Source organism: Drosophila subpulchrella, chromosome X (genome assembly GCF_014743375.2).
Source record: "Drosophila subpulchrella strain 33 F10 #4 breed RU33 chromosome X, RU_Dsub_v1.1 Primary Assembly, whole genome shotgun sequence".
In the NCBI taxonomy this organism is placed as follows: Eukaryota; Metazoa; Arthropoda; class Insecta; order Diptera; family Drosophilidae; genus Drosophila; species Drosophila subpulchrella.
Window position 1 is genome coordinate 17,159,200 of NC_050613.1, and position 279,490 is coordinate 17,438,689.

Genomic DNA, 279,490 nt, shown 5'->3' on the forward strand with positions numbered 1-279,490 from the left:
TAATTGTACAGTGCGTTTCCTATGGCTTAACCTTTTTTATTTGGGATTTATATATACTGATAATAACATTCTTATAACCTAGCAGAATCAATGGGGAATACGTACATACTATGGGAGTATATTGCGATAGGCATATTCACTTTATAAAATCGGGATTTATTCGGTTCAGTTGATATGAACCTAAAATGCATGGGATCGTTCCCAAAAAATGCTTTATCTTTCTGAGTTTTGGCAATATTTACTTCAAATTCGGACGCAATATTTTACATTGGGGAATAACATGTCATAAAATATATACCTGGAAGCCAGCGATTCGAATACTCTATTCTAAAAATATTTTTGCATGACATAAATGCTTTTCAACTTTGCGGAAATTTGGTATTAGGCTTTTTCGAAACTGCAATTTGTCTTATTAGTTCTTAAATTTTCTGTTTTCGTTATGTTAACTGAATTATTGGATTGGAAATATAGATATCATGCTTAGTCAGTTATGAAAATGAATTATTAAGCACAAAGGAAACAATTATTGGGTGTACAATGCAATCAAAGCTAATATATATTTTGGTATTGGTGGCTAATTTGACCATTGGTTTTCGGGAGAAGATTAAGACGTCTCAAGATTATTGTGGGATAACAACGTCCAGCGCTTTCTCATAGAAAATGCTCTCCGAGAAGGATGATTAATTCAATGCCATGGCGATTGGGAAAAGGTAATACCTGCCCTTGTGAAAATTAACTAATTTACTTCCCTACAGCTAAAATAATTTAATTATTTTCATATTCAAGTTTTTTTACAGGTTTATTTAAAGAATGTGATGACTTGCATCTTAAAGCATGTACCATAACGTTGGAATCATTTTAGATGGAAAATTGCACTATTTCGTGCGCTATTACGAAATACAAAATTGCAATACTAGGTCTTACGATTTTTGGGAGAAGGAATTTTTCCTATCTTTAACCATTGGGGGTTGTATCGGACATTTAAATACATTAAAAAGATCTTCAAATATTATGGAGAACACTTCTTGAAAAAATATTATTTTTTTCAATAAACCTTTTTAAACTTTCATTTTACAAATACCTAATTCTTCATTGATATTGAATTTCATAAATAATATTATTGAGTTAAGGGTTGATAAGAAGTCTAACCTCGAAAAAGTAATGGTTCTTGCAAAACTTTTGTAAGTCGTATCGAATTGCGACTGTAAGGAACGATCGGAACGATCAACAGTATTTAAAAAAAAAAACCAGATAATACTTTTTACCAAATTGTAAGAATATCAATGCCTTTCTGTCCTCGTATTCATTTTTCTTAGATCTATTTTAAATTAACCAGAAAATGATTTTATTTTCGTTCAAAATTGTATGACGGCAATATGAATAAGCCAAAACACCAGTTACTGGTTTTTAAAGAGGCATATGGGTGTTTTATGGGTGGAAAAAAAGCTCAACAATGGATTTTTAAACAGCAAACAATTAATTATACCAAAGGAATGGTGGAAATTGCCATGAAATACATCGAACAACTTCACTTCAACGTTTATAATACGTACGCGTCTTCAAATTAAACCACAAAGTGGAACAGGTTTAATTATGGTCTTAATTATGGGTTTGCTTCTCTAATAAAGGTGTTAGTCCACATCTTTCGAATTCGAGTCATCGCTTTTTTTTTACAGATAAATACATTTGTATTAATAAATTGGACAACTGAATCATTTACCGCTCCATTGGATGGGATCATCCATAGGAAATATCTGGAAAAATTGGAACTACTTATATTTTTTAATGTTATTAATGTAGATATAGTCGTTAATACGACTTTGGGACATTGTTTTGAATTTTGTTGATATGGGTGATGAAGCTATCCTATCGATCTGGGTAAATTTGTAGAAGTTTGTTATGTTTGACATAAACGTTTAAAAATTGATGGTTTCACTCGAAATTAAAAAAAATTACCAAACGGATTTGAAAACTATTGAAGTCGAACTGATATTAGAAATTCATTTTTATTACTGCGACTTATTGATTAAATTTGATGCAGAGTTGTCTATTTTAATGACAGGATGAACGAGGAATTTTATTTCCAAAGAAGACTTAGGGGAATTATTTTTAACAAAACCCATGATCTAATGTGTTTGAAATAATGAACAAAAGCGATCAAACAGCAATCATACAAAAATCGAAATCCATGATTTGTGATTGGATTGTGTTATTGATAAAAGGTTTTCCATGTTCGACCCATGAAGATTCTTAAAATTGTTGGCAAGGTGTGCCGCTACAGAAACTCGACAATTTTGGAATGGGCACAGCGCAAACCGCTTAAGTGACCAAATAGATCTCTGAAAACTGTTGTTTTATGGATGAGATTCTGCGTCTGGATTGTTTTGGGGTCGAACCAGCGATTAGCTGTTTTCGTTTTCGACGAAACTCTTCAGCATTGGCCGAAGATGTATTCTCAAGATTGCAATTATGGTGTCTTTGCTTGCAAAACAAGTCAACACAAGTCGACTGGCAGCAAAGCGCTAACATATATCAGGTAATCTATATTTAATTGTAACCAACACTTTAAAGCTATAAAGTGTTTCTTAAAATTTCTATTGTTCCATCAACGTTGCTTGGTTTTTTTGGCCGATCAACGTGGGTTTGCTGTCCATTTTCCGTTTTGTTGCAGCCTTCTCCTAAATACGCTGCATTTTTAAAATGAGCATTTGAAGAACATTTGACTAATCCATTTTATGTTTGCAGGAGATCAAACAACTGGACGATACCTTACTTGGTTTTGCAAAAGACGTCTCCTCTCCAGACTTGCATTCGGATATGATGGTTTATGTATTGGAACAGATATCAACTGTATTGTTTAACACAAAAATTGTAAACTTTTTTCGTTACTTCAAAAACCGCAGACAGTCAAATGCTGAACCAAACTTTATTAAAAAAATTCATATGAAACTAAATAAGGCTGATTTTGTTTTTAGTTGGAGTTCGGGGTCAGTCGATCTTAGTTTTAGGAATTATTTTGCAGAAGGAAAATTACCATTATGCCATCCTAACAGAAAGTGGAAGGAAAACAAGCAAAATACCGAATGGGAAAATATAATAGTGAACTAATTTGTCAATTAAAACTTATGGGCTCCTTTTACTATAAAAGTTGAATACCTAACCTCATAGATGAACAGCTGTTTTGTGCTGAAGGATGCTAACAACGTTTACCAATCTGGCAACACTGCACCATCACTGCAAATATTTAAAGGTGACTATTATTTTGCGCTTTCTCTGCTATTTAACGCTCCGATGCGACCGGAAATGAAGCTTTTTTAATCAGCTACATATCAAAGGGGGATTTTTTTTAAATGGTTTATACGAAATGCTAACTGAATTTGATAAAATACATCAAATAGGTCCTTCACGCTCACGCTTTTTCATCTCAGTGTAGTTCAATTTGCGCCCAGTTAAAGTCTGTATTACTTCCCATTGGAAACAACCATAACCTGTCCTAACCGCGAATAATTGTTTAATGGTAAGGCAGATCTTTAAAAAGCGGCGCTTTGCCTTCACATTTGTATGTGTGTGTATGTAATATATATGTAGACATGTGCCTGGGGACTTGCCAAAATCTTTGGCTCACTTACATACAGACAAACATGTTTGTATGGGGGGGGGGATTTGTTTTTTTCTGCGGAGTTTACTTTTTTCAGGTCAAATAAAAGCGGAAAATGGAGACGCTAATCTCGAGTCTCGCATCTCTGCTAGCCAATAACAACGAAATAAAACGAAAACCTTGCTGCCGCTAAATGTTATCTCTTGTTTGAATGTCAGCGCTTAGAGAGCGTCTTCGCACGTATGTATGTATGTATGTACATCGTAATGTACATATACAAAAGTCAAGCTTCCAACGGTTCGATTGTATGTATGTTTGTATGTACAACTTGGCTTGCACGAAAGTTTCGGTTTCCTATCGAAACACGTCTTAAATGTGTATTTATCATCATGGTGGTGTACGGCACCAAATTGCACGTCTGTGTGCGTGCGTACGTAATACTTAATATTTTTGTTACAGCACCAAGTTGCGTGTTATGTTTTGCATTTTGTTTTGAAAGCTCCAAAAGCTGTGCTTTCAATGCATAAACATGGCACATACAAACGAACTAAAGTGTATGTAACGTACATACGAATGTGTTTGATTGCACGACTGCCCGTCCGTTTGTATGTACATACATATGTACATACGAATCGTTTGCCGTGTGTTTGTGTATGCGGTTAGCACAAATCCAGCGAGAAAGAAACAGAAAACAAGCAACAACGTTGGCTATAGCCGCATCTATTTATGTATATGTATGTATTAACTTCAAAATAAAGTTCAGTTTAAGCTTGAGCGCAGTCGAGGTTGCGTCGTTTGTTCGTTCGGTTCGGTCGGTTTTCGGTCGGTTCGGATTTCGGATTTCGGATTTTAGTCCTATATGTACGTTTCGGCTAGTTCCTATGTACGCATGGTAAGCACGCGTTCTCTTTCGATTCGATTCCCCAAGTTTCAGTTTCAGTCTCAGTTTCAGTTTTCAGTCGTTTCGATTGCAGGTTTAAAGCCCCCCAATTGTGTCTGCACCTCTGTGATTTATTTCCCAAAATGTGAATCCGAAATTGCTTTTAAACTTGTAATACTCGATAATACATTGGCTTACATCAATTGTGTTTTACCATTTTCGATGCCCAGTGATGTATGTATGTACAACAAAAATGAAGAGCATACAAATGCATTTATGCATTACGTGATTTCATACATATGTACAGATGTATGTGCCATCGAAATGGCAACTCTTACGCATAAAGTTGCGAATGTGTATAAAGCCACACACACACACACGCATGCCTAGACATACATCAATTTATACATTATCAGACGCATGAAATATATACCTATATATATAAGGTGGCTTGGTGGCTTACATTGTTGTTTTTCGTGCGAAATTAGTGTGATTAAATGGGGATGTGTGATTTTATAAACATGTGGAAAGAGAGGGTAACTGGGAGAAGCCGAACTTGCTTATGTATTTATGTACGTTTAATGCTTAGACACACAGACGTGCATATTCGGCAAAAGTGAAGCATGTATGTATGTACAAACAGACATGCTTTACTTTATATGATTTATAAACGAATGGCACAGTAAAACAGAAACCGGAATCGAAGTACGTACATATGATACTGTTGATATGAAACCGTAACCAATATTTTCCAGCCTTCTTATGTTGCATGTATGTCTGGCCATGCACATAACTGCATATCCTATGTACCCATGGATATGGGATAAACATATGTATTGGTTGGTAAACATACATATGCCATGCCGACATGAAATTTAGAAGAAGCGGTACATGCACCTATGTATGTATAGATGTAGTTTATATGCAGGCGTCATGTGCATGCATACATTATTTTTTAATTGGAAACGCATACGGAATGTTTAAACGGTTCCATTATAAAACACCGTTTCTTTTTAAAGGCGGGGGACCTTAAGTTACATTTTTAAATCTTTAATTTTTAATAAGGAAACAAAAACTTTCCTCTATACCCAATATACTTTCATATGTTAACAAAAATAAACCCCATCTTAATCCTTAATAACAGTATTATGCAAGATAAATATAGTAGTAATGTTCTATTAAACTTTCATAATGGATCCTTAGATCTTCTATAAACATACATAGTCTAACCTAAGTTGAAGTAACGCCATTTTCGAAATAGTGAATGTCTGTATTTCAAAAACTTAATTAGAATGGGACTTTGCACAATGCACACATATGGCAGACCAGTTGGATCTGCCAGCTGTTTTGGTTTATTGGCGATAGGATGGAAAAACGATAGAAACTAACGATATGGGGGTATATTATAATAACTGATGGCCATTCAAGATTACTCATTGTCAACACTTACCCATGTGGTTCCCCTCAGATGATTCTGTTGTGTCACCCCACGAACAATGGCACATCGCAAATAGGCACCTCATTAATAAGTAAGCACCGCCACAACCGCAACTCCATCGTTTTTTACCCATAATATCAGTGGAATATGATTCATTTTGGCATCTTGGCATCTTGGTGATAAACCCCACGTTTAACCGGTCCCAAGGTTTCCTATGTGTACATCCCATAACAATATGAATAAAGTGCTTTCTTGTTCTTTTCAGATACCAGATCGTCGGATAGCAGATCAAAAAAATAGATTCATGAGTACGACAACAGGAAAGGGACACGTCGCAAACGGACTCTTCGGGAGAATCAAACTACCTTAATACTATTAGCTAAATCTTAGTTAAATATGTCAAATAAAGGGTCCATCGGTGGAGTGGGATGCACGCCACAGATCAACACAGATCAATGGTCCGCCTTGGAGAAACAGAAGATGATGGACCCAGTACGGGGCCCATCCTGCTGTGGTGGCCTTAAGAAACCTCTCGGAGAGCCAACGTACCGAAAGATAGGACGGCGAAAGATACTCCAAATCCACGTCCATGACCCCGGAACGACGGCAAATGCAACGGCGAAACTCAATAGAATCTATTTATGTACATTTAACCGAATGGCACAGAGCTGTATATATTTTGTATTATTTTTAGTAATCCTAAGCCCAAATACTAGTTGTGCTCTACGAAGCAGTGAGGGTGAGACTCAGAATTATGCCGGAATACTCAGCAACAGTAGTAGAACAACAACCAGCCCATCACGCGATGATGATGATAGCCACGGCTACAGCAATAGCAACAGCAATAGCTTCATCTACAAGGTCGATTCCGGCCCTGGAGGTGATAGAGCAGGTCAAGCACAGACCATTAGTGGCGGCAAATACGATAATAATAACTATGAAAATACTCACACAAATGCCAGTGCGAAAGATGAAGAGGTTGAGCACCAGATGGCGAATAGCCTCGACTTCGACGGGGTCGATATGTTTGGCGCCTTCAGTATTCCCGAGGAGGCGATATACACAAACGAGTTCGCCGTCAACATTCCAGCTGGCCAGCAAGTGGCAGATGTCATAGCCAACAAACATGGGTTTATCAACAAGGGACAGGTAAGGATCCATTTTTTTTTAAAGCGGGATAAATTTAAGATCCTTTCTTATACATAATGTGAGTTAAGATTAAAACACAACATCTTAATATTCTTTTTTAAGTTCCACACACTTTATTAAAATGTATTTTGTCATTATTATATCATATCATTACTAGGAATAAAAAAACAGCAAAGTAGATTTCTATTTAGAGTTATAAAAATTGAATGATAAACAATTTTAATAGTTTAATTTAAGTAGATTGGGCTATGCGTTGATTATTATTTTTAAGTGGATAGCTTTAAATACATAGAATATAGATTATATACATTGAAGATATATTATATAAATAGAAGATAGATTATTAATATAAACAATAAGTTTGAATAGTTTAATTTAAGATAATTGGGATGTTTCTTGATTCTTAGTTTCAAGTTTATAGATTTATATATTATTTTATATTACGGACAAGAAAATGAAATAGTATCTTTTAAAAGGATTGGGCAATGCGTTGATTTTCAGTTTTGAGTGGACAGCTTTATATATACTTGTATGGATAATCGATATTACGTAATCGTGTTTTTCTTAACTCGACGACTTCTTCGAGTTTGAAGCCTAAGCTGTTATGTATCTTAAAAAAAACAATGAAAGTGAGCTACATTCTTAGGATAGGATTATATACAATAGGTATTTATAATAATCAGTTTAAAAATATGTTATTTGACAAACCCCTCAGTCAGCAATCTTGATAATACCCTCTATCCCTTCTTATAGATTGGATCCCTGGACAACTATTACCTGTTCCAGCACCATCATGTGTCGAAGCGTTCATTGCGCTCCAGCCGCAAGCACCAGGGAGCCCTTAAATCAGAGAGCGAGGTAAGTAGGACTCAACCATATCCTATTACTATACTCTTTATAAACACCCATTGCCCATGCAGGTAAAATGGATGCAGCAGCAGCACGAAAAGGTGCGCCGGAAGAGAGACGGACCCTACCAGGATCTACCCACCTACAGTCCGTATAATCCTTTACGCCAACCCGGCGGCTACGTTGTCGATCAGAATCCGCATCTTTCATTCTCCCCAGAGTCGATATCGTTAGCCTCGCACTCGCCGCGCATGGAGTACCGGGACGTCAGCTCGCATTTTGTCTTTCCGGATCCGTTGTTTAAGGAACAGTGGTATCTGGTGAGTAAAGTATGTGATCATCTCTCACTTAAATGCATGCCTCATGAAACCATTTAGTCTAGAGTCCATTGTTCACCATTTAAGTAGTTTGTTTTTAACTTGTTTTGAAACATTTATACTAATGTTGATAAGAAATATATTTGAAATAAACTACTTTATAATCTAACCTACTAAATTTAGAGCTTTTTGCATTGTGATTGTGTCTATGTACCTATGTTCCTAAACTATTTATTATATTTCATACGTATTAATCTTTCCATGAACTCTTATAAAACTTGTTTATAGAATGGCGGTGCCAAGGATGGCCTGGACATGAATGTGGGTCCAGCCTGGCAGAAAGGTTATACGGGCAAGGGCGTGGTCGTTTCCATTTTGGACGATGGCATTCAAACCAACCATCCCGATCTGGCCCAGAACTATGTAAGTATTATCTTTACTAGATAAGTAATACCCTTTAATACCAACTATTATACAAAACATAGGATCCAGATGCCTCATTCGACATAAACGGCAACGACTCGGATCCCACGCCCCAGGACAATGGTGACAACAAGCACGGAACCCGCTGTGCTGGCGAGGTGGCCGCCGTGGCCTTCAATAACTATTGCGGCGTGGGTGTGGCCTACAATGCCAGCATTGGTGGTAAGTGATCCCAGTCATCAATCTTAACTAGTATCTATTAAAGATGTTTATTGTTCATTTAGGAGTCCGCATGTTGGACGGAAAGGTCAACGATGTGGTGGAGGCCCAGGCCTTGAGTCTTAATCCCGCCCACATTGATATATACAGCGCTTCCTGGGGACCCGAAGATGATGGTTCCACTGTTGATGGTCCTGGGCCTTTGGCGCGTCGGGCTTTCATCTATGGCGTGACCAGCGGACGGCAGGGCAAGGGTTCCATCTTTGTGTGGGCCTCGGGCAATGGTGGCCGCTATACAGATTCGTGCAACTGCGATGGTTACACCAACTCCATCTTTACCCTGTCCATTTCGAGTGCCACCCAAGCAGGGTAAGTTTAAGGTAGAGCTTTAAAGGGAATGATACTGACTCTAATACCTTTACAGCTTCAAGCCCTGGTACCTGGAGGAGTGCTCCTCCACGCTGGCCACCACCTACAGCTCCGGGACACCGGGTCATGACAAAAGCGTGGCCACCGTGGACATGGATGGCCGCCTGCGACCCGACCACATCTGCACCGTGGAGCATACGGGCACTTCGGCCTCAGCGCCACTGGCAGCTGGGATCTGTGCCCTGGCGCTGGAGGCCAATCCAGAGCTGACGTGGCGCGACATGCAGTACCTGGTGGTGTACACTTCGAGGCCGGCGCCGCTAGAGAAGGAGGCCGGTTGGACGCTGAACGGGGTGAAGCGAAAGTACAGCCATAAGTTTGGCTATGGACTGATGGATGCAGGTGCCATGGTGTCGCTGGCAGAGCAATGGTCATCGGTGCCGCCGCAGCATATCTGCAAGTCGCGGGAGAACAATGAGGATCGAAAGATTGAGGGCGCCTTTGGCTATACGCTGGCCACGCACATGGACGTCAATGGGTGTGCGGGGACCATCAACGAGGTGCGGTACCTGGAGCATGTGCAATGTCGCATAACGCTGAGGTTTTTCCCACGAGGAAACCTGCGTATCCTGCTCACCTCGCCTATGGGCACCACCAGTACCCTGCTGTTCGAACGACCACGTGACATTGTCAAGTCCAACTTTGATGATTGGCCCTTCCTGAGTGTGCACTTTTGGGGCGAAAAGGCCGAAGGCCGCTGGACCCTGCAGGTGATCAATGGAGGGCGGCGGCGCGTCAACCAACCCGGCATCCTGTCCAAGTGGCAGCTAATCTTCTACGGCACCTCCAGCCAGCCGATGCGTCTGAAGTCGGAGCTGCTCAGCAGCAGTCCCCAGCTGCGCAGCCCCATCGGCTCGAATCCATTCCTCATCCCGTCGGCCTCGAACATTGGCCAGCCGGCCAACGAGGGTGGCAATTTCAATACGGACAGCTTTGCCGGCTACCTCAATTACCAGAATATCTTTAGCAGCGCTGGCTCTAATCCAGAGCCAGCAACAGCTACTCTCGACGGTCAGAATGTGACCGCTTCCGTTGCCTCGTCTGCGGAATCCGTTGGCTTTACAGCCTCCGCTGCTCAGCTGGTAGCAGCACCAGATGCTAGGGATGGGGACAAGAAGATCCTGCACTCCTGCGATGCCGAGTGCGACTCCTCGGGCTGCTATGGCCGTGGACCCACCCAGTGCGTGGCCTGCAGTCACTACCGGCTGGACAAGTAAGCGATGACAGCAAGGCCAACTGGGAGATACATGGCTAATCGTTTTCTGTTTCCACAGCACTTGCGTGAGCCGCTGCCCGCCGCGCTCGTTCCCCAACCAGGTGGGCATCTGCTGGCCCTGCCACGACACCTGCGAAACGTGCGCTGGGGCTGGACCCGACAGCTGCCTTACCTGTGCCCCGGCCCACCTGCACGTCATCGATCTCGCCGTCTGCCTGCAATTTTGTCCAGACGGATATTTTGAAAGTAATAACTGATGCTGGAACTAGCCTTTTATGCATGTTTGTAATGTGCTTGGTTTTTGTTTATTCCTCTCTGCAGATAGCAGGAATAGAACCTGTGTGCCCTGCGAGCCCAACTGTGCCTCGTGCCAGGATCATCCCGAGTTCTGCACCAGCTGTGACCACCACTTGGTCATGCATGAGAACAAATGCTACTCGGCCTGTCCCTTGGACACGTACGAAACGGAGGATAACAAGTGAGTAGATGGATGGATAAGTGTGGAACTGGAGGTTAATGCTACCCCTTCGACAGATGTGCCTTCTGCCACTCGACTTGCGCCACATGCAATGGCCCCACGGACCAGAACTGCATCACGTGCCGCTCGAGTCGATATGCCTGGCAAAACAAATGCCTTATTAGCTGTCCAGACGGATTCTACGCCGACAAGAAACGGCTGGAGTGCATGCCCTGCCAGGAGGGCTGCAAGACCTGCACCAGCAACGGAGTTTGCTCCGAGTGCCTTCAAAACTGGACGCTGAACAAGAGTGACAAGTGCATCGTGGCCGGGAGCGAGGGCTGCAGTGAATGTAAGAGATCTGAAAACATTCAATGCTGCAGAAGACTGTAAAATATTAAGAAATTTTATCTATCTTCTACCCATAGCTGAGTTCTTCAGCCAGAGCGCGGGGCAGTGCAGCTCTTGCCACACTTCCTGCGGCAGTTGCAACGGACCGGCGGAGACCAACTGCATGTCCTGTGGCCCCAGTCGACTGCTGGAGCAGAGTCGCTGTGTGAGCGGCTGTCGCGAGGGCTTCTTCATGGAGGCGGGCTCTGTTTGCTCGCCATGCCTGCACACCTGCAGCCAGTGCGTCTCGCGGACGAACTGCAGCAACTGTTCCAAGGGGCTGGAGCTGCAGAACGGCGAGTGCCGCACCACCTGTGCCGATGGGTAGGCTACTAGTCCCAAACCTTGACTGGCCACTCTTCTAACTCAGTGTTAATATGTGCCTTTGTTATTTTAGCTACTACAGTGACCGCGGCATCTGCGCCAAGTGCTACCTGAGCTGCCACACCTGCAGCGGTCCGCGGCGCAACCAGTGCGTCCAGTGCCCGGCTGGCTGGCAGCTGGCCGCCGGCGAATGCCACCCCGAGTGCCCCGAGGGCTTCTACAAGTCTGACTTTGGCTGCCAGAAGTGCCATCATTACTGCAAGACCTGCAATGGTATATAAATTGGAAGGCCTCTTATATCATATTATTACTAATGGGATTTTCTAATTTTAGATGCTGGCCCACTGGCCTGCACTTCCTGCCCGCCACACTCGATGCTCGATGGCGGCCTGTGCATGGAGTGCCTCAGCTCACAGTATTATGATACAACCACGTCCACCTGCAAGACCTGCCATGACTCGTGCCGTTCCTGCTTCGGTCCCGGCCAGTTTTCCTGCAAGGCCTGTGCGGCGCCACTCCATCTGGACCAGCTGAACAGCCAGTGTGTGCCGTGCTGCCAGAATCAGACGCTCGCCGAGAAGACCGCCTCAGCGCCCTGCTGCAATTGCGATGGAGAAACTGGTAGGGGTTTTATACTGTAACCTAATTGAACATGTATTTTAAATGAGTATCTAGTATCCCATTAAGAACTATTTTTGTTTGAAATAAGTTTGTATTGGTATAGTTAACATCTTTTCTAGAAGTAGCCTTAAGGACTAGGATAAATGTTATAGATTTCCATGTTTTTAAAGTTATGTACGTGTGTTGTTTGTCGGAAGTTACCTTAGTTAAGAGCCCTGTCCCACGAGTATAGTCCAATGTTCAGTCATCATTTTTTTGGCATTAACTCGACAGATGTAGGGTGTGGTTTTTTTTGTAAAAACCTTCTATCATAACCTGGGAAAAATTATAGAGTTGCTCTAGTTGGTCTATTTCGTTTTCTGTTGATTTAATTAACTTAATAATAATTAAATATTTTTCCAGGCGAATGCAAAGCTACCTCTACGGGCGGCAAACGGCGGACGGTGATCGGCAGTGGAAGTGCCTACAAAAGCGGCGAGCCTGAGCACGGATCTTTTGAGAGCGATGGGAATAGCAGGGAGTTCGTCCTGCGACTAGACTCGCCTTTAACGGCCATCACAGCTATTGCTGTGGCCATCTGCCTCTTGATCATAACGATATTCTCCATCATCTTTGCTGTTTTACAGGTAATTTTCTGGAATTTCCTATCTGAAACATGAAAATTAAACCTTTTAATTGTCTAATTTCCAGCGTAATAGCAACCATGTATCCAGAAATTCAGTGAGGTATAGGAAAATAGCAAGCACATCGTCGGGCAGGCGAAAGAACTTGTCCGCCAAGCCCACCAGCGATGCAAGATTCATTTTTAACATTGGCGAGGACGAAGATACAGATGGTGATAATTCCGAGGATGAGATGGATGGTAATCTGGGCACCGATATAAACCGGATTGTCTACGACCGCAAGGGTAAAGATCTGGGACACGAATTTTACATTGAGAGTACAAATGATATTGATGCGATCGAGTTTCACTGCAAAGGAGCGCAGAAAGCAGAGTCCCAACAACCACGAAGGTGCAATGAGAACGGTGATGATGATGATATTCATTATGATGCGACGGCGGACAGGAATCCGTATCCATCGACAACGAGCCGTACAAACATAAACATCCGTAGCTGATTGATTGATTGATCGATGGACAACGCAACAGCGAACATAGATTGTACCAACAAGAACTTTGATCTTGGCTTTCTTGCTCTGGACTAGTAAATTGTAACCTTGCTTTGAGGAATATAGCGAATCGAAATATTTAACATCTGAAAAATGATAAAAATTTATATGTGATTGTGAATTGTTTTTATATATATATTTGTAAATTTAATGTTTGTATTAAATTTTTATGAAAAATGTTATGTCAAGTTGAATAATGACAGTGTCGTTTTTTATTGATCCAGCCCCCATATCTTTTCTATTTCGAAGGGAAGATAAAAAACAACTTGATTTCGGTACAAAAAAAAATAGTCCTAGGATTTAATGTTTTTAGTTTAATAAATTTTAAATAAATGGAAACACTTTTAAAGGAGCTGAGCAAAATATTTTTGTGATTATAGTTAGTATTAACTATTTGTGATCCGCACCTATATGAAAGAGATAGCAATATTTTCTCACTTTTTCTTAGATTTCTTTTATAAAGTAATCAAAAATACAAGATCTTGATGATCTTATATTATTTAGCTCCGAAATGAATTAAATAAGTGTTTCTGTTGATAGAAAATATTTTATTTACAAAAATACAAAATATCTAATTAATATACATATGTTTCGATCACTTATTTCAAATTCAAACCAAAAATGCACTACAAATAGCTGTAGTGGGATTTGGAATTCGACATTTATTCGAATGTTCATAATGTTAGTTCCATGTAAATCATTATAAATTCGGTAATACTTCTGTCTTCTTCAATGTCTTATTACGTCGCTGCGTATGCTAAAGTATACAAAATCGAATATATATATATTTTTTACATAGGTGGCTGAGAGGTATTTTACATGGACGCGGTTACGTTCGTACGACCCATTTAAGATATAGTACAGTCGCAGCACATGAGTGAGTAGTACAAGCATTTGACGACCTTTTCGTCCTTGTCGCCATCATCCTTGCCATTCAATTTAGCCTTGTCATTGTCGTAGCCAAAGAGCTTGCCATCCAGTTGATCGGCCTCCAGGCCCTCGACTTTCTTAGACTTCTTTCTCTTGTTTTTGTGCATCACCTCGTTGCAGTTACGCTGTTGCACCATGTCGTCGATCCAATCGAAGTCGGTGGCGTTTCCCTGAAACCTCGGGAAACTGGAAATGCTTTCTATAGAGTTGATATCCTCCTGTAATTCATATTTTTAGAACGGTTTACAGAGGGGTTTTGGATATTATTTACCTGGTTATTGTTGTGATTCTTATATCTACTCTTCTGTGGTGAAGTTTGCTGGGAATGGGTTGCGGGCGGGGATCCCTGCTTGTGGTTGGCCATGGGCGAAGAAGTGGTGGCTATTGAGGCTGTGGTTCCCGCCGAGCTGTTTAGCACCACCTCGGTTTCCTGCGCTTGGAGGGCTGGCACTTTGGGCAAGTCGTCGGGACTCATGAAGTTGTGCTAAAATCAGCTAAGGATTACGATCTAATCAAATTAAATGGAGAGAACATCTTACCAAATCCTGTATTACCACGGTGGTGATGACATTGGGCGAAGTCATGACTCGGGTGGATGCTGATGCCGTCTCGGAAGTGGGACTGTTCGGGATCGGTGAGTTGATGCTCAATGGCGTCGTGGGCAATGTGGCTGTCTCCGAAACGATGGCCAGATCATCTGAGGATGCTCTTTCGCTGGTCGAGGACCCTTGGACCATCGAACAGGTGGCCACAATGCTCAGCGACGATGATGGGGATGTGCCGGATAAATCGGGAGAGGGACTGAAATACAAGAACTGATTATTTCATTTATCCCTATATACCATACATCTTAGGAACCTTAGTGATTGCGGTTATGTAAATGGTCTGGTTAATATACAACTAGTTTAATAGTGTCTTAATCACAATCGCTCCACCTTACTTACAAGTCAATCAGCTCGGACTGTGCCTTGCTGCCGCCCAAGGACCATACTTCGCTCTTTTTCTGTGGCCCTGAATACGAGATCTGTTTGTTGGTGGTATTGAAGCGGCCCTTGGAATGCGACTTCCGACCCGGTATCCACAATATGCGCATACCGGTGGTCTTGCTTTTCTTCGTCGGATTGGAAGCCATCTGAAAATCGTATACTAAATTCAGAAATTAAATGATCAAAATACAACTGTCTGTTGTTTATTTGTAAGTGTAGTTGTCTTGTCACAAGCCTGTCAAACTACACTCCCATTTATAGTTGGCGAAAATGCTGGCCAACTGAGTTCCAAAGTAAGTGGAACTAGGCTTTTCCCGATTTGTAAACTCCTATTTCCATTTCCCGCCATTTAGTCTTGTGACATCATTAAAGTGGTCTTGCTAACTTAAATTAGATTGCCATTAAGTAATATTATAGTCAACTTTATTCAGGTTTTTTTTTCTAAATATCTATGTAAGAAGTTGAAGAAAGCTCTTTATAAGATTGAATTTGAACTTTATAACATATAAAAATGTCGCCAACCAAAAACTATGAATTTTGTTTCGGAAGCAATTAGTAAACATTCCTCTTAATCTTAATTTAATTTTTTTTAACGATACCTAAAATTTAAGTTAGGGCCTTAAAAAAAAAATACTTTAAAGAGTCAAAAAATTGAAAACTTAGTTACAAAAGAAAGAAAGCAATGTTTTTTTCCGACTACATACATATATGGATTATTCCCTATATCCCTTTTTATCCCGAGTTACAATACCTGCTTCTATGGAAATATAGTCCATATTTCCCTAACTCAGCCTTTGCGACCTTTTTTCATACAATTCCTAGCAAGTTTTGATTTCTTTATAGGGGATTTCAGGGAAATCTCTTCCAACTAAAAGCGGTTGGTCTTGTATTGATTCACGAAAAAATCCCAATCGATTTTGGTTGGAATAGATTTCAGTAACACCCCCGTATTATCTCCCCGTACGTAAGAACTCCAACCAGTTTTGATTGGAATACATTTCTTTGACACCCCCGTATACATAAGTCGAATTTTTCTGTGGCGTAAGTGTTTACGATATAAGTTTATTTATGTTTTCTTATGAATGACAACAAGTTTTGTGGTTTTTTAAGCATGGTTCGGGTTTCTGAGAGAGAACGTAGGATTTCGGGAATTGCAATTTTTTCTGATGATTTAAGCAAAAGAAATATTGATTATCTTTATCAAAACCCATAAAATATGATGATATATGCATTTATTTATAGGTTCTACTGTATAATACATTAAAGAATGCCTCTTAATACCCACGCAATATGATATGATAGCACTAATTCGCAAGTACGGGTAGAAATAACTGTTGACAGTGGACTATTGACAAATTGGCACTCATGACCGAAGACGATCGAAAGTCTCCGCATTCGCTTTATAAGGTATTTTCACAATTGGAACTTGTTGGAGGGGATTACGTTATAAATATGCGCACCGCGTCGACTTGAATAAAATATAAAAAGTGGTTTACCAAACACATATGTATGTATATACAAGTCGAGATTCAAAACACCACGCACATTGTCGCTGCTACATATATATAACCATACATATGGTCACAATCATACATACATATGTACACATATTTTTTGGGTGACAAACAAGTAGTAGTGGTACAACAGAAATAGCCATTTGTGTGTTAGTGGTTTTAAACAGCAATTAGACTACACATATTTATTTAAAATCACAACTAAACCTGAATTTGAACCGCACTCACCTTTTCTCCTCAGATCTTGACCTGAATATCACAAGGTTTTGTGCAAATGAAGCATTTGTGTAAGCCAAGTACAAACATACAAATATATACTATCGTATGTGGAGTGGGTTTCGGTATAAATCCGTGATATGTTGGAGATTCTTCAAAGATTTCTTGTTTTCCTTTTTTCCGCGGGAACTAAACACAACGATTGGAAGGGTATGGTTGCGTAGCGAATGGCAATGCTTACATTACATCAGGTTACATTATTTTATTTATTTAACGACCGAGCGCATGCTGTATATATCGAATAAACAAAAACTCAATCAGAGCCAGTGTTGTGCAAGTCAGTGGGAACAGCTTTCTCTTTTTTATCGGTCACAACACTGTTACTATGTGGCTTAATGCACTGTTTACACCAGACACGTCAGCTATCGCCATCCAAATGGACGCAAAACTAGCTTCGAGTTTTCTATCAATATCTTAGTTTTCGTTCAACTAACTATAGTGTTTTTTGTGTTTCAAAATTTTTCATTTAAAAATAAAATCTGCTCTTTTATAGCCAGTTTGAAGATGAACTGCGTTCTGCCTTTATCCATTAATATTTATCTATATATTCTTAGGAAAAAATCATAGGGAATCTTTTAAGATTAAAATTTTATATATTTTATATAAAAATGCATACATAAATTTTTTTATGGAAAATTTAAATTGTGTAATTGCTTAATTCAGAGTTCTGTGAAAAAATTGAAACGTCTGCACGTTCACACTAGCTGGAAAACATCGATTGTTTTGCAAAACCAAATTTCCGATAGATTTTATCGAGCTTTATGGAGCTTTTATGTGTTTGTTTTGTTTACGTTTGGCCGCAATCGCAATCCAATTATCTATGTAAGAAGTGTAAACAATAGTATGCTATCCCAATAATAAGTGAAAATAATCAACATAAACCATTTCCCAATGTTTACCCACAGACTTATCTCAGATCGAAGAATAAAACATCAACATACGGCGGGCAATCTGCGTCCGTTGAGTTTTGAAAGACTCGGGATTTCGATAATGGGCACTTTGCTCGCGAGAGTTTTTGGTTCTCTAAATTGTCGGGGCATTCTAAATATATATCAGGTTCGCGTGCTCGAGAGCAGAGCTATACTACATATATAATATCTGGCCCAGTCTCCCAGTGTTCGTGCTGCACTCTGCTATCCGCTATCCGTTTTGCTCGCGTGTTAGACGTAGGTAATTTGCTGCTTAATTCGCTTTAAATCTTTTTTTTAATCGCGTGTGTACCTGGATTTGGTTTGGGAATATAAGCAGATAAATCCTAAACTCCAAGCATTGACATCTGTGCATATAGGATGTAGCATCCTGTACATACCCATGTACATATCCACCACCGCCGACAAATCTCTTCCAATTTACGCCGCTCAAAAATAGCCAGGAGGCAGGCTGCATATAGTATATGTACATAATAAACACAGCTGTGGCTAAGATATTAGCACTGAAAATTAGACCCAGTCCCATAAATGACAGATTGGATATACAAATATTTGTAGGCTGTCAGACCCGAAAACTCAGGTCATTAGCCTCCTCCAAAACGATTGTGCAATACTTTGTTTTACACTTTGGTCACTGGACTATTTAAAAGTTTAGTTAGATAAGATTAGATTTGCTATTATTATAGAGTAGTAATCGAAGAGCTTGCTAAAACACTGTTCAAGAACCAATTGTTCTAGCTTTTATTGCTAATTATCAAGAACTTTTATCCATAAATGTTCCACACTCATTTTATTTATTCATTTTCAAGTTGTAAGGCTATTAAATGAGTTAATATTTATAAATGATATTAAAACGTGTTTAATAAAAACCTTATAGCTAAGATAATGATAATATGTTCAGACCATATTAATATAAACCAACTGGAAAGTTATACAAATTCGACAGTTACTGAGTTATTTTAGACTCTTAGGATATCCATTTCATAAGATTGCCCATCTTTATAGGGTCGAAATTATGGTTAATTTCCCCTGTTTCTCAGTACTCAAGCATACAAAGTACCATAAACTCGTGAAACCCACAACTTCAGATCCCAAGTGCTATTATTTTGAGCACCATTGTTGATATAAACAATCGTACGCACATAAGTTTTTACATATATGTCAGGCCCGACCCGGCGCGCTTCTTTTAACAGCCCTCATGGTGAAATTTATTTTTGGAGGTGCGGCAAAAACAGCGCAATTTTTATTCGAATTTTTTCTATGTTTCGTCTACATGAACACACAATCTGACAACTTCTACATCACATCCTCTGCAACCGTGCACTGTCTGCAGTTCAAAAACCGCTTGAATTGCTTTCGAAAACCAAACCGCCAATACTTCAATATTCCTGGGAATGTAAGAACATACGAAATGAGTGCGTTAGGAACCTGTTACATCCTTGAAACCATATGAAACGCGTTAATATTATCCCTAAAATTACAGAACCTAGTGTTTTTTACCTTTCAGTTATGTAACATTTGAAGATTTAAGATTATTCCAACTGCAAGTTTACACAATATATTCAGAAATATTAGGTAGTTTTAATATTTTAGAATTGCGGAAAGATTATTTAGGAGTTCGAAAACATTATTTATAAAGGAAATATTTTTATATTATTTAAGAGAATAATGGGGACTTACAAAACCTTTGTTTTCCAAATCCTTTCTATATTTTTTTTATACTGCAGATTGTCATCCCTGAACAATATTTAGGAAAATACTTGTTTTCAAAATATTTTGAACCTATATTTTCTTATCAAATAATTAATTACAATTTTCAACTTGTAAAATATCCCTTAGATTATCATCCGTGAAGGCAGGACACAAGATCGGCTGTGATCATGGACCCGGAAGCATTTTTGGACGTGGCCAACCAGGTCATCAAGCTGAAAATGTTTCCGTTCTTCGACATCGCTCACAGTCTACTTGCCGCGCTGGCCGTGCGCGAGGACTTGGGCGCCAATGCCCAGGCGTTTTCGCGGAAGCATCCGCTCGCCTGCTGGCTGTCCACCATGCTGGTGATCTTCGCCGGCGGCATGGTGGCCAATGGATTGCTGGGCGAGCCCATACTGGCTCCGCTGAAGAACACAGGCCAGCTGCTCGTGGGCACGGCCGTTTGGTGAGTTATAGCTCATTTCAGATTCTTCTAGCCATGTCGAACTAATCCCAATCAATGCTTACAGGTACGTGGTCTTCTACACGCCCTTCGATATCGGCTACAAGGTGGCCAAGTTCCTGCCCGTCAAGATCGTGGCCAGCGCCATGAAGGAGATCTATCGCGCAAAAAAGGTCTACGACGGAGTGGGACACGCGGCCAAGCTGTATCCGAACGCCTGGATCATCATGATCATCATTGGCACCCTGAAGGGCAACGGAGCGGGATTCACCAAGCTGATCGAGCGCCTCATCCGTGGAGCATGGACTCCCACAGCCATGGAATTCATGCAGCCCAGCTTGTGAGTGTTGCTCCCCTTCTTGTTTACCTGAGATCTTGGTTTTTAATCGATCCTGTATCCTGCTAAACAGCTACACCAAGGCCTCCCTGCTGGCCTCGATCATCTTTGTGCTGGACAAGAAGACCGACTGGATCTCAGCACCGCATGCACTGGTCTACTTCGGCATCGTCATATTCCTGGTCTACTTTAAGCTGTCCTCCATTCTGCTGGGCATCCACGATCCCTTCCTGCCGCTGGAGAACCTCAGCTGTGCCATCTTCTTTGGCGGCATTTGGGACAGCCTGGCCAAGATCCTGGGCCGCGGGCAGGCCAAGGATGCCGACAGCAAAGATGTTAAGAAGAGCAACTAAACTATTTGTAGTCAGCCTACCACCTTACATACCCCCTTAAAAAGTACTTAACGCTGCCAACCAAAGCTAAACGCACACACACATTATATACAGCATACTATATAGCATAACGAACGATCTTCCCATGTGATTCGGATTTGGATTCGGATACGGATTCGATGCGGAAGCGCAAGCCAAAGACATTTTTGTGAGGCGTGGAAATTACACTTGAGGATCAGCATTTTGGGGTTGGGTGTGCCCCGCTGTTCCTCGACTCCGAATTTCACGCCGAGTGTTAGCCCTCGAAAATTTGTGTATTGTTTTACAATTGGTAGGATTTATATAGACCACAGACTTATTTTGGTTGCCATGTTTAATGCAATTTGAGCATGGCCCATACAGCTAATCTATAATACAAATACGACAGCCGAAAGGAGAACGATTTTAGACCAGCCATCTGAAGGAGCACGCCGAGTCTTGGGTCTTTTGCTGCAAAAGCGACGTGCTCAACGAACGAAATGTGTAAATATTGAAGTCGTTTCAGTGCTTCCTCTATTTTTTTTTTATTAAATACATTTTAAGAATTTTTGCCGAAGACCCATTCGAAAACTGAATGATAGATCATTGCTTGAGGATTGTGAACACGTATTCAAGCTGAATTTAAGGCTATTGTAAGAGGTGTGAATGTTTATTGTTTGCAATAAAATTAAACTACGATTTTGGTTGATTGTCTTGTTTGTCTAAAAATGCGGACCTTAACAAATGAGTTGTTACATTGATTTAAACAAAAGTTATTTACAAGTACTTTATAAATCATTAAAATCACAAAAATTAGAAATTGAAATGGGTTTGATCTTAAAAAATGATTTTTTCAAATGCCTACTATTTATATTTATTTTTTATATTGTCACAATTTGAATTCTCAGTTATTATATGGTAATAACGTATTAGTAGCTTTATTAGGATTGTTATCAACTACGTTTCTATACAATACAATTTTCCTAAGAACTATACAATTTTTTGCTTAAGATTAGAAGATATTAAAGTGATTTTTTAAAGCAGAATTCTGTAGATTGATTTGAGGTTTTATGTAGAGGTTTTCATAATGCTTTTGAGCATAGTGTTATATAAAAATATGATTTATAATGGAAAAAAATTACAAATGTACCACCAAATAACCCCCAAAAAAAGGGTGTATAAATCTAAAGCGTAAAAATATCCTCGCTTTTAAACAAAGTTGAGTTAATAATTGAATTTTGAACCTTTATGCCTAGATATATAAAATATTTTTCACTTTTTTATAGGTAGGTTTCCGTATTATGTTGTTTAAAATGTGTTGGCTAAAATAATCGTGAAACAAATGTTCGTATTACAAAAAAAAATACTTGAAAACTAAAAATTTGCACGGGAATTGCCTATAAAACAAATTCTTTTGCCACCTTTTATACAGTCGTGTAGTGCGCCTTACAGTGAACTGAAAAATATAGTAAACTAAGGTCAGAAAAGAGAGTGAAAACAGGAGGTTCTATCCATAGCTCACCAATAAACTCGGACACGGGATCGTTGTCGCCCTCGCCGCGCATTGTGCCGGTGATCTCCTCGTTCTCCACCATCGGCAGGAATAGTTGAACAAACTCCGGCGAGTACGGATGCGTGATGGTCTCCAGAACCTCGGTGACAAAGTACCGGATGAGGGAAATGTCTGTGTCCTCGATGGCGCAGCACTGCTTTATGTACCTCAGAACGGGTACAACGCAGCCACGCGTCAGCAGGTTAACCATCCTGTCCAGGATCATCTTCTTCATCTCCAATTGCACGAGAATCTCGAGCTCATCCTGCTTGGACTCGAACAGGCGGATGAGCAGGAACAGGATCTGCTGTTGCAGTGTGGGATGCACTGCGGCCACCTCGTCAAGCACTGCCAGGTGCGTGGGACAGCTGTCGGTAGAGAGCTTGAAGTAGGACGGTTCCATTACCACATTCTCGATCCACCGAATAACGCCCACGCCCACCACTGGATATCTGGAGAAGAGGGGAGATTCTTATGTGAGGAATACTGATTACTTTGAGGCTCACTTACTTGATGCAATTGTACAGCGTCTGCAGCTCGGCAATCAGCTCGGTGGAGCCCTGGTCCACATTGCAGATGGTATGAGCCTTCTCTATAGCCTGAATTGTGCTCTTCAGCTCCTCCTTGTTCAGCATCCGCTCGGTCATGGGTCGTTTCTTGGCCGGTTGGTCGATTACCGCGGACGCGTAGGCCAGCAGAAACATGTACTTGGGCTTGTGCTCGGGATTGATCTTAACGCCGGAACGGAAGAGGGCGTCTACCAGTAGCTCCAGAAACTGTGGGTTTCGTATCAAGTCGATGGGCGGCGGATCGGATCCCGAGTAGTTGCGAAACAGCACGGTGATATCGGCGGGATTGAGTGTGTTGCGGGTGAGCATGGAAGTCAGCGCTTGACAGGCCTGCGGATAGACCGCCGAACCATTTAGGGCCATCGTTATGGGCGTCACATTTTGATTGCTGTGGATCACAAAGGATTAGGTTTCGTCTCATCATAAACTCATAACCATAACTACTTTTGCAGGGCGTATTTGATGATTTCCTGGGAGAGGCGCTTCATGTTGAACCCGCCCTTCTGCTCCTGGCTGAGGACCTGGATAAGCACCTGGGAATAGACGTACGTGTGCTGGCCGTGGCACACCATGCGGGCGCATTCCTGAATGGCGCCATGCACATCGTCCGGATTGTTTAGAAACTTGACGATCGAGGTCTTGAGCACACGCGAGAAGACCTCAATCTGCTGGGCCGCCGTCGAAATGGAGGTAATCTCGCTCTGGAAGCCCGCATCCGAAATCAGCTTGATGGTGAAGTTGAGCATCAGGCAGTCGGGATACTCCTCGGCCAGGCGGTAGATTAGCGATCGCCACGTATAATGGTCAATCATCTCGGTTAGCCAGTCGGGCGTCTCGCCCTCCTCCGTGAAGATGGTATCCGCCTTCTTGGGATCAAAGGACTTTAGGATCATCTCCTTAAGATGATTCTCCACCATGGCCTGCACTTCGGTCACCTTGACGCCGGCCAGGATTAGCCACTCGGCCAGCAAGTTGGCCATCTGGGCCACCGCCTTGTAGTTCTCCGACAGCATCGATATAACCTCCTCCGGGGAGCCGCCCGACTGGAAGTAGCGCTTTAGCTGCGTGAAGATCCCCGGCTCCATGATGTAGTCGGGTGTGAGGAACTTCTCCAGGCACTCCTGGATCGTCTTTTGCGGATTATCCTCGAGCATTTCCTGCAATTGGAATGGGGGGAATAACATGATTCAGTTGGGCAGTTTGTCCACAAATCTAGTGGCGTCAGCGGATTAGGCTAGCCGGGATTGGCCGCCACGCCGCAGTGCCACTTACCTCCGGATTGGACTGTCCCTTGGCGCGGCCCTGCCAGCCGGACTCGTCGTATTCCACTTCCATTTTATCGTTCACTAGCTTATTTACATACACATAAAATTAATTTTGCTCTTATTTTGATTTGAGTTTATGAATTTTTAGTAGGGCAGTAAATTGTTAACGACAAAATACCAACTAAAATTATCCTATGGTTAAGCGCCGTTCACACTGAGTTGGCTTCGGCATCTGGTCTTATTAAAAAAACAAAAGTTATTTTTACTAATTCCACGATTATTTCTGCCTTATTTGTATCATTTATTATTTATTTTACTTTATTTTTTAATTGCCTCCAAATGGATGCGATATATACAACAAAAGTAGGTGGAAAGCGGGTATTAGTTTAGAGAAGCGATAAGTAACTCCAGATATATCGATATTTATCGACCGCCTTGGATGCCGGTAATTTGGTAAACAAATGTCTGGTCCGGTATATTATAAATAAATAAATAGAGTACAAACAAAACTGCCAACATGTCGAACCAGCGCAAGGACATGTGGAAGCTGCTCTACAACCACGTGAACCGGAACGGGTCCAACCTGTCCCGGGTGTACACCGTGATCGAGGGCATCCTGTGCCAGGAGCCGAGCCTGATTAGCTGCTCACTGGTGCGGGAGTTGCACAACAAATTCCAGGACACCTTCCTCCTGTGGCTCCTCAACAAGCTGGCCAAGTGCCTGAGCGAGACTCCAGATGGCAGGTGAGATTGGCCACCGGCTGAGGGATCCAACATTTAATACCCACCCTTGTTCTGCCGCAGTCAGTGCATCAATCTGCAGAGGAAAATACTCAGCTCCTGCTGTTCCAATCATCCCAAGCTGTACGAACGCCTGGTTCTGGCCTATGTGGAGGCTCTGGAGGAGACCCACCTGCAGCTAAGTTCCCTGGACTTCAGTCAAGGAAGTACCGAGCATAGCCCCACCATAACCCTGAGCATTTTCCGCTGCGATGTGGCCTGCCTGCAGGAGTTTGATCCCCAGTGCGCCTTTGGGGACATCAAGCTGCCCATTGAGCAGGCCGACCTGTATGCCAAGAGTCTGCTGGAGGTCCTGGAGCACGCCCATCACATTGGCTATGCCACGCACGGCGACATCTTCTCGAGCAGCCTGCATCAGGCCCTGCTAATTCTCAAGGAGTGCGACGTGGACACAAAGCTGGCCAGCTTGAACTACTGCCACAGCGTTCTGCGCTCACAGTCGGCCATTAGCTGGTCAACCAATCCGGACGTTGGCCACTACGCCCAGTTGACGCTGGAGGCAACGACCATTATGTGGTCCACAGTTGCCAAGTGGCTGGAGTTTGGTTGTATGACACGCCAGGAGCTGGGACAGCTGAACGTGACCACCAAGCAGCTGCTACTCGTCCTGCAGAAGCGCGGTCATCCAGCCCTCCAGCTTGGCTATCTGCTCCTCAACGAGATTCTCAGCCTGCCCATCGACATCGAACTGGAAGATGAACTACTGGAAACTCTGAGCGCCTTTATACAAGGCCAGCTAGAACATTCGGTAACATCGCTGGAGCAACTAGTGCACTTCCAGCAGCTTTTGCTAAGCCATTGGCACTCCTATCCCGAATATTTACTGCCCATATTGGCACTCATGGCTGTGCAACAGCTTGAGATACGCACAACAGTGCTGCAATCGCTGACCCAAAGCCTCGTTCGAATCATGAAGAAGGAGCAAATCTTGGCCAGGGAGTGGCGGGAACTGGTAGCCATTCTACGCACCTTTAAGCAGCTGGAGCAGCTCGTCTTGTCACAGAGCCAGCATAAAATAGCTCAACATGAAGGCCACATCGATGTCTTGGTATTAGTCAAGTTGCCACTGCAATGCGAAATTACAAAGGTGACGGACACCAACTGGAATAACATTTCAATGCAGATGGTGGAGCAGGAATCCAAGTGCCCCTCAGCCAAAAAGCCCATCTACTTGGAAATATGCTCGCTTCTAATGAAAATCACCTTCATTCGACACGTTCTAAAGACGCAAACGCAACACCAGCTGTTGGCCATTCTCCAGCGGCACATGGAGCTGTCCCACCTGTGCGGCATTCGCTTGGAAACGCCTTCGAGTGCGCATACCCAGATGCAGGGATTCTATGCCCAGCACTATATGAATCTCATTCAAGCGGAGGAGACACAGGAGGTGTTCTGTAACAATCTTCCGCAGTTGTACATAGCGGGCTACATAAAGGCGGAACAACTACTAAAGAATTTGACCTCTATTGTGAGCCCTATTGCACCCGCTCATGTTATCCGCTTACTGCTGTGCTCCCAGCCAGGTACTTTAAGTGTCTTTAAAGTCCAGGATCGCATTGAGTTGTACTGCCCGAAATGCAAACCATTGCCAGATGCACTTCCTGGTATTTACCTGGGTAAATGCAAGCAGCCAGTGGCACATTTGGACTTTTCAAGCGCCTCCCTCGAAATGATAGCAAAAGATCTTCTGTTTGATCCCGATTTTTCATACATTTCCCATCACCTGGATTTGCTGAGCTTCGAACCCAAGCTGATCCTGCGTCTTCTAAGGGAAGCAGAGGGTCTGCAAAAAGTTAATGTGAAGATCCTCGGCCTTTTGGTCTCTGCAATGCGTGCTCTTTCGCCGGAATTCAAGGAGGAATTGGGCAATCTTGTTCTAAATGCCATTAAAGTCTTGCTGGGCAAGCCGCTAGCGGAGCAAAATGTTTTGCAGCAGAGACGTGTGCTGAACGTACTGAACGCCATTGCACACATGGAAGACGATGAAATCTGGCTCTTCCACTGGTTCAAAATGACATTCTTCTTTTTGGTGCACACCCGATCGCTGGTCACTCAAGAGGCTGTGCTGGCGGCCACTGAGATGTGCGCCAGCCATGGTCTGCAGACGATCAATCTGTGGAACTGGTATAAGCGGGATGCCCTCGATTTGACCGTTCGTCTGGCCTTAACAGGATACCTTTCAGATGGCGTTCGCTTCACCCGATCCCTCAGAGCGGTAAGTACTTTGCAGCACTCGCTTTAACTTTCCAATTTTAATATCGCCTCTGCTTTTAGCTCACCAAAATGTTGGGCTTCACATGCGTGCAGGAGTTCACCTGCAAGTACCAACGCCTTGTGACCGCCATGGTCCTGCCGCACTGCATCCTGGAACCGCGTTGCAAAGGAGTTCTGGTGCTGATAGCCAAACAGATGCGAAAACCCATTGCCACATGGTTTTCCACCTCGTTTCTGCGTATCTACACCCATGTCTATCTCACCGAGGATCCAGAGCTGGCCAACAGTTGCATTGAGCTGGTGGTCAGCTGCACCCAGTCGAGTCTGCAGCAGCTCATGAATGCAGATGTGAAGGTTGGCCATCGTTATATTATTATTATTCTTTATTTTGTATTATTTGTTTTATTTTATTTCGTATGTCTGCTAGCAAACGGTGGCCGAATTGCTAATCTATTTCAACCGAAACCCCACATTCGTGATGCGTTCCTTCCAAAGCCTTTTGCAGCTGAGCATCGGTTCCGAGGAGGAGCTATCCAGTCAAACGGCCAATGCGGAGTTTGCCAATTTTATTGCTGAGCGATTCCTTGGAGTGATCACCTACTTCGAGAGCTGCCTGAGTGAATCGGCCTTCGAAAAGCCACTGAAGGAGGAGACCTTGTACAGCTTGGGACAGATTATGCGCTTCGTGGGATCCCAGCACGTGACCCAGTTCAGGTTCAAGATCATCGCCATGCTGAGCTTCGTCCACACGCTGCAGGAGCCTCGTCTGCAGCGCATTTGCCTGAAGATCTGGCACATATTTCTGCATGTTGTGAATGTACAGGAGCTGGGGCCATCGTTGGGCAGGATTGTGGCCACCTTGCAGCCGCTGCTGGCGGACAGCGAGAGCGTTAAGCAAGTCAACGATCTGTATGAGTTTATAATCCTGCGCAACGCCTCTATGCTGGGCAACTTTATAACTGACCTGTATTTCCTGGATCGCATGGAGAATGTGGCGCCCTCCATTCAAAAGTGCATCAGAAGGCATACAGCTCACCTGGATCTGAAGGGATCGGCCGAGGAGGAGGGACAATCAAATACATCGCCACAATTGGTGGAACAATTGCGTTTTCTGCAAAAACACATCACCGACGAATGCCTGCAGGTGCGCGTCTATGCCCTCCAACATCTGGGCGAACTTTTCGGTCGGCGACGAGATCAGCTAAACAGCACAATCCTGAGTGAAGTGCCTCTGGAACCGCTGCTGGAGCAGATTGTGAACGTCCTGATGGCTGGCTGCCAGCACGATGATGGTCAACTGCAAATGGCCTCGGCCAAGTGCCTCGGAGAACTGGGAGCCATCGATGCCAGCTATCTACCTTCGAACTACAACTTTGCCAGTCCGCAGCAGCTGCCGCTCAATATATTGTCCGATGACTTTGCTGTCTTGGCCCTGACCGCGCTGTGTCGCGGCTATCAGTTCCAGCAGAAGACAAAGCATGTGGATAGCTTTTCGCTGGCCATCCAGGAGACGCTGGCCATTTGTGGCATCTCGCCCAAGGAGCAGAAGAAGGTGCAGCTCTGGCAATCGCTGCCGGCACGAATGCGTCAGGTGATGGAGCCTATGCTGCACTCTTGCTACACCTATTGCCATCGCCCGAATACCGGCCTGCAGCAGCCGCTCTTTGGCAGCCACTACTCCCACAACTTCTATGAGGAGTGGGCCTTTCTCTGGGCTAGTCGATTGATCGACTACATTCAGTCCGCGGACATCCGCCATCTACTCAGCTCTTATAAGCCCTGCATCAAGCGGGATGGCAATATGCTGAGCACCTTCTATCCCTACATCTTGTTGCATGCCTTGCTCGAGGGCACGGCGGAGCAGAGGCGACACATCCAGGAGGAGTTCATGGCCGTCCTGCGAGCCAATGAGGAGAGCTCCAGTTCGGTCAAGGGTCGTCAAGAGCTGGGTGCCATTAAGGAGAATGCCTTCAAGCAATTCGAGTCACGAAAGTATGCCGCTGGGATCAAGCCATCCCAAGGCAGTTCAGTTCTGGAGCGGAAGGAGGACTCCAGTCGTGTGCCCCGCCTGGCTGGGAAGTTGTGCGCCGAACTTTTAGACTTTTTGCAGCGCTGGCTTAGGGAGTGGCAGCGAATTCATGGCCGTAGCACGGGCGGAAAGCCTCCGGAGACGATCGATCCTAACTACAGGAAAATCCATGAGTTTCTCAACCAGATACCCAAGCTCTTGGTTTCCCGCGCCAGCTATAATTGTGGTGAATATGCTCGGGCCCTTAGCTACCTGGAAAGTTATCTGGAGGAGGGCGAGGACAAATCGAAGAGGTTATTGGAACAGTTCACGTTTCTTGTGGAGGTGTACGGTTCTCTGCGGGACCCGGATTCGGTGGAGGGAGCGGTGCAGGTTCGTAGCTATGACATGAGTGTTACGCAGGATATATTGGTCAATCGACTGGTGGAGCGACAGCAGGATATGATCACCTCGTACGAGCAGCTGCTCTCCAGCACAGACCAGATGCAGCCGGATCACGTGCGCGCCATGATCGATGCCTATTTGAGGGACACACCCAAGACGGCTCAGTTGATAGCCGATGGATTGTGGCAGCGACTCTCTGATCAGTATTCGGAGCAGTGCTTCGCCGAGTGCAAGTCGGAGTTGCTCTGGCGCCTGGGCAGCTACGATGAGATGGAGGAGCTGCAGTCCAATTGGCCAGCTCAGTGTTCCCAGGGCTGTCTCAAACTACGCAGGCCACTAACCACGCGGACCGAATTCGACGGATTGCTGGACGGGATGCGTGGATCGGTGCTGGAGCAGCTAAGAAGCTGCTCTGCGGTACAGCAACACTCGTATGCCAACGCCTACGATGCGGTGTTAAAACTCCATTTAGTCCATGAACTGCAGTGCAGCCAGCAGCTGGTGGAGAAACTCGAACAGGATCGCGATCGGGACAACCAGGAGAAGCTAATGAAGAAGTATTTCGAGGACTGGCAGTACCGCCTGCAGGTCATACAGCCGCAAGTTCGCGTCCAGGAATCAATCTACAGCTTCCGCCGGAATCTGCTGGCAGAGCTCCAACGTCGCCTCTCGGATCGTGGCCACTTGCTGCCCCACCTGCAGACGGAGCTGGCGAGGATTTGGCTAAACAGTGCCCAAATCAATCGGAATGCAGGGCAACTGCAGCGTGCCCAACTTTATATACTCAAAGCGGCCGAATACAAGCCCACGGGTCTGTTCATCGAGCGAGCTAAGCTTCTGTGGCAAAAGGGTGACCAGGTGATGGCCATGAACTATCTGGAGGAGCAACTGTCCATCATGCGTTCGGAGTGTCAGGGTAATGTCAAACAGCTGGCACCGGAGCAGCGACATCTCTTCTTCCGAGGAAAGTATTTGCAGGCCGTGTACAGCGCGGAATCGATGCATCTGTGCGCGGATGCCGTGCTCAAGTACTTCGAGGAGGCCATTGCCGTGCATCGCCAGTCGGAGAGCTGCTTTGTGCAGATGGCGCAATTTCTGGAGAAGATGCGCGAAGCCAGGCAGGGTAGTAAATCCGACGCCACCATCGAACAAGACGACATGCTGATCAGTGTGATGGTGAATTATGCCAGATCCCTGCGCTATGGCAGCGAACATGTCTACCAGTCGATGCCGCGACTGATCAGCCTGTGGCTGGACACCACCGAGACCTCCACCAACAACGAGCAGGTGAAGAAGATGAACGACCTGCTGACCAACTGCTGCACTGCCTTGCCAGCGGCTATCTTTTATACGGTCTACTCTCAGATGCTGAGTCGCCTGTGTCATCCACTGCCGGAGGTCTTTACTGTCCTGCGAAATATAATCATTCGACTGGTGGAGGAGTATCCACAGCAGTCGCTCTGGATGCTGTTGCCACACTTTAAGTCCGCCAAGGCCTCTAGGATCAAGCGCTGCAAACTCGTGCTCACCGACAGTCGATTGCAGAAGGCTGCTTTCCAGAAACAGCTGAGTGACTTTAACTCACTCACAGAGCGTCTTATTGAGCTGACCAACAAGGAGGTTACGCTGGATAGAACCTATAAGCTAAGTGACCTGGACACACGACTCACCAAGCTATGCAAACAGGCGGAATTCTCGAATATACTCCTGCCCTTTGAGAAGTACATGCAGCCAACGCTGCCGCTAAATTCGGACACCACATCATCCACACTGAACCAACTGCCTGCGAGTACAGGGAAAACCAACTGGTTTCCCTACCAGCAGATCTACATCAGTGGTTTCCAGGAGTCCGTGTTAATCCTGCGCTCGGCGGCGAAGCCCAAAAAGCTGACCATTCGCTGCAGCGATGGCAAGGACTATGATGTGTTGGTGAAGCCCAAGGATGATCTGCGTCGAGATGCCCGTCTGATGGAGTTCAATGGCCTGGTCAAACGATATCTGCACCAAGATGCTCCGGCCAGGCAGCGGCGCCTCCACATCCGCACCTACGCCGTGCTGCCGTTTAACGAGGAGTGCGGCCTGGTAGAGTGGCTGCCCAATCTGGCCTCATATCGTAGCATCTGCATGAGTTTGTATGCCCAGCGGGGTCAGGTGATGTCCAGCCGACAACTGCACCAGCTGGCCGTGCCGCTGAATGAGTCTTTAGAGCGCAAGCGAGAGGTCTTCACCAAGCAGCTGATTCCTGCCCATCCGCCGGTTTTCCAGGAGTGGCTGCGCCAGCGATTTGTCACCCTGCACAGTTGGTATGAGGCAAGGAACACCTACATTCGCACCGTGGCCGTCATGTCCATGGTGGGCTACATCCTGGGACTGGGCGATCGCCATGGCGAGAATATCCTGTTCGCCGAGGGCAACGGCGATGCTGTCCACGTGGATTTCAACTGCCTGTTTAATCAGGGCGAACTGCTAGCCTATCCGGAGGTGGTACCTTTTCGGTTAACACGAAACATGATCGTTGCCATGGGACCGCTGGGTGTGGAGGGCAGCTACCGCAAGTGCTGCGAGATCACGTTGCGCCTGCTGAAGCAGGAGACCAAGACCCTCATGTCCATGCTGAGGCCCTTTGTCTACGATGTGGGGGCGCAGACTCGAAATGGAGCCGCCACGGCGAAGATCACAAAGGATGTCCAGCGCATTGCCGATCGCCTGCAAGGACACGTAAGTGTATACTTCTGTGTAACCAAGTTCTACTGCATGCTAATTACCCAAATCTTTAATTCTTTACAGGTCAAACGTCAGCAGGCCAACAGCATTCCACTTTCAACCGAAGGACAGGTCAACTTTCTCATAAACGAGGCCACCAAGGTGGACAACTTGGCCGTCATGTACATTGGCTGGGGAGCATTCCTTTAAAGTGATGTGATCTACCCCCTAGAATTTCCAGCAAATACTACTTTCACAGATTGCTTGCTCTTATATGTGTAAATAATATAGTTGTTGTTAAGTTTATGTAGGTACGAGAAAGAAGAAATTGTATACAAATATTTGCTCTACTGTTATTTGTTAAGTTGAGAAAGTTTAAAACTCATTTTTTTTATACGGATTCTTGTATACAGACAATAAATTTTTGTGTTAAAAAAATTGTAAAGCATCTAGGTAAATAAATATAATATAATATAAATAAATTGCCCTTTGAGTAATAACACCTTTCCGAATTTAGAGAGTATTAAACGTTTAATGATCATTGTACATTTTTCTTATTATACCACTGCCTTGCTGGGCGGTGGTACTTTTCTGAACATATCATTCACAACCTTAAAGATAAAATCGGGCAGCAGGCAGGCTGCCGAGCAGACTATCGTGAAGAGCCATAGCGGAAGTGAGGTTATGAACTGGTTGTAGACATCGTAGAGCTCCCCAGTTGTGTCCAGATTGTAAAGGTATGTGGTCAGCATAAAGGCAGCAATGGAGGCGAAGATCATGAAAATGTTCAGATAGGTCATATACCGACCCACTAGAAGCAGCTTCAAATTGCCCACTATAACAATAACAGTGATCAGCATGGTTCCAAAGGTCTGGAAACTGGCCGTTTGTCCGCCATTAAAGAGGACATTCTGTTCGTTGAGCACGGCATAGGTGAAATAGAAGATTATGAAGGTATGGACGAAACCATTGAAGATCCACAAGCTAAACACGCCCATAGAAGCCTGGCGATTGTGGGCGAGGGGCTTGTACAGCTCTGGATGGCTGAAATATGATATATATACATTATGATGTTCTAATTATATGACAGAGATATACTATCCTAACCTGAGCAGCGTCTCCTCGCTGTAGTCCTTATCGGAAATGGCCAAATACGTAAAGCTAAACGAGATATATACAATATCAAAAAGCCAGAGATACAGAGAGTTGTAGACGTTGGTGGCGGAGAACAGGTCGTAGACCTGGAAGAGGGCCATACACCCGGTGATGATGATGTTCTTGTAGCAGTAGAAGAGCACCAGGAAGGCCAGGCGCTGTGAGTTGTAGTGCCCATGGACGAGGAACAGGCGGCGCAGCATCTCGAAGCGGGCAATGGCGAAGTCGGCACACCGGGCAGCCTGTTTTCCCTCACGACCCGTGATCCCGATGCCGATGTGCGCCTCCTGGATCATGGACACATCGTTGGCCCCATCACCAATGGCAGCCGTAATATGTTTCTTGCGCCGCTTGATCAGCGTGACGATCTCGGACTTTTGCAGCGGACTCAATCGACAGCAGAGTACCGCTCGGCAGCGCAGGGCGAGATCGGCAAACTGGCGAGGTGTGTGCTTTAGTAGTGCTGTGATGGTGATTCCGTCGACCACCAGGACCTCCGGATTGTCGGAACCGATCTCCTGCAGTCGTTCGAGCAGCTCCGCCGGCTCAGTGAGGTTAACGATAAAATGCTGTTTCGATCCAGGCGGAATATGCCGGCAAGCTAGACCGATATTGTAGGCAGTTTCCACTTTATCGCCGGTGAGCACCCAGATCCTTAGACCAGCTGTTTGCAGAGCCTCCAGGGTCTCGCCCACGTTCTCCTGCAGTGCGTCCTCCAAGGCAGTGGCGCCCAGCAGGTCAAGCTCTGCGGAAAAAGATAGGATTTCAGAAAAATGTTTTTAAGGAGATCCGGCTCGAAGGACCAAATTTTTCAGTAAACTTACCAATCTCGACCGTTTCGTAGCATTCCGCTATTAGCTCGATGCGATTGCTCAGTTGGGTGTTTGCCTTCCGGTAGAGCACCTCGAAGTTGGCCAACTCCTCCTCGGTCAGAGTGCGTCGGGCCACGGCCATGGTGCGCAGACCCTTCTGGGCATACTTTGTTATCTGCCCGTCGGTTTGCTCCAAACGAGGACTCGCCCTGCAGCGTGGAAAGATGGCACTCTCCGCTCCCTTGGAGTAAAGCCAGATGGTACCGCTCTGATCTCTCAAAATGACGCTCATCCGCTGTCGCTCCGAACTGAACTCCAGGACATGGAGGCGCTCGAACTGCAGCTTCTCAGTGCTGGGATACCGACAGATTCGCAGGACATCATTGTCCTGACCCTCGTATACCAAACCCAGGCTGGCACAGCCCTCGAGGATTGCCTTTTCGTCGGGACTGGACGCCTGATAGTGGTCAACAATCTTTCTGCCCATTAAGTGACTTCTCTCCGACACGGATTCTAGAGATTCCTGCGGCTTTTCTCCCACTTCCTGAAGTACTTCCACTGTGTGGCATACGGTGAGTGCCTCAAAAAATACTTTGGCTTCACCCTGGATTAAAGTGAAACGAAATCTTTTAGTACTATCCCAAAGAATCATTTAAGTTTAGAGGTATAATGTACTCACATCAAGCTTTTCCAGTTCAAACTGATCACCAGTGGCTTCGCAAAGGAGATGGGTATTTTGCAGCTGATAATTAACATCCGATACATAGCAATTCACGAACTTCATGATGTTTTTGGTGAGTGTGCCTGTTTTGTCGGAGAACAAGATGTTGACCTGACCCAGTTCCTCGTTGAGATTGGAGGCGTTAACCCGGCAAGGTTGATCTGTTTCTTCATCGTATAAATGTAGGTCGTTCTGCATAAAGTGCATTCCGAAAATGCGATACAATTCGATGTTCATGTAGGCGGAGAGGGGCACCATGTAGTTGAAGAGTAGCAGGAACGAGAGAAAGTCCTCGAAGATTTGCCACGCGGAATTGAAGTTGGTAGGTGGGCCCAGGTAGTGCATGGTTGGCACAATCTTCTTTTCCTTGTGTCTAAAGGAAAGAAGTAGGTTTTAAACTAGATATAGATACTAATCTATCCCTAACTATTCTAAACTTATCTAGAGATCCACTCACCTTTCAATGAGGTACAACACCACCACCACCACGATCATGCCCACAATGAGGGCCACCATGAACTTGTTGATATATTTCTCGCTGGAGGCTGACTTATTTCCCGTATAGCGACTATTCAGCTGCAACTTGGTGTGCATTCCGGTGTAGATGGCACATCCAACTACCCGATCGGTGCCTTTGACTCGAACCCCACGAAGCAAAAGATTCTCAATAGTCAGAGGCAGGGCATCACCACCGCCTTCTCCGATTTCCAGACGTCCATTGAAGCTGTAGAGATCAAAGGTGGAGGCCTCGCAAACAATGCAATCCTTGCCCTGAACTCCATCCTCGGGGGAAAGTTTGTAGTTGGGTGGCACGGAGATGGTCTTCAGGTTGGTCTCCCCATCCAGGTTAGCTGTGTTCACGAAGCATTTGCGATCCGCACTAGAGGATTGCAGCAGGACGAGATCACAGGGCACATCACCATCCTTTCGCACCACCACAAGGTCGCCGGGCACAATGAACTGGGAGTTTATGATCTTTTCCTTTCCATTCCGGATGACAGTGACTAGAAATGGAAATTTTTCGTATCATTTTCTTGGAACTTCTATCCATACTCCATTTAACAAAAGATTGTTCTCAAGAGATCCTTTAGAGAGATATTAAAAAATTATTATATTATATATAGTGTTCAAGATCTGTTATGTTTTTAATTCCTAATAATACAATTTCTTATGCTTCCTAGATTTATAAGTAAAGTTTTCAAGACTCCCTTTCTTGTTTCAATATATAAATATTGCCTTACCTCTGGCTGTGTTGACTAGTTTATCACTTTTCGATCTCGAATAGTCTTCCAAGCCCTCTTTAAGGGCCGTAATGATCATTACAAACAGCAGGGGCAGCAGGGAAACCAATGGCGATATAGTTTCATCTATTTGTTTTTGATAATGCCGGATAAACATTGACCATAATGGGAATATTATTGAACGAAAGACAATCATACTTACTTACGAAGAATGAGATAATTGTAATGATCAAAAAGTAAAAGTAAACAGCGCGCCTGAATTGTTCATAGAAATTGAGGGGCAGAAATGTTAGCCAATTGTACTTGGTGGTGGTCACCCGGTTAAGAGGTTTCCTTTGGCGACTCTCGATGCCACCGATCTGAATCCGCTGGGGATCCCCAGACTTTTTCTTGCTCGCACCCATTTGCACTATAATTCTCTATCTATCCCCAGAATTTTGGATCATTCAGATGTGGTTCATTATTGCTGGAGGTGCGCACGCGTGATCCCTTGGGGAGCAAAAGTTAGACTGAATTTCGCAGAGAAATAGCCACATAAATTGGCATATGATAAAGATAATGGAATATTAGCCACTTATATAAAACCTATTTCTGGTTTCCAAGTGGTTCTGTCACAGAAATATCCCATCGAAAAAGGCTGGACACTAAGAATTCTTGTTTCCGGCGTTTTTTTTCGATGACAGATTAGTCAAACACTTGCGGCTGAGATTAGATGCACTCCTTATGTCAGATTAATTCTACATTTGAATTGCAATCGCTTGAACTATGTATGTTGAACTGCTAAAGATTAAGTAAGACAAATGGCGCAAACCTTTTGTATTACCGTATACATACTCTTAACTGATTTATATTATCGCTATTTTGAAATTTCAATATCTAATCCATCTGATATAGTTTTACATAGTAGCCTAATCATTAGTCTAATCAGCACCACACTTCGTTTATAACCATGGCACTTAAGGCTGTTTTCTAAAATAATCGAAGGTCTTTGAGCTCTGGACTCCCTGCTTCTGTGTGCAGAGAAGAAAGTAGAGTCCCGACTATGGGATACCCACTACTTACTGATCTTTTATTTAATATGTTGTCAATCCTAAAGGAGGGTTCAGAAAATTTATCACTACAGCAAACTTTCTGAAAAATGAGTTGTTAGTTATACCCATCATCCAATGAGTATTATATATATTATATATATTCCTAAACAGCATCATCCGGTTCTAGGCGATAAGTTCACTCACTTTAAAAGCTAACGAAGTTAAGCTTTCACAAAAGTAAGGGGTTACCACCTCTTTAAAAAAGGTAAAAATAAACAAATGGAAAAAAAAGTCTATGATTTAACATATGGAAAAGGCTTTTTTATTATGAATCTGTAAGTTTTAATAGTTTTTAATTTAACTTAGCTGATCTTGTACAGAAAATAACAAAAACATTTAACTAATATAACTCATTCGCCATGTTGGTTATTTATTATTAGTTTCCTATGCTTCAGATAATATATTGTCTTTTTTTCAAGACAGCCTCTTCGTAAATGGCTCTTCTATGATTTCAAAGTCCAATTAATTATCATATCAGACAATCGAATATCACATCATACGTTTCATTAAATAACTTACTTTTTGGCGGAAAGTTTTTTGATATCATTTGGCATGCTACACCATTGGAACTTTGATTAATTATTCCATATTATTGCAAATTGTCTGTTAATTGTTTTTTAGGGAAACCCATCCTATGGAACTGATTCGCACTGATTCAACGGTCATATGTATAAGGGCAAAGGTCGTATTTTCAGCCATCAACCAATGACTAATTTCAAGCCCACTGATAAGAATTGGTCTCAAAGTTTTATAGACGATGCATACATGTTTCCTACGGGATGAGTGAGTCAAGGTGTCAGTTGCACGGCGATTTTTAGATACGTTTGTCCGTAAGCCCGACGGATGTGTGTAGTTTTGTGTGGAGTCCGTTCAATGCTCAACGATAAGATATTGTTATCGACATTATCTCTTCGACTAATGGCAAAACCGCGGGCTTATTCGCTCACGAGAGACCTCAACCCCCTCCCCCCAACCACTGAAAAACAAAAAAGAGAGTATCTGTGAGGATCGTATATGGTTATATTATATCAACATTTGGAGAGTGCAATGCACTTGCTATGCACGTATTTAGGGATATCAAAAGTTGGTAAGACCCTGGTCTGGGTGTGGAATGGGTAGGGGTATATGGGTATGGCTATGGCTATATGTATTATACATGAACATGCATGGAAATGTCCGACAGGCTAGCCTATGTGTATGGCGGCTTTGTTAGTGGTATCGGTATCAACAATTCTTCGACAGTTTGCCGATAGATCAGTTTGCGCGTGGAAGGTCTCTCTTTTCCTTCAACATTCGCTGTACAATAACATATAGACCTCTATATATATATATATCTGTCTTATATATTTGATTTCGCCAATAGAGCTGGCTGTTTGTTTACCTCTTTGTTTGGCCAGAGGACATCGGGTGATTGTTCAATTAAAGCGCGGAAAAACAACTCAGTACTTCAACTACTCAAACACAATTAAGTCGCTAGAAACATGGTATGTTACATTAAAAAAAAAACACATCCTCGCGGCTAATTTATTCATCACATCATTTTAATATTTTCACTTTCTGACAACAAAAAATGTGTGCAAGTTATAGTGATCGCGCGTGTTAATGTGATCTTAAAATAAATTTTTTTCTTATTTATGTTTGTAATTTTAAGAAAATAAATATATGTAGAATTTATATCCATTGGCGAAATTTTGCTTATCATTACCTACAAAATAAGCTCGCTTGATTGTGAAATACAATGTGGTAAAACGATCTTTCAATAGTGCTTTCTGATAAATAAGTACTCCCCATGGAGCTCGACAAAATCCGGATTTCTTATCGCTATTTGTGGACTGTAAAATGACGAGGAGATGTTGAATTCGAAAAATGAATTTACCTCGATCATGGTGACGAAAGTTAAGATACCCGTATCAGCGATACAGAATGGGTTACAGTGAACCCAACCCCATGAGGAACATGCCCATGGCCGTACTTTATTCCAAATGTCGCTCAAATGTTCTCTGTCACCGTCGATTAGTCAGCTGAGGTGCCCGGTACTTAGATACACCCATAATCTTATCAGTTTTTTTTGGCAGTTCACATATAAGCAGATAGATATGGGTAGGTCCCGCGCGCCCAGAGAGCCCCTGTACTTAAAAGCTCTCAAAAGCAAAATGAGAACTGAGAGATCGTGTACTGGGGAGGATATCGGATTATGGACCCGGTGCTCTGGCACGGATATCAGTTTGGGCGGTACGCCTTGGGTGACAGAAGGTCTATCTATGATCGTGCACGTTGTTCGTTGTAAACTGAAAATAATAATTGCTTTGGTAATACCTTAAGCCACCCGACTGATAATGTGCAATGATAAAATGCGTACACCTGCGAGTGACGTTTCGGAGTGCAATATTAATTAAAATGCAGTATTCTTTTTGTCAGCCATCCATTGCATATTGGTTTTCATTCCCTGAAAAGTGTTGGTCTATCCTAGAAACAAGAGTGTGCGAGCTTCGACTATTGAAAACTGATCGGCGAAACCTTACTCATCGGAATCTAACGAAGAGATTACCTGCCTAGTCGGCTATTGGTTTCAAAAAAAAGTTATTCCCGATAAGCAATACGACGAATTCGTGGTAACGAAGTATTTTAGAGAGATACAGAAATCGGTCAGTTTTAGTCAGTTATGCTATTGTTTCGCGTCGGTGCCACATTGTTCCCGAATTCCAACGTATATATGAACCTGAGGAGGCTCTAGAAACCCCCCCCTTCGCAGTGGATACAATCGCGGGCACACCATGGGCAAGTTCTTCGAAAGACTTCTTCAGAAAAGGGTGAGTTCGAATATTGACATTCGATTGTGTAACAGCCAAAGGAACAAACACTGAGGATTGTTCAGGTATACATATATGTATATGTGTTATAGGGTCATTGCAAAAAGCATGCCAATGTGATTATGTGAGTGTGTCTGCTTATATCCATCAACTAATTTATATATATAAGAGATAAGCACTTTAATAACGCCGTTTGTCGATATGTGAGAGAAAAAGAGATAGCGTGGGTTAAATAAAGTGGACTGCAACTTTATAATCTTAGAGTTCCATCACAAAACTCTCTGTTCGTTCTGGAATCCTAGATTACAAATTGGAGCACGCCAGGTTACGGAAATCTGATTTTAGTAATCTCCCTAAATATTTGGGTTATCCTTAATGAAATTGATTGATCGAGAGCTTCGGTCGTTATATGACTCATGCGGAAATTGTCTTTTGGAATACGCAAAGTGGGAATGGTAGGTTTTCAAAAAGAAAAAAATGAAAGAAAAAGCCCAAGTTGATTATCAGAATCTCAAAGTGATAACATTTATAAGAGTGTTATGGAACTGAGAGTGATTTTTGTTTATTTACTCAATAAAAAAAAATAAGTTAAGATTAAACAGGCCTATAATTGAATATGATATATTACTTTTTTATTTCCTAACACATCAGGTTATATGTTCCTTAAAATAGTATGGTTCTAGGAACTTTATCAAAGTAAATAAACAAGCTATCAACATGCCATTTTTCAATGGAACTTGATTAGTGTTTTTATAACTTTGTACTCCCGTAGCGAAGTTCCTTTCCCATATTACCAGAAGCTAAACAATTATAACTTTATTAAAATAACAGCCTACGCGGAAATAACTCAATTACCTGCTGACCAAAAGAAAACAATTACATTTCTCCCTTGAGCATGAGGAAAAGTCAGTGCTAGATCTCAAACAATTGGTTTTTATGAGATTTGATTTGAGTGGGACGTCATCGAATTGACAATACGGCAAATTAACTATGCACTTTGAACCTATTAGTTCCCGAATGTCTTCGTGTGTAGTATCCACATACGAATGTTCATATCTATAGACACTGCAAACTTAAACTGGCGACGTCAATAGGTTTCGAGCTTTTATTGGATGCCCGAAGCTGAAGCTAAAGCGGTGGCCGACCGATTTTGATGCTGTGAATGGGTATGGGAATGGGAATGGGTATGGGATCGCACTAGGTATGGGTATGGAAATGCAGATCGAATACTCAGTGTGAGAACGGCTTTTCGGTGGCGCACATCACGCGGGTCTCTCGCGATCTATTAGTTGTCGATCTAATAGAATGTCTTGAAAGTATCCTGAATGATCGTATATCGCATATAGAATAGTGACCAGTGTGTGTGTGTGTATTGAAAGATTAGATATATGTAAATTCGAAAGCAAATATGTACCCACCCACTGATACATTGTACAAATCTATAAAATATCAATGTGTATAAATATGTACCTCAATGGTCGTGGACATGCATCATAGAACTGTTCAATTGAAGTGTTAAAATTGCCCACTTAACATCGTTTTAAGGTTATACATTTAAGTGTGCTGAGAAAAAGTTGATAAGTATACAAATGTCTGTATGTGCATTAGGGCGGACCTTAGTTTTGGTCAGTTAAGATCAAGATATACAAAGGCTTCAAAAAAAATGTGATAAAAATATGATCTAAGTCGTAGATTTTCTAATATCAGTTTGGATATTTTTTCAATCTCGCCAAAAAATCGTGTTTCATAGAGATCAACTCTAAGTGCATAGAGAGCTTATGTGCGACCGAATGTCGATAAGTAAACAATAATTAACAATAGCCAAATAGCAGGTGTTTAAAAATGTGATTGCTCCAAAAACGCGAAAACGGGAGAGGTTCGTCGTAAAAGTTTCCATTGTATTGACCGGAAAAATCCGTTCCCAGTGTGGATCCGCGAAAAGGCTTTTAAGAGATGATCGGACGCGACAGTGGTAACACCGCTACCAAATGCGTCTATCCTAGAATGATGAACAATGAATTTCTTTGGCCATGACCATCTGAGCGGATTTCGACGCATCGATCGGATTGGATCCTATCCCACAGCAGCGTGGGCAGATCAGGAATCGTTCCATCTGAAGGACGCCTTCCTATGGAGCTGGCATAAGGTGTGTGATATAATCATTAGGGTATTTGGTCCAGTGGTATTTGGTTTCTCGACTATTAGATACCCTCAAAAGAGGCCTTAAACTAAATTGTTTTATTATCTCTAAAGTTTGTAATTTAAACTTAACCTACACTAATATATGGGAAGTTCCTCAGGGTCAATATATTACACTAGTTTAAGGAAAACTACTGGTTGACATTATCATTTATACAAAAGACCCCGGTTCTTGTTTGAAATCTATAAATATACAACCTTATAAATGGTCATTCATAGCTTTAAAGAAAATTCAATCTGGCTAATGTGTCGTATGGGTAATATTTACCAAAACTAACTTTACTTCTAACAACGAGTTAATAAAATTCTCTTACTATAATATACTATGTTCTCATCTTAAGACTTTTTTGTTTACAAGTTATTGCGTTTTAAGGTAATAAATAAAATTAAAGGTAATTAATTAAAACGTTCTAAATGGTATTTAACTATGTTTAGTGTTATTATCACCCACCTCTGTCCGAAAATGGACGCTGATTCATTGCGAATACATTGAACAAATATTCTGATAGTACCAATTCTTATCTGCATGTCTACCATTGTTCGATCCATGTTTTCCAGGGCTCCAGAGTTAGTACAATAAATGATTGGCTTCAAATACAAATTGGTGGCCCTCAGGATGTCAAGAAAAAAAGACCAAAGGGCCAAAATCGTATCAAATCAACCAAATACACTCTGATCACATTCCTGCCACAAAATCTATTGGAACAATTTCGCCGAATTGCGAATTTCTACTTCCTGGTGATGACAATTATATCCCTCCTAATTGGTAAATATATGGAAATTTATAAAATAATCTTAAACTTTATTAAATCATTATGTTTATAACTTGAACTAAAATTTCCCAATATCTGTATATGTTTAGATAGTCCTGTGTCTCCGATGACCTCCCTTTTACCCTTGGTATTTGTAATTGCCGTCACTGCAGCTAAACAGGGCTATGAAGATATCCTGCGATATAGGACGGACAACGTGGTTAATTCTTCACCAGGTGGGTAAACCAAAAACTCGAATGAAATCATAAAGAAATTTCATGGAATTAAAATTAACAATTAACAGCTGAAAAAATTAAGGATTAAGGGCCGTTTTCTCTAGTGCTAGTTAAAGTGTGGGTTAACAATCTGTCCGAAAACCTGATAACCAGAAAAACCCGTCGTATAAGCATTTCGGCTTTCAGAAAAAGCCTAAAAAGCTGATATTATAAATTATGAACACTTGAGATAACTGAATTTTCCTAACAGGCCCTTTATTTGTCCTAGAAAATTTAACTGGCACTCAAGAAAACGACCTTTGTTTAAAACATGATTGCTTTTGATTAAACATGATTGACTTTGATCACAAAAATTCTTAAAAATTCAAATTCAAAATTTTTTAATTTTTGCTCCTTTTTCAGTCACGGTTATCCGGGATGGCAAGGAGGCGATAATCAAGTCTGAGGACGTTATTTCCGGAGACTTAGTCGTCGTCGAGCGAGACTGCGATGTGCCCTGCGATTTGGTCCTGCTGCGATCCACAGATCCGCACGGGAAGTGCTTCATCACCACGGCCAATCTGGATGGTGAGTCCAATCTGAAGACCCTGATGGTGCCGCGGGACCTGCCCACCGTGGACCTGCAGGACATGCACAAGCTGGGCATGATCGAGTGCGAGAGTCCCACCACCGATCTGTACAGCTTCAATGGCAAGATCGAGCTGAAGGGCGGCGAGGGACGAATCCTGCCCCTGTCCGCCGAGAATGTCCTGCTGCGCGGATCGCGGGTGAAGAACACCGAGTGCGTCATCGGATGCGCCGTCTACACGGGCATGATCTCCAAGCTGCAGCTGAACAGCCGGCTCACCCGGAACAAGAACGCCTCCAGCGAGACGTACATCAACCGCTTCCTGATCGTCATACTCGTCGCCCTGATCGCGATAGTCACCCTGCTCTACTTCCTCAAGAGGTGAGTTTTTGTTTGGCAATATCTAGGAACCCTCATACATGTCCTTCTCTTAAGGTACAACGAACTATTTGTGATACCCAAGCTGACCTATCTGGGGGATGCTACGGACAGCTACAGCGTGAAACAGTTCCTCCAGGATTACCTGTCGTTCCTCATCTTGTTCAACTACCTGATTCCCATCTCCCTGTATGTGACCATCGAACTGCAGCGGGTGATTGGTAGCTGGTTCATGGAGTGGGACATCGAGCTGTACGAGAAGGAGACCGACCAGCCCTGCGTGGTGAACACATCAAACCTGAACGAGGAACTGGGCCAGATCAATATACTCTTCTCCGATAAGACCGGCACGCTAACCAAGAACGAGATGAACTTCCAGCAGTGCTCGATAGCCGGCCAGAAGTTCCTGTTCAAGACGACGCGGCTGGAGGATGAGGAGACCAAGGCCCTCCTGGACATCAACAAGTTCAATGTAGGTTAAAGTCTTTTCATCACGCACCCATTTTTAATACCTTCTTTGTATAATATATTATTATATATATTTCCTTTTCTTAACAGGCCAACCAGCGTGTCTTCTTCCAGGCTTTGTCCATTTGCCACACAGTTCAGGTGGCCTCTGGTTCCTTGGAGGAGGCTGATGCGGGCAACACCAAGAGGGAACCGTTGGCCGCCATCAAGACGGGTCCGCCGGAAATGTACTCCATTTCGGACATCACCGAGGAGAGTCACAATGCTAGTCAGCAGAGCGAGCTCAATGTGAGCCACACCATCGATAACTCGGTGTCGGGTCATCCGAATGGCTCCAATTCGACGGCCACTTCATCGGATGTCAATCCTCTGCTCGTTTCCGATGACAGCTATGGTGTGGAGCGTCGCAAACGACCGGTGGTGGTGAAGAGAAGTCCCAACTTTGCCCGCTCCAATCGGATGCACAATTCCCCCAATGCCACAGCCACCGCCATTGACTTGAATGTCAACCAGACTGACCTCAATGGGGCCTTAAATGGTGTGGAGAACACTCCCAATTTCCGGCCCATTTCACTGCAATTCCGCAGGTCTACCTCAGAGAAGGATCTGCAACAGTCCTGGGAGCCACAAAATGGTCAGGCTCCCGGCCACCGGAGGGCCCACTCCTATGGAGCGCCCAATGCCTATCTCACCAGCCCGATTGCAGTCAGCTCTCCGCCCACGAACGTCCTCTTCCGATCCACCAGCACTACTTCCCGGGAATCCTACGCCGCACCCACCTTCACCCGACAGCCCACAATTCTCGTGCGAGCCGAGTCGCAGCGCAGGAAAAACGAAATACGAGATTTCATATTGTAAGTCAAGAGGGAAGGTACTTTTGTAATTCCATAGACTACCAAAAATATCAGTCGCTTAGCGTAAAAAAGTCTCAAGAAAACCCAAATAGATTTACACTATAGATACCTCTTTAGAGCCATTTCCAATTTAATGTTTTAAGATATTTTGTTGAAAGGGATTAGCTTAGAATCTAGATAAATTACCTGGTATTAAAATCAAATGTAATCTTTAGTTTGTGTTATATCAAGTAGTTAACGTTAAGTATTTCCCATATTCTCTTACAGCACCTTGGACTATCAGGCCTCCAGTCCGGACGAGAAGGCTTTGGTGGAGGCCTGTGCCAATTTAGGAATGGTCTACACCGGAGACGATGACGAGACCCTTCGGGTGAGAATTGTTCCGCCCCACATGGACTACAAGCGACCATTTGCCAAGCCCAAGGAGGAGACCTTCCAGCGACTCCATGTCCTCGAGTTCACATCGGATCGCAAGCGAATGAGCGTGATTGTGCGGGATACGGAGGGCAGGAAATGGATCTATACCAAGGGCGCCGAGAGCTACGTCTTTCCGCTGTGCGCGAACAGTTCAGCGGATTTGGTCTCAAAGACGGACAGTCACATCAGTGACTTTGCCCGCCTGGGTCTGCGAACCCTGGCCATTGCCCGTCGTCTGATTGCGGAAGAGGAGTACCAGGACTTCCTCGTAGAACTGGCCCAGGCCAATAGCTCACTCGAGAATCGAAAACAACTCAGCGAGGAGTGTTATGCGAAGATCGAAAGCAGTGAGTATTCGCGAGGTTACACCTTGATTCGGCCACTCCACTTTAATATCTTTATATGGAAAGAAAATTGCGAATTGACACACTTTTATTTTTTTTTTCGTATAAATCAAATAGTTTTTTTATTTGTTCTAATATATAAGAAATATTGACTACATTTTCTATAATGCCCCACGTTGGGCGCCAGTTCTTGTATGTCCTTTCTTGCTTTATTCTGATATGACATCATATTTTCTTTCCAAAGATCTTGACCTGCTGGGTGCGACAGCTGTAGAGGATGCCCTGCAGGACGACGTGGCGGATACATTGGTGTCCCTCCAGGCGGCTGGCATCAAGATCTGGGTGCTGACGGGCGACAAGGTGGAGACGGCCCTGAATATAGCCCTGTCCTGTGGACACATTCCGCCCGATGCCAAGAAGTACTTCATCATCGACTGCAAGAACAGGGAGGAGATGCTGCTCCACCTGAATGCCCTGGACCGTGAGATCATCTTCGGAATTGGCCAGGAGTGTGCTCTGCTCATCGATGGAAAGAGTTTGGGCGTGGCTCTGGCCGAGGCCAGCTCGGAGTTCCGGGATGTGGCCGTCAAGTGTACGGCTGTGCTGTGCTGTCGCCTGAGTCCGCTGCAAAAGAGTGAGGTGGTGTCCCTGATCAAGTCCTCCAACGAGAACTACAATACGGCCTCCATTGGCGATGGGGCCAATGATGTGTCCATGATCCAGGAGGCTCATGTGGGCATCGGAATCATGGGACGCGAGGGCAGACAGGCGGCCCGATGTGCCGACTTTGCCTTCGCCAAGTTCTGCATGCTGAAGCGATTGCTCCTCGTCCATGGCCACTATCACAGTGTCCGACTCTCCCTGCTGGTCCTGTACTTCTTCTACAAGAACATCGTCTTCATGGGCATCATGTTCCTGTTCCAATTCCACACCCTGTTCTCCTCGTCCTCCGTCTACGACTCACTGTTCCTCACCTTGTACAATGTGATATACACTTCGCTGCCCATTCTATTCATTGCCATCTCTGAGAAGCCATACACCGAGGATAAGTTGATGAGGTAATAGTATGGGATACTATAGAAAATGAGATTTCTAAATCAAGACATCCCTTCCTCAAACAGAACACCTCAGCTTTACAAGAAGAATACGGACAATAAGCAACTACACTGGCCGTACTTCCTTATGTGGGTCCTCTTTGCCATCTATCACTCGGTGATCATTTTCTACTTCGCCTTCTGCCTGTTCTCCTTCAACAACGTGATCCTAAACTACGGCCAGACAGTGGCCTTCTCCTGCTTCGGAACCCTCCTCATGTGGACGGTGGTGGTCGTGGTGAACCTCAAGCTTTGGCTCGAGTCGATGTACCTCTCCTATTGGTACATATTCACCATCATCATTTCCATTTTGGGTTTTGTAGTCACAACGGTTATCTACAACGTTATCAATCTGTGAGTTCGCTTCATTTCTGGGTTACATTCGGGGTTAAATAACATTCATCCATTTTTGCAGGGATTACGACACCGACATCTATTGGGCCTACAACAATCTGTTGGCCTCTCTGCCGGTCTGGCTGTGGATCCTGCTAACCTGTGTGGCCTGCCTGGTCCCTGACTATACCATCCGAATGCTCCAACGGGCCCTCAACATCAAGAGTTTCAGTATTTTTCCAGGAAAACAGCGAAAACTCAAAATGCGCGAAAAGTTCGAGTCCACATACTTGTAAATCGACTCGAGGCCATAGTTTTAAAAACCCCTAATTTATTTATTTCCCTTATGTATACATTTTTTTGTTAGATAAAAGAAATTTTTGTTGAAAAATCATGAATGTTTTCTTTTTCATACCTCTGAAAGAATCGAAAATATTTCCCTTTCTTATAGAGAACCTTGAAAACGTATGCTACAACTGGCAATTAACTTGGTATTGTCAAGATGATAGCAATTTTATCAGAGTACCACAAAGTTTTCAAGATCGTTAGATTTTGATAGTTATGAACACAATGCATTTTTAGTTGATCAGTTCCAACGTCTAAAGAGTGTAGTGAATTCGAATACCATTTTGTAATCATATAATACATTATTTATTTGGTATTTTAATGATTACCCTAACCTATTTAAGATACACCTATTCAAATCGCAAAACTTTATATAGGTTATAAAAAAGACTTAGGTGCTTCGTAACAGATTTTGAAAAATACCATATAGGATATAGGAATGATATGTGGTTGGAATAGCATAGGACACACGTTGTTTACGTGCAGTTCAACCTTGATACTCAAATTTTTAGGAGTATTTATGTAGGGCGATCCAATAAATGGGATTTACTGTACTGCGTAGTGCACTTGTTCTGTCGACCAGACCCATTGCCACGCCCACTCTAGCCCCTTCATAATGTTATCTGGTTGATGGCGTCGTCGTTGTTGCTCCCATTTGCATTGCTGAAGCAATACCAAAAAGTTTTGATTGTGGGGGCCGTTTTCATTGATAATGATATCTCACATTCCGCATATATATATAGATGTATATGTGCATATATGTTTGTTTGTAGACTGGAAGATAACAGTATTTTGCAGGTACATATAGGCATATAGTCGCAATCGCTGAGAGATCGAGTACGATTTTAGTGGACATTTGGTAGCTGTGTTTTATGGTCGGGAAAAGAGTTTGCCAAGTTAGTGGTCAATACGATTCGTTTGTTCTGGTTCTTTTTTTTTCGAAATCGTACTCGTACCATTTGAGGGTGCTATCAGTTCGAGGTTGTCATATAGATTTCACGGACGCCCTAATGCTAACACATGTGCAAAGCTATATCTAAACCACGTCTGTGTGCCGCGTATGACTATGCCGAAGGAAATTCTTAATCATTTTCGGCTGAGTTTAGTGTGCATAGGGCGGTTCTCGCAGCGCCAGAGAATTTGATTTATTTTTGTACTATACTAAATCCAATCAAGCCAAATTAAAATATGTCATTGACCAAGGGATCGTCAAGGAGGGATCTATCAAAGGACTCCAATCAGAATCAGAACCATAACCATAACGACAGCCCCCCAAAATCGACGACCATAGTCAAGTATGAGAAGTCGTCGTGCCTCTTCTGCAACGAATGGTTCGATGCCCAGACATTCACGGTTATAATCGCCCAATCTTTCAGTCCACCTTTGATTACTATTACATTACTCCCCTTTGGATGCGACTGCAGGAACACTTGATCCACTGCGGCCAGGTGCTGGAGGAGTGTCCCAACGGCTGTCAGGCCTTCATTCCCCGCATCCGGATGCGTTCCCACCAGAAGGAGTGTCCCCGCATCAATCTGCAGAACCAGAACGCCAACAATAGGATGAGTGTCAGCATGGATCGTTTGGATCGACAGTCGGATCAGCGCCTTCTGGTCATCGAGCAGGATGTGGGCACCATTCGATCCGTTCTCAACGAGGAGATCCGCCAGCGTTTGCATCTCATCACCGATGTGGGAAATATCCGGAAGCAGAACCAAGTCGTCGAGGATTGGACCCGCGACACCGAGAAGGCGCTGGAGGAGCTCCGAAATCAGATGGACGAGGAAACCAATCGCAGGGCCTTTGCCATCGAACAGAACCAGCTAGATGTCCAATACTGCTGTGATATCACCCAGGTGAGTAAGGGGGATTACTATATATTGTTAGTCACTGCGAAATATAAGACCTTAAGAGTATTGAACTTTACATAGACATCACAGAATGTTCCCAATCAAGAAGAGAGTATCTGTGAACTTCGGTAAATATAAGTCCATAAGAGTAGGAATTGCACATTTATGAGAGCTCAATTCTTATGTGACTATAATAACAAACCGAGTAAAATAACTTTTTTTTTTACATTTTTTTATCTCAAGTTTCGTAAAGCTCTAAACTTAACCTTGTAGCAAAGAAGCAGAGCAAAAAAACACAGAAAAATAGATAGCCAAGTACGAGTAAGTTATGTATTTCTTATGCTCTTACAATGGGCTGCACAATGTAGATATCGCTTTTCTTCTGGATTCCATAACTTGAGTTACTGGACTTCGATTTTGATGTGGGATACCTGAGTTTGTGGCTAAATTCCCTAATATTCTACATTAAAATGATTATTTTCAAAGAGGGTCAAAATTTTAACCCATTTTCATGTTAGATTTTTCCGTATTTCCAATGGTTTTCGGATTGAGGACCCAAAACTGCACTTCATGATTTTATAACTTGAGTTACTGGACTCTAATTTTGATGTGGGATACCTCTATGAGTTTGTGGTTAAATTCCCTAATATTCTTCATAAAAATATATCTTTTTAAAGAGGGTCAAAATTTTAACCCATTTTCATGTTCGATTTTACCGTATCTCCAATGGTTTTCAGAATGGGGTCTCAAAACTGCACTTCTAGATTCCATAACTTTAGTTATTGGATCCCTATTCTAAAATAAGATACCTCTATGAGTTTGTGGTTACATTCTCTAATGTTCTTTATTAAAATTTGTCTTTTAAGGGAGGTTTTAAATTTTTACCCCCTATTCATGTTTGATTTTTCCGTATTTTTTCGTAACAATGAACATTGCTGAATCGTTATATCAAAAATCGTGTGTTGAGACTTATGTCACTCGTCTAGTAAAACCAGCTAGTAAATCGAAGTTTAAAATCAAGCTATATGAAACCTTTTACAAGTGTAAGCGTTATAAGCAATCTTTTTCTTAAGATATACCAATCTTTATCTATTGTAGTCCTTGAAGGAGCAAGTCCAGTCGAGGCTGGACGAGGCTCAAAAGCTGATTAACCAGCTTTCGGCGGACGTGACCTTTCACCAGAATCAGCTGAACGATAATATTCTTAAGCTGGAGGAGCTGATCTTCGAAAATGAGAGGCTCAACCGGTAAGTGGAGTTAAATATCTTATGAGGTATCTTAAACACTGAAAAAATTCCGAATCCTAGGGAAAAGTTCTTTCAGATTGAGGAATTTCTGCAACAGATCAATGAGGACATCAAAACAAAGCTGGGCAATAGTGACTACGTAACTTCGAAACAGGCCACATTGGACTACGAAGTTAAGAATGTCAAAAACATTGTGTGCGAAACCGAAGAGCGTTGTGATAAATTGGATAGAGCCCTCCACCAGACCATGCAGAATCTTTCTGATTTGGAGGCCCAAATGGCCATGCAGCAGCGCATCGCTAGTGTGCAGAACATAAGAGGTATATCTATTTGATATATCAGTACTTAGTGGTTATAAGAAACTAATATTTATGACTCCTTAGGTCATTTGATTTGGCGTATTAAGGACTACTCGAAGAAACTCGAAGAGTCGAAGCAATACGACACCATTCTCCACAGCACCATGTTCTCCAATAAAGCATTTAGCTATGCTCTTCGGGTGAGTTAAGAACCTATTCCGTTTTTTTTTTTAATTTTTATAATATTTATATACATATTTTGATTAGCTGGATATTTTCCTAAACGGCAAGGGAACGTGGAAGGGTCGAAATGTGATCGCCTGTTTGAACGTTCTTTCCGGGGAGTACGATCCACTTTTGGCCTGGCCCTGCCGTCTCCAGGCCGAGATCATCATTCGGGATCAGAACTCCAATCTGGCGGAGGCGGAGGATTATATCAAGACCGTAAACGTGCGCAAGAAGAGCGACGACTTTATCCAGAGCAACCAGTACTTTCATATACCCCACAGGGTCATCACCAGTCGCAACTATATTCGCAACGATTCCTTGTTCATTGAGGTTCGAGTTCTCAAATGATATACTTAGTATCATACATAGTTTGCCCAAAATCGATAAGAAAAAATTCCATTAATATACTACACACATATATATAATAATTTATTCCATTGACAGCGAGCTAGAAATTAAAAGAGCCCGCTTACAAACACGATTATGTGTATAGTAGTGTATAAGTGAATACAAATAGATTTTTCGGTTCAATATGCATATATTTTTTGTAGTGTATGTTTATTTTTGTTTTGTTTCTTGCAGTTTTTAAATGCTTTTGAAGTAGGCAATAAAGTTACATTGAGGCACTGTCGAGACGAAGTCGGTAGGTAGAAAGATTCATTGCAACATTTATGTGGTCACTTGAAGTATTAGCAAATCTTTAGTTCTTTTTTTTTTGTTTCCAAACAAGCAGCAAGTGATTCACGAGAGGAACTTCAATAAATGTAGGTATATTTGTCTTTCCGAGCACGTTTAAATACAAAGGTATTTTTATATTAAAAAAAACAAATACAACTTTTGCTAACCATAGGTTTTATGCTTGTTTATAGAGGTATCAAATTGTTCAGGTAATATTTGTGAGCACTTAAAGTCTACAAAGTGGGTCATAATTGTTTGGCTCCCTTGGCGTGTATGTTGTAATGTTAATCGTATGTATGTTGTTAATGATCGAATACATTGAAAAGATAAAACGTATTCGAATAATTGATTTCAAGTTCGATTTGATTTGAATAATAAATATATATGGAGATTCTTAAGAAGACCGCTGCTCACCCACCAGGGCGTAGAGAGCATGCTTGTAGTGGCCCGAAGTATCGCCCTGAAATATATTTAATTTGTGAGATTATGTATATCTAAAAAGGGATTTTTATTATACCTTGATCCAGCTCTTTAAGGACTTGCCGTACAGACGCTCAAAAGCCACCTTGATGTCTGTCATATCAATCTGAAATATAGAATATCATCTTAGTCGAGAATATATAGGATAGAATATATATAGATTATATTACCTCGCTCCGCGTGATGATCACACGGATCAACTGGGTGTCGTTGGTACCGATTCCGGCCATCGACTTGTGCAAACGCGAGGCAAAGTATTCGGCCTTGTTTGTGACACACCTGTAGATGGCGATAAGGCCTTCCATCACGTCGCCGGAGAACTCCTTCTTGATGGCCTTCTCCAGCGAGTGGCCAGTCATGTTCTCGTACTCCTGGAATATCTGCAGAAAAAGAAGAAACTCTTAAAGTCGAGCGGTTTTTGTGGCTACTATGTATAGTACATTTCAAAATTAACTATTGCATTCCCTCGATACAAATCGTTATAATAGGAACTAAGGCTTACCAATTTTAACTGCTGGTTAAGGATTTCATTTCTTTTCTGACTAGAACTTTGATTACCCTCCTAAAATATTTAACTTCAACTTTTGCTTAATTATATTTTATTTAGTATTTTCAATTTTTTAAAGAACTTGCTTTCTTTGTAACCATTTTTATCTGCTGGTTATTCTTCTGGTTAAGGATTACATTTTTTTCCGGATAAGAACTTGGTTTACCGTTGTGTTCTTGATGAACTCGATTTTGTTGATTTTATATTATCGATACCTATGATTTATTTAGTAACATACCATTTTCAACTGCTGGTAGTTCCTCTGGCAGAGGATCATGTTGAACATGCTCTCGTCGGTGCCGACACGCAGTTCGCCGGCCTTGAGCAGCTCCCTGGCATCGTTCTTGGCCGCATTGGGGTCCACCCGACCACTTTCATCCCGTGCCGCCGTGCACAAGGAGGTGAGCAGCCGTTTGAAGTTGCCCGAGGTCTCCGACTTTAGTTCGGACTCCAAGTGAGCACCGTACACTTGATGGGGTTTTAAATATTATTAATAAAGTGAAATAACGCCCAGTGAAATAACGTCGAAGGAAATAAAGCCCAATAAAATAACACCCAATGAAATAACTCCCATAAAAGTAAAAATAAATGTTATTTCTTTGGGTGTTATTTCACTGGGCGTTATTTCACTGGGCGTTATTTCACTGCAATGAACCTACGTCGTAAGTACTGGTTTTTGATCGTATAGATCTCCATGTTGGACAGCGTGCAGAGGATCTCGATGAGTACCTCCTCGTCGGTGCCCAGACCAGCCATGGCATCGTTCAGCTCCGCGCAGTAGAAGTCCACGATGGGGCGCAGCAGGCCGACGAGGAGCTTCTCAAAGTTACCGCTCGTCTCCGACTTAATGTCCTCGATAAGGTCCTTGCCGAAATGGGTCTTGTATTGGCGCTGGAACTCCTGGCGCTGCTCGTTCGTCCGCCGGCAGATGATCTCGATGAGGGCATCCTCATCCGTGCCAAAGCCCTTCATCGCCTTGCGCAGGGCATGGGCATCCTTGACGGGATCGAAGCCCTGGGCGGGCACCACAGTGGGAGTTCCCTGGAAAATCGGGTAAGAACCAGATGAGATGGTTTCTCTTTTTTTATTACCGTATGATTATGATGATGAATGGCTGAGGCTGAAGAGGGAATATAGCTATAAGACCGCCCTGGGGGGAGAAGCCACTTGGAATGTGAGAGTGCGCTTAATTTGGCCAGTCAGTGGCGTACGCAAGGGGGGTGATGGAAATTCTTCTTGACACTAGATTATTATATAGAAAATTTACCAGCCATATTTATAAGCATTGAAGGTAAAAATAAATCAAATAATAATAATAAACCCCTCTGAGAATATTCATGCGCACGCCACTGCCTCCGGTAATTGATGACCAACCTCTCTGTGAGCTGGGAGTGACCGATGAGCCTGCCCCTGACCATTCCCATACCCCTGTCCATGCCCATGCCCATGCCCCTGTCCATAGCCCTGCCCCTGCCCCTGCCCCTGCCCCTGCCCCTGCCCCTGCCCCTGCCCCTGCCCCTGCCCATGTCCTTGTCCATGTCCTTGTCCGTTTCCGTAGCCATAGCCTGCATCGTATCCGGCTGTCATGGCCGGGGTATATCCACGATCCGTGGGATAGGGGCTGTTCGAAACTGGATGCTGCTGCTGCTGCTGATGCATTGGAGGAGCGAATTGAGACGGATACGGATTCGAACTGGGATAAGGTGGATAGGATGGGTTGGCCGTCGGGTAGGGAGCCGACATTGGTGGACAGGGAGCAGGGGCTCCGGGATAATGTTGCTGTTGATGAGGCTGTTGGTGGTGGTGGTGCTGGTGCATTTGGGGCGATGGCTGTGAGGGGGGGTATGGCGAGTTTTGCTGCATCGGTGGCACCCAACCAGCTCCAAAGGGCGCCCGCGGTGGCTCTTGGTGATTAGTGGAGGTAGGGGGGTACGATGGCATTCCAGAACCAGAACCCTATAAAGGTCAAAAAATTAAGCTTAATATTCACAGAGCGAGCTCACAAGCCATTTGTTTATTTATATTTTAATATTTAAAAAAAAAAACCAAAAGTTAAAAGCCAAAAATATTAATTTAACTCACCCAGAATCAAAATACTATTCAAACATTTTCTGAGCCATGATATAAATAATTTAACTTAAGTCGTAAAAAGTAGATTATAAAAAGTAAACTTAAATAAATTTTCAAAATATAAAAACATTCTTTTGGGATAATGATTGATGCTTTTAAAACTAAAATCTAAAGGCATCGATTGGAAACTTACGAAGGGATACATTATGAGGGAGATTCTATTCTGTGGGGGGTTTCCGGTGATTGAGATTCAGTACTGGAAAAAGCAAAATAGGAACAATTGGGTTTCATTAAAATCATAATATTTACACACATATGTACAAGGCTATTATTTTTAATATTTAACCAGTTGTTATGAGGAACATACTTATATGGCTACCATACATTTATTTAGATCTACTGCAAATATGTACATATTCTTAACAATATAACAAAGACTGGTGCTAATAAAAGGGCACGAGGAAGAATATAAAATGTTCTGACGGTTATGAGCGGGAAATTTTACACTACATAGCAAAATGTGCTAATAAAAAATGCTAAGGATAGGCACTCGACTTTGAGTTATAGAACTGATTCTACCTTTATTTATATATCTTATTGTAATGTCGAATAAATTACTTATAGAGGGCTTTGAGCTTGGGATGTTTAAGCTATGAAGTTCGACTGCAGAATACATTGTATTTTTTAAAACTTCTGATATTGTTTTCGGTTCTTAAAGCCAAGTGGTGACTGTTGCAGCTTAATGATATACATTGTATTTTTTTAAAACTTCTGATGTTGTTTTCGGTTCTATGGGCCATGTAATGACTGTTGCAGCTTAAAGATATGCACATACTTATATGCAAATGACTTTAAGGGGAAACCCACAACTTTAATGTTTTGATATAAGGATATCAAAGCCTTTAATTACTCATATATAAAATATAAGCTGATGACCTAATGGAAAATATTATTTTCATAAATTCCTGCCCTAAAAAATATATAAAGTTCTGTAAAACAGGCCGTGCCCAAAAGACTTTTCATTGGTTCTATAGAATGTCTGCCTTTCCCGGCGAAAGTAAATAAAGATTCATAAAATATCTGGCACACCCTTTATTATGCTAAGTCATAATATAATGGACTTAAGTCACGTAGACGCAAAAAGAATAGAGCTACAGCAGGGATACTTTCCTAAATGAGAACAAACTTTTGGGTACATACTATATACTTATATGTATGCAAGTTTTGGTTTCTCTCCAATTATGTATTCCTTAGGAAAATATTTAAAGGTCATGAAATGCGTTTTTTTCTTTTTTTGTTTCAGACACAAAGACGCCACCGACTTGATGGGAATGCCAACTACTGTCTGGTTTCAAAAGTGAAAGTGGGAAAATTTGTTTGCACAAATGTCTGTTTGCTTTATGAGTTATGGCTCGTACATTTGACACTTAAAGTTTTTTGATGGCTTAATAGTATTGCACAAATTTTACTTTCATACAGAACCCAAGCGCAATTAAGAAAAAACAAACAAAGTATAATATATTTTCTATTTTTAGAAAAGGCACTCGCTTTCGATAAGCGGACAAAGCCCATGAGTGCAATAATGCCTTATAATTGCAGAGTACAATACTTTTTCAGAGCAACAGAATTTAGCTTACTTCGAGATGATTCATCTTACACTCAAACCCACGTCAACAAAGTTTTCCTGACGCAGACATTGATATGTCTGTATCTGAATACGTATCTAAATTGAGTCATGCTTCTACAGACGGCTCATAAGAAAAACTATTTGCGTACTTTCGATTCATGGTTACAGTTTTCCACGCACGTGTAACAAAAATTTCACCATAATACGTAGTTATGTATAAAAACATTTTGATAAGCCATGGGGACTTGCAGATATATATAGTAAATGTATATATATATTATTGATAAAACAAAATTTTGTTTATATTATGCAAGTCTTAAAGATATGCTTAAACCAACAAACCACAAATAATGACAAAGTGTAGTTATTTGCTTACCCCCTATGAAACTATGAACTGAGTTTTTTTTAAAGATACTTCATTGTTTTGGTGTATATTTTAGTACTTCAACAATTGAATTTACCGCATAGATTTTTTTGACGTCAAAATTGCAATGCAATCGAGCGAGATGGAGGAATTTTTAAACTGACATGCGATTTGCGAATCAATTTAAAGGGCTTATTAGGAAAAATGCAATATATATCAATACATATATATCTGTAATAAATGGAAAATGTATAAATATACAAAAGTCTTGGATTTCTGACGTGGGAAATGGTGTTTGGTTTCCAATTGCATCGAAGTACCCAAGTACGTATACATTCCTCATTATGATATGGGGGTTCTTATTAAACCGACATCGACGTCGGCAATATCATAATGTTTCTGAGGGTAATTATTTCCTGGCAAGGTCGCAGATCAACAGATGGGTATTACCCATACAGGTGCAGCACATGAACACGTGTCAGTGCCGGTGTGTGCGAGTGTGTGTGTGTGTGCCTGGGAGGTGCATCAGATATCCACATATCTTTCTATCTTTCCATCTTTCTATCTGAAGATACCGATACCAAACGAGAGTGTTTCTATTGCCGTAACCCCCGCCGCCAGTCGTACGATATATGTGTTATTGCTATACAGATAGATACACACATATGTAGCCACTCGAATATGTATGTCTGGGAGATTTTTTTTGGAAAACAGATTCATCTTAAAGTTAAGATTTCATACACTTATTGTCCACTTCTTAACACTTAGAACATCAGTAACAACAATCAACTGAGAGTAGCAAAAAATATATATATCTTAATTATAATACTTTTAATTACTTTAAGTATCTGAAAACGCGACGACGGCACTTAGCGAGTATTTTGTAATGCCGAAGCGATTTTATCAACTGACCTACGCCAGGGCGGGACAACTACCTGTTGTTGCCTTGATAAGTCGATTGTGGCTGCCTTCAATTGTAGTCGATACCTTGTCTTGCAAGCAGTGTATCGATAGGTATCGAGTACTCACAGTTTCGTTTGGTAGATTTCTGGAAATAAAATATATTTGAATTCTTAAGATATTTTTATCAGAACTATAAATAATAATATTATTTATCTGAATTATAAATAATGTTGCGATACTAAAAACAGGTTATTTTTTTAACGAATTCTAAATAACGAAAAAGGTTTTCTTTTCAAATTATAATATAGGTAAATTTATAATAATTTGATTTTTTAAAAATAATTTTCCTTCTTTTAATAATTCTAGTAAATATTAATATCATATCAACCAAGTACTTTAAAAATTAAATCTTTACCATAGCATCTATCTGAATTTTGTGATTGCTTACATCTATCAGATACATATTTCAAAACTATCATCAGGGTTTTGTTATATAACCTTTTTCTATATACAAAAAAGGTTACAAATAGTTATAATACATTTTTGTTTTATTTTATAGCTGCCTTCTTTAAATAATTTAGAATTTTGATAAACTAAACACTAAATAATAATAGTTACTTATTTCATACGAGAAGTTTCAATCCGTAAAAAATCTGTTATAATATATTTAAGGTATAGAGTATCTCATGGTATCCAGATAAATAAAGTTGCTCCCGCCCTGTATTCCGCATTTTCTAGATCCGAATAGGACGGTCTCACAGGCGACCAGCTGTGTTTTTCAAAATGAAAAGGATATTTCCATTTGGCCTTCGTTGGGTGGTTGACTATGGGGTGAAATCAATAGAAACATAGTTATTCGAGATGTACTTTAGAGTTAGTGTGAATAGTTTTATATCCGTGGTGATTGTACTCCTGGTGGCTGTCTATTGGTACCGTCTTCCGGCGAGAAATGGTGAGTTGGATTGGATATATGAAATATAGTACCTCCTTACTCAAATATATCTGATATCCCTGTATAGATGTTCCAAAAAAGTCCCCTAGAAGACCGCCGAATCCGGAGGATCCCCTACCACCCTCCAATTCGCCGCTCCATCGATTCGCCCGGGCAGCCATTTGTTCCGACAGCGATGTGTGCAGCGATTTGGGCCGCAAGGTCCTGGAAAAAGGAGGCAGTGCGGTGGATGCGGCCCTGGCTGCCCTCATTTGCAACGGACTCATCGGGATGCAGAGCATGGGAATCGGTGGCGGCATGGTGATGAACATCTACTCGGCCAAGGAGCGCAAATCCTATTGCATTCTGGCCCGGGAAATCGCTCCATTGACGCTGCGGGCGGAGAACTTCTCGTCCTTTCGCGATGAGCAGGAGTTTAAGAGATCCGGATGGTCCATCGCTGTGCCCGCGGAATTGGCCGGATATGCGGTGGCCCACCAGAAATTCGGGCGGCTGAAATGGGTGGAGCTGGTGCTGCCCACTTTGGAGCTGTGCCGGCGTGGTTATCCAATGTATAAGCACCAGTACGATGCCCTCATTCTCAACCAGGACATGATCAGGGCTGATCCTGGCCTGCGGCGGATGTTCATCGATCCCGGAACGGGGCATTTCTGGCCCCTGGGTCATCTCATCCGACCCTCGGAGCAATTGTGCACCACCTACGAACGGTTGGCCAGGGAGGGACCCCTCAGCTTTTACAGAGGATCCATCGCCGATGATCTGCTGGCCGATCTGAAGGACATTGGCAGTCTTATATCCAGGGAGGATCTGAACCGAGCCCATGCCAAGTTGAGCAAGGCCTTGGTGATGCCTCTGGATGAGCATGATCTCCATTTGACCCCTCCACCTGGAAGTGGCCATGTCCTGGGATTCATAATGAACATATTAAGGGAGTACCGAACGGATTTCTCCAGAATCGAAACAATGGGGGCCCGGGAGATTCACCTGATGGTGGAGGCCATGAAGTTTGGCTTTGTCAAGCGTTGGCAACTAGATGAATCAGCTAATGAGGAGGTGGGTACTACTATTTCCTATCTCTTTTCAATTGATGCACTTCTTATACAGTCGAACTTTCATAACTCGAACCACTTTCTGCCACCAATAAATTCTAGTTATGGAGACATCGAGCTATAGAATATATTTTAAGAGCACTATATATAGTATATATAGCATTATATAGTATATTTAACAATTAAATTGATTTAGGGAAATTCGAGTTAAGAAAGATCATATGTATTTTTAGAAACTCAAAAAATTTCTAGATCTTTACTTGGGAATTTCTTAATAAGAAATATTTATTATAAATACCAGTTTTGAAGAGTATTGAAAATTTTTAATTTAAAGATTTTAGAACTGCCTTTTTATATACTTACCTTTTTCTTCGCCTTCTGAATCATTACTCTTTATATACCACCAAACTCTTTCTTCGTTTTCACCCACAGCTTTTGGCGAATTTGACGAGCCACGAATTGGCGCAATCCATAGCCAAGAAAATCAATGACTCACAGACCTTCAACAGTTCTGAGTTTTATGGAGCTTCATCTGAGATACAAATACGGGATGAGCACGGCACTGCCCACACTTCAGTTCTCCATGGAAACGATGCCGTTTCGGTGACCAGCTCAATTAATTTCTAGTAAGAACATACTATCTTCTAAATCTAATATATATAAACTTATATATTTCTCTTTAAGTTTTGGTAGTGGACGGACGGGAAAGCGAACCGGAGTGATCTTCAACAACGCCATGTCCGACTTCTCCATGGAACAGATTAAGAACTACTTTGATCTGCCATTTGTTCGCGATGTCAATGGTATAGCCCCCGCCGCCCGTCCCATGTCCTCGATGAGTCCGGTGATTGTCACGGAACGCTCCTCTGGGAAAGTTCGTTTGGTTGTGGGTGCCGCCGGCGGTACCAAAATAATCTCCTCCCTGGCTCCACTGCTCGTCCGGATCCTTTGGCAAAGGGCAAGCATCAAGTCCGCCATCGATGCCAGTCGCATCCATCACCAAATGCTACCCAATCTTTTATCCTACGAATATGGACTACTCCAAAGCCAGGTGAGGAGCTTGGAGGACAAGGGACATCGCTGCGAGCGATATGAAAACCGGGGATCCGTCATCTGCGGAATCGACCAACAAAATGGAACCATCTGGGTAAACTCCGATTTCCGAAAGCCAGGTGGAGTTAGTGGTTTCTAAAAGGCTGATTAAGTGGTATATCCCTATCTTCCGCTTCTGTAGATCTCAAAGTACTATAAAAATCACAATATCGATGGTATAATATCAGTATTATATAAAGTATTCCATATTTGTAAGAGGCTTAAACGTTCCCTGCTCAAAGATATATGAATTTAGAGTTCTATTCAACTTTCAGCATTCAATTCAATCAAAACAATTTTCCCTATACCAATTTAGGTAAGGCATATTCTGTAAAAGTGGTTTAGAAACGATCAAAAATACCTTTAAATAATAACCTTACAATTAAAATACTAAATCAATATCAAATATGCACATCGAGACGGTATTAATATTAATAAATAATTTATTTTTATAATTTGTATCAGTTACTAAAATAAATTAAGTAAAATATTTGTATAATTTAAGTAATAGCCTAGGTGTAAACTTCCTTATACAGACGTGTAAAAGTGTTCCCTGTTGCGGTGGCAACAAATAAATAGCGTTATGTATAAGAATGTTGCAACAATGCCCAGAGTGTTGAGCGCCATCGAAAAGGCCAGCAGATACTTCCATTCGACACCAAGTTTTCCACATCCATCGGTTCTGAAAGGGATGGTCCATATAATATTTATAAATAATATAAATGTTTGGGAAACTTACTGCGGTGACTCCTGGACAGCAGTAAATGCAGAGGGGTCCCCGGAGGAGGAGGATGTGGATGAGGTCACTGCCTCGCCGGCCGTAAAGCAGGTGCAATTGTGGTAGCTCAAAAGGGAGCTGGATGTGGGTCCACATTCCCCATCCGCAGATGAGATGAGCTCCGCAAACTCTATCGCCGCACAGACTAGGGCCAAACAGCAGAAGATCAACGCCAGACCGGTGAAAACGTAGGACTCGGCCAACAAGACCTTATAGCAACTGTTCGGGGGCCTGTGATCCGTGATCTTGTGGTTCCTTCGCATCAGTATTAGACCCGCAACACTAGCCAACAGTAACTAAAAAGGGGTAAATATGGATATATTAAATTCAGTTCTTCCATTATAAATACATATATACGTTGTATATAAATATTTTTGGGGATAATACAAATCTATCTAATCTATTCATTGAAATCTTATAATCAACTCATAGCCAAAACTAGTTAAACTATTACTATTATTAATTCTATATTATTCTTAGAACAGTTTATAGATTCGCTAAGTTTTTAAATATATCAACTTACCGACAGACCACTCAGATAAGGATTGATCAATATAGATGCATTTGGCGCTAGAATAAGGATCCAAGCGGCTAATCCAACAATCAGCAGGCCAACAGCTAATTGCATAATTAAAAGCTGCCGCGAAATATTCAGATTCCTCGACTCTTGGAAACCTTGGAAAAAAAAAAATTAATAAATGTTATTAGTTAATAATAGTTAAAAAAATACTAAAAGAATTATTACTTTCTGTGGGGGTGTTAATACCAACTAGTTATCATTATAAAAAATGAAAAAAAACAGTTGTGGCTTAACAACGAATATTCCTAAGTTATTAATTCATTATTAATAATTATATTTCTTGTTTATAAAGGATTAATATATTTTATCTAATGGTTCCCAAGGTTTTTTCAGTTATAGAGATCATCATAGAACTCGACTAGTCTTATAGATCTACTGCTATAGAGTTTTAGGAAATACTCTTCCTGGTTATTGTTTTTTCAAAACAAAGATGACAGTGCGGACACCCACATATCATTTATACACATATCTCTTTGTTTTGAGACTAAGAGAACTTACTGTCATGGTTTTTGTGATTGACAACGATCATCCGGCTGTGCCTCAGACTGTTTCGGGTTGGCGTATGTCGGCCGGCGATCTTCATGCCTTTCATGTTTTGCGGAACTGTGGTGCTCATGTAGACGGCCTTTTTTGGGGAAAAGAGTAGATTTTGGATTGTCAATATTGGATAAATACATAGATTATAAAGATCACTCACCTGCGACGCCTGCGGAGCTTCCAAATCGCTCAGGGGAATCTGTTCGTAGGTGGTGGCATATCGCAGTGCCCTATTCTGCAGATCGGCGGGTGGAGACGAAGCCGATGATGGATGATGGTTTGGGGGATCTGGAGCGGCCACTGCCGGAATATCATCCCGCTGCGGAACATTCTGGTACTTTGGTTCCGACTTGACGACAACAACCGGCGCTTGAGCGGCACTTTTGCTAACCGCAGGTGGTGGTGACTCATAGTTGTTGATCCCAAAGAATTTCGATTTGGCATCGTTCAGAGCCGCTTTCACAGCGGCTATGCTATGGCTAGTGCCGCTGCCATTGAGTTCCAACTCCACTTCCGTTTCTGGCTCCAATTCCGGCGGGTACATTCCGCCGGACTCGGGGTGTGGGTGCCTCGACTGGGAGTTGGTGGAGCCCAAGTTGTCGTAGGTGCTCACGGGACGGACTGGTTGCACTGGCATGACTGGCCGATCGCCTGGCTAGATCTAGATGGACATTCCGAAACTGGGGTGTTACGAGTACCAGTACCAGGCGAGAGCACCGCACCAGGTGCTACGGGCATAGTCCCATCGGCTGCATTCGCTGGAAGGAAAACAAGTAAGTTTAAAAATATTATAAGTTTATGGTAAGATCTATATTGGATAAAAAGTTACACATAATGAAAATATATAAATGCCGTTACTCTTATGCTTCTCAGAATACTATTAGATCTTATTGTTTTTGATAAAAACTCTCACGCCCCTAGGTATGCAACTGTAATTTAATATAATAGCATATAAACACTATCATTCCATCTAGTATCATCATCTAGTATGATTTTATCATATATCTTCAGATACTCAATACAACTTCATTTCAGTCTGTTTATAATGTTTTTTTTGAAAGAGAACTAGAATAGAACCAAAACTATTTGTAGCTAAAGGGCAAAGGGCCATTAAAGACCGTTTCGGAAATCAATACTTGAGATTAGTAAGATTTTCCGGTTTGTTTGGATTTTATTCCGGTTTTAAAATAGGTCGTTGGCATCCATTGATGCCCCAGGTTGGTGAGAGAGAGAGAAAATAGTTATTCACAAATTCCAGAGAACGGCCAACTAACTCCGCCTTTAACTTTGGGTGCTACGTTGTTGATGTTGTTGTTGTCGTTGGGTCTGTCAGGTCGTTGGAATTTTTTAAATTGTGGGTTCTGTTACGGGCCGCTGAACAGGCCGTAAATGCTGATAGTTCGTATTGTCGTTGTACAATCAAAATCTCTGATTGCCAAACACTTCTTTTGATCTATTTAGAGAAACGGCCTCGTGGGCAAAAAACACGCAAATAAACAGGCACAAATCTGTTGTATTTTACAACTTTATAAAGAGCAAACTCGTACCAACCCGATGCAATGGTCACAGAAAAAGATACAAAAAACGAAAGTCGAAATCCGCTCCGGAGGCGGGGAAAGCCGAGTTGAAAAGAACCGAGAGCAGCAATACCGAAATCAAAACAAAATCGAACCGAAACGAAACGGAACTAAAAAAAAAAATAATAAAAACAAAAAAGTAAACGATTTGGAGATTGGGCGGCACTACAACTGTACGCACCAAGAGGCGAAAACAAACTAAAAATAATTCTCACCACCGCGATCGAGCGCTTTAAAGCGAGCATTTCCATTATATTCGCTCTCTCTGCTCCGAACCGTATAAAAAACAGATATTATACCTATATAGCGTATACCTGAACACAGGTAACTCTCTCTCACTCTCTCTTTTTCTCTCTCAAACCAGGCTGAGATCGCGAGAGCACTGGAAAAAAGTGTAGTCTTGTGGAAGGTATTATAATAGCCAAGGTTAAAAGTGGGCAAGGGTTTGAGCGTGATAAATAACAGATGTGCTGTTATAATTCTTTTTTTTAAGGGGCGGTGCAAAGTTGTTTCGAAAGAGGGGATTTGAGTTGGGGAATTTCGTGGTCATATCATACATTCTAAAAAACACAAGCGATTAGTGATTATTTTTTTCAGTTTACGATAATGTATACAAAACAACTGAAAACGTTTTCCCAAAAATCACTTGAACTATGGTGACCTTCAAATTGGGGTTTAAAAATAAAATTTGAGATTAAGTTTACTTTAGGAACTATCCCTAACGTTATAGTAATGTAAAATGTTTGTGTTTTTAAGAGCAGGTTATACCTAAAATTGTTTCTAAGTATGTTGTAATTTTTTAAAACTAAAAAATGGACTTGTTTTTTTTTTTAATGATACCCCAGATGGAAAATATATATTATAGCCCCATTTGAACAATTAGATATTACCAGAGACTTGCATATACTTTAACTGATATTCGCAAGCTTTGTGTGCCCCTGATCTAAGCTTTTAGTATAGATTGTTCAGTAATAAAAAGCTCTTGCTCAGGTTAGCAAGACGACTAAGTCGAGCCGTTGGTTTTAAATGTGCTCTGTGGGCTTTTGTTTTAACTGGCCGCTCTTTCTTAGCCCTCGATTTCAAGACCCCCATGGTATTGCCTTTCAGTTGTCTTTGCATTTAGCAGTTAATTCAGTTATATCATAGGTAAAATGGTTAAATAATATTTGCCAACTGAGGCATTACAATGTTGGCTCAAAAGACCATAAACTGACGTCAGCTGGGAAATGGGCGTCTGTTTCTGCCGATAAAGATGACGACAAAAGGCCCGGTCAACGGACCAATGCACTTTGCGAAATATTGCGGAATAATAAATTGTCAATCATGCGCATTGAGTGGACCGTAAAGGAACTGTAAATATTTCGATAATAGCATTACCCAGAAATATCAAATAAAATTCCGCTTCCCACATAAAACCATCATCTATACTTGAAAGATCAATTTCAGTTGCCAAAAATCTTAATGGTCATTGGGGTACATGGACCTGGAATTAGGACAAGTATAGAAATATAATCAGAAAGTCTCTTTTTTCTTACTATTTGCCACAGTTGACGTTTTAGAAGGCATGGCCATGCCAATTATCGGTATTAAACAGAACACGGCTTCTATTGTGATCCAGTTTTAGTACGGGTTTTAAGACTCACTTCTTTAATTAAGTTTGTCGTCGGGTTCGGTTACTCTGTGGGGACCCAACTAGCCAGCAAAATTACAGAAAGAAACATGAATGGATTTAAAAATAGAGCGTGAAAGTTTGGATACCCTTGCAATTACTACAAAAATGGCAATAACAAATTTTAATTTGATAAGGATGTTTAAAGCTATATGAAGTAGTCTCTCATAGCTCTTTATAATAATATTATTATTATAGATTTATATTTATTTTCCTAAGTAACATCTCTAGGAAAAAAAGAGTTACGAAATTTATGATAATCAGATTAAGATGGCTTCTGATTTTGATCACGCATCTTTTCGCCCCCGCTAATTGCGAAACTTACACACATATTTTATAGTTGAGATTTTTTGGAGCTATAAATTTGTACGAATTAGATATACCTCTGTATAAATATATAAACTATATGTTCAGCGGACCATTTTCAATGTTGTTTATAAGGCGGTTTTTGACTTGAGCCAAGAAAATGGTATTCAAGTAGGCAATCTATTTTAAAATATAAATATAGAGTTTAAGACCCATGGTATAAGAAATATTCCTAAAAAAAGGTGCTATAAGCATATGGAAATATTTAGACCCCCAGTTTTCCTTCATAGACGAGCTAAACTTCCGCAGTACATCATATAGTAGTATATGGAACGCTTGAATCGACTCTCGAGCGAATTGTGTAAAACTCTGCGATTGCGCATATTGTATTTCGCGTCGGCAACAACGCCACCATGACAGACATCCAACCGACCAGCGAAAACAAACCGAACTACCGTCCGCCATTCGTCGAGCGGTAAATAAGGCTACTACAGTGGAAAAAAAGGTAACATTTTGAAATAACCATGTTTTTAGGACTTCAATTAATCACAATTTTCCTTGTACTACATCATTCTTTATTAAATTAATTGATTTATTTGCTTTAAACATCCCAACAATGCAAGTTTTGTTTGATAATGTAACATACAAATCATAAATTTATCTAGGCAAACACACTTACATCAATTTACGCATGTAATTAAATTGTTACATAATTCGGAGTACTCTTATACAAATCTAAGATATATTATAATATTAGTTAGACGTTCTTTAGTGGGACTATAATAATCTAAAATTAAACATTTGTTGCTTATCTCAATATTAATCATGCAAAATATTTTTAAACATGTATTGCTTTTTTTGGTACTGGTCCAGAAAACAGTGGAACGCTTTAGAATGCCTTATAAATAACACTAAAAATGTAATGCAAATACGTATATAATATTTTTTTCTGGCTTAAAACAATTAAATAACTTTCGGTTCAGAACCGGTTAAGAGCTAATAACTGTAAAGGTTGCTTTCGGATCCGAGTGATAAGAAAAGTGTGGGAGAACTAACTGCATATTTTTGCTGGAAAAGAACTGGAAAAAAATGTAAGCGTGTACGAACTTTTTTGTTCTTTTTAACAATATTGGGAAAATATAAAATATATTTTGAAATGGTTGTTTGTCAAGTGTAAAGGCGATCGGTCAGCCAAGCAGGCAACCGACCAATCAACCTTATGTTGGTGACGCTGAACAATGGGCTAAACAAGCTTACTTTTTAGTAACAATCAATAATTGGCTTAATTTAAATTGAGAAAATAAATAAATAATACATTTAGTTAAATAAATCAAACTAACGCAAGCTAAAGATGGTATGAAAAATATCCAGTTAAAGTGAGACTCTTGGAAAATATTTTTTTTTAAGTTTTAATGAATCGTTAAAAATGCGTCAAAATACGATAGTTCAATATAAGATAAGTAAAACACAGGTTATCCAAATTCCTTGACTGTTTTAGATTATTAAATTTAAAATTTAAATTATTATTATAATTTTTTAAAATACAAAAAGATTTTATTATAAGATAAGTATACATAATTTTATAGATAACAGCTGAAAAAAATCAATGCTTTTTCCATATATACATAGCTAAAGCTTAGAAGGGATCATAACTTTGTAATATAATGTTCTCAAGGCGGAATGGTTTATTCTCAAAGCTGTATAGGATTTAGAAAAAGAGTAGTCATGGCTGGTTTTTTGCTCCATAGTGCGGAGGTTCCGATGGTGAGTCGGCTCATGCGCTCGTCGCTGCACATGCGCAGTAGCCAGCTCCGCGCAGTTCGGATGGGATCGGATCGCGTCGGCTCGGGATCGGCTCGGCTTGGAATGGTATACCACTGTTTAGAGTACGGTTCGCTGCGAACTTCTGTGGGACATTAAAACCAGTTATAAGTCAACTTTCATTCCAAGCAGACGTGCTGGGAGTTCGGATCGGAAAGCGGCGGGTTTTTGTTTCGCCGTTGCAGTAGCAGCAGCGTTAACTCGTGCAAATGCAGCCAGGTCGCCTAAACGAGAAATAAGTTCACGTTCATAGGTAGCCATTAATTTTTCCCATTTTCTGTGCGAACTTAACTGAATCCAAGCCGCGCTCTTTTTCTGTTTCTTTTTTTTTTGTATGTTTTTCCTGTGTGGTTTGCTGTTTTGTATATTTTTGTTTTAGTGACTTTTATTTTATGTGTGTGAACTGGTCAGAGATTGAGTGAGTTTGCTTGTCTTACAGCTCCCACCCAGAGCAGACAAAAAAAAAAAAAAGAAAAAAAAGTAGCTAAATCCGGTCATATTGAATCATGCTCATATATGAATGTTTAGCCGTTCACGATTCGTACGTACGTACATAATATATATGCAAATAAAATCGGGAACGTTTCGGATCGTACAAGTCACTTTTTGATCGAGTGTTAGTGTGTGCCCCAATATTTCTAGTTCGCCGTGTACTTTCACACACGGCTCAAATTAGCACCACTGATATTGAATTAGAGTGCCCAAGCCAGGCCGCCGATTCACTGGCTCCAAAACTTTCCTAACTCTCCAACCGGAGGCTATCAACACCGCCGCAAAAGCAGTAGTAGCCGATAATTAGTGAAAGATATATACGCTCTCACGAAAGTTGTAGTTTTTAAATTTCCGTTTCCAGATTCAAGTTCCAAAACCCCGGGGCGAAGTGAAACCGTTAAAGTGGGTTCTGCTCAGGGTAGTATATAAACGCGGGTCTGGTATAAATTATCAACTTTAAATGATACAAGTCTGTAGTAGCCGCAGCAACCTTGAAAGCAACACCAAATCAATACTCGCCCTCAGGCGATTTCATTTCATTTTCAATCTATCCACACATATATATTTTTAAATGTATTCATTCACCATCTGCAGTCCGCTTATTCTTTCGAATATTCATGCCCATGTAGCTTACAGCCCCCAAAAAGGGAAGCCATTTAAAGTTTACTTTTACTTTTTCAATCGAAGCAATCGAATGGAACTGAATCGAATCGACTGGTGGTCAGTTAGCTATCTATATATACACACCGATAGATATAAAATATAAAGAGTTATGGTATGGGATCTTAGGAAAGCGGTTGGCATCGGTTGAATTGGACAGGTGAGGGAGGAGTCAAAGTCAATGGCCGACAACCTGTGATTTTCACGATTATTCATGATTACAATGTATTATCCAGTATGCAGTGTGCAGTAATATATACACAAAGCATCATCATAATTAGCCAGTGGAAATTCAGTGTGAATGCAAAGTGAAACCTTAATGAACGCAGCACGATCGCTCACGCCATATGCACTTATGTATTGTGTGTAGATATCTTTCTTTAAAAATATATATAAATGCATATAAATATAAATAATTGACAAGTGTATGCATAAATTAATCGCTGGTGATGCCACAACAAAAACAATATCATATATAAGGCCCCCAGCTAATCAGCAGCCAACGGCATTATAATCAAACGCAAACGCAAATCAACCTCAACTTCAACTTCAACTTCAGCATCAACTTTTGCAGCATCGGAAATACACGGCAGCAGGAAAATTAACAGCTGCCAACAGCAAACAATGTTTTGCCGCAACATATTGTATACAATATCTACATCCACATCCACATCCGAATCCCAATCTCGATCCCATCGTAACCGCAGTGTGGTGGCTTTAAAAAGAGCCATGACTTCTCCAAATGCAATGCCCCTCATTATGCTGCTGCTGCTGGCACTGTGCACAGCTGGAAATTGCCAAAGTAAGTTCATCCACATCAAAGTATATCCACATCGAATCTGGGGAAACATCCATCCCGTAGTATTGACCCCAATATTTGTATCTTTACGACGCGCTCATGCATTCGATTTTCCAATTATCACCTCCAAATGGGGTCACCGCTGTGAGAATTTCTCAAGTCGTTGTTTGTCCGAGTTCGAGTCATTCTCTGGTCTTAGGAAAGTATCTGCTGCGTTGAACAAAAATGCAGCTTCATAATATTTTCAAATTGTAGACCTCTTTTGTAGACCGCAATTATGAACGAATGACCTTTGTTGGCAGCGCAAACAAACCAGAAAATGCTTTACAATTTGAAGGGAAATCACTTTTGGAGGTATAATCGAATTTGTAATATTTGTAATTAAAAAAAAATAAAAGGTTGTGTCTAATGTGTTGTAAATCGTCAGCTAATCGTCAGATAATTTGGTGCTTAACCAATTTTTAATCCCAAACAATCGATCTGCAATCTTATGTCGAAAACGGTTCGCAATTATTATGCGTTATTTTAAAAGTTCCCTATTAAAAATTAGTATTTGTTAATTTCGCATTTATATTAATTAAAAATGTTTTTCCAAATGGAGTGGAACTTAGAGATCTCTAAGAAAAATAACTTTTCCTTTAAATTATTTTATACTCTTTTATTATTTAACAACAATGAACAAAAGAATTTTAGAAAAATCCCAACTAAATGAATAAACATTATAAAAGAATATACTTATTTCTTTTCTTTAAAAGGTTTGGAAAACCTTTATAAATAAAATTCAAGCATTTATTATGATAAAACAAAATCTATTAATGACATATAGAGCACTACGCATAAAAACAATGATATAAAACGTTTTCAAAATTATAGAAATTCAATTTGGGAAACATTTTATAGATCTGCCTAAGTAATTTTCAAATTTTATAGCATTTTTTTTAGCAGTGTAATAAAAAACGTTGATGGGTTCTGAATAACAAAACAGATCTTGTAATACTGTTTGTATACCAAAAATTCCAATTAAATCCCTCTCTTCTTGGGCGAATTCTTTAATAATAGTCAGCCAAGTATGTAGATCTAATGACTCCCATTGAAAACCATTGCCCAGCCCTTTAGAAAATGCATGTAAAACATGAATGCCTTATGGCCTGTTTTCGTTGCGAAGGGAATAAATGGGGCTAACTCTTTTGGGTCACATCGAAGGAGGGGCGAGAAGAAATGGACGGCCAGCTGTAGTGAAGCAGTGAAAGTTTCGGAGTCTCAGAGACTCGGGGGCTTCAAAGCCTCAGAGTTTCCGAGTTCAGTGGCTGAACGACTTGGAGTCTTGGCTTTGGACATGCCGTCGTCTTGAGGAAGCCACTTTGCTTGTGACATTCTTATTTCAAAAGTTTCACAAGTTCATTTCGTCGTCGAGTCGGGCCGAGTCTTGCAATACGTGATTGCGTTTGTACATTTCACCGTTTGTAGATTTACTACCTATGTAGCTTAAAGTTACAGTTACAGGTATAGGTATTGCGCCCTCCTACGTGCGCTAAATTACAATTTCCCCTAACGATTTGTGATTTGTTATTTGTGATCGGTGTTTGATGATCATCGCCACCCGATGTTGTCACATCGGCAAATGGGCCACCTTTCTAATGCCGGCACAAAAACCCCATATCGGCAAAAAGTATTTGCTATTTAAAAGTCATATTTTGTTATTTACATGGCTTTTATGCCAGCCACTCGTCAGGTCGAAAAACAAAATACACAAAAACATTGGTCTTCATTTTATAGTATAAAGTAGATATGATATTTCGTTATCTAAGGTGTTTACATAGATAACATTTTTTTTATCAAATTATTTCGAAACCATTTCTTTTTGAGGTCTTTGAACGGGTATCCCTCTTGACTTAAGTTTCGTGAAGGTCAAAAATCAATCATAGACCAAAAAAATATTATGCCATCGCACAGTGGGAATAAATGTTCGTTTACCAACTATGAAAATTGATTTTTAAGCCTTTATGTAGCTTAGATTTACTCTTTAAATTTAAACGTTTCTTAATATTTTACAACTAATAATATAAAGCATATGCTTAACCTTTTCAAAAACTCTCAAATGTTATTAAAAAGTCGTTTTAATTTTTTTTGAAACATCTTACAGATTGGATTCAAATTATTAAAAATACTTTTTAAAAGTAATATTTAAAAATGATTTTTTCTTTATCAGAATTTTTACTTATGGTATCCCAATTAGCATTTTTTGTGGTATATGCATATCTAAATAAATCCTTTACCTTCTCCTAGGGCTCTCTCACCAAATCTTTCTCTGCCATTTAGAAACAAAGTTACCTTTACTTCATTTCTGTGGCCTGATCCACGCCCTTCCATTTATTTAACTCCTCATAGGGAGGAGGATGGTTGGGAGTGTGTAGGAAGATCATTGACACCAGTTAAACCGGATGAATGCGATCCGAAACTCATAACAATAAAGGCTTTTTGGCTGTTGGGAAAAAATAACATCATCGAGGCAGCTAGCGCAGCTGTTCCTTTTTTTGCCAAAATCCAAGACTGACTGACATCAACCACAGCTGCAGGCCCAAAATATACTGAAGGCTTATTTAAAAGCCAAATCCCATCTAAAGAACCATCATATGCAAAATTATGGCGTTGGTTTCTCCAAAGATCTAATTGTTTTGAAATTAGTCAGGTTTTGAGCCTACTTGGGTGGGATTATTTAAGTTACTTTCTGAAATACAAATTGGATTGGGAGTAGGAATACAGAATGTTCAATTCCCCTGGTGGGTTTCATCTCTTTATGGGGGTGTAAGATCTAAAATTCCTACGAAAAGAGATACATAACTAGGCCACAGACCTCACACCGCATTTCGTAACCGCGTTTTCGGCTCGAAAAACGGTGTTCTCCTTGGCGACATGATGGCGTTTTTGTTTCTTGCCCTTTAACTTGGCCAAAAACATGTTTGCAAAACCGTTTCGCGCTCTTTTCCAGCTGTCCACTAATTGCCTCTTTATTCTTAATGCAATTTCTGGGGCCCACAAATGTATACATAACTATGTAGACTTTTTTCTTTGCAACTAAGCCGTATGCTCACCAATTTAGGAGGCAAAACAATTGTGAGAACATGGAATTTTTAGGCTTTTGCATATTTATTATGGGAATAGGAAAAATACTTTTCACAAGTTCTTAGCTCAAATTGTTCGTTTAAAAATTAACAATTTTCTTGAATGGGACGGGGGATCCGGTGGAGAACAAAGGTGAGAGAGATAAAGAAAATACCCACGCAGAAAAAAAAACCGCAAAGAAACGAGATCTTTTGCGTCCTACTATATAAGGAATCGGTTAGCAAGCTCCGAACTCAGGCACCTTAACTGGTTTTATTTTCGACTCTCTGTGCTCCAAATATATTTTTGTGCACCTTGTAAGAGAGTTAAAGAGATCATTTGCGTAAAGTTTACCACCCCTTAATTTATTTATATGAGCATTTCTTGTAAAATGTATTTTTTAAGTATCCCAAACTACACTTTAAAAGTCCCAAGTAAGAAACATGGATAAGCTTTTCCGATATATTTATATTTACATATTTTATGATATGATGTGATATACGATATTATATAATATGGTATGATATAATATGATATGATATGATATGATATGATATGATATGATATGATATGATATGATATGATATGATATGATATAAGATATGAAATGATATGATAAGATATGATATGATATGATAAGATGTGATATGATATGATATGGTTATGATATGATATGATATGATATAATATTCTATATTATACTACTATAATGCTATTATCGTATAAATATATAATATTATACTATGATATGATATGATATGGTATGATATAATATTATTTATTATACCACAGTATTTAATATATTATACTTCTCAAAAAAAGTTGTCAGTCAACATATGAATACAATGTATGGAAAAACATTCTCCTAAGAGTTTATTACAGGGGGCTTTAAAAAGTGTAGTCTGAGACAAACATATGTATATAAACTGTTAATCGTTTGCTGGGTATATTTAAGTATTCCAGTTTCTTTGTATAAACTTGATTGCGTCAAACGCAAGACGCTAAGTGTGGTTGCATAGCGTAGATATTCGAGCTTAGGATCTAAACCTTTCGTGTTATATATGTATGTACGAATGTCACTATATTATATTTTCTGTTTATTGTTTTCAGTCTGCGGTCCGCCGGCGGTGCCGCTGAATGCCAAGGTGCGAACCGTCACCGTCGACTCCCAGATCGCGGAGGCGCACTACGAGTGCGATGCTGGCTACGAGCTCTTTGGCTCCGCGTCGGTCAAGTGTGACGTCCGGACGGGCTGGGAGCGGGACCTGCCCTTCTGCGGGGTGAACGTGGCCTACCGGAAGCCGGTAAACCAGAGCTCCTACACACGCAGCGGTCCTGCGAGCTATGCGAACGACGGCAAGCCGGGCAACAAGGTGGGTCTCCCTATTCCAATCCTCTACACATCCCATCGAAATCAAAATGTTAAAATATTTCATTTTATTTTTTATTTATTTATTCATTTACTATTTAATATAACGTAATATATTATTTAAGTTTTTTGTAGTGACATAAAACTGGTTAGTTTCAATAGAGAGTTTTGAAATCACGTATAAAGGTGTCTAAAAGTATGCTTCGATATATTCTGAACACATCTTTTTTAAATACATTTTTTTACTGCATACATTTAGACACTTTCATAAGTGATTTAAAAACCCTACTGATTTTTGTGGCACACCTTAAAAATATAGTTAAGATCATTACCGTAAATATATTAAATATATCAAATATTAAAGTAGGTAAGTTTTTTCTTCTGATGTATTAATTTGTTTGCCACAATGTCGAACACTTTTTTGTTTATTAACACATTAGTCATGTTGAATTGATTTATAAATAACATTTTTTTGCCACGCTGTCTTTTGTTTATTTTGCTGACATTTCACAAATAGCCAAATTTGTCTTTTCACAAGCTTACTAAAGGTCAAGGTATATAATGTTTGTTAATCGATTTCGAAATTATACATTATACATTCAAATTAGTAGTTGTGTTGTGTGCTTTTTATGCCCCAACTTAGAAACAAAATTAATCAATGTTTTCATATTTACCTTTTTTAAAAAATATTTTTATTATATTTTTGACTTTGTATACATATGTATATATTAGTTAAATTAGTTAAAATGTATAGGCCAAGCTTAAGATTGGTTTCACATTTTACTTTGGGCTTCAAATAATGAAAATAAATAAATTTAGCTGTAGAAATATTAAAAACAAAAATATTACTTATACGCCATGTTGATTATATGAGTAAAAGGAGATTATTTTAGCCCCTAAACGACTTGCTAAATTCCTGAATTAAATTTGCAAATTAACCTTAATGATTTATGTATTTCATCCATAGAATCCCGATGGCCAGGAGTGCTCCGAGACGCAAAAGGAGCCGTCGCCGTGGTGGCGCGTTGACCTCCTGACCCCGCAGGCGGTGCACGTGGTGCGGATCACGACGCGCGGCTGCTGCGGTCACCAGCCGCTCCAGGATCTGGAGATCCGGGTGGGCAACAGCAGTGCGGATCTGCAGAGGAATCCCCTGTGTGCCTGGTATCCCGGCACCCTCGACGAGGGCGTGGTCAAGACCTTCACCTGTGCACGACCTTTGGTCGGCCAATATGTGGCCATCCAACTGGTGGGCGTCGAGGGCAGCTTGAGTCTCTGCGAGGTGGAGACCTTCACCAACGACGAGTTCTCCATGGATCGCTGCCTGAGTCCCAAAATCGGAGTGGACACCGTGGTGACGACATTTTCGAAAACCTGCTACGACTTTCATATCACAAAAGGAGAAAGCTTCGACAAGGCGCAGACCATTTGCAAGCAGACAGGTGAGTTAGTTGTCCGGTTTGTTGGGGATCCGTCTCTAGCTCTATAGTTATGTGGCCAATTGGATAGCATCGATAAATACCGCCTTAATTATAGGTGGCGACTTGGTACACGACTTTCGGGGCGCCACCAGTCAATACATCTTGTCCGAGCTGGAGCGCCGGAAGACCGAGCTGAAGCCGCAGCTCGTCTGGATTGGCGCCCAAAAGGAGCCGGGCATCACCTCGCGCACCTGGAAGTGGGTTAACGGTAAGCCATGAGACCATCTATATAAGATAAGATAAGATATAATATAATAAATTCCTATACGAACCATTAATTATTATTAACTAGTTTTATGAATATTTCCAACAACGTATAGATTAGTAAATGGGAAAGGTTTTCGTTTGCTGATAGTACACTGATAAAAAAATATGCTTGATTTAACATGAAATTATTTAAGTTATGGTAGAAAATGGTTATTACAATGCTAAGACTCTGAACCACTAAAAGGTTTAATACCTTTGATCTAAGGTAGAAAATAATAATTAATATTTTGAAACTCCGAACTTAAACCACTAAAAGACTTAAAAGAAAATGTTTTTGGTTTTCAATCGTACATTTCTAAAAAAGAGCATGAAAACAATGTAGAAAATATTAAATTATATACTTATTATATTAGGAAACAAAGAAACTTCATATCTAAACCAAAGTTTTAAGTCCCTAAATCAACTATAAATGTTAAAAATTATATTTCTATTTTTATAATAAACTATAACTGCAAAGGAAAAAATGCATATGAATCATAATCAAATCGAATATGAAATGTATGGAATCAGTAATATTTTTTATAAGTGTGCAAGATGATTAATTTAAAATTCAAAGACTTGCTATGTTACCAACTTATTTCTAACCTGTTAAGTATATCATTATTACCATTATAAGGTAAAGATGATATTGTGTTTTATGGAATTTCAAGATTAAATATTTATTAGATTTATCGGACTTAAGGAGGTACTGGTTTTATATAAATTTTATGTAATTTTAAATTATCTATTTATTTATTTATCTCTTGATTTCATTTTTTATTGACTGATTTCAGGGGATGTGGTCCAAAAGCCGACCTGGGGCAAAGACCAACCGAACAACTACAACGGCGAGCAGAACTGCGTCGTCTTGGACGGAGGTCGCAACTGGCTGTGGAACGACGTGGGCTGCAACCTGGACTACCTGCACTTCATCTGTCAGCACTGTAGGTCTTCCGATCGACACTCAGTGTCATCCAGTGCCAGCAAATTACCATCGTGTCCCTCTGTTTTCTTCCGGCAGCTCCATTGTCTTGCGGCTCGCCGGATGCCCAGCAAAACACCACTGTCATGGGCAAAAAGTTCACTCTGGGCGAGAAGATCCAATACTCGTGTCCCAAGGGCCACTCGCTGCTCGGTCAGACGGAACGGGAGTGCCGCCTCGACGGCACTTGGAGCGGCTCCGCACCGACCTGCAAATGTAAGCGATATTATGCAATGCCAGGGGGCGTTATAATGGCTTAAAACTTGCTGAAATGATAAATAACCTCATGATTAACCATTGGATTTCGGGCAAAAACACTTTTTCTAAGGCAGCTTGGGATTTTGGAACTTATGATTTCCTATTTATCATATTTAGATGGGCCTTAAAAAAATTGTATTCCAGGCTGACACTTAACGTAGCTTATAATATGCCTGTTACCAGATTTAGGACCGATTTCTCAATGTCAAGTTAAGCTTTAGTTAGCTTGGAGTTATAATATGTTATCATACGATTAAGTGGGAAATTCGGTCTGACAAATCTGAAATAAAAAAGAAGGCAAAGTTTTCGTCTTGTCGACCGACAATTTTAACAAGAATATTAACGAGAAATCGGATATTTAAAGGGGGGGAACTAGTTTTTGTATTTTGGATTAATCTTAAAATAAAGAGGTTCTATATTTCATTCTTACAATTTATAGCTCCCATAAAAAATCATATTTTGAAGATGAGCTTTTGATTATAATAAGTTTGTACTATAATTAAAATAATTAACCAATTGCTAGAACAATTTGTAGAACCCTTTTTTTCGCCATAAAAATTCAGTTTTTTGGCTGCGATAACAAAAATATAAGTCAGAATGAGGAATGTCATACCTCGTTGAGCTCGTTGTTTAATTTTCAATCCATTGGCATTCTAACCTGAAAATGTTTAATTTTTGCCATTTTTCGCAAAATAAGTGATGTAACCCCTTATAAAAAATGCGAAAATGGGTCAAAAATAAATTTTTCTTTAAGTGATGGGGATCGTCGGCATAGGTCGAAAGCTGCTCAAAACAGTCACTCTTTAAGCTGTAAGTCTTGATTTGGCTGAGCTACGATGGAAAAACCGAAAGAAAATGTTGCATTTTTGGCAAAAATCTGAATTTCCTATTTTTGACAAAAATGTTAACCCTTTTTTTCGCCATAAAAATTCCGTTTTTTGGCTGCCAAAACAAAAGTATAAGCCAGAATGAGGAATGTCATACCTCGTTAAGCTCGTTGTTTAATTTTCAATCTATTGGCATTCTAACCCGAAAATGTCTTATTTTTGCCATTTCTCGCAAAAAAGTGATGTGACCCCTTCAAAAAAGGAGAAAATTGGTCTAAAAGTATTATTATCAAGCTTATAAGGTTTGCAGCCCACCTAAAATTGATTAGTCTAAATATACAATTATATTGTATTATTTAAGATCATTATATACTCAACCTATATCTCTAATATGTTTAATATTTGTGATGATCCCCTTCTAATTCCAAAATCCCCCAACTCTCCCGCAGATGTGGACTGCGGCAGTCTGCCGGAGCTGAAGTTTGGATCCATCCACATGTCCGAGGATCGGACGAGCTTCGGCGTGGTGGCCACGTACAGTTGCCACGAGAACTACACGCTGATCGGCAATGAGAACCGAACCTGTGCCATCGAGGGATGGAGTGGCAAGCAGCCGGAGTGCCTGGTGGACTGGTGTCCGGATCCCCAGCCGATTACCGGGGGAAATGTGCGATTCAGTGACAAGAGGGCAGGATCCACGGCCACCTATGTTTGCGAGCCGGGATATGTGCTGGTTGGCGAGGCGGTAAGTGGTGGATAACCATTTTAGGAATCTTAACCTACAATGATATCATATCTCCACCAGATCATCTCGTGTGGATTGGGAGGAGAGTGGTCGAGCAAGACGCCTTCATGCAGATTCGTTGATTGTGGAGCTCCAGTGCGACCAAATCGAGGTATATCGATCCTACTGAATGGCACCACCACTGTAAATTCTGTGGTGAAGTACGAGTGCGACGAGGATCACTGGCTGGACGGGCAGTCGGAACTCTATTGCACCCGGGATGGCAAGTGGTCGGGCGAGGCTCCGGTCTGCGAGCTGGTCACCTGCGAAACGCCACCTGTCCCATCTGGATCCTTCGTCATCGGCTACGACTACAATGTCCACTCGAAGATCCAGTACAACTGCGATCCCGGACACATCATGCATGGAACCCCGGTTCTCGAGTGCCTGGACAGCGGGGAGTGGAGTGCTGATGCTCCATATTGCGAATGTGAGTTTATTATAGGGTATTATTGAAATTAAATCGTTAAGATCAGAAAACCGATATTGAAAATGACGAAAACTCCTCACTAAAAACGTATACCTACACACAAAAATTGTATTTAGAAAATATATTAAGCACATAAATCTACAGTTTATATCATGAGATGATCTTGAGACCATTGGCTTAGTATTCATTGGGATATTTACAAAATCATATTTTACAGATCATGATGGAATAAAAATAATAAAAATGCTTAATGATCAACTGAAACATTTCAATTTAATAAAATCTTCTTACAAATCATTTTCTGAGTGACTAATAACAATGTGGAGTATTCAAAAAAATGAAAATAACATGAATTCCATTAAGGATGTCATAAATATGAAGAGTACGGCTATAGTGTTTTTTTTATAACCCACTTATCCCCAATTAAGGCTTGTAAACTGATTATTTATTAAATGTTTTTCCTCCAAATAGACATCGATTGTGGTCAAATCCTACCCATCCCGTATGGCACCCACAAGTACGTGACGAACAGCACCTATGTGGGTTCGGAGGTGGTCTTCAGCTGTGCCCAGTCCCACAAACTCAGTGGGGTCTTGAAGCGCACGTGCCTGGAATCGGCGGTCTGGAGCGATACCTCACCCAAGTGCGAAGGTGAGCTTATGCAGATATACCCCTGTAAATAGTTTATCATCTAATATCATCTTCCACAGAGATTCGCTGTCCCGAACCAAAACTGGCTGCCCACAGTCTGCTCTCAGTTACTGGCAACGATCGTATGTACGGACGCACCCTCATTCGCACCGCTGAATCCACACAGAACACTCAGACCTACAAGTAAGTACTTGACTTCCCTGCTTTCCTTATAGCCATTACAATATTATCTTGTCTAAAAATCTTTCAGAATTGGCGCCCTGGCCAAGTACCGATGCGAACGGGGTTACAAGATGGTCGGAGAGGCCCTGGCCACCTGCACGGATAGTGGTCAATGGAGTGGTTCTATTCCAGAGTGTGTCTGTAAGTTTAGGAATTGCTTTTAACTTAAAGCATTTTAAAAATATTTTTCATATTTATATTATATTAACTTAATAATATTACCTAAAAGTCGTGACTGTTTAAAAATCACTTATAAATTGTTCAAAAAGTATGCAACCCTATATCTTTGACCGAAAAAACGACATTAAATTTTTACTGCCTACTTTTAGACACCTTTATAAGTGATTTCAGTGATTTAACATTGATAAAAGATTTTCCCTACTAAATATGAAAAATTATATATCGTATACTTTTCAGATGTAGAATGCGGGGCACCGGAGAGCATCAACAATGGTAAGGTGGTCCTGGCCACGAATGCTACTTACTATGGAGCCGCCGTCCTCTACGAGTGCAATGTGAACTTCAAGTTAAACGGAGTCTCGCGCCGCCTGTGCACGGAGCATGGAAACTGGAGCCACGAAGCTCCAGAGTGCGTGGAGGTCGTCTGCGATACGCCCAATATCAGCGAGAACCTCATCGTGGAGGCCGGTCCACGGGCCGTGGGATCCGTGGCCACCTTTAAGTGCTCCAAGGGTAGAATCATGATGGGCAATGACACACGCGTATGCCAGAAGAACGGCAAATGGGCCGGCAAAAGTCCCACATGCAGACGTAAGTAATACTCTTAATATTCAGAAATTATAATATTAAAATGTTTAGAATATTATTAAATACATGCAAGCTGCATTGCCTAAACTGTATCTAAAACGTTTTATCATGTAAGTCCCTCAATTTTTTTAATCACCTTTAAGAAGCCTAAGGGTATGCAGTTCAAAGCAGAACGTCGTCTTTCGAAATAACTCTATGAAACTTTCGTACCTAAAATAAATTGTTATTAAATGCTTATTATAATATGATACCATTCAAAAATTGTGCCAACTATGAATTTATTTAAACCAGCTTTACACAGAAATCACTAGGATTTTTAAATCACTTAAAAAGGAAGCATAAAAATATGCAGTTAAAACCCGAATTTTGGCTTTCGGAATAAATACATGGGACTTTTGTAGCCAAAATATTTTCTTACCTACTTTTATACACCTCTATAAATGATTTTAATACAAATTCAATTCTGGGACTATTCTAACTCCAATCTCTTTTTCATTCAGCTGTCGACTGCGGACGCCCCCTAGCAATTGAGAACGGCCGTGTGATCGTGGTCAACGATTCGACCTTATATGGTGGATCCGCCGAGTACCACTGCATTCCCAACTACAACCGAATCGGGCAGTATCTGCGCAAGTGCACCGAGGACGGAGCCTGGAGCGGAAAGCAGCCGCGCTGCGAACTGTCCACCACGGAGGGTCACGAGACCTCGGAACTGGGCACGGGCGTGGGAATCGGAGCCACAGTGATCGTGGCCCTGCTGGTGATCTTTGGCCTGATCTTCCTCTATCGCAACAAGGCGAGACCCGTTAAGAACACAGAGAATGTCCAGGCGGCGGAGACGAAGGACGAGCGAAATGCCGCCGTGATGTCGTATTCCACGCTGGAGGCCAACAACCGGATGCACATGGACAACAATCCCTCGGCGACGTTCAACACGTTCCACGGAGGAGCCGGCGGACGGAGCGTTCCCGGCGGCAATCCAGATGCCACCAGCAGCGGGGAAAGACTGAACAACAATCGGTCGGGTAAGTGAAGGACCTACTTTCTTTTCAGTAACCTGCTAGACCCGAAAAAAGAAAAAAAACTATGAGATATAATACTTATTTTGTATCCATTTGATATGTAGAACACCTAAATAAGATATTAAAGGTACTTAAAAGTATGCAGTCAATGATATGCAATCATATTTCTGAATGAATTTATTGAACTTCCGTTGTATACTTTTAGACACCTGAAATCATATTTAAAAGTGATATATAAACCCTACGGATTTTTGTAGAACATATTAAAATTATAATTCGAGTATCAATACTAATAATATCATAATGATATTTTAAAATCCTTTTTGACATATAGAAAATGTAAAATTTATATTATTATCAACATAGTATTGAATAAAATAAATTGATGATTTTTTATGGTTTTCTATAAAATTGTTAATTTATTTAATACATAGATAATCTAAAAAAAACCAATACTTATCCATACCACACTTAAGACAATTATAATTTTAAAGTAATCAATTAAGTAACATTTTAATAGTATCAAACATTTTATAAAATATTAAAATTATAATTTTCTTAAATCTAATTAATTCATTAAATAATTTGTTATAATTTATTACTTTTATTAATTTTGTATTAATATGGACCCATTTTTTTCAGAAAACATTTACGATCAAATACCAAACGAGCAGTTCTACGATGCTCCCTACGAGATGCGCACCAATGACGAGGTTTACGAACCGGAACCGGTGGCCAGTAACGTCATCACCATCAACGGCATTTCCGTGAGATAGATATTATAGATACTATGCGTATCTTATTGAAATCCAAAGGAGGCACCGGATGGCAGCATTAATTACCGAACGTTTAACGTTTAGTTTTGTGTTAATAACTGTACATATTATTTGTTTAAGGGAGGTTTTGAGTTACTCGTAGTTCGCCTAAATCTTAACTTTGGTCACCCCACGCACTTGTACTGTAGTAGCCCCCTCGTATAAATTAGGCCTATCCATATATGTACCGCATAATCTATCTGTATACTTACTTATACTCCACTGCCCATGTACTGAAATCGATTTGTCGAGTAGGAATTTGAATTTGTAATTTGGACCACGAGCCAAGAGATTGATATGATATCCCTATATCTATTTGCTCCATATTCCCCATATTCATACTCGTATTTGTTTGTGTTGTTTAAATTATTTTAACTATGTAGTGAGGAGTGAACAATTTTTGTTATGCAATGTGTAAGAACTCGCCAATGTGTGTTTGTAAAAAGCGTTAATTTTACGAACAATTAAACGATTGTGGTTGACTAATTTATTATGATTGATGGAAAACTAAACTGTATTCAATGCGAAAAGGAAAAACTGGTAAGTGGGTAAGTGGAGGTGGCGAAAAAAAGGGGGGAGGCAGTGCGTCTTGTTTAATCAATAGTTCATGGAACATTTAGTTTCGGTTTGGCATCCAAAAATAAAGGAAAAGATATACAAAATTTAGAAAAAATCAAAAAAATTGTTTCCAAATTGGCAGCAAAATTTTGGTTAGATGGCGAAGAAGGCGGCACAACAACAACTGCAGGCGGACATCCAGACGGATGAGGAATTGGAGCGCTTTATGGAACGACCGGGTCTTTTGGGTGCGTCGAGATCTTAGGGTCCCTTAAGTAGGCTATATAGATATATACTATATTTACCAGTTTTGGATGTCTATTCGGAGTGGTGCGGTCCTTGCATTGGAATGGTGGGCTGCCTGCGCAAAATCAAACTCGAGATCGGTGGCGACAACCTGCATCTGGCCATTGTGGGTTATTTCGTCCTTATCCTTTTGATCTAACCCCTAGCTCCCTAACTGCCTCTCACATAGTGCAAATCGGACACCATCTCATACCTCAAGCGATTCAATAAAAGGAGCGAGCCCATCTGGCTGTTTGTGACCGTAAGTATTTCTAATAAATTCGACTTATAAGCAGTAATCGTGTAATGTTGAGGATCCCAACAAATCTGATGTTTATACTGGGAATCGAGTATAATCAGAAAAATTTATAAAGATGAGAAAGGGAATGTAGAAAGGGAAAGATTGTTAAGATATGATATTATCTTTGAAATTTTCTGGGTATTTTTATTTGATGTTAATCTTAAAGCCTCAAAAAATATGATTTTTTTCGTAATGTTTATCATCTATTTGTTTCCGTTTTGGATTTTGCCGGATTTGGTGAGTTGAGATCGAATATAAAAAAAATTGGTAAACTCCTATAATACGTTGTGATGATATTTTTCTATTATTGGGATATATATATTTTATATAAAGATGAGAATATCATATAAAAATTGCTTAAACTTAAAAGTATTTTTGGGATATACAAAACATTGTTTACATTTTTCATAGTTTTTTTCCCAAATTAAAATTAAGCTATTGACCAAATGACTATAAAAACGAAAGGGGTTCCAACCGACAAATCCATTATATTATACTATTCCTTCAGGGAGGCAGGGCTGTGAACCTTCTGTTTGGCTCGGATGTGCCCAAGTTGATCGCCCTACTAACGCGGGAGCTGGAGAAGGTCGTCCAGCGGCAGCCGCGTCCCGTGACCTTTGCTGTGGATGAACTGCAGCCAATTGAGTTGGAGCAGCAACGGATCAAAATGGAGGCCATCGAGCGGGCCGAGCGGATTGAGCGCGAGATCAAGCACAAGAAGCAGGTGGACTACCTCACTCAGGTGACGGACGCCATAATGGAGAATATGCCGGATATTGGAGTGACGGTCTTTGGACCGCAAGTCAATCGTGATATGTTCAAGAAACTCACCGAACCCGCCGAACCGCTGAAGATGCAATGCAAGGATCGCCGGGTCATCCAGGTGGCCAGCGATCAGTTCGATGTGGTGAACTTTTCGTGCAAGAATCCCATGCCACCGGATGTCATTGAGCAACTGGACGGCAAGGAGCTGCTCATGTGCTTCTGGAAGATCGACGAGACCATCGGCACCGTGCCCAATGTCCTGATGGCCTATGCCAATGAGCTGACCAAGGAGCGAGTGGCCCCGCCCAACGAGGACATACCCGAGGAGCATGTCATCCCGCCAATTATCGTCACCATGAAGCTGAAGGTCGAGGTGGAGCTGAAGGAGGGCGAGGTGTGGGTGGAGGAGATCAGCTCCGAAGAGGAGGCGAGACTCAACCAGGCCAAGGCCAAGGGTAAGAGCAAGTCGATTGTCCACGAAGATGCCCACCTGGCCGAGGAGGAGGCGGCCGATCTGGACGCCGAGGAGGAGGCCAGCGAGGAGGAGGCAGCCGGCGGAGGCGAACCTCCCGGCGGTGATGCTATGGGAGGATTCCCCTCCATTCCAGGCTTCGATATGGATCTCGATGTCGGCGATGAGGCCGCCGAGGACGAGGAGGAGGTCCAGGAGGTCAAGGAGGAGGAGCCGCCCAAGCCTTTGACTCGCACCAAGACCGTGAAAATGCCACCCATCTGGGTGCCCAACAACCGGCGCACCCATGCCGCCCTCATCTATGTCTTCTTCCGCGGCCAGACGAGCGGATTCCTCCCACCCGATCCCAAACCGGAGCCACCACATGTGATCATGGCCTTCGATGCCTCCAAGCGCAAGGAGATCATGCATGTGGTGGATCGCCACAAGGACGATGTGCCGCTCTATGGCTTCTTCTCCAGCGCCGAGCCGGATGAGGCCGAGCTGATAGCCAACTCGACGGAGAAGTACGAGGCCAGTCCCAAAACGCCGTAAGTATTCTAGAAGGGATTACTTGTATTCCAAAATAATACATCCCTTTTTCCTTTTTTTCTCCCAGGAACGACAAGATTGTGCTCAAGGTCAACAAGGTTCAGTCCAACATGATGTTATCGCTGGTCTCCTATGGTCCTAGTTATGTGAGTCCCAATGTCACTGTTGGCAAGGATGAGGCTCTCAAGTTCTTCCCGGAGGACTACAAGCCCCAGGAGGAGGTGGTCGTGGAGCCCGAAAAGAAGAAGAAGCGCGTAAGTTTTAGGCTGAAGAATTCGCGGTCTAGTTACTCAAGAATTCGCGTTTTAATAAATTTCTCTTGCAGAGCAAGAAGAGCCAAGATCTCAGAGAGTCGGTGGAGGCGGAGGCCGTGGCAGCTCCTGCAGCCGCAGCAGCAGGGGCTCCTGCCGAGGCTCCAGCTCCTGTCGAAGGCGAAGCTCCCGACACAGAGGCTCCAGCCGAAGGAGAGGGCGAAGCTCCGGTGGCGCCGACGGAAGAAGGAGCAGCACCGGCCGGCGAGGCCCCCAAGGAGGAAGCTCCTCCCGCCGAAGCCCAGGAAGCTCCTCCCGCCGAAGCCCCTGAACCAGAGGCTCCTGCTCCCGCTGATCCTGCTCCTGTTGAGCCTGCTCCTGCTGATCCTCCTGCCGAGTAGCTCTAACCATACGTTTGAAAAGTCCCCTAAATTCATTCTTTAGTTACCAAATTGTATGCCCAATTGTCAAAATTTTTAAATGCAACTTGTTGAAATACATTAAAAAGTTTTGGTTCTGTAAAGCTCATAGAAATTACTTGTAAAATGGTGAACATTTCTGGGGACCTCAACTTTACAAAAATATTTTTGTTTATTCATTAGTCCATATATAATGATAATTTTAAGACTCATATACATTACACTCCATAAAAACTATTATTTTCTGTCATACTATTCATCTTACTTTTAGCTAAAAAAAATAACTTTAACCAATAATACCTGTTTGCGGTTAGGATGTAGGTCCTAGAATCTGGGATTTTTTAATATTTAGGGCGGTTAATGTGAAACCATAATACAGATTTAGGTTAAGATCTAGGTCCCGAAAAGTTATGTATATTTTGCCACCCCTATTTGGCCCATTTTTATGGAGGGTTAGCTGTTGTCCTAACTGGTTTTAAATTACCCAACCGGCTTTTGGGTTGGCTCTACCTGATTTCGAGGATTAGCGGATTGCGGTAAGGATGAGCCATCTCTACCTGACCATCTGTGTGTTGATTATAGGTGAGATTTGAGAAACTGATATATAAAGGCGTGCTGCAATAATGCATAATGTGTCATTAGACCCAGAGTTCTCGACCAGAATGCAGCTTCTATCCCAAACCATCATCTTTCTCCTGCTGATCGCCGGATTGGCTCCTGGACCATCGCTGGCCAACGACGATGGATGCAATGAGGTGGTCTGCGGATCGGTGGTCTCCAAGTGCCTGATCACCCAGAGCTGCCAGTGCAAGTTGAACGAATGCCACTGCTGCAAGGACTGTCTGAATTGCCTGGGGGAGTTGTATATCGAGTGCTGTGGCTGTTTGGACATGTGTCCCAAGCACAAGGATGTCCTGCCCTCGTTGACGCCGCGCTCGGAGATTGGGGATATTGAGGGATTGCCGGAGCTATTCGATACTTTGACAGCCGAGGATGACGAAGCCTGGTCGACCATTCGCTTTGCCATGCGTGCTGGTTTCAAGCAAAGGGTTCAGGGTGGTGGCTCCTCCAGCTCAAGTGATTTGGCAACCGGAAACGGAAATGGTGGCTCTGTTCAGTGCACTGTGATATATGTGAACTCGTGCATCCGGTCGAACAAGTGCCGGCAGCAGTGCGAGAGCATGGGAGCCAGTAGCTATCGATGGTTCCACGACGGATGCTGCGAGTGCGTGGGTGGGAATTGTCTTAACTACGGGATCAACGAGAGTCGCTGCCGCGGCTGTCCGGAGGATCAGGACCAGCTGCTGACCGCCGAATCAGCCGTTCCGGCGGAGGCCGAACAGGATCTGGAGCGCTTCTTCGGCAACGAGGAGATCGATGAGGAAGGCTGGAGCTACGGCGAGGATGATGAGTTCTCATAGCAACCCTAAGCAATTAAGATTTTGATCTATGCAATCCTGTTCTCTAATTTGCTCGTTGTAAATACACTTGTAAAGTAACAAACCCTTTGGTATTTTTAGTTTTATTAAAAATAAAGAATCACATTAACAATCGCTATTTTCTATTAACTTTTTGTCAATTCTCATAATATTTGAACAGTTAAAAGTTGCATTTGTTTTTTAAATTGTACTGCACTATCTGATTTAATATTTTCCGTATATATGCCTTAAATCCAAAGGTTTGTTAGAGTGTAAATAGTTTTTAAAGAATATTTTCAGCCTCAAATAAATCATTTATTATTATATTGTAATAATTTAATCATTCGTCTTAAGAAAATTAAAATAAGTTATGGTCCATGCTTTAAATACCTATTAAAGCTAAACCACAAGATTTTAATAAATACAATAATAGTTTAATGGACATTTTCGCTACTTATTCAGTATTCCGCAAATAAATCCTTATCACCCTTAATTAATTTGAATATTAACGGAATTCTGTTAATGCCAACTGTATGTAGATTAACAGAGGGTGTTTTTTGTGACTGGCAACGCTGGCAGTGCAACATTTTTGAAATGTTACCAGCGTTGCCAGACCTTAAAAGCTTTGATCGTGATTGTTGAAACATTTTGTTTACATTTGCGCGAAGTGAAACCATTACTATCCGAATAGATCAGATCAAATCCGATCAGTTATCCCATCCCGTCCAGACATCGCGATGAGGCTGCACCTGACGGCGATCCTGATCCTCTGCATCGAGCACGTGTCCAAGGCGGTCGCCCAGGGGATGCCGATCAGTCCCTGTCCCAAGGTGTTCCAGTACCGCTTCGACGGCAGCGAGTGGTTCGGCCTGATGGCGGTCCGCAGTCCGGATGGCCACCAGCCGCTCCACATCCGGGTGACGCTCTCCATGCGAGGGAAGCCCACAACGGTAGGTGATCTACTGGGTGGCAGGGAATCCCTGAACCCAGGACTCTAGAGTTCTTAGCCTATATCCACTCTCTCCTCCTTTCTCGCAGAACTATCTGGGTGAAATCGAGCTACTGACCCGCGGCAAGTTCACCCACAATGCTCCGGTCCTCTACAAGATCCGTTTTCCCAAGCACCACTTCCCACCCAAACTGCTCCTCCTGTCGGCCAACAACCATGTTATTTGCTTCGGATCCGGCGGTACGTATATATATCACTGAAATTCCAGGGCTAGCTTACATATCTAACGCACCATTTGTTTGCCCGCACAGAGCACAGCATCTTCATGACCCAAATCCAGTTGGAGCACATCAGAAAATTGTCATTTATTCCGGATAAGAGCAGCTCCCTGCTGTTGGATCCCCACGAGGGGAAGACGGAGGATGCGGAGGCGGAGCAGGAGGCCAAGAAGACGGACGACAAGGCGCACATCCAGTTCAAGAAGTATGCATCTGGAATTTGGTCGGTTCAAAGCACACACGATCGGTGACATTCATTCGTTACTTAATGCCCGATCTTGTAGAAAACCCTTTGCCCAGGCGCCCAAGGAGATTTGCGGACGCATCGACAGGGATCTTGACTTTCGGTTGTCCCAACGAAGGGAACAGGTTCAGGAATTGGAACCGGAACCTATCCTTGGCTCCGGTGCCATTATATCGCCAGTTTTTGTTGATGATAACGACGACGAGGATGATGATGGCCTGGAGCACTTTGTGGACGAAACGGAAGCGGAGGAGAACGACACCCTAGATGATAATAAGAGTCTGCCGTCGATCACCAGGGGATCCTGGCCCTGGCTAGCGGCCATCTATGTAAACAATCTAACCTCCTTGGACTTCCAGTGCGGCGGAACGCTCGTCTCGGAACGCGTGGTTATCAGCTCGGCCCATTGCTTCAAGCTGTTTAACAAGCGTTACACATCCAACGAAGTGCTCGTCTTCCTGGGCAGGCACAATCTCAAGAACTGGAACGAGGAGGGTTCTCTGGCCGCTCCCGTCGATGGCATCTACATTCATCCCGACTTCAACAGCCAGCTGAGCAACTACGATGCGGATATCGCCGTGATCATGCTCAAGGACGAAGTTCGGTGAGTCGGGTATATGGTATGAAAAGTAAGAAAGGAAGATAAGATCGGCAAGCCAAAGATTATGCAGCAGCACAGGTAAAACTATGCCAGCTATACAAAATAGTTGTCCTATCTTTATCAGAATAAATCCTATTTTTCCCGATGTATATAATAACTTATACATTCATTCGGTAAATATAATTCTAATATAATAATATTATAGGTGTTTTGGAGGCTGATTTCAATACTTAATAATTACATGTTTCCTTTTTTTCCCATGCAGTTTCAACACCTTCATTCGTCCCGCTTGCCTGTGGTCTGGTTCCAGCAAGGCGGAGTACATTGTGGGCGAGCAGGGCATCGTCATTGGCTGGAGCTTTGACAGATCAAACAGGACGCAGGATCAGAAGCTGCCGTCGGGCGCTCCGGGCAAGAAGTCCAGCGATTCCCATAGTGCGCCCAAAGTGGTCAAGGCTCCGGTGGTCAGCAATGCCGAGTGCTTCCGAGCCAATGCCCACTTTCGCAGCCTCTCCTCGAACCGAACCTTTTGCGCTGGCATCCAGACGGAGGAACGAGATCGCCACCAGAGCAGTGCCAGCATTTACACCGGAATTTCGGGGGCCGGGCTTTTCATCCGCCGGAACAATCGCTGGATGCTGCGCGGCACAGTTTCAGCAGCCCTGCCCGCCACAGAGTCACCCGATCCGGGTGCCACAAGCCACAAGCTTTGCTGTAAAAACCAGTACATCATATATGCTGACGTGGCCAAGTTCCTGGACTGGATCACGGCCTTCATAATTTAAAAGCACACCCGAAATGTGTATGGGATAACTAGGGGATTTCTAAATAAGCGCTGTGATAGCCCCATGGGCATCTTCCATTTCGGTTTTCTTAGTTTCGCTAATGAAAAATGGTGATACCGGCATATTAATTTCTATTTAAGGCAGTAAGGCAATACGTACAATAAATAATGGCACGGGAAAGCCAAAAGAAGTCTCTTTAAAGAGAGGCTTCTTACACTTTTAAAAACTATTCATAGAAATTTAAAGAATACATCATCCTTAAATTCAATTTAAAGAATTCGAATTTGATTAAATCCCCGAGTTAACTCTCCTGTCTTTATATAGCTATAGAAAATCACAGGTATGTCTGATGTAAATGAATTATGGCTTAGTTTTATTCACCATGACTTTGTTATCAGTGTGAGGGCTCTCGTGAACAAAGGAAGCTGCCGCTCGATGGAGTGGGTGGTCTACCCGTCTGAGTGGATTGTGCCCGTGGACACCTGGCCCCTAATTACCGACGGTGGCCTGCACTGCGCATATGCTGACTACTATCAAGCACGTCATCAGTCGCAATCGTCGTCATCGCCATCTGGGCGGTTATCTATCTTGGTTGCTGGCCTGCTGGGGCATCGGCAACAGCCGTTTCCCAACGACTATCAGTTTCGTCCGGACCGTGGCAGTTGGTGCATCTCGTCCAGGGGGCTCTGGGCCCGTGGTCTCCGTTACCCATCCGCATCCGTTGATGATCTCCACTTCCGTCGTGTGACCTGTGACCCATTTTGCCCATTTGAATTGTGCCCGTGACCGGTTCGGCAGTGAATATTGTACTCGAAATGGCCATATCTGGAGCACGCATCGCGCATTGCAAAGTCCGTTTTAACGAATCCCAGAACCAGAATGCTGGGCGGAGTGGGAGCTCGTCGCAGAAGGGGCTCATCACCTATGGCGCGATTGACCATTAGCAACATCAACAGCCTGGATGACAGCATTGCCATCATCGGCGATGGCGTCATCCGGCGGACCACGCACTACGGCTCGCAAGGGTCCAACAAAAGGCGCCGGGCGCCGGAAAGCTTTGCTCTGGTCCAGACAAGACCCAACCTGGGAGACATAATGTAAGTAAATAGGTCTATAATACCGAAATTTAAAATATTTTAAGTATGTATGGTCTTCAAAACCACTGATTGATCTTCATACATTTTTTTTTAAAACTGTTAAGAACAATAATCCTCCAAAGTCTTCGTAAAATTTCTTAACAATAAAGCATTTGTGCTTTAAAATATTAGTAGAATAGTTATGGCACCTTTAACATCTTCAAAAGATCTAAATAATACCCGTTTCCTCTTTTCAAAGAAATTGTGTCGTTAAATAATTAAGTAATTGATTAAAAACTATTCGCTTTTTATGAAACGGTGACCAAAACTTTATGTAATAGAAAGGATATTTATTCATTTTTTTCCGTTGATCATTATAGCAACATTTTTTAGGATGGGGTGGCTAGAGTTTTTAATAGAAAATATTGATGGAATAGAATATAAATGGTAAAAAAATAGCTTTTTTATGGAAAGTATATAAGTATTAGATAATTTTGGCGAAATATTGTATGAGTATGTAGGGTGGAACGTGCACCCATCTTTGAGACCCCATTAAGCCGTGGTTTTCAAAATACCGTCATAGAAGAAGTGCAATAGAGTCCTTAAAGAGGGGTAGGAAAGCAAGCTGAGCTTAAAGCTCATTTAGTGGATGGAGGGGTAGTAGGGTGGACTTACTTAAATCGTGTAAAATAATTTTATAAAGGTAACTTGGGCTGAAGTATCGCCCCTGAATCCCGATTAAACCGGTGTATTCGAAAACCGATAAGCGATAGATTCGTTATTTGGGGGTGGAAAAGCAAGCTGAGCCTAAAGCTCAATCAGTGGATGAAGGGGTAGCTGAGTGGGTGTGCTTGAATAAAGTAAAATAACTTCTGAAGGGGAAACTTCGTTGAGGTTGCGCACCTGAAGACCGATAGAACCGGCTTTTTAAATAGACCGAAAGCTATCGTTGAACTAGGGTGGAAAATCAAGCGGAGCTTAAAGCTCAATCAACGGAAGTAACGGTAGCTGAGAGGGCCGACTTGAAAGACGCGCATGCGCTTGCAACCTCGCGCTTGCTTTCGCTGGCCAGTGTGTCCACCCCGCCAAGTTGAGCTTAAACTTGAGCTTGGGGTGGAGCTTGGAGCTTTCGGGCGGACGCAGAGCGCAGGGCTGGTGTTTTTTTTTCCCTTCTAGTTTTCCCCATTGTGCGTGTGTGTGCGCCCTGGCGATGTGGTAGTATGTGATACAAAGTCGCCGAGTTGAAGTCTTGCGTTTTGTTGAGTTTTTCGTCCAACTGGTGAGACAAAGTCGGTGGTGACAGCTCCCGTCCAAAGCGGTTTTTGTTTTTTATTTTTTCCCGATACGCCTATTAATTGGCAATTGTGTGGCCGCCACGAAACGGTTCAGAATCCCAGCCCCAAACGCCTAATGTTAACAAATCAAGTGCAATCGCTCGCTTTGCGGGGTTATAAGTGCTGTGAAAATTCGACATTTCGAAAGTTGTGTGCGCTGGCATCCGAATTCGGGTCGAGTGGTGAAAATAAAACTACAAACATCCAAACCAAACCGAGCCAAAAAGAATGAAAAAAAAAATGTGAAAAATAGTCCAAAAACGTGAAAACATCGAAATAGCGACAATGGCGACGAGGACAGCAAAATAAGAAGAAAAAGAAATGGAAAAAAGAAAAGACAAACCAAGTGAAAAGCATTATTCGGGCGTACTGAAGCCAATAAACGACCTCTGGGTTCCGTTTCCCCAGGCACCCAGATCTAATTTTTGTGTTACGGCTATATATAGAACCGAGTTTTCACCAAGTGGTCCCAATCCTGAATACTAAATACCTATACACCTAGCCTTAAAAACCAGTTGTAAAAGTTTAAGTTAACAAGCTCTATAAAGGCACCACACACACACACTCGCACACACACAAACACACATGCAGGGATATACATATATCTATATATATAGTGGCTGGGATTGGGTCAGCGGGTCGGTAGCACAACGGGCGGAATGTTGCGTCGGTGGTGCTATATATTGCGGTGGATGGAAGTGGATGTGGCTGTGGATGTGGCTGTGGATGTGGATGTGGATGTGGCAAGTGGGAAAGGAAAAGGAAAAGCTAAAGCAAAAGGAAAAGGAGATATGAAGTTTCGGGTTTTTTAGCCAGAGCGGCTATTTTTGTGACGCACTTTCGAGGTGAATGAAACACCGAACTTCGTACAGCCCTCATATTATTATTATCCCAGCCCCTCCATGTTTTTACCACACACACATTTCCCATACAGACAGCATACCGGATACGAATTCGAATGATATTTTCTCCTCCACGGAAATGAAAAATTTATTTGCCCCTGTTCTTTGAACAATGGTTCATATAAAGAATAGAATGTGAGCATATGAACAAACATTGTTTTTCCTCCGTGTGTGTGTGTGTCCACGGGTAACTAAAGAATTACGAGACATCCAAACATCGTTTAGTAATTCCCATGGCCTATTCAAAAATTTAACATTTGCTCAACAACAAAAAAAGTAGAGCGGCCTTAATAATAAATAGTTGTGCTAATGGGAGGGGAGCGGCAATGACTGTTTATTTTTGGCAATTACAGGTTCGTTGGTCCTACTGTCGCCCGATAATACATACAGATATATATAGCTTCTGCCCGTTTACCATTCCCGTACTCTCTTTTTCCAAAAACATCGTCAACATAAAAGAAAAGGCAGACAACTGTGCCTGGTGACGTCACTAGAATAAAGAGAGTTATGGCTAAACGTTTCTAGGAAATGGATCTGCCAAATCGGAAATATAAAATGATATTTTTAGACCTTCAACACCCATTGCAATTAATTCGAAAGTTAATTAATATGTAAATGTAACCAGATTTACTGGGCCCTCAAAAGTAGGCAAGCGATTTGTGGCTGGGATGTTATCGTTATCGATATGACCCAGTGATTGCTGAAATCAGAGAGGGAGCGAAAGAGAGAGAGAGAGCTCCTGCCGGTACGTGTGTGTGTGTGAGTGGAATGAAGAGTTGAAATTTGCAAATGGCAATTCCTGTTATCAGATGGAGAACAGCTAATAATATCAGTCAACTAATCAGTGCACAACAGTAAACATAAAGAACCTTCTGTTTCCCCACACGCCCCAAATACACCTCGTTTTTATTCAAGAATTTGAGAAAAGGTAAACAAGTTTTCGAATTGGGGGAACTTGATTCCTTCCAGTGATGTCGGAATTCGGAATCTCACCGTTTCACAACTCACCACGCTCTGTGTGTGTTAGTGTGTGTACTGAGCTTTTTCGGTGGCTTATACCCATACATATATATATCATACTCAGCCTCTGGCTTTTTCATCCCCTAACTTTTTCATTCATGGCGTGTTCCAGTAATGGAATTTTATACCAATAACCGAAATAACTACATCTATCTGTAACTGTAACTGTAACGGTATAGCCATATCCATAACCATAACCGAACCCATATCAAGTGCACATGTCTTTTGGACCTCCATCCCATTTCCATGGGCCATACCTTGCTGGGGAATAAAAATAACACCAGCCGTGCATTTCGTATGCACCAAATCCCCATCCCCAAACCATCATATGTATGTACATACATATATGTTCGTGTGCGAGTGTACGAGCATGTTTTCAATAGGTCATGAACTGAATTGACCCGGGCGCATCATAATTATCGGTTGGCAAAATAAGTAGCACAACACCGCAGGCAATTGAAACTACGGCCGGAATCAGTTTGCGGAATCTGACCAATTTCGTATGCACAAGTGCAATTACAAGTGTGTGCCAAGTACCTAAAAAAGACCAGAAATCGTTTACAATCCATACGCCGTGCATTAATAATGACCGTTTTACAATCACTATAAACTCAAGTGTCGGATAATCAAAGCAAGTGTGTGGTGTCGCCGTATAAATAAATTACAACCAATTTGAAATGCCATCTAATTGAATTCAAATTCCTATGCAGTTTAAGTGCTATAATAACACGGTAATGCCGATAAGCTAAAGAAAAATTAAAAAGAGATAATATAAGACTACAGTTCAAAGAGCAAAAAATATGTCAAAAGGATACATGCATCAACACATCGTAAACCCAAAACATCAGTAAACAAAGAAGCAGTAACGATCGAGGGATACAAGGCCGAGGAAGCGAGTTAAGGAAGAATCGGATCCGGAATTCTCCAGCTTCCAGCCTCCAGTTCTCCAGTCCTCCAATACACCAATACTCCAATCCCACAATCCTCCAAAACTCCAGTAATCACTAGCAACAGATTATCGGACCCGCGAGCTAAATGTCCAGTTGCCGCTATCGTTCCATACGGACGGCGTGTCACTCCCGACAAATGCGTATTGTGGTTGACCTTGTTTAATATAATTATGGCCGAGCGGTCGTTACAAAAGTATCAGAAATTGGATACAGTGACGGTACGTGCCCCCATCTTATTAAAAATAGAAAGAATGCCGATGGCAACCATCGGAACTATTGCTATATTAAACGTTTTTAAATATTAAATAACAATTAGCGGTATAGACCACAAATATTCAAGGGGTGGACAATTTCACATAGTTATAATCAGTATTGAATCGTATTCGCTTGGGTCATTGGTATGACAGCTATATAATGTTTTGTCCGCTTTAAATAAAATTGACAGCATTGAAAAATGTTATCCTATTTAAAATTTTTTATTTATTTTAAAGGTCAATCTGCGTAAATTTAATTGTTTTTTTTTAATGTATTCACATGAATGCATTTTGCTAAGTTGTATAGAAGGACTATATATTAAGTCGTTCTATACAACTTAAGCAATACATTTTTAAAAACATTTATTCGGCTTAGACTAATTAATATTAAACAATAATATTAGAACATTTTAAAACAAAACATTGCTAAAAATCGAAGGTACGTTTTAAAAACCAACACGTCGTATGCGTATTATTATTATATGGTCTCAGTAAAATCACTATCTGTGATCTTATAAAGTCCTTTCTATAACATTTTACATATTCGGGTCACATTTTTGCAGGCCAACTGAAGAAATAGAATAAATTTACAAATGAACTATCATTAAAAACAAACATTTGAAGCTGTTAATGAGGCAATTTAATGCTTTTTGAAATCCGAATGGTTGAATTATTGGGCAATAGCATTATATGGTTTAAAAATATGATCAGAAATCTTTTTATTTCATCAGATAATCTGCGGATTTTCCTTCAAACTTTTAGAGATAGGTTATTTTAGTACATTCTATCATAGCTTAAAATCGGGGTTAGCAATAGAGAGCATTAATCAGAGCTATTTAAAATGTATTTATTGGTCGATTACTTTCGCATAAACCGACCTAGTACAATCTTATTTAAATGCAAAAGTTGAGTTACTCTACAATGCGGTTGGGAAATGCATACATCAATATTTTGACCCCTTTCCCTTCTCCCACACAGGTTGGAAGCGGCTCAGGAAGTAGTGCAAGCAGAGCATCAACAGGACTCCTTAGGCGGGGGGCACTTGGGTCGAAAGGGAGCCCATCGCTTAGCTGATAGAATGGGTGGCCCGAAAAAAGAGGAAAACCCACCAGGTGGTGGTCCGACGTCATTGTTTATTCTAACCGAGGATAACCCAATTAGAAAGTACACACGATTCATCATAGAATGGCCGCCCTTTGAATACGCTGTGTTATTGACAATCATAGCCAACTGTGTTGTGTTGGCGCTAGAGGAGCACTTGCCGGGGGGCGACAAGACAGTATTGGCTCAAAAATTGGTAAGACACGGTCCAAAATCCTATCCGATTCGCCAATCGACCTACACATCTGATACTGATTTCTATTTTGGGCCACATTTCAATTAGGAAAAAACGGAGGCCTATTTTTTATGCATTTTCTGTGTAGAAGCGTCGCTCAAGATCCTCGCCTTAGGGCTTGTTCTGCATAAACACTCCTATCTCAGGAATATTTGGAACATCATGGATTTTTTCGTTGTAGTTACGGGGTAAATAATGAACCAAACTTTTTCCCTACACATGCACATTTTAATTTTGAATGAAAAAAAATATCGTATTGAAAAACCACTTAAGTCAACCACGCCGTGCAAGCTTTATTTTATGTTTAATCCAACCAAAATTCACGTGTACCCACATCTTAATTATAATGAAACCCCTAAAAAAGTTACTGGAATATAACCATTTTCTAAGAGGCTAAATCATTATGATTAGGAATACCAAAAATAAATTTATATTAACAATTTTTAAATAGTTTTAAGTCGGAAAAAATGTATTATCTATAAAGATTATATTAAGTTAGGTATGTAGTATATAAGTTTCTGATTCGAGGTAAAAACTGTCGGATACAACTATTCCCAAATTAAATACTATGAATGTAACTTAAGTAAGCGATTTTAATAACAACTTCTCCCGTATGTTCATATGCAAATAACGAATTCGAAATGACCAAAAACAGAGCCATGACGATATTTGCTGAGGCCAATATAGACGTTGACCTGCGTATGTTGCGATCTTTTCGTGTTTTACGCCCACTGAAGCTCGTATCCCGAATTCCAAGTAAGACATCTGCCATCAAGCGAACCCTTAGTTGCTATTAAATGAACCTAGGCCAGATTATACAACGATTTCTTCAGTAAAATCATTTAAACATATATGTTTATTTAACAAATGACACTCAAAAGCATAGGCTAGTTAATTAATGTTATCTTAGAGTAGCAAGAAACGGAATTAACAGATCTAAAGTTAGAATTTAGGAGCCACGAAATAGAGATGCTAAAATCTTTGAAGTCTGTGACTTTATTAATTAGTTATATATTAAGTAGTATTTAAAAAATACTTCTGTGTCACTTAGATTATAGGTCTTGCTTCCGTTATTATTATAAAATAGTTTAAATTCTTCCCCAAAAAATTGAGATAAAGCGGAAGCTCGGCTAGAAATATTAGTTATTGAGCTAGCACTCGGAATCATTATTAAATTTTCTACATAAATCAAATATAATTAGCATTACTTAACTTTAGACAGCATCGGTAGGATGCAACATGTTATATATGGAAACTAAAAGTGTTTCATTGTAGTATTATTTATAAATGCGTTTATGTACAGTGGTAGCCACAAATTTAGCACAACAAACCCATTGCCATAATCGTATATCTTCTATAAAAGTGAAAAATGAAAATTGCTGATGTGTGCTATAGAAGTTGCTACCACTTGGTAGATTTTTTATTCATGCTCAAGAAATGTTAAAGTTACATTCTCTAGAACGTTAAAATAAAATACTAAACTCGTAGAAGAAATAAATCTCTATATCGCTGTATATTTTTTATGATTTGTAGTATTGTTAACAAGTCATCTTATCATTTTTTATTTTTTCCAAAAAAAAAGTTTAATAGACTAACATGTAAGTTATACGCGCTATAAAAATCTATGTTAATCTTATGCAGTGACGATAATGTGAAAGTCCTTTAGCCTAAAGAGTAATTGATCAGGACTTTCGTTTCCATTCGAAATAGATTGTATCTTGCAAGTCATTAAATTACCCCTATAAAAGGAGGTAGGGTAATAGTTTATATTATTGATATTCGATAATAGCTAGCACATACATAGATTATAAGATTAGATTTTTTTGTTTACTCATTAGACCTTATTTTTTTAACACAATGCCAAAGAGTAAATTAATTAAATTAGCAACGTTTATATTTAGCTAGAATCTTTTCAAAAAATATCAAAAAATTATATTGATTGAAAGGATTAATTACCTAAATTACTATATAATAATATAAGCGGTGTGTATGTTATAAGCAAGAGTTAGATTTTATATATTATAGTCCTAAATAGATATGTATATCTAAATTATATTCTATTCCATAGCTGACCAATACCATAGTTTATGTTTGCTCTCTAATATATTGCATTTATCCTAGAGAATCCTAATGAAAGTGTTCGGAACCGAGAGCAAAGATAAACTATTCTGCGTTTTCGCTTGGGTTACCCATTGTGTGTGCGAATAATATGAACTAACCGCGCGTTAAACGTTACTCTGGATTACTTAATTTGATTGTTTAAATTCTTACATTTCTTAGTTGCTTTTTGCTTTCGATTTAAGATGCACAATACAAATACATGTAAACTCTTGATTTTCACTCTTAATTTACGATTATCTGACTATGATAATTTGATCTTGTATTCATTGAGTATCGCTAATCAATATATATAACTTCATTTTGATCGCTTAACGTCTGCAAACAGATTCATGACACAGTACCCACAAATAGGGCCCGAGGTAGACCTAAGAACACTTAGAGCCATTCGTGTGCTACGGCCCTTAAAATTAGTGTCTGGAATTCCTAGTGAGTAGTTCCTCTGTTTTATTCTACTTTCCCAACTTCTTCTCGTTGTTGTCGTTGTCTTTCTTTATTTATTTTCCTAATCCTAATTCAATCTGCGATTGTGATTATAATCGCTCAAGACTCTTAAGTGCGTGTAAATGTACCATAATGCGAGAGTGTGTTTTAAATTTTCATTTATTTCTTATAAACCTTATCTTAATCTAGTTTGTGTGAGTGATACAAGAGCCTCCATTTCTGCCACCACTTAGTTTCGATTTTGTTTTTGAACGTACTCTTTTTGAATAGAATGGTTGTTTGTGGCACATGGTTGTCGTAGAGCCTGCGAATCTGTCTGTGACAACCATGTCCTAAATGTGAACACACCCCCTAGCATTCTGATCTTGCTAATCCAACGTCCCGTTTCTTTAACCAACCAATCAAACATTTAACTCTGGATCGGATGAACTTCAACGTCTACAGGTTTACAAGTAGTTTTAAAATCTATAATCAAGGCGATGGCACCTTTACTGCAAATCGGTCTCTTGGTGTTGTTTGCAATCGTAATTTTTGCAATCATTGGACTCGAGTTTTATTCGGGCGCACTGCATAAGACTTGTTATAGCTTAGAAGATCCAAGTAATATTCCCAAATCAAATACCATCTCCTAGGGAACGGTAAAGACTAATGATTTCCGCTTTCTTGGAGCAGACAAACTAGTGAAGGAGGGCGAATCAGAGACGCCTTGCAACACGGACAACAGCACGGAAAAGGCAACAGGCTCCTTTGTATGCAACAACACCACGAGCATGTGTCTGGAGAAGTGGGATGGACCAAATTCAGGTATCACGAGTTTCGATAATATCGGATTTGCCATGTTGACCGTATTCCAATGTATCACGATGGAGGGCTGGACGTCAATACTGTATTGGGTGAGTGAACAATACTACTTATATTTGCCAGTGATCACATTTTGTAATATCCTGTGATCCCCCAATAACTTTTTCTCCCCTACAGACCAACGACGCATTAGGTTCAGCATTTAATTGGATATATTTCGTGCCTCTTATAGTTATAGGCTCATTTTTTATGCTCAACTTAGTTCTTGGTGTCCTTAGTGGGTAAGTTGATCACGAAACGCTTTATTTATCGATGAAGCCATTTATACACCAGTTCACATTTCTTCTTCTTATCATTTGATTACTTCCGTTAAAAAAAAAAAGAAAAAACAAGGGTTTTGAAAATACTGCATACATATGTTTAGAAAATTATACAATTTCGGGAGTTTTTGTCAAGATGGCTTACCATAATACTTGTAAAGATAAATTGTAAAGAAAAAAAAAGAGTGTCTAACCAGATTATACATATGTATATATCGGATTTACGTAGAGCTCCGTGCATGCGCATACAGGGTGCGAAATGAAGTCAATTTGGCTGTAAATTATTCGAAATTTTCTCTGAGGACAGACCATTGAAATATATGTATGTACGTGTTTGAGATACTTTCATTTTGATTTGCATTCTTCAGTTCGGTTCTTTTTCGGAATTTTGTTCAATGCATTTAACTATCGTATTCCCGAATTCAGAGAGTTTTCGAACGAACGAAATCGTGTCGAACGTCGCATGGAGTTTCAGAAATGCCGCTTTCGGGCCATGTTTCAGACAGCAATGGTCTCGTACCTTGACTGGATCACACAAGCAGGTTTATACAACTAGATCTATATCTAAGTGCAACCAAGTAAACTGCCATAATCAACCCGAACGTCATACAACACAACCTGCAATAATATATAACAACTTATTATCGGCCAAAAAAAAACAGAACAATATGTCAACTCGTTCTTAGGTTTATGCTATCGAAACCGAGCGAGTTCATTGAATTAAACACCCATCAAATAAAACAACCAAAAAAGCAAACTCCGACCTATACTTCCCAATTTATAAAGAACTTGTTTGATTTACTGCTAGTTATGTACTCCTAAATAGATCGCAAGCAATTCCCCGGCTACAAAGAGTTCTGGTACCCAAAAAACTTACTAACTAACAATCAAATAATACAACAACTTCCAATGAACCGAATATTATTAATATTAACTGCGAAATGCCGTTCACCCCACTATAGTTCAACCAATACCAATCGAAAACAATAATCGAATCCATATATACTCTCCAGTGCGTATTGCGTATTATATTCTCTGCATTTTGCTACACACTTAACTTTACCCCAACTTTACCCGATTCTTACTACTTACCATAGCGATAAAGTTGAATACCCTCCAGCCTAATTAAACCAAACTAACCAAAACTAGCTGTTTCTACTAAAGTTAGCCATCTTAACCTCCAGTTATATACATATATGTACATTCCCCGCCAGCGGAGTCGTGAAATGTTGTTGAGTCTCGGTCCTGTCCTCGATCTAGATCTCGATCTCTTGGCCATATACACCCCCCAAAACACTATATACACTGTTACCAGTGCACCCACCAATCAATATCAGTGTTCTGTCCCCGGTTTATTCAATGTATCGCCATCAATGTATCATCGATCTAGACTCAGTGACTCCCAGTGAAATTCAGGGCCAAGCCAGAGTTATTGGAATCCCGATGACGCTATATGGCATCATCACCCCATGCGTACTTTATTTATTTGTCGCCACCAAATAAATCATCCTATATATGCTTGTATGCACACATATAATCTTACACATTCCCTTCTTATACTATATGTTTCCTTGACTTTTGACCTCATTGAAGGGTCTCGTCGGGGAGGCGCTCTCCAACGCCAAAAAAAAAAGATATATATACATATTTTAAGTTGTACTTCTGTTACTTCCTAATTTCAAGTAAATAATTTTGAGTTTTCGGTTTATGCCCGTTTGTCGTGTGTTTTTACGAATGCACTGAAATATTATTTGATTTTTGGTTTATGGTTAAATTCAATTCTGCTCGGTTGATTACACTCCTACAAAACAATGACGAAAGTATGGTGTGAACTTTGCTATTGTATTACCAAATACCAAAGCATACATGATCGTTTTAGCAATCAATCAATCCTGTTTTTTGGTTTATCACGTTCTATTTAATTATTTTTTGTAGTGAATTCGCAAAAGAACGAGAAAAAGTAGAAAATAGACAAGAGTTTCTTAAACTTAGAAGGCAGCAGCAACTAGAAAGAGAGTTAAACGGCTATGTTGAATGGATTTGTAAAGCTGGTATAGTATTTACCCCTATTTCTTGTTTGTAAATCTATATATACACCTACTATGATTAAATTCATAAATAATTCTCATACACAAATATTCAAAAACACACAAAATTTTTACATTACTCACCCCATATTCATCCACACATAAATATCCATATGTATATATTTTAAAACGAGGTACGATCCGACATATAGACCCGGGACACTTTATGGTTCCCCTAACTTTAGAGCTAAGATTTAACTATCAAGATTGGGATTTTTAAGCTAAATATTTCATTAACTTGTTAAAACTTATAAGACCATTTTTAAAATTGCTTTATAACAGCTCGTTTTTAATTAAGATATCAGAAGTTGTTTTAAAAGGTTTCGAAAACTCTGCGTCAATATCATCCCTTCAGTAAGACTTACATTGACTGGATATTGCCTGTCCCATTTGAAAACGTTCATATAAAACAATGATATATTCATATTTATAAAATAATACGAAAAATAAAGTATACTTACATGTTGTATTCAGATGTTTCTAAATAGCCAGCACTTTTGGCACACTTTAGCTTCCCCTACCTCATAGAACCAAAACCTTAAACCGAAATTAAAGTAAATAAATTCCTGAATATACTCTGAAATAAAATAGTTCTCGTGGAAATATGGACACAGATCCTTCATACCTCCCCACTATATAAACACATACCTACTACATAAACTTTACTGCACATATATCCTTTCTGCTTATGTGTTGATCAAATCGATTTACTTGTTGTGACCAACTACCAATCACCTGATTTTGGTGTTATTCCAGAGGAGGTAATACTAGCCGAGGAGCGAACAACGGAAGAAGAAAAAATGCACATAATGGAGGGTGAGTCTAATCAAATTTGGATTATAATACCAATTTCATTTATTGAAATTATCCCCATAGCTCGTAGACGAAACGCTGCCAAGCGGAAAAAGCTGAAAAGCTTGGGAAAGTCCAAGTCGACAGACACAGAAGAGGAGGAAGCCGAGGAAGATTATGGTGACGATGGTAAGAAAGACATTCTAAGTAGTTTCCTTAGAACTGGGGTCTATAACTAACATTGCATAACGCAAAAGACTTTTGGTTCCTAAATTCTAAAGGAACTGTCAAAAAATGCAAGTACGCCAAATGGGATTGAACGAAAAACCAACATTAACCCATGTTCGACAGAATATTGTTAATCTTGGGTTTTAACCACACTGCAACGAATGATAGACTTTTAAGTTTAAAAGGATACCCCTATGATATATTGCATTTAAGGCAATTACGATATGCAATTAATTACATTTTTTATTTTTATATTTGAACTTACTACAACAAAACGAAATTGTAAATCTTACATTGACTATGTTCCAAATGTGTAAGTAAATTATTATTTATTGTTTCACGAAGTGAAAAATCTGCACTGGCGCCAGATAGTAACAGCCCCATTAAAATCGTTACCCAAATAAATAGAAATTATCATCGTAAAGCAACAAATTTAATCTATGTAAAGCTTTCACTTGTGTAAATATGAGAAAGTAGTTGGTATTAGATGTACTTTTTTTCTACGGTAGACTTGGATGTATCTGGGATATAGGTCCTTCATAAATATTAGTTATATGAAATCTAAAAATTAATTCATCGATTTATTGGAGTCTTTATTTGTATGATCAATGCGCTGAAATACAGTTCAAAGATTAAAGCTTAATATCAAACATGATGATAGTGAGGATGGGAAGCCGACTAATGGACCATTCTAATTTTATAAAAAGCACCATAGATAGAAAATTTCAGGACGACATTCATATGGACTTCAGCCAGCCGAGCTTAAGTAACGTCTGTGTAGAGATAGTGCCCACCCAAAAAATATATAAAAATCGCACTTGTGTAAACGTCGTCTATATAACAACTAGTAAACCATACTCTTTATCGCTAAAATCATATATTTGAGTACATTAATTTTTATAGCAACAGTGCAATTCAAAACCGAAGAGGACAATAAGTATATATCATTTCGAAAGGGATGTATGCTGATTGTTACCAAGAACTGTGTCAAATTGTTTTGAAATGCACTCGTATTTGAGCAGTGTACACAACATTTGCCTGGTTGTAACCATAGGTGGAGATATTTGTAATTGCACTGCTCCATGATCAAGGAACCCCTTAATCTGAAGGATTGTTTATCTGTGTTCTCTGTAGGTTATCTGAAAACTCGCTCGAAACCTCAAGGAAGTTGTACCGGATTTTGGCGGGCGGAGAAGAGGTTTCGTTTCTGGATCCGGCACACGGTGAAGACGCAGTGGTTCTACTGGTTTGTGATAGTCCTTGTCTTTCTGAACACGGTCTGCGTAGCCGTCGAGCATTACGGCCAGCCCTCGTTCCTCACGGAGTTTCTCTGTAAGTATAAAGCGGTGTTATCTTAATAGAATTGGTTCTTAACCGTATTGTAATCCCATGCAGACTATGCTGAATTCATCTTCCTGGGACTCTTCATGTCGGAAATGTTCATCAAGATGTATGCGTTGGGACCACGCATCTACTTTGAGTCGTCGTTCAACCGATTTGATTGCGTTGTCATTAGTGGTTCGATATTCGAAGTGATCTGGTCCGAGGTCAAAGGCGGTTCGTTCGGTCTGTCTGTGCTGCGTGCCCTGCGATTGCTGCGCATCTTCAAAGTAACCAAGTACTGGTCGTCGCTGCGCAATCTAGTCATCTCTCTGTTGAACTCGATGAGATCCATCATCTCATTGTTGTTCCTGCTCTTCTTGTTCATCCTCATATTCGCCTTACTTGGCATGCAGTTATTTGGCGGCCAGTTCAATCTGCCAGGAGGCACGCCCGAAACCAATTTTAACACTTTCCCGATAGCACTGTTGACTGTATTCCAAATCCTCACTGGCGAAGATTGGAACGAGGTCATGTACCAGGGCATCATATCTCAGGGTGGTGCTCAGAAAGGAATGATTTACTCTATGTAAGTTTATGTCTGTATTACGTATCATTCTATCATGTGCATTGTATGTATGCCAGTCCTCTAAATCGAAACGTACAAGTAAACGTAGTAAACGCACAATGGAAATACCTATTGATCTTGGCCCACTCGTTAGGATTATGATTATAATTGCCGTCCTCCAACCCCCCCTCAAAAAAAAAAAGAAAAAAAAGTAATCAAAAAAATGTCACCAAGCGAATTCGCAATTCATTGAACGTCGAACCATTAATGTGTGCAATCGACCTTTGACTTGGGAGCTTGAAGAATTTTATCCACCAAAATTCTGCAAGCCCAAGTCCCAAGAAACAGCAAATCAAGCAACCCACTAACGATCATTCATCGCGAATACCCACTAATCCGTAAGTGTAGAGAACCTTTGGTCTTTTAAATACGAATCTGTACACTCAATTAAACGCTATACCTTTGTCTATTCTCAATCTCATCTCTCTATTTACAGCAATTCAACAGAAAGAGAGTTTCTCAAACTAAACGTAGTTGCCTCAGTTCTCAAACAATCCAATCAAACAAACAAACCACTCTGCAGTACAATTAATTCCCGATTACGTTTTTTAAAAATTCCCCAGCACACGTTGACGTATATTTTGAGTTTCATACCATCGAGGAGGTTCCTCTCCTGAGCTAATGCCCCAAAATTAAGATAATGCAATGAGTGTTTAAACTCTGATTGTTTTTTGTGTGTTCTTGATGCTCTTTCGACAGATACTTTATCGTTTTGGTACTCTTCGGAAATTACACGCTATTGAATGTGTTCTTGGCTATCGCCGTTGATAATTTGGCGAATGCCCAAGAACTTACAGCAGCCGAAGAGGAACAAGTCGAAGAGGATAAAGAGAAACAACTGCAGGAGCTCGAGAAGGAGATGGAGGCCCTCCAGGCGGACGGTGTCCATGTGGAGAATGGCGAAGGTGCTGTGGCCCCCACCAAGTCCAAGGGCAAGAAGAAAGAGGAGGAGAAGAAGGAGGAGGAGGAAGTGACGGAGGGTCCCAAGCCGATGTTGCCCTACTCATCGATGTTTATACTCTCACCAACCAATCCGTAAATATTCTTTCACTCACTCAGCCATCCATCTCTCATGGTCAGGGGTCATTCTTGTAGTGCGATCAGTTAGGGCCTCATCCTAGTGTTAAGTTAATCGAGTCTCTTCCAGGACCCTAACCTCCCGCTGGCAAGGGAGAAGAGAACAAAGAACGTCTGGAATACTCTTATGCCACTTTTTTATGGTGCCTTAATCATTTTGTAGTTATGATCCCGTCCAAGGGTTTGAACAGTTATATTGGGTCTTGTAGAAATAATCGTTACCCTATTTGTACAGTATCCTATCCTAGTTACTTACCATCATTCATAGCCAATGACATTTTAAAATATCTGATGAACTACAATATCTGTAGTACAACTTAATCAATTACTGATGCAATACTCTTTTCTTTTTACCTTTTTTCCTGTTTTGGATTACAATCTTATGTTGCACACAACCAAACAAATTAATGAACCACTTGATCTATTGAACGAATTAACATGTGCTTGTAAATATATTCAACCACAATATCCGACTACAATTATTTCAATCATCAACCATCAACCACCACCACAAAATCATCATGAAAAACTGCAATAATTATGTTACAAAATCATCGACACTTTTAACAAAACAAAAAAAACCAAACGAAATTGATAACAATTTATCATAAACAACGACTTCATCTCAAAATTGAAACAACCGAAAAAAATTAAATAAAAACTTAAAATATTCAATATGAATTGGAACGACGACAAAAATGTAAAACCATCAACCAATTCAATAAAATGAACGGGTGCCCAAAAACAATACCAAAATGCGTAAACTACAATCGGAATCTAAAATTGAAAACTCTACAAAAATATTTAAAATTGTACCTACACAAAACCGAATTTCAAATCAAAAATTATAAAAACTAAAATATATAAACCAAAATACAACCGAATTTGACGCAATCCCGAATGCAAAAATATGATCATGATCCTAATTGATTACATGTCTAAACCAATATATGAATCGAAACCACTCAATTACCAACTTATCAATTTTAAACCTATATTCGCTGTCCGATGAATTCGAAAAATCAAAAACGAAAAACGAATTACGCACGACTTATACAGCATACGACGCGGAGCCCATTGGGTTGTTAATTTACCATATTTTGATTTCTTCATTATGGTTGTCATCTCAATGTCATCAATAGCATTAGCAGCCGAAGATCCCGTTCGTGAGAACTCAAGGCGAAACAAGATATTGAATTATTTCGATTATGCATTTACCGGCGTATTCACGATAGAAATGTTGCTGAAAATTGTAGACTTGGGTGTGATCCTGCACCCTGGCAGCTATTTAAGAGAATTCTGGAATATTATGGATGCTGTGGTCGTTATATGCGCTGCTGTTAGTTTCGGTTTCGATATGAGCGGTAGCAGCGCTGGACAAAATTTATCGACTATTAAATCGCTTCGGGTATTGCGTGTCCTACGCCCATTGAAGACCATTAAGCGTGTACCAAAATTGAAAGCCGTGTTCGATTGCGTCGTGAACTCATTGAAAAATGTTGTTAACATTCTAATCGTGTACATATTGTTTCAATTTATATTTTCTGTTATTGGAGTACAATTGTTCAATGGAAAATTTTTTTATTGTACGGACGAAAGTAAACATACTTCCGCAGAGTGCCAGTAAGTAACATTTATATTTAATTCAAGTTTACAAACTGTTTATTCGTTCGCTTTCTTAAGTTCTTCGTAATCTTTATCTTGATCTTAATTAGACCTGGTTTTCTAATGTTGTGACATATTGTTTTCTTTTTATTGAGATCATTTTTGCAATAAGACTCCGGCCAAGAAGCCACATAATTATTGTCCTGCCGTAGTGACCTCTTTTAGGTTTCTTGATTTATGTGCCATCTCGATCATTTAATCCTCTTTACTCGTATAGTCGCGTTACTCTGTAGCGCTCTAGCTTTCCCACTTTCTCCCACAAACACGCTCTCTATGACTATCTTTCTATCTGTCTCTCTTGCTAACTTTGTGTGTTTCTTTGCCTAAGGTCAAATAATATAAATAGATGACTGACAAAACCTCGAAACATATGTACATTGCGTAGCTCTTAGATTTGGAAAGAAACAAAAACACATTTCACCCACTCGTACGTACATCTCCCGATATGTTTCTGGGCTCTTTACACGTACATGTATAGCTATGTTCAAGATATTAGTACCACCTCCTTCCATCACCTTTAAAACTCTGTTGTCTCTCTTTTTATTTTTAACTGATCAGTGGTGCGTTAGTTTGTAAGACTTAACTAGAAATTGTAGAAAATAAAATAATAATAAATGTTTTAACTAAAAAAGTAGAGCTAACGTGAGTAAACAATGTTTTTAGGACAGTTTTTTGAAATTGACTTGATCTTTGTATTTGTGTTTAGAGATTTGTGTTAGGTTTAGTGATAAAATAAGATACGTAAAGAAAAATGTTACCTCCGAATGTAGATGCTATTACGTGTTGCCTACTTTCAGAGGCTGATTAACAAGAAATACGTTTGATATTCCTTTAAATTCCTTCTCAATATTGTCTAATCTTACAAAATATTGCACAACTGTTGGAGATGAAAATCAAAAAAAAGTGAGACAACTTACTGTTTAAGGAGATGGGAGGATGCCATACTGCTATTTTCAGGCCAGCTGCATTTATTAGGGGTGCTTCGCCTACACAACACTTCTATACCTTCTAATACATAAATGTCTAGCTGTTATGTTTTGATTTTGTGTGTCCATTGCATACAAATTTGCATTCCTTTTAAGATAAAAACTCCGAGAAAGTAAAGAAAACTACTTGCCTTTAACCTTTGATTGGGTTTTGTTACTGGAACCAGTAATACTGAATGTTAAATACAGAAAGCAGGAAAGGCTTTTGTTAGATTATTTCCCCTAGTGTATATACCTATTAATATATATATATGTGCCTACGTGTATGCATAAATCTAAAGTGGTCCCAATAGAGAGCAACTAGGATATAAGTTTCCAGACCCATTCCCTGTTTTGTATGTGTGTTGTACGATTGTTTTGTTAACCCAACCATTATTATTATCCTTCTGTTTGTTATATTACCATATTTGTTTTCATGAAACCAAAAAAGGTGCACTGATTTAACAGAATGTAAGAGTAGCATTTTATAGTTTCTTGCCATGTTTTTCTTGCCTGACTTGTTAAATTAACAGTCACGCGACTAAACGGGCCAAAAACAACACAATAAAAGAGGAAAAACGAAAACTAACCATAAACAAAAATTGAAAAAGAAAAAAAAACAACCGAATCAAAAAGTGACTGATAAAAAGCATATGAAATATAGAGAAAATGCGTTCGATTCAACATCTGTGATATAGAAATGCAAATTTACAGTTTCTAGTTACCACCTGAAAAACCTTACCAGTTACGCCTAATTTTCTATAATTGTTTTATCTATATATATATATATTTAATCAGTTAAGCCGTATCAGTGTATGTTTGTATATGTTGTATTCACAAACCAAAGCTCGGGAAACACCAATGGAAATAGCAAGATTCTTCGCGTTTAGCCTGTGTACTTAAACCATAATTATATCTGTATTTGAATGTTTCATTTATTTGCAATTGGGTATTCTCCAAATACCAAAGAGTCCATATTACTACCAGAAGATTTCTTAATAAGCACGCGCATAGCAGTCCACGGACCGTTTTAGATTAGAAAACTAGATACAAAGAGGTTTCATTCAATAACTCAGCTCTAATATTTCAATGTTCAAGGCCCAATTCCTTGCGAAGGAACTACAGTATGGTTAAAATTTCATTTCTGGTCCAAGGTCCTGACTTTCTTTTCTATAAATTTATCTCCAAACCAAGTAGCAAGTGTATCCTTATATCTAGCCATCATCCATAAATACACTTCATTATTTGTATGTTCAAGTATAAATATAACTACCAATATAACAGAAAAAGTTTTCGGTTTGTACGAATAGTGCTATCGTAGGAATCGTAACCATTTTGTAGTAGACTATATCCAACTAGATGACGAGCGCTCTTTCCCAAGTTATGTGTGTATAAAGAGTATCATTATGTATTATATTATTAACACCGCGTATCTTACACTCGACGCTGTTAAGAAGTGAAAACAAAGCCCGATACTTGCGTTGCACCCGATGGACGTTCAACGATTTATTAAAAGCCATAGAGTATCGGTTTGTTTTAGCTGTTTGGCCTTCGTATGCAATAACTGTGGTCAACCCTATTGACAACCAAATAAAATCCAATAAAAATTTACTCAAAATCTTAATACATATGTACACGTACATCTCAACGCCCACTAGCATTTACACTCACGCCTCTACGCCGCCAGTGATGAAACTTTTTTTTTGTGTAACTAGGTCTTGATAAAGGTACACAAAGTACACCTTTAAAATAATATATTTTGTATTGCTAGAAAATTCGCCCAAAATTTCATATCGGTTCGAGTTTAACACTTAAAGCTATCGGAAGCTCCACCCATCAGGTCATTAAAAAAAGTAACAAAGTCTGCTCATTTCGCCGGATAGCTTGATTTTAAAATACATTTTCCTTGGTATTTGTAAATTATCCCAATTTCTTCGAATCCAAGATAAGATCTCATTCATTAGAGCGCAGCTGCTTTGTTACACATCACCGAACCGACAACGGGCCGAACCACGAAACCCCAGAAAAAGGGAGCCAAACTTTTGATCCACAGCTCCAAATCGACCCATAGTATTTTCCATTCACCCATTTTACTGGTAATGGTCTTAGATTTTTTTTTGTATGTAGTGATTTTCGAACATTTCTTTATTTGTACGCCTTCTTATTTAGACCGTACCGAGTGTTGATTTGGGTTGAGTTGATCTCGGCCATAGCGTGAATCTATTTCCAAGTCAAATTGCCTACTCGTACACGGTCAATGCAGTATTTAGATATGACAGCAGCTTCTTCGACAACTGACTTACCATACACCAACTGAAAAACAAGAACATTACTACAATTCGTTAACTCTAACAGGGGTGTCTAAAAAATCTCTTCAAACCCTTATCTAATTGGCTACCTAACGATCTTGGTGAAAAGTGGTTGAATCAACAGTAGTGTGAAAATGCGGGTCTTAACCTTCAGTAGAGACACATTCAAGCTATCGCGTTTTTTGGAAATTAATAGCATATTTACAACGAAGAAACTTTAAATACTAACAATTATGTGGCACAGATTTTTCCAAATTATCTGCGATTTTTACGGCACCCCATACGTGTTTCTATAGAAATCTAACTGTCGTTTTTATTTATAAAACTTCGATTTCTACACATATTTCACATTAAAATCATTTCACAATTCCATTAAACTTTCAAAAGCTATAAAAAAAATACAAAAAAATTAGAAAACTAAAAATAACGGTAAAAACGTATTTCAATCCCCAATTGATGTTCAGTTTAGTTTTAGATGCTTGCCAAACTTTAGTTATGATTCATTGCCTTTTTTGTTTGAACTTAGTGTTTTTTGCGCAAACTTAATTTTTGTACTTTCTCTAATGAGTCTCAATCAAATTATTAATAAATCCACAAATGACTAACATCGACACCATCCAATAAACATGAAAACCCTAAATAAACCAAATCCGAAAACAAAAAAATAAATAAAAAACGCAACCAAAGGGGCTCGTACTTTAAGTACGAGGAGGACGAACTGCTGCCAAAACAGGAACTGAGGGTCTGGAAGCCTCGGGCCTTCCACTACGACAATGTTGCCGCCGCGATGCTAACACTTTTCGCCGTTCAGACCGGCGAGGGATGGCCACAGTAAGCCAATTTGTTGTTGTAACTGATAAATCTATATGTACATTTCCCCGCTATGTTTCTAAATCTGTAATTGTATCTGTATCTATGATCTCTATGTCTATTGATCTGTCTCTGTTGGATGAAAATCAAAATGGATGACATGGCTAACTGATATCTTTTGCCTCTTTTTCTCCACAAAAAACTGCACCCTGAATGTCCATCCAACCCACACATCTGTGTTAAACGAAACCACATTCATCGATTCAACTGCGATTATACGAATATAGGGTCTTGCAACACTCAATGGCTGCCACTTATGAAGATAGGGGTCCAATCCAAAATTTCCGGATCGAAATGTCCATATTTTATATTGTGTATTTTATTGTATTTCCGTTCTTCTTCGTCAACATATTCGTGGCCTTGATTATTATTACGTTTCAAGAGCAAGGCGAAGCTGAGTTACAAGATGGCGAAATTGACAAAAATCAGGTGAGCCAGACCAATCCGACCTGTAAAACGTATGTGAGTCCAAATCTCTACCTTTCTCCGTGTCTCTCTCTCTCTGCTTATAAATATGTGTGTGTGTGTGTGTATGTTGTGTAATGTACCGCTAGTCGTATTTGTAAAACCCAAAAAAAAAACAAAAAGTTGAAGTTAAATATTAATAAATTGATTAATTATTAATATGCACGTACATTTCACTAACTCGTAAGAACCCGCTACCGACATAGCTACAACTACTACTATTACTAATACTACTACCTACTACAGACTTAAAAACTTTCCAAAAATGAATCCAAAGTAAATCAACGAACTCCAACACAACAAGTACACTCTGTACACTAAGCAAAATACTCGTACATAGAATGTGTCCAAATCCAAGAACGTAAATCCTAGTCTAGCTCCATTTGTACTCGTATGTGCGAAATGTTTGCCTTGCTTTCTCGCCATTCGTTGTGGATGTCCCCCAAACACCCCCACAAAACACTTTCCAGTTTCCTACATATATATACTATATATATATTTGCGTATAGATCCGCTCTTAGATACTCGTGTATAGCGGTGGGCCTCGAAACGTTTTCAGACCCCAATCCCCACATTTGCTTAGAAGCCTCCTTGATTAGAGTAGCCATTTTGATATAAATAGTGAACATTTACCGGAAAATAGAGATATATCATTCACACACGATAATCCTTAAATATTCCCTACTAGTTTTGGAATATTTAATGATCTGTATCGTCAAGTCAGTTGCCAAAAGCTGTTTAAACGCGTTGTCCATCATTCTCAAAGACGATTGTAAGTATGCATTCTTCAACATCCGCCAGTAGAGGAGTATCGTAAGAAAAGTGTATTATTAATTTTAGTTCCAAATTAACTCCGATTCGAAGTCAGATAAAATCTGTTTTTTTTTCTTCTTCCAAGTACAAACCAAATACAGACACATCCCTTAGACAAACCCCGAGAGTAAACCATAAATTTAAAATTGGGCATGTGTTAAATGAATGTATTCGCCATTAATTAAGGGGGTAGAACTTTTTATTTTGCTTTAACAAAATGTGCATATACCTATCCTAGTCCTGACTTTTGTTTAATTTGTCTAGATTGGAATCGAAAAGTAGTTACAATCGATGTTAATGTGTGTATATAGAACTGTGAACTCATTTGCAAATGCCGAAATGGTGTTATTATTTCAATTCATTAATAAAATAGGCGTTAACACATGTTAGTTAACCTTTGGAAACATGTATTGTGTAATGAAATTAGCCACGAACGCCAATTCAAAGGACATCAAAATTCATTTACATAATTACATCTCTCTTCACTCTAGAAATCCTGCATCGATTTTACTATAGGAGCACGTCCTCTCGAACGCTATATGCCCAAAAACCGGAACACCTTCAAGTATAAAGTGTGGCGAATTGTGGTTTCAACGCCTTTCGAGTACTTCATTATGATGTTGATCGTATTCAATACCCTTTTGTTAATGATGAAGGTAAGTTTGTGGGCTGATGCCATCTTACATATATCGGAAAATATGTGATCTACACTAAAGATCTTGTCACAGAACATGTATAATTTGTTTATATAAATTATAAATCCCTTTTAAATCTCAACAGTATCATAATCAGGGAGACATGTACGAAAAGTCACTGAAGTATATCAACATGGGATTCACTGGAATGTTTAGTGTAGAAACTGTGCTTAAAATCATTGGATTCGGTGTTAAGGTAGGTTCTTCAGTTCTTGTCTTTTGGGATACATAAGATTTTGTTAAACTATTTAGTTAATTAATCATATTATTAACTGCTATTTTGAATAACATGATTCCATTTGATGGCTTTGTAGAATTTCTTCAAGGACCCCTGGAACATATTCGATCTAATCACCGTTCTGGGCAGCATTGTGGATGCCCTGTGGATGGAATTCGGGGTAATTATCAGTTGCTTGTCACAACACGACTCAGAGCATACATTTTATTGTTGTGTTCGATTTCTGTGCCGTTATGCAAGACAAGAAACAATGTAACCCTTAACTTAATATCAAATGTATCTAGCTTCATTATTTTGCCAAGATACAAGTTTACACTGAAACTTTGACACACCCACACATTTACAAGAACACGCAAATAAGAAAGAAGATAACATATCTAATAAGTATCTATAAAACTATCTATACAGAACTGACGCGTATGTTCATATGTATCTTGGGTATACCTCTAAGTCTATATAATTTCATAATCAACGTTAGGTACATACACTCGGATGTTGTTTCGTTACAAAAATATTTTTTTCCGAACATTCAGTGAACTGGGGGTAGAAAAAATGTTGCATCCAGTTAATATATTTTTGTATTAGTCGGGATGCAAGAGTAAATACATAGCTGTTGGACTTACCATTACAAAAACGTTTCCGACAATATTAAATATTTGTGAGGGATCTAGTGAGATGCCGAAAGGCGTCCGCTTCAGAATATATACCTAATACACTTCTTTGCGGTTCCCAAACGCTTAGCCTTAAGTAATATATTTTTATCCAGCGGAACAGTCAGGATTTGGCACTATGCACAGATGGCAAGGACAGTACAGTTACACCCACTGTTTTAAAATGTTTTTCTTATCCTTTTTACATTTGAACACCTATACCGAAATTTTGTGTTCATTTTTTAATATGATATCGAAAACACACAAACAGAATATAACCAAATCAAACAAAAACGAAACCAAACATCACAAATTACAGAAATTAATAATCATATTTCTTTTTTGATTTCCTTTTCCATATTTATTTATGTACGAAAACCAAAAACCAAATGTGGTTTCAAAATCGGGAAAACCCAATCCGAATCAATCCAAAAATATGTTTCGATGAATGCAAATAAAAAAAAATAAATTACATAAAATATATAATAATCACTCACGCAATAATATATATATCTACACAATAATGACAAAAAAAAAAACAAAAAAACCCACGCACACATCCAAACAAATGTGTAATTTCATATATATAACTCACGCAAATCTCCACATCTATACACTGGTGTAAAATTATCCTATATATAATGTAATTTATATATGCGAACGCAACGTTTTATATGTCCCTTGCAATTGGCCACATCGGGAATGAATTGAAAACGAATTCAAACAACGTGCAAACAATAATATCTTCAACACAAACAACAACTACAACAAATACAACCAATAACAACTATACCATCTATGTAATTACAAATACCAAATGCAATGAATGTGCAACAAACTCTATATGTCTCTCTCGATCACCAAAAAAAACCACCACCACTGTTCCACTGATCCACTTGATCCACCGATCCACGTGTCCACTGATCCACTACCACAATCACCAATGCCACCAAATCACCACCGAATTTGTATCTAAAAAAAAAATATATATATATAAACTCACTGAACCAATCAAATTCAAATTCAAATGATTATATGCAAAATATCAACTTGATACGAATACCGACCAAATGAAATCAATCAAAATCTAAAATGGAATCCCAACCGAATCGAATCGAATCAATCAACAAATCGAATCAATCGACCAAATTAATCAAAACAATCGATCAACAATTTCGATTAAAAATGATCCATCATCTCGTCAAATCCCATGCATGTGTATGTGTATGTCCTGCTACTGTGTCTGTGTTAATCAACCATGCGTGCACGCACATATACACATGCATATTCGCATCCATACACGTGCACACACACATACGTGGCCGGTGTATATGCTTGCCCGTGTATGTGTGGACGTGGCTATCTCTCATCAACAAAAACTACATCTGAACATCGACTACAACATGTACAACCAAACGACACAACCTGCAGCACGATGTAAGTACGAAACACAATCTACACTGATTTTGCATTTATCCAAAAACTTTTCAATGTGTAATTCCAATAATACCAATCAATGAACTTAGATTCTTACAACTTAATGCTTAAAACGCTAAGTAATGGCCTTCCACCTAAAAAAGCTTATTAATTACGATCATCTTTAATCCTTAACTCTATCGTTTTCGTTTCGCCTAAAACAGATTCTAGTTTCATTTTATTATTATCGACTACTCACTACGAATTAGCTCTATATACTTATTTATCTTAGTTAATTCATCTTTCTTAAATTTTCTATTCTCATTTCCGTTTCCGATTTGGCAATCAGTTTTCTTTTGCATAGCACACAACATTGCGATTTGTACTTGCTACTGTGTCTCTCTGTCTGTCTCTATATCTATCTGTATTTATGGCTACCTTTTACTGTCTATCTCTGTCTCCTGTAAAAAGTTGTAAAGCTTGTATAAGCCTATAGTGGAGCTTAAGCTAATGGTGGAATGTACAGCAAGGGGAGGTCGAAACTGCCTATATAGATATATATTCTATAGAAGATTATAAGCTCTAATGTTGGTTCCAAAAATACCGTTAAGGTTTTAAAGTAACTATAGGCTTTTAATAAACGTCCCACTTAATATAGTAAAATATTGCACAGAAAGTGGCTGTCCTGTTACAATATAAAGATCCCTTAGTTGCTCTTAACAGATATATGTGTATGTGTATCCGTATTTTGGTAAATAGTCAAGTCGATTTCTGAGATCTTTTAGTGTTGATCATCATGGTGATCAAATTGCAGAGCATATCAATTTTAACTGCTGGTCTTATTACTTATAATATAGATTTCATAAAAAATAGACATATTTATGTATAATCTCCTATTCCTAGGTCGTATAGGCCCCGAGATCTAGATGGTAATATCATTTTGATATAATAAAGGCAGAGTTAATCGCAACTATAGGAATAAATATAAACCCTACAACGAAAATATTATGATTATACCATTTCTAAATTTAAGATGTTCATATAAGGCAAAGAACATAATTTTATCAATGAACAAATAGAGCTTATAAGTTAGTAACTCCCAACTTCTATTCTAGTTAAGTTATTTGGCTAAACTGATCCCAAAGTGCTTGTAAAGTGCATTGATATTATGCAACTACTGTTCGAGTTTTGAACCACTTTCCGTTTCCGTTTGGTTTACACTGCACATGGACTCCTTTGGTTTAATCGATATTGCAATTTCACGACATATGTCACAAAAACACATGGAAACTCGTTGCGTACACTTATTATTCCACTCATACTGTCATGCACACACATAAACGCAAAACCCCAAAACCCCACTTGAGAATATCCGATATTGAATAATACTTCGTAAAAACTATTCGATATATAAACCGATATAACCAAAGCAAGATCAAAATCAGCATCATTGTCATCATAATCACATCGAACTTGTGCATCGGATGAGGTATTTTATGAGCTGCCCAACAGTCGATCAGTAACTGTAAGTAGTCGTATTCGAAGTCTGCGAGCAAAATAAAATTGAGGCCAACTAAAGAGGTACTTAAAAAAGGCTCAGACTGGATAATCTCTAAATATCATAAACTTGACTCTTCAAAAGCATGATTTCAATACTGTCTGGTATTTTTTAAAATATTTTTTTTTTATTGGTGACTGAGTACCCCTGCCCAATTTTCCGCCTGCTCCTGCTAGTTTTCTCTCTGGGTAATGTTTTCGCAGGTTCAGCGCAGTAGTTTCTCTATATCATGAGTCATAGGATGGCTTTCAAGATTTGCTTCTTCCCGCCCAAAAAAAAAAAAATAAATAAGTACAACCCCGTTTAACATCGCCACCTTAAGTTTTGCTATGCTCACATCTTTCAATCCCATGACTGCAACTTTTAGTAGGGGCTTGGATTAGCTTTCGTTACATCTCCTGCATGTTTCACTCGCACTTTCAAATACATTCAGATATCCATACACTCAATCACAAATCACACTTGCGATTTTGATCGTTAAATTCACTCGGAGTTCTTTATCAAGATGTTTGGCTTCCGCTTATTAAACACGCAACCCCCGATTCTGTAAAATGCTAAAGAAGTTTTAAGTGCTGAAGTGTGGTTCTATAGTTGCTTGCCTTGGTTGTTCCACCGCTGCAGATCCCGAGAGTCCATGGTATTAATCCTGGGTAAGAGAGGTAAAACAATTAAATCCATTTGCAAAGGTAACTTTCGGTTTTTCGTATTTCATTTCGTCTATCAACCGCCCTGTTTTCTCTTTTATGTTTCAAATACATTTTTTATGAAATGTGTGTGCTCGAATATAACAGCCCTCGTAGAAGTCAATATAAAACCAAAAGACATAGCATAGCCAAACCGATCTGCGTGAATAGAAATATCGAATTAGATCCTTGCTGAGCTGTACTTTTCCTAACCAATTCAATTAGAAAACAATACCGACACTAGAACAATGACATATATACACACAAACTCTGCTTACTGATATTGATCTTGATCTATCTTTGTATACCTGCTTGAAACTGCAGAAAACTTGTCCTACTAATTTTCAACTCTACTTTATTTGTTTCTATATTTTTCAAAAAAAAAAAAAAAAAAACACAAAAACTGTGTAAAAACCATTACGAAAATCAACAATAATCTCTCGAACGCCGCCCAACGAATTTCGTTTGACCTGTGATCGATCGTCAAACGTCCGAGTATCTATTGAAACTGCACTGAAAAAACAAAAAACTAAACCAATTGAATACCAAAACCAATCATAAACATGTCCTTGTTGTGTTATTCGTCTTGTAAATTGCAACGATCTGAACTATATATCTGAATATCTGATTGCAATCGAATACAAACTGCTGAATGATAAATTCAACAACACCAACCACTACTACAACAACTAACAACAACAACTACAACAATGATTGCCTGAGTCGTCACAAAAAATATATATATATTTATATATATATAAACGAACTAATCGTTTCTAATGCGGTTTATGAATTGTGTGCACATTGATTTGTCTCAAAACAAATCCAAAAATTTCAATTGAAAATGGTTTCTGACTAACAGGATGTAAGTAAACAAATCTATCCTAACAAGCTTTCTATTTTCAAATCGAACAAAACTCAAACATCAACGATGACAACAACAACAACAAGAACAAAATGATACAATACAACAACACAACATTCTACAAAATTCTTTTGAATAATTAGCCAGTTTAGCTAAACCTTAACTACAACCAGAATGTTTTGCCATTTTAAAAATCCTTATATACGAGTAGATCACATCGATGAACCATCATCTGTAGTTTCAAGTTCGAATTTCTTTTATTTATTCGCCCACTCTCTACGTAAATACTCATAGCTAGTTTAACCATATAACTATATCAGCGAATATAGACAGGGTTATTATGATCATGAAATATATACTTGTGTGTACTTTCCCGCATCCCTAATTTTCGATATTTTTGGGTTAGAATAGTCCAATTAAGTTACTTTTAAGTGCGTCGTCCCAAGTTTCCCAAGATTCACAATTACTATTTTCGCAAGGAACAACAGCGTGGAATTATTCTTCATAGTACTCTCCTCTCTCTATTCCCCCCGCATACCCCGCAGAGCCATTATAAGTACCATATAGCTAAGTGCAGAATTCCAGGTAGATATAGACTTTCTGCTTAGCTCATGCCATATATCCCGTGTACATAGATATAATATATCTCGATCAAAGAACTGGTGACTTCTGTGTACGCCAGATTCTGTTAATTTTTTGTTCACTTACTCCAAGGCAACGACTAATCAAACATCTAATCCCTCATCCGCTCTAGACTCCGTAGTCGAATACTGTTTTGTCTCTATATAAACACTCTCTAACTTTAAGTATATGCAAACTCATTAATTAAGTACTTACACCAAATTCACATTTGAACGGGATTAACAAAGGGGTAATCCCGAAATTGGCTTGAATATATCCAGTATAGATTATTTAAATAAATGATTTTTTGACAACACTAATCTTTGAATACATTTAAGCGCGATTTCAGGACTACCCCCTTATAAATACCATTCGCTGTTGAATTAATTCTTGTTTGTTTCAGTGTACATATGCAATATTAATAACCATCAATTTATATATATAGTATAAATAATTCCATGTTCTACAGTGTCGAATCGTGATTTATCAATGCAGATCCCACGGTGAGGCGGTATGCGTCCTTAAGTCAGCGGTTGATGTGTTCGGTTAACCCCTAGTTAACCGGCACTCTATGCCCTATATCACGCATGATCGGATGCAAACGGGGATCTACTTGGAACCCTGGAATGCATCCGCTCATGCGCGAATTTCAACAGCTGATGCGTAAAATATTTTGGCCAAAGCCCCCGTCGAATTCGACTGTATAGTTATTTAAAAACAAAACCCCAACGTTTTCAAGCAACAAGTACTGCAACGCTTACTTTCTCCAAAATGGAGAACTCCATTGTACATACCTACTTAACTGTTGTACTGTCCAATTGGTTTTGCGCCACCCTAGGCCCATTTCAAATTAAATATACATACGTATGTAGAACACGCCTCGCATGTTCCACTTTTACTTGGGACGATTAGTTTAGACGAAAAAAAAAAAAATAAAATAAAAAACCCACGCACAAACATCGCTTTTCAAAATTTCTTCCTTAGACGAACAAACAAATATGTGTATTTTTCTAATCCGTACAGTTTGTTAATTAGTATTTGGCAGATGCCCACGCACAAATCACTATGTTTTTGGGTGATAATCTCAACACAAAACACTAAAAACAGATACACAAACACACTGATACGCACAGAAAACCACTTAAATAGTTTTTTATTTTTATTAATTACCAAAAAATGATCCGAAAATTATGTACATTACGATTACTGTAAAAATGGTTAAAACGATACGATTTTGTTTAGCACTTGGCTTTTTTGTGTATAGTAAAACCATACTATGAGTAAATTCAAATTGGATCTTACTTATTAGTTCTTTTGTTATTTATTTGTGATAGAGCGAATCGACTAACATAGCTTAAAAGATTTATATCGATCGATTCTTACAACTAACCAATGAAACTACCGCCACTTGTATGTATGTAACTCTCTACCTATTACCTACCTACTTACCTACTACTTACTACAACTGCGCCTAGCCACATACTACTGCACAACTACTACTTCACCCAATACTACCTACTCTAACTAACTACTTACTACCTACTACTACTACTACTACTACTACTAACGGAACGAGCTACTTCTAATCGATAGTTTAGATTGAAATGCATCGAATCACGTAGATCGATGGCGACGCCTTCTAGTTCCCCAGAGCTCCCCGAGTTCCCGGGTTCCATCGAATCCGTACTATAAGACGGGAACGTTAACCAGTCTAATGCCAATTTCCTTATCCGTTCTGTTTTCTCTCTCTCCTCTTTTTTGTTTCTTCGACTCTCTCTTCCTTTGGTGTTTTGGCCAATAATATTTTACAGTCGAACTCAATCAACGTCGGCTTCCTGCGTTTATTTCGTGCGGCGCGCCTTATCAAGTTACTTCGTCAAGGATACACAATACGAATTCTTCTATGGACATTTGTACAATCATTTAAAGCTCTTCCCTATGTCTGTTTGCTTATAGCCATGCTATTTTTTATATACGCCATTATTGGCATGCAGGTAAGTCGAATACTGGATCCCGAAAAAAACCTTAGTATCAAGAGTGGTTTAAATATGATAGGGGAAACAGTTTGTAAAATATATTGGGTTATTGGGTCGTCCATTCTCCACTGACTTTATGCTGCAAGGGGATCCGTTAAATGCTTTTTGGGCCTGAATACTCTGGTGGTCTCTTAAAAAAATACAATTATAGATTAAGTAGTTGTCTTATTTGCCTTTGCATATAGTAACTTTGGAAATAGCTTAGCTTAGACGAGGAAAGGTTGTTGGTTTTGTTAAGAATCATGATTTGCTGGACCAATTTAATGCCTATCCAATTCAATTATAATGTTTACATCAAACCAAAAGGTTTTCGGCAACATAAAGTATGATCCGGACACGCAACTCAACCGCCACAATAACTTCCAGTCGTTCTCCGGTGGAATCATGCTGCTCTTTCGGTAAACGAGAAAAGTAACCTAGTTAGCCTTATAGTTATTCAATAGCGATTACCCAAAAGATGGCACTACAGTCACCTATGTATACTCAACATTAAACGTAGTCATTTGTCGAGTCATATTATTCGAAATTATTCGGTCGGTGTAATTAAATGCCGGAGGGCATCCGCTGTGGTCAACTCCCCTAATTCTATAAAATCGCATCAATTGTAATCATTAATTCCCATGTCTGTGTTTAAATCGAACTTAAAAGCTTGTGCATATTCGCAATCAATCAAGGAAACCGTGTATGCCGTTTAAAGTTGTTTGATCCGTATTGTTTGCAGTTAAGATTGTGAATTGTGGTTTCAAATCGAGCTACATATTCGTATGCTTATGGTAGCTTTGATCGTTTTCAATCGTTTCATTATCCTGGACTCGTTTCTATCACCAATCGAATGTGAATGTAGCCTATCTATATCATTGCACATTTTGTTTTTTAATGTTGTACATAGATGCGCTAATTTATAAAGTTATTTTCCCATTAATGTTTGTGTTTTAAGAAGGTACCAGACTTCAGGTTGTTTGCTTCTCGAATCTAAAAAAATAAAACGTCAAAAAATAATACAATGATGTACTATTAAACTATTTAGTAGGTACGATTCGTACATTTGCAAAATGATTTGGCTGTATCAGTATCTTAAGTTGTTAAAAAAAATGTTAATTGTATAAAAATTCAGAATAAAAAAAAGGTAAACATAGGCAAGTCAAATTTAAACTATAACATTTTTAGGTTTCGCTGTTTGCAGTTTGCAGTTTGCTTTTTTGATAGTTATTATTATTTTTTAACATATTATGGGAAGAGTATATAGCACAAATTTTAATATAATTTGTGCATCCCGTAACTTTGTTTAGTTAGCTTGCTAATTACCCAAGACTTAAATATAATTATGTGATTCGTGAGCTATTGAGAAAATGAAATAAGTGTATTTTGTTCCAATGTTGACTGTCATAGAGTTTTAGCTGTGCAATTCCCCGACTATCAGTTCACACACCTACACATCTACATGGACTTTGCGAATCGGGGGAAGTCGGCACATATACTATATATATATTACTGATCCTCCTGACCCACTCACACATGGATTTGCCGTTTAATCGTCAGGAATCGCGGGTTTTTCGTTGACACTTAGTAGAGACAGCATTGTGGAGAATAATTGAATAATATTGAGGTGGAGGCGAATCTGTGTAATGTGAAATAACGAATATAACTTAACCATTTCAGTATCTAAACAAAAAAATGAACAAATAATCAATGCATTCTTTACCGATATTTGAATCGTGAATAGGTGTTCGGGAATATCAAACTAGGTACGGTGGAAAATTCCATTACTAGACACAACAACTTCCAATCATTTATTCAAGGCGTCATGTTGCTATTCAGGTACGTAACTCCTAGATCTCTCCAGTCATTTGCAATATGTACCATGTACTGTTATTATCCAATACAAAGTTTCGACTCTCAGTAATTAAGTTAATAGTTATACATAAAATACAAGTTAGCATAATTTAACTCTACCACAATCCATATGTTCGCAATGATAGATGTTCGTTCCAGTCGCGATTTTATAATCTATAACTAAATAGTATGTCAATAGCCTAGCGACAGGGTCTTTTAAAAGGTGTCTAGCACTTTGATAATGAAAAACCCTAGCCACAAAAATATATGTCAGTTAGATATTTAGACCATAGTAGTCTTAATGGGGTATTCGTTTTGAAAAGATTTTCAAATTCTAGCTCATTCTTGGTTTATTTTAAATGAACAACCCATTATTATCGAAGCCACATAGAAAAATCTAGATCTTAGATTGACTCTTAGCATATTTTTATATAATCTATATATTGGTTTCTAGATGAAACAGAACTTATTTCGAGGTTCTCCCAGCTGATCACGGATCAATCGGATTTGTGACAACCATATAAACGGTGGTAAATCCATAACAACAACTTAAAACAATCAATATAAAACAACTCAGATCTCAAACCAATTTCATTACATACATTCGTTTTGCGTAACAATAATTACAGTTTTTTGATACCTGTGTAAGTAGATTGAGTTCTAGAATTGCGACACTGATTCAACAAAGCTGGAATATACGTATACATATATGTAAAATCTATGTATTTACAAACCTGTAGAGCTATATTATTAAAATTACTAAATTTGAGCGCAGCTTGATTTTTCAAAGTTTGCACTTTTCGTTGTTGCAGTTAATCAGTTGAGATTTAAATGAAAGTTTCATAGTTTTACAGTATTGCTGGTAATTTACGTTATAGCTATATATACTTACATACATATATAGTTGTTATATACTTGTACGTCGCAAAACGATTTGCCCTTCCCTACTTATATTTCTCTATATCTACATCTATATACTGATAGTAAAGTTAATAGAACTCTCGATTGACGTATGTCTGTATGAAAATCATATCATTGTTTATCATTTTCTAGCCACACACCTAACTTGAATATATAGAACTCATGTACGCTATAAATCTAGGTATGAAAAGTCTGTAAAAGAGATCGTACTTTCAATTGGCATAAATATCCGTTTGTCCGGAACATCCGCCACCTGGCAACCCTAAGTATTTTTAAATCGTAGCTTAGTCTGTACGTAAATCTATATATATAGTATATAGAAAAAAATCCATAACCAGAGTCAGAATTGTCGAAATCATTTCATTCCAAATTTCTTTTTGTTTTTAAAGCTTAAACATTATTCAATGGCTGGAATACATAGCTTATAATAAATGTATTATTAATGATATATAGTTTAATAATAACTTAATGGTAATCATATACGATAGCAATGTGAAATCAATATATTTCAGGGACTTAAAATAATGAATATATGTTGATATTAAACCATGGCTTATGGTTTTATTTTAATGGAATAACATAAGATCCCCGATATATTTTGATATGTCCAAATATAGAATCTATAAACCGTTTAGATACTGTGGATTTTAATGTGGAAGTATAAAGTAGATGTGATAGACGCAAGCCTTATATTTTAGTAACTGAAGAATACTGACGACTAAAGAGCTTATTCTTACATATAGTCATTAATAGAGTAAGCCTTACAACATACCTATAACATCATCCAGTCCCTTTTATGTATATACACTATCTGTAAATACATAGAACTTGGTCAGTAGTTGCGAGCCGACATACTCATAAAGTGCATTTTCGTACCAAATAACCTCCATATAGAGTTAGTAACCCCAATATACCACTTACGAACCATATATATGTACGCATAGAAGTAGGCTCGATTTACGTATTAATGATCTGTTCTACATACCATACAACTGTGGAACCGTAGGTGTGCAACGGGCGAGGCCTGGCCAAACATAATGCTGGCCTGTCTGAAGGGCAAGGCCTGCGACGAGGACGCCGAGAAGGAACCTGGAGAGTACTGCGGATCCACACTGGCCTACGCCTACTTCGTATCGTTTATATTCTTCTGCTCCTTCCTCATGCTGAATCTGTTCGTCGCCGTCATCATGGATAATTTTGATTATCTCACGCGGGACTCCAGCATCTTGGGTGCTCATCACTTAGACGAATTTGTGCGCATATGGGCGGAATATGATCCAAATGCGACGTAATTATCTGTTTAATATATGTACATTGTACACCACATGACACACCACATTTTCCCCCACCTAAAATATTTTTAGTTTCTTTTATCTTATGATTTCTGTTTCATTTTCTGTCATTCGATATGCGAGGTAAAAGAGGAAAGAGCCAAAGGGCTACCTTTATATTAAACGATTATTATTTGGTCGTATTTGATTCATACTCGTGGTTGGCTTTGTGCACAAGTTGAGCTTAAGTCCTTTCACTAAAGAAAAAGGATTGGGGGAACTGCAATGCCGAGTACTTCATTTTTCTTTAGTTTTCCCATGCATGAGACGCCTGGCCAGTGATTTAACCACCTGAGAATTTTCCGATTTATATAATCCAGCCAGATATTTTTGACTCATGCATGTTCTCGGCTTTGCCGATGAGCTACACTGTTTACATCTGGCACTCACATTTTTTAAAGATCGATGTGAGTGCTGGGTAACATGAATGTATTGATTTGATCCTTGTTTCGGACCAAGTACACAAGTGTTTTGAAGAACCCCACTAACTTTTATTCTGTTCCCGGATACATAGTGGTAAAATACACTACACGGAAATGTACGACATGCTGAAGAATATGGATCCACCGTTGGGATTTGGAAACAAGTGTCCCAATCGACTGGCCTACAAGAAACTAATACGAATGAATATGCCCCTGGACGACGAGCTGAGAGTTCAGTTCACCACAACGTTATTTGCTTTGATTCGCGAGAATCTTAGCATCAAAATGCGAGCGCGTACGTATTTATATTTAAAATTTATATATACATATGCTATGTAGTTCTGTAGTTCTTTAGGATATTGACGTTTTAAAGTTTGAACTAGAAGTAAGCTTGTTTAAATATATCAAATATTTATTTTATGAGGTATTTTTTGTTTGTACCATCTTCAATAATACAATAATAATCTTGTAGAGATATATTTCTAGAACGTTGCGGTTTATTTTACTTACTTAAATACTCTAATGTCAAATGAGGAAGGAGATGGACTCATTAAAATGTTAACAGGTCTGATAATATATACATATTTTGATCTACCCATCAGCTGAGGAGATGGACCAGGCGGACATGGAGCTCCGGGAGACGATCACAAACATCTGGCCTTTGCAGGCGAAGAAGATGCTGAACCTGCTGGTGCCGCCGAGCGATCAGCTCAACAAGGGCAAGCTCTCAGTGGGTAAAATCTATGCAGGTTTCCTCATCCTGGAGTCCTGGCGCAGCACGCGGTTCGGCCAGCTCGATTCGGGAATGCCGGTAAGCCACTCAAAAACACCGCCCAGCCCCTAACACAAACTACCGCACTACTCCAGTTGCGTAGAGTCGAAGATACCCATGAATATGAGTTCGGTCCACTTGGACCGACTCTTTCAGTCAAGCCAGATAGTCTCTATGTTTCTATGGTACCCATCCAAGGTTCAAGCCCTCAGGAATCTTTAGGCATTACAAATTCTCAGACATAGGCAGTTATAATCTAGGATTACGTCGAGTCGCCTTCTGTAATGTTATCATAAGTCTAGGTCTACATTTGGACAATGTACTGTCAGAGTAACAGATTTATACAAGTCACTCTTCATCTATTCTCTATCAGTCTTTCAAAGCACTTCAAGCTCATGCTGCACTTAAAAGAAAATCGCCCTAAATTTAACAAAAGCTTCATATTAACTTACCTATTTGAAAGCCCAAGCTGTGTTAAAATATATTTTTAATATGTTACAGGCAGTTTTCGGTTAATAATTTATTCGAGTTCTATTTCAAAAGATTTTGTACATAATAATAATCGTTTTACAACCTTAATTTTTTTGTAAATATGAAAAAGTTTAAGAAACCTTTAATCGAATTCTAAAGATAATGCATTAAAACTAGCTTTTTATTATACATTTTAATTATTATAATGAATACAACACTATATCATACAAATTCGTCTTTTATAATGACAATAAACTATGTCAAATGCGGGGAAATCTTTCCAACTTAGTTTCTTAATATATTTCACATATTTAGGGCGATTTTGATTTGCTTTTTCGGCGTAAGAACAAGAAAATACGCAGTTTAAATACCTTTTCTTCTCTACCACAAACAATTTACATATAACTAAGCAACACCAACTACAAACTATTCTACTAAATCTATATAACATGGAATAAATATGTGATATTATGATTTCTCTTCTCATACGATTGAATATGAACTCTCTCATTGAATAACAACTAATAAAATAACAAAAACTGTAATCAAATTAAACGAGATAATGAAAAATATGCAGAACTGGAAGGAGGTATATAATTAATTTTATATGCAACCTCATGTTTATCACATTTGTACATACAATACCTTATATATTTGCGCACATACATGCCCGTTTGTATGTGAAAAAAATACCCAAACCTTAGTATTACACACTCGAATTTATATAACCACATATATTACGAGTACGTAAGATGTGTGTGTACAACCAGCTGCCCATAATTGGCCCAAAAAAGAGGCCACTTATCAGATCCTATCGAAAAACTAGCCAAAACGAGTTACGCTCAAAATTTGAAATTATTTATGGGCAGTCATTCGAAAAATCAGGGGTGGATCCAGGTGGAAACAAATTAAACCAAAATTTATTTGTTTATATTACGATTACTACCAAAAAAATCCTTGGATCTTCCACTGTGTGGGATGCATTATTTTCTCGATCTAAGTCGAATGAAATGTATCTAAGTTGACTCGTATAATGAGCATTGAAAATACCGTTCTGTAGAAGTCGAGTATCCTTAAGTAATTACTTACTATATACACAAATATATACCAATATATCGGTAGAGTTGACCAGTTCGTATTTTGATTCTCCAGTTTGCGATTGTATGTTCGTTCTAAGTAGATACGACCAGATCAGATTTGACACACTTTATACAAATCTGTCTGTATTGATTCTTAGATAATTCTAGAGGTTTGCCATTTGTTACTACACAACGTCAACACCAAAATCAAAATGTGGAATCATTCGAACTTAAGAGTCAGATTAAGGGGATTTACAAAAAAAAAGTAAAGGAACATCCTCACACATCCACACATTCCTTAAATCTATCCACTTTTAGGTCCTGTTTCTTGATGTGCAGTTAAAATTTATAAAATTTTTATCTGGACATTGATAAAGCGGGCCTATGTGGTTTAAATACACACACGTATTGAAGTAATTAATTAAAATGTTTTATCTGTTATCCTGTTTTTGTGCACAACACACAAACGATCCATTGACAACTCAAAATTGAATATTAAAAATCTATAATTAAAAACATGATCCATGTTCGATAAACATGAAAAATAATGATAATTGGACGATGTAATAAAAATTACATCAATGATCAATGATAGCGGAAGAAGCCGGAAGACGATGATGCGCATAAATATAGCCCAACGGCAGTCGAGGAGCCGGTATATAATATATTTCCATATATATACCTATCTATATTTCGCTTGGTTTTTCTTTCGCCTTTTTGAATAAAGCTCCTCCTCTTCCACATGTTTTGCGTCTACTACTTTTGTACAACTTTTCACCATTCTCGGCTAGAGGCATGTTTACATACGTACTCGCCTAAGAGTATTCAAATATCTAGGAAACCAGCATAAAAGCCTGCCCACCCATATAAAAATCAAAATAAATCTAAACAAGAGTGCAACCAAAAAAAAATCCAGTACACCCAAAAACCTATTATTAACCAGCTGTAGATGAACACCCAACTGCAATGCCATGGTCATGTTTCGCTTAATACACCCACTAGCCAACCGAACTTTTGTTTTCATAGAAGAGTGTAATTCCCTCTGGTCTCTGGTATAGGTTGCCTGCTTTCCTGCTCTACAGGATCCTCTTAGGACCCTTTGCGATCTCCTCGATAAAGCTTTCTTTTCAAATGTGTGAATAGAAATGTACCAGGGGTTTAAAAATTATATAATTTAAATATACAAAAATTAAAATGAAATTCCGTAGTAAAGTGCTTGGTTCACCCATTTAGTTTTGAACTGCAAATTAAGATGTCTACGTTTTCTGAGATCCTATCATCAAATGTACTTTTACGTGTAAACCTTACATGCAAAGCTTTCTACATACGTATTTAGTATATGCCAAATGTATTCTACATGCACGATCGTCGGATACCAATTGTTTAAGAAGTCTGATTCGAAGCTTAAAATAATATATTTGGATCTACTCTGGCTTCTTTTAGAGACAGAGACTATAGGTTAATATACAATTCACAACTGAAATAAGAAAATATATACCAAAAAGATACTATATGTGTGAAATCAAAAAAACGATGATACACCGGAAGTAATTAATTTGAGACCCAACACAATTATTTTTTTAAAGATCAGTTAAGGGTTTTTTTTTGACTTGACCAAATTTAAAATGTATTTCGTATAAATTATTAAACATTTATTTGAACGGCGTATTTTAGTTTGGAAGCAATGGAAAATTTTACCGTCTCATAAAAAAGGTTCCCTGCGACAAAGATAATAAGTCAAAGCTATTTAGAATCTTAAGGAAATATAATTCTTAAGGGTTCGACGAAATGAATAATTATTTTTACATTGTGAAACGTCTAAGTCCTTGTGTGTTGATGCATTTAAAGTGATTGTCATTTAGTTTATTACACACTTAGTGGCTCCTTTTTAAATAGCGCACTATTTTTAAGTATGGATCGGTATGTTGCACTCAACCGCAAGACAGCATTTTGATATACCGACAATGCCATAGTCTCGAGTTAAATATACATATACCACCTAACCTTTAGTGAAACAACTATAGACTGATATAAAATTGTAAATATTTAAATTTGAATAGATTCAATAAACCATAAATGGATTCAATGAATCCATAATCTATATGAGAAATCAGGAAAACGTTGATTATATCAGGCAAATGTCCTATATTTAACATTTTCGTTTCCAAGTCGAATTGCTAGTGAATTTCCTATAATCATTATTGCTGAATAGGCATGCTTAAGGTAATCAAGCGATCGCATCAATCTGAAAACATTAATTAAACAATTCAAAATGAAAGCATGGAAGATAATAAAGAAATCGGTCAAATTTATTATGCTTATATGCCCATATGACATTAGACTAAAAGGTAAACCGCAGATAAGGATGAAGTTTCTTAAAAGCTGAACCATATTACAAGTATGATAATTTGTTAGTGGTTGGTTTTTTTTGTCACATGTGTATTGCAGAGATTAAAAAAATGGAATGGAATGCTTTATGATTAAATAACTTAGAATTGTAAATTTATAAAAAAGGTAACAAGATATGAAAAGAAATAAAAAAAATGAAAGATTAAACCATATATTTTATATTCCAAATTGAAGGTTCTTAAGCCGTCATAAGAACTCTCTTTCAAGTCGAATGTCATATGGGTATTTAAGATTATAATTAACTTAGTACTTACATTTAAGTTCCATACAAATATAAGTTTACTTTTTTATTTCGACACCATTTAAATTCCTTTTGTTATGAATAGAAGAACTTAAACAAATTTCGTACTCACTTGTTTGGTTGACCATTTCTCTAAATTGGCACATAATAATAATAACAATATTAAAAACGATTGTAACAATTTTGTCTTATAGCGGTACCTCTTAGATTTTCTTTAAATCATAGTGAGTTGTAAAAATGTTTGCGCATGCTTTTACCGTATTAAGCAAGCCTCTCTTTTAAGCTATTTATGAAATCTTAAGCGAAAGCATCTCTTATACATTGCCTCCTCTTAACCTACATAATACCGACACAATCCGAATAGAGCTTGACACATCTCGAAATGCTATATACTACTACCATACCTAAATGTAAAGATATTAAGCAGGGGCTATCGCCCCATTATTAATAATCGTACATATGTATAAACCAATATATACTATGCATATGTACATATATGCGATAATAACAATACTTTTGATTATTATTTGAGTTCTGTAATCTACTCATACTTTTTAATTATTCTATAATAATTCTTACATTCCATTTTCAATGCTTATACAAAAAAAACAAAAAATATCAAAACAAAAACCAATCCCAAATGCGTTGCAATGTTACTACATCAATATTCACCACTCACCCAACTTTAACCACAACTGTGTCTACAATAAACAACAATCTAATTGAATTGCAACACTATATGAAATCTGTATTTCTACAACTAAAAAAACTACAACTTAATTTAAAAAAAAAAACCAAACACACGAAAAATATTCATGCAAACGAACAACAACGAACAAAACGAAAACGAAACTAAAACTAAAACGAACCGGAACGGAATGGCAATTGAAAAAATCAATATAAAATCAAAACCACTGCACTTTCCTGTCTACTGTCTACTATCAACTACCAATTGCCAACAAAAATTACAAACAAAAAAACCGTAGAAACAATCATTCTTTAACTGCCTACTCGATATGGCCGCCCTTGACAAAGGAGGATCGCGACAGGGCTCCATAAGTTTCGAGCCGAATGGGGAAGGAGCCGCCAACTCACAAACACATTTGTTAGCCAGCACGCACCACCACCACGCAAACGGTGATGCCGAACACAACAGTTTGGCAACACTAGCACGGCGGAGTACGATCAGAAAGCGATCAGTTAGGTAATTTAAAACAGCTTCAATCTTAATTATAGTCCGTAAAGTGCAAAGTATCATCTCCATTGCCATATCATCACCATCAAAATCACATCAAGGTCATCAATCCATTGCCATTTCAAGTCGTTCATCATAAGACAAGACGAGGAGATACACATCAAAGAGTGGTCTTCTTTTTTCGATTGTACTTAATATGGTATCAAGCTCAAACCTTATGACTCGATCCAGGAATATTTATTCCGCTTTGCACAAAAAAGTATGCTATAATATCTTCAGCTGTATATGCCTATTCCCAAAGATTAAATGAACAAGTCAACGAGCAAGGCTTTGATTCTATATAATGTTTTAAGCTTTATATATTCCATTGCGTCTCAAGATCAAGTAAAGTACAGAAAAAGACTTAAGTTCTAAAAATTCTTAAAGCTGTTTATAGATCTAAACTATTAAGTCTGAAATTTTAATTTAATATTAGAATTCCGGAAACCTTTCTTAAGGATTTCCAGCAAACTTCTTAAAGTTTAGATCTAATCTAATGATTATTTTCTATGATCGTAAAGGACCACAGCATACATTTACATACATGCATAAGAAAACTTTCGTTTCACAACACTATCAAAATACAATTACTACTAACAACACCAACAAAACACAATTAGCAACTAACTACAAGATCTTTTGTGCCTTTGTGCATTCTCAACATTGACATAAGTAAATTGTTTTTCTTCTAATTTTTAAATATTTCAGAAACAAAAAGGTGAATAAGTTTGATAAACTCCAAGCGGTAAACCAAAATGAAATTATCAACAAATTTTACTTATCAAAAATAATAATTAATTGTGTATTATATAAATATATGTGAATACTCTTTGTGTCCATACTCCGTTTCCGATATAAATGTTGTTCACAAACCGATTAAGTCAAGTAATCTACTAGTACCTTTAAATACATACTCACTCATAAGTATATGTATAGCTGTACGCGCCAATGTACGACGTATCTATGACTATGTAAAGTATGAATATAATATATAATATGCCAGATTACCGGGTGCTGAGCTCCAAGCATAAATATATCAATACATACATCATATATACATGCGCACATGTGTGTACTGCGTATTCAACCTACTATAAATCTTTAATTTGCGTTTACTCAATAGTGCAATACATACTCGTACCTAAATGTTGCATAGCAATTTTTAAAAACATTAGAAACGCAAAACTTGGCTTAGTACTCGTACTCGTACTCAATGTTGTAATTTGATCGTTTCTATAACCACTAAATGTACTCCTATGTACGTAGGCGTTCGTTCCTTGGACAAGTTAAAAGTGGCAACGAACAGTGGACGGAAAGGCTCTGGCAAAGCGCCACTCAACCCGAACCAAACTCAGTCCGATCCGATTCGATCCTCCCATCCGATCCCATTTTTCAATCCTGCCAGTGCACGGAGGACCAGAAAGTTAATTTTTGGCCAGAAATCTGGAAATTCCTTTCTTTTTACGAATAGGGATATGCAGATTACTCTATTAAAAAAATACATCTGTGTGGTCTTAACCAATGTTCAATTTTTAAATATTTGTTAGAAAAAGGTAACTTCATTCCATTTTTTTTCAATTTTTTATTAAATATAAACTTTCAAGATGTGGGAAATGAAGATTTCAAACTATAGATTTTAAGCTTTCCGATAAACTAAGTAAAGTTTAGTAAACATTAATTTTCACTAAGAATATACTGGTCCTCTGTGCAATGAATTTCTATAAATTCGTTTAGTGGACAATGCAGGCCTCTTTGATTAAAGCAGGCTTAGTTGACTTGTAGCTTCCAAAAGCGGACTTGCAATCGTTTTTTCCTCAATAAGTGTGCGCCCCTTTCACCAAATAGTTTGCCAGGCCCTTTAAAAATAGCGTAAATATAGGCAAATGCAATAACATGATATGTTTTCACGTACAATATACCAGCAATGTAAGATTAACTCACCATTCCCAGTACAATTGCGACCTAGACATTTCGAAACACCTTCATGTTACACAAGAAAATGAGGATTTCTTACTCACAGATCAAGTCGTCGATGCCTCTGTCACATTAATCGTTTATTCGCATCAGACATGCCAGCTATGTGAAACAAGTTGGCGGTTCTAACTCTGTTCTCACTCACAGCCTCTTGGGCAAAGTCCGATAACCCCGGGTTCAATCAGACAGAAAATCATGCCTGTTCTGGTTTTCACTTATTTTTACATCTGCCCATGCTATCAAATCTGAGTAAACATTTTGAAAGTGAAACCCGGAAAAGACTTGATATACTTTTATACGTACACATAAAGCCATTAGGAAAAGAAATACGTAGGTAGTATGAAAATGCGGGGTCTGTCCTTATTACGTATTTTATAATATAATGCAATTTTTCTTATTATTCGGCTTTTTCGCCCCGAATATTGTAAAATGATATATTTCGAAGACGTAGGTCACTTTTGTAATTTCCTTTATGTAATACTTACCTGCAGTTTATTTATTTGTTTCTCTTAGGGAAAATATTTCAATGACTCGTAACATCGCTAGAAAACTGTTTTTCTCTTAGAGTTAAATCTACCCACTTAACACACGATCTGTAATTTGAACACTTAATGTACTCCCGCCACTGTTTAATATAATGGTTTAGAGTTAAAGTTAGGCGAAGAGGTTTCTTTTGCCCAAGTCAATTTGATTCTTGATTTCTAGCGAGTTTTCCCTCTAGTTACGCATATAAAGGCGGCTTTATGTGTAGGTAGTAATTGTTTTCGAATTCGATTTAAATGTAATAAGTATAAAGTTTTGGTATTTGAATGTTATTCGTTAGTCCAACCACGAATGCGAAACGGTTTGTGTACGGTAAGTAAGTTCGTCGATCTTGTCAATAATAAATTAATTGACGCGACGCTCGATGAAGCTGCTCTTTTGACGGCCCAAGCAAGAGCAATTGGAAAAGGACTCAGGACCTGACCACAACCCATTACAACCAACCATTACACGACACACTTATCCAATTAAAATGCTCAAGTAGTGCATGCCTATAAATTAGCTTAGCTTTCATTCACCGCTTTACCAAATAAGTAGACGCTATTAAATCACACGCATGTTGAAATCCTTCTTAACTTGTAGAGAGAATTCTAGCTCAATCTTCACTTTCCAGATGCAAAGATCGATTAGTACTTACTTGTTATTCCTTTTGCGTTCAACTTTTTTTGTACTACATCATATTACCATAAATATAGGACAATAAACCAAAAATATAACGTAGATAAAATCGAATAAACAATTGGCGTAATAAGTAACGCAATATGGCAATCATATCATTCCCAAAAAGACCTCAAGTATGAGAAGACATCCAGTTAATTATAAAAGTACCCGAAACAAATTATTGACAGAAAGTGCCGAAGTATATATGTATATGTATACTCCCGAGTAGTGTATGGAATTCCTTAAATGTTACATGCCCTCAAATAGGTTAATCGAAACTACAATCCAATATAATCCCGCATTAAAGAACCTTTCTATACAATCTAGTACAATTAAAACGCATTTGAATATGTATTTTGTTGCAGTGGAGTAATGATTGCTTTTGTTTACTTTTATATACCGTATACGTATACCCCTTAAATACTATATCCCGCAAAGTAAGCATACATGTCTCTATGTATATTTATTTTGTAGCATTATACCAAGTACAAACATATATACATATATATTACCTACGCTCCATTATGGGGCAATGGACATCTATAGTTCCTAATTTATAAATACACAGATATACTTAAAGAAATGTAACAGTGCAATGAATGAATCCACAAGAAATCGGTCTAGAGGAATCCAAAATCCAAAATCCAAGTTTTGAAAATGCTGACAAGACCTAGTTATTCATCCAATTAGAATCGATTCGGACAATTGGAAAAGCTCCCCCAATCCCAATCCATCTGCTTACCCAAAACCTGTTAACCTGTTCCTTAAAATGAACCCAAATGAACCCAAATGAACCCCTTAGTTCAGAATCTTTTTGGACTGATTTCGAGTGGTGGCATTCATGGTGAATCATCAAGTTTACTTATTCGTCCCGTAATCATCTTCCAAACTAGATGCTGGAGCTACAGGACGCATCGAGACATCCCTCGCAAGAATCACTTACCGGTGCCGATGCTGGCCATTTACATCCTGGACATTCGTATATGAATGGCCATCGGCGATCGCCTAGCTTGAGGTAAGAATGGTTAGGGCAGTAATGTACAAAATATAACATTACTTTATATTTCTACAGGCACAACGGCTCTCCACTGGCCAGATCTCCAAGTCCTCGACGGCGTGGCCATCAATACATACATCATGATATCGGGTTCTCCGATACCGTATCTAATGTTGTAGAGATGGTCAAGGAGACTCGTCATCCTAGGCATGGCAACAGTCATCCGCGGTATCCAAGAGGTATTTATTGGCCGACACACGGCATTTTAACGAACTAAACTAACTGAGTTTTGTGTGTGTGTGTGCTTGTTGTAAGCCCCATTGATCTGGTTAGGGAACCTTCAACATAATGATCCTTGGAATGGTTTGTCTGTATCCGATGTTGCCCTTAATCACTCATGTATATTCATATTGGACGGGCTTGCAATAGGCACACATAACCAGGGACTTGGAAATTCCGAGGATTTTTGATCTATTTTGTAGAATCGTAGTTATATACATATATAAATATATGTCTACAATTCCATAGCTATTAACGAAATCTTTTAATACAATATAATATATTCCAATAATAATATTTTCATTTCGGTTAAGTCGTCGGTATTTCATTGTTTTTATTATCTCTTCAAAGACAAACAAAAAATAAAAAATTAAATATGTTGCTAAAATCAAATACGTAAAATGTTGTGCCCCGACATCCTTAATTATTACTTTTTTTATTATTGTTGTTATATGTACAATATAGGTTCATGGTCAGCATCGACAAGTCCGGCCCGTTCGCCTTCGCCTTCTCGATATGGTGGTCATTTGTCTCGCAGTAAACGCACTCAACTGCCTTATCCCACATATGGGACAACCAGTCTATGTCAAAGATCACGATCGCCGAGTCCCGCTAGACTTCAGGAGATGCGTGAACGAGACAGACTTGGTTATGGGATTGATATGGGTACATCCTTAGCACTTGTTATCTAAAGTCGAACAAGATCAATCAAATTAAACAAAAAACTACTCAACTTGTTTTCTATATATGCTAGTATTTTCTTCTACACAAATTTCAACTTCAACCATTTCAACTTTTACAAACATCAAAGATCAGACATGCTTACTCGTAAATCGTAACTCGTAACTAACTCGTATTCGTACATAGTTGCCAACCATGCTTAACATGTACATGTATTGTCATGCCAAGGCGTTAAATCAGAAAAACAAACCAGTCAATCAATCAATCAAACAGTCAATCATAAGCTTCAACTAATTGAATAGTCCTATACTAATCATACATCCCATTCAACCACAGCTCACAGCTCTCAAATCATTCAGATCTCCGATCTACCACACCGAAGAACTCATAAATATGTGCTCAACTATTCGTACTTGTACTCGTACTCTTGTTACACTAGCAGCGTTTATTGTTTTCATTTCTCTAGATGCCATTCTCGTACCATCCAATCCACCTATATTATAATCACATCTCGTATGTATGGTACTGACATGTACAGACATTCATCCTCATCCTTAAACTACCACACTGAATCTCTGGCAAATGAACTGTTTTTTTCTAGAAATCTATGATGGTAAGAAGACATGCATATAAGAGGAGCTTAAATCTATTCAAAGTTTAGACTAATTTCGACGGACTTGTATTATTAGTGAGGAGAAAACCTAGTGCTTGTACTGGTCACTTTTATAACGGAATCAAAGTTAAAAGAGTAATTTGTGTAGGGGAGAGATGAGTGAACATAATTTATTAGTCCATCCACTATCCCCCAAGAAGGTGAAGTTCGTAAGCCATAGTCGTAGAACTTTTTTTTTGTTCGAAATCGACCTCTGTCAGCCTGACTAGCACAGGACAAGACACTGACCAAGAATCTCTATTATAAGCTTGCTTCTCGTTCCCATTAAGTCCAGCCACTATACCAAAGATAAACAGGCAATATCTGTAACATGTTTCAAGTATTGTTTTCGTATACGACTTTTGGGCGGTGAAAACGACAGAGCTACTTTGTATTTACCAGAGGAATAATTTGGGATGCAGCTTTTGGGTGTTTCAGTATCTAGACGTGTGTGCATATTTATCTATCTAATCTATCTATGAATGTGCGTCAATAGTATTATGCACCGATTCTTAATCCATCCTTTTCGTTTCTGCATAAATACGGTATCTATAGATCGAATCGAACAGTCATGCATGTTGCCATGAACAACCTTACTGCCGACCGGCCATTCCCCAAATCATCCAACTACTTGTGTATATTTCTCTCAATACATTATATAGCACTGTTGTTACTGTTCCATATATTTTTTTTTCCATAGTTGTATAATTCTGTACGGTGCTCAAGTAACTGCACACGCTTATCAACGTAGATACAGTGAATGCATTTTTGCATAGCAACAATTGTTTTTAACATCATAAAAGTTTAATACAATGGGTTCTGACTGGGACATGTTCAATATTTTCACAATTTCAAAATCGTCTTTTGAAAAATTCATAAAATCGTAATTATTAATATTAAGTAACTGCATTTTTTCTGATATTTTTTTTTTGTAACAAAGTCAGATGGTAACTTTAAGGATCCAAAAGTTGCACTACGCAATTTTACTTGAATTTGAATTAAAAATAATCACATTTCGTTTAAAATGTCTGTCTGATTGTCTTCAAATATTAGTGAGTTAAAATAACCTTATCGAACTTTAACTAACATGATTACCGAACATGTCCCAGTCCATTTTATGTTTCAATTATTTGTATGTATGTTTTAAGCATTGTCCATGTTAATGTCAGTGAAGATCTACTTAGGTACACTTTGTTCAGTATCATAACAGCAGAGTATTTTTGCAACGATTTATGCCCTTAAAGAGAACATCCGTTCAGGCCGCAGGGAAGTAATGCCTTCAATTCCCGCAGGTGTAACGCATGTGCAGCATAGTTACCCAACACTGGCCTCCCGAAGAGCCGGAATCGGTAGACGTCTGCCACCGACTCCCAGCAAACCTTCAACACTGCAGCTCAAGCCAACCAATATCAATTTTCCCAAGCTGAATGCGAGTCCCACACATGTAAGATAAAAAAAAAAAAAAAAAAAAAAATTAAATACCATATTATTAAATTGTTTTATAACATTTTCCCATTTAGACACACCACTCAACGCCCCACAGTGTTCACTCGCTACCACACCACCGCGACCTGCTGCGAGATCCAAGGGACATGTACTACAGTAGTAGGGAACGCGAGCGGGATCGCGAACGCCTTAGGGATCGAGATCGGGAGAGGGATCGCGATCGGCTGCACGAGTACGACCTGCGCTACGAGTACAGGGATCGGGAGCGAGAGTTGTACGAGCGCGAAAGAGATCGCGAGCGGGAGGTCGAAAGAGAAAGGTGGGTTGTACTTTTAAAGTAGCTATACCATATAGTATATAATCCATATCCGTATTATCATCCACAGACTGGAATATATAGCACCGCTGTCATTCGAACAAGCGCTGGCTATGGGCCGAACAGGTCGTGTACTGCCATCTCCAGTTCTAAATGGTTTTAAGCCAAAGAGCGGTCTGAACCCTCGACACTCCGATTCGGATGAGGAGGATTGGTGCTAGCAAAGGCTTTGATTGCGATCGCGTAATCGAAAGGATCAGATCTGGGTATAGCATCAGGCCATATGCTCCTCTTTGTCAGCACCAAATTTAGATCACAATTTTGATACGATACGACACAGATACCAGCCCGACCATCAGCAAACCCATCCACATGCACACCAAAAGCCACAGCAACACCCACATAGAGAACCACACCTACACCGACACCGAAGGTATGACACGAATGTATCGACACCGAAACTAGGAACAACTATATCTGATATCAAATTGGCTGGAGTAAGCTTACAGGAATTAAACCCAAATCGACAACCGCAATCGCAACAGAAGCAAGAGCTGGATCATCAAGATGGGCGACTTGAGTGGCTCAGGTGGTGCCGTTTGGGGTCATATCCCCAATCCCCGGTAATGGCATCATTGCCGGAAACCAGAGCAACATCGCCCCAATCCGATATTCAATACATCAGAAAAATGAATCTAAAGAGAAATGAAACCGAAACCGGAACAATTGCAATAACACCAAGGACAACTAAAACTGAAGCAATGATATTAAGCGTACCAATTACAATAACGTCCCCATTAGCTATTAAAAAGATATATTCAGATAATGACATTAATTATAATACCGAACGAGATGATGATAATGCTGATGGCAGAGTGGAGGATGAAGCAGCAGCACATCGTTATCACCAGCCAGAACTAACCACACCAGATCTACAACACGAGCCACCACTGCAGCAAGATCACCAGCACTATCCGCAGTATTCGTATCATACGCTTTAAGGAGTATAGGATCAAGAACCAGAATCCAGAATTCAGAATCCAGACTCCAGAGTCCAGAATCCATAATCCAGAACCACTAAAAGTGCAACTTTAATTGAAACTGAAACTGAAACGCAAACGGAAACGAGGTGTAAAGATTGTGAGAGAGATTCTATTCCAAAGGATTATTCCCGGAGTAGGGAGACGGAGATATGTAAACAGATTAGAGCTACTATTTGCCTAGAAATAGGAGTAGAACACATATTGTTAGATATGAATATGATCAAGTGTATTGTACTTTTTTTCTAATGTAAGGACAAGCCTAGACGAAGAGCACATCAAAATGAAACCAATGATAGCGGAACTCCTTCAAGCAGAACACACATAGATCTAGGTCTAAGTGCATAGGAAATATAAATTGTAGGTACTCGCATACATTGTAAGTTATATAGGACATAACTCGAGGAATCAGTAATCTGCAAGCGTTTTTGTCTTGTTTGTATTTAAAGTTAGTAATTGAATTATGTGTATTTAAATGCGACATTTTATTTATTCTATGTACATACCAGATAATTGTAGATATCAAATTTTTGTATGTAATATATTTACCTACGACTACCAACTATTATAAATACCTTCGACAGAACGAACCCGATAGCAAATATTAGCTATAATAGCAACAAATAAGCGCATTTTAGTACCCTACGATTTTTTATTATTCTGTTATGTATGTATACTCGAGCGAATATTTTTTTTTGTCGACTTATAGACACGTAATGAATTCAAACACAAAACCCAACTACAACCAAGTAACTCAATTATGACCAAGAGTATGTATCTGTAAAATTAGCATTATCCAATGGCATGTGTGTGTGTACAGACTTTAGGAATTTACAATTTACAATAGCTTCGATGTCACATTTCTTCATGAGGAGGGCACGTTCTTTTCACAATGTTTCTCTGTACTCTGTACGCGAAAAAAGGTTTATGCTTCTGTTAATGTATTTCCGAAAGCGTTTCGTATGCTGAAATTAGCTCCTCTCAGACTTTCCGATCTGTTGAACAAATTGATGTCCATTTGTATCTATAATCAAAGAACGAAAGCATTGATTTTACAATCGAGCATCTTCAACATAAACATGTGTAGATATAATGCATACACCTCCGGCTCCTCATACTCGAACAGAATGTGTATAATGTGTAAAAATGCAGAGCTCATGGCACATCAAGCGAAATATATTCAAATATACAAGTATGCATGCACACAGCCCCTCCAACTCACTATAGAAAATGCAGACATCATGTGTATAGATAGACGAATCGTACATGTTTGACGACGGGATATCGAAGAGCGCACAATAATTGTAATTTAAAGAAATGAATCCATAACTTAAGTAAATAATTATAGCAGCTGAGCAGTAATGCGAATTTACACAGCAAAGGAACTTACCATTATGATTATGACGATGACTAGTGGCGTAGATTGCATACGAAGGTAGAAGAAACATTTAGCAAACGAAGTAAATCAAGAATCACTAACTCTTAACTAACTTAACTGAGCTGACTTCAGCTATGTACGATACTTAAATATTAACTGAGCAATACTGAATAGGGAAAACGACTAACCTAGAAGCGATAAACCAAAATATACACTTAATAAAATGGCCAAAATCGCCATTGAATTAAAAAATTCGCCATTAGAATAATTCAATAACACTCTGCCATCACTTAAAAAAAGTTTCAATTCAATTTCCAATATTAAAATAGGGAAAAATAATTTATTAAACTTTTCTGTTAAACCTCAGGAACTTTTTTAAAGAACCAAAAAGTTGATCTTAGGTTTTGTTAGATTTTAGTGTTACCAGTTGTAAAAGGTCTATAAATAGGAAGACTTATGTAAATACATTTATGAAGCAAACAATTCAAGTTGAGATTTTTATGATTTTCGAACAAAGTTTTTTAAAATATAAGTTGTTATTTAATTTGATGGCGATTTTCTAAAGCTAGAAAAAAGTTTCGAGTGAAAGGAAACCGGGAAGCGTATTCTTCTATAGTTATTACAGATTAGTTACGGACGCCGACAAACATGCATTCGAGATATATACACGCCTACATAGATAAATATACAATAGTTTATAACTAGTCTCGAATAAAAAAACCGAATTCCATTGCTTAGGGAAATCAAAGAATCGCCGATATAGAAATTCACACTCCAATTAATTGTAAACACACAGCGCATTACCGAGTGCTGTTGCACGTTGTAATTCCGAGGTTCACTTTTGACTACTTCCAGTAAAAATTTGCCCACGTGGCGAATGTTTCAAGTCCTCAGTCTTAGGCTAAGATCCGATTTTTGACCTTCGTTTGCACTGCTTGCTTAAACATTAACATTCCAATTCGAATTATTACTAGCGATATCCTCACACAAGTAGAGTTCTTGGAAGGGCAGCTTAGGGCTCATTAGCTCAATTACTACTACTGAATCATTGCCCCGATGCCAAAACTAAAAATTATAAATAAATAATAAAAACAAAACAAAAAAAAAAAATGACAAAAAACCAAAACAAAAAAAGAACAAAAACCAAAAGAAACGAAACCAAAACCAAAAAAATAGAAATGAGTACAAAATATGAAGATAGTTTACTAATATCGTTTCGATATTAGATGTTTATCCAATCCATCATTGCCTCTAGAGGAACTATTTAGTTAGCTAATTATTGGCATACTTGACCATTTCCATTCGATTCGCTTTTAATGCACACGACCTTCGCTTCGTCCTTCAAATAGCCTCTCTGACCCACTTTACTCCTACTTGTACATTCCTACATACTTATATGGTTAGTTGGTTAGGTGCCAAGTGCAGGGATCAGCATCAACATCATTTTGTCGGGGAAGAACAATTCGGGAACCACAACCCGCCATTTACCAAACTAAATTTCAAAAAAATACAAAAAAAAAAGTTATAATAATATGACAGTGCTGCTATCGATTGTTCTTCCAGATCCTTGCATTCCTCTCTCACAAGGAACTATCATAAAAAGCATTGTCCGAATATTTTTTAATACTCCTGATTCAGATTCAGATCTCCATATATGCTTGAAGGCTCGGTGCAAGTTCATTATATTCTAAAGCTGGTAAAACGCAGTCATGATGAAGTGCACACAAGGCTGCTGCCGAGCCAGTCCCAGAAAAGGTGACCCCAAAAGGTGACCCCGATCGGTCCGCTCCCTGTGTTCCCTGTCTCATGTCGTAGGTGGCTTACTTTTTTTAAAACACTACACATTTATCCCCAACTTTACGATTCGATTGTATATTTTGTTATTTGTTTACTGTCTGGTGTGAACGGTAACATGAAGAAAAAAAAAATAAAATACATATTTGTAAGTAGATCTGACTTTTTTTTACAAAGCAACCGAAATATAGGATGTGCGAGGAGTAATGTGCGAATAGGAAAGGAAATTAATAATAAAAATTAGTTTAAAATTAGAAAAATGTAACTGTTACGGCTAAAATGTAATGATAATACATATACATAAATATATAAAAAAAGAAAGGATTAATATATAAATATCTTAATTTAATATACTAAGTGAATAAAGCAGTTAAAATAATTACTAAGATACGCTAGAGATAATTAAACTACATTTAATAATTATGTAATTATAAAGATGACTCGTAATTTATATACAAGATATACATACATAAACATATAATAACATAAATACCTGCCTTCAACAAATTTGTTAATAAAACTATTAATACTTTCTTATTTTACATAAAGTAAAGGAATACCATAATAAAAAACATGAAGAAAATAAATGTCAGAAAAATACCACAAAAAATTGCATATTTCTAGTTTTATTTGGAAAACGATATTTTTTAAATAGCCTTTTTCTTTTTGTATATTAAAAACTTGGGGTAATACTTGTAAGGCCCACGGTTATAATATACTCATGTCAAAAATCATGAATGTATTAAAATTGTTTTAAGTTCTAAGGAAATTTTTTATTTTTAACTTATCTAAATTCCCGTTGCTAAGAAAAATATATCTGTTGACCTATTAAAATTGAAACGACATCTAGATATCTAGAATATCTAGATATGCCCTAGTTTACGAACACTATATAGTAGATAAATAACACCAGATACGAATGGATGATTTATGGCCGATTTAAGTGCTTTAAAACCCCCCTTGAAACGAACAACCCCCGTCACTTAGAGCTTCCATTATGAGGGCTGTTGAAAAGTGGGTTCCATACTCTCCGTCCTCCAAGGCAGAACAGCTGGGCGAAGAGGTCCGGCTGATTGCTGGTCTCCAGATGGGCTCTGAATCAACCCCCAGGAAGGTTGCCAGTTGCCAGCTGATCAGGGAACATGCGCATTAACGGCCGATGACCAAAAAAGGCGCAGCCACTGCTGCGAATACATATTGATTTTATGTCGCCCCTACCGCAGTTGTAACAATTGTGAGTTTACAGCTAACAGCTAGCTGGAACCAGCCTCAAATTGGCGAAATCGGCAGAGGCACCACCCAAATGGATGGGGCATCGAAATCGGAGGCATAAACTAAATAGTATACAGATACTGGACGATAGAATGCGAGCACATCCCGAACGTAATTGAAGAGACTGACATCAGAATTGTGGCTCGAAAGTGTTTGGCTTCTAGGATCCATTAACCGAATCGGAGGAACAGATATTCAGTTATTTCACTCGAGTGAGTGAGATTTCGCCAGCATGGAGATACCCATTTCGAACATACTACTCCTCTGCCTGATCTTCCTGCTGATCGGCGGGGTGGTGATGATCCTGCTGCAATATCTCATCTTCATCAAGTTCTCCAATTTGCCAGATGAAAGCGAGGAGCAGAAGCAAATGAACGCCAAGTACACCCTGCCATTGGTGAGTATTTGTAATGTGTATGTACCATCAAGACCCCCTGATTACTAATGTACGCCCCTCTTTTGTGTACTTAATTGTAGAACATCAAACAAACCGCACGGAACCTGAAAAGGCTGTCCAACTCGGGAATGGGCGGGGGAGCAGGAGGTGCTGGGGGAGCTGGAGGTGCGGGTAATGGATGTGAGAACCACCAGGAAAGTCTACGGAGAGCCTCGGCCCTCGTCTCGCTTAACTTCGTGATGCAGTTCCTCTTCCACGAGTTCAAGAACTCGAATCGGGTGCGAAAGTGGTTCTACCGCAAGCTGTCCATCGAGCTGGACGAACTGATTACAAAGACTACCACCGGAAAGCTACTGGATAAGCTCACGGTGAGTAATTATCGGGTATACCCGTTACTCTAATGTGAATGTATTAATCGTTTAATTAGGGCAGAATATCTATTGTTAATATCCTCAAAGATATTCTTAAAGTATTTAAATCCATTTCGATTCCAGATTAAAGAGCTCGAGTTGGGTGACCAGTTCCCTGACGTCCGGTCGCTTTCCGTGCACAACGTGGAATTGGACAAGGACGAGCAGCGCATCGAGAACCTTGATCTTTTGCTGGACATAAACTACGTGGGCAACTTCACAACTTCCATAGACGCGGACATGGTGCTTGGAAAGAAGGGATCTATAACACTGAAGGGTGAGTGAGTTGAATAAACCCAGATCTCAAAAGTAGACAAGAAGAAAATGATCTCAAATTTTTTAATATTATCAAGAAGACAAGAAGATTTTTCTCAAAAAACAAAATCGAGACTTATTTAACAAGTTAAATTAAATCAAGACTATTTTCGTTTCGAAACTTAAAACATAGACCACTGTTGTCTCAAAAAACAAAATTGAGCGTAAATCAAGAGTAATATAGGCTTAATTTCAAGAACGTTTATTTTTATATAAATTAAAAACACAAATTTTTTAAATTGAGAAAATTTGATCTTGGCTTTTTTCTGTTCTCAATTTTATTTATAAATTTTGTTAAGCCCAAGGCTTTCTTAAAATCCAATTTCCTTTGCAGTCAAGCAGCTGTCGGGCATGGCGCGTCTGCAGTTCACGAGGAAGCCCTACACGCACTGGTCAATTAGCTTCCTGGGTGATCCGGAGCTGATCCTGGACATCGAGTCCAAGTACCAGGGCCGCCAGATGCAGTCGAACATAACCAATCTGATCTCGAACCAGATCCGGAAGGCGGTGCGTCGGAAACACACGTTGCCCAACTACAAGCTGCGCTACAAGCCCTTCTTCCACTGGACCGCGGATGATGCCGATGCCGGCGACTGTGACATCCAGCCGAATGGACTGCTCACCGTGAAGCTAGCGGAGCTCTCCCGCCTGATGTCCTATCCGGGGGCCAGTGAGACGTACTGCACCATCACCTTGGCCCCGGTGCCCTTCATCGAGGCCAATCAGCGAGACAGTCGGAACGTGCTCATCTCGATGGACGTGTTTATCCACAAGGCGAAGAACCAGCAGATCGGCATCGTTTTCAAGCAGAGCGGCAGCCAGGTGGTCCGGATCGAGTCCGTCTTGCCGAATACCCCAGCCTGCAAGTCCAATCTGCAGGCCGGCGATGTCCTGGTGGCCATCGAGGGCAGGCCAGTGACCACCATTCAGCAAATTGCCAAGGTGGTCAAGACGCTGCAGGCCACCGTTTTTAGTCTGCGAATCGAACGCATCATTCCTGGCATCATTCGCAACGATGCCATACTGGAGGACTTTGACAAATACGACGATCTCGGGGATCTTCCCAATCTTTGTCAGTCGAAGACGGAAACCGATTTCGAAGCTGCATCACCGGCTGAACCAGTGCCACCCAAGCACCTGGTCGTGAAGCCGAACTTGAGCGGCACTCCCACCAACTCGCCCAAGAAGTCCAATCTTATAGCCAAGGCCATCAAGAAGACCATGAGTCGAGATGCCGGTGACAAGGACAAGGATCGTGACAAGGATAAGGAAAAAGATCGGGACAAGGACAAGGAGAAGGATAAGGATAAGGAGAAAATCAAGGACGAGGCGGAGGAGCCGGTCAACTACTTCTACCAGCACTCCACCATCGACTGTCCCTTCAGCCCACTCATCCACATGGACGACGTGTGCAGCTTCCAGTTGGACAACTCCAGTCGCTTCCTCAACGTCTGCGTCTTCGGCAAATCAGCCGGCGAGAGTGTCCTCCTGGGGTACAACAACGTCCAGATCGGTCAGATCCTGGTCGAGTGCTCCGAAACCAGTCTTAACCAGTGCCTCAAGCAGATTAGTCTCAATCCGGCATCGCTACAGGCTGTGTATGTGGTCCCCGCCATTTGATTCTTTTACCATTTTCATTTATAGCCCATTTTACAGGAAGATGCATCCTCTGTCCAATCAGTCCGGCTTTAATCCAAATCTCTGCTTTGGTGACATCTTGTTTGGTTTCTCCTGGATGGGTAATCCCAATTTGACGGTGGGCAATGGTTCCCTCAAAAGCAGCTCCAGCCCCAAGTCCCAATCTCAGACTAGGTAAGCTAACATTTCTAGGTTTAATAATGCAATATAGAACTAATACTCGTAATACTGCTTATATAAACATATCCCTTTTATTAATTTCCTTAAAAATGCAGAACCGAGCGAGTGGCTCCGGAGGATCAGTCCCATGAGACGGCGTTCCTGAAGCTGACCACCACCCCAGGGGAAAGTTCCACATCCATCGACTCCTCGAGTGCGGCGACTGGCGTTCCCAGGGCCCATGACTTTGTGCGAACCCACTTCAATCGGGCCACCCAGTGCGACTTCTGCGGCAAGAAGATCTGGCTGAAGGACGCCATGCAGTGCCAGGAGTGCTCCATGTCATGCCACAAGAAGTGCATAGTCAAGTGCCAGATGGCCACCGTCTGTGGTCCGGTGGACTGTTCCGGTTCCACTGCGACGATGGCCAGCCGGCCGGAGTTCACCATTACGCAGGCCGACAATCCGGAGATTCTTGAGGGATCCTCCTCTACTTGTTCGGCTGCATTGGACGACACTTCGGCGGGAGTGGCGTCGTCGGCGACGTCGGCATCTGGCGGGGATCAGTCCCAGATCCAGACCCCGACGGCAGCTGGCCTGGATGTGCACAGGTCGAGTATCACCGGGATGCTGGCCCAGGGCATCAAGCGGCAGGCGAGCAACCTGGACATTCCCGGCATCGTGTCCTCGCTGACTGGCAGTGGGCAGCAGATGAACTCCAAGAGCCTGCCCCCCAGTCCCCAGCACACGCCATCGAGGTGAGTTTGAAGAACCTACTCTTCCATATAGTAGTCCATTTGATACTTATTCATACACTCATCTATCAGATTTTTATAAATCATACGTAATAAAATCTCTTCATGTTGATCCTGAAATAATTATAATACTTTCTGCATGTCTATAACGATAAACTATAAATGATCCGCCATTTATTGTAATGACAAGTATGTAAAAGTAAGGAACGATCATAGAGACCCCTTTAAAAGAACAATATGACTTTATATAATCCGATTTGAAAACAATTTTTATATCTAATCAAATTATTTGCCCAAGTTCTTTTTTGTTGTATTGAGATCCTCATACTTTCAATATCTTACAGAAAATCGTCGATAGTGGAAGAGGCGGCCACTGGTCTGCACCAGAATCCCTTCGAGAGCGTCACCCAGCACCTGGAGGCTCTGCCATTGGACTGTCCAGAACTCAGCTTCGAGCAGGTGATCGTCATCACCGAGCCCATTATTCGGCACACCCGCAACGAGGATTTGATGAACCTGGCCAAGAGCACCAGCAAACATTTATACGTTGGCTTCCCGCCCGACGAGCGAGTGGCCAAAATAAACGAGTTGGTAAGTGGAAAGTTAAGGAGGGGTCTTTATCAATACCTATATCTATATCAATAACTGTAACAATATCTTTATCAAATATATCAATATCTGCCTTTATCAATATCTATATCAAAATCTATAGCAATATATCTATATCTACATCATTATCTATATCAACACTTATATTAGTATCTTTATTAATATCTATAATTACCTTACCTATTGATATATCTGTATCAAAATATATATCTATATATCTATATTAATATCTATATCATTACCTATATCAATATCTATATCATTATCTACATCCAATATCAATCCATATCATTTTTCTTTATCAATATATATTTTGATATCTATATTCATATCTGTAACAATATCAGAAATTTTCAATATCTAAAAATATCTATATTCATATATATATCTATATCTTTTTCTGTATCAATATCTATTAATATCTAAACAGAAATTTATATCAAAATCTATATCAATATTTATATCAATACCTTTATCCATATTTATATTCAAATCCACATCTATATCTATATCCATATCTATATCAATATCTATATCCATATCTATATCCATATATATATCCATATCTATATGAATATCTATATCAACATCTATATCCATATCTATACCTTCCCTGCAGCTTACAAAACTGAAGGTGGCTCTGGATGCCGAAACCGAGGGCTACACCCAAATGAATGATGCCGAGAAGGCCACGGAGTCGTCGCCCTGGAAATCGGACAGATCGGATGAGCGGGTCCAGGCCCTCAGCATCATTATGCTGTATCTGTGCACGGGTCTCCAGCATGCCCAGGGAGTGGTCCTGCAATAGAGTACTAGGGATGGAGCGGGTCCTACGTCTGGGGTCTATGAAATGTCAATGGCTAAATACTTGTGTATTCGGTGAACTCGTACATAATCTTAAGTAGTAGACTGGAAATGTGTTAGTGAACTTATGGGCATTTTTAATTCGTGTTGTGGCATACTTACCTAGAAGTATTTCAATTTTAGCCATTTGTTTCAATCGAAATACGCTTATTTGTCAGTTTTGAAACCGATTTGTACATACATAATATTGGGATTAACCCAAAATCAATACAAAACATCAATGGTATCTATAGAGTTCAAACATGTTTTGGCGAATAAAAATTTTTAACCAAAATTTCCTTAGGTTCTTTCACATTTTTGACGATATTTAATTATTGTTTTATAGCTAAATTTATGTGTATAATATATATAAATAATAGAATACAAAAACATCATGTGTGCAAATTAAATTGATCATTTTTGACGTTGATTTAAATATTTTTGGTTAGTTTTTGAGTGGACTAGTGGAATTTCCGGTTGAATATGATTATGGTGAGTGTTAACATACTTATATTTAATTGAAATATAATATATATTTCTCGCTTTTCAAAGTGTCATGTGAGTTTAAAAAGTGCAAGGTTACTCACTTAAAAACAAAGTATGTTTACGTGGAAATGACGTGCCGACTATTGGAACTTCCGGACCAAAGGAACTGAGAACGACGGATGCGTAAAAGTCGGTTCTATAAGTACGATTCAAGGTGTATTATTTCGAGCGTTCTATTCGCTCTGCAGGTCTCTCTCCTTTTGTATTGAACTTTTACACTTTTCCGTAGCCAGAAGAAGCTTATTGGCAAGAGAAGGAATGACTGTTTATATCAGAGGCTATTGCTCTTCAGATGACGAGACACTTTGTTTCAAGGCTCCTCTTAATTCTACCTAGCTTATGTTGCAACTAAACATCGAACCACTGATCAAAACTATAAATTATTTCAAGAACACGTTACAATAAAATTCTACTTAGCCTTAAACCCTTAAAAAACCTTGACAGATTGGAATAGTTTAAGGTGTACTATAGGGTATTTCGGTATTCGGAACACACTCTTCGAATTTTTGTATGGATAGAAAAGCTTTCATAACTTTAAAGAAAGTGCAATGTGCTTTCTTGGGAGCTTGTAGCTTTTGACAGCTCTCTACGATATCTTGGAATTACTTTTATTCTCCATGGGGACACAAGATAATGGGTAGAATAGCCTTGGCGACCTTGAAATTGACCATTATCTTAAATAAGTAAGGATTTTTTTTACGTCTTACATTATATTTACATATATTACATGGAAATGCGGTGTTTAAAATGACGTGTTTTAAGTGGAAAGAAACAGCGAACGGCTGATGCGTAAAAGTCGGTTCTATAAGTATGTTGACCGCTTTACACAGATATCACTGGTTAACAAAATGTGGAGATATTCAAGAAAAGACAAGATGTGATCAAAATGGGCTAAACAAAACAAGAGATTTAAAATATTTATTGGTATCCCCAAAAATGGTGAAATAAGCCATAAAAACAGATTTTTGTATGTACAATTTAAAAATCTAAGCATTTTAATTGCTTGGAATTTGGATTCATTTATTTTGTTAAGTAGTGCAGTGTGCGATCCTCTCTCTCTGCATTGAACTTTTACACTTTTCCGCAGCTAGAACAAGCTCATTTTATTGGCAAGAGAAAGAAGGACTGTTTATATCAGAGGCTATTGCTCTTATGATGACAAGACAGTTTGTTACGATGCAGCTATACTCTTTAGAAGGGGTTAAGTGGGTTAAGTATACCTGTTTGTTTTAATTAAAAATAATAATTTTAAAAATAAAAGGGAGTATTGTTTTTCTATCTTTTTAAGAAAATTAAAGGATCTATGGACCTATTTTTATAGAAAGCTGTTTAAGTTGAAGTTTCAAAGTAAAGTGTCCAATTTTTCATATTTTTTTTAGGGTACGCGATTTTAGTATTATTCTTAGCTTTTCAGATATTTAAAAAATATTCAAAATCTTAGTTATTCCAGAATATGAGATATAATTTGTATAGTTCTCATTTCGTGTAAGGAAAGATTAGATCATGTAGAACTAGCATGGTCAGTTCCCTTATGATCTCTCTCTCTTTAAAGGGTAAATATCCTTCACGAGCCAAATCACAGAGTATTCCTGGATCGTTGTGCCTTCAAATCTGCCAAATTGTGTGTTATTATTTTTGTTTTTCTTCCCATTTTATTTTTCATTTGTTTTGTTATGCGCAGCTTTTCTTTCTTCTTCGTGCTATAAAAACCGAAAGTAAAAAGCATTTTCAATATTTCAATGCGGAAGAGAGTCACGTTCAGTTGGCTTGCGAAGTGGCTCGCGTTTTAAAAATCCAAATAATAAGAAAAATATCTTAAACTTACAACAGTGATTGAAAATAACTATATATATATCTACATTTTTTTCGAGTGATTACCCAGTGAGACAAAGGCAATTTGATTAACACCTATTGGAAAACATAGAAAAGATAGACCTTAAAGATGCGGCCTTTTGGCAACGATATAACAAACATCCCTACCAATAATGGTGGTAATGGTAATAATGGTAATGGTGGCAACAACGATCCCAACGATGGTAATGACAACCGGAATAATGGTAACCGCAGCAGCAACCTCTCCAGTGATGATACAGAGGAATCTGGGATATCAGATGATCCCAGCATACCACCCCATATAGCAAGGATCGGTGGTATAGGAACCTTTCCGCCGATCGCCGGACAGGGTGTCATCAGGGTGGTTCAGCGCTGCGAGGATGCCAAGGAGAACCACAAGCTGGGTAAGCAAATGGTGACCTTTACCCTGCCAAAACCACCCACCCACTCTTTTTTTTGTTTGAGGCGCAGTTGCAACTAGACGGTTGCGAGTTCGGATTCTCCTTGTTCCATCTATAGGTCGTAGTATGGACAATTGGCCATTAGCCAATTTCAGTTATTGCGCACTGACTTCCCCCATGCAAAAGCAACAAAATTGTTTATAATCGAGGGCCTTCCCGCCCGCCAAACACACCCCGTTCAAAAATTGCCACAGAAAGTGCGTTGTATTGTATTGTATGTGTATATTCCGAAAGTTCTTAACAAAGAAAGGTACTTATCAATGGGCCAGATAGCTGGGGGTGGTAATAATTACCCAGACATTGGCCTCCAAGTGATTTCATTCTACGACTCTCTGATATGCAGGTTGTGTTGCTCACAGATTTGCAATCATTGTAGTTGTAAAATTGTTGATGTTATTAAACTGCAGATGACGTCTAATCTCTCTAAGACTTAAAAATAAACAGTCATCAAGTACACATGATGAACTAAATTTTAATTTATAGTATTAACAAAAATAGTAAACATATTATTGGCAACATTTAATGATTTTCAATGACGAAAATGCTTTTAGCCACACAACCATTTCCCAAACATAAATTTTAATGGTTTTTGTTTTTACAATAAAAAAAGTATTATAATTTAATACATATTTTAAATACATTTAACAACTACAATAGCAAATATTTCTTAAATTGCATTAGAAGACATTTACCTACTACGCTGTAAATTAGTATTTTTAGTTTTAGTACTTTTTTCTAAAAACAGCGCAGTTTACTTTCATAAATCTGCTATAGAAAAATGTAAATATTTTTATAATACAAAAATATATATTTATTTTATTGAAAGACTTGAAATTTTTAAATATAATTTTTGAATATTTAAAAATCAGGAAGTAATCTGCATCAGAAAATCGAAATGGCGTTTCTGGAATAATTTCATCAGATTGTTTTGTTCATTTGTGTTTTTGTTTTGAAAACATTAACATAATATATGAGAACACTCTTTACTTTGTATTGTAAATTAATGTTTTCGAGAGAACACCAATATTATTTTGTTATTATAGCAATTTCCGCGAAATAAACAATTCCCTGCGCCCCGCTCTTATACTCTCCGAATATCCGAAAAAGCTCTTTCGATCGCTGGTGACTCACGTATATTATATAGGGAATACAGAGAGCCCCCATATCGTCGCTCTTTTCGCATAATAAGTTGCGTGCGCAGATGGGGAAATGCCGTGTTTATATTTAGGCCGTTCCATTCACGTGCTCAGTGTAGACCAAGTGGGTTGTGAGCCAACGAGGAAACAAAGGGGAAATATATGGTATAAGTCCATTGATAAGGTGGTTAGCTATCGGTTAAAGTACCAACTGATTGCATGGAAACTTGGTGATGGCGCACTTGGTGGTGAAGGTGATTGAGCGTTGTGAAAATGCCAACGAAAACGCTAATTTAGGTGAGAGTTCTGAAAAATCAATGTTTATATATACAAGTTTATGTATATGGAATAAAAGAGCTAGTGTTCTGCCATCTGTTTAAAGCTTTTCGATAGGCAAAAGCTGTTTTATAGCTGGATTTGTTGTTTATGTTTCATAATTATTATTATTCACAATCTTTCAGATCTTTCGAGCTGTGAACTAATGCAGATACCAGATGCAGTCTATCATTTAATGCGAAACACAGAGCTGGTGACCTGCAATCTCAGTGGCAACGTGCTCAAAAGCGTTTCACCAAAGTTTTCGCAAAAGTTCAGCACCATCACAGGTGGGTTCTTAAGAAATAATATATATACATTAACAATATATACAATATATACATATAACCCTTGCAGATCTTAATCTTTCACACAACAAACTCTCGAGGCTGCCAGAAGAATTCGCCAGCTTGACCGCATTGACCAAGCTGAATATCTCAAACAACTCCTTCATCGTCCTACCACAAGTAGTCTTTAAGCTTCAGAGTCTTGCCAGTCTGGATGCCCAGAACAATGCCATATTGGGTAAGTCTTTGGGCTTAAGACCCCTTTAATTCCACCTTATATCTAATATTATCTCAATATCTAATCTCATCAGAAATTGATACGGATGAGGCTATAGCCAGTGACTGTTTGGCCCTGGTCGATCTTCGCAATAACCCGCTGAGCAGAAACTGCAGACGCAAGTTGCAGGACTTCAAGACCTCCTTCCGCCTTGAGATCTCCAAGGATGTCGAAGATGACTGGTAATCAGATGGACGTCCATCCCATTTCCAACACACCAAGAACAAATCTCTCGTTATCTCGGAAGAGAGCGCCCTAAACGGCCCTCCTTCATCTTATTTATTCTGTTTATAAATTTATATATTTATCAAAAAACACTCAATTGTTATGCATTTTACGTGGAATTACTCTTGGAAATATGATATGATCGTGGAAGAAGCTCAAATCTATAATCCACGTATGGAGGTTAGGTTAGAATGCCAATGGATTGGCATTCCTTATTCTGAATTATATTTTTTTATGGCAGCCAAAAAACTAAATTTTTAGGTTAAAAATATAGGGTTCAGATTTTGGTCAAAAATACGAGATTCAGATTTTAGTCAAAAATGCAACTTTTCTTTCCGGTTTTTCAATCGTAGTTTGGCCAAATCAAGGCGTACAGCTAAAAGACCGACTGTTTTGAACAGCTTGCTAGATATGCTAACGATCCACATCATTTTAAGGAAATTTTATTTTTTGACCAGTTTTCACTTATTTTGTGAAAATTGGCAAAAATGAAAAATTTTCAGGTTGGAATGTAATCGGATTGGAATTTAAGCAACGAGCTCAACGAGGTATGACATTCCTCATTCTGAATTATATATTTTTTGTGGCAGCCAAAAAACTAAATTTTTAGGTCAAAAAATAATGTTCATTATGGTCAAAAATACGATATCCAGATTTTAGTCAAAAATGCGACTTTTCTTTCCGGTTTTTCAATCGTAGTTTGGCCAAATCAAGGCGTACAGCTAAAAGACCGACTGTTTTGAACAGCTTGCTAGATATGCTAACGATCTGCATCATTTTAAGGAAAATTTATTTTTTGACCAGTTCTCGCATTTTTTGTAAGGGGTTATTTTGTGAAAAATGGCAAAAATTAAAAATTTTCAGCTAAGAATGTAATCGGATTGGAATTTAAGCAACGAGCTCGACGAGGTATGACATTCCTCATTCTGAATTATGTATTTTTTGTGGCAGCCAAAAAACTGAATTTTTAGGTCAAAAAATAGGGTTCAGATTTTGGTCAAAAATACGAGATTCAGATTTTAGTCAAAAATGCTTCTTTTCTTTCCGGTTTTTCAATCGTAGTTTGGCCAAATCACGGTGTACAGCTATAAGACCGTCTTCTTTGAACAGCTTGCTAACCCGTTCTAAATCTCATTACTCTATTGGATTTAAAAATTATATTTTACTAATGTTCGCATTTTTAAGAATGGGTTATTTTTTGTCTTGCTAATATAATTTCTTATTGCTAGCAACAAAAGCTTAAAGTCCACAAAGTTTTTCCAAAGCTCGGCAAAGAGAATCGAAGCTTAAGAGAGTATGGATCGTTACCATAATAAAAGTTACACTTAGAAAAAAGATAACATCCACTCACGGTCCAGTTTGTTAGCCAGCTCTAGGTTTTCAATTATTTCAGTTATAGAATGCTTTCAATTATATAAATTAGTACCCATTATTTTATTTACTTATATTTTATTTAATAAAACATATTTTAATGAACAGTGAGTGAGAGTTTAGTGAACAAAAGTTCCAGTAAATATTATAACACTGTTAAATTTGCACAACTTGCAAATATTTATGTTATACCACATATTGTTGTTCCAGTTTTCACATTTTGAGTGACTTGCTCAGTTATCTATTACCAATTGAATTTTTTCTCTGTACACAACAGGTTTTGGCAACAGGGCGAGAGATGGCCAGAAAGCGCTCTCAATTGGGGATCCAAAACCAAAGCCAAAACCCAAACCCACCGCCGAATAAGCCAGCTCGTCTTGCATCGCTGAGCCAGCAAAGGTGATCGAGGCTTAAACCGAAACCCGAACTTAAATTGCGTTAGCACGAGAAAGAGAGAGACAGGGAAGATTACTATCCAGTGCTGGGCCCTGTATAACTTTAGAAGCCAAATCGCAGCTACACAGCAAAATATCTGGATACTTTTTGTTGCATATCAGTATATATTTCATAAGTGGATAATAAAGATATTTTTGTTACACATTCGTATCTAACTATTTGATATGTAGATAACATAAAATTATAAACAAAATTTAAAATATGATAATATATTATGATAAAAATACAAAAATAAAATACAAAGAACTGTTTTAACTATTATAGATGAGTAGATAATACACAATTATGGAAATAAATATAGTTTTTGTTTCATGTTAAGATCTATTAGATGTGAAGATACTATAATATTATAAGAATATAGATCAACATATAAAAAAATATTATGATATCATAGTGATATGAAAAATATTAATATGTTTAGAAACTATTTAATATGTACAGTATATAATATTATAAGAATACAGACCGACGTATAATAAAATATAATAATATCATAGTGATATTAATCAAAAATGTAGGTAAGTAAGTATTTTGTATTTGTGTACCAAGAACTGTTGCAACTATTATAGCCAGGCCACCATCTCTAGAGAGCCAGAGAGCCAGGTGGGCTGGCAACTGGGGAGGCAACGTATTGATAAGTGCCCGGAGACCCAGCCTCAACTTGGCTCAAAAGCTGTGGGACGAGCTGTGAGCCGAGAAGGCCGACTCAGTTCGGTGGGGCCAGCTTTCCAGATTCGCGAGCGGCCAAAACAGTCGCCAGCCAGTAATCCACTAGAGCGCGTTCGGGCACGGACCAGTGTTAGAGACAAGTCTGGTCTCAGATCACAAAACTCAACAAAATAATTCGGCATTTAGTAGTAATTTGAAAAAACCCCAACCAGGCGTCGGAATCGCGACTCAAACGGAAAAAGTATTTACCTACGTTTTATTTGTTTTGTTTAAACCTTTGTTTTTGTTTGTTTTTTATATTTTGCATACCTATTTCCCGTAAATCACTTGCGAAAGCTCTTCCTCTCTGCGTGGCCAATTTGAATGGCCGAACTGGCTAACAAACAACTTTTGTGATTTCCTGTGACTTTTTTCTTTTTGTTTAAGTGTTTTCAAAGTTTTATTTATATACTCTATATGTATACTGATCTATGGTATAACGATTTGGGATACTGGTAAAATTCAAAAGGCCTTTTTATTCTGTGAATTAACATAAGTAGTGTTACTAACTGGTAAGGATGCAACTACAAAAAAGTGTTATAAACATTGGTTATGATAATGATGACCTATTAATACTACAAACACGCATTTGTTGAAGTTTTTAATTGCACGCCATCTGGGTTAATAAATGCAACTGTGTTAATAAAATGAAAAAACACACTGCACAGTAACTAAAATGTGTGATGCATTCGAATAGCATTGACAGTCGAGAGGTGTGACACTTTATCGAGTGATGCCTTCTGGGTATTGAATTTAAATCATCGATCTTCCAGGAATTCTGGCCTTACTAACCGAGTGGAATTTAGTTTCCCATAGAAAAAAAATTACAATTTCGGATAAAGAACAAAAAGTGCGGTCGAGTGGACGGTGGCGCCCTGTTTCCAATAGCAGGCCCATTCACAAAAGAACCAATCTTTGGCTTTCCCCCACAAAAGAAAAAAGGTACAGTAATCCCCTGGCAGAATAAATTGCTTTTTATTCTGATCCGAGAAAGTTTCACTCAATTGTATCTGATCGTGTGCGGAAGTGTGGCAGAGTGGAGAGTTCTCATCGCCTTGATGATTTCATCAAATTTAATTGTTATCTCCATCGTGACGTCTGCCTTTTGTAAATGGAAGCTACTGCTTTCCTAATGCTTTTGGTTCCCCAACATGAATGCGATTCGGGTATTTTGAGGGGCCTAATGCACTTTGCATTATCTTGGTAAATTTCACTAAGCTTTTGTGGCCAAGATATAATTACATACCATTCTTAAGTATCTCAATACCACTTTAAATTCTTGGGCATACTTCTTTTTGATTGTCATGAGCAGGCAACTCTTGGAAATATAGCTTATAATGGGGATTAAGTCACTTCAGGCTGACTTCAGAAAAATGTAATATATCATATTCTATCATTTTCATATGAGATCATTAGAATTCCAGACAGGACACCACCTTTGAGATACCTTAACAATTGTAATTGTTCCTTTATTAATTTTTAATAAGGATTAGTTAAGCATACTATATATGATATAGATTTGAGAAGAGTACTATATACTATATATTTATATAGTTAAATATTTATAATGCAGTTTAATATACCCTATACCTAAGTTAAGACTTGTGTCAGGCAAGAATATACATAGGTACTCAAGTAGATCCCCAGTACTGATTGTACGCGAATAGGTATAGGTATAGGTATAGGTATTCATGGTTAATGCGTGGGTATCGCCCAGTTGGAATGCTGTCGAAACGCCGCCATAGAAGCTGTTGTTTTCCAGAGCTTGAGCACCGAACACTGAAAACTGAGCACTGAACACTGAACAGTGTCTCCGAAGCTTACGCATGCCGATGAGGCAAGCTCGCTGTGGGAGGAAGCGAGAGGGAGCGAGTAGAAAGAGAGGGAGATGGCTTAATAAGCGCACAGCGCATGCGCAGCCCGAGTTTGCGATACATACCTGACATACACCGAGAAAAACCTATGGTATTCGATAATTAGATGCATGCAAGCATATAAATCTAACTAAAGAGTTAGAAGTTAGTTTGTCTTATGAATTCTACAACAACCAAAAGCAATTCTTCAACATCTCTATCTGGTATTTCCATACTTTTTAAAAGATCCTTTTATGAAAAATATATTTTTAAAACATCCAACTTAAACTTAAACTGGGAGTCATGGCATATTAATTATGGGTTTAAAAAACCTGGTATTAAAGAACCAATTCTGTTCTTATTCATATGACAGTAATATAAATGGGTAGTCTATTCAGTTTCAAACATAACATCTACAAATAACTTACACTGCGAATCTTGGCATTTCATTACTGAATTTTAAAGAACCAATTCCGTTTTATACATAAGACAATTATAGAGATTGATACCCCATTGAGTTACAATTTTAATGCTTTTCTGGCAAGGGGATAGAATATATTATACTGCATTATATATTTTCCCAGTGCATTTGTATTTCAACTGGTACTCATACCTTGGCAACTCTCAGTCGTCGCGTAATCATTAAACCATAGCTCGGATCTGGTGGGACGGGGCGGAGTGTTGTGTTGGGCTCTGTTGTGTTGTGTTGTGGAGTAAGTTGGAGCGACCGGGGGTATTTGAGACCCGGAGCGAGCAACAAGTCAAAATACCAGTTTTTTCCGAGCGACAAAGCGAACCTATCTATAGATACCTTTTGGTGTGAGAGTGTTGGTGTTGCTGTGACTGTGCCTGTGAAGCTGCATACAAAAGATACTTACCTACCTGTACATTCAAACAAACATATTCGGATCTGTAAAGGTGTATATATAAACATACACACACCGATCTTAGATGTGTGTGCCAAAATTTTCTTACATGCGAAAGAACACTAATCCAATTAATTGTGAATATTTTCGCGACTCCAGGTACACCAAAAATAAAACAATAGCTATTATACCTATCCGATGTAGTTTAAAAAGTTACATAAAAAAGTTTCTTCAACTGGGTTTATTTACTAAATAGTTTTTCTTGTCATGTTCATGCATATTTTGCTTCTTAACTTGAATTGGGTTTTGGGGAGATTAATGTTAGTTGCAAATTATATATGGATCTATAAAAATTCAATGATTTTTAGGCTTGGCATATATTGAAAATGAAAAGGAATTACATCATAAAATGCTTCAAGAAATTAAAATATTCAGTGAGTAGTAAAATAATAATAATAATAATAATTTCATGTTTATATTTAATAATATAATAGGTACTAATTTCAAACATTTGTAAAAACTTGCATAAATTTGCAGCTGCATTTTCACAATTAACACCTTTTATGAGCACAAACTCTGTTACTTAATAAAAATGCTAGCTAACTAAAATAATTTATATATGTAGGAGAGACATTTTATAAATAAACTTTTATGGGTTTTGTAGATATAATTTTTTTCTTTCTCACACACTCATCTTCAAGAAAATAAAAAAAGCCTATAGCACTTATGACTGACTCATTGCATTTTTTACAATTGAGTCAACATCCGTCCTAAGCAACATCAGCTTATAGGACCTTAGAATATTTCCATTTCTATGCAATTATCTGCTGAATATTAAAAGCTTTCCAGTATAGAGAGTATAACTTTTATTAGGTTTGCTAAAAAAACACCACATTTTAAAGATCAGAGTTTAGAAATAATGTACCAAGTTCCGAAACTGAAAGCGGGTTTCCGGTGAAACCAAAAACAAGTTCTTTTCGCATTTTAAGCCAGATCGGTGACTCATGCGAGTGATAACAGAGTTTGTCTATTGAAACGTGACAACAACCTTGACAAGTACATATTTCCAGTGCAGAAATGCAGGCTGGCTGCTGAGTCGAGCGGTGGCAACAGGATTTTGGCCCAGGTGCACTATAATACCAGGCCATAAAGTTACCTTGCCAGGGCCCTGGCTAAAATTCGCTCCTACGTGCCCCAAGTATCTGTATCTGAATTTGTATCTGAATCTGAATCGGTGCGGTGTGTTGGTTGGTTGGCTGGCTGAAAAACCCGTTCTTGCAAAAAATGGTAAGCTTATATATCGAGTAGAGTTTTAGCCAAGTGGCTGCTGGTTTTGCTATACTTTTGCCGTTGTCTGGCCGTCTTGAACTGGCTTTGCTTTTGCTTTGCTTTTGCCTTGCTTTTGCTTTGCTTCTGCTCGGCGTCTGCTTTGTCGCAATGCAGTCGGGAGATCCGCTTCAAGGCGACTGCCTGACAAATATGGCCAAATTGTCGTAGGTGTCTGGCTATATTGGTCTACTTGGTCTCAACTTCTACATCGAATCTCTTGCTTTTTTTGTCTTGCGTGTGGCAATAGGCTTTTATGCAATAAGTGTAAGTGGTTGGCCTGCACATATGTATAGGTAACACACAAATGAAAACCCTAATTGATTTTAAATCTTATATCATGTTCGGAAACCGCCTTTTCAAATTACTTTAATCTTTCAAAGATTTTTTGCGGTTGGTTGACCCATCAATCTTGGCATTGAACATCTGTCCATCAAAGCCAAATTTAAAGGCGAAGCAAAATGAAAAAAGATCTATTAGAACTCAGATCCCAGCAAAAGCCGCTTGAGGAATAGGTTCTGGACTTTTTTTGGCCAAGCTGAGCTCCACGTGAATCACTTACACATGTGTGGCTTTGTATCTTTGTATCTTTGCATCTGTATCTCGGATATTTGGGGCGAAGGTCGTTGACAGAAGGCCGCCAAAAACAAATACACAATGGGCGAGGTGGAGATACATATGTATGTAGTTTAGTCGAAAACTGGGATGTCGGTTCAACTAAACGGTAAACGGTACATCTTTGAATGGCTTTACTTAACAAACTGATTTATGGCTTGACATTTTAAACCATTACTTCGGACTTTCTTTAAGACGTTAGAGAGATAAACAAATGAGCAAGAAATAAATGTATTTCATCCATGCCAAGCTGATATTTGAGTAACTTTACTTCTCTGTTAAAAATTCCCCCCTTTTCAGCTTTTTTCCTAAACATAAAGACCATTTTAGGTTTTTATTACTCATACGCCATGTTGGTTATATAGGGAATATAATGACTTGGTCAAATCGATGTGAAACTAGGCATATCTAACTTTTTTCATTAGTTAAAATAATCTTCATTGTTAAATTATCATAAAAAATATAGCAAGATAATTATTTCGGTTTACTTAAGAATAATTTATAAAATTGTTTAATAATACAACGGTATAGGAAGTTAGAGAAAGGTTTTATTTGTCTTTTATTATACATTCTTAAATTATATTTGTGAAATGCAGAGAAAGAGCACAAAACTGTATTTTTAAGTAATATTTATTATTTATTTATTATTTTTGAACGTTCTAGCCATGGTAAACGCTTTTCCTTTTATCTACATAAGCTTAAATGTTAAATTATCGTAAAATAAATAATAAATAAATAGTATTTAAAATTATAAAAATGTTTGATTTCATAGTAAGCTAAGGTTGTTAAATGTAGAGGAATAGCACAAAGCTGTATCTGTTAATCCTAGAAACACTTTTTTTTATTTTATCATGCCATGGAATCCTTACCGTTTGTCTACATCACTAATTGAGTTCGTTTTCCCCCAGCCCGAAACCAATTTAGAGCCCGGCGCGGAACTGCCAAGCGAAATGAACCTGGAGCAAGGGCCAATTTCGGCCAGAAGAGGACAGCTGGGTCTGCTGGCCACCCTCCTGATCCCGATCCTCCTCCTCGGCGGACAGACGGCGGCCCAGTCCAATTATGTGCAGCACGGCGATAGCAGCAACTACACCACCAACGGACTGCCCGAGGAGGCGACTCTCGACGGCAAGGTGAGCACTTGGACACCACTTAGGTGGTTCCATCCGGTGTAACGCCCTTGCAACTGCCAGTTGGGGCAATCACTCAACTAGTTTATCCATTTAAAGAACCGTCAATGTCGGATTTTACCACTTGAGAAGGGCTTAAACGGGAAAAATAAGTCTTTCACTTGGTCTAACTCTATAATATAGGTATACCTATCTTTCTAGCTCAAAATTAGTTCAATTATAGATCACCAAGTCAGCTTTTTTCTCTATTTTTAATGAGGAAGTGCAACCACAAATTGCAGATGCATCTTCATCTGCCCCATTTGCATCCATTCATTTTGTAAGCTAGTGTTATATCAGTAACTGTGCTTCCGATGGAAGTACCTTCAAATTCACAATGGCTCTTCGGTTTTGCAGAAAGCCAGTTCCACAGATCCTTGGGAAAATCACAGGGCATTGTTTTCGAACCCGAAATGGAGCACGATCGTGACTGAAAGTTCCCACTAAATATTCATTAGCCAGCCACCTACTTTGCGGTGAAATGCCTAAGCTCATGAGTTTATATGGCAATTTTATATATTTTTTATGTGTGATCTAAAGAAAGTATACTTTTTGAAATACGTGTTACCAAACTGGCTTTGTTTGATCAAAAAAGTTTTTGGAAAGCTTAGTTTGTAGTTAAGTAGAATATTTCTTTTTTATATATTTTTTAAAATGTAATATCTTAAAGGTGACCAAACTGGACGACATCAGTCCGCTGATATTCCTCAACCGAACGAAGGCTGCTCTTAACTGCGCTGCAGGATCCATGCAGGTAATTATATTTCCTTTTCAGGGGATATATCTTCTTCACTTCAGTTCAGTCACTACATCAATAAAGGTCTCTTCCCACAGGTCGATCTCAAGTTCAACGATCCATTCCATGGCATCATCCAGGCTGACTACGATCGCAGCAGTGCCTGCCGCGTGAGTGGAAAAGGAGCTCTGAGCTACCGACTCGAGTTGCCGCTGAAAGGATGCGGTACCATACAGGTGGGTTCTGTCAACAATAAAATAAACCTTATAAGAGAATCCAATCCTATTTCTATATCTTCTCCTACAGAACCCCACCCGTGTGTTCACCAACAACATCATCGTTCGGTTCCACGCCAATCTGGAGATGGATGGCGACGAGATCATCACGATAGTCTGCCGTTATCCTCCTCCAGTGCCCTCGCTGCCACCCGCACTTCCAGCTCCAATGTAAGTACTTAGAAACGCACTACAAATCCTCATAAACCCCCAAGAAACCATCGAAGGATTCTATTTACACCAGATCATGATCTAATTTTTGTATCTCTCAACCCCACAGTCTGAACCCGATTGCCACCAGCTCCGTGCTGCAGCCGCCGCTGAAGAGCATCCAGATCCTGATGATCATCTGCGCGATCATGTTCCTCACCCTGCTGCTCCTGGGACTCGCTGTTTCCTACTACTGTCTGCGCAGTCGCTCCATTCCGGTGGTGCGCCGCCTGCCCATGAGCATGGGCAGTGGATCGGAGATCACCAAGCTGAGTGGCAGCAGTGTGGGCAACATCAGCGCCTTCGAGGGCGTCAAGATACCGCGAGCACACGCTGCCCTCCAGGCGGTGTACAGCTCCTCGGGCAGCGAGGGAGCCCTCATTCCCTCGGACTATCCCAGTGAATCGCACTCGGAGATTGAGGAGATCGACACAAGATCGCTGCCCTTCAGTTCGGCGGGTAGCTTCGAGAATCGCGCCTTTGTCCATGAAACGTCAAGCATCTACAGTGATCACTATGTTCCCGCCCAGGAGCTGCCGTCGGCGAATGCGGTGATGACCACCACGGCCATGACCCGCCACTCCATACCCATCCAGGAGGCCGTGGCCGCCGATTCGCCCAAGTTCGATGTCCAGGTGAGGGTGAAGAAGAGCCCGCCGCCGCCACCATCGCCGGTGACCTCGGATACGGAAAGTGTGGCCACTCTGCGTCCGGATCGGAACAATCTGTCGACCATTATGGAGGCCTACGAAGATCGGGAGAGCGTCCTGACCATGGACTCACTGCCGCCGCAGGTGGAGACGATGCACTCGCAGTTCACCTATGTGCCGGAACTCCATCCCGCGCCGCAGGTGCCCCAAATGATCCCACCTCCAGTCATTGCCGAACCCAAGTTCTCTGTCTACACTCGCACCCATCACGAGGTGGTGGATGGTCGACCGGAGAACTGGTCAGATTATACCGATGGACCGGCGCCCAGTGAGATCACCGACCTGTCCTCCGAGGCTCCAGACATGACGGTGGTGGACACGATGCACTACTACGAGGATGAGTTCCTGCCAGCGGTGGTGACCTTGCCGCCGCCGGTGACCTCGCACACCGTAGACGATGTGTACCTGCGCACGGTGACCGAAAAGAAGACCATCGAGGATATCGAGAGCCACAAGCGTCGGGTCACCGAGTACAAGAGCAAGCCGAGGGCACCGCTACCACCACCACCACCGCCCCAGGTGGATCCCAAGTTCGATGTGCGGGTGAGGAACTATCCCAGCGATCGGGAGCAGCAGATGTGGGAGAACTTCTCGGACATCTCCAGTGCCTCCGGCCTGACCCTCACGCCCAAGATGGAGCGCAGTGAGCTGAGTCTGCCGCCGGCGGAGCTCCCAGCCCAGATCCATGACAACAAACTGAAGCTGACCAGTCCCGAGCTGGTGGGCAACATGAAGCCCATTGAGGTGCCGCCGCAGGACAAGGATGTGCCCAACTGGGATGTGCTCATCCGCATCCTCGAGGAGCCGGAGATGTCTGAGGTGGGCAACGACGATGTCAGCTCGGTGCACAATCTGAGCTACGACGACCGGGCCAAGTGGAAGGAGATCATCACCACGCAGTCCTCGCTGCGCACCATGCTCACCGAGGCGGTGGTGCGGGAGGACTTCGAGCGGATCCGCCAGGACACGCGGTACGAGCATGTCTTCGAGCCGCAGACCTGGGATGTGATCATCAGGATCCTGGCTCCGCCCGACCACGATGATCCCGATGTGGAGATGCGAACGCCGAGACGCGGCAAGAAGGCATCGCCGCAGCCATGGGACACCCGATCCCGGCGCAGTTCCCTGCCCACACTCTATGAGTACGACAGCGATGGTGGGTCGAGTGTGAGGACCATCCGGAATGATCCCGGCATGGGTGGCATCCTAATGCCAGGTGGTGGTGTGGGACCTGGCGGTGGACCCGGTGGACCCTTCAATCTCCAGCGATCGCGCCGCAGCTCGCGCACTTCCTATCAAACGGATCACAACGACTTCCGTTCCATGTCCGAGGTGACCGTGGACTTCGGACGCCCCCAGATGGATGCCCATCCGGATAATGTGAGCGATGCCAGCAGCTACTATAGGATGCAGTACTACGACGATGACGACCGACGCTCCTTCCACCGCTCCCTCAGCCATCCGTCGCTGGCCCGATCCGCCAGCGAGTTCACCGAGCACTGGACTGCCCCCGAGGAGTTGGAGGTGGAGGTCTCCTCGCCGGAGGGCACGCCGCACACTCGCCGGGCTCGACAGGTGAGATTCGGTCGCAGTTGATCCCCATCCCATACCATCTCGCAACCCAATCCATCGACCTTTAAGCAAGGGTTTTCTGGAATTTTCTACATAACATTTGATGGCTCAACGAGACCAAGCACCCCTATATCATTTATCAGTTTTGATTTTGCCTACTTTCCGACTTTTCTGGGGGGTTTTGGAAGAGGATTCAAAGTCAAATTGAATTCAACGAAAAGGCCTGATAACTCTAAACGTATATCATATAAAAAAAGCATACATTATATAAACACTCCTATTTTCAGCCCCTGCCGTCGAATCAGCTGGCCTTAACCGGAACTGGAAGGACCGGCGAGCGTATTGTGGCCCAGAGCCAAACGCAAAGTGAGTATGTGGAGACCCATCGAAGGGTCTACCATGCCGAAAAGGAAATGCCCTTGCCACCGCGCAAGTGGTAAGAAGATCACTGGATCGGTGGAGTCCCTTAAAATTAATTAACAATCGATGAAGCACACCGTTCCGAAGAAAGGGTTTTCAAACGAGAAAAACTCCATATCACAGACGAGTGTTCCGCCACCATTCTTCTTCTCATCGGAATGAAAGGATGGTAGGCAGATCAGACCTGTTTTACGAATGCCCCTTACATTTAATTCGCATTAATGGGTCATATGAGTACATAACCTTACAATAATTAACAAACGTGCCAATTACAATTGCCTGACAAAGTAAGCCACTATAAAGAAACACTTGAATGTCAGTTCGAAGCGGATGATGTTGAAGGACCATAATCAGAACAGACTAGAGTTATATTTTTTTGATATTTCAGTTTGTGAAGAAGCGTCCAAGCACTTAAATTCCAAATTTTCTCAAGTGGTATTTCTGAGATTTCGCATTTAATCAAATATGTTCTGAGGAAAGTAGCAAGATAGATAATTAAAAAGATGGTGTGTGAAAGTTGTAATTTTAGTTAAAAGTGTTCTTTAGATGTTACGCTGCCGTTGATCTTTTTTTGATAGGAAATTCGTATGTGCAGTCACAACATGGGGCCTAGCATCCTTACTCTTCTTAATTAACTAGTAAAACTTCTCAATATATCGTCGAAATTAGGTATCCTATTTTTTTCTAGTTACAAATGTATATATGTATATATACAAAGATCAAACTGCCACATGCACACGATTTTGAACAGATTCGAGGATCTTCACTTTTGAATATATACTCCAGGTGGGATAGATACACAGGTTTGAAATGAAAGTATTACTACAGAATAGTATTTCCAAATGCATCGTCTTCTTGATACTTAAACATTGGAATATCCTAATTAAACGAACGACATACAGCATACCGATTACAGATAACAGATCGATGATATACGGGGCCTCAATTGGATTGATTCCTTTCTGAAAGGATCACACAATACTTTCTCACGATTATCAATTTTTTCGTAACATAGTACTAATCCGTCCAAGACATAGACTGTAAGTGTAATTGATAAATAATAATTGATAATAATACGCGATTACGACATGCTACAGCCTTATAAACAAACTTACATATTCGCTTTCGGTTAGCCAAGCCTTTCGAAAATGTGTGTAATCTAAAACAATTTGAAATAAATTATAAATAAATAAATATACCCACTAACAAAGTTAGAATTTGTTTTATTGTATTGTATTTTTTATATATTCATTCAGTAAGTATACATTTCCAAACACCAAAAACTCGTTTCCGATTTTAAATGCCACATAAGCATTTTACTGAATCGTACAGTGTAAGTAATGTCATGTGTGAAAAAATTATTAACAATTTAAAATTTCAAAAACCAAAAATAAATGGTTTCTTTTAAAATTAAACATTTAATTTAATTTTAAAATTGTTTGTATTTTAGGTACTTTTGTGCTTATTTTAAAGGAACCTTGGTAAAATTTGTTAAAAGTTTGAGCAAAAAATTTTTAAATCCTAAAATAAAACTTTTTAAAAATGGTATTGTCTAAAATATAAAACTATTTTTTTCAGTGCATAATTCAAATGCTGTATGTGCATATTTTGTTTGTTCGCTGCCGCAATTTGATAATCATATGCACATACATACATAATTTTGTGTGTAAATGTATTCCTCTCAGGTCAGAAAATTCTTTTCTCATCACAACCATTTTCAAACCATTTCCGAGACTTGACCGAAGCACAAGTAAATTTATAGTAAAGAAAAAACCAAGTAAAAAAGGATTATTAAAGTGCTACTGGAACGTAATACGTTTTAAATAAATAGAGTGACTAAAACTCAAATCTGTGTGTTGGAATTTTTAGCAGAAAGAGTAAGTCGAATGAAACACATAAAGTAAAATTATTTACATTTTTCTTAATATTTTCTAGATTGACTTTTGTTAAAGTTCAATTTTATTGCGACCATCTCAAATGTTAAAATGAAAACTCACAAGGGAGAACGGACTGGATACTTTCCCTATGATTTGTATCTTGGTTATAAACTAAAACTAATTATTTGGACTGCCATGTGCTGTCACTTACTTATTTTTTTGTTTTTCCTAGCATTAATAACTTTAATAATATATATGTTTATATAAAATAAGTAAATACATATTAGGTGTGATTTTATTATAATTTTACACAATACTTTTTATTCTCAATATTTATATTTTTATATGTGTAAATTATGGTATGGCATTCCTCATTCTGACTTTTATTCGCAATATGCCAGCCGAAACACAGATTATTTTTGGCAGAAAATGTGGTTCAGACTTAAGTCAAAAATGATCTTTTCCTTTCCAGTTTTTCGATCATAGTTTGGCCAAATCAAGGCGTACAGCCAAAGGAACGACTGTTTTGAACAGCTTGCTAGATATGCTAACGATCCCCATCATTTTAAGGAAAATTTATTTTTTGACCAGTTTTCGCATTTTTTGTAAGGGGTTACATCACTTATTTTGTGAAAAATGGCAAAAATTAAAAATTTTCAGCTAAGAATGTAATCGGATTGGAATTTAAGCAACGAGCTCGACGAGGTATGACATTCCTCATTCTGAATTATATATTTTTTGTGGCAGCCAAAAAACTAAATTTTTAGGTCAAAAAATAAGGTTCAGATTTTGGTCAAAAATACGATATCCAGATTTTAGTCAAAAATGCGACTTTTCTTTCCGGTTTTTCAATCGTAGTTTAGCCAAATCAAGGCGTACAGCTAAAATACCGACTGTTTTGAACAGCTTGCTAGAACATTCCTTATTCTGACCCTTATTTTTTTTATGGCAGCCAAATCACTGATTTTTAGGGCTGAAAATACAGAAATTATTTGAATTGTTTGAATTCATTTTTCTTATTATATCGATATCCGAAAACCGATAATACATCGGGTATATGTACATCCTATTGAAACTATCGATAGAATCTAGTTAACATCGATTTTTCAGCATGACCATTTGGAATAGATCTGGTATATTTCAACAAAACAATTGGTATAAAAAGTATATTTCCCAGAACCGGACTGTATAATTCATCGCTAATTCCGCGGTCACACTGCCGGCTGTGTAATTTTGTATAAAACACATTTATAAACTGACAATTCCCCCCTCATTTTTTCCTGCGTGCGATTCCCGAACGTGGGACTCTCGAACGGAACCGACTTGGAAGACGCCTCAGCCGCGCTTACGCAGAAGCGGCTCACCAGCGGACCTTCGACACCGGAAAGCGCGAAACGCACACACGACAATATCATACCATAATCATCGCGGCCACGCTCCGCCTGGGCAAATCCAATCCAATTCCGGCATCCGGAGCAAGCGAACCGTGTGTTCCTCGCGGGAACTGCAGGTGAGTTTTCCATTGGGTACACTGCATCCACATGGCTAACCAGATCCCATACCGCACACAGAACCACAGCAAAATTAACAACCTTGGGTGAGAAGAGGCACAGGCGCCATGAGCGTGGACACGTACGCGCCCAGCTCGGCGCTCTCCTTCCTGGACATGGATGACAACGAACTGCTGCCGGGCGCCGATACGCAGCCCACGCAGTACGACTACCGCGACTTCACCATGCCCTCCACCTCGCAGAGCCAGACGCAGAACGACCAGCTGGAGCTGCACGTAAGTGTTATGGTCTCCAACCATTGCCATATCTTATATACCATCATTGTAGCCACGTCGCTCTGGCGGGGACTCGCATCCGCGGCTGGCCAGCATCACCAACGATCTGGCCGATCTGCAGTTCGAGGAGGAGGACGACGAGGCGGGCAGCTCGTACGTGAAGGAGCTGCCGGCGCACGCCTGCAAGTACTGCGGCATCCATGACCCGGCCACGGTGGTCATGTGCAACAACTGCCGCAAATGGTTCTGCAACGGACGCGGCAGCACCTCCGGTTCGCACATCATCAACCATCTGGTGAGGGCCAAGCATCGCGAGGTGACGCTCCATGGCGAGGGACCTCTGGGCGAGACCATACTGGAGTGCTACTCCTGCGGCGTGCGCAACGTCTTTGTGCTGGGCTTCATACCGGCCAAGGCCGATTCGGTGGTCGTGCTGCTCTGCCGGCAGCCGTGTGCCGCCCAGAACTCGCTGAAGGACATGAACTGGGACCAGGAGCAGTGGAAGCCACTGATCGCCGACCGCTGCTTTCTGCCCTGGCTGGTGAAGCAGCCCAGCGAGCAGGGCCAGCTGCGAGCGCGCCAAATTTCGGCCGCGCAGATCAACAAGCTGGAGGAGCTGTGGAAGGACAATATCGAGGCCACGTTCCAGGATCTGGAGAAGCCGGGCATCGACTCGGAACCGGCACAGGTGCTGCTGCGCTACGAGGACGGGTATCAGTACGAGAAGACCTTTGGTCCGCTGGTTCGCCTCGAGGCCGACTACGACAAGAAGCTGAAGGAGTCGGCCACTCAGGAGAACATCGAAGTGCGCTGGGACGTGGGCCTGAACAAGAAGACCATCGCCTACTTCACGCTGGCCAAGACCGACTCGGACATGAAGCTGATGCACGGCGACGAGCTGCGCCTGCGCTACGTGGGCGAGCTGTACAATCCTTGGAGCGAGATCGGGCATGTGATCAAGGTGCCGGACAATTTCGGCGACGATGTCGGCCTCGAGCTGAAGACCTGGTCGAATGCGCCGGTCAAGTGCACCAGCAACTTCTCGGTGGACTTCATCTGGAAGTGCACCTCCTTCGATCGCATGACGCGCGCCCTGCGCAACTTCGCCATGGACCGCAACTCCGTCTCCAACTACATCTACTCGCGCCTGTTGGGTCACGGCCGTCCGGATGCCAACGACGAAGTGCTCTTTCGCGGCCCACAGCCCAAGCTCTATAGCGCCCCGCATCTGCCCGACTTGAATCGCAGTCAGGTGTACGCCGTGAAGCACGCGCTCCAGCGCCCACTCTCGCTGATCCAGGGACCGCCCGGCACCGGCAAAACCGTGACCTCGGCCACCATCGTTTACCAGCTGGTGAAGCAGCATGGCGGCACTGTGTTGGTCTGTGCGCCCAGCAACACGGCTGTGGACCAGTTAACGGAGAAGATCCACCGCACAAACCTGAAGGTGGTGCGTGTGTGCGCCAAGAGTCGCGAGGCCATCGATAGTCCGGTTAGCTTCTTGGCGCTGCACAACCAAATCCGCAACATGGAGACCAACTCGGAGCTGAAGAAGCTGCAGCAGCTGAAGGACGAGACTGGCGAGCTGAGCTCTGCGGACGAGAAGCGCTATCGCAGTCTGAAACGTGGCGCCGAGAGCCAACTGCTGGAGGCGGCCGACGTCATTTGCTGCACATGCGTGGGCGCCGGCGACGGCAGGCTGTCGCGCATCAAGTTTACCTCGATCCTGATCGACGAGTCGATGCAGTCGACGGAGCCGGAGTGCATGGTGCCGGTGGTGCTGGGCGCCAAGCAGCTGATCCTCGTGGGCGACCACTGCCAGCTGGGACCGGTGGTCATGTGCAAGAAGGCCGCTCGTGCCGGCCTCTCGCAGAGTCTCTTCGAGCGCCTCGTGGTCCTGGGCATCCGTCCGTTCCGCCTGGAGGTGCAGTATCGCATGCACCCCGAACTGTCCCAGTTCCCGTCCAACTTCTTCTACGAGGGCTCGCTGCAGAACGGCGTCTGTGCGGAAGATCGTCGCCTTAAGCTGGACTTCCCCTGGCCGCAGCCGGAGAGGCCAATGTTCTTTCTGGTGACGCAGGGTCAGGAGGAGATCGCCGGCTCAGGCACCTCGTTCCTCAACCGCACAGAAGCGGCCAACGTGGAAAAGATCACGACGCGATTCCTCAAGGCTGGCATTAAACCGGAACAAATTGGAATCATCACGCCTTATGAGGGACAGCGCGCTTACCTGGTGCAGTACATGCAATACCAGGGCAGCCTGCACTCCCGCCTTTATCAGGAGATCGAGATCGCCAGCGTGGACGCGTTCCAGGGACGCGAGAAGGACATCATCATCATGTCGTGCGTGCGCTCCAACGAGCGCCAAGGCATCGGCTTCCTGAACGATCCACGACGCCTTAACGTGGCCCTCACCCGAGCCAAGTACGGCATCATCATTGTGGGCAATCCCAAAGTGCTCGCCAAGCAGCAGCTGTGGAACCACCTGCTCAACTTCTACAAGGACCGCAAGGTTCTCGTCGAGGGCTCGCTGAATAACCTCAAGGAGTCGCTCATCCACTTCCAGAAGCCCAAGAAGCTCGTCAACAGCATGAACATTGGGGCTCACTTTATGTCCACCATGATAGCTGATGCCAAGGAGGTGATGGTACCGGGCTCCATCTACGATCGAAGCGGTGGCTACGGCCAGGGCCGTCAGATGCCGGGTCAGGCCATGAACGGTGGCCAGTACGGCGGCGGTGGCGGTGGTCAGTATGGCGGCTCTCCCCTCGGCTACGGTGCCCCCAGCTCCAACTCCATGGGCGGTTTCGGCCTGGGCGCGGGCAGTGGCGCTGCCGGCGGCAACAACAACTTCGGAGGCGCTGGCGGTGCTGGACCCAGCTGGGCAGCTGCTCACTTGCATCACGACTCCATTGGCTACATATCCAACGAGCACGGCGCAGCGGCACTGGGCAACATGCCGGTCCCAGTTGGCATGTTCATGAACATGAGCAATCTGCCGCCACGGTTCTACAATCAGCACCAGCAGGCGATCATGGCGGCCAAGCAGAATCGAGCGATGCAGCAGCAGTCGGGTAACTATTCGCCGTCGAACTCTGGAGTCACGTTCAGTGGACCTGGAGTGGCCACCTTGGGCGGCATGAAGAAGACCCAGAAGCTGGGAAAACTGCGTACAGCGGCTGGCCAGTCTGGTGGTGGATCGTCGGCAGGAGGAGCTGGTGGACAGGCGAGCACGGGCAGTGCTGCCACTCCATTCAGCCAGCAGCCGGTGCCGCTGTCGCTGCAGATGACGCAGCCCAGCGGATTTGCTCTTTCGCAGCAGCCGGAGCTATCGCAGGACTTTGGGCAGATATCGCAGATGGATGGTTTGCTCTCCCAGGATGTGGCCTTTAACGTGGTGAGTGTGCCATATTTACCACATTAATAAGTGGAATAACTGCCAAGATAGATCGCTCGTTCTATTAAGACCCCCTAACTAATCCATTTCCTTGTGTTTTGCAGTCGGGCGAACGCAGTTTGAATCAGTTCTCACAGCCTTATTGAGAATCCGGCCGGAGGTGCACCAACTACAAACGATAACAAGCAACCCAAACGAAACAACAACAAACTCAACTTTGAAGTCATCATCAAGGAGTAGCATCAGTAGGCAGCAGGAAGAGAGCAAAGAGGACTATCATGGGAACAACGACAGATGCGGGAAACAATGCGACAATGCGACCTAGGAACATGAGCACGAGCGGGACATTAAAGACGGCGAAACGAGACGAGAGGAGACAGTGTGTGAGACGCAGACGGAGATTGAGATTGAAATGATATGGAGATGGCGATGGCGAGATGATGGAGTGAATTATTGAAAGGAGAGGAGGCGGAGGAGAGATGTCGAGGAATCGAAAAAAATCGAGATATCGAGAGCAAATCACTGTAGGCAGCCACGATGCACTGCAGCAGCCACTGCAGCACGCAGATGTTCCCGAAGCGCCGCGGGCCGTTGAGGTCATGGCCAGGCGACTGGCCACTGGCCACTGCCCGTTGCTCAGAGGAGTGCGCTCCGAAGGAGCTCGCCCACGGATGAGCCAAGCTGACAAGCTGCCAATCTGCCAGCAAGGCGCCACACCTTGTGCTGCCCTTGAAACGACGATGGACAACTTCTCGACACGTTTCCTTTTTGTTTTGCCTACCGGGACTCGCAGCCGGAGCCTAAAACGCAATCACGCAACCACTCCCGCCCAGGACACGTATTCACCAAGTGGCTTACCTTCTAACCTTCTTGTGGCCTCCAGTGCAGCAGCCAATCTTTAGCTCCTGTTCTAACCTTCTTCCTTAAAACAAACAAAACAAACAAAAAACAAAAGAAAAAACCGGTTAACTCACACCGATCCCCCACCATATGCCCACTGTTGTAAAATTCGAAAATTTTTGGACTCTTTTTTGATTTCTGTATGCATTTGTTATCCTACCAAACACAAAAAAAACAACAACAAACAAAACAAAAAAATCAAGACGATACATGATCAAATTCAAAAAGCATGGATACACCATTTTAAATCGCACGGGAACGCTGGCGGATCCCCCAAAGCGGATGCAACTTTCCAGCGCGGATTGGAAATCGAATGATCGATACGGAAACGCGTTCCGATCGTTCAAAACACAAACACACCCATATACACAATAATTAACATACCTTACAATCGACGGAATGGAGGGTCAAGATCAGAAAAGGTTAATATTAATTAATATTAATGCAGTTACAGATGCCTGTTAATTGTTTTTAAAACGATATGAAAATGGTATATTTTTTCTATATAATGTGAGTTAATTCTTCCCCACGCGACTCTTTGATTCAAGAAAATGAAACATTTTTTTTTGGAAATTCTAAATAAAGAATTTAAGTTTTCCCTTGCGAAAAACAGATAAGTACTTGTTGTATTATTTCTATGGGCGCATTATACCAGAATTTTGCATGTTTTGTGTTGTATATTTAACAGAACTTGGAATTTTACATTTTCGGGTGACATTTTTGTTTTTCAAAAAGATACATACAAGCCACAGGAGGCACGAACATCGCACTCCTCCGCGGATGTTTACAATCATTAATGGAGTTCGTTTAAAACACTTTGGGTTTGTAAAAGCATAAATAAATGAATATAATAACATTTAACAAGATAGGGATGCATTTTCAAGTTTATTGAAATTCAATTCCGTTCGGTTTTTCACAATTATCTTTTGGAATTATGCATTTTATGAATTTCAATTTACAAGGTTTCTTGTTCTGATTTAACATTGTTGGACATTTTATTTATCTTTTTTTTTGTATTTTCTTCATATTCTCGCAAGTACCTGGAAAAAGGCATTTAATGTGTCTTCCATTAGGCGACATTCGCTGCTGCCGTTTCGGCAAAGGTGGTGGGTGCATCTGGGATCAGTCTGCTGGACATGGCAGCGGCACCACCTCCTCCACTCCGCTGCTGGCCGGGATTGGGATAGTGCAGCTGCTGCTCGAACGACGACGGCTGCTGGGGGGCAAAGTTCTCTGGGACGTGGTGGATGGGCCGGAAGATGGTGGCCAGATCGAGGGTGTGATCCAGGCGACGGGCCGAGGCCAGGAACACACCCTTCACGCGCTCAAACGTGGCATAGTCGTAGACGGAGCGCGCCGTGTTGGACAGATCGAAGGGCTCCTCGATGTTGAGCTCCTTCCACTGGTAGACGTCGTTCTTGGGACTCTTGGCCATGCGGCAAGTGGACACAGGCAGCACGCCGCCGGTTCGTATCGAGATGGCCAAGTTCCGGAAGCTAAGGCGATCATAGAAATAAAACAAAAAGATGTTTTTAATAATCGTAGGTATTTTGGTATAATAAACTACACATTTCGATAAGATAATCATTTGGGCTTTACCATAAATATATTAAAGATATTAAAATGATGGGAAAATCGATTTTTATTCGATATAAATAACGATTATTTTTAAAGTTGCATATGAATATCAGAAAAAAATAGACTAATTTATAATAATCAAGGAAGCATAAAAAGAAAATATATAATCGTGGGTATTTTGGTATAATAAAGATAAGATAATCATTTGGGCTTTACCATATTCATATTAAAGATATCCAAATGATAGGAAAATCAATTTTTAATCGGTATAATAATGAATATTTTTAAAGTTGCATATGGATGTCAGTAAGAGCTGTTAGTTTTTAATAAAAAAAAGACTGAAAATAGACTAATTTCTAATAATAAAGTAAGCATATAAAGAAAATATATCTCAAATATACCTATGTGGCCAAAAAAGCCTGTTATTATGGTACTTTTTCTTTTCGTTCTGAAGAATTCACGGTCTCATTTTGTTGAAGAATTCTTGCTTGTAAATGGCTAAAACTAGCATATCATAATATTTTCCTACATATATCTTTAATTTAGGGTTCAAGATCAAAACAGGACTCACTCAAAACTGCTGTAGTACTTGAAAAAGCCCAGAAGGTGCTCGCCGAGCGTCTGATTGTTCAGCGCCTGGTAGGGCTCGATCGGTTCGATGAGGTCCAGGTCCAGGCAATCCTGTTGTCCCAGATGGAACTTCTCCGGATACAGGGTGTGCAGGCAGGGCAGCACATGGGGCACACAGGCGTGCTGCAGGTAGTGGAGCACCATTAGCACCAGCGAGTAGCTGGATATGGTCATGCGTTTGGCGTCGTTGATGTCGTGGTACTGGGCCCAGAGCTTCACAATCACCACCAAGGGTCGTGTTCGCCAATCCACTATAATATTATATTTATTTAGTTTAACTATCGTTAAGAATTGACCAAAATTAAGAAAGGGTAAATACTTTAAATACAATCTGGATATCTATCCATAACATAACAAAAACATTTTATCATTAGTTAAAATAATAGAACTCAGTATATAATCATTATTTTGTTATAACTTGATCATTCAAATTAATACTTACTTGCAATATATGACTTTAGGGTTAGGTTATTCACCAATTTCCTCTTAAAAAGGATATACTAACTAACACCCAAGGTATATTTGAAATACATGGACGGGTTTTTAAGACATATAAGACAGGCACTCAGTCAATCATAAGTGGTAAAGCTGTTTTTATAGAATTCAGTGACAAAAACAAGAAGATTTTTTAGGAAGATAGGTACACAAATATAATATATCATTGAAGTTAATACAATACAATCTTACGTTGGGCGTAAAGCTGCAGCAGATATGTGTTCTTAATACCCACGCAGTTGTTGAAGTTCAGGTCGACCTCGATCCCATTGGTAATGTCCTTGAAGCGCAGTATCGGCACCCTCGCCTCGATCAGATTGAAGTCCTGGAAGACCTCTGCAAAAGACAGTTATACTGTTCCCAAGGATGGAATAATATGGTATTTGTTACCCGTGTCCTTTAGCACTGCATTGAACAAAGTAAGAATGATCAGGGCCTCGGTTCGCTTCTCATTGTGGAAGTGATGGTGTTGGTGGTAGTGCTGCTGGTGAAGATGGGCCCCCTGCTCGGGCAGCAGGCACATGTCGATGTCGGAGGAGTCCGTTCCAAAGCCCGTGATCGTCGATCCCACCAGGCAGATGCGATACCTCTCGAACATGGGCTGCTGTTATTGAAATGTTACATATATTATAGGGTATGTTATATAAGGTTTAACTGGTATAATAAAATATGATATACATATTTTATAGTTGTATGTTATGTAGGGTTTTACTGATATTATATTATACATGATATATGTTAAAGGTGTGTGTTATACAGGGTTTTACTGGTATAATAATATTTCATATATATTATTGTTGTATTATTCATAGGGATTTTGGGTTTTACTGGTAATATTTTAAATATATTGTAGTTGTACGTTATATAGGGGCTTGCTTACATTCATCCAGAGGAAGAGGTATCGCCAGAGACGCATCTTCAGCTTGAACTTCGTGTGCGTCTGTTGGGCCCCCCGGAATCTCTTCCAAATCTCAGCAGACAGCTTGTCGTATTTGCACATGCAGATGAGCTTCTCCGGCTGGACGGCGACCTCAACGTTTCGCGCCTGAGCCAGGTAGCGATCGGGGGGCAGGAACAGCTCGTACCAGGGTCCTCCTAATCCTGAACCTCCTCCTCCTCCTCCGCCTCCTGTGGCTCCTAGCGTAGGGGTCGGCGATGAGATGGGTGGATGTGGCGGCGGCGGTGGTCGGTGGCTTACATAGGAGTTCATTGCATGACCATTCATTTGCGCATGAATATGGTGGTTGGAGAGCGGCGGAGGATGTTGCTGGTGCAGCGGATGCTGTACACCCATCTCGGCCAGATGTGGAGAAAGCTGGGCAGAGCCCAGAGCGCTGGGCGTTGGCGATATAGAGAGGTGTCCTCCATGGCCCAAGCTGAAAATTAATACTATAACGATTTTATCTTAGGAACCCCATTTCGCACATACCGACTGCGATTGCTGGTGCTGCTCCAATGGGATTCACTGCCCAGTGAGGAAGAGGATAGAGCGGGCGACACGGGCCTCAGTCCAACCGCATTCCCATCCTTGTTGTGAGGGGAGGTTCCCGATCCTGTTCCAGTTCCGCTCAGGCTGCAGCTGGATCCATAGGAAGCCGGATAGCAGGGTGAAGTGGAATGAGGCCACACGGGAGCTGGACGTGCCTGGTGACCCATTCCCGGATTGCAGAACCCCTCGGCAAAGTGGAAGAACATCTGTGGCGGCGGCGGTGGCGGAGGCTGTGACGTGGAGCAGGCCGGGATTAGGTGCGACGGCTGCTGCTGCTGCTGCTGGGGTGGAATAATGAAGGACCCCGCCTGGTTAAAACTGGGACTCGTGGTCACCGACTGGTCACCGCTGGCGGCCGCCGCCGTTATGGCCTCGTCCAGCTGGGCGCAGCTGATCATTTTGGTGGGCGTGGAGGTGGTGGTCACCGGGGAGAGCAGGCCGTGGGCACCAATCAGTGCCAGCGGTGGCGGGGCAAACATGTTGCGGACATGGCTCGTTGGCGCCGGCAGAGCAGGAGCGGATACGGAGCGAAGCGGAGCAGGAGGCATGGCTCGCTCCACGGTGGAAGTTGGCGTTGTAGCCGCAGCTGGGGTTATGGAAATGCTCGGCTTGCTCGGCAGCAAAGGCTTGACCACCGGTGTTGCTCCTGTTACCACTGTATTTGCTGGTCCTCCAGCTTCACCGGTTGCCATTGCCTCCATGTCCACATGGATGTAGGTGAGATTGTAGATATTCTGGTGCTCGGAACGCGTGGGCGTGGATCCGGTCTCACCGGCCAGCGGGTGATAGTTGTGCTGGTAGTAGCCATTCTTGTTGTTTCCCCCCTGCATCCGGCGGTGCATGGCGTTAAAGTTGCTGCTGGCCAGGATCTCAATGGTCTTCTGCTGCTGATGCGGATGGTGGTGTTGCTGTTGCTGCTGCTGCTGCTGTCCCGAAGAGGATCTGTCCGTTGGCTCTCCATTCTTTCCCGGAGGACTGTAGTGCATCTTTTTCTGGTTGATCCCACTGCTGTGGTTGCTGTTGTCGCTGTTCTTCCGGCGGAAGTGCGAGTTGCCCATCCCCTGCTGGTGCGAATGTTGCTGCTGGGCGTGATGCTGCTGCTGGTATTGCTGGTAGGCATTCTGGGCATTGCGGTAGCGCTGCTGCTGCTGATGGTAGCCATTCCCAACCGACTGGTGGCCATATTGCTGCCGTGAGTAGTTGCTGTTGCTGTTGCCGCTGCTGCTGAGGAGATTGCTGCTGTTGTTGCTATTGCTGTTGCTGGTGCCTGTGTTGCTGCTGTTGTTGCCTGTGTTGCTGCTGCTCTGCTGTGTGGGCTTTTCACTGCTCTCGGGCAGCAGTTCCTTCTGCAGAAAGGAGGCGATGGTCAGCTGCTTGGGCTGCGAATAGTAGTACTGATAGTTGTTGTTCTGCTGATGTTGCTGGTAGCCCGAGTTGCGTCTGTGCTCGAAGGACAGCGTCTGCTGTTGCTGCTGCTGCTCGGATGCAGCGGCTGCGGCTGCCGATACCACTGCTGCGACCGTCTCCTTCTGAAATGTAAAGCAACATATATCATGAATCTTTAATATGCTAATAAAACTATTTGAAACAATTTGAATCTGTTTGTAAAGCTACAAGACCTATTCCAAACTGATGCATAGTTTCCAGCCATATTTTTTTAATAATATGTTGTAATGACATAATTAAAGCGATAAGCAAATAAAATTATATTATAAAGAAAACTATACTATATTATATATGATAAAGAAAACCCTTCTTTACAGAAACCCACTCACATCTTTCAGCTGGCTGGCGGTTGCCTGCGGGTAATTGGTTTTCCAGAAACTAAGGGGCTGCTGTCGCGGTCGCTGCTTCGCCGTCTGATCCTGTTCTGGATCCTGAGTCTTAGCCAAGGATGTCTCCGTGCTGGTACTCCCTGAGCTCGATCCCGTCGTTGGGGGACTAATGTTGCAGGCATCTGTTCCTGCTGCTGCTGCATCCGTTTCCGTTGTCCCTGCTGCAACTTCCGGGTTTCCAGATTCCTTGCGATAGAAGGCAGCAGTTGCATCTGCCGCTGATGAGTTGCGCTTCTTAGTACTAATGGTGTTGCTGTTGCTGTTGCTATTTCTGCAGCCGATGCTGTTGTTACTTATGTTGCTGCTGCTGCTGTTGTCGTTAAGAAATTTGGCTGGCTTTGCCGCTATTCTGTTGCTGCTGCTGCTGTTGTTGCTGCTGCTGCTGTTGTTGTTGCTGTCGCTGGACTTGCAATCTGAGATTTGCGGTTGCAAGATATTTTGATTCTTCATTAGCACATTGTTGTTGTTTAAGGATTGCTGATCCTGCTGCTGCTGAATCTGGTGTTGCTGCTGCTGCTGCTGATGTTGTTGCTGTTGTTGCTGTCGCTGGTAGTACGCAGATTGCTGCTGTTGTTGCTGCTGCTGCACATTGTTGTTGCTGCTGTTGCTGTTGCCAAAGTATTTTTTGCGTGCCCACGAGTGACTGCTGTTGCAATAGTGCAGTTGCTGCTGCTGTTGGCTCTTGCTGGCCTCGTTGTTGCTGCTGTTGCTGCTGGTGTTGCTGCTGTTGCTGCTGCCGCTGTGACAGCTGCTCACCTGGCGCAGCAGGTTGGCCGTCTTATTGTTGTACTTGCCGAACTTCAGATGGCATTGTCCCGTCTTGGAGCCTGGCGATCCATTGGACATTCGTGACCGGAACTCGAGTTGCTGCTGCTGCTGCTGCTGTTGCTGCTGCACGGGCGTGTTGCATGTTGCTGATGCGCTGCTCTCGGCAACATCTGCGGCAAAGATCTTCATTTCGCCGGATATTCGGGTGGTGAACATAGAATAGTATTGTGTGGCGATCGTGGCTCGAGTTTTGGGTATAAAAAATTGCTCGGCACGGATCGCTTAGTTGCTTATAACTAAGTTTAAGTTAAGTTTAAATTATGTTTAATTTTTTTAGTTTCTTTTTTGAATTCGAAAACTTTTCTGATTTTTATTGTTTTTTTTTTTTTTGTTTATTTTTATTTTGTTAAATATTTTATATGTCTTTTGTGTATTTTTATAAGTTTTGTTTTTGTTTTTGATTTTTTTGTTTTGTTTTCTTACGTTTTTTTTTTAATGTTTTAGTTACTTTGACACTTTATTTCATTTCAGGATTTTTAATTAATAAGGCTGACTTTCACTTTTTTACGGCCACCAGTGTAAAAGTACCGTAGTTCCACACACACACGCCTATCTTTCGTATATTGCGGTCTCCTCTCTTCTTCTCTTCTCGAATTTCCTCTTCCTCTTGTTTCGCTGTGTGTGAAGGAGGCGGCGAAAAAGAACCGTTACGTTAAATGCGAGGAGCACCGAAATTGCAACGCAAAGTGGGCAAAATAAAAGGGGAAACTGAATAAAGAGAATGTGCGATAAATGGCTATGAAAAGGGAATCTTAAACGAGAAGAAAGTCCGGAGAAACTCACCAATGCCCAAAAGGCGTTGCAATTCTCCCGGAACCGGAATCGGAAACGGGACAAAAAAAACGGTGCCTATCTTGTTGAGCGATTATTGCACTGCTCCGTTTTCAATAATATCCAACCCAAACACACTTTCCACATCAATTCTAACATTCATAAAAAAAACTAAAACTGCGCCTAAAACGCTCTGAAATCAGCTAGCAACTACCGTACTACGCGGGTATCGTTCGCTCCACTTCGATACCATCTTCGGAACGGGCCCTTGATCGCCTGTCATCGATAGTATCCCCCGGGCCGAATCGGAATAATGATATTCCTGCATAGCTCTTAACCCTCTTCAAGCAAGTTTTTCATTTGCATTTTAAATAGATCATTAAAATAATCATTTCTTATTTCAACAAATGGCATAGTATCAAACGGTTTTTTAACCGTAGTTTAGCCAAATCAAGGGGTACATCTAAAAGAGCGACTGTTTTGAGCAGCTTGCTAAATATGATAACGATCCCTATCATTTTAAGGAAAATTTATTTTTTGACCAGTTTTCGCATTTTTTTAAAGGGGTTACATCACTTATTTTTTGAAAAATGGCAAAAATTAAAAATTTTCAGCTTAGAATGCCAATGGATTGGAAATTAAACAACTAGTTGAACGAGATATGACATTCCTTATTCTGACTTTTATTTTTATTTTGGCAGCCAAAAAACTGAACTTTTAGGGCTAAAAATATGGCTCAGATTTTGGTCAAAAATACGAGATTCAGATTTTAGTCAAAAATGCGACTATTCTTTCCGGCTTTTCAATCGTAGTTTGGCCAAATCAAGGCGTACAGCTAAAAGACCGACTGTTTTGAACAGCCTGCTAGATATGCTAACGATCCCCATCATTTTAAGGAAAATTTATTTTTTGACCAGTTTTTGCATTTTTTGTAAGGGGTTACATCACTTATTTTGCGAAAAATGGCAATAATTTTCAGGTTGGAATGTAATCGGGTTGGAATTTAAACAACGAGCTCGACGAGGTATGACATTCCTCATTCTGAATTATATATTTTTTGTGGCAGCCAAAAAACTAAATTTTTAGGACGAAAAAATAGGGTTTAGATTTGGTGAAAAAATTTTTGAACAAATTTTGTACTTTTCTTCTCGTTTCTTCCATATTTTGACAAATTTCTTCGATTTTTTACCATGTTGCAATGCTTTTCTTAAAGCAATCCTTTCTCCTAGAAAAGAAGACAGTCGGCAAAAAAGACACCAAAAAGAGGCACCCATTTGTAAACCCATTCCATTTGATAATAGTTTGCTATTGTCGTTTTTTTTTGTACATCAATATAAATTTTACTCGACTTACCGCTGGCAATTTCTTAGGCACCCCTGATTAAAACAATTTTTATTAAATATAATTCATGCCAGTTAAGTTTCGAATCTTATACTCATAACTCTCAGAGTAGAGCTTAACAATCTTGGCAAAATGTATTCCATCAATCCCAGAGATTTTAAAGGCAGTGGTTTTAAAACGGTTTTACTTAAAGAAGTCAACAATGTGGCATTAGGCCTAGTTTTACTACTACTAAAGTAACTGGTATCAGTACCGATTAAATAGCGACTTCCAAAATAGACGTGCGGGCAGCATGGAGTCACGTCCTGTGCAGCTTTTGTGGGTAAGCCTATAGGATTGGAACAAAAACATTTGTTAATATGTGATGTAAAAGTAAAGGATCTATACTTCAAGGGTATTTAAACATTGACTAGCTAATATAATAGGTATACTTACAGGAAGTTGGCGCGACGCAGGCGCTCCAGATAGGCATCCGTCGCCACGGCGGTGAGGAAGATCTTGGGCACGAGGGGCGACACCTGATCCTTGAGCTGCCTGGCGAGCTTTAGGTGCCCATTGGCGGCACTGGCCACCTCGAATATGCACTCCTCGACGCCCTTGTCATCGCTCTTGCAGCGAATGATGCGCTCCTGGCTGACGCCATGGCGCACAAGCACTTCGAGCGGCACACAGGCCGCCTGCTGACGTCCCGCCAGCGGAATGGCCCGCAGTAGGGTGGCTATTCCCTGGGCCTTGCCCAGATGCGAGGCGGCATGGTCCACCTGCAGATCACGCACTCCGGCCACCTCCAACAGCAGGAGCAGCAGCGAGGAGAAGGTCTGTTCGGCGTACTCCTCCAGTTCGCGGACCGTCTCGAATCCATGGGTGTGCGGACGATCGCGTGCCGTGACCAGGCGGCGCAAGTACACCTTGTTCAGCTTGCGGCTGCCCACCGTGTGCTTCAGTTCGCGCAGGACGGGCTGGTCCTCCACGTAGGAGCGTTGCGACTCCGCCTCGAAGCACTTGTCTATGGAGTCGTGCCAGAACTTGAGGCGCAGCTTGGCGATTTGGGGCTCGACTAGCTAAAAGTATATAAAGTGATAAACTTATTAGACCATGAGACTACAGCTGATGTTCATTAATTATTATCTAAGCAGATAGGGTTATATAATTTATGGATTTTCCATTATAAATACATTTTTTTTTATAAGCAGTTTGCTGATCTATCTTTTTATTATAAGTATGATTGATTTTGTTTTTCAGGAAGGCAGCCTGGGAAAAACAGTACTATTTTTTGGAAACTATTGTGGAATATGGTTAACCCTCTTCTAGTATTTTTCATGTTTTTAGAAAACATAGTATAGAAATATGTAGAGGTATTTTATCTTTCCGTTTGGAATGGACAAGATAAATTAAAGAATACAGAATTTTGGGGTAGACCCTAAGCTTTCGGAGGAGACAAGGTTATAAAACTTACATATGTGCAATCTGCAGGAGAATAAGGTTAACGCATGTACATACACATCTTAAAGACTTCTGATAGAACATATTAAGGTAGCACGTTTTAGGGAAAGTATTTATGACAATAGGCTAATTAAGCCGGAGGTGGAGTAGGAGCTTTCACTGAAACGTAGGCAAAAGGTTCTCCCTAGCTGTGTAAGTAATCCCCATGAATTCGGATGCCCCACTCACATGGCCGCTGACGGATCTGGAAACCTCCACATTGAATGCCCTTAGGGCGAAGGCAGCTCGTCGCAATTCCCGTGGCAGCAGCAGGGTGCACAGGTAGTTCTCATAGTCGTACTTCCTAGGGGAATATATGGATCAATTAAGTATGGATCTATTGGATCTTCCACTTGAGCTACTTACTCCACCAGTTTCATGCAGTGCTTGGCGCCGTAGCCATTCTTATCCACCTCGCCCGCTCCCTCCTCCTTGGTAGAGGACTCGGACTTGGCCTCCTGATGGACACCGGCATGTCCAACAATTTCTTGGCCGGATTTGCCGTTGAATAACAACCGGCCATTCCAATTTCGCACCAGCCGCCGCATCTGTGCTTCTTCTTCCCACCAGTCGACTGAACATATGCCGGGCAGCGTTGCCAGATGGTTTTCACTGGCACTTATTTTCAAATGCCAAAAAGTACATTCGGGGTATTCCGTTTATTTATAATAAATAATTTGACAAGTATTTCGAAAGTTGTATACAAAAATAAAATATTTCGGTTCTAAGCAAATAGAAATAAGTATAGATTCAGTTAATTTGCTTCTTTGATTTTAGCTGTGTGTTCTCCTTTAACCTTTAACACAAATATAAATAATTTGCAACTAAAACCAAAGTAGGAAAAATGTTCCAAATACATATCCTATAATAAAATCTATTTTTAGATTCATCATTATGCCTAGAGTCAGTAAGTTATAAAAATCTCTTTTTTATTGTTAGTTGAGAAACTAAGAAGTTTATTGGAAAGTATATGGTATTTTGTATCTTGCTCAAGCAGTCCAAAACCTTATTATTAAAATCGAGCTATAATATGTGTGTTCGAAACAGAGAACTATAAACCATAGTTGCTGCATCATGGGGGTGATATTGATGTTTAGGCGTAAAGAGTGGGAGCATTTTGGTTTAGCAGTTCTTTAGGCCAAAACGCTTAAACTATTTGATTAACCGCAGCATCCACCGGCACTGCAGGATTGGGAGGGCGGAGGAATGCGTCCGATCCTGCGGTTGGGTCTCAATCCTCCTCCGCCATATCCACCGCCTCCTCCTCCTCCTCCACCGCCGCCGCCTCCGCCGCCACCTCCTCCTCCCCAGCTACTTCCCCATCCATTTCCGCGGCGGGAGTTATCACCGCTGTTATCGTTACCGCTAAAGGGAGCCAGGAACGATACGAATCTGCAAGGATGGTACTGGGTTATATCACCTAGAACATTAGTAATCCATGGACCACTTACAGCTGCTTGATGGCGAACCAGATGCCCACGAATAGGGCCAAAACACGTCTCAAGTCCCAAGGACGTTTCTCCCAGAGGCGACCATCTGCAAAACAAAGGGATTAGCTCACTGGACTCCACTTGCTCATCCACAGCCACTTACTTTGATCAATGTACGCCATGTTGCAGCTCAATCAGCGTGCAAGATCTTCTCGGTTTTTCTGGAATATTTCCTATCCGGGGTCAAACCTGAATTTATAAGATTTGTATACAAAACTACACACTTGACGTGGTTTTTAGAGATGGACAAACAAAACAGCTGATTCACTGCAATCGAAATATATCGACTAGCCTACACTGATGTCATCCGAAAATCACTGTTTTTAATTTTCTAGGTGTTATTTTAAATTAAAAAAGTGACAAATTTGAGCTATTTTATGAAAATAATATGAAAAATATTATGAAAATAATAACTCGAAAACTCTTCATAGTACTTTATAATTATAAAGATTTTTTTTTTGAAATGAATTTTAGATATAAAAAAAGACTATTATTTTGTATTCAAATGGTCAGTAACTAGAGTTGTTTTATAGTTATTAAAGAAAAGTCAGACCATACCTTATAGGTTTTGCCTTGAAAATTCTGTAAAGATTTCGAAACTATTTTTGAGCATACAAAATTCCCGTTTTTAGAAATCATTGAAAAACAGTGATTGCAAAAGTTATTCTAGGTTTTTATTTGAACATTTTGTCAGGATTACAATATACAATTGTTTCTTTATGTTTTACACATAAACCCGTAGACCGATTTAAAAACCTGTAGCTAAATTCGAGCTTGTTCATGAGCTCATAGGACCGACGATGGCCACGTAAGCAGCGACCCAGAAATCAGTGATTTATCGTGTTCAGCAGCACTCCGCTCGAGTCCGAGTTTGGGAGAACTGCGTCATAGGCGCCACGGGGGCGAGATAAACCGTGATTTCCGGGCCGTTTTGTGGAGCTGCCTGGCGTGGCCAACCTCTTGTCGGCGCGACATCCTCCCAAGAGTTTTGGGAACCGGATGTCGCTACTATCCTCATCCGCCCGCCGCGGGCATATTGCAGCTCATTGACGGCTGGATGCGTCCAATCCGGCGGTTTGGTCTTAGTCCTCCTGAGCCTGGTCTTCCTCCGCCACCTCCTCCTCCGCCGCCGCCTCCGCCACCACCCCATCCTCCTCCACCACCACCCCATCCATTTCCACGACGTGGATTGGTCTGGTTATCGGTGCCCATGAAGGGGGCCAGAAAAGTCAGGAATCTGCAGGGAAAACGTGCTGTATTAACGCCTTTTCAACACTAGGACCTACTTCGGAAACACTTACAGCTGCTTTATGGCAAACCATATCCCCACGAATAGCTCCACTATTCTTCTCCAGTCCCAAGGTCGTTTCTCCCACACGCGCCCATCTGTAGAGGCAAAACAAACAAGTTATTAATATTTTTGGATGCTTTAGAGTCTATTTGCACTCACTATGGTCGATGTACACCATGGCGCCCCGCTTTCATCCAGGGTTCTCCAGCCACCCTCAATTTATTGCACTTTACAAAATAAATCCAGATGTTCCCGTCAAGTCGGATCAAAACATTACTAGTGGTGGACAAACTGAGCTGGAGTCACTGATATTGAAAAGTCACAAGTCACTGCTTTGGAAACGATTTATTAATACCCTTTTCACACAGAAAGAATACGGAACAAAATCGATTCAATTTTCAGAAAACTAAGTTACTATTTTATATTCGAGCAACTATCAGACAATTTTGGTACACTATGAACAGAAAAATTATACTTTCTTAACTAAATTTTATGTTTTTTATTTATATTTAAAACAAAAATGCTTACTGGTTGAATCTTTACTTTAACATCTTGCAGTGGAATCCGTATGTTACACAATCGATAACCTATCGATAAACGAACGGCGACGGTTAACCCATTCAACAGCTGATTGGATAATGCAGTGCGTCTGGCAACGCTGGCCTCGTTCCGTTTCGAGGAAAAATCAAATTAAATTAAATTAAATTAATAAAAACAAGTGTTGCTGGCGGCTTCCGCTTCCCTTTCGAGTTTAATTGTTTGTTTGTCGGCTGTGCGAAAAGCGGGGAGTGCGCGGGAAGCGGGCAGCAGTCAGGAGGCACAGGAAATGGCCTTGGCCGTCAACCACGGTGAACACTAACTAAAGTCAACGACAACAAACCAGGTGAGTTCAAAAAAGGAAGCCCAAATGAATTGGTATCGCCAGCTGTACTAACGCCTTGTGCCTAACCAATATCTCGCTATTCTATAGGCTATACTGTCCAATATTCCAACGACAGACTTTCCGCCTATTTTCGGCCACTGCAGTTTGCTAAAAATAGAAATGTCCACATAGACAGAACCGAAGGTGTAGTGCATCATCAGCATTATCACCATTATCATCATCATCATCATCATCGTCGTCGTCGTCGTCGTCGTAGGCAACATCATTATCCGGAATTTCGGGAATAGAGCTTTCTCCGGCGAATTTCTCCATTTCCAAGCGATTCGCGTGTCTTGGACTAGTTCCCCCCGCACCTTTTTATGGATCCCATTTCCATTATACATATGCCAAACAGGTTTCGTTCTTATATAGATATGTGTACGAATGCGAGAACTCTTTTCGCACTTTGATTTGTCAACAATCTACGGAGCAACTTGACCTTTACCTTTGCCGCCAACATGTTAGCCCAACCCAACCTTCTCCCCCGCTGAATTATTCGTGTGCACCCAGGGATTTCGGCGGTTCCGTCAAGGTTAATGATTCTGGCTAGTGTCTATCGTGTTTCAGCATTCGTTGTAGCACTTTCCCAAGGAAATGATGCATTAATGGCCAAAGCAATATGACCTAGTGATACTTAAGGAACTGGTCATTAGGTAAATGGAATATTTCACTATAATAAAGATCTTATATGATCCTAGACATTTTTTAGTTCCAGTCCTTAGATATAGTCATCTGTGAATATTATCTATCTATCTCAAAAGGTCTTTTCTGGTCCCTAAAATCTTTATAATTATGAATTCTCCGTGAGCACCCAGAGATTTCGGTGGTTAATGATTCTGGCTAGTGTCTATCGTGTTTCGGCATTTGTTGGAATACTTTCCCAAGGAAATGATGCATTAATGGCCAAAGCAATATGACCTAATGAAACTTAAGGAACTGGTCATTAGGTAAATGGAATATTTCACTATTATAATGATCTTATATGACCCTAGACATTTTCTAGTTCCAGTCCTTAGATATAGTCATCTATGAACATTATCTTCTATCTTAAAGATCTTTTCTGGTCCTTAAAATCTTTATAATTATGAATTATTCGTGAGCACCCAGGGATTTCGGTGGTTAATGATTCTGGCTAGTGGCTATCGTGTTTCGGCATTGGTTAGAGCACTTTCCCAAGGAAATGATGCATTAATGACCAAAGCAATATGACCTAGTGATACTTTAGGAACTGGTCATTAGGTAAATGGAATATCTCACCATAATAACGAGCTTATATGATCCTAGACATTTTCTAGTTCCTTAGATATAGTCATCTATGAACATTATCTATCTATGTATCTCAAAAGGTATTTTCTGGTCCTTAAAATCTTAATAATAGAGTTAAGCCTGTGAAGTATACACCATATTTATGAATTATATTCAGAAAGTTCAATCTAGTTGACTCAAATCATAAATCGTACCCCTCTTTTGTATAAGCAGCCGATGACTATTTGCAAAAGTAGCATTTTTAAACATTTTGTTCTTTTTGTTTAGTCGGGTTCAGAATTTTGGAATATTTCAGTTTCTAATTTTTGAAAATTTTTTGAATACCTCTCTTCACATTATCGTTAAAAGCACTACCTATTAAAATGGTGCTATAAATTAAATTCTACTCGCCGTAAAATTCAGGGAAATGAAGGAAAACTACCCGATCGCAGTGCATTAAGTGCTGTTTATATCAACGTATAGTTGCCCGATCATTGAATTACCTACATATACACGAATCCGAATCTAAACCACAATCGACTGTTTAGATTTACTTATTTGTAAGATGAGGAAAAAAGTTGTTCGTTCGCCAAATACTCGATGCGAATGGGTGCGTTTTTCAGTATAAATATTAATATGGTTACAGTGGCATTAGTTAATCTAAAACTGAATGGTATAATAATAATAATAATGGTTTATTAACTTATTTTATAAGTCTCTTAAAGCTGTCATGATATTATAAAATTATAAAATGGGTACCAGTTGTAAATTTAAAATTTTTTTAAATGGTTCAGAAATAATATTATTTTAAATATAAAAAAGATAGGTTCTAGTTTTGAAAGTAAGCAACTTTTCTAACTTGGAGTATTTTATTTATATCAAAATTTCAAGGAATTTCAAGATATTTTGAATATTTGAAATAAATTTTTTAAAATAAATCTGAACTTGGTAAAGATAGGTTCTAGTTTTGAAAGTAAGCAACTTTTCTAACTTGGAGTATTTTATTTATATCAAAATTTCAAGGAATTTCAAGATATTTTGAATATTTGAAATAAATTTTTTAAAATAAATCTGAACTTGGTACCGTCAACTTCGTAAAATTCTGAACTTCTGCAATGCACTTTAGCTATATTATAATAATATCTTGAAATTCTCTATATTAGGGTTAGTTAGACCTCTTTTTTCCGGGGTTCTGTGTCACAAAATAGTATTGCTGCAGGGGTGTACATTATTTTTCCCCGATTTGTGGCCACTGTTCTCGCTGCACGCCTATTTGGGCAATCATTTATTGTGGCTGTCGGCGATTTCTGAGGTTGGTTAGCTGCCTGGCAAGCCCGAACCAAATTTGTGTATTTCAGCCTCTATTATTCTTTTCGTACTCTGTTTTCAGTAATCGCCAAACGACGCGAGCGTACGCATATTTCGCCTCTCTGGCTCTACATTTTTATTATTTTATTTTTCCCTCTGACATCATTCGCTGGTGGATCTCTGTGTGTGCGCGGGTTTTAGTTGCAGTATCTCCTTTTTTTTTTTTAAATATATTTAAATTTTTTGTTGGAGCCACGAGCTTTGTCCTGCATCAATCGCTGTTTTTTCGCTGCCGGCAGTCCGAAAATCGTGATGCATGGAAGTCGGAGCCGCTGCGCAGCCGCCGAGAAAGTGCCGAAAAATCCAGGACTCGAAACGAGGGATCCTAAGAGGGATCAGCGGGATCAGCAGGATCGCCAGGATCGCTGGCACCACACCTTGTGAGGGATCTGCGATCGATCGACTTCCAAAAACTGCCGTCAAGACATTCACCTAGCTCTTCCCCCTGCCACCAATCATGTATTCGGCGGGTAAATACTTTAATGAGTAAACATCGCACCCGTTGTCATGCAAATTTGTTTGTTTCAGTCTTATTATGTACATGCCATACAGACAAACATGCATACATATATGTTCGAACTTGTTTCATTTTATATTCGTTGTATCCATTCCAGTACAAGTTCTATATACCATATGGTTTTTTTGAACCATTTTGCATTGTTTAGTTTTGATTCGAGCTTGAGTTTGTTTAGTTTGTGCCGTTTGTAGTTTGGTTTGGTGGTTTCCTGCGCCGGAAACTGATCATCACCATTAGTAGATGCCACCCCATTCATTCGTTTTATTCATTCATACATTCACACGCATTTTTCCACGGGTGTATCGCACTTATGGGGCACTTATGTAATTGACCGCATTTAAATGAGTCAAACGGTTTGGCTGGTATCAGCGGCAGCTCGCCTCCGATAAGTTGGCTTCCAAATTGGCCTGCCCGGTGGGCCATCAAATGCCATCATCCCCACTATCATGGCCACAGACTCACTATCGGCTTATCAGTAATTAATATTGGCTGAACTGATATTTCGAAACGAGTTCCGGCCCTAATCTCAATCAATGGTCATTGTTTCAAACTATAGGTATTATATTTGAAAGATGATCATGGGCTTTCATTTTATTACCTAGGAACCTATTTTTATTTTGCTTTATATAACAGAATCCTCAGTTAATGTTCTCAACTTTTCCAGATTATCATTATTTTCTTTGGGTTCTCATAGGTACTTTTCACCTTTTTCACTTAGGGATCTATTTATGTTCCCTTTACTTTCCTACTATATCAAAATTGGATGGTAATTAAAGCTTTCATTTGTTTTTCATAGTTGATTAGTTTATTTTTTATACACCGATTTCATTTTTAAAATTTCAATGCTTTCAAAAGATTTAAAGTTTAATATATATAGAAAATATTATATTTAAAAAATATGTTAGTCCCGAATATTTATTTTCTGTAAGTAGGGTCATATAATTTTAGCTTAGCATTTCATTTTTATATCTTTGGGTACCAATGATCACATTAGTCATGGGCGTTGGTGTTATGTGATGTCACCTAATTGGAAATTCTGTATAAAGAGAATTGGGTCAAACCATTTATAACTTGAGTGTCTTCCTTTTAAAGTTAATGTTTATTCGATAAAGTTTAATATGTTGCGATATTAGTTTTAGTTCTACTTAAGAGCTAAAAGTAAAAGAAGAGAATATAGCTCCATTTTCCATTGAACCCTGGAGAGATTACCCATTGTATTACCCATTTCCATTGGTAAATTCCTATGTGTTGTCATTTTTAATTTTCATGGTATACATGGTATAGCATTTCTTCTCACCACAATCATGCACTCTTTATTGTAATGGAAACGTAACCACTAACAACTCATCAGCACCACCGCCTCACCTCTCATCTCATCCGATCCAAACCGATCAGATCTGATCTCATCTCAAGTACTTGAGCCAGAACTTCCGACTAATCTCACCCTTCGTTGCAGTCCGCACCCACGACTACGACTATCCCGAATCGGAAATGGACGAGCGGGAGAGCCTGTACTTCGACACCATATCGCTGGCGGAATCGGAGGCGGCGGCTGCTGCGGCGGCGCACCGGAAATCGATCTCCCAGTCGCGGAACACCATCTACCATTCGGCGGTCGATTTGGCCGGCGATGAGGGCAGGAGCAGCCTGCGTCTGGGAGGGGCAACATCTGCCGAGCATGCGGCCCTGGCCTGGCAACCCGGCTATCGGCAATCCACGGCGCTGGAGCACCTCAATGGAGGCGGAAGTGGTGATCACACGGACGCCGCCATCGCCGCCCAAATGATTGCACTGCAAAATGGACGAAACCACCTGCCCACTGGCATTGGGGTGGCCGGAGGAGATGGCGGAGGACATGGCGGTGGTGACGATGAGGTCTCTAGACGTCTGTTAAGAAGTAGTAGCAACATTTCTAATAAAGATAAGAAATTGCCAATAACATACTCCCAGTGGAAATCAAGGGTAAACAACGACAGTAACATAACGAACCAATTCAAATTCAAAATCAAACTCAAATTCAGATATCAAAACCAAATACGTTTCACAACTCTGGTTGAAGAAAGCCTTCGCTTTTGCACTGCCGCGCACACACATCGATTATCGATCTCATCCTCATTTTTGCCTTGCTGTTGCTGTTGTTCCATCTCACCCCATTTCCCAGCCACTTTCACTTTCACCCGTTGCCAGAGCTTTCATCCAAGCTTCCACACTCGAATTTTTGTGGGCAGTGGTGCAGTGGTCGCCTTTACGATGGATCCTTCTGATAAAGGCATTCTTAGGGAACTTAAAAAATTACATCTGTAGTGCTTCATCCTTTTTTGTGTAGAAATTAGAATCAAAAGTAAGGAGACTGGAGAGTTTTTTCTATCATTGTGTTACAAAATGATTTTTTTTGTCATCTTCGTCTGAAGTATTCGCGTTTTCTATATTCTTGCGTTGAATAACCTACAAGAAATAAAAAGAAAAAATTGAAACGCGAGTTCTTCAGGGGAGGGTAACCAAGATTTTCAGCGATAACAGATTTTATATCTTAGATCCGAAATGTTGCTTAAATTATTTTATTATTACTCATCTTCACAACATTTAAAATACTATAAAAAATGACACGGGATTCGCATGTTTCATGATTCTTATCGCAATATACTGTTGATTCATGCAGGGCTCTAGTCAAAATAGAAAAAATATACTATTATTATTTATTGCTTTCTTATAGTTAAAACTACAAGCTAAATAAGAGTTTTATTAAAAAGATATCGCAGTAAAAGGCCTTAAGTTTTTTGTAATTCAGTTTGTTAAGCTTAGATAATATGTCTAAGATCAAAGTATAGTGTCTTTTAGCTTTTCTTAAGTTCGCGAAAGTTTTAATACCATTATATATGATTATCCAAAGGTTCAATTACCCTAAAAAAAAATTGTTTTCTTTTTATTATATATTTTAAATATAATAACTAATTCTAATGGTTCTATATCTTATAAAATAATAAATCATTTTTTATTTATAAGTAAATTTAAAAGATCGAGGCCTTTGTGTGAAAGTAAAATGGAATTTTCTAAATTTAGAATGATCAGAATCCCTAAATTATCTATATAAGGTCTTGATTATTTTTAGAAAATGTTAGAAAACGTATGACAAAATTGAACAGAATGCCTTAGTGAGTTTTATTTTCATACATCTAGTTATTGAGCGACCACTGTACACACTCCCTTTGGCCACACTCGTCACTTATAAGATCCTAATGTTTTGCTGCAATGATATTATGCACTTGATGAAGTTCTTGCCGCCTTCTTTCACGCTCTCCTTTGTTTGTTTATATTTCTCTTTTTCCTATAGTTTGCTTGCGGGATTGGGTATGAACACTTAATGCGATTTTTTGTATACTGTAATTTAATATATAAGTCAGGCACTTCGGTACTTGGGCACTTTGGAGCTGAAGCCGATCGGAGCGAACAGCTGGGCAATCAGTGGTCCCTGCAGATCGCACGGAATATCACTAGCCTCTCGTATCTCGGCTGCGACGGTTGTGTTTCTAGCTCTTTCGTTTCGGTTCTGGGTTCCGGGTGCCGGTCGATTCCCATTCCCATTCCCCCATGCTGAACTGCTGCCTCCTGCGCGGCCTGCGCTCCAGGAATCAGCGGGAGGAGTCCGCCACGGTGATTGGGTGACCGGGCTACCGGGTGACCAGGGGGAGGTGTAGGCACACGCGCACCCACACGCTTTGTTTCCGTCTAGTTGATAAGCAGATGTATTTTTAAGATCTCTCTCTGGAGTGACTCATATATATATAAACATGTAGCAGCCCATTCTAATGCTCTTAATCTCTGTATCGTTCTCTTCCCACAAACATCGCATCAATCTTCTACAGACCTACAGACGCTTCGACGATGGCAAAAGGAGCGTGGACTTTGTACTGGCCTACAATGGCGAGGTCCAGTCGGAGGAGCAGCGGCGCAAGTGCGAGATCTTCGAGGCGAATCTGCAGCGGGAGGGTCTGCAGCTGGAGCACAACAAGGTGCAGCGGGTGCACTTCGTCAAGATCCATGCGCCGGCGGAGGTGCTGTATCGCTATGCGGAGATACTCAAGATAAAGGTGCCGCTCAAGCCGATTCCCGGCCAGGACCAAATCTTCGCCGAGTCGGCGCACGAGTTCAAGTCCTGCTTCAGCCGCATGTGCCGCAGCCTGTTCAGCTCCGTGCAGCTGAATACGGTCCTCTTTCCGGAGCGCGAATCGCGCATCCACTTCGAGTTTTCCCGCAACTACCTGGAGCTGTACGACACGGAGCACCCGAACTTCCTGGATGCCGGCACCCGCTACTTCATCATCAACTTCATTCTGCAGCGCCAGCACTTCGTCGAGGGCGAGGAGACGGCCGACAATCTGGGCATCGAGAAGCTCGTCCAGGATGGCGTATATACCTGCGCCTATACCCTGCATGATGTATGATTCCATTTCTAAATAGATCCACTACTTCCTACTTATAGTCTCTATATTGTGTTACAGAAAGACGATCGCGATCGTCTGCTCAAGGAGTGGGCCAACATATCCAAGTGGAAGAAGTAAGAATATGATCTTCTTTCTGTTTATGCAGACATAGGAGTTTTCCGTATCGTAGATTCTTGGAAAGGCAGTTTTTAAAGCGAAATATGAGCTGTGAAAAGTTGGTTTGGAGGCAAGTTTGGAGTTAGGAAAACAAACTAGGCAGCTGCAAGTGGAAATGTAATAAAACCTGGTTCCAAACCTATTGTTAACAATAACGATAGTGTATTGCAAGAATGAAAAATGTGTTCTTGCAGTTTTATACATCATTAGATTCAAATAGATTCATATGTTTTCAGGGTATATCAATGTTCTTCAATGTATAATATTCTACGATTTTAAAATCGATATAGATTCTCATGAATCCATGTTCTTCAATGTATTGTTAGATTTTTAAATGGATTTTTGTGTATGCTTTGTACAAAAAAATAGACTCATGTGTATTTAGGGTACATCAATGTTATTCAAGGTTTATTTAGCAAAAGGAATTCCTAAATGATTAGAATTACAATAGGAATATATAAAAAACAAACTTATAATACGCCCCATTTATTTTTATAGCCTGCAACCACTGGACCAAATCAAAGACTACTTCGGGGCGAAGGTGGCACTATACTTCGCCTGGCTGGGATTCTACACGCAAATGCTGATCCCAATCAGCGTGTTCGGAGTGCTCTGTTTCCTCTACGGCTTCATCACGTGGAGCAGCGATCCGATTAGCCGGGACATTTGTAGCGACAATGGCACGATCATGTGCCCGCAGTGCGACCGAAGCTGCGACTACTGGCGGCTGAACGAGACCTGCACGTCTTCCAAGTTCAACTATCTGATAGACAACAAATCGACCGTGGTGTTCGCCCTGCTGATGTCCATTTGGGCGGTAGTGTACCTGGAGTTCTGGAAGCGCTACTCAGCGGGTCTGGTGCACCGCTGGGGGCTGACTGGCTTCACCCACCACGTGGAGCACCCGCGTCCGCAGTACTTGGCCAAAATATCACGCTCCAGAAGGCTGGCCGGGAAGGCGTATGAAGAGGACCAGAATGGCAAGCCGAGCGTCCTGGATCCAGACGTGCCCTTCTGGAGCATCAAGTTCCTGCCCAACTTTACTAGTTATAGCATCATGATATTGTTTGTGAGTAGATCCTTAGTTTTTCTTCCACTGAAGGTGGGTTCTAATGTGTTTTTCTTGTAGATTTGCATATCAATCATTGCCATAGCGGGCATAATCATCTATAGAATGGCACAGCGGGCCTCGCACAGCATTCTGGGCAGCGAGAATTCTATGACTTTCAAGGTTATGATCCTGCCCATGACGGCGGGCGTGATTGACCTCATAGTAATCTCGCTGCTGGACATGGTGTACTCCAGTCTGGCGGTTAAGCTGACTAACTACGAGTACTGTCGCACCCAGACGGAGTACGACGAGAGTCTAACAATCAAAAACTATGTGTTCCAGTTTGTCAATTACTATTCCTCGCTCTTCTACATTGCCTTCCTGAAGGGCAAGTTCGTCGGCTATCCGGCCAAGTACAATCGCGTGCTGGGCTTCCGCCAGGAGGAATGCAATCCCGGCGGCTGCCTCATGGAGCTCTGCATGCAGTTGGTGATCATCATGGCCGGCAAGCAGGCGGTCAATGCCATCGTGGAGATGCTGATACCCTATCTGATGCGCACCTTTAAGGAGCTGAGCTACCGTCATGGCTGGTACAAGAGTCACCAGGACCAGCGTCTGGTGCCCTACAACCAGTTCACCGAGGACTATAATCTACTGCCCGCCGAGAATAATTCCCTCTACGTGGAATACCTCGAAATGGGTAGGGCTTGTAGTTTAAAGGGGTTGTCATTTAATATTAATAACAACTTATCTCTCTCGAAGTTGTGCAATTCGGCTTCATCACCCTGTTTAGCTTGGCCTTCCCATTGGCGCCGCTGCTGGCCCTGCTGAACAATGTGATAGAGGTGCGCCTGGACGCCATCAAGATGCTGCGCTTCCTGCGACGACCGGTGGGAATGCGAGCCCGCGACATTGGCGTTTGGCACAGCATCATGACCGTCGTCACCCGCATAGCCGTGGCCTCCAGTGTGAGTCACCATTCCCATGTCAGGCAATGATGTTGCCTAATCCCACTTTCTGATCTCCCCTGCAGGCAATGATAATCGCATTTAGCACGAACCTCATACCGAAAATCGTGTACGCCGCCTCAATGGGCGACCACGAGCTAAACAACTATCTCAACTTCACGCTGGCTGTGTTCAACACCAAGGACTTCCAGGTGCAGCCTCTGCTGGGAGGCAGCCAGCATGTGAATGAGACGGTGTGTCGCTACACAGAGTTCCGCAACTCGCCGACAGATGAGCATCCCTACAAGCGTCCCATGATATACTGGAAGATACTGACGGGTCGGCTGGCCTTCATCGTTATCTACCAGGTGCGAGGAAGCGTCGTAATCACTATAATCGAATTGTTAACTTACTCTGTTCCTGTTCCCCGCAGAACATTATCACCATGCTGCAGGGCATCCTGCGCTGGGCCGTGCCGGATGTCTCGGGACGCCTGTTGAAGCGCATCAAGCGGGAAAACTTCCTGTTGCGGGAGCACATCATCGAGTACGAGAAGCAGCACGCCATGAAGATGGCCCAGACGGAGGTGGCGGGGCCACAAAAGTCGGAGCCCCCAAGTGAGACGACGGTGATCCGAAGGCGCGATGATGCCACCACCTTTGTTTAAGGATCGGCGGCGAGCTGTGGGAGCTGCATATTCATCAGATCATTCCTTGGTTTCTCTCCAGTAATAACACGTAGTTAGCTGAACTTTTGTATATAGCGACACGCGAATATCTTGGGTATTGTCGCAACGTTATCGCCTGGAAGTTGTGCTTCGTACTTAAGATGATTTTTGTACTGTGTTTGCATTGGAAATGCTCAACGAATTGTGGGGTATCGATGACCCGAGTCAAGCAATTGCATTTTTATATACACACACGAGGTTTTATATTGTTACTTGATTGATTGATTGATGTTGTATGTATTTTGTACGAAAGATTCACGCAACTCCCGGAAGGAGCCAAGGGAATTGTACCGTCGTTAATCCATGAGATCACTGCGTGGCCAAGTCGCTTTAGCAGCACACAACGAAATACAGTTAAAGAGATATGTATTTGAATATTTTTACATTTTATACACACGTCCAAAGTGCATTAAAGAGGAGTATTTATAATTTAAATCAATGTATTTCCATGATGGATCGAAGTCGATCGTGAACAAATCGAAAACGAATTATACACCACAAAATGTGTGCAGGTTAAAATATGCTAGCATTAAAACACTAAGAAACAATCCAATGTACCTTACAATGTTGCCCACAACCGAAAAGCGAACTCAGACATATGGTTCATCCTCTCCCTCTAATCCATTGTTTTTATTGTTGATTATTGCCAAGCGAGAGCATTGCACATTTCGCAATATTTTGTAGAACTCTAAATGCTACTTACCAGTACGTACACCTATAGTGAATTGTTGTTTTGATAAACATATTTATACGATACCAATAATAATAATAATAATAATAATGGTAACAACTACGATTACGATAGGGATTAAGCCAGAAACGGATTGTGTTGAGTGCTGGTCTGCATGTGAACTAAAAACAAAAATAACAAATAAAAAATGGGTTTAACCCCATCAATGTTAACAGTGATTTGAGCGAAAATATCCAGGGTTTATCAATGGGATGGTTGACTTTCGGATATCTTGAGTATTTTTTGTGAGGCGTATACCGGATGCTCTAGATAAGATGTCAAGAAATGAGCTCAATTGAAAGGCGATGAAAGCAAATCAATTGGAACGCTGACCAGCGGCTCGACTGGACAACATTCAATTGACAGAGACACCACTTACTACCCCTTCACCACCGCATTCCCTGGCAAACAACCCATGGATTACGAACAAATGAGGTGTAACTACACTGGAAAAGTATTTACGTTTATAAAATAACAAAAAAGGGGAGGGTTTATAAAGTTTGTATAAGTACTTTGATTTTCTAACCGTTTAGGATCCAGATATGTTAGTATTCTTGTAGTTTTGATATTTGATTTTTATAATTTCTCCTTAAACCCTAAATGATAATGATCTAAAAAGGTGCTATAATATCTGTTCCATTTTAAATCAATGTATTTGTATTTAAAGCCTAAAACAATAACTTCGACTTATATAAACGTTGTAGAAAAAGGTGTTAGATCCAGCTATTTTAGTATTCCTGTGGTTTTAATATTTGTTTGGATGATATGAATGTGTTTTTGAAGCCTAAAATGATAATGCAAACTGTAATAAACTTTGTAGAAGCATTTATTAGATCCAGTTGCTTTCGTATTCCAAAAGTTTTGATATTTTTTGGAATGATTGGATGTTTCTTTAATATCTATTCCATTTTAAATCAATGTATTTACATGTAAAGCTCGAAATAGTAATGCAGACTTCCATGAACGATGTATCTGATCCAGATATATTCGTATTCCTGTAGTTCTGATATTCTTTTTGGATGGTGCGTAACTTTCTTAAAATATCTGTTCCATTTTAAACTAATGAGAATATTTCCCTGCAGTGTTCGCCCCCAATCTGAACGGACCGGACCCAGGGAACGCTATGCTGGTCTAATGCAATTTGGAATGTGTGAATGTGCAATGCAATCGGACCCCTTCCATGGCGAGCAATTTTCTTTGGTTGGCTTGGGTCTTCCAGACAGACTCGAGGCACACTCGTCTCGCTGGACTTAGTTACAAATCTGTCGCTGGCAATGTGGTTGAGTCGCATCGCTGGACTGGAACCTTGAGCTGCTAGGAATCGGAATCCCTCGCCAAAACCTCTCCAAATCCGGATTTGTGTCGCTATTCCATCACTCGATCGACATGAGTTCGGTGGGTAGAGTGGAAGGCAGAAGAATAGAACAGAGATCATCGATCTGGTTGGATATGATACTTAGCTGGGTCCCCTGCATTCTAGATTCCATTTACATAAAGCCGAACCGGAAAAGATAATATATCAATTCTGTTAGATAATAACGTATAAACTCTTCTCCAGGCGAAACATCTGAAGACTTTGAGTGAAGATGAGCTCGGGGATTTCTTCGACTCATTCGATTTGGTCTTCTGCGATTGCGATGGTGAGTTAATGGAAAGACAGTTAAGACCCGGCTTTATTGGGGATCCTCCCTACCCCTAGGAGTGGTTTGGTATCCCCTACGGGATTTTATTCCCGGTTCCGCTGAGGCCTTGTCCCATTTGGAGCTCCTCGGCAAGCAGGTGACCTTTGTGACCAACAACAGCATCAGTTCGGTGAAGGAGCACATCGAGAAGTTCGAGAAACAGGGTAACCTCAAGATTGACGAGGTAAGTGGGGGTTAAAATCCATATCATAGGATTGTAATGATATGAAAGTAAAGTTAATTAAACAAAAAGCGTTATTTTTATATTATTATACTAACTTTCAAGATAAGAGATATATTAAATATATTTCTATCCCTATAAAAATATAGTATTTTTAAGTTAGATCCTAAATATATATCATTAATAGTATTCTCTCTCTTCTGATCGCCAGCATCAAATCGTCCATCCTGCACAAACTATCTGCGATCATCTGAGGTCCATTAACTTCCAGGGACTTATATACTGCCTGGCCACGCCCCCTTTTAAGGAACTCCTTGTGGCTGCCGGTTTTCGGCTGACAGAAGATGTGAGTTGATCGAAATTAAGGTCTTCGAAAGCTTCTTGATCACTTCAAGGAATCTTCATAGAGCGGTACCGGGATCATCAGGAGTCTCAAGGATCTGCACGATGCCATCTTCTCCGGCGACTCTGTGGATGCAGTCATCATCGATGTGGACTTCAATCTGTCGGCTGCCAAATTGATGAGAGCCCATGTCCAGCTGCAGAATCCCAAGTGCCTTTTTCTCGCTGGAGCTGCAGATGCCCTTATACCTTTCGGCAAGGGCGAGATTATAGGTATTACCTTTTAAAGAAGATATAAAACAGTATTTTAGCAAACATATAACTTGAGATATCCCTTCAAGATCCTTAGGTATTAAATTATGAAAACGAAAATAATGGTTTATATTTTTTAACCTAAATGTTCAACATAAATATATCAAAACTTTGGGTTCTGAATCCTAAAAAATTCTTTAAAATTTTCAATGGAAAAAAATATAAAATAATACCAAAAAAATACCAAAATATAAAAAATGAAAAAGAAAAAAAACCGTTTTCCCTTTTTTGTGGCCCAAAAGTACTAAAAAATATAAAGAAACTTTGGTTCTGGACCCTTAAAAAATTTTAATGAAATAAAATATAATACCACAGAATTTAATAACCATTTTATAGGTACTAAAATACTAACCACACAATAGTATCACATTTTAAAATATAATACAATTTCCCTTTATCGTTTATAAAACAGGACCTGGAGCCTTCATCGATGTGGTGTCCCAGTCCGTCGGCCGTCAGCCCACTGCTCTGGGCAAGCCAGGCGAGGATCTGCGCAGGCTCCTGCTGGATCGCCACCCGGAAATCCCGCCCAGCCGCGTGCTCTTCGTGGGCGATAGTCTGGCCAGCGACATCGGATTCGCCCGCGCCAGTGGCTACCAGACGCTCCTCGTCCTCACCGGCGGCACAAAGTTGGAGGACGTCCAGCGACTGCCGGCTGACCATCCCCAGATGCCCGACTATCTGGCCGATTGCCTGGGCCAGATAGCACCCACCTCCGCACCCAAAAATCCGGAATCGAGTAATTCTGACTCGACGCATTTGACTTGATAGCGCTTCGAGTGTTTGCCACACCTTTCCACGGGACTTTAATCTTAAGAAACCATTAGTGTTTTAGATTTTAATCAACAGGTTAGTATGTGTCGGAGTAAACAACAAACTAAATCTAATCATGCTGAAGTTTTTGGAAATCATTTGAATTATTTGTATAATGCATCTCTACTTCATAACGAATCAATTTAAAATGTTATACGGAATTTTGAATTTAAACTTGAATTTTTAAACTCAATATGATTGTGTAGGAAATATAAAATATTCCCAAAAGATCCACACGATTTATGAAATCATTTGATTTTGTTTGTACAATGCATTTCTGCTTTATAACGGATTAATATAAAATGTTATACGAATTTCGAATTTATAATTGAATTGCTTTGAGTCAAAATTTAATATACTTATATACGTACAATTAAAGTTTTCAAAATAATGTATTGGAAATTCGATTAACCCATCGTTTTAAAAAATATTTTTATGTATATATATGTTTATATCTGTCGAAATAGTACACATACTGTATAAAATATTCCAAATTGCATACAAATAATTAAAAGTAGTAATAATATTCATAGTTTTCCTAGGACTAAGACCTGGAAAACCCCCCAAATTCGATAGTTCGATTCTACTTTTCTGAGTATTTTTGTTTATTTTGTTAGGTGTGAGTTTTATTGCAGACGCCCAATAAAATGTGGTGTGATTAAGCACATGACTGCATCAACTCCAATGAAATTTACAAATAGTTGCATGAATGGTCCCATTTTTACCTTCCGGCAATCCCCGAGTTGTATATAAGTATAACCTTTTTTTTCTTATTTAGTGTGAACTATATTTCAGATAACGAATAAAATACGGTATTGTGATGATAACAATAATGAATCATTTAACCAGGTACCCAATACATTGTAAACCTAGCACTCCTTTCTTTTTCCAATGATTTTCCGCTGATTCAAACATGCGCCTTGGGCGCCTCGCCGAGCAGCTGGGCCACATCGGCCATGCTGTCCGCAAAGAAGTCCGGAATGTGCCGCGGATCCGTCTCCGCCAGGAGCTGCTCCAGCGTGCATCCGCCGCTGAGGACGAGCAGGGTCTGGAATCCGCACTGGCGCCCGAAGCCAACGTCCTGGGCCAACATGTCGCCGATCATGAGCACCCGGCTGGGCTGATCGATCTTGTAGTGCTCCACAATCAGATGGCCCAGTTCGCGTCCCGGCTTGCCCAGCGTGATGCAGCTATCCTCCCGGCCACTGGTCTCCACCAGAATGGAGGAGAAGGCACCTGGTCCGATGATATTGACGCCCTTGGCCACCGGCAGCAGGCGATCCGTGGCGCCCTCAATCAGCAGGCACTCCGGATGACGCAGATACAGATGGGCCCGCAGCATCTTCGGGGAGCTCAGGTTGAAGTCCACGTCGATGATGACCGCCCGAACCGGCTCCTTATCGAAGATGTTCTTGGCCAGGCTCTCGTAGTTATCCTCGATGAACGCGTTGGGCTGTAAGGAAGAATTTTTTAAATTTTATAATACATCAAATTTTTTTTAAGAACTTAAAATCATAAAATTAAAATCATAAAAAGGCTTTTAAAAAGTAATTTTAAATAAAAATCTTTAAAATGAAGGACTCAAAATGTAAGGCTTAATAAAACTTGTTGCTTATAAATATAAAGTTCCAATACAAAAAAAATGATAATCAAGCTAAAGACGAATTTGTTAAATGTGAAAGCATATATTTTCTAAAAATTAAAGTTAAGAAATTCTATATTTAAAATATAAACTGCAATTTGAGGAATTAGAATTTAAACGATTTTTGCTTTGGTTTAAATTCATAGTTATATATAAGTGAATAAAATAATATTCATAAAGAAAAAGTATTGATTTGGAAACATGAATTTTTACCAATTAAATATATGTAATTTTAAATAAAAATTCAAAGCTAAGGGATTAAACTTTAAAGGCTTTTTACGATATTCTAAATTCATAGATATATAAAAACCCAACACGGAAAATGTGATAGTCGATCTAAAGGCGAATTGGTTGGACTTGGAAGCTTGAAATTTAGGGAGCTGATTCGATTTTAACCAACTAGGCACACTAAGAACCCGATTCCCAATCCACCCACTAGAAATCCTAAAGGATCCCTGCTTAATCTCAATCCTTAGTAAGAACTCACCCCATCCAGGAGCTGGAATCCCGCCTCGCGGAGCACCGCCTTGAACGGCGGACTGGCGATGATGTAGATGAGCCCCTGGAAGTTGATGCCCCGCAGATAATTGATGATGGACTGGGCCGGATGCCAGATCTGCTCCGGCTGCACCTGCATCCCGATCTTGGCGAAGCGCCTGATGCACTGGTCCATCGTGCGGACACTGTTGTTGGTCACGAAGGTCAGGTGCTTTCCGATCCGCTCGAGGGCGGCGTATCCATCGGCCGCCCGCGGCACATTGTAGTCCAAGGTCCACAGGACGCCATCGATGTCGCTGAGCACCCGGTCGAAGGAGCCGACGAAGCTGCTCCGCTGCTCCTCACTCAGCTGCAGGATGTGCTGTGGCTTGGCCTGAGGTAAAAAAGTCGATACAAATAATTTAAGAAAATATAATAATAATTATTTAAAAATATATGTATTTACATGACACACTATTTTTGACACTGTTTTTGCTCACAAAACACATATTATGGATGCCTTTTTTCCTAGTACTTATGAATAATGTTAATGTATATTCATGACCTGGGTCAACATCAGTAAAACTGGAAGATCAGGCAACTACATTACATTTTCTGACCCAACAGGCAATAAATTGTTTAAATAACAGCCCTATTAACATTTTAACTTCAATTGTCAATAACAAGAAAACAATATTATTACCTATTTTAGAATTCATTTTCAAAACATATTTTTTTTATTTATATTAAAAAAGCAAGCCGTTTTTAATTTTACTTTAAAACATTTTTGGCTAAGATCATATCTACAAAGATATCTATATGGTTTTTTTTGGGTGGGAAACTATAGAGGACCATTCTAATTATGTGGGTTGTGTTTGATGGATTATTAATATTGATGGCTTGATAAGATTATTCTATTAAAAACTCTGCTTACCATTATAGATCCGTTTTAGTGGGTGAAAGTGTTGCTATCGCGATCACGGTCGTCGGGCAACTAACTTTGCTGAATACTCCCCGAGCTGAAATCGAAACCGAAACCTTATCTGATGCTGAATTAGCACCTCGAACGGTTAGAACGACGAAACGACCACTAAAACACTGGCGAATCCACACGGAAGCTCAGCGAGAACGCTTTCTACTTATCGCGTATGCTTATCTACCCCTCTATGACGCCTCTCTATTTATACAGTCAATACCCTATATGTGTATACAAACCTCGTCGCGAACTTAAACTTGTAACACCAGCAATCAGAAATCATTTTCGTTATCTATTTTACATTTCTATACCCTTTTATGCAGGGTTCTTGAGGTCTTGGTAATTATGAATAATATATTATTATATAAATTTAAAATTCAAACTTGTTGAATATATTATGATAAACAAGCTCTAAGTTTCAGACATTTTAAAATGTTGTTCTAACGTTTCTTCTATTATTATACATTTTTTTATAAATAATGTAATAATGGTTGATCTAAGATTTTGTATATATTTTATTATTATATTAGTTAAGATTAACTTTGAAATACCAACAAATGTTTATAATTAATTAACTATTAAGCTATGATAGTTCATCACAGTCACAAATATATATTTTTAAAAGTTCATATTTTTATTTTTAAAATACATTAAACTTGTTTTCCATGGGAATACCCTCAATGTAAAATGTACAGATATTTGCTGCAGTGGGTATTGCTCATAGTTGGTATTTAATACCAGTGGTATTTTTTCGAAGCCAAAAAAACGCACTAGTGCGTTCCGCCCTTGCAATTGGAAGTATTTTAGTTTCTTATTGGGACTTTCTTGGGATTGGATTTCTTGCGAGGCTTTGGCAGCGATTTGTTTTTGGGAGTGAATCCCCAGCCTCTGACCGCTGGAAATGACGCAGCAGGTGTGCCAAGGAGAGCAGCAGTGACACGGCCAGCGACCAAGGAGCAACCTTCGAGGATTTGCAGTTGGGGACGCGCAGCAATCGGATCGATAAATGGGCGCCGAGCACTCGCAGCAGCGGGCGGAGGCCGATGGGCACGAGATCTTCGATGGGCGCCAGCCGCTGGGCATTGGCCAGGCCGGCGGGCCAGGAGCCGTCGACATGATGCTGGCGGCCACGGCGGCGGCCAACAAGCGACGCGGAGTCGGGCATCGCCAGCAGGCGGCAGGAGGAGTTGGAATCGGAGTTGGAGGATTACCTGGCAATCCAGCAATTGGAGCAGCATCCGGCGCCAGCATAGTGATAGCTAGCAAGCAGATCATCGCCGAGGCAGCCTCGCCCGGCGGTTCCGAACTGAGCCGCCCGCCCTCGCCGCCGCTAAGCGTCTGCTCCGACCTGCCATATGTCTCCTACACGGACCGGCCCATCGGCGACTCACCCAAGATCCGCAGCAAGCCGGCACACATGCTGCAGCAGAGCAGCGCCAGCCGGGCGGCGGCCAGGAAGTCGCATCCCGGTGGAATCACCAGTGCCATCAAGCCCAAGCGACCGCAGTCCACCGCCTCCAGTCACAACATTGTGATCGTGCGTCCCGGTGCCAGCGATGCTGGCGAGGATGTGGATCTCGATTTGGCCCGGCTGCGCAACATTCCGCAGTTCCTGCCCGTGCTGAGGGAGTCCATAGCCTCGGCCACATATACGCGAGATGCAGAGATTCTAGAGCGACTGCATTCGCAGCATTTGGTCAACATATGTGCCCGCATGCAGACGCATCTGAATCTGTGCGCCAGCTATGTGGCCAGCGAACAGAATCATTTGGTGGAGCGCACCAAGGTGGTGAGCAACTCGATCACCACACTCTTCGCCGGATTCGTGGACATGCAGAAGACGTACGCCTCGTACGCGGAGCAGTTCGCCAAGATACGCAGCGTGTCGCATCAGCTGAGCCGCTGCAATTCGCTGCTGCACGAGAACATTGCCAGCCTGGAGGCGATCAACAACTTCCTGGACGACGAGGACCGGCTGGAGCCCTTCGTTTGGCGCACCGACGACAACAAGCTGCGCGGCGAGGCCGAGGGCGCCACCGGGGGCAACAGCAGCCGGCTGTGGCGGCTGTAGGCCCGACATACGCATCCACATACTTAATGGTCTCCAAAGATTTTCCTAGCCCGTAATCTTCGTGTATTTATTGTGTATATTAATCGTTAACGATGCCGCTTAATCGTGATTTTTAATTAGTAAATCGAACTTAATATTAAAATGGGGTTTTGGTGTTGTTACTTAGGTATTAGGAAGATGTATAACCCTGGTTATATGTAAAAGTCAAGGTTATATGGTCAATAACGTAGGATCTTGGTGATCTGGAGAGGCATACTATTGATATTTAGATACTAAGAAGATATATTTTTAATCCTAACCTAGTTTATATGGCCAAAACTGTATGAACATCGAGATCTTAAGAAGATATATGTATGTATAGTTTTGATCAGTTTAAAGTCAAGTTTATAAAACCACAACCCTATGAATTCCAGGACCTAAAGAACTATAAGAAAATATGGAATATATGGTTTCCATTTTAAATTTCGAACAATTAGAAGACCATAACTTTTCTGAATAATATTATTTTTCTTTATAAACCTATGTCCTATATAAAAGTTTATCTTGGAAAGTATTTCAACATAATTGATACGATAATTTTATGTCGGTCAGCTAACCACCAACCGCAAATTATAACTCTGCCCATTATTATTTATCTTTTAAAACCCCTAAAAAGGTTAGAACAAATTGCTGTTAGTTGAGAAGGGTACACACATTTATTTTACACAATTTAATACCTTATGCTAATGCATTTTATTACGCATTCTTATCGCGTACTACATTTAACAATTAGACAGCATCAAGCACATTTATTACATCTTATATAGAATTTGTCTAGACTTAGAGTAGATTCTAGCTACGGGTAAATATCGCATATGTGGATAAACATTATACAAACATACAGATACGACTATGGACATTTGATTCCTGTTTTGGTAAACGCTACGTGAACAACATCTTACACACCATGTATACATCATCCATCCATCTGGATGTTACATTTACAATATACTTCGAGATTTTAGCCTACAGCGTGGAAAATGAACGTGATTCGAGGCGAGGGATGAGCATAGTATAGTATATAGTGTATAGTGTTCCGAAATGCAGCTCTCACAGAATGAGGTCGTACCTAAGTTGATTGTGTTCTCTTGCCTCTGGTCACCGGCTGGCCAGCCGCAGTGCCCGCAGCAGCTTCTTGAGCGTCCAGCAGCAGAGGAATAGGTTGGCCAGCGAGCAGAGCAGCACGAGGCAGTGGGCAAAGCTGACGGCCAGCAACAGGATGGGGGGCAGGGACAGGTACTGCTAGCGCTGCAGGTAGCTGCTCCAATAGACGAGCAGCATGAGCAGCACGTTGACGCAACTTATGTTCTAGAAGAGCTTCTGCATATGAATGCGATCCTGGACGTTACGGGCCTGCTGCTGATCCTCAATGGACTTCAGCTCCTTCGACACGGTCGTCTTTAGGGTGGCATCCAGTGCCAGAGCGTCGAGGAAGTCGCGACGTGCCTGGGCCGGATTCCAGGCGCCAGCATGAGCCTTGGCCCGCCGGAACAGAGCCTTCACATTGCGCGGATCCAGGGTGAGCACCTCGTTGCAGTGCTCGATCACGGCATAGTAGTCGCCAGCTATCAGCCGGCATTGCGCATAGTTGAGCAGCAGCGGCGTCTTGATGGCCGCCAGCTCTTGCCACTCCTCGTCGTGGGGCTTCTCCTTCAGCATCAGCTGCTCCACAATGCCCACGGCCTCGCGGTAGCAGGTCTCCGCCTCCGTGAACCTGCTGGCCTTGTAGAAATTGTTGCCACGCTCGCGCAGCGTGCTGGTGGCCAGCATCTTCTCATCGTCGGACATCTGCCAGCGCTCCTTCTCATACTGCTCGGGCAGCTCGATGGAGATCAGCTCGATGATGAACTCCAGCTCGGAGGGATGCTGGAGTAGCTCGTCAAGATCGGGGTAACCAATGCCCTCGTTCTGCAGCGTCATGCCGCAGCAGTGGCGTCGCTCCTCGGGCTTCTTGCCAATGTCGCGCAGCGTTTTCGATATGAACGGATACTGGGCGCAGAGCTGTGGGCGGAAGCAGCAGGAAAAGTAGGTCAATCGGGATCGGATTACATATGGGAACTCTAACCAATATCTTACCGACTTGTGCACAGTGAACTTGGCCACCTCGTTGAGGGACATCTGCTGCACAATCAGCTCCCAGACCTCCAGCTTGAACTTCTTGCCCAGCACCAGCTCCATGGGCTTCTCCATCTTGCGGCTGTCGTCGATGATGCGAGTGTCGCCGGCCCTGCGCGTCTGGAAGTGGAACTTCACCTGAAAGGGGGTGAATGGGGAAAAGGGGGCTATGAGGATAGGTAGGCAGGTGCACCACCCACCGAGGCATGTCCTTGGCCCAATTTCCCCCAGCTATGCGCTGCTCCTGCTGCAAAAGTTGCAATTCCTGCGGATCTGGAGACTCACCCTGGTGCCCGGGGTCAGCTCGATGTAGCTGTTGCCCGGATTGAGGATCTCCTTTCTTATGGGCTTCATCTCGGACTTGCTGCGCGACTGCATCTCCGCTGGGATCGGATCGGTTTATTTTTATTTGGACTCAAGTCGAATGAACTTCCTTTATGGCCAGCAGCTGGGTTAACGATAACGATAACACGGATGTATCGGAAATTTGGGCCTGCCAAATACCATCGAGCTTTTAGTTCCGATAGTCAATCCTCGGGAACTTTTAAATGTATCTATTATCTTTTTAATAATTATAAGCTTATCTATATGTATAAATATTTTAGCAAAATGTGTTGGAACTAAGAAACAAGTTTAATAAAAGGGTACAGGAATACTTTTTTAAGCCCCTTCTTAAATAAAAGTAAGTATTAGGTCTTATGGCGGTGGTTTTAAGTTGTTTTTAAATATCAGTTTATTTAGAAAAACAAGTTTCCTACATTTAAAGATCTAAAATGTACACAAATGTATGTAAGCTAATAAAGCGTGGGCTATATCTTGTATTTTCTTAAGGTATTTTATGTATATAGTGTGTTGGATTTTCCATTAAAACCATTCCTATGACTAACCATTTCAGAGGTCCCATAATTTAGTATTATAAGTTACATCTATAATTTGTATAATACAAATTGATAAATAAGTTTTATTTTCCATTTCAAAATAACTTTTTTACTAAACAAAATCAAAAATATATGCTAAACACCTTTTTTAATACATTTTTCAAAATAAAAATCATTTTCTTATTTAAAAAATTATATATTCTAATCCAACAAAATGCGCTTAAATTATATAGGTCATTTGAAATAATCGCGATAACAGAAGTTATCGATAGTTTCGCCTAGTAACGGCACCGAGCAGCTGACGGGAGCTTTTTTCCTGCTGGCCAAAACTGCGCAACAACAAACGCTGCAAAAGCTCGCATCCATTCCCCAATTCCAATTGATTTGCGATTTGCTTGACCAACTTGCGATGTGCCGTGGAAATGGAATCGATTCGAATTGGCATCAGAAACTGACCCGCTGAACACACCCGCTGTCCCCCATTGCTGCACTGCATCCACAGCACGCCACGGTGAAATCGCGGGATCGCCCAAGAATCAGCAGTCATGTCAACGGAAAGCAACACGCCCGTGGATCCGAGGGTTCAGGTGGGATACCCCCCATATATCTAGCTATCTTTAGTGCACCATAGACTCCAACTGATCCTTGGCTGATCCGCAGGTGGAGCTGGAGAAGCTCAACTCCGCCACGGACAACATCAATCGCTACGAGGTGGAGCTCGATGTGAGTGGGCGAGTATTGATTTTTCCCCAGTTACCCCAATTATAAACCCGTATTGCTTGCCATCTCCATCATCCACCGCCCATCCCCCCGGGAAAGCAGGAGTCCAAGTGCGAGTTCAAGCGCCTGCTGGCCGAGAGTGTGGTGCGGATCAAGGCCGCCGCCCACAAGCTGGGCAACTCCATCGATGCCGCCAAGCCCTACTACGAGTCCCGCATCTATGCCGCCCAGCTGGCCAAGGAAACGCAACTGGCGGCCGCCAATCACGAGAAGGCCAAGTCCATACATGCCGCCGCCAAGGAGATGGTCTACCTGGCCGAGCAGGGCCTGGGCGAGAAGTCAACGCTGGACACCGCCTGCCAGGAGATGCTCAGCCACGCCGCCAGCAAGGTCAACCAGTCCCAGCTGGAGGTCACCGACACCCGCAACGCCCTCAAGATGTGCCAGCTGAAGCTGGAGGTGGCCAACAACCGGGTCGGCAAACTCCAGGGGCAGCTCAAGCAGGCGCTCAGGGCCTCCAGGTAACGTCCAAGGGGTGTCCTTTTGGATAACCCAGTGGGGGGAGGGTAACTAGGTCAATTTAATGGGAGGTTTCTCAGAAAAACCAGTTCTGGTGACCCAGAAAACTTTATAGCCCCGGTACATTCTTTCAAAATCTAAGTATAGTCTTTAAAAATGTGGAAATGTCATTGGAAATCTCTAAGAAAAATGATATGATATGATATGATATCATATTCAAAGTTGTTGATATGAACGTAATTTAGTTATAAGGCTTAAAAAGAAATGTTAGGTCTATTTATTTTCCATATATAGTTCATTTTTATAATTTTTACATTATTATACTTTATCTTAAAAAAAGAAACCGAAAATTTTGATATGAACAGAATATTATAAAGTATTTTAATAACAGATTTAATAAAAAATGCTTAGGCATTTTTAGGTAGCCTTAGTTATATAATTATAATATTTTTTTTTTTTTAATTTTAATTAAATATTTTTTTCAAGACTAAAAGTACTGAAATTTATAAAAAACGTTAGAACCTAAGGATATCATGTCATTTTTACTAACAAAATAGTTTTGATCCTAAAAATAACCCAAATTGTCGGGAGTTATAAATTTCGGGCCATCGCCGAGGTTAAGCTTTTCTTGTTTTTCATTCAGTTTATCTTAACTTTTAAGTTTTCTCCTCGTTTATTTAATTCTAATTTGTTTATACCTTTTTATTTTGTTCTTGGCTCCGTATTTTCCCGGCGGACTGCTCTCTCTTCCGTTCTTTTTTTCCTTTCTTTTAGATTGCAGCTCAAGCGCAATTTACTTTTGTTGAGATATTTTAGCATTATGCACGCTTTGTATTGTACCCTCTGTTCGTGAGTATCGCCGATTTGGCTCCAAGTAACCGGCAGCACCACTAATCCGAACCGATGGCATCCAATCCGATCCCATTCCATTGCATTCCATTCCATTCGATATCGTATCGAACAGGCCGTACTACGAGACGCGGGCCAACTACAATGGACTGCTGAAGGCCCAGAAGACGCGGGTCAACGAGCTGGAGGCGAAGGTCAGTGCGGCGAAGCTAACGTACAACGAGGCTCTGAAGAACCTGGAGCAGATCTCCGAGGACATCCACCGGCAGCGCCAGCAGCGCAACAACCTGCTCAACTACGAGGCCATGTTGCGCCAGGTGGACGTGGTGGACACTTTGTCGGCGGGCCAGGAAAGGAGCTCCCCCCAGGGCGCACCCTCGTCGCAACAGGAGGCGGATGCCGAGGAGGAGGAGGAGGAGTACCTGCGCATGCCGGATCGCCTGGGCCACCACGAGTGCCCCCATCTGCTGACCGACTTCGAGGCGGTGCTCACCTTCCCCCAGAAACTGGCCGGCGGCATGCACAAGTCGGCCAGCACCGGTGCCGCGGATGGGGAGGCCGGTCTGGGGCCGCTGGGCCTGCATGCCCCCTACGAGGTGAAGTCGGGCAGCGGTTCCCTGGCCTCGGGATCCGCTTCCGTCTCGACATCGGCCGGCGGAGCGCCGGCGGACAACGATATCGAACAGTGGACGGAGATCCGGCTATCGCATTCGGATAGCACCAGTTCCAGCTACTCGAATCAGTCGCTCCTCGAGCAGCAGGGCCTGGAGAGCACGGGCGGCATGGCCGGCGGCATGGGACTGGGTCTGGGGCGGAGCCATCTGGATGCGGATGCCCAGTCGCAGCACTCGACCTCGTCGTCCGATGAGCCCAAACGCAAGGTCACCTGCACGACGATATTCCAGGATGACAGCAGTGCCTCGAGCGGAGGAGGAGGCGGCGGAGGAGGAGCTGGTCAGCAGATGAGCCGGAAGCAGAGCCTCAGCCAGTGGCTTTCGCGCTCGAATAGCTTCAAGGGCAGCGGACGGCGGCAGAGCCTGGATCTGCTGATCGATGCCGGTGACAAGGTGAAGGATGTGTTTAGCTACGGGTTCCAGAAGGTGGGACGCAGCCTGGAGCGACGGAACAGCGAATCGGAGATGGGCGGCGATGGATGTGGTGGAGCCGAGGGCGAGGCGCTGCTGGGCGGCGCGACGGACTCGTTGGCTGTGTCCAGCGGCGGAGGCAGTGGTGGCCCTTTCGGCGGCTTAGGAGGAGGAGGAGATGGAAGAGGAGGAGGAGGAGGTGCATCCTCCGGTGGCGGCGGTGCCGGTGACTTTTTCCTCTTCAGCAGGTCAGTAGACGGTAATGGGCCCAGGGGTGGCGGTCGCAGTCTGCTCAACTCGCTGCAGAGCCGCCTCACCAAGCTCATTTGAATCCGTATCAGAAATCCGTATCAGAATCCGAATCCGTATCAGAAACCGAATTTGAATTTCAATTTGAATATCGAAATATATATATTTATATGTACTTGTAATACCCAACCGAAACAGCGATGATCAGCGCAATATTTTTGCACCCATCTAATCCAACCTACCAACCAAAAAAAAAAAAAAAACAAAACAACTACAATCAACAACTGCTAAATTTGAATACCTACTAATAATAATACTAATACGAATAATTGGCTGCTTTGATTTGGTCTCTGCTTTTGCTACTTTGATTCTCACTCAATATAACTTTCACCACTAACTGCAACAACAACATCAACAACTAAAATCAAAATCAAACAACAACTACAGCAACATCAAGAACAACAACAACAACTACAACAACAACAAGCACGAACGCACACTCGCTTTTAACCACAGATTCTGTATGTACTGCTCAGAACGCAAAAACCAAAATCGAAAAATATCTGTTGTGTTTTTAGTTCGGAACTTTTCCTCTCATTAACCTTAGCCTTAAATCGCTATCTATCCACACCATTGCTTTCTCCCTCTAAGCTGAGTCATCCACATATCACCCTCTCTGTCTAATTGAATGTGACTTTTATTTTTGAGAACCCAGTACTCTAGCTTTTGAGTTTACTGTATTTGAGTTAGGAGCACTTGATAGATATCAACATGTTTGAGATCTTTCAAATGAAGTTCTGTTTTCTGAATGATATTCCAAAGTACAAATTCTTATAGAACGTATATACCTTGTAAAGCTTTCTTAAAAACTGATTAAAGAAAAACTGTCATATACCCTTAAAGATCCCAAAACTTCTTGAAATGAAAGTTTTTGCTTCTTAGCTTCTATTTTAAGTTAAGACTACTTTTATTTGTAATTTGTAACATTACCTAACGAACATTACCTATTTATAACAATCAAACTGAGTACTGGGTTGTTTTAAGTCGTCCAAAATTCGACTATATTTGTTTTACGTGTTAGTCCTAGTAATGACAATTTATGTACCTATCCTATCAATCACTTTAAATCATACTTATTTCTGTCGAGTCACCGTTTTGAGTTCTTTTAACTCCCCAAAAGTGAAGCCTACTACATAGAAACTAACCTAACTTTACAGATCTTCAGAGCCTAAAGAGCTACTGTCCGATGAGCAGGTTGAGAATTTACTATTAAATCACTTGGTGGATGAGAACGGTGCCATTATAGTGGAAGAACTCAAATCGCCAACAACAACCACAAGCATGTATCACACACACCACCAACAACAACAACAACAACAGCAGCAGCAGCAACAACAACAACAGCAAAAGCAACACCATCAGGCACTTAATGTGGTTGGAGCCTTGCTGTTTTGAACCGACAGCGAGATACCCTACACTTAGATAAACACCAAAACGCCCTCACTTTCACTCACACACACAAATAATGCAGTGATGGGAAAATAACATTTTCAACTTAATATTCGTAATGTTGTTCAAATCTATGTTATATGTGAAATCCATATATGTTGGCAGTTCCAAAATTTTTAAGGAATTACGGAATTAGCTTTGTTTTATAAACTATAAAGATGTGTAGATGTTTTATATAGAGAAAAAGATAGCCCTTTAAGTCGAAAATGCAAAGTTTGTCATATTTTTTAGAAACATCCTTTCATCAAATTCGAAAGCGTTACGTTTTTCACTTTCGAGTGCAGGCAAAGGCAGAACCCATCACTGCAACTATATTTACTATGAATTATGGCAAAATTTTACTCTATGAGTATTCGGGCATCGATCTTAACTCTTGAATCCAATTAGTCAAAAACGTAGCGTACATATCATTAAAGACATCAATCCAATCGGATCCGATCAGCCCGCAGGAATCTTTTAAATCCACACCAACGCACTCAGGCACGTGTGGCAAACTATGTTCTAATCCTAAATAAAATGTGCAATAATTTAGTTTACTTGGAGGCATATACATAAATAAGAAAGTTACATTTTATGCTGTTTACAAAAAGCAAATAACTAAATGCTAGTCAACAAACGAAATCAGTTTAATAGTTTTAGTGTGTATGAGCTAAACATTCAGCAAGAAGATTTACAAAAACCCACAAAAAAAATACATACGATTGTACAAATTATGGTAAATGTGGCGTGCGCAGAATAAGAAAGCAGGGTTTGGTGGAAAGTGGCGAGGAAAACACCTTAAGCAATAATAGTTTATGGAGAATTTTGAAATATTATGTGGCCAGAACCCTCCGGTCTTCTTCTGAGTGCGCCACTGAGTGTTAAATACTTGCATACATGTATTAATACCTGCATAAAGAATATATGAAGTGTATTATACAAGACCTGTTGTTTTATTTCATGTTCTGGGTATGCAAATTGGGGTAAAATGAACTAAGTTATGGGTATGAAGGGTGCAATTTTGGATCACCTTTTTTTAAACTTAATTATGGGTGACATAAAAAGAGGGTAGGCTTGTTAAATTTTTACTAAAAAAATAAATTAAACGATAAGTCAATTTATGGGCTACTAAAAATTGAGTTTTGGTTCACTCTAATTTAACCGTTTTTAAATTTTTAAAGTTAAAGCTTTCTTTTCTCGCTAGAGCTGGCAAAATCTCGATAGTCCTTAAGCCGATATTTGGTATATTTAAATTTATTTTTAAGCTTAGTTTCAAAGTATCATAACGGTTTCTGTATTTTGTATTAAAAATACGAGTTGAATTAATATTTAACATTTCGACTTCAAATGGCCGTCATAACGCAAACGTTTATTGCATTTTTATCAACTCAACTTTACCTAAAAATTTCACAACATCAGTAACATAAATATTTTGCATATAAAGGCAAAGCAAGCATTTAACGGGCAATAACAATTTGTTTTTAATCGATCTTGTTCTTCGACTCAACTAATCATAGCTTATTTTAGATATATAGCCACTTCTTTCATATTTTGAGTATGGGTTATTAATCGTTAAAATTTTTTTTTAAATTTCTTTTGGGCGGTAGAACAGCGAGATACAAAAATATCCAATGCAAAACTCAAATACTAGATAATTATCAATATATAAATAAATACTCATACATAAGAAACCAATCACTGCGTTGTAATAATCATATAAAATATACATATTACAAAAGAGGCTAAAAATTTAAGAAATTACGTTTTGAAAAATGTTTAAATATTAAATAAAATACATTTTACATATAAATACTTAGTTAGATCTAATGCCACTGCTTAAAATTCTAGTACCATAACATATTTGTTAGAAAACCAAAACATTTCGGTTAGAAAAAGCTTTCATTTAAATTTCTTAGTCAGCTGAAACCATCGATAGTCGCCCTGGGTATCGATATCTGCAAAGAGCTTTGGTCTATCAACTTCACTTCGCTCTCTTGCATCTCTCTTTTACTGACACTTACGCTGAGGCTGTCTCGCTTTTTTACTGACACTTACGGTGGCTTACGTTTTGTTGACATCTTCCATCTCCCTTTTTCACTGACACCTTACGCTGAGGCTGTCTCCCTTTTTTACTGACAACTTACGTTTTGCCGACACTTACGTTGTGTTTGGTGTTGTTGTTGTAAGTTCGTTGCGTAGCTACGTAAGAAACGTAAGAACGTAAGAGGTGCAGACATCGATGTTTTTCAAAACAGAAATCAGAACAGTCCGAACCGAGAACCGAGTCGAACGAAACGAGTCTAATCGAATCGAATCGAATCGAGAGCCAAACAAACCACGCCAAACAAGCCAAACAAACCAAACAAGCCGAAGAAAACGCGTCGGGAAATCGGAGGAAAGCCGTTGAGTAACGCGACGATTTTAAACATTTTTTTTTCGGTGCCCAGTGTTGTTCTTTTTTTGTTGTTGGTTTTTCCACACAAAGTTTGTTTTCGTTTTTGTCGGGGAAATGCGCGCGCGCATTTAAGAAGTGACGGGGAAAACTAAAAAACCCAGCTGGTAAAGATTCCAATTAGAGTTTTCTTAAAGAAAAAAAAACAAAAACGTAAAAACAAAATACGAATGCAGTGGCTGCTGAAGAAGAGGAAGAGCGAGCCGCGACGCCTAATGTTGTTGTTGTTGTTCTTGGCCGTGTTTTTGTTGCTGGCTTTATCTGCATTGTCTTGCGTCTTAACTCGTTTTTCGGCTCTCTTGTTACTCCAGCTCCCCCTCTCTGTTATCCTCTCCTCTCGCTGTTCTCCGCCTGCAAGTGTGTGTGTGTGTGTGTTGTCCATGGATGCGCTTAGGCGGCGCTTTTCTTTTGGCTTTCCCCTCTTCTCTCTCTCCTCCTTGGCTTTCCTTTCCTTTTCCCTCTCTTCCCCCGCCTTTCTCCTCTGTCTCTTTGCCACACGCCTTTTTTTCGGCTTACGGCAGCAGCAGCAGCAACAACAAGCTGCCGCAAAAAATCAATAACGGTATTGGCAGCCCCAGCAAAAAACAACAACTTCCGCTTTTGCAGTTGCTTCCTCCAAAAAAAAAAGAGTCGCAAAATGAGCAAAACTCGCAAAATGTCACCTGCCCCAAAGGGTCAATCCAATCCCTTGGATTAGATAACCAAAAAAAGAGAGCAGCAAGAGAGAGAGAGGGGGAGAGAGAAGAACGAGCCGAAGAAAACAAAATAAGCGGCTGCCACGCCCCCGCCGCCCACATGGCGTGGGTGCCACAATTCTTCTTCTTAATTAAAAGCCAAACATTCAATTACCGCTCCTCTCCTGCTCTCTCACTCGCTCGCCACTCTCCAAATCGCTCTCCCCTCATCTTTATCTCTTTTTCTCCATCTATGCATCTTAAGCCCACAGCAAGAACAACAACAACGGTAGATACGGAACCAGGAACCAAAGAAGAACCAAAGAAGTCAACTTGCAACTTGCAACACAATCGTTGTTGCTTTTTGGGTGAGTTTATAAGTTTGCCTTGCGGGATTTCCTTTGCCATATCAAACTATAAGATACTTTTGAACTTACAAGATACGTTACTTGTATCTAAGAAATTCCAAACATTTAAATAAAATCATAGAATGGGAATTAGATGGTTTCAAAAAAGTGTTAATGAAAGTCGGAATTTTAGTGGAATTATAAAGATAGAATAGAAAAAAGAATAAAATATAAAATCCAAGATACATCCACTAAAGAAATTAATCAAAAGTTTTAAATGTATAGCAATCAAGGAGATCGTAGCAAAAATAATGTATACTACGTCAATTAAAATGACAATTCAACAAAGTATGATTAAATGGGAAGAAGAATATGTACAAAAAATAATATTGTTGTAAAACCAATCCTATAAAACCAAACTATAAACAACAAAGTAAAATCACAGAAAATGAACAATAATCAGAAATTAAAGAGATATTAAGTAAATAATTCAGATACCAAAATGGGGATCTATAATATTTGGAAGAATATAAGATATGTATGTTTATAATTCTATAATTCTATAATAAAACCAGTTAATTTCTGTAAAATTTTTTGGTAAAACCTCCAATCCAGAGCAATGATTGTATAAGATTAAAAGTTGTCATACTTTTTTTAAAATGTAGGTACAATATCATTTTATTGCTTATAAATTTTTCGATGATATTTTTGTATAATTGTAAAGCTCTTTATATGACCGCTTGTATTACCTTTTGTATTGTGCTTCTCTCAGTTCTCTTATAGGGACTTCAAATATAAATATTACGAATACTTAATATTATTTCCTTACGATCTTCAAGCCCATCGCACATCATTGGCAATGGGCTTTGAAATCGGTGTGTGCGGTGCAGCTGACACATGTTTTTCCGTTCTCCCCGCTGATTTTCCTTTTCATTTATTTGTATTTCTGTTCTCGGCCTCCAAACGAATAGCGGCGGCACTGAGACATGCGACAAGCCTCCGTAAAACGCTGGGATTCGTTTGGATTTGCTATTTTTAAATGGTCTTCACGATGGCTTCGCGGCGATGATCTCCCTGGGGAGGATGCCCCTCGAATGCTGCTCCAGTCAACCGCTCTTCCGCTGAATTGTGCTTTGATGTGGCGGGCCCACATCGCATATTGGTAATAACACTTGGTGCATTGGCCTTCTTGGCCTTCGGTGTCGCTAGCACAATGTTCACACGAACAATGCGGCCTCTTCACATGCATTTTCTCTGGGCTGCGCCTTAGGTTCATAATGCTGTGCTCGATTTCATAAATATTTCACTTAGTGTTTATCCACAAAAAAGGGTCGCCGAAAGCGCGTTTTCAGTTTAGAGTTCAAGGATGTGGGTCAAGTGGGTTGGTGGGGATTCCAAACATGTGCGTCTGATGACCCAACGGCCACCCACGGATTTTAGCGTTTCGAGGGCCATAAATACAAAAGACTCCTTGAGGGACAAAGTCCACAACGACTTGTCCTTGGGGTCAGATTTTGTGGCAAAATAAAATGTATATAAGGAATGCATTAGGGATTTCTTTTTAAGATTTCAAAAATACACAAATCGTAGAAAAAGTAACGATAGTCTTTGAAACGTTATATACAATGTTCTGAAATCTTGAAATACAAAACGATGACATATCATTATTATCATCATATAATGTATAAATTATTGTGAATCATTTACCTTGGTAGTTCTCGATATAATATCACCAAGATTATTTATTTGGCCAGCCCAAGCAGAACTCACATTTCGCAACGCTGCCAGATCATCGTCAGCACCTCCCCTCCCCGAAAGCACTGAAAGCATCGGTTTTCTGGCTCGGTGGTGCCTCTGTTGACACGCTCTAAAGTGTTTGTCTGAACCACCAAGGCACCTCCAGAATCATTGGCATGGGCACACAGTAAAAAATAAGCTCAATAACAAGCTAAACAAATAATAACAATAAATAAACGAGAAGGGAACATGACTTTGACAAGCTAGAGTTTTAATGGTTGTGAGGAATGAAAGAAATTTGGATTGCCAAAAAAAATTTAACAAGATTGTATTCAATTTTTATATAATTAAAATATTACATTTTAAATAAACTATTCTCACAATATTGGGATAGAGATAATATAATATTCCATTATAATATAAATATCATCCAATTATATTATAGAAATTCATTTTGTTTATAAGTGCTAGGGTATATAAGCTTCGTATTGCTGAAACTAGCATATTTTCTTGTTTAGAATAATATATATACGATTGTCAGCATTCCGCATAAGTCAGCAATTTTTGACACATCTTAAAAATATGGATAGATGCTCGTTAGCGTTACTCATCAGCTATATTTAGTGGATATTTTGAAGTTCTAAAACACAAAAATTTCATAGATATGTTCTTAACCGAAGTGTTCTTCCTTATGAAGAATATTGATTTTGTAATTATGTTTGTAACTATCAGTTGATATATCGAAATGGAAAATGTCGCACAATCTCGAGAGCGTGCCATATTTTGTCTGTGCAGCATCTACAGGCACATGGACTCCATCCATATCTTCGGGATGCATCTTCCTCAGCATCTTTGCGGCAAGGCAAAGTGTGTTCTAACGGTTCAATGAACTGTGACCACAGTCTCACAGATGCAGAAGCTCTTATTGTTGCCTCGGTACGCACTGCCAATTTACACAAAGCCGCGTTGCTCACAGCCGATGCAACACCAGCAGGCCCTCACTGGAAAAAAATAGTCAAAAAAATATAGAATCCTCCAAATCAAAGGGTTTTTAACTATTTTTTTTAAATTAACAAACATTTTTAGGGACATTTCGCAAATCAAAACTGATCAAACCCAATAAAACACTAAAAAAATTATATTTTTGAACATTTAAAATCAAAAGTAAAATTTCTGTCTTAGAATCACAACATAAACTAATCGATCTGCATTAATAATATCGTAACATTTTATTTTCTATTTTGACATTCTTAAAAATCGTAAATCAAGGCGCCAGTCGACAAAAACATGGCCAAAGATTCCTAATTGACTGCCCACATTTTCGTTTAAAAGTTTTGTTTTCTACGGGTTAAATATTTCGCTCACGATTGCTACAAATAGAGTACTAAAACAAAGTAACAACGAATACTTACAGTGGTCGGCATAAGTATTTTGACAAAATAAAAGTTAAGTATACTCATAACTTGAATTTACTTCTTGTAAACTATAGGCATCAATGGAAAGGTAATTTCAATGCCGTTTGAATGATACAATACATTTCTTTACCCATTCAGTACTTATTGAAAAGGACGAATTTGTGTAAATCAACTTTGAAATTTAAAAAAAAAACTTTTTTCCTCGTCTTGAAAACTTAAATTTTTTGATGCAAAAAGTTTCTTCAAACAAAAACAATAGTAACTGCAAAAAGAATTTTTCAAAAATCATTTTGCTTATATTTTTTATGAATTTTTGAAAATGCTTAAAAACAGGCATTTGAGCCATATTTTTCTCTTTTTCATACAAATTTTTTCCGACATTGTCACCTTCAAAAAATCATAAAAAATATAAGGAAAATGATTTTTGAAAAATTCTTTTTGCAGTTACTATTATTTTTGTTTGAAGAAACTTTTTGCATCAAAAAGTTTAAGTTTTCAAGTCGAGGAAAAAAGTTTGAAAAAAAAATTTAAAAGTTGATTTACACAAATTTGTCCTTTTCAATAAGTACTGAATGGGTAAAGAAATGTATTGTATCATTCAAACGGCATTGAAATTACCTTTCCATTGATGCCTATAGTTTACAAGAAGTAAATTCAAGTTATGAGTATACTTAACTTTTATTTTGTCAAAATACTTATGCCGACCACTGTATATGACTTGAAAGTTGAGATAACAAGAAAAATATGCGGCTTGTTAAATAACAACTTATGAATAATTGTGATAAAACTAAACACAAAAGACAAATCATATTATTATTATAAAACGATTTTTTATATAAAGATTTCTTTAATGCAATATCATGTTCACATAAAAAGGGTATCTCCACATGTCTTTTGCTAAACCGATCCGCTTGTATGGCTTGTTTTTTGTACTATCCCTGCCTGAAATGTACAAATTCTTGTTGCTCTTCTGGGGGGCTGTGCGTTGGCCAGGTGACGAAGCCGTCATCGTTGCAGGGAACGTGACATGCATGCAAATTGTGCATTGACGCGGCTGTGAGTGCAACCTCAACCCCAGACCCGCAGAAATAAAATAAATAAAATACAAGGAAAAAGATACAAATAAAAATGAGAAACCTGCGGCGGGCGATAAGGCGAAGAGCTGCCCAAAGAGTCAGTTGCCTCTAACCTTCTGCGAAGTGAGCTAAATTGCCTGACAACAGTCTCTGAACATCGGATCAACACAAAAAAAAGTGCAAGTGAGCTTGCCATTGAAGCCGACCGAAGAATCACAAAAGAACCACTTCCTACAATTTTCCAGCAAACAAGTTTTCTAAGAATAACAGGTAGAGAACAAATAGCAATTCTTCCTTGCATTTACATCGGCACTAAAGTAAGGATCTTATAAGAAACCATCCAAAAACTAAATTCTTTAATCAAAAATGGTATTTTGGGATATGATTACTTTGTAGGGGGTAACTTAAATGGAAGGTATCTCATTGTCGAGCCACTTCACTCTATAGCAACCATAGTTTCTTGTTAAATAAGTATGTGGATACGGAAAAGACGTTAAATAATCGTATTATGGCTGCAGTACTTTTGACACTTCATTCATACACAAGTGCCGATTAGTTAACTCGTTGAACGAACACCTTTTGTTGCTTTCGAAATCAATGAGCGTGGATTTTCTAGTGTTTACGAGCAGACTGCAATTTTTCAAGAGTCTAGACCCTAGAGTCTAAAAATCGCCACAGAAAAATAAATTTAGTATAACTCAATCTAATATTTTCCTAAAAATAATAACATTTTAACTTATTTAAGAATTTTGAGAACTATAAAAGTTTCTCTAAAATTTGATTTGAGCTTGAGAAAATGCAACTTTGGGAAGTTCTAGCTGGTGAAGTTGGACTATGAATGTGGATGGGGATCCAGGGGCAGGGGCGGGGGCATAGTCCAAACTGGTTTGTCGTCGCAGTTTGCATGCCACATCCAATTGGTGGCGTATTTGGGTCGCAGTTGGCGGTTCTCAGTTGCAGTTGGCAGTTTGCAGGCGTTGGCCAATTACGAGCACATATACGTTTCAATTGATTTCTAATTAACCATTTGCATTTGCTGCGTGCCAGTGTCCATGTGTGAATGTTCTCACGTGTGCACTTGATCTGCTTCGGTTCCATGTTGCATGTCTCCCCAAGTTCTCCTTATTCCCCCGTGTCCCATGTCACCCATGTGGCATTCAACCAGGTGTAAGGGTGTCGGCTTTTCCTATCTATTAAGCCATTTGTAGGTCAAGCTGCGTCTTGCCAGCGTCTTTTGTTCGCTTTTGTGTGGGCAGCGAAAGATGAGCAGGCATTGATACCAAGTATCTGGGTAGTATGTAAATGCGGTGTATTCTCCCTTAAATTATACCTTAATTAGCTTTAAAAACATGTTTTTCAAATATTACAAAAAACTAAGAGCATTAGCGGATTATACCAACATTTTTTTTTCATTAAAAACTTTCCCTGGCATTTACAAATCAATGATGAAAAATTAACCCAAAATGGCTCCATTATTTCCCAATTGTTTTTATAGATTGTTAAAATTCACAATAATTACGAACAGTTCGTCAAATATTCAATACCCTCGAGCAGAGTATAAAAAGTAGTAACTTTCCCAACTGTGTGAACAGTTTTTTGTTTGCTACCCCCGCCTGTATTTCTTGGGGATTACTAAACGCCGCCGCAGATCAGACAGACGCCCATATGCGAGTCAATTAGTGCATGTAGGCGCAGAAATTAATTTGTTCGCCGCCAAATGTGACAGAATTGGCAAAAACACAGAGAAAACCCCATTCTCGCGAGCAGAAATTAACCAAGCCGAAATAGAGAGAGCTGCACAGCGAATCAATTATGAACATCAGAGATAAATCGAAGATAGTTTGGGAATACAGTACAATTGAATACCCTTTAGCATATGTAAATGGTGGACTGTCTTTGGGCATAACATTATGTGTACTTAGTTGGATATTTTAAAATACAGACTATATTTAAGTTTATTATCTTAAATCTTTGAGGAGACCCTACATTTTTATTCTCTGCTTCAATAACATAATTACAGATTTTCTAATCAGTTGAATTTTGTTGAAGTGTTTAGAAGTTACTGATATGTGTATTTATTTTATTCATCTCATTTCTTCTATCTCAAAGTGGTGATGCAATTGATGCAAATATTTCCTGTTGCAGACAGAGTTTAATGAACTTCTGACCAGTCATTTGAGATCATTATGGCAGCAGATTTGTGAAGTTCCTGCCTGTGCTGGGGGTAAGCCAATCAGGCACAAATGCTGGCCAGCAATTTCAATCCCCGCTCATTACAAAGCTCCTTAGATAGTGGTGGCTATCCGAAGTCTATTGGCCCGAATGAGCGCGTAGTGAGTTGTGAGTTGTGAGTAGTGAATAGTGAGTATCTGTGTGTGGACAACGGAATGTGCTGGCAATTAAAATGAACTCACGCTGGCAACCCTGACAAAAACGTGCCGCCGGCCGGACGATTGCAACTTCAACTGCAAAACTGCAACTGTGCAAAAATATCTGAGCGGCAGTTGCACAAAAGTGAGATAGATAAAATAAACCTGCCTTCGATAAACCTGGCACCGAAGCCATTTACACCAAAAGCGCGCGCATTGATTAAGTTTTGAGTTTGATTTTGATTTTCATTTTGATTTCAAGCACTGGATCACACAGCTGAGTGCACTGAAAAGATCAGAGAGCTGAGACACTTTGCGCACGCGCAGGAAATTTGTAAAGTTCGAGCCCCAAAACGAGCTGCGAAGTGAAAAACACTTGACAGGTGAAGAAAGATCGAACTGGGGATGCCCTATGATATAATATTATCGACTTATTTTCCATTAAAAATCACAGATCATTTAAGTTATGACAGTAAAGGTGGTAAGCGAAGCATAAGCTTACAAAAAACTAATCAATTTTTTAAAATTAATTAGTTGTTTTCGTTAAGCAAGCCTTAAAAAATATATATTTCTTATAAAACATTTATTAGTTTTAAAAAAAAATTCTGTAAGAGCATTAGTAATTCGCTGCGCTTACCCATTCAGCCTTCTAATCTTCTTGAACATTTTAATTTAGGCACTTTGCAATTTAATTTCATAACAAAGTCATAACTTGATCGAGCAGCGTTGAATGGGCTGTATTAACTCATTGTTTCGATTGTTTATCTAATTGCTAATTTGATCGACATGACAATGATCAGTCGGCCAGATGATTGCTCGTATCTTAGGTCCCCGCCCCGTGGCCAACTCACCGCCGATCAATCAATGCCATCAATCATGCATGAGCGAGTCAACGCCAGAGAGAGAGCAGATTGACAGGTAAATAGAGGGGGGATTTGGCCACCACGCACAACGCCTATTGGACGCACTCGAATTACACTAGCTTACAAAGTAGAGTACTTAACAAATATCAGCTCTTAAGAACCAGTCAATCAGTTAAGATCATTTTATAGCCCCAATTGGTAGTTCAGAACTAGTGATATGGGAAATGAACAACAACTTCTGTCTAGAGCTTTACAATCTTGAAAAGTTTGATTAGAACTATCTACCTAACCTACAAAAATGAAGTACCAAGAATTTTAAAAGATATATATTTTTGGTTTTTGAAAAAAGTATTTTTTAAGTTTAGGTTTTCCAAAAGAGAAAACGTACTCTGTAAGCTAGTGCTATAGATGTTAATACCCGCAATTAGCTACCTCAGAGCGAAGTGAAACTGTTTCCATCCTGAACAACCCCATTTTATTACATCGTTTGGCCAATTGAGGCTGCCTGCTGAGCAAACAATTATCGGGCAATTTGCATTGTGAAATTGGCGCCTGCCAACTCGAGGGTCTTAAGATGTTCCATGGGCCATTGTTTCACGTTTCTTCGATTCCAGCAGCCATCACTTGAACCTGTCAGCAGGTTTCTCGGCCTGTTTGTTCGACACTTTTGCGCCAAGTTGGGCAAATTAATTAACATTACTACTTTGGCCTCATTAAGGGAAGTTTGTCACTTCTCGATTAGAACTAACATACATATTCCATATAAAGTTTGGGGCAAAAAAAACCAAAACACTTTCCACACATCGTTGGACATTATGTAATAACAATGATGATAATGATGCCGGACATAATACATATATGATAATTTACTGCCCACTTTTAGACGACGTTTTACGAGTTTTCCAATCCGCTTATGGCAAACAATTAAGCGGCCAACCGCCGACGGCACATGAAGCATTCTGGCAATTTACTGCAGTTATAAAATAATGGAAAAAATAATTAAAATTTAAAACATCTAAAGGCATTAACACTTCCATTTTGACACACATACAAATTGGTTAATTAAAAATTCCACTTAGATTTCGATACCAATTTTGCTAACTACTTTTGGCACGTCTCAAAAGATACAATCGACTGTGATTCACAAAAAACTCAACAAACAGGAAAGTTCTCCATAGAACTTAAGGGTCTGCCAGGGGTCTCCTATTTATAGCGATTTTGGGTAAGCTCGTAGAATCGAGTATTTTCATAGCCCATTGTGTTTTTTTTTTTGGCATGACATAGCAAAATACGCTGTCAGATGTTTCACACATGTTGGCGACCAAAAAAAAAAAAAGATGAAAGCGAAACAGACGCGACTGTTCTATAATAGAACATAATGGGCAGATCAATTCCGAATTCAGTCGGGTGTATCGCCTAAAAGTGCAAGTGATGTTTTGCAAAAATACCATAGATGATCATGCTTGTATTATGGGTAGAACATTCTTTGGGGTCCCGAAAATTATCTATTTCCGCTCTATTATCAAGTTTTTTCGATTATAAATGGGAACATTTATTTACCATACCCGCAATTCCTGATCGATTCCCTTATGTGTCAGTGAACTTAGGAACGGAACTGACCTTTGACCCGTAAGATACAGGAACTGCGGTGGAAATTATAATGGAAGGAAACTTCCTGGAGGGGAGGGGGCATATTAAAACGACTCCGACCTGCAGTAGGACTGCAAAATCCTCAGGTGACCCCTGCTATGCGCCACTTTCTGGAACTCTAAATTTTCCACAGTGCGGGCAATATTCCCAAATGACATTGCAAACAGACAAACAAAAATCAGTGCGGTGGAATTGACTTTCAAAAGGGGGGAAAGAGTATGTGGTCTGGGGTTAATCAGCTTTCGAGTTGCGCTGATAAAAACCAAAACTCAAGTGGCCAGAGCGATTGCACATTCAATGTACAAGTTATACCTTGTTTTTTTTAAGCGGCCAAAGGGCATATTTGTCTGGGTAATCAATTAAGAGTACTTTGTATAAGTTAATCAATAGTTGTTACCTATAAGATTTACATTCTACTAGCCCATTATTACACGCTATAAATATAACTCTATAATTAAACAATGCACCTTACTTTCTTAGCTAAAAGGTCAAAGTGCACCTATAACATAATATAAATTTAAAGGTGATAATCTTAACTAAAAATTAAAAATAATCAAACATAATAATATTATTATTTATGTCCCTCAAAGTTTACATTGTAAGGACTTCAAGATTAAAGATATAACATATGAATTCAAGTTTTTTATTTATTATTTAGTAATTCTCGTAGTGCTTGTTTGGTTTCAATTTCGCACGATAGGAAGTAAAGTTATAACGATCTGAGGTACAGGTATTTTATGGTCGGGACACTCTCCACCGATCTTACGTGCTTCTTTGCGGAGGGTCAGGAAACTTTCGCTACGGACGCAGAGACGGGTTGATAAGGCGAGAAGATAGATAAGCTGCCATGGGAAACGCTATACCGAAGTGTGCTTATGAATAAACAGTGGTGATCAAAATAATAATAGTTAGCCACCTGCCTTGAACTTAAGACCCGTTGTGTTGTTTAACAGTTTCAACAATTAGAACTGATGATTAGACTTAATAATATTCTTTATTTTATGTTAATCATATAACACTTTAAATATTGATTTGCTTAAGATACTTATATATTCAGGTTTTCTTATCGACATGTCATAGTAGATGCAACTTATATACAATATAACATAGTTTTTTTTTTATTATTAAAAAAAGAGGTACCCATCGTAGAAAAATACCTTGGTTCTGGTTACATGAGAGTTTCCTCCAATGAAGTATGCTAAATTGACCCGATGGTTATGGGAGCCTAACATGATCCCAAAAGCTTGACATATTATACTTATCATTTGCTGCTTTGTTTACGGCCTTCTAGAGAGAAGAAAACCTTTTATCGATTCGCGATTCGGGTAGTGATGTCATAGGGTATATGTAGACAGATAAAGAGTTTTGCGTAGAGTTGGGGAGTGTGTATAAGGCGGTTGTCTACGAGAAGGAAGCAAAGTTCTGGATGGCACGTCAAGGTCAAGTGGAAATTGCGTGCCAAATGATGCAACCAAAGCTATAATTTTGGTGGGTAGTTAATCAAATGCCTTGAATTCGATCTATAAGTGTATTCAATTTCGTGATTTTCTCTGTCTCTTCTGTCTAAACTAAGACATGCTATGCTCAGCCAAGTCCTTTAATTCGAGTAGTCCCCGAGTCACAACAAATGTCGTAAACAACATTTGTCTAAAGAGGACATTGGACTCGCTTACCCACATCCTTTGAGGGCAACAAGCCTCCCATAAAGTCTACTAGGGGTGCACAGAGAAAAAATATTGATAAGTTATGATGATGATTTTGGTTGGAATTTGGTAAAGATTCTATATAGATAGGGGTATATTATTTTAATTCTTTCGCCATCTTGCTTTTTTCTCTTCTTTTCTGTTTAGGAGGGTTTTGAATATTGCTGTTTCGCTCTTACATAGAGTTGTTTTAAGCGTTATTACGCTCTTTTCTATATATTTTGAGAGAGAGACTTTGCAAAGAGCGGAAATTCAAGATATACCATTCCTTAATATCAAGTTTACATTACCCAATGGTAAAAATAATACCATGCTAATATTCAACTGATCCTTAAGGATTCGAATATTGCTGTCTCGCTCTTAGCCACAGAAATTTTTAGCGATATCTCGCTCTTTTATCTCTATTTTGAGAGAGAAAAATTTCAAAGAGAGGAAATTCAAGATACACCATTACTCAATATCAAGTATACATTACTCAATGGTAAAAATTATACCATGCGAATATCAAATTTATTCTTACGTGTTTTTTTCTTCTGTGTAGTGCCGCTTGGTCCTTTGGAGAGGGTCCTTCAGTGGGTCTGTCTGTTGTTGTTGTTGGCAGGCCGCCAAAGGGTCATCAGCACCGCGAGCGTAGAAAGGCTGAAGTGTGTGTGTGTCCTGGCTTTCCTCAGGTGGTGGGGCAAGTGTCCTGGTGGGTGGCACTGGGTGCTGGGTGGCCACCACCAGGAGGACGGGTTAGGATGGGATGGGAAAGGACACTTTGCTGCACCACCGCCAGCCGTTTCCTGTGTGCGTGGGTCGCTGCACTCAAGACACCTGCAATTCATTTGGCATATTTAGTTCAACAACCCAGAAGTTGCCTTTTGTCCCGCCTGTGTGTTTGCGATGTGCGATTTGCTGTTTATCCCCACCGATTGCCCAGTTCCAGCGATGATGTCCAGCATCCGGTCTGCGAAATTCGAAGGAAGCAGTCAAAACGTCAACTCCTGGCGAATACTTTCTCATCGCATCCTTCCGGCTGTCTTGTGCAGGCTCAAAAAAAAATAAAAATAAAATAAAAGAACGACGAATTTCTGACGTTTTCATTTGTTGCCATCTTTTTTTTGCTGTTGTTTCAAATATTCTAAGGACAAAGTCAATGACAATCGGAAATATTATTTCTCTCGCCGCTGGCGTTTCTGGTGTTTCGTCGCTTATTTTCTTTTCATTTCGCTGTTTCGGTTAGCTTCTGCCGGCTGCCATTTAAAAGTCAACACTTTAAGTGAGATGCTCTGACAAAAGGCCCAAAGACCATCGTCGAGCAACTGGCTCTTCATGATGACAACACATGGGCGGCAAATGATTTCGCAGATGTCGATTTTGGCGAATAACCCTTTGGTTTTCAAGGCACGTTTTCTTAGATAAAAGATGAGGGAATCCCAGAAAAATATATTATTAATCTTTAAAATAACCCAAAGTAATACAAAAACATCTATCGTGGCTTTTTAAGTTTGTAAACCATATAAAGCCATATAAAGTATACATATTTGTTAATACCCTGAATTAATGTTCAATGCGATTTAGTCTGTACGAACAGAAGTAATTCAAAAATTATAAACGCCAGAGCAGTGGAACTTTTGTTTATACTTATCACTTTTGATTATAATTAACAGCCAAGTCGATCTAAACATGACTGGCTGTTTGAGATCTCGAGAACTATTAAAACTTGGGAAGTGCGATTGATATAATTCTCGTGCATTCTAATATTTTCCATTCAATATATTGCTTTAAATAAGTTTAAAACAGTCTTTAACACTAATGGAAAACCAATTTAAAAAACCTCAAAGTGCCAGTTTTCAAATTTTCTTTGCAGTACCTGTCTTTCTAGCAATATTTTTAAAATATATGATAATTTTTTACCAAGACTAGGCCAAGAAAGCAATAAACAAAAAGGTTTTTAAACGGTTTGGCTGTCATGTTTCTAATTTGCAAAAACTTCAAGAGGCTGTGCCAAATATGAGGCATCATCGTTAAGAACGATAGTTTAAAGTCACTAAGGCAAACTTTGTTTTTCATCAACGATTTTAAATAGAGATATCTCTGCAGCAGGTTCATAATTCAGTGGAAAAATACCATTACCCATTGGATTAGAGCGCAGTTTATGTCGTTTTTCGTTTTGTTTTCACTCGAAATAGCAAATATTTAATATTCATAATGGTCGCCCCGCTGACCCAGCTAAATTACGGGTATATCTAGGTATCTTGGATGGTGTGGGGTAAAAGTCGGGGGTAATTGTGGATTTCGGATTCGGATTGGGTTTCCGTTTTTCTTTGCGTGCCCTGCATTAGCGAGTGATGGAGGTAAGGGGTTGCCGGGGCCAAAGTGGCCAAGGTTTTGCTCTTATGAAACACCCATAAGTTGCAGCTAATAGCATAGATTACTAATAATAAGTTTGCGTTTTGATGGCCACCTCCAATTGCGTCACAGTCAATAGCTCCTCCACCTGCATCTTGAAAAGGGGGAGGTATTTTATAGCGAAATTACAGTAGTTGTCTCTATAATCGTTTAGCGATTAGTTAGTTGATCGGGTTCGGGAACAGAGGGCACTATATCATATTAGAAGGCAGCATTAAACCTTGAAACAGATGCTTCCCTGATCACTCGAATCATGCAACTTCCGGTTGCAATTTAAGACTATCAATTGTGCATGCTGGGGGAGCAATGATGCAGAAACGAATATCCGAGCAGATGTTCTATAAATATGTGGGATTGGTAATCATTCCTTTACAGGAAAATAGTTATATCATCTCTTTGTGCATCTAACAGCAACAAAGTTGTGCTATCTTTACAGTTACAATGATTTGAGTAGATACAATATACGGGTAAAAACATCTCAAAAGATAGTATTATTAGTATTATTCCAACCCATTTGCCCTTGTGTTCTTTTCAAGTCATTTCAGATTTCTGAATGAAAATTGTAAATAATTGTCAAGGTGTTATAGCTGAAGATCGGTTATTCTGGGGTCGCTAGCCAGCTCGATGATTTTGCCACTTTCGCTGGGAATCTTGGCCAGAACGAGGGCAACTGAGTTCGATTGACAGGCCAGACAGCATCCTATAACCAAATGCCCCACTGTCATTTGGACAGAAAACTCTTAAGCAGACATTATTAGGTACATTGTATTATAATAAGAAGCCAGATTCAAGGAAAAATTGGTATTAGTATACTGTATATTAGTAAATCTGTTTGAATTGATCCTAGTTTTGGTATACATGTTAAAAATTTGATGGATCATTGATCGAACTTAGATGTATATATTTTTAAACCAACTCAATCTGATTCGGAACACCGCAGAGGGATGCATTCACACACGATTAACCCGCTGAGGCTCCAGATCGTCAGGCGTTCAATCATCCAGCGTTTCGAGAGTGTGTTAAAAATAAACTTTTTATTGATTTCATTTTGTGCGATGGCCTTTCGGGGTAATTTGCATCGTGCCCTTGCCTTGTATTGTACCTCAACCTCATAGACCTCCTCCATTCCTCAGTTTCTACAGCACCTCATCCATACCATCCTGCCGTCATCCATTCATTGCGGATGCGAAGCCACGTTCGAGGCGGCTAACAAGCGATTCGATTCAGTTCGCAGTCAGTCCTAGGTTAGAGGTTTTTACATATGCTCAGTGCGTTTCTTGATATCTCGCGCTTTGTGCCGTGGGTTTAATTAGGCGCAAAAATGCAATAAAAAGCACGGCAAATCGGGGAGTTCGCAGAAAATCACTCAAATACCAAATCAAATTTGATCCAAACCGACACTGGAAAAAAAAGAAAGCATTAAATTGCGTTTAAAAAATTTAAAAAAAACTTAGAAATTAAATATAAATAAATCTTTGGACTAACTAGATATTGTGACTTCTTGTTTTTAAAAAAACCAAATATATTTTCATGTACTTAATGATTCATAAGATCTTTTTTGAATATTATATGTATATATGTTGACTTGTGACGCAATTTCTTTACTCTATATATTAATAGCAACTGATTGTTTGTCGTCTTGATAAGAAAAAACCTTCAAACTTTGAATTTCTCTATAAGTCAACTAAAAGTTTTATCGTTCCAACGGCGAAAGCCGAGTGGGGAATGTGGAATAAGTGAGTGAGTGGGTATTGTATCAGCTGGCAGTGCATTGCACTGCATTTAAAAAGCCAAGATACCGTGTAAATAGAGGAGTTGAGCACACAGAGAACCTACCTACAGGTAACAGTACTACCTCCCTAATAATACCATAATTTCGTATAATACATAAGATAACCATTTAAAACTGATCTTCTCTTTAAAAAGCTAGAAATACATTTTAATTCAAAGTACAAACTTGTAAAGATCTGAATGGGTTGTTTCACTTTATTATTTTTGGGAAAGTTCCTCATCTCAAAGTTCGACTGTAGCTGTTGACTGATAAGAAACGCAGATGGTCTGCAGATTAATGCCTTGTCTGGGGAAAAACCTGTAGATACAATAGTATCTACATAAATACGCAGGTTGCCTTGCTGGAATGGTGCACTTTATATGCATCTATTTGCCTTGTCCATTATCTGAGTGCAAAGTGCAATGCTTTTTCAGTTCTTATCGTGACGAGGTGTGTGCCATGTAGCACAATTTTTACCCCCAGAGAGCAATGAAAGGTGTGCTGACATCATGGACAGAACTCGGATAAAAGGCATTCGCCTGACATCCTGTAATCGCAAATATCCTTCAAAAGAATCCTCCTCCTATTTTATAACCTTTAAAGTAATTATAAATTAGCCTCAGAGTGCATCATCAATTTGCTTTGCATGTTGTATATCAAATTCCTCACAGGATGGAAATCGAATTTCGCCCACATGCTAATAAAACCGCTAAAGCCCAACAAATGGCAGCGGTTTTTATGGGCTTCGGGTTTTTGGAGTAGGGAGCTGAGCTCACATATACGAGTTCCTTGGCGAGACATCAAATTTCGTGTGGCGCCAGCTTTTCCACCCTCCCAAAAAGCCCGCAATGTCCTGCTTTCTATTCAATTTACCGAGTTTGGAGGGTCAGCTAAACTGATTTTGTTGCAAAACCCCGAACATGATGGCCTACTTAAATGCCAATAACAAGAAAATAAACGAAATATATGGGCAACATTTTGGATGCAGATAACACTCGTTGACAAAACAATGGGAATCTCTATTTAAGACAATATTTTTAAAATGCCATTCAAAAACATGTTTTTAGAGGACTATTGTTCGAAAGTGTATACAAAAATTGTATTTTAATTTTGGTAGAAGTTAAACATAATTATGATAACGCCAATTTTGAAAAATGCATTTTTATTAAAAAATATTTCCTATTATGAAAAACAAAAATTTCTGAAAGATACATTTTTATATATTTTAGAAAATCACTAATAGATGTAATGACTTATCGTCTTAATAATCAAAATGATTTAGTGCAGCACCGAATAGTATTTAATAAAGGTATTTTTTGGAGTCAACAAAAAGATGGTTCCCTGTTCGAAAGCATCTCTTTTTGTTTTGTTAGCCAGTGTAATAAATTATTTGGTAAAGTGGACGGCAAAACCGTGCACCGGATCCGCTAATTGATTTTGTCTTTCCCACTTGCCAGGCAAAAGGGGGAAAATTGGGCTTGCTGTGTCCTACGATGAACATATACAAATATAATTAGTTTTTGGACCGGCTTCGCTACACAAACGGCTGGCCAGAGAGACAAACTTTGTTGTCTATCAAAATATTTTAGTAGGAAACTTTGGTCTAATACAATTTTCGTTTCCCTTTGGCAATGGCAAAATGTGGAAAAATGTATTTATGTGCCACATGGCGGATGAGTGAGCCTTGGCAAGTTGGTTGGTTGTATTTGATAGATGGGTTCTTTGTAATAATCAGTGCACAAGGGGGTGATCCATTTTGTCAAGTCATATCCTGAAGGTCTTTAAAGGATGCTTACCATATTTAAGGTATATAAAATCCAACTTAAAATGGAGAACATTATATTTCCTAGCACCTTTGTGGCTTAGTTTTCCAGAATATGAAAAGGCCTTAAACTATTATTCCTTGATCTTTCACACCCTTAATTTTGCTGCAGTTCCCGGAGCTTCCCATTTTGGAAACTACAAATGAATCCCACGAATCCAATCAGTTTAGTGGGCCATAAAAACCGTTTGATATGGCCATGTCCATACACACAATCGTACATTTAGTGATTTCCTTTTTTTGCTAAATATTTTCTGTTCGGTTTGCGTCATTTCGCTGATGCTGAATGCTGCTTTTGCATCGGGTTTTCTATTCTATCTGTATATCTATCGATCTATCCATCTATCGCTTTTGCCTTAATTTGTTGCCGGGCGCCAGACGACGAAAGCGAAAATTGGAAATTGAAATCTGATTGATTATATTGCGAGAATGATGACGATTAATGCGGAGCCCCTAAAAGTGTTGCAAACCTAATTGCTGTCAATTGCTGGGGCTAGAAAATCAATCGAGAAATCGCTGCAAATTCACTTGCTTTGCATTTTATTTGCACTCTTTCTTGGGGAGGGCATCCGCTGATTGACACGGAACGCAACCCCTGGGTTTTTGGGGGGTTTCATTAAGCAGTATTCTCTAATAGACAGCACTACTATGGTGACCAGTCTTGGCAAGAAGCCTCTTTGGACTCTGATCTCCCCGATGGGATGGCTGGTGCGCCTGTCAATGTTCCACAAGGGGGAAACACAAGAGATTGTCATGTTTTCCCATTTTCGAGAGGGGTAGCTAGTACATGTGTACATATATTATTCGATGGATGGATGGAGGATGCCAAGTATTCCCAGAAGGCGGCCCTCAATCGATCTATTTCCAATCATAATCGAATGTTATTTAATTCATTTGCGGCCCGGCCAGAAATATAACATCGCTAAAACAGCTCGTCGCAACTTATGTAGGACACCATAAATACAATTTCCAAAATACGCACGAAATTCCCACTTGACGTGAATTTATAATGACAGCAATTTTTCCGTTGCGTTGTGTTTTTGGCTTTTTTGTTTGTATTTTTTTTTTTTTCTTTTTCTTCTGTTTAGTGAAGAACTTGCAGTGCGAAGCACTCGTATTTTACACTTGCATAACTCAGAAATTCGCCTGAGCACTTGGCGTGCCGCAAATAGAATTTTGGACAAGCCCACACACAACCTGGTCGGTTGGTCAGATCGTCGTTTGGTTGGTGGATCACCGGGCATTGAAGCCATTAAGTTGGGGACATGGGTATGTGGACGCAAAATTGAAAATATTCACGTCTCATTATATTAATGTCGCTGCGAAAATGCAAATTCGAAATGCGCACATCAAAAATGATTCAAACAGCCCACATAAGCAAACAATCAAGCGGCGCGAGCAAACAAATTGACAGCGAATCAACGAATAAGCCAACTGAATGATTGACTGACTGACTGAATGGCCAACTGACTGACTGACTGACTGGCAAACTGCTGCCGTACAAACAAAAGAAACATCCATGTTGAAGTCTAATTGTCGAGGGTTCTTCGGAGCAACTGTTCAAACACGAGGCTCTAGAAGATCTGCTGGATGATTGCTCAACTGGCCTGGGAGATACAAGGAGCTCGGATCGATTTGCACAGTTCGTTGCCATCATAAGTGCGTGAATTTCTGGGATCAGGATCAGGGAATAATATAGAGATGACATAAAGATGATAAAAAGATGATATACAGGTAATAGAAAGATGATATTGAGATGATATGATGATACAAAGATGGTTAAAGGTGTTATAAAAATGATATATTGATGGTAGGATGGTCAAACCTCTAACTCTAAGATAGAATATTTAAGTTCGAAACTTTGCTATCAGGATCAGTGGATGGAATAAAGATAATGTGTTTATGGGAAAGGGGTCAAAATTCAAAGAATATTAGGAGAGGTCATCTATCTTTAAGGTTTGTTACGGTGATATTATTTCAAAAGGTATTATGGATTCTTAGAATGTGTATTTATGGTTATATTATAGAAAGTTTTTTTATTTGGCTAATGTTAATTTTGTTTTCATAGGAAGCAATCAAATTTATTAAGGCAATGTTTACATATATACTTCTACAACTTCCTTTGAAAAACCTATTAAAGAATATGTAGTGAGTGTACCTATTTGAGCTGATAATTCTATGAATGAAATGATTGATGATGAATGAATAATAATAATAAAAATTATTTAAATATATAATATATATTGTTTGTTTACTTTTACAACTTCCTTTACCTATTAAAATATGTATTCAGTGACCTACTTAAGCAGATAATTTTATGAATGAAAAGATTAATAATAATACACCGGTCTAGCTTATAAAACTCTAATAGGTCTGAATAAAAATAATATCAATATGAAGCAGCTCAGTTTTTTTTTTTTATGATAGATGGTGTTTGTGATTGGGACAGTTTTGGGTGCCACAAAAGGGTTAACCTGCCTGTTTTACCCCCCCAAAAACACACCTCACTTCGCGTTCAGGTGATTTTGTGGGCTGCTGCTCCACGATGTCTATAAATGTTTTCATGCCTAATTGATTTAACGTCTCGGGCATAGCCGAATATAGACATCGATCCAATGGCAGCGGCCAAATATTCCACGTTGCACTCGTTAAAGCCGGCTAATTACGGATTTTATTTGCAATCTGAATTTGTGCATAATATTTTAATGAATTTAACGGATTGCCGCATATACAGATCGCAATTAATCTGCCACAGAAAGACCGTTGTCATCGGAGGTTCCCTGGCCATCTCAAAACATTTTGCGCCTCTTCAAGTGCGTGGGCCATTCGGGTAGAATTTGCTGAACATTGATTGATTTCACGCCAGCTTTTCAGCTTACTTATTTTTAGCGGATATTTTCAGCGAATGGGAAATGTTATTTTAAACGATTCCGGCGAGGCGTTGGGCTTCGCCTGGCTTTGCCTCGCTTTCCATCGATGTGTTGATGCTGCCCGACGGTGGACATTTTCCCCTCCATTGGTTGCGTGTTGTATGCACAAAGGCAGCGGCGAAGGCGAAGGCACCCATTTCCTATTTTCCATTTCCCATTTTACAAAGCCGACCCACCACAGACTTGCAGCGCCAGCGCGATTTCAAGGTGACCCGGTCCCGCTTACACTGCGGAAAACGAGGGAATATATTGATTGGTTGATAAAAAATTGGATGTGTCTGCAAATTTAATTTTCAATTGGGCTACTGGTATGACATATGCTATAGGAAATGGACTAAGAGTTTATACTTGTATTAATTCTATTTATTGATCAATCAAGTAATAATCTTAAAATCATCTCTTAAATTTCTGATGTATTAAATGAGAGAATGTTCCTATAATCACGAAAAATAAAGCTCCATTTATTTAATATTGGATAAGTCTGCAAACCAATTTTAAAGCAATATATAACTTATACTACTATATAATAACACTGTATAATAACACATAGATATATGTAAAAAATTGATATTATTGAAATAACTGTAAATACAAGTAATAACTTTAGAATTAATAAAAACCTCTAAAATAATTTATTTAATTTCGAAAATATCAAACATTTAAGAGGGTCGATAAAGAGTAAAAGGCATGACCTAAAAGTTAAATCGATTGTAAGACATTAACAAGTCCCTAATCTTGGGATCATAAAAAATCGAAATACTTTCTATGTGTGTTTACTTCTCTGTAGAAGGAGTAATCCAAAATTAAGTAAGCCCTTTAGGCTTCATAGATTACTGTATATAGGGTGAATGCAATAAGGCCCAGTGAAATAACGCTCAAGTTAGTTTTAAATTTTAAATGAAATGATATACTTATACGATCTCCCGCCTCCTCTACTTGCAGCCCCTGATCTTGGCGGCCCCAATCCTTTTGGCAGGCGTCGGACGGAGCCGCTCGGCAGCGGCAGCTGCGGCGGCACCGCATGGATCATGCCGTGAAGGCGACGCGCGGCCGCCCGCTCAACACGCTGCGCTTCGAGAACGACGAGCTGGAATGCCTCTACCAGCGGTACACGCTCAAGCTGCAGCGCTTCTCGGTGCTGGGCGTGGTGGCCCTGGTCCTCGTCCTCTGCGGGGTGATGGCGGCCCTCTCGCTGACCTTCAATAATGCGGCCACCTTTCACGTAAGTGGTTTGCTTTTGGGGGAAATTCTTTATAACATTCAGAAAAAATGGTTCCTCAATGTCATGTTAAATTTTAACGTTTGGTTAAATTGCTTTTTCGGTTTTGGTTTCTCAGTAACAGGTTAGGTTTAATCTGACTAAAAACTTTTAACTAGAGGTTATGTTCTGGTTAAAATTCTTCGTTTTCAGGTCCAATATTCCACTCAATCATGTGGTCACAGACTTTATAACGAGTTGTCTAATTAATATCACATTGAGAAAACAAATTTGTCTTTCATATCAACTTTTTCTGACAGCTAGGAAACTATATCTTTAACATGACATTGGGAAATCGGTAACATGATAAACATATTACATTTTCATGTTCGTATTAAAAAAAAACTACCGAGATATATTATAAGTTATCTTAAGTTAGGCCATATTTTTTTTAGCAGGATCTACAGGACTGACAGACAGAACTAACTCTTAGTTTAACTCCTGGTTAATTTCATTAAACAACCATTAAATAATACCTTTAATTTTGTTGAATTAACCTCCTCCTCAGAACATCTTCAATACGGTCGTGTGTGGACTGTTCGCGGTGGTGCTGGTGCTGCTGCAGTGCTCCGTGATCAAGGACCACCACCTGCCCACATTATGCTACGGGATCCTGTTGTTCACGGCCAGCATCTGCGTGGTGTCGATGCCAACGCTGGGCAGCATCTTCCCGGTGGACACCAAGGAGGTGATGGCCGAGGGCGTCTGGCAGATCGTGTTCGTGGTCTTCCTCGCCTACGCCATGATGCCGCTGCAGATCTGGGAGGCGGTGGCCTTTGGCATCGCCCTACCCTCGGTCCACATCAGCCTGACGGTCTACAAGATATTCACGGATGCGCTGCGCTACCTGGAGTACAACCAGCTGATCGCCAACATCGTCATCTTTATTGGCGTGAATGTGGCCGGTCTGGTGGTGAACATCATGATGGAGCGGGCCCAGCGACGCACCTTTCTCGACACGCGGAACTGCATTGCCTCGCGCCTGGAGATCCAGGATGAGAACGAGAAGCTGGAGCGCCTCCTGCTGTCGGTTCTGCCCCAGCACGTGGCCATGCAGATGAAGAACGACATCCTGTCGCCGGTGGCCGGCCAGTTCCATCGCATCTACATCCAGAAGCACGAGAACGTGAGCATCCTGTTCGCGGACATCGTCGGCTTCACGGTCCTCTCCTCGCAGTGCAGTGCCCAGGAACTGGTGCGCCTGCTCAACGAGCTCTTCGGCCGCTTCGATCAGCTGGCCCATGTAAGTGGGCCCAAAAGGGGTTGGGATTTAACGGGAGACAAGAGTCAATCAAGACTTAATATTCATAGTCATCAAATACCTAAATATAGCAACTAATTTATGTCGATCATGTTAGATTATTCCGTAATTTCAAGGGCTTTCAGAATGGAAACTCAAAGCTGTACTTATAAGTTTCATAACTTTGGTAATTCCATCCCGATTAAGAAGTGTCATATCTCTTTGAGTTTGTAATTAAATTCTCTAATGCTCTATATTAATATCTTTTTTTTTAACAAGGGTCAAAATTTTAACACATTTTCTTGTTTGATTTTTCCGTTTTTCTAATGGGGTCCGCAATGGGAACCCAAAACTGGACTTCTAGGTTCCATAACTTGAGTTATTTGACGCCGATTTAGACGTGGGATACCTTTATGAATTTGTGGTTGAATTCTCTGATATTCTAAATTAAAATTTGTCTTTTCATCGAGGGTCAATATTTTTACGCACTTTCATGATCAATTTTTCCGTGTTTTCAATGGGGTCCAGAATAAGGACCGAAAACTGCACCGGTCAAAATTTTAACACATTTTCATGTTTGATTTTTCCGCAATTCCAATGGAGTCCAGAACTTGAGCCCAAAACTGACTTATAAATTTCATATCTTGGGTATTTGGATCCCAATTAAAAAGTGGGTTACCTTTATGAGTTTGTCACTCTAAGGCTTTAAAAATAATGTTATTTCGATTTTCAAAACAATAATGAGTATCTATGACCTTATATTTTCGTCTATAAAAATATACCATCTTTTCCCAGGACAACCACTGCTTGAGGATTAAAATCCTAGGCGACTGTTATTATTGTGTCTCCGGATTGCCAGAACCACGAAAGGATCACGCCAAATGCGCCGTGGAAATGGGGCTCGATATGATCGATGCCATTGCGTGAGTATCTACATTAATATATTTGATATACCATGATCGACGGGGCTTTAAAAGTATATATATATATATATATATACTTGAGTCATTCCTTGTATTTATTAATAAATTAGTAAAATAATTCCGCTGTCATCCGCGTCTGATAAGAAATCAATTACACAATAACTCAAAAACTTATTTGATATAATAATCACTTATTAATCGATGACAAAACAAATTCATTCCGTGCGTAAGACAATTTCTAATAGTATAATTGATTTGATTATGGGAAATGTGTTTTACTAGAAATTGTTTTCAATATGTGGTATTAAGTATTGTCCTTTTGGCTTGCCAAAGGTTCATTGCATTATTCTGTTGTCGGTCTTCTGTAATTAATTAACGAGCTTTCGAATTGCTCTTTCGTTGCACTTTAATTGAAATCACATAATGGCTTTTTCCCCGTTTCCTCGTTTCCAGCACCGTGGTGGAGGCCACCGACGTCATCCTGAACATGCGCGTGGGCATCCACACGGGCCGGGTGCTCTGCGGGGTTCTGGGGCTCCGCAAGTGGCAGTTCGATGTGTGGTCGAACGACGTGACCCTGGCCAATCACATGGAGTCGGGCGGGGAGCCCGGCCGGGTGCACGTGACCCGCGCCACCCTGGACTCCCTTTCCGGCGAATACGAGGTGGAGGCTGGCCACGGGGACGAACGGTCCTCGTACCTACGAGACCATGGCGTGGACACTTTCTTCATTGTGCCGCCACCACATCGTCGCAAGGTGAGTTCAGTATGAGCTGGTTACTTGGGAATGTCTCACGAAAAGATCACAGATCTCATAGGGCCGGTTTCTCGAGTGCCGGTTAAGCAAACTAGGTTTCATAACTTCCTGTTAAGTATTTGTCAAATCAAAGCAGTGATAGCCTAACTTAATTTAAGCATAATAGCACTATGTTAGTGTTTTTCGTTCAGATAAATCATATGTAAAAGGAAACTCTAACAGGGACTTGATCTTCCTGTCAAGTACTTGTCAAATAACTAAATGGGAAGTCTAATTTAATCTTAACATAACAGAAATATGTTATTGATTCTCGTTCAGCCAAAGTATAGAAATCGAGACAACGGATTTGTATTGACGATAGCGCTGGTTATCTTGTCAGTATTTCGGACGGATAGCTAACTCTTACTTTAACTGTCACTCGAGAAAACGACCCGGTTTAGTAGATTTTTTGTACTTTAAAACGATAATTATGTATATAAAATTAATCGTGAAGATGCTATCTTTTACTAAACCATGTTTCCATGTTTCTTTAACAGCCGCTGATGCTCAACACCCTGGGAGTTCGCTCGGCGATCGGCAGTCGGCGGAAGCTCTCGTTCCGGAACGTGTCCAATGTGGTCATGCAGCTGCTGCACACGATCAAGTTCTCCGAACCGGTGCCCTTCTCCAACATAGCCACCGGATCCTTCCCCTCGGCGGCCAGCGCCTTGGGGGGCGGAGTGGCACTCGGAGGCGGTGGAGGAGGAGGCGTGGCACGGGGAAGCACCTGCGAGGCGAACGCCGGAAGCGTTCAGGTTTCCGAGAAGGGATCCCGCAAGGTAAGTGGTGTTCAGCCAAAGATCAGCAGCACTCTATCGAAAAGCCGACTCGGGAGTTTCAAGGTGGGAGTTGCAAGTTGGAAGTTGCAATGTTACAAAGTTGCGTGTTCCTGTAGCTCGGTTCTGTTCTATTCTTTTGTCGTAGCTCCAGTTCTGTGCATGTCCGGGTGGTTTACGATGGTACTCGGGTTGATTGGGTTCCGGTTAACTAGTTTTTTGTGGCGGTGGTTTTGAGTTCTGGCTTGGTGTGCTTTTCATTTTCCGTACTGTATCCGTAGCCCAGGGATACACAGAGATCTGATAGATAGAGATCGGGTAGCTTGAAGACGGCGAGACTCCTTTTCATTTCTTGCTTTGATTTGTTTCCTTTCGTTTTCTTTCAGGATGCGGTAAGTTTGCCTCGCCCATGTCTAAGTATTTCTATATATCCACCAGTTGAAAACCCGATAACCGTAACCATTATTCCTGAGTTGCGCTTTTATCCCTTGCCCCTCTTAAGTTCTCGATCGGTTCTTGTTTTTCCGTATTTAGTGGGCTCTTTTTCTTTTCGTAGTCGCATTGTAAACATATGTATCTATTCCTATAACTTTAAGATTATATACTTAGCTTAGCAAGATCAGCAATTGTAATTCCGTACTGCTGTCTCTACTAACAATTTGTAGTATAACGATTCGTTTGCGTCGATGTTGTGTGTAGTTTGAATGTAGAAAGTATAAACATATATGCCATAAATTAAATATATATGTGTAAATATATTCATCGGTTGTATAACAGTGTTGTGCGGTGATATCTTATAATATTATTAATTAAACTTCTGTCATTAGAACACTTGAAAGGACACACACAAATTTGATAGCATACTTTTAGACACCTATTACACACATTCTTGTGAAATGTTTTGGGAACGGGTCAAATGAATATCTAAATTACTATTAACTAAATTATTAGAATACATATTGCCTATTTACTTGTTTACTTCATTATAATATTGGGAAATTAAATATGGATCATTAAAAATGTAATATATATTAAAGATTATAATAACTGGCAAGAGAAATAGGTTCTAAAATCGAAAATATAGCCATAGGTATTTTATGGTATTCTAGGTATTCTATTCGGCACTGATGACGATATCATTTATAGACCTTCGAGATCCCCTATTGATAAGGCTGTATTTTGTACTAAAATACTACAACACTCACACATTATTTATTAGTGCTACCGCAGCCAGCGATCCTTCAGTTCCGTTGAGATTATGTTGATTTTGGTTTTCACTTGATGCGCCTCTTCTTCACTTTCTATCGTTATTGTTTCCGTTTTTCCGCCCTAACTATACTACTTACCCATCTTGTACTTCTTGCTACTGTTTAATTTTACGCCTAGTGATAAGAAAGACTCTTTGTTGAAATGTAAATATAAGAACTTACATGAAAACTGTGTATACTTCTCCGATCCAGGTGATACGTCTGCAAAAGATCTTGCATGCAACACCGCCACCGCACGGCATGGGCTATGGCAGCGTCGTCGGCAGCGGCGGCGGTGGTGACAGCGGTATTTCCGGTTCCGGTGGTGGTGGTATCGCCGGTGGCGGCAGTGGGGGCAGTGTCCAAGTGACCGTAGGCACAAATCCCAACTCAACAGCGAGTACGATTAGTCGCATTCATAGGCACAATCACAAGAACAATAAAGTGAGCAGAGCAGCAGCCAAAAAAAAAATACATTCTATACTTTCGTTCAATCGTTCAAAACCGTTCCTGCGTTCGTTCGTTCAAGGACCCTTTTCATAAGAACTGAGTTCCCATCTAGTCTTGTACCCCAAAAGATAAGAACTCAAGTCTTTGAAAGAGGGGCCTTCACTTTGTGTTTCGTCCATTTACATTCGTTCAATAAATGTGTTAAGTGTAACTACTTCATAAGTGTGCTTTGTTCATTCGTTAAATGTTTCGTTGGTCTTCGTCGAGATTTGTTTCTGGAAGGGCTTCCAGGCAAAAGTTCGTCAAGCCTAGTTATGTTCCTATTCGCTTCGTTAAAGCTGCAAGACACTGAGCCAAGAAAGAAATAAATAAAAAATACTAGCTATTTAGAATTTGTAGTAACTAGATTTTTAAAATGTCTAGGAAGAACCCATTTTCCATCTTGTAAAGTAATTTTTTTAATATACTGTTCTGTTCAAAATATTTAAAGATCCTCTGTGATTTTCATATGAAATGTATATACTGTAGGTATTATCTTAGTTAATCGGAACGAAAACCATATATTATTAAGTTTTTTATGAATTTTTTTTATTTTGAGTAGAATGTATTCCTATTTATCACTACAGTACAATTTTGTTTACCAAAATATTTAAAAATATTCCATTTAACACTCCCATTTTTAGAAACAAACAAATTCGGTAAACATTTTCTTAGCAAGAGCATGATAATATAAAGAATTCTGAGTATACCTAAACACATTGGTCTTTTTATGTTGAAAAGAGGCGACTCTGTATTATTTTGATCACAACTGTATAACCTTAGGTAAAGTTTTCTATTTTGGTTCAGTGTCATTATCGAGCTTTAAAATGCCAGCCGCAGCTCCGCATTATCACTGACCATTCGACATCCGGAGAGCATGTTCCGAGTCCATCCTCAGATCCCGACCAGCATGCCTAGTTGTCCAGCAATGTCCCAGCTCTGCTCGCTGCCTTTCAGTTCTCAGCATGTAGTGAGTCGTGGCCACATCCCCTAACGCACATACGTAGCGCTTTCTATCTTCAATCTTAACTCTTGAATCTTCAACTCAACCAGCCAGTTCAAGTGCCAGCCATCCAGCCAAAGAAGAGCTCGTCCGGGGACCACAACCACAACTAACGAATGTCTTTCTACTTCTTGCTCCCTCTTGCATGGCTTTCCATCCCGCATCTCTGCATCGGCATCGGCAACCCGCATTGGCAGTCGCAGTCAAAGGTGGCGGACAAGTTCAAGAGGCCATTCCGGAAGCGGCACTCGGTGGCAGCCCACCATCAGCCCACCAATCGGGTGAATCGATTCCTCTCCCAGGCGATCAATGCCCGGTCGGTGGACTGCGACAAGTCGGAGCACGTGGACAGGCTGACCCTGCGCTTCCGTCAGAGCGACATGGAGCGGGAATATCACAAGGACTTCGATCTGGGCTTCACCACGGCCATGGGCTGCTCGCTGTTGCTTCTCATCCTGGGTGCGGCCCTCCAGGTGACCGCTCTGCCGCGCACTCTCATCCTGCTGCTGCTCTTCCTCTTCGCCTTCATCTGGGTGAGCGCCATCCTGATGCTCCTGCTCGCCGTGCGACTCAAGTGGATCATCTGGGACATCTCGGAGAGCTTCTCGCTGCGCATGGCCATCACTATTTTCACGGTCATTCTCATTTACTCCGTGGGACAGGTGAATGTGGTGAGTAAATAAGAAAATCAGAAATCTGAAGAATTCGCGTTTTTGTGTAATGTTTTACTTGGTCCGAAGAATTCGCGTTTTTATAAAACTGAACTTTTTTTTCATGCTTGATCATACTCTGCTGTTCTAAAATTCACATATTATTGCATTGGGGTCCTTAAACATAAAAAACTAAAAAAAATAAACCGCGAATTCTTCAGGAAGGGATTGCCAAATATTTCATCGAACACAATTTTTTATAAGTGATTCATCTTATTGTCATATATGAATATATGAACTTCATTCTAACTACTGACTAAGAGTGTAATAAACTCAGCAGGGGTATATAAACTGGATTACCCAGGGAACGCAGTACAAATAAATACTAATCCCTCCATTTTCCCCCAGTTCACGTGTGTCACGGACCATCCGTGCGGAGGCAATGCGACGAGCTCCTTCCAGAACGATTCGCATCGCAAGTGCTCGCTGCCCCAGTACGTGTCGCTATCGGCTGCCTTTGCCTTCCTATCTGTGTCCGTGTTCCTCAGGTGAGTTCATCATGATTCTACCCCTAAATGCAAATCCTTGATTGCCACCTCGTCCACAGGCTGCCCATCATATTCAAGTCGCTGCTGGTGCTGGGAATGGGCACCATCTATGCCCTGTTCATAGAGCTGTCGCATCAGAACATCTTCGAGTGCTACGACAACCGGGTCAAGTAGGTCACGCTAATTTTGGGTTGCCCCACAAATCCACTAATGTAATCCACTCTTATCGATCGATATTGCCCCCCTCCAGCGCCTCGATTCCACTTCACTTGATCTCGCTGGCCCGCATAGCCATCTTCATGATTGCCATTCTGGTGCACGGCCGCCTGGTGGAGGGCACTGCCCGGCTGGACTTCCTCTGGCAGCTGCAGGCCTCGCAGGAGAAGAAGGAGATGGACGTGCTGCAGGAGTCGAACAAGCGCATTCTGCACAATTTGCTGCCCGCTCATGTGGCTGCACATTTCCTCGATGCGCAATTCCGCAACAACATGGTGAGAATCACCTTGTCCCCACTGACCCACTGACGGATTTAGAAAGATTGATGTGACTTGATGGGAGAAAGATAAACGGAGATCATTATAATTTGTCAACTCAATTTAAGGGGTTTAAAAGTATGCAACAATGAAGTACAATGAGTTGTTAAAATGTGTTAGTTTAGGTGGGTAGAAGTATGAAACAATACGATTTAAACTCCTGACTGCAATAAATGCATTCAGAAAGACAACTTCCCATTACTTACTGCATACTTTTAGACACCTAAAATGAAATAAAAGTGTTATTAAAACCCTAATGATTTGTATAGCACTCCCCATAATTTCAACATGCTGTTCTAACCTGTGACCTTGTTATACTCTCTTCAGGAGCTCTACCACCAGAGCTATGCCAAGGTGGGCGTAATCTTCGCCAGCGTGCCCAACTTCAACGAGTTCTACACCGAAATGGACGGCTCGGATCAGGGTCTAGAGTGTCTCCGCCTGCTGAACGAGATCATCGCGGACTTTGACGAGCTGCTCAAGGAGGACCGCTTCCGGGGCATCGACAAGATCAAGACGGTGGGCAGCACCTACATGGCCGTCGTGGGTCTTATTCCCGAGTACAAGATCCAGCCCAACGATCCGAACTCAGTGCGTCGCCACATGACTGCGCTTATTGAATATGTGAAGGCCATGCGGCATTCGCTGCAGGAGATCAACAGTCACTCGTACAACAATTTTATGCTGCGCGTGGGTGGGTATTATAAGCCTGGAGCTTAAGATCCCTTCTAGCAGTTCTTATTCTAATTGTACATGTCTTCTAGGCATCAATATTGGTCCTGTGGTGGCGGGCGTTATTGGAGCTCGAAAGCCGCAGTACGACATTTGGGGCAACACGGTGAACGTGGCCAGTCGGATGGACTCCACCGGAGTACCTGGCTACTCGCAGGTGACCCAGGAGGTGGTCGACAGCCTGGTGGGCTCGCACTTTGAGTTCCGGTGAGTGTACTATTAGATTATCAAGTTCTATTGTATTTACTAACTGAAATCCCATTACAGATGCCGCGGCACCATCAAGGTGAAGGGCAAGGGCGACATGGTCACCTATTTCCTGTGCGATAGTGGCAACAAGTCGCTCAACGGCGAGGTGCGCAACGCCATGTCCCTGCCGCAGAGTCTCCATGCACCGGACTACTACATGAAGGTCTCACAGTTCCCGGAGAATCGCGTCAATACCGATACCTACAGCAAGAAGGAGAATGGCCACCTGTACGCCGGCACTGGTGGCGAGGAGCAACAGCTGCTGCTGCAGCACCAGCACAAGCAGCTGGATCCGCTGCCGCTGCCAGCACCACCGCCTCCGGTGCACCATCATCTGCACCAGCAGCAACAGCAGCGCCTGAACAGCAAGCTGCAGAAGCAGCCGATCTTCATGGCCAACGGCGGTCTGCCCAATATCCGGGAGAACGGCAATGGTCACAATGGCGAGCAGCAGCACGGTGGCTTCATGGTGGCCACGACGACACCGTCGGCTGCAGTGGCGGTTCCCCTCCAGCCCCAACTCCAGCTCCAGCACCACCAACTCCAGTTCCAGCACCAGCACCAGCTCCAGCACCAGCACCCGCACTCGCATCCCCTCCCGCCAGCTGTGGCGGCTCCAGTGCAGCACCAGATCCTACTCCACCACCAGCTCCAGCTCCAGCATCAACCCGTTCCTTCGGTAATGTTGCGCGAGTTTAATATTATTGAGAACCCGACTTCCGGTGGCCGGCATCCGCAGATGGAGCAGCTGCCGCCGCACCACGGCAGCCTCGACCTATCGGGAATGGGAATGGGAATGGGTGTGGGAATGGGAATGGGGGCTGGCGTGCTAGGCGGTGACTGCTTCATGATGCCACGGCGAGATCGCGATCGCACCTACGTGCCGCCCCTAAACCAGCATGGCCATCATCCACCGCATCACCTCCATTCGAACCTGAACCTGAGTCAGAACCAGAGCCAGAGCCAGAACCAGAGCCAGAATCAGCACCCGCCATCGTTCACCAGCCTGGGCTATGGCCAATGCCGGGAGAGCGAGCCGCTATTGCATGCCAGCAGCGTCGCGCCGGTAGCCAAGGTGAGTGAAGACGCTGACCACCTGCTCTGGAGCAAGGAGATCCTCCTCTGAACAGCCAGCGCAGCCTTGTCCCGCCTCCAAGTGTTTCAGAACCTGCCCAGTAACCAGAAACCAGTAACCAGTAACCAGAGCCAGACCCAAACCGAACCGAACCGATACCCATATCCATCCCATTCGTATTTAACACTCAAGAACCTGAACAGACTTGCATGTATATACTCGTATATTTGAAACAAGATGTGTGTTTACATATTATACTGGGGCCAATGATTCTATAGTTATTTCTAATATAAAACCTAAACTAAATATAACATTTAATATAATATTATTTTTATAGTACAACTTTAAAAATTAATGGAATTTTAATTTAGTTAAAGGATTACATTTACTTTTTTATTGATCTCAAGTTATTAACTTCGCTTGAAAAACAAGATGACTAAGTCATTATTATTAAGATACATTTTTAAAATTAATGTGAGATACACCTTAAGACCTTTTGAACTTTTTCTTTTATAAGATATATGTATAATTAAACTCAAGATCGATGTATAAAACATAGGTTATAGAATTTGGCCATTGATTGTATTGACTTTTACATACCAGTCTGTTCTTGATGCTTGCCCACCGATCTACCCCCGAATATCCAATCCCTATATCTATATCTGTGTGTACCATGTGTCTAACTCTCTGTGTCCACTCTTTGCATGACCGCACATCTATCTTTCTCTCGCTTGCTCATCTCCGACTAACCACGCCCCCAGATCATGCCCATGCAGCATGCGCCAAAGTACGAGCCACCACGTTACACTTCTCCCCACACCATGTTGTCGCAGCAGCATCAGCATCAACAGCATCAGCAGGAGCGGCCACAGCATCCTGCCACATCCCAGGAGCAGCAGCCACATCCCGCCCAGGAGCAACCACATCCCTCGCAGCGACAGTACGCCATGTATTCGCAGCAGCCGCAGCTGCCGCCGAAGCCGGCGCTGAGGACGTACATGAAGCCGCTGCCGAGGCTGCCGGCGGAGCTGGAGGAGAGTCGCGACATGTCCTCCACGGACGACCTCAGCTCCCGGCCACACTCGCCCTCGATGAGCAGCTCCGACGAGAGCTACTCGAAGACCACCGAGGGCGAGGGCGATGGCGACGAGGACTCGCCGCGCATCCCCAATGGCGGCCACCTGCAGCACCGCAATAATGGCTACCACCTGCCCGCCGGCGGCCTGGTCAATCCGCTGCAATGGCTCTACCCATGCGACATTCAGGTGGATCCCACCTCGCCGGTCGTCGACATGACCCAGCTGCATGACTTTGAGCTGAGCTCCACCACCGAGAGCCAGGGCCACCACACCACCAGCAACACGACGAGCAACACGCAGCACAAGGGCGACAGCTGCAGCAGCTTCGACTATCAGAAGACGGCAGCGGGAGCGGGAACGGCGGCGGGAGGGGGAGCGGGAGCTGGAACGGGCGTAATACCCATCCCCACCAAGTCGCCCTTCGAGCGGGAACTGCAGCGTCTGCTCAACGAATCCTCGCGAGCCCGTTGCCTGGCCACCTCGACGACGACGACGGCAGCCGGTGGCAACTCCACCACGGATCACACGGCCAGCAATGGCAGCCGTGAGATGAGCTACTCCCTCAGCAATGGCAGGCTGAGCTCCGTCAATGGGCATGGTGCCGCAGGAACCGCTTCCGGTTCGGGATCCGGATCAGGATCGGCGGTGGGCAATGGCAGCGGCGGCAGCGGCAGCAGCAATGGCAATCTCAGCGGCGGCAGCGGCAGCAACTCGAACAGTGGCAACAACAATAGCAGTCACCACAAGTCGGATCAGCATTCCCAAGCGGATCACGAACTCCTGGCCGGCGGCAAGCTGCCGGGCAGCAGCAGCTTCATGATCGCCAAGCACCCGGTGGGCTTGGAGGCCATCAAGGAGATAACGCGCAACAAGAACCCATCGGAGTCAAGCCAAATGTGAGTAGACCATGATCAGTGATGGGAATGGTAGGACGAGTGTATTGTATTCCAACCAAAGGTCTATGTATATCTAAATATTTTGTCATAAAGGGATCCCTAAAAACCCTTGTTATTTCAATATAATCAGCTTTAATATCAAATATTTTGCTTGTTTCAGTTATTTTTCTTGATAATAGACCCAACTAGAGATTTATTCCCATCACTGACCATGATGACAGCTTCCATTCCATGTCATATGGTGTAGGTTCGCCGCTTTCATAACCGGTGTGCGGGTGGCCCTATGTTATTTTAAGTTGTAGATTACGTTAATAATAATATCTATGTACTTACAACCTTATATTATGGAGCGCTTGTGACCCTTGCAGGCAAACCTCGGACACGGAATCCTGCGAGATCCTGCACGAGAACCGCAACCAGATGCATGTGCTGGCTATGCTGGAGATGCACTCGGCCAAGGAGCTCAATGGCTGCCATGTGCATCATGTGCCGCATTCGCAGCAGCAGCATCAGACGCGGCCGCATCGTCAGCGACCGCGCTCCAAGGAGCTGCAGTACAGCCACGAGAGTCTGGACGGCCTGGATGGAGCGGTCCAGGTGCAGTCGCAACAGCGCCACCCGCGCTACCACCATCACCACCACCATCACCACCAACAGAGGCAGCAGCAGCAGCAGCAACAGCAGCGCTACAACCATGTGCAGGAGCAGGAGGAGCGTGACGATACCGAGGACAACCTGGCCGACGAGGAGTTCGAGGACGATGAAGTGGGTCGCGATGTGCGACAGAAGCGCCTACAGAAGCCGGACCTCAATCACAAGCGGGCAGATGGGGATGGCAAGGAGGAGGAGGAGGTGGACGCCGACGATGACGACGACGACGAGGATGATGACGAGGAGCAGGACCAGGACCACCGGAATGGAGGGCACAAGGAGGCGGCGCCGCTGACAAACGGCAGCATGCGCGGCCTGGAGGCCAATGTGATAAACGACGAGCTGAAATACGGGGCGGCCCATCTCAACCACCAGTCCATGGACTCCAATCCGTTGGAGAGCCAATCGGAATGGTCGGACGACGATTGTCGTGAGGAAGCCACAGGTGAGGGTAGCCATAGAGTGGCATTTTCCTGTAAAATATGTACTTATATGTTTTGCAATCCATTAGGGGGAGCTGAATCCACGGGCTACATCACGGATGAGCCCGGACTGGAGAACATCTCGCTGCTGAACGAGGCTGGGCTCACCGATGCCGAGGGCGCCCTCTCGGACGTTAACTCGCTGTATAACGCGCCGGATGTGGACGACACCTCGGTGTCCAGCAGGGCCAGCTCCCGCCTGCTCAGCCTGGACTCGCTGAGCGGCCTCTACGACTGCGACCTGGACTCCAAGCACGAGCTGGCCATTGTCAATGCCTCGCACAAGATCTCCAGCAAATTTGGACAGCCCCCATCGCCGGCACAGCATCAGCAGCATCCGCAACAGCAGCAGCAGCAGCATCCGCAGCAGACTCAAACCCAAATCCAAGCTCCGGTTCAGTTCCAGTCCGCTGAGGAGCTGAGAGAGTAAAGATTGATGATGGAGCGTTAAACACTCAAACGTTGTTATTGCTATATGCAAATGGTGTCTAATAATTTACAATAAACCAACCTAAACTAAAGTAAACTAAAGCTAGAATATAGGTGACAGATATATATATATATATATGATATATTTATGTATGTAAAAAAGCAGAGGCACTTAAAGCTGCTCTATATATGGCACCCCTAGATGTAAGCCCGTTTACTTTACTGTGGCTCCATAATGCCTATATATATATATATATAGTATATGCAAGAAAACTCTATATGTATTGAAAAGTAAACACGTAGTCATTGGTTAGCCGTCGCCAATTGGCCCAGTTAAGCGTTCCAGTTACTACTATCCCGCGTGAGAGAAATCGAAATTATACTTGATATTTAGCCGCCAATTGAGATATCCAATGCTAATCCATGAATTCATCATTTAGTGCGCTTAGTCCTCCTAAGGACTTTCTAATTGGAAGGGGGGATCCCCCATCCAACCCATATGTTATTAATGTACGAATATATATGTATGTATATGTATCATTTGATAATCGAATAAGCAAAGATTTGGCCAATCACACGAAGCCACAACCAATGCATGACAAGTTGTAAATAAAGCAAAATGTTATAAATATTTCCCCCGATATTATTGTAAGGCTTATAAATTTGCCCATAGACTGCGCCACCCTGAATTCGAATTTTAAATTGAAATGCAAAAAATCTCATTAATTGAGATCATTACTTGGGATAATAATATTGAAGTCCCTTCTGAAAGATAAGTAACGTCGTGCTTTTTTATTTTTCGAACTACCATGCTCCCTTTGCCACGCCAAGCGTCTTTGACCCTATATATTATATGTTGCCTACTCTTGGGCTCAACCACAAACTGGCTTAAACCTAGCTTTTAGCTTTTGTATTCCAAATATGATGTTGCGAATTTTTAAGTATAAGTTCCAGAGTGCTAGACGGAGTGACTCAAAGTGTACTCCACTCTGTTGGCTGCTGCACAATTGTCAAATTTCATTTGCTATGCTACTTCAGTGCATTCGTCTGTAAGATCTGTACATAGGATATTCAAAAGAAGATATATATATGAATATGATTTACAATTACTAGGAACGTAAGATGCAGAGACAAAAAGATATTCTTGATATTGTTGCCCCGACCCTTGATAACCAAAACAAAAACAGAAACATAAACCAAACGACAACAAGCAAAATGAAAACTGAAACAAAATCTCGTACAACTGTGCAAATGATAAATAAGGAAAATGTAAGCAAACAAATCCATATTTTGTGTGTGAAATTTATTAAGTCGCCTTAGGAGCGTCAAATATTATTAACAAATAAGAAAACTACACGAATGCAAGTACATTAAACGATAAAAGCAACAACCACAGCTACTGCAAGTGCTGCAAACAGCCCACAGATAAACTTCTTATGCAAATATAAACACAAATAGCGCAGATCTGTATACATTCAATATATATGTACATATAAAAATTGAAAATGAAAACAAGCTGGAATAAATATCTATATATATTGTATACACACATTCATATAATTGTACACAGAGGCAGACAGGAAGTTGGACTTGCGCAAGTATATTTATTTTTCTGTACTAAAAGATGGTAAATGGCAAAGAATTAATTATTATATGCAATGGCAGCCATCTGTCTATATCTACACAAAGAAATGGTGGGTAAGCAAGGCCTTATATGGAGGATTACAAAATCCGGAGGCCGATTGTCGACTCATTTTGATGGGTAAATGCAATTATCAAGTTGGCAGAATTGCATTATCAGGGCTGTTCCAGATTCCGCGTGAAAAGTAAATTATAGTGCCATCAATTAAATAAGCACAATGTCAAGCGGAAATTGGAGTGATTCTTTTAGAGCTAAGAATTGGAAAATTTTGGGAAATGGAACAGGCCCTGTTTGCATAAAAAACAAAGAAAACCCTACTAGAAATACATAAAATGTCAGCATATCAAATATGTCAAAAAAAATATATATATACAAAAATATAAACTTGTGTTCTCTTTTATTTGGCTGTTAAGAACCATTTTAAAAACAAGCAATCAAGAGTATTTGTTATTAAAAATTTTAGTCAACACACTTATTGACATGCACCAAATTAGATGTTTGGTTAAATATTCCTTTGCTAAAATTCACAATCAAAGTCTTTTGTTTTTCAAATTTAATGGTACTCCGAACAACTGGGCAAATAATGGTTTTGCACTTGATATATGGGCTTTTGTTGAATTTGCAGTTGGGCTAACATTTGACTGGTTGATGGTCAACACCACACGTGCCGGACTTTTTGTTTGTTGCAATGTGTACTCACTGTGTTTGTATTTCTGGCCAGGAAACGTTGCTGGTTGGAAATAATATTATAATATTTACAAAGATTTTCTTAAAAATTGCGTCATAAGGGTTTGTTTTTGATATTACCAAGAAAACAAAATAATGGCTTTTTAAAAGGTTCCCATATAATAATGAGTTTTATTTTAAAGACCAAAAAATAATGATTACTTTTAATCAAAAAAAATAAAGCTTAAAGATAATATTTATTTTGGCTCAAAAAAATAAAAATATTAAAATAAACCTTATTTTTTAGGAACTAATATAAAAATTAAAACTTATAAAATCGTGGTGGAAAACGATAGATAGTTTTTTTTCTGTTCTTTGTATGTTGATCCTAAATGCTTGATTTTTTGATGCCCAAGACAGATCATAATTTATTTTTTACAGTCCCTGGTTTTAAAAAAGTATGTTAACATTTTATAAACTATGTTTACCTTATTAAAGACCTCAAGAACCAATTTAATTTATTTAGCATACATTTAGTCACTGGGTTTTTCCATATCTCAATGAGTTTCAGTTTTCTGTAGGTGTTTCGTCATAATCATTCGCGATTCCTATAGATTAACAACGGAACTTCTGTTTTTTTGTCATCCCTGATTATTATTTTTTAATTACTCATTAACTTGTTTCTCGTAACATCTTGGCCGTGTCTTAAACAATCAGTGATGTACATATACCATCTCAGGGGCGAAGAACTCTCAGGTGGTTCCCGCAGACACGCTTGTTTTTCTCTTACCGATCGAATGACGTCTTTTGGAGGAGGGTAGAAATTACCCATTACATATAGTTGAGCACACCCACCCAAACAAAGGGCGGGTGGGCTGAGACTCGGCTGGGACAAATGAGACACTCTGGCGGTAAATATTTAATCAAATGTTGATAAAAGAAAGAGTGCTCTACTGCGGTTGGCATAAAAGCCCGTCGCCCCGAGGGAATGGCCAGCAATCTGGTCTGGGAATAGAAATGCGCAACACCGTGATCATCGTCAGCCTCTCGCTGGCACTGGGCCTCGTCTCCGCCACCGACTACTGCAAGAAGACCTGCGGCGGCACCAAGAACCTGGGATGCGACAATAACGGGGTGAGTCCTCCCTCCATCGGGATAAGAATTTAAGTGCACTGATAAAAACGGAAAAAATTAAGAGATACAACATACATAATACTAAAAACAATACACTTAAATTGCATGATATCAAATGAAAATCAAAGTTATAAATATTATATTAGTTGGGGATCATTTTAAAAATAAATATAAAAATGGATTATAAAAATATGGAAATTTTGGATTCACTGTTTTTGTAGGCTACAATGAAATATCTCGGAATATATATTTTTTTTAAAACTCCTACAACTAAATCCTTGATCCGCCATCCATCAATTCACTTAGGACTAATATGCATCTTAATAAAGAAATTTGGTTTAAAAGAAAGAAATATTTCTTGCGATTTTTTATTTTCGCCTTTAAAAAATATATACTTTCAAGAGAATCTATTATACATTGCTCACATATTTATATTAATAATATAGAAAGTGTGATTCACATAAAAAAATGTTCTTTAATAATAAATAAGTTCACCTAAAATTGTTATGGTATATGAATTCTGACCACTGTAGCGAAAAAACTATCTACTTTAATAAGATCGAAATACGAAATCGATGATTTTGTCCTTTTGATATTATTTAAATGAGATTAATGATATGTGATACTTGAAAAATTTTGATACTGTTTTGAAAGGGAATATCCAATATTTATTAAGTATTTCACATAACACTTTTTATTTGCAATGCTTTCACAAGATCAACAATTTCTGATATTTGCACATACCTTTTTTTGATCTATCTATCTATCTATATATCTATTTATCTTTCTATATATCTATCTTTCTATATATCTATCTATCTATCTATCTATCTATCTATTTTTTTTATCTCTATCTATCTTTTTATCTATCTATATCTAGATCTATATCTATCTATCTATCAAGCTATCTATATATCTATTTATCTTTCTATATATCTATCTGTCTATCTATCTATCTATCTATCTATCTATCTATCTGTCTATCTATCTATCTAACTATCTATAAAAAATGTTATATTTGAAATACTGTTTTTTAAATATAAAGTTAATATACAAATATTAAAAAAAATGTTTTTCTTGTTACCAACTATATTATTTTATGTATTGTTCGTATTTCAGGCCTGGGCCTCTAGCTGCCCCACCGACGCCGCCCTGGTGTCCCTGACCACGGCGCAGAAGGCCGCCCTGGTGGACAGGACGAACGAGTACCGCAACATCATCGCCGGCGGACTGAACGCCAACCTGAGTGCCGCCTGCCGGATGGCCACCATCAAGTGGAACGACGAGCTGGCCTATCTGGCCAGCCTGAACGTGAAGAGCTGTGCGATGCGCCACGACGCATGCCACAACACGGACGCCTTCGACTGGTCCGGCCAGAACCTGGCCTGGATGAGCTACTACGATCCCCTGAACGTTACCCACTACGTGCAGTGGGGCGTCGATATGTGGTACGGCGAGGCGGTCTACACCAAGCAGGCCTACATCGATGCCTATCCCTCGAACTACAATGGCCCGGCCATTGGCCATTTCACCGTGCTGGTGGCCGATCGCAACACGGAGGTGGGCTGTGCCGCGGCCACCTACTCGGTGGCTGGCCAGGGATACAAGGCCTTCCTGCTGGCCTGCAACTACGCGGCCACCAATGTCCTGGGCATCAAGATGTACAGCTCCTGCGCCAAGCCGGCCAGCAAGTGCACCACTGGCACCAATCCCCAGTACAAGTACCTCTGCAGCTCCAAGGAGGTGTACGACGTCAACAACCTCTCCTACTGAACCAATGAGAACCAATAAATGGAAGCTACAGCTGGGCTATTTCGAATTTCAATCAAACGCATTTTACTACTACAATTTGGATTATTATTCTATACAAGCTATAAGTAATGTGTTAAAAATATTTAAACCTGTTTCCGGAACTCGAGCGAGGTATAAACAATCTCATTAATTGGCAAACAAAAAATAAATAAAACAATTAAAAATTATATTAAAGTAAAAGTATTACTAAAGACTTTAATATTATTTGCTTTTACTTTCTTAATTTTAAATGGATATTAATATGTATAGGTATCATATTGCAAATTCATAAAGCTTAACAATAAGTTTATAAAACCAATCCATTCATATGGTGAAAAATCAAGCAAGTTTTATAGAGCCATTATCAAGTTATAAATGGTATAATCACCACAGTTTTCTCTAAGTGTATGCTTAACAACAAACATAATTGCGAATTTTGATAAGGATTTATTGTGGCTTCACCGGAACTTTTTAGATATTAAGAGCTTATCTCTGTTGTTGTCTTTTAAAAGATAAGATATATATAATTTCAGATGAAGGCTCGACTTGGTTGTAAAAAAAAACTAAGCATTATTGTTTTTTCCAGGAAATGTATGCTTTGATTTGATAAGATTAAAACCCAAGAAGACGTGGACTATTTATAAAGATGTTTATAAACATAGAAGTCTTATGCAAAAAAGATCTTAATTAAACTTACAAAATTTTCTTTTTTGCTGATTTTCAATTTCTTTTATCTGTCTTTCGATAAGAAATGAAAACAAACTAATAAAATGTTATAAATCCGGTGGTTTTATTTAAATGGAGCCATATTTTTCTGCACGAGCACTGTGGACTGAGGAAATGCTCCATAAATTGATCCTCAATCAGTTCTGATAAGAAGCAAAGATTGCTGGTCAAAAAAGACTGCACGAGGATGGCGACCTACCCCAACTTTCTATTATGACCTGATCGGAACTGAAACTGTTAAATACATATTTGAAAAAAATATAATAAGTACCTTTACAACTCTTGTAGGCTTTTAAAAAAGCCTCACAAACAATTAAGTTTCTAAAGTTTTTGTTCTTTATGATTATTATATTATTAATAATGATATCTGTATAGATTTTCCTCGTCGATTTGTATATCAATATGGTTAGTTGGCAAAACAGATTGTGCCGAGAGTCGGCTTGTCGTAAATATAAGATTATAATATGTTTAAGATTAGATTGACTGGGGGTTGGGTGAAAGACTAAGGAACCACGGGGATGATTTACAGTGGCACTTGGGTTGGAGGAAGTGGCTGACCGATAGAACCGATGGAACTGCCATATAAGCACAATGCCGATCCGGCCACCAAATAGATCCCCTTTGGTTGTCAATCGAATCGAAGTGAATATGAAGCTCGCCGTGCTCGCCATTCTGGTGGTTATTTCTGGCCTGGCCCAGGCCACCGACTACTGTTCGTGGGACATCTGCAGCGGTGGCTCCCACATCGCCTGTGGCCACAGCAACTGGTGGGACAGCAGCTGTCCTGGGGATGCCGAGCTGATCGACATCAATGACGACTACAAGTGGGTCTTCGTCCACTCGCACAACGACAAGAGGAACTACATCGCCGGTGGGTATGATCCCAGCCACGATGCCGCCTGCCGCATGGCCACCATGGAGTGGGACGATGAGCTGGCCTACCTGGCCTCCCTGAACGTCCGCCAGTGCAACATGGTGCACGACAGCTGCCACAACACCGACGCCTTCAAGTACTCCGGCCAGAACCTCGCCTGGCAGGCCTACTCCGGCGACCTGCCCGACATGGGCTACATCCTGGACAACAGCGTGCAGATGTGGTTCGACGAGGTGCACAACTCCAACGCCGGCATCATCTCCGGAGGTTATCCCTCAGGCTACAGCGGACCGTGAGTAAATCTGATATAGTCTGAATATCATATGGGAACATGAACTCCTTCCAAAAGAAGGCTTCTAGAATCCCTTATTTTTATGTGTGCTTTAATGGGTTTTTAAAATCCAAAGTGTGGCAGTGACAAGTTTAGTTCAGAGCTCTTCTCTGAGTAGATATGTTATAGTCTATTATGGGAATATAAACTCCTTACAAAAGAAGGCTTCTAGAATCCCTTTTTTTTGTGGGCTTAAATAGGTTTTTAAAAAATCCAAGGAGTTGTAGTGATTGAAAAAGACACTACTCAGTTATTATTTTAACTGAAAGAAAAGTTAACTTCAGAGTTTGCACCATCTCTGAGTAAATATGTTATAGTCTATTATGGGAATATGAACTTCTTCCAAAAGAAGGCTTCTAGAATCCCTTTTTTCGTGTGCTTAATCCAAGGTGTTGCAGTGAGTGAAAAAAGCCACTACTCAGATTTTATTTTAACTTAAAGAAAAGGTTATTTCAGAATTTGCCTTTTGCGTCTTAAAGTACATAATTTAAAGTGACAGAGCTATAGGCAAATTGCCGAAACTCTATCGTTCTCAAGTGCCTTGTCGTAGAGACGATTAAGTGTGAATCCAATATCAATAATCTTAAAAACTTAATTAGTTAAATTATCTTGTCGCTAAACAATGGAACTTTTTAAATTTTAATCTTAGCGGAAATGGAAATTGGTTTTCTGGCTCTCAAACAAAAACCTAATTTTTTGTATAGAACCCCTCAAATAAGATAAGATATGAAGGGGAATTATAGGTTTATAAAAAGCTGTGTTTCAGTTTTTTTTGGTGAACTTTGTTATGATCAGGAACACGTTTAATGGAACCCCTTCTGTTGCTCCCACAGGGCCATCGGTCACTTCACCGTGATGATGTCGGAAAGGAACACCCGTGTGGGCTGTGCCGCCGCCAAGTACAACCGCGATGGATGGAACCAGGTGCTGGTGGCCTGCAACTACGCCACCACCAACATGATCGGTCGCCAGATCTACTCCAGCTGCGACTGGGCTGCCCAGGGATGCGGATCGGGCACCAACGGCGAGTTCGGCAACCTCTGCTCCTCCTCCGAGTGGTACGATGTGAACAGCTGGTAAATGGGGACCCATCAGATCCAAGGGCATCTACTCGGTCGCACCAGCAAATTAAGTGTTTAATTAAAGGTATTTCAAGAAATGAGATCCAGTGTTTTTTTTATCAACTGGGGGGAGGGACAGAAATTGAAGGAAATACCTTCTTTTGGATCTGTCTTAATTGGTAAACAAAATTCCTTTGATAAATTACAAGGGCATGATATGTAGTTTGCTAATTGTGACTGATAAATTTATAGTGTTTCCCAAATTAAGATCAATAAAACCTTAAAAAGGGTTAATAGAATTACAAGATAAGCTATAAATCCTATTTTAACTGTGTTGTATTAGCTATTGGATGTAAAATCTTTAAACAAAATCTAAATATGATAGACACGCCATCAACTTAAAAATATTACCAATGTGACTTATGAACGAGGGTCTATTATCCAAAATAATAAAGTATTTTTAAGTTCTTTTAAATTTTTCGGCAAATTTTAGACATAGACAAAAACACATTATAAATGCTGCATTTTTTTTATTTTACTTACATTTCAAATGTAACTTCAAATGATGTATTAATGTTAAATTTTTTTTTGTTTTGAATTAAGTGTAATTGAATTTAATACAGGTACGGAAAATTTGTAACATTAAGTGAGACAAGTGATGTGAACCAAAATTTGGTGTTCAACTGAATTTGTAGTGTAATTTTGGCTGTGGTTTAAGTTGCATGTTCGTCTGTTTTGGGTTTGTTCTGGGACACTGAGTCCAAATGTGTGTGCTGTTTATGGTGTCCAGCGGCCATCCATTTGAATCATGGCCTGATTTAGTTAGTTATCCTCCCCTGAGCCATCGGAAAGATCGCTGAAATCACTCCAGTCCAGGTCGAGCCAATACTGGTCCAGACGATCTTCCATCCGCCAGGGATAGTAGTCAAGAAAGTCCATTAAATCATCCCGATCGCGATTCCGCTCCCGATCCCGTCTAGAATTGCGTTGTGGCTTCCGGTAACGCCTGGGCTGGCCCACATCGATGATAGTGCCATCGGGCAGGGCGTGTCGGTAGAAGCACTTGTTGCCAAAGGGACACCTGCCCCTGCCCAGACGGAAGTACTTGCAGTTCTTGTTGCCCAACGCAGTGCGATAGTCGCTGAGCAGCTTGTCCTTATCCTCCTTGGTGTCCACCCAGAAGGCACTGGGACAGACGAAATCCGAGGCGACCCGGCACTCGGGACAGGCCCGGGTCACCGTGTGCTCGAACTGCTTGGCCTGGCGCCAACGGCGGATGCAGTCCAGACAGAAGGTGTGATTGCACTTGGACAGGATGCCAAAGCGACGCTCCCTGCGGCCCTCCTTCTCCACGACGGTGTCAAAGCAGATGCCGCACATCTTGTCCTTGGAACGGGCTATGGCAAATGATAGCTCCATGTCCAGTTCGTGCTGCTCCAGGCACTCGCGATTGTGCTTCCTTCGCTGCTCCAGATCTCCCGGATGCAGGCAATACAGCTGGCACATATCGCACAGCTCCAGATGGATGCGATGGGGGCACTTATTGCCCAGAATACATGTGCCCCCACGCGGACAGAACTCTTTGGGGGGCTCAGTCTCGGCAGGATTCATTTTCCTGGCATTGGGCACAAAAACCGGTGCATTGGCCCACATCCGCTGACGACTGTAGCCACTGGTGGTGGCCACCTCCACCTCCACCTCCTCCTCCTCCGATGGCCTGGCATCCACATTGTGGGAGAATCGACAGTACTCCCCGAAGCGACAGATCCCCTGCATATAGTAGCGGCAGAGGGTGCGACTGCGGTTTAGCGACATGCTGATCTCCAGATTATCGATTGGTTTCAAGAAAAAGCGTTGCAAAATTGAAAAAAAAATAATTTTTGTGTAAAATCTTTGAACAATTTCTCGGCAATAATATCGTTTGAATATTATAGATTATTGACTCTCTGAAGGCTGCGGTTACTGAGTTGGAAAATAGGTGTCGTTAAAGGTTTATAAACAGATGGATAAGGCAATGGTTACTGTGGTTGAGATTTTGAGAGAGAAGGGATCAGAAATTTATTTTTTAATATATTTTCAAGGGATACTTAAGATGTTACAAAAATCAGTAGGAGATTGAAAGATCAGGCAAAGGTGTCTAAAAGTATGCAACAATATATATTAAACTCAGAAGTTCATTTAGAACTACACCATTTGTTATTCACTATACTTGTAGATACCCAAAACTATATTTAAAACTTATTTCAAAACCCTAGTAATGTTGAAGAGCTTTAAAAGCTCTTTTAAAAGGTGTGTAAAAGTATGCAATAATTTATTTAGAGAGCGCAAAAGAATGGTTTTTTATTTCACTGCATACTTAAAGGTACATTTTAAGGTGATTTCAAATCACTAGAGATTTCTTATTATTATTTGTCTGTTTTCTGCAAGTATTTTGTAGGGATTAAAGAGGTTTTTGTGAAGTTTTCGCTTGAATCAATCTGTATTGTGGCTTTCTGAACCCTCCTTTTCCAGACTCGAAGTCCCATTGGCGTTGTAATCTCCTCCCTGGCTGCTTGGCTCAACAGTTGTCGCGTTTGATTTGGCATCTGAGTGTTGGGTATTGAGTACTGGGTATTTGAGTATTTTCCTGACTGTCGCAGATTACGGAATTCCACAGACGACTTGCGCCACTGCGATTGCCATTGCCACATCTACGAGTATATTGCTTCCGGAAACTGTTGTCTAGTACCACCGATAAGCCCGCGGACTGAATGTGAGTCCCCCCCATCGTTCCGAGTTATATGCCGAATTTGTCGTGAAATGTCTTGGTAATCAATTTATGTGTTCCGTCGTCGCTAGTTTTTGGGTGGTTTAAGCACCGCGATTCGCCAGATGCCGCAAGCCGCAAACTTTGCTGCCATCTGAATGCGGGATGAGGATGGAGATGTGGATGGGGAGGTAGAGGAGGCTGGGATCTGGGATCTGGGCTGTGGAAATTCACCTGCGGAATTCACAACGATAACTTGCACTCATCTCCGCCTCGAGGCCATCAACTTTGACGGCCTGTCTTTGGTCCCCCTGTCTGCCTGTCAGTCGCCTGTTGGTCCTGCCACTCGTCCTGTTGCTCGTCCTGCACTCTAAATAAATTTGGTGGCACAACTATGGATTGCCCGGGACAGCCTTAATGCCTTCGGAGCGGAACTTCCGATGCGAACAAAGGAAAGGCCCAGCCTCTAGTCGCCTTCTTTTCTCATTATACATTTCGAACTTGCTTTTTTTAGTAACAGTGTCTACTGGAAAATTTTTTTGGTACTAACTACACACAGAAAAAGTTACCATCATCTTAAGAAATTCTGTTTGGACATTGTCTTCAAATAGTAACGTTTTTTGGAAATATTTCAATTAATATGTCATATTTAGATTTACGAAAGTACTAATTTTTTTTAACTGAAATTATGATCTAATGATTTTATAATAGTTAAGTGGAGGAATTTTTTTAAATTGTCGAATTTTTTTTATTTTTAAGTGGGAATTATTTTTGAAATAAAAAAAGTTTTTCCTAAATTCTCTCTAATGGGTTATATAGCATAAGTAAAATTAGATCGACATATTATTATTTTCCACCAGAAAAGTTTATTAAAAATGTAATCAAAAATCCTATAATACTTTAAATGAAATACCTAATATTAAATAAAATCGATATTGTATTGTTTTCAACATGAAGAGTTTTTTAAGAAAATGAAACTGGTATGATATCATATTCAATCTGAAATGTTTTGAGGATTTTTAGTTTTTTTTGATGCTCCAAACTTAATTTTCGGTTCTCCCAGTGCACCCGCCTTCCGTTTTGGCGTACGTGAAAATGAAGCATTTTCCATTTGATGATAACAAAACATGTTTGGCATATTGATGAATGCCTCCAGAGGACGGGTGTCCCTATCCCTATCTAGTGCCCCTTCCCCCAACGAATACCATCGGCACATTTCAGCACATCTTGCGGCAAGGACTCGAATTAGGCGGCAGTGGAGCTCCCTCCGTGCTCGATTTTAATGATGTGACTGACGGACGCCCACCGAAAAATGTGTACTTAACTTGGCTTCAATGTTTCGCTGTTTCGATGGGGAGATGGTTCTGGTTCTGTTTCTGTTTCTGGTCCCCCCTCGTATTATTATTTTTCCCTGGCTTTTGCTTACTTTTCATAACTACCCGCCTGTTTATATATGCGGGCTTTGGCGTTTGTTTGCTTTTTGGAATACGTGATTCGCCCACGGTGCGGATGTGGATGTGGATGTGGATCTGGTTGTGGATGTGGAGCATCCGTAGTAAAAATATAAATAATAATAAAAATAATTTCTCACTTCATTTGTTGCACAAATCGAAAATGGCAACGCGGTCCGTTCGTGTCTGATGATGAGTTTCGTTCCTCTGGATTTCGACCCACGATTTATGTCTAGAATTCCAATGTGCCCACGCTGCGTATGTGTGTTTTTCTTCACAGCTCATACTATCCTTTTTTTTTATTGAGTACCAGCATTTACTATACATAAAGTATACTTTATGCTTCACCAGACTAATGAATAAATGGACGTTTGAATAAATGATTTAATGAGTTTATTCATGAGTGTTGAGAGCTTAGGGCGGAAAACTATTGGTTTACCATGATGAATGCGTCTAATATGTATTTCTAATCCTTAAAATTAGCAAACTTCTATATGTATTATATTAAATTGCAAGAAAATCTACGTACTCTGGTTTTCCCTCAAGCGTGTCACACATTTTTAGTAAAATGCTCAGCTGAAAAATCGTTTCAATTCAATTACAGCAAATTTTTTGAGCACCGCAGCAGTCGAATCGAATTCCGAACCAGGTGCAATTTAAATTACCAACAAAGTGTGGCAAGGTGTCTGTCTATCTTCGCACGGATGTTGGCATGTGTGTGCGCCCCTGGGATATTGGAGTATCTTATAGATACTTAAGTGCTGCACAGGAAGCATTAAAAATGTTTGATATCAGGAAGCCAAAGCGGCAAGATGGAAAATGCTGGGGCAAGAGTGTAGGTGCTTTTTTGGTTGGTTGAATCTAAGTTGAATTTAAACTTAAAGAGGTTCTTATTACAATTTGGAAATTTAATTTTAAGTATTTAAGCTTTGGTTTATTAGTATTCAAGCTTTTGGGACTATTAAGGAAATTTTTTATACAATCCTTGTACAATTTATTTCAATATAGAATAATTTCTTTAGGCGCCTTTATTAATTTAAAGAAAGAACAAATGTCAAGAAATGTAAAACCCTTTGTATAGTTTCATGAAGTACCTTTACAATCTTTTGAAATTATTCTTAATTCCTTTTCGTATCTCGTAACCCGTGTCTCAGACAATTATAAGTGTGGTACACACTTTTCAAGAACCACACACCCACAGCACATCTCCAGTGGAAATATGATATTAAATTAGCTGCCAAGTTGTGAGCCAATTTCAATTTGTGCTCCGCGTGGCAAACAGATTTTAAGCCACGTCAGAACGGGGGGCTTTTCTTTCGCCTTTCCTTGCCATCTACTTTTTTTATATTTTTATTTTCTTTTTGCCCCGTGTCATTGACACTTTGAGGGTGTGTGTGAATCCGCCTGATGGTGTGTGTTTGTGTTAGCTGCACGCCGTAGCATACTTTGGAGCGCTGCCATTCATTAATCAAGTTCAGGGCACTTTAAAGTGGTCGCTTAGCCTCGACTCTGTCACTTGGAGCTGAAACCGAGGCTGAATCCGCCGCCGGAAAGGGTTTTTCGCTCCCAGAACCACAGCCTCCGACGCACAAAATAAGTGGAAACCAACTATGCTAGATATAAATGGTATTTCAACAGGAATTAAGTATTCTTTTTCGGAATTTAAGGAAAAATAAAAAAGGAATTGAAAAAATTATATTAGAAACATATTGCAAAATATGATTGAATTAAAGCCTTTTTTAGCGGTTTTGTAATCGTAGTTTAGCCAAATCAAGGCGTACAGCAAAAAGACCGACTGTTTTGAACAGCTTGCTTAATATGCTAACGATCCCAATCATTTTGAGGAAAATTTATTTTTTGACCAATTTTCGAATTTTTGGAAAGGGGTTGCATCGTCTTTTTTTGAAAAAAATGTGAAAAGTTAAACATTTTCAGGTTGGAATGCCAATGGATTGGAAATTAAGCAACGAGCTCAACGTGGTATGACATTTCTCGATCTGACGTTATTTTCTTTAAAGCAGCCAAAAAACTGAACTTTTAAGGCGAAAAAATGGGAATCCGATTTTAGTCAAAAATACTATGTTTCTTTTCAGTTTTTCAATCGTAACTTAGTCAAATCAAGGCGTACAGCTAAAAGACCGACTGTTTTGAACAGCTTGCTAAATATGCTAACGATCCCAATCACTTTGAGGAAAATTTATTTTCTGACCAATTTTCGCATATTTTGTAAGGGGTTACATCACTTATTTTTCGAAGAATGTCAAAAATGGAAAATTTTCAGGTTGGAATGCCAATGGATTGGAAATTAAGCAACGATCTCAACGAGGTATGACATTCCACGATCTGACGTTTATTTTTCTTATAGCAGCCAAAAATCTGAACTTTTAAGGCGAAAAAATGGGAATCCGATTTTAGTCAAAAATACGATTTTTCTTTCCAGTTTTTTAATCGTAGTTTAGTCAAATCAAGGCGTACAGCTAAAAGGCCGACTGTTTTGAACAGCTTGCTAAATATGCTAACGATCCCCATCATTTTAAGAAAAATTTATTTTTTGACCAGTTTTCGAAATTTTTGTAAGGGGTTACATCACTTATTTTGCGAAAAATGGCAAAAATTAAAATTTTTCAGGTTTGAATGCCAATGAATTGGAAATTAAATAACGAGTTTAACGAGGTATGACATTCCTCATTCTGACCTTTATTTGCATTATGCCAGCAAAAACACTGTTTATTTTTGGCGGAAGGTGAAATTTTAATTTTTGTCAAATATTCGCAATAGCATCAACATTACAGCTTATATAAAATTAGTATAACGATAATTATTGCTAATGATTGGGCTTATGGCGCCTTTTATATTTCTTGCCTACTTTTGGGCATGTACATGTAATTTGCTGTTAGTTTTAGCAACAATTTCTCATAAAAGTACCTCATTTTCTATGACAGTTTATATTATTTTTAAAAACACTTGTATAAAATTGAAAATACATTTAAGTTGGCTTGAGTAATTGACTTACTTTTATATTAAGTTATTTAATTTGTTCACAGTTTCGTTTAGTATTTGAAAACGGTTAATAAAACTTAATTAATATCACTTTTTGAACCACATTTCCACCTACCTGTCACTTACTTTTACCTTTCCAGCAATACAATAAAACTTTACTTCCCAACGCCTAACGAACACAATTATGTCAATTGTAACATTTAATTTCTTACTTTAGTGCGACCTTTGGTGCTCTTAGTGCGGTGTGAACTGTACCCTCCGGGTTCAGGTTAGTACACATATGTACATATATGTACTCCCCTTCTGGGCATTTTTTGTGTGAACAATAGAGACAATATTGCCGGCATTTACATATAAATATTTATTGTCTTCTATGGCCCCAAGTTGCATGCGAGCGGTCAATTTAACACGAAACAACGGAGAACTGCTGGACAGGCCTTCCCCAAGGGGTTATATCTCCGTTCTCCGTTCTCCGTTTTTGGTGGCGATAAGGAGCTGCTGTTGTTCCAGGAGCCCCTTTGTTTGCCTTGGATGCTGTTAGGATGGTATGGGGGTTCTTTTCTTGGCTTTTTTTATTACGACTATCAACGGTTATTGCGGACGGGATGCGTGGGCGTGCGTTTGGTGGGGGGTTTGGGGGTCTTGAACTCCCCAAGGATTTGTTTGGTCTGTCCTCCGGCTTTATTATTTCATCATTATAACATTTCCTTTCTTCTCCCGGCGAAGTACATATGTGCAAGAGCAGTTAGGGTTGAGATAAAAGACCTGAGAATGTATAAATATTATTTTTATAGGGTCTTCAACCATTTCTCTCTGTGTAGGCCACTCTTTTGGAGGAAATGATGTGGATTTGCCAGAGGATTTATGAGCAGTTGCGGTTGAAATAAATTAATTTAAGCCTTAGAAAATATTTTTTTATATTAATTTTGTAAGACCTTTAACTATTTCTCCCAGTGTAGGAGAATGTCAATCTTCTGGAACAAATTATGTGGGTCTTTCAGCAGATTAATGAGCAGTTACGTTTAAAATAAAATACCTGAGATACCTGATTCAAGAAAATATATTTATAGTTATTTTTAAAAGCTCCCTAACTATTTCTCTATGTGCAGGCCACTCTTCTTAAAGAAATGATGTGTTTTTGCCAGCGGATTAATTAGCAGTTATGGTTGAAATAAAATACCTGAGAATTCAATCTTTGAAATATAATATATAATATTTTTCTAAATATTTCCCTCTGTGTAGACCACACTTCTGGAACAAATTATGCGGTTTTGCCTGGGGATTAATGAGCTGCACAGCAGGCTGTTTAAATTGTTCAATTGCAATCGATTGAATCGAAATGGTGAAATGGTATTGTGAATTTTCCCATAAATATACACACATCCTGCGGTTGGCTACTGGCACTTTTGGTTCTAATTACTTGTGAAAAGGAATAATATTAACTACATTTAATCCACCCGTAAGTCCCCCTCAAAAGATGGCCCAAAACTGTGTTGACACATTCCACCTGGCTGTGTGGCTGGCTGTATGGAAACTATATTACTATTATTAAATTGCATACATATGGCTTATAATTTGTTTACCCAACAAATGACACAACAGCGATTTGCAACAGCGTTCCCAGTCGGATTGTGCTGTCATGGGCATTTGGCGTTTGGCATTCTGATTGTTGTCGTGAGCGCCGAACAAACTTATTTAGTTGTTCTTTATTGTTGCTGCCAATTATTCTGGTCACTCGAAAAGTACAAGGGCACCAGCTATTCGTCAATCAAACTCACTGGAAGCGACCGGGAGTCCCGGTTCAATTGCCAGCCTGCTCTATTTATAAACCCGTTGCCCACTATTTGTTATAGAGCATTAAGCCGTTTAAAATTCGGCTTCTTGGAAATCATTAGGGCTGAGTTAAGTGCTAAAATAGCAAGGTATTTCAATGTGTACACTCACAAAAAACTCAAGAATTCGTCAAGCATATAAATTTTAATCTCAAGAACAAAGTTCAGTTTTAAAGCTCGAATTTTGAAGACAAAATATTATATTTTAGTATAAGTATATTATAAAGAAAATGTACAAAAATGTACCAAAAAAATATCAATATTCATTTCATATTTAATTTAATTTTATTATTTCAATTTTTAATTCTATAGATCTTTTATTTCACATTCAAAACTTTCTAAGCTAGCTATCAAATTGATATGAATAATATCAAATATATAAGAATACTTTTAAATTTATATGAATAACAATAAATTTGTTGATAATCAAATTCCAAATCGTTAAATTAATATGAATAATTTTAATTTGGTATGAATAAATTAAATTAACTTGGTTTGAATAATGTAAAAATAATATGAATAAATAATTAACTTGATATGAATACTGTAAAATGATATGAATAAATTATATCAACTGGATATATGCACCTAATTATCAAAAGACCATGAGTGTTATCAAAATTATATGAATAAAATCAAACTGACTCGAAAATGACCTAGTACTTAAGTGTGTTTTATATAGAAATCGATATATTTATGACAATTAATTTCTTAGCAGTCTAAACATTAGTTAAAATACTTGTTTCTATTTTTTTTCTTTTTTTCTACTTTAGCCCTGAATTAATAAAGCCCAACATACCCTATATTTTATTCACTTCTCAGTTTTCTTTTCTTTGCCCAACTAACCCAAAAAGCCCAGCAAGTGAGTGTTGCCAACTGGCATTAAACTCGGCCAGAATTAGACACAATTTGTGACTCAAGTTGACCATTTTGATTGGCACTTCCACTGAGGCATTCCCTTGCCTTTGAATCTTAACCACATTTGTTGCGCTGGACCAACTTTTAACACCGATCTCTTACCATAACTAACCCAAAAAAAATGTATATTTATTTATCTGTTCATATCTACTTTAAAAAAGGCTTTCGGTGTTGCGAATAAAATTATCTGAAGTGATTGGTGGGTTCCATAAGCTTGCTTGTGATTTTTGTTTCCATTGTAAAAAAACAAGTTTTTTAAAATGATAAAAAAGGGTATTAATCAACTTAGACACAGTATTATTTACGGATTAATATTTGCATATATTGAAGGATTTAAAAAATGTTATTTAGAATAGAAAACTAATAAAATATGATTTTTATTAACAATCACGGAGGAAAATGTTAAAGAGCATAGCTTTTATAGAGCTAAAGAATTTTTAAATATTTCCATATATAAGTTAAGATTTCCATAAAATAAAATTATTTTAGAAGGGTATTTCAGGCCTCACCTACTAATATTTGTAACTTTTTCTTGGGCCTTTTTGACCAACAAAAAAAACTAGTTTATCTTTCGCTTGACGTAAAGTTGGCTTCGTTGTTTGTTTTGGTCTAATGATCGGCGGTTAATAATTACCTTTCGAATTTATATGCAAAGCGTCAATGGATTCGGTTAATTAGCGACAAAACACAATTAATCAATTGGGCAACGACACTCTCAAGTGATCGGGAGAAAGTGTGCAAAGAGTATTTGTTTATATTGCCAGCGAATTGGGTGAAAATTGTTTAAATCGCCTAACCTTGTTTATATAAAACTTATATAAGATGATGAAGCGGTTTTTGGAAATATATGACGCCATTGGGCGATGCTATCCTACCTAGTTGACTAGACATTTTAATAGATTCAAGTTAATTAATCGATTGCCACATGCATGTCTTCTTTTTCGAGATTCTTCCGCTAAATGCAAACGAGTTTGAATAGTTAAGTATGTCAAATGCCATTTCGCTTGGCTGGATGGATAGAGTTTCAGGTAATTTCGTAAGGTGTTTTGTGTTTTTTATTTTTTCGTGGCGAAAGGGTAAATCATAGATCAATATCATAGTTGGACAATGGCTGATTTATGGCGACAGATGTCGCAGATGAGGCTGCAATTACATTGTATTGTCTTGCGATCTAGGGTTTCCAGTAATTATGCTGAACAAAACTGCAAGTGCAGAAAGAAGCAATAGGTATAGATATTTGCATTCGGCTGCCAGTCGATCGGCGAAGTGAAGGGTGTTCGAACATAACAACAATTGGAAATTAATCAGCAAAAGCGGACAAAAGCGTTCCGAGCCACGGAGCAACGTGCCCACTTACCAGTTATTTTGCATTGAATTACCAAATAACTAAATATTATTGCTTGATTACCGGCTGGAGGGTCGGGTGCCGGGATCGGGTGACTGCAGCTATGCTGCTTTTAATCACTATCTCATTACGGCCAGTTATAGTTATGTATCTATATGTATTGTTGCCGCATCTAGGCAGTTGTATCTGAGTACATTGGTTGTACCTTTCTTAGGTACAAGACTGTTGAAAATGTATCTATATTTTAATAAACTAATAACCTCAAACGAAAAAATCTAAAATTAATCTGCTTTCCATATTAATTGGCGGATGTATTGATTTTTATAATTAGGATTTTGTAAAATTAAAATACGAGCTTGGTTTAGCATTGGTTTTTACTATCGTTGTTTTTCCAAGGCTATCTCACAAATCTTGGAATAAATACTCTTTATACTTAAGATTTTTTTTATCTTGGACTTACTAATGTTTAATATTATTAAAAATATTTTTATGAAAATTTAATATCTAATGAAAATAGTAAAATGTTTGAAAAATATTCAAAAGTGAATAAGATTAAGATGTATGACGTGTGCTTTTAAATATGCTTTTATAATTTGTTGATTCCATTTCAGTGTTTTTTTGTTATTAACATAGTTGAAGTGTGAATAAGTTCCAAAACAAAACAATTGGTAAAATAAATATATTAGGCATTGTGAATTGTAGATTTATTTAAGCAAGTTGCTTGTAGCACTAGGAAGTTAAAAAAGATATTATTAATTCGTAAACTAATAACAAGTTTGGGATATTTAATAGAATATTCATTATAATGTGTTATATTTGGCATCATTTTAAAATTACTAAAATGTTTTCAACTCAACTTAGAAACTCGATTGTTTTTACCTATTTAGACATAAGACTTATTTCTGATATAAAAATGTGAAACATTTGGCATCATTTAAATATATTCAATGCAGTGTGCAAAACTTGGCATCACTTAAAAATTATGAAAATGTTACTAACCCAAGTTAGGAACTCCCTTGCACTTCATCTCACCTAATTCGATTTTAGTTACCCATTTAGAGACTTGTACCTTTGGCATCGCTGACGTATCTTTCGACTGCAGTCGAGCAAAGACCCCAAGCATCTGCATCTGCAGTCAATGAATGCGCCTTTTGCGGTCTCCGCGGCATTGTGGCTTTGTGAGTCAAGGCCACGTGGGCGTTCGCTGAACCCCACCGCCCAGCCAAGCCCATCATCGCCATCATGGTTATCATCGTAGTTATGATCACAGTTGGTGTTATTAAAAGTGGCAGCAAGTGCGATAATTACGGGCAGCGCTCAAGAGCGAGCTGCAAACAGAAGCTTTAGAACATCAAACGTACTAATTGAATGAAAAGCTGAACAACCATGAACCCAAAATCTTCTGGCTCTGTAAAATATAGATAGAATATTTTTACAAAAACCTAATTCCAACCTTACCCTTACTCAATCAACGCTGTTTTGATAATTGCTCGTGT

The 279,490-nt window shown here is 40.3% G+C and overlaps 34 protein-coding genes and 1 long non-coding RNA gene across 102 annotated transcripts; 22 read left to right on the forward strand and 13 right to left on the reverse strand.

The window, feature by feature from the left end:
* Nucleotides 1-4,341: 4,341 nt before the first annotated feature.
* LOC119555830 (furin-like protease 2) lies at nt 4,342-13,674 on the forward strand. 8 transcript variants are annotated; one of them, XM_037867455.1, is made up of 17 exons: nt 4,342-4,490; nt 6,182-7,065; nt 7,819-7,923; nt 7,986-8,061; nt 8,134-8,243; nt 8,520-8,654; nt 8,717-8,876; nt 8,939-9,242; nt 9,298-10,515; nt 10,577-10,764; nt 10,840-10,996; nt 11,053-11,327; nt 11,404-11,689; nt 11,763-11,962; nt 12,023-12,310; nt 12,713-12,936; nt 13,001-13,674. In XM_037867455.1, exons 2-17 carry the CDS (start codon nt 6,313-6,315, stop codon nt 13,427-13,429), a joined length of 4,908 nt encoding a protein of 1,635 aa, XP_037723383.1. In that variant the 5' UTR covers nt 4,342-4,490; nt 6,182-6,312; the 3' UTR covers nt 13,430-13,674. The 8 variants fall into 8 exon arrangements, with proteins under 8 accessions (XP_037723383.1, XP_037723384.1, XP_037723376.1 ...); XM_037867456.1 differs by having other exon boundaries at nt 8,134-8,234; XM_037867448.1 differs by having other exon boundaries at nt 7,986-8,243.
* A 333-nt stretch (nt 13,675-14,007) lies between these two features.
* LOC119555831 (mucin-12) lies at nt 14,008-17,439 on the reverse strand. Of its 2 annotated transcripts, XM_037867458.1 has the most exons (6): nt 17,139-17,433; nt 15,355-15,542; nt 14,950-15,211; nt 14,682-14,894; nt 14,300-14,628; nt 14,008-14,237 (listed from the first exon to the last, which is right to left on the reverse strand). In XM_037867458.1, the coding sequence occupies exons 2-5, from the start codon at nt 15,540-15,542 to the stop codon at nt 14,329-14,331; spliced, it is 963 nt and encodes a 320-aa protein (XP_037723386.1). In that variant the 5' UTR covers nt 17,139-17,433; the 3' UTR covers nt 14,008-14,237; nt 14,300-14,328. The 2 variants fall into 2 exon arrangements, with proteins under 2 accessions (XP_037723386.1, XP_037723385.1); XM_037867457.1 differs by having other exon boundaries at nt 14,008-14,628; nt 17,139-17,439.
* A 766-nt stretch (nt 17,440-18,205) lies between these two features.
* On the forward strand, nt 18,206-21,656 carry LOC119556663 (trimeric intracellular cation channel type 1B.1). 3 transcript variants are annotated; one of them, XM_037869011.1, is made up of 4 exons: nt 18,206-18,356; nt 19,955-20,273; nt 20,338-20,610; nt 20,681-21,656. In XM_037869011.1, the coding sequence occupies exons 2-4, from the start codon at nt 19,996-19,998 to the stop codon at nt 20,958-20,960; spliced, it is 831 nt and encodes a 276-aa protein (XP_037724939.1). In that variant the 5' UTR covers nt 18,206-18,356; nt 19,955-19,995; the 3' UTR covers nt 20,961-21,656. The 3 variants fall into 3 exon arrangements, with proteins under 3 accessions (XP_037724939.1, XP_037724941.1, XP_037724940.1); XM_037869013.1 differs by having other exon boundaries at nt 18,229-18,352; XM_037869012.1 differs by lacking the exon at nt 18,206-18,356 and adding an exon at nt 19,453-19,511.
* A 592-nt stretch (nt 21,657-22,248) lies between these two features.
* On the reverse strand, nt 22,249-24,499 carry LOC119556662 (negative elongation factor D). Its single transcript, XM_037869010.1, has 5 exons — nt 24,351-24,499; nt 23,523-24,235; nt 23,020-23,466; nt 22,480-22,961; nt 22,249-22,413 (listed from the first exon to the last, which is right to left on the reverse strand). Exons 1-5 carry the CDS (start codon nt 24,411-24,413, stop codon nt 22,382-22,384), a joined length of 1,737 nt encoding a protein of 578 aa, XP_037724938.1. The 5' UTR covers nt 24,414-24,499; the 3' UTR covers nt 22,249-22,381.
* Nucleotides 24,500-24,807: 308 nt separating this feature from the next.
* Nucleotides 24,808-32,920, forward strand: LOC119556876 (serine/threonine-protein kinase ATR). The gene is made up of 5 exons (XM_037869352.1): nt 24,808-25,087; nt 25,148-27,359; nt 27,419-27,712; nt 27,786-32,489; nt 32,559-32,920. Exons 1-5 carry the CDS (start codon nt 24,861-24,863, stop codon nt 32,682-32,684), a joined length of 7,563 nt encoding a protein of 2,520 aa, XP_037725280.1. The 5' UTR covers nt 24,808-24,860; the 3' UTR covers nt 32,685-32,920.
* A 111-nt stretch (nt 32,921-33,031) lies between these two features.
* LOC119556850 (probable phospholipid-transporting ATPase IF) lies at nt 33,032-36,817 on the reverse strand. The gene is made up of 7 exons (XM_037869320.1): nt 36,606-36,817; nt 36,404-36,529; nt 35,620-36,166; nt 35,121-35,535; nt 34,454-35,045; nt 33,582-34,374; nt 33,032-33,518 (listed from the first exon to the last, which is right to left on the reverse strand). The coding sequence occupies exons 1-7, from the start codon at nt 36,805-36,807 to the stop codon at nt 33,032-33,034; spliced, it is 3,162 nt and encodes a 1,053-aa protein (XP_037725248.1). The 5' UTR covers nt 36,808-36,817.
* A 2,957-nt stretch (nt 36,818-39,774) lies between these two features.
* Nucleotides 39,775-48,286, forward strand: LOC119557313 (probable phospholipid-transporting ATPase IF). Of its 2 annotated transcripts, none has more exons than XM_037870026.1 (10): nt 39,775-40,304; nt 43,062-43,269; nt 43,366-43,491; nt 43,894-44,440; nt 44,495-44,909; nt 44,996-45,759; nt 46,027-46,523; nt 46,765-47,578; nt 47,642-47,968; nt 48,030-48,286. In XM_037870026.1, exons 1-10 carry the CDS (start codon nt 40,269-40,271, stop codon nt 48,241-48,243), a joined length of 3,948 nt encoding a protein of 1,315 aa, XP_037725954.1. In that variant the 5' UTR covers nt 39,775-40,268; the 3' UTR covers nt 48,244-48,286. The 2 variants fall into 2 exon arrangements, with proteins under 2 accessions (XP_037725954.1, XP_037725953.1); XM_037870025.1 differs by lacking the exon at nt 39,775-40,304 and adding an exon at nt 41,562-42,450.
* An 876-nt stretch (nt 48,287-49,162) lies between these two features.
* Nucleotides 49,163-52,354, forward strand: LOC119557008 (TNF receptor-associated factor 3). 2 transcript variants are annotated; one of them, XM_037869539.1, is made up of 6 exons: nt 49,163-49,645; nt 49,717-50,148; nt 51,241-51,389; nt 51,450-51,709; nt 51,773-51,888; nt 51,956-52,354. In XM_037869539.1, the coding sequence occupies exons 1-6, from the start codon at nt 49,481-49,483 to the stop codon at nt 52,262-52,264; spliced, it is 1,431 nt and encodes a 476-aa protein (XP_037725467.1). In that variant the 5' UTR covers nt 49,163-49,480; the 3' UTR covers nt 52,265-52,354. The 2 variants fall into 2 exon arrangements, with proteins under 2 accessions (XP_037725467.1, XP_037725468.1); XM_037869540.1 differs by lacking the exons at nt 49,163-49,645; nt 49,717-50,148 and adding an exon at nt 51,104-51,185.
* Nucleotides 52,355-52,751: 397 nt separating this feature from the next.
* On the reverse strand, nt 52,752-58,643 carry LOC119557007 (annexin B11). Of its 2 annotated transcripts, XM_037869537.1 has the most exons (8): nt 58,522-58,643; nt 55,885-55,947; nt 54,996-55,577; nt 54,281-54,662; nt 53,860-54,089; nt 53,245-53,454; nt 53,112-53,180; nt 52,752-53,054 (listed from the first exon to the last, which is right to left on the reverse strand). In XM_037869537.1, the coding sequence occupies exons 2-8, from the start codon at nt 55,894-55,896 to the stop codon at nt 52,989-52,991; spliced, it is 1,551 nt and encodes a 516-aa protein (XP_037725465.1). In that variant the 5' UTR covers nt 55,897-55,947; nt 58,522-58,643; the 3' UTR covers nt 52,752-52,988. The 2 variants fall into 2 exon arrangements, with proteins under 2 accessions (XP_037725465.1, XP_037725466.1); XM_037869538.1 differs by lacking the exon at nt 54,996-55,577 and having other exon boundaries at nt 58,522-58,634.
* Nucleotides 58,644-59,339: 696 nt separating this feature from the next.
* LOC119557663 (glutathione hydrolase 1 proenzyme) lies at nt 59,340-62,114 on the forward strand. Its single transcript, XM_037870522.1, has 4 exons — nt 59,340-59,537; nt 59,605-60,590; nt 61,019-61,212; nt 61,271-62,114. The coding sequence occupies exons 1-4, from the start codon at nt 59,447-59,449 to the stop codon at nt 61,776-61,778; spliced, it is 1,779 nt and encodes a 592-aa protein (XP_037726450.1). The 5' UTR covers nt 59,340-59,446; the 3' UTR covers nt 61,779-62,114.
* On the reverse strand, nt 62,104-65,333 carry LOC119557664. 2 transcript variants are annotated; one of them, XM_037870524.1, is made up of 6 exons: nt 65,125-65,333; nt 63,734-64,331; nt 63,535-63,661; nt 62,980-63,131; nt 62,418-62,752; nt 62,104-62,360 (listed from the first exon to the last, which is right to left on the reverse strand). In XM_037870524.1, exons 2-6 carry the CDS (start codon nt 64,208-64,210, stop codon nt 62,207-62,209), a joined length of 1,245 nt encoding a protein of 414 aa, XP_037726452.1. In that variant the 5' UTR covers nt 64,211-64,331; nt 65,125-65,333; the 3' UTR covers nt 62,104-62,206. The 2 variants fall into 2 exon arrangements, with proteins under 2 accessions (XP_037726452.1, XP_037726453.1); XM_037870525.1 differs by having other exon boundaries at nt 65,121-65,333.
* Nucleotides 65,334-69,059: 3,726 nt separating this feature from the next.
* LOC119556866 (sushi, von Willebrand factor type A, EGF and pentraxin domain-containing protein 1) lies at nt 69,060-84,361 on the forward strand. Of its 4 annotated transcripts, none has more exons than XM_037869339.1 (15): nt 69,060-69,199; nt 70,335-70,900; nt 75,110-75,372; nt 76,336-76,810; nt 76,905-77,057; nt 77,890-78,039; nt 78,117-78,293; nt 79,612-79,907; nt 79,968-80,376; nt 80,848-81,027; nt 81,087-81,210; nt 81,278-81,390; nt 81,667-82,020; nt 82,518-83,042; nt 83,682-83,815. In XM_037869339.1, exons 2-15 carry the CDS (start codon nt 70,723-70,725, stop codon nt 83,813-83,815), a joined length of 3,531 nt encoding a protein of 1,176 aa, XP_037725267.1. In that variant the 5' UTR covers nt 69,060-69,199; nt 70,335-70,722. The 4 variants fall into 4 exon arrangements, with proteins under 4 accessions (XP_037725267.1, XP_037725269.1, XP_037725268.1 ...); XM_037869341.1 differs by having other exon boundaries at nt 69,063-69,199; nt 70,658-70,900; XM_037869340.1 differs by having other exon boundaries at nt 69,086-69,165.
* A 103-nt stretch (nt 84,362-84,464) lies between these two features.
* Nucleotides 84,465-87,540, forward strand: LOC119556868 (fibrous sheath CABYR-binding protein). The gene is made up of 6 exons (XM_037869342.1): nt 84,465-84,660; nt 84,721-84,824; nt 84,888-84,959; nt 85,507-86,765; nt 86,834-87,020; nt 87,092-87,540. The coding sequence occupies exons 1-6, from the start codon at nt 84,570-84,572 to the stop codon at nt 87,416-87,418; spliced, it is 2,040 nt and encodes a 679-aa protein (XP_037725270.1). The 5' UTR covers nt 84,465-84,569; the 3' UTR covers nt 87,419-87,540.
* A 558-nt stretch (nt 87,541-88,098) lies between these two features.
* On the forward strand, nt 88,099-88,857 carry LOC119555892 (protein twisted gastrulation). Its single transcript, XM_037867556.1, has one exon. It carries the CDS (start codon nt 88,099-88,101, stop codon nt 88,855-88,857), a length of 759 nt encoding a protein of 252 aa, XP_037723484.1.
* A 637-nt stretch (nt 88,858-89,494) lies between these two features.
* On the forward strand, nt 89,495-91,985 carry LOC119556228 (serine protease gd). Of its 2 annotated transcripts, XM_037868246.1 has the most exons (5): nt 89,495-89,804; nt 89,893-90,043; nt 90,115-90,286; nt 90,366-90,929; nt 91,192-91,985. In XM_037868246.1, exons 1-5 carry the CDS (start codon nt 89,592-89,594, stop codon nt 91,709-91,711), a joined length of 1,620 nt encoding a protein of 539 aa, XP_037724174.1. In that variant the 5' UTR covers nt 89,495-89,591; the 3' UTR covers nt 91,712-91,985. The 2 variants fall into 2 exon arrangements, with proteins under 2 accessions (XP_037724174.1, XP_037724175.1); XM_037868247.1 differs by lacking the exon at nt 91,192-91,985 and having other exon boundaries at nt 90,115-90,304; nt 90,366-90,503.
* Nucleotides 91,986-93,984: 1,999 nt separating this feature from the next.
* On the forward strand, nt 93,985-146,854 carry LOC119556226 (voltage-dependent calcium channel type A subunit alpha-1). Of its 31 annotated transcripts, XM_037868216.1 has the most exons (37): nt 93,985-94,066; nt 96,754-97,211; nt 98,226-98,544; nt 98,632-98,771; nt 101,030-101,130; nt 101,590-101,745; nt 101,818-102,038; nt 102,124-102,227; nt 104,202-104,317; nt 105,110-105,169; nt 105,230-105,334; nt 106,508-106,705; nt 106,769-107,282; nt 108,021-108,356; nt 109,458-110,021; nt 114,025-114,168; nt 114,435-114,636; nt 115,977-116,141; nt 116,266-116,376; nt 116,495-116,578; nt 118,500-118,505; nt 121,588-121,590; nt 124,023-124,205; nt 125,971-126,065; nt 128,008-128,289; nt 128,847-129,049; nt 129,357-129,565; nt 131,672-131,731; nt 134,713-134,930; nt 135,669-135,705; nt 139,031-139,152; nt 139,210-139,373; nt 139,879-140,079; nt 142,039-142,190; nt 142,267-142,511; nt 142,579-142,774; nt 142,849-146,854. In XM_037868216.1, the coding sequence occupies exons 3-36, from the start codon at nt 98,326-98,328 to the stop codon at nt 142,727-142,729; spliced, it is 5,871 nt and encodes a 1,956-aa protein (XP_037724144.1). In that variant the 5' UTR covers nt 93,985-94,066; nt 96,754-97,211; nt 98,226-98,325; the 3' UTR covers nt 142,730-142,774; nt 142,849-146,854. The 31 variants fall into 31 exon arrangements, with proteins under 31 accessions (XP_037724144.1, XP_037724143.1, XP_037724142.1 ...); XM_037868215.1 differs by lacking the exon at nt 101,030-101,130 and adding an exon at nt 99,239-99,339 and having other exon boundaries at nt 142,579-146,854; XM_037868214.1 differs by lacking the exon at nt 104,202-104,317 and adding an exon at nt 102,693-102,808 and having other exon boundaries at nt 142,579-146,854.
* A 1,061-nt stretch (nt 146,855-147,915) lies between these two features.
* LOC119557531 (PDZ domain-containing protein 8) lies at nt 147,916-153,511 on the forward strand. Its single transcript, XM_037870304.1, has 8 exons — nt 147,916-148,389; nt 148,470-148,757; nt 148,884-149,076; nt 149,449-150,712; nt 150,771-150,926; nt 151,028-151,669; nt 152,011-152,257; nt 152,895-153,511. The coding sequence occupies exons 1-8, from the start codon at nt 148,225-148,227 to the stop codon at nt 153,081-153,083; spliced, it is 3,144 nt and encodes a 1,047-aa protein (XP_037726232.1). The 5' UTR covers nt 147,916-148,224; the 3' UTR covers nt 153,084-153,511.
* A 1,878-nt stretch (nt 153,512-155,389) lies between these two features.
* Nucleotides 155,390-158,305, forward strand: LOC119556557 (leucine-rich repeat-containing protein 20). 2 transcript variants are annotated; one of them, XM_037868848.1, is made up of 4 exons: nt 155,390-155,901; nt 157,556-157,699; nt 157,767-157,934; nt 158,008-158,305. In XM_037868848.1, the coding sequence occupies exons 1-4, from the start codon at nt 155,607-155,609 to the stop codon at nt 158,157-158,159; spliced, it is 759 nt and encodes a 252-aa protein (XP_037724776.1). In that variant the 5' UTR covers nt 155,390-155,606; the 3' UTR covers nt 158,160-158,305. The 2 variants fall into 2 exon arrangements, with proteins under 2 accessions (XP_037724776.1, XP_037724777.1); XM_037868849.1 differs by lacking the exon at nt 155,390-155,901 and adding an exon at nt 157,171-157,391.
* Nucleotides 158,306-160,771: 2,466 nt separating this feature from the next.
* LOC119556338 lies at nt 160,772-171,696 on the forward strand. Its single transcript, XM_037868430.1, has 7 exons — nt 160,772-160,935; nt 166,302-166,526; nt 167,233-167,316; nt 167,397-167,534; nt 167,605-167,744; nt 167,854-170,068; nt 170,353-171,696. Exons 2-7 carry the CDS (start codon nt 166,344-166,346, stop codon nt 170,503-170,505), a joined length of 2,913 nt encoding a protein of 970 aa, XP_037724358.1. The 5' UTR covers nt 160,772-160,935; nt 166,302-166,343; the 3' UTR covers nt 170,506-171,696.
* A 1,851-nt stretch (nt 171,697-173,547) lies between these two features.
* On the forward strand, nt 173,548-178,536 carry LOC119558354 (regulator of nonsense transcripts 1 homolog). The gene is made up of 4 exons (XM_037871854.1): nt 173,548-173,872; nt 173,934-174,148; nt 174,201-177,545; nt 177,650-178,536. The coding sequence occupies exons 2-4, from the start codon at nt 173,981-173,983 to the stop codon at nt 177,689-177,691; spliced, it is 3,555 nt and encodes a 1,184-aa protein (XP_037727782.1). The 5' UTR covers nt 173,548-173,872; nt 173,934-173,980; the 3' UTR covers nt 177,692-178,536.
* A 775-nt stretch (nt 178,537-179,311) lies between these two features.
* Nucleotides 179,312-186,295, reverse strand: LOC119558353 (poly(A) RNA polymerase gld-2 homolog B). Of its 2 annotated transcripts, none has more exons than XM_037871853.1 (8): nt 186,084-186,295; nt 184,413-185,915; nt 182,578-184,166; nt 182,029-182,524; nt 181,539-181,752; nt 181,341-181,484; nt 180,595-180,904; nt 179,312-179,941 (listed from the first exon to the last, which is right to left on the reverse strand). In XM_037871853.1, the coding sequence occupies exons 2-8, from the start codon at nt 185,454-185,456 to the stop codon at nt 179,515-179,517; spliced, it is 4,224 nt and encodes a 1,407-aa protein (XP_037727781.1). In that variant the 5' UTR covers nt 185,457-185,915; nt 186,084-186,295; the 3' UTR covers nt 179,312-179,514. The 2 variants fall into 2 exon arrangements, with proteins under 2 accessions (XP_037727781.1, XP_037727780.1); XM_037871852.1 differs by having other exon boundaries at nt 184,413-186,008.
* Nucleotides 186,296-187,579: 1,284 nt separating this feature from the next.
* Nucleotides 187,580-189,481, reverse strand: LOC119557947 (NADH dehydrogenase (ubiquinone) complex I, assembly factor 6 homolog). The gene is made up of 4 exons (XM_037870967.1): nt 189,261-189,481; nt 189,084-189,198; nt 187,848-188,473; nt 187,580-187,740 (listed from the first exon to the last, which is right to left on the reverse strand). The coding sequence occupies exons 1-4, from the start codon at nt 189,440-189,442 to the stop codon at nt 187,659-187,661; spliced, it is 1,005 nt and encodes a 334-aa protein (XP_037726895.1). The 5' UTR covers nt 189,443-189,481; the 3' UTR covers nt 187,580-187,658.
* Nucleotides 189,482-189,806: 325 nt separating this feature from the next.
* Nucleotides 189,807-190,647, reverse strand: LOC119557948 (glycine-rich selenoprotein). The gene is made up of 3 exons (XM_037870968.1): nt 190,488-190,647; nt 190,346-190,430; nt 189,807-190,286 (listed from the first exon to the last, which is right to left on the reverse strand). Exons 1-3 carry the CDS (start codon nt 190,504-190,506, stop codon nt 190,055-190,057), a joined length of 336 nt encoding a protein of 111 aa, XP_037726896.1. The 5' UTR covers nt 190,507-190,647; the 3' UTR covers nt 189,807-190,054.
* Nucleotides 190,648-191,036: 389 nt separating this feature from the next.
* LOC119556780 (glycine-rich selenoprotein) lies at nt 191,037-191,989 on the reverse strand. Its single transcript, XM_037869214.1, has 3 exons — nt 191,835-191,989; nt 191,686-191,770; nt 191,037-191,621 (listed from the first exon to the last, which is right to left on the reverse strand). Exons 1-3 carry the CDS (start codon nt 191,851-191,853, stop codon nt 191,399-191,401), a joined length of 327 nt encoding a protein of 108 aa, XP_037725142.1. The 5' UTR covers nt 191,854-191,989; the 3' UTR covers nt 191,037-191,398.
* Nucleotides 191,990-192,311: 322 nt separating this feature from the next.
* Nucleotides 192,312-203,959, forward strand: LOC119556019 (anoctamin-6). Of its 4 annotated transcripts, none has more exons than XM_037867794.1 (10): nt 192,312-192,558; nt 195,233-195,680; nt 197,184-197,689; nt 199,591-200,163; nt 200,227-200,282; nt 200,824-201,394; nt 201,455-202,076; nt 202,139-202,344; nt 202,410-202,691; nt 202,757-203,959. In XM_037867794.1, exons 2-10 carry the CDS (start codon nt 195,668-195,670, stop codon nt 202,988-202,990), a joined length of 3,063 nt encoding a protein of 1,020 aa, XP_037723722.1. In that variant the 5' UTR covers nt 192,312-192,558; nt 195,233-195,667; the 3' UTR covers nt 202,991-203,959. The 4 variants fall into 4 exon arrangements, with proteins under 4 accessions (XP_037723722.1, XP_037723725.1, XP_037723723.1 ...); XM_037867797.1 differs by having other exon boundaries at nt 197,184-197,602; XM_037867795.1 differs by lacking the exon at nt 195,233-195,680.
* Nucleotides 203,960-205,011: 1,052 nt separating this feature from the next.
* Nucleotides 205,012-207,854, forward strand: LOC119557775 (4-nitrophenylphosphatase). The gene is made up of 6 exons (XM_037870675.1): nt 205,012-205,175; nt 205,339-205,420; nt 205,480-205,646; nt 205,855-205,989; nt 206,051-206,258; nt 206,710-207,854. Exons 1-6 carry the CDS (start codon nt 205,167-205,169, stop codon nt 207,063-207,065), a joined length of 957 nt encoding a protein of 318 aa, XP_037726603.1. The 5' UTR covers nt 205,012-205,166; the 3' UTR covers nt 207,066-207,854.
* Nucleotides 207,855-207,871: 17 nt separating this feature from the next.
* LOC119557776 (pyridoxal phosphate phosphatase) lies at nt 207,872-210,319 on the reverse strand. Its single transcript, XM_037870676.1, has 3 exons — nt 210,164-210,319; nt 209,240-209,623; nt 207,872-208,563 (listed from the first exon to the last, which is right to left on the reverse strand). The coding sequence occupies exons 1-3, from the start codon at nt 210,164-210,166 to the stop codon at nt 208,018-208,020; spliced, it is 933 nt and encodes a 310-aa protein (XP_037726604.1). The 5' UTR covers nt 210,167-210,319; the 3' UTR covers nt 207,872-208,017.
* A 672-nt stretch (nt 210,320-210,991) lies between these two features.
* Nucleotides 210,992-212,423, forward strand: LOC119557907 (BLOC-1-related complex subunit 5). The gene has a single exon (XM_037870913.1). It carries the CDS (start codon nt 211,212-211,214, stop codon nt 212,274-212,276), a length of 1,065 nt encoding a protein of 354 aa, XP_037726841.1. The 5' UTR covers nt 210,992-211,211; the 3' UTR covers nt 212,277-212,423.
* Nucleotides 212,424-212,950: 527 nt separating this feature from the next.
* On the reverse strand, nt 212,951-214,877 carry LOC119557903 (AH receptor-interacting protein). The gene is made up of 3 exons (XM_037870909.1): nt 214,716-214,877; nt 214,392-214,568; nt 212,951-214,316 (listed from the first exon to the last, which is right to left on the reverse strand). Exons 1-3 carry the CDS (start codon nt 214,806-214,808, stop codon nt 213,624-213,626), a joined length of 963 nt encoding a protein of 320 aa, XP_037726837.1. The 5' UTR covers nt 214,809-214,877; the 3' UTR covers nt 212,951-213,623.
* Nucleotides 214,878-215,632: 755 nt separating this feature from the next.
* Nucleotides 215,633-221,160, forward strand: LOC119556473 (SH3 domain-binding protein 5). 2 transcript variants are annotated; one of them, XM_037868722.1, is made up of 6 exons: nt 215,633-215,895; nt 215,969-216,031; nt 216,131-216,549; nt 217,322-217,396; nt 217,512-218,729; nt 219,948-221,160. In XM_037868722.1, exons 1-6 carry the CDS (start codon nt 215,854-215,856, stop codon nt 220,183-220,185), a joined length of 2,055 nt encoding a protein of 684 aa, XP_037724650.1. In that variant the 5' UTR covers nt 215,633-215,853; the 3' UTR covers nt 220,186-221,160. The 2 variants fall into 2 exon arrangements, with proteins under 2 accessions (XP_037724650.1, XP_037724651.1); XM_037868723.1 differs by lacking the exon at nt 217,322-217,396 and having other exon boundaries at nt 215,634-215,895.
* Nucleotides 221,161-222,494: 1,334 nt separating this feature from the next.
* On the forward strand, nt 222,495-259,108 carry LOC119558084 (Ca(2+)/calmodulin-responsive adenylate cyclase). Of its 14 annotated transcripts, none has more exons than XM_037871266.1 (19): nt 222,495-222,777; nt 223,610-223,712; nt 244,364-244,643; nt 245,188-245,922; nt 246,715-246,842; nt 247,296-247,599; nt 248,136-248,417; nt 248,801-248,806; nt 249,875-250,105; nt 251,351-251,824; nt 252,212-252,351; nt 252,411-252,521; nt 252,602-252,842; nt 253,212-253,578; nt 253,649-253,823; nt 253,884-254,940; nt 255,702-256,915; nt 257,284-258,011; nt 258,078-259,108. In XM_037871266.1, exons 3-19 carry the CDS (start codon nt 244,443-244,445, stop codon nt 258,476-258,478), a joined length of 6,795 nt encoding a protein of 2,264 aa, XP_037727194.1. In that variant the 5' UTR covers nt 222,495-222,777; nt 223,610-223,712; nt 244,364-244,442; the 3' UTR covers nt 258,479-259,108. The 14 variants fall into 14 exon arrangements, with proteins under 14 accessions (XP_037727194.1, XP_037727197.1, XP_037727201.1 ...); XM_037871269.1 differs by having other exon boundaries at nt 255,777-256,915; XM_037871273.1 differs by having other exon boundaries at nt 253,884-254,544.
* On the reverse strand, nt 257,028-257,389 carry LOC119558085. Its single transcript, XR_005220152.1, has 2 exons — nt 257,249-257,389; nt 257,028-257,196 (listed from the first exon to the last, which is right to left on the reverse strand). It is a non-coding gene; the product is annotated as an uncharacterized LOC119558085 (long non-coding RNA).
* A 2,660-nt stretch (nt 259,109-261,768) lies between the features above and the next one.
* On the forward strand, nt 261,769-263,744 carry LOC119556467 (antigen 5 like allergen Cul n 1). The gene is made up of 2 exons (XM_037868715.1): nt 261,769-261,919; nt 263,039-263,744. Exons 1-2 carry the CDS (start codon nt 261,803-261,805, stop codon nt 263,690-263,692), a joined length of 771 nt encoding a protein of 256 aa, XP_037724643.1. The 5' UTR covers nt 261,769-261,802; the 3' UTR covers nt 263,693-263,744.
* Nucleotides 263,745-265,084: 1,340 nt separating this feature from the next.
* On the forward strand, nt 265,085-266,756 carry LOC119556870 (antigen 5 like allergen Cul n 1). Its single transcript, XM_037869343.1, has 2 exons — nt 265,085-265,602; nt 266,475-266,756. Exons 1-2 carry the CDS (start codon nt 265,085-265,087, stop codon nt 266,719-266,721), a joined length of 765 nt encoding a protein of 254 aa, XP_037725271.1. The 3' UTR covers nt 266,722-266,756.
* A 489-nt stretch (nt 266,757-267,245) lies between these two features.
* LOC119556944 (probable E3 ubiquitin-protein ligase makorin-1) lies at nt 267,246-268,687 on the reverse strand. Its single transcript, XM_037869436.1, has one exon. The coding sequence runs from the start codon at nt 268,515-268,517 to the stop codon at nt 267,525-267,527; it is 993 nt and encodes a 330-aa protein (XP_037725364.1). The 5' UTR covers nt 268,518-268,687; the 3' UTR covers nt 267,246-267,524.
* Between the last annotated feature and the right edge of the window lie 10,803 nt (nt 268,688-279,490).

Coding starts and splice junctions, on each gene's coding strand:
- LOC119555830 (XM_037867448.1), top strand. CDS start 6,313: ATGTCAAATAAAGGGTCCATCGGTGGAGTGGGATGCACGCCACAGATC. Junction 7,066..7,818: donor GGTTTATCAACAAGGGACAG/GTAAGGATCCAT, acceptor CCCTTCTTATAG/ATTGGATCCCTGGACAACTA. Junction 12,937..13,000: donor TCATCTTTGCTGTTTTACAG/GTAATTTTCTGG, acceptor TCTAATTTCCAG/CGTAATAGCAACCATGTATC.
- LOC119555831 (XM_037867457.1), bottom strand. CDS start 15,542: ATGGCTTCCAATCCGACGAAGAAAAGCAAGACCACCGGTATGCGCATA. Junction 15,212..15,354: donor CAGTCCGAGCTGATTGACTT/GTAAGTAAGGTG, acceptor CTTGTATTTCAG/TCCCTCTCCCGATTTATCCG. Junction 14,895..14,949: donor CCGTGGTAATACAGGATTTG/GTAAGATGTTCT, acceptor AGCTGATTTTAG/CACAACTTCATGAGTCCCGA.
- LOC119556663 (XM_037869011.1), top strand. CDS start 19,996: ATGGACCCGGAAGCATTTTTGGACGTGGCCAACCAGGTCATCAAGCTG. Junction 20,274..20,337: donor CTCGTGGGCACGGCCGTTTG/GTGAGTTATAGC, acceptor CAATGCTTACAG/GTACGTGGTCTTCTACACGC. Junction 20,611..20,680: donor GAATTCATGCAGCCCAGCTT/GTGAGTGTTGCT, acceptor CCTGCTAAACAG/CTACACCAAGGCCTCCCTGC.
- LOC119556662 (XM_037869010.1), bottom strand. CDS start 24,413: ATGGAAGTGGAATACGACGAGTCCGGCTGGCAGGGCCGCGCCAAGGGA. Junction 24,236..24,350: donor AGGGACAGTCCAATCCGGAG/GTAAGTGGCACT, acceptor TTCCAATTGCAG/GAAATGCTCGAGGATAATCC. Junction 22,962..23,019: donor ACGCTGTACAATTGCATCAA/GTAAGTGAGCCT, acceptor CCTCTTCTCCAG/ATATCCAGTGGTGGGCGTGG.
- LOC119556876 (XM_037869352.1), top strand. CDS start 24,861: ATGTCGAACCAGCGCAAGGACATGTGGAAGCTGCTCTACAACCACGTG. Junction 27,360..27,418: donor TCACCCGATCCCTCAGAGCG/GTAAGTACTTTG, acceptor CTCTGCTTTTAG/CTCACCAAAATGTTGGGCTT. Junction 27,713..27,785: donor TCATGAATGCAGATGTGAAG/GTTGGCCATCGT, acceptor TATGTCTGCTAG/CAAACGGTGGCCGAATTGCT.
- LOC119556850 (XM_037869320.1), bottom strand. CDS start 36,807: ATGGGTGCGAGCAAGAAAAAGTCTGGGGATCCCCAGCGGATTCAGATC. Junction 36,530..36,605: donor AATTATCTCATTCTTCGTAA/GTAAGTATGATT, acceptor AAAAACAAATAG/ATGAAACTATATCGCCATTG. Junction 35,046..35,120: donor TTGAACTGGAAAAGCTTGAT/GTGAGTACATTA, acceptor ACTTTAATCCAG/GGTGAAGCCAAAGTATTTTT.
- LOC119557313 (XM_037870025.1), top strand. CDS start 42,319: ATGAATTTCTTTGGCCATGACCATCTGAGCGGATTTCGACGCATCGAT. Junction 42,451..43,061: donor TCCTATGGAGCTGGCATAAG/GTGTGTGATATA, acceptor CATGTTTTCCAG/GGCTCCAGAGTTAGTACAAT. Junction 43,492..43,893: donor CGTGGTTAATTCTTCACCAG/GTGGGTAAACCA, acceptor CTCCTTTTTCAG/TCACGGTTATCCGGGATGGC.
- LOC119557008 (XM_037869539.1), top strand. CDS start 49,481: ATGTCATTGACCAAGGGATCGTCAAGGAGGGATCTATCAAAGGACTCC. Junction 49,646..49,716: donor TCGATGCCCAGACATTCACG/GTTATAATCGCC, acceptor ATGCGACTGCAG/GAACACTTGATCCACTGCGG. Junction 51,710..51,772: donor TAGTGTGCAGAACATAAGAG/GTATATCTATTT, acceptor ATGACTCCTTAG/GTCATTTGATTTGGCGTATT.
- LOC119557007 (XM_037869537.1), bottom strand. Junction 54,663..54,995: donor CACTCCCAGCTCACAGAGAG/GTTGGTCATCAA, acceptor CCGATTTTCCAG/GGAACTCCCACTGTGGTGCC. Junction 54,090..54,280: donor CAAAAACCAGTACTTACGAC/GTAGGTTCATTG, acceptor AACCCCATCAAG/TGTACGGTGCTCACTTGGAG.
- LOC119557663 (XM_037870522.1), top strand. CDS start 59,447: ATGTACTTTAGAGTTAGTGTGAATAGTTTTATATCCGTGGTGATTGTA. Junction 60,591..61,018: donor ATGAATCAGCTAATGAGGAG/GTGGGTACTACT, acceptor TTTCACCCACAG/CTTTTGGCGAATTTGACGAG. Junction 61,213..61,270: donor ACCAGCTCAATTAATTTCTA/GTAAGAACATAC, acceptor TTTCTCTTTAAG/TTTTGGTAGTGGACGGACGG.
- LOC119557664 (XM_037870524.1), bottom strand. CDS start 64,210: ATGCCAGTGCAACCAGTCCGTCCCGTGAGCACCTACGACAACTTGGGC. Junction 63,662..63,733: donor AAGCTCCGCAGGCGTCGCAG/GTGAGTGATCTT, acceptor TCCCCAAAAAAG/GCCGTCTACATGAGCACCAC. Junction 62,753..62,979: donor CTTATCTGAGTGGTCTGTCG/GTAAGTTGATAT, acceptor ACCCCTTTTTAG/TTACTGTTGGCTAGTGTTGC.
- LOC119556866 (XM_037869338.1), top strand. Junction 75,373..76,335: donor ACGGCAAGCCGGGCAACAAG/GTGGGTCTCCCT, acceptor TTTCATCCATAG/AATCCCGATGGCCAGGAGTG. Junction 82,021..82,517: donor CAAAAGTCCCACATGCAGAC/GTAAGTAATACT, acceptor TTTTTCATTCAG/CTGTCGACTGCGGACGCCCC.
- LOC119556868 (XM_037869342.1), top strand. CDS start 84,570: ATGGCGAAGAAGGCGGCACAACAACAACTGCAGGCGGACATCCAGACG. Junction 84,825..84,887: donor ACAACCTGCATCTGGCCATT/GTGGGTTATTTC, acceptor CCTCTCACATAG/TGCAAATCGGACACCATCTC. Junction 86,766..86,833: donor GAGGCCAGTCCCAAAACGCC/GTAAGTATTCTA, acceptor TTTTTCTCCCAG/GAACGACAAGATTGTGCTCA.
- LOC119555892 (XM_037867556.1), top strand. CDS start 88,099: ATGCAGCTTCTATCCCAAACCATCATCTTTCTCCTGCTGATCGCCGGA.
- LOC119556228 (XM_037868246.1), top strand. CDS start 89,592: ATGAGGCTGCACCTGACGGCGATCCTGATCCTCTGCATCGAGCACGTG. Junction 89,805..89,892: donor TGCGAGGGAAGCCCACAACG/GTAGGTGATCTA, acceptor CCTTTCTCGCAG/AACTATCTGGGTGAAATCGA. Junction 90,044..90,114: donor TATTTGCTTCGGATCCGGCG/GTACGTATATAT, acceptor TTGCCCGCACAG/AGCACAGCATCTTCATGACC.
- LOC119556226 (XM_037868215.1), top strand. CDS start 98,326: ATGGGTGGCCCGAAAAAAGAGGAAAACCCACCAGGTGGTGGTCCGACG. Junction 101,746..101,817: donor TTATAGCTTAGAAGATCCAA/GTAATATTCCCA, acceptor TTCTTGGAGCAG/ACAAACTAGTGAAGGAGGGC. Junction 129,050..129,356: donor TAGCATCAAAATGCGAGCGC/GTACGTATTTAT, acceptor TCTACCCATCAG/CTGAGGAGATGGACCAGGCG.
- LOC119557531 (XM_037870304.1), top strand. CDS start 148,225: ATGGAGATACCCATTTCGAACATACTACTCCTCTGCCTGATCTTCCTG. Junction 149,077..149,448: donor GGGATCTATAACACTGAAGG/GTGAGTGAGTTG, acceptor TTTCCTTTGCAG/TCAAGCAGCTGTCGGGCATG. Junction 150,927..151,027: donor AAGTCCCAATCTCAGACTAG/GTAAGCTAACAT, acceptor TTAAAAATGCAG/AACCGAGCGAGTGGCTCCGG.
- LOC119556557 (XM_037868848.1), top strand. CDS start 155,607: ATGCGGCCTTTTGGCAACGATATAACAAACATCCCTACCAATAATGGT. Junction 157,700..157,766: donor AAAGTTCAGCACCATCACAG/GTGGGTTCTTAA, acceptor TAACCCTTGCAG/ATCTTAATCTTTCACACAAC. Junction 157,935..158,007: donor CCAGAACAATGCCATATTGG/GTAAGTCTTTGG, acceptor TAATCTCATCAG/AAATTGATACGGATGAGGCT.
- LOC119556338 (XM_037868430.1), top strand. CDS start 166,344: ATGAACCTGGAGCAAGGGCCAATTTCGGCCAGAAGAGGACAGCTGGGT. Junction 167,535..167,604: donor AAGGATGCGGTACCATACAG/GTGGGTTCTGTC, acceptor CTTCTCCTACAG/AACCCCACCCGTGTGTTCAC. Junction 170,069..170,352: donor ACACTCGCCGGGCTCGACAG/GTGAGATTCGGT, acceptor TCCTATTTTCAG/CCCCTGCCGTCGAATCAGCT.
- LOC119558354 (XM_037871854.1), top strand. CDS start 173,981: ATGAGCGTGGACACGTACGCGCCCAGCTCGGCGCTCTCCTTCCTGGAC. Junction 174,149..174,200: donor ACGACCAGCTGGAGCTGCAC/GTAAGTGTTATG, acceptor CCATCATTGTAG/CCACGTCGCTCTGGCGGGGA. Junction 177,546..177,649: donor AGGATGTGGCCTTTAACGTG/GTGAGTGTGCCA, acceptor TGTGTTTTGCAG/TCGGGCGAACGCAGTTTGAA.
- LOC119558353 (XM_037871853.1), bottom strand. CDS start 185,456: ATGTTCACCACCCGAATATCCGGCGAAATGAAGATCTTTGCCGCAGAT. Junction 181,753..182,028: donor ACCTCTTCCTCTGGATGAAT/GTAAGCAAGCCC, acceptor TTTCAATAACAG/CAGCCCATGTTCGAGAGGTA. Junction 181,485..181,538: donor TGCAGTGCTAAAGGACACGG/GTAACAAATACC, acceptor TGTCTTTTGCAG/AGGTCTTCCAGGACTTCAAT.
- LOC119557947 (XM_037870967.1), bottom strand. CDS start 189,442: ATGCGGCGGCTGGTGCGAAATTGGAATGGCCGGTTGTTATTCAACGGC. Junction 189,199..189,260: donor CACTGCATGAAACTGGTGGA/GTAAGTAGCTCA, acceptor ATATTCCCCTAG/GAAGTACGACTATGAGAACT. Junction 188,474..189,083: donor CCAGATCCGTCAGCGGCCAT/GTGAGTGGGGCA, acceptor ATATACTTTTAG/CTAGTCGAGCCCCAAATCGC.
- LOC119557948 (XM_037870968.1), bottom strand. Junction 190,287..190,345: donor TGGTTCGCCATCAAGCAGCT/GTAAGTGGTCCA, acceptor CCATCCTTGCAG/ATTCGTATCGTTCCTGGCTC.
- LOC119556780 (XM_037869214.1), bottom strand. Junction 191,622..191,685: donor TGGTTTGCCATAAAGCAGCT/GTAAGTGTTTCC, acceptor TTTTCCCTGCAG/ATTCCTGACTTTTCTGGCCC.
- LOC119556019 (XM_037867794.1), top strand. Junction 197,690..199,590: donor ACTCCCAGTGGAAATCAAGG/GTAAACAACGAC, acceptor AATCTTCTACAG/ACCTACAGACGCTTCGACGA. Junction 200,283..200,823: donor AACATATCCAAGTGGAAGAA/GTAAGAATATGA, acceptor TTATTTTTATAG/CCTGCAACCACTGGACCAAA.
- LOC119557775 (XM_037870675.1), top strand. Junction 205,647..205,854: donor GTAACCTCAAGATTGACGAG/GTAAGTGGGGGT, acceptor TCTGATCGCCAG/CATCAAATCGTCCATCCTGC. Junction 206,259..206,709: donor CGGCAAGGGCGAGATTATAG/GTATTACCTTTT, acceptor TTTATAAAACAG/GACCTGGAGCCTTCATCGAT.
- LOC119557776 (XM_037870676.1), bottom strand. Junction 208,564..209,239: donor GATTCCAGCTCCTGGATGGG/GTGAGTTCTTAC, acceptor TCTTCCTTACAG/CCCAACGCGTTCATCGAGGA.
- LOC119557907 (XM_037870913.1), top strand. CDS start 211,212: ATGGGCGCCGAGCACTCGCAGCAGCGGGCGGAGGCCGATGGGCACGAG.
- LOC119557903 (XM_037870909.1), bottom strand. CDS start 214,808: ATGCAGTCGCGCAGCAAGTCCGAGATGAAGCCCATAAGAAAGGAGATC. Junction 214,569..214,715: donor AGCTGACCCCGGGCACCAGG/GTGAGTCTCCAG, acceptor ACCCCCTTTCAG/GTGAAGTTCCACTTCCAGAC. Junction 214,317..214,391: donor AGTTCACTGTGCACAAGTCG/GTAAGATATTGG, acceptor TTCCGCCCACAG/CTCTGCGCCCAGTATCCGTT.
- LOC119556473 (XM_037868722.1), top strand. CDS start 215,854: ATGTCAACGGAAAGCAACACGCCCGTGGATCCGAGGGTTCAG. Junction 215,896..215,968: donor CCGTGGATCCGAGGGTTCAG/GTGGGATACCCC, acceptor GCTGATCCGCAG/GTGGAGCTGGAGAAGCTCAA. Junction 216,550..217,321: donor CAGGCGCTCAGGGCCTCCAG/GTAACGTCCAAG, acceptor CCTTTCTTTTAG/ATTGCAGCTCAAGCGCAATT.
- LOC119558084 (XM_037871266.1), top strand. CDS start 244,443: ATGGATCATGCCGTGAAGGCGACGCGCGGCCGCCCGCTCAACACGCTG. Junction 244,644..245,187: donor ATAATGCGGCCACCTTTCAC/GTAAGTGGTTTG, acceptor CCTCCTCCTCAG/AACATCTTCAATACGGTCGT. Junction 253,579..253,648: donor CAATTTTATGCTGCGCGTGG/GTGGGTATTATA, acceptor CATGTCTTCTAG/GCATCAATATTGGTCCTGTG.
- LOC119556467 (XM_037868715.1), top strand. CDS start 261,803: ATGCGCAACACCGTGATCATCGTCAGCCTCTCGCTGGCACTGGGCCTC. Junction 261,920..263,038: donor TGGGATGCGACAATAACGGG/GTGAGTCCTCCC, acceptor TTCGTATTTCAG/GCCTGGGCCTCTAGCTGCCC.
- LOC119556870 (XM_037869343.1), top strand. CDS start 265,085: ATGAAGCTCGCCGTGCTCGCCATTCTGGTGGTTATTTCTGGCCTGGCC. Junction 265,603..266,474: donor CCCTCAGGCTACAGCGGACC/GTGAGTAAATCT, acceptor TTGCTCCCACAG/GGCCATCGGTCACTTCACCG.
- LOC119556944 (XM_037869436.1), bottom strand. CDS start 268,517: ATGTCGCTAAACCGCAGTCGCACCCTCTGCCGCTACTATATGCAGGGG.